The sequence below is a fragment of the Parambassis ranga genome, chromosome 19 (genome assembly GCF_900634625.1).
Source record: "Parambassis ranga chromosome 19, fParRan2.1, whole genome shotgun sequence".
Taxonomy (NCBI): Eukaryota; Metazoa; Chordata; class Actinopteri; family Ambassidae; genus Parambassis; species Parambassis ranga.
The window spans coordinates 3,763,916-4,037,002 of NC_041039.1; the positions used below are offsets into that span (position 1 = coordinate 3,763,916).

At 41.0% G+C, this 273,087-nt stretch overlaps 17 protein-coding genes and 1 non-coding gene across 25 annotated transcripts; 7 read left to right on the forward strand and 11 right to left on the reverse strand.

Moving 5' to 3' along the window:
- Nucleotides 1–2,352: 2,352 nt before the first annotated feature.
- On the reverse strand, nt 2,353–7,088 carry ormdl3 (ORMDL sphingolipid biosynthesis regulator 3). Of its 2 annotated transcripts, none has more exons than XM_028432067.1 (4): nt 6,788–7,088; nt 5,913–6,114; nt 5,362–5,513; nt 2,353–4,371 (listed from the first exon to the last, which is right to left on the reverse strand). In XM_028432067.1, the coding sequence occupies exons 2-4, from the start codon at nt 6,084–6,086 to the stop codon at nt 4,236–4,238; spliced, it is 462 nt and encodes a 153-aa protein (XP_028287868.1). In that variant the 5' UTR covers nt 6,087–6,114; nt 6,788–7,088; the 3' UTR covers nt 2,353–4,235. The 2 variants fall into 2 exon arrangements, with proteins under 2 accessions (XP_028287868.1, XP_028287869.1); XM_028432068.1 differs by having other exon boundaries at nt 5,913–6,117.
- A 6,660-nt stretch (nt 7,089–13,748) lies between these two features.
- wnt3 (wingless-type MMTV integration site family, member 3) lies at nt 13,749–28,355 on the forward strand. The gene is made up of 4 exons (XM_028431129.1): nt 13,749–13,844; nt 22,552–22,793; nt 25,215–25,480; nt 27,147–28,355. The coding sequence occupies exons 1-4, from the start codon at nt 13,765–13,767 to the stop codon at nt 27,624–27,626; spliced, it is 1,068 nt and encodes a 355-aa protein (XP_028286930.1). The 5' UTR covers nt 13,749–13,764; the 3' UTR covers nt 27,627–28,355.
- Nucleotides 28,356–30,263: 1,908 nt separating this feature from the next.
- Nucleotides 30,264–47,967, reverse strand: LOC114451932 (vesicle-fusing ATPase-like). Of its 2 annotated transcripts, none has more exons than XM_028430926.1 (22): nt 47,838–47,967; nt 45,329–45,417; nt 44,070–44,166; nt 43,378–43,417; nt 42,809–42,975; nt 42,584–42,694; nt 41,546–41,621; nt 40,725–40,880; nt 38,073–38,272; nt 36,967–37,132; nt 36,744–36,818; nt 36,309–36,496; nt 35,513–35,608; nt 35,269–35,425; nt 35,042–35,175; nt 34,878–34,944; nt 34,693–34,772; nt 33,534–33,668; nt 33,261–33,374; nt 31,892–31,947; nt 31,634–31,706; nt 30,264–30,797 (listed from the first exon to the last, which is right to left on the reverse strand). In XM_028430926.1, the coding sequence occupies exons 1-21, from the start codon at nt 47,958–47,960 to the stop codon at nt 31,676–31,678; spliced, it is 2,358 nt and encodes a 785-aa protein (XP_028286727.1). In that variant the 5' UTR covers nt 47,961–47,967; the 3' UTR covers nt 30,264–30,797; nt 31,634–31,675. The 2 variants fall into 2 exon arrangements, with proteins under 2 accessions (XP_028286727.1, XP_028286729.1); XM_028430928.1 differs by lacking the exon at nt 47,838–47,967 and adding an exon at nt 47,437–47,763.
- Nucleotides 47,968–49,466: 1,499 nt separating this feature from the next.
- Nucleotides 49,467–55,754, reverse strand: psmd11b (proteasome 26S subunit, non-ATPase 11b). 2 transcript variants are annotated; one of them, XM_028431945.1, is made up of 13 exons: nt 55,614–55,754; nt 54,583–54,684; nt 54,271–54,467; nt 53,459–53,516; nt 52,838–53,032; nt 52,068–52,212; nt 51,903–51,963; nt 51,581–51,643; nt 51,279–51,404; nt 51,139–51,174; nt 50,990–51,041; nt 50,109–50,251; nt 49,467–50,034 (listed from the first exon to the last, which is right to left on the reverse strand). In XM_028431945.1, the coding sequence occupies exons 1-12, from the start codon at nt 55,702–55,704 to the stop codon at nt 50,109–50,111; spliced, it is 1,269 nt and encodes a 422-aa protein (XP_028287746.1). In that variant the 5' UTR covers nt 55,705–55,754; the 3' UTR covers nt 49,467–50,034. The 2 variants fall into 2 exon arrangements, with proteins under 2 accessions (XP_028287746.1, XP_028287745.1); XM_028431944.1 differs by having other exon boundaries at nt 49,467–50,039.
- Nucleotides 55,755–57,561: 1,807 nt separating this feature from the next.
- Nucleotides 57,562–60,004, forward strand: cdk5r1b (cyclin dependent kinase 5, regulatory subunit 1b (p35)). Its single transcript, XM_028431573.1, has 2 exons — nt 57,562–57,937; nt 58,896–60,004. The coding sequence occupies exon 2, from the start codon at nt 59,096–59,098 to the stop codon at nt 60,002–60,004; it is 909 nt and encodes a 302-aa protein (XP_028287374.1). The 5' UTR covers nt 57,562–57,937; nt 58,896–59,095.
- A 2,966-nt stretch (nt 60,005–62,970) lies between these two features.
- On the reverse strand, nt 62,971–122,465 carry myo1d (myosin 1D). Its single transcript, XM_028430290.1, has 22 exons — nt 122,093–122,465; nt 109,925–110,133; nt 108,938–109,031; nt 108,214–108,379; nt 108,044–108,097; nt 107,414–107,509; nt 106,664–106,780; nt 106,306–106,509; nt 105,767–105,912; nt 105,515–105,629; nt 105,195–105,365; nt 95,877–95,947; nt 94,753–94,827; nt 94,494–94,626; nt 94,015–94,181; nt 92,511–92,718; nt 85,526–85,749; nt 84,744–84,882; nt 84,449–84,553; nt 84,187–84,300; nt 79,493–79,647; nt 62,971–66,335 (listed from the first exon to the last, which is right to left on the reverse strand). The coding sequence occupies exons 1-22, from the start codon at nt 122,185–122,187 to the stop codon at nt 66,179–66,181; spliced, it is 3,015 nt and encodes a 1,004-aa protein (XP_028286091.1). The 5' UTR covers nt 122,188–122,465; the 3' UTR covers nt 62,971–66,178.
- Nucleotides 122,466–123,135: 670 nt separating this feature from the next.
- On the reverse strand, nt 123,136–126,578 carry LOC114452435 (uncharacterized). Its single transcript, XM_028431752.1, has 9 exons — nt 126,505–126,578; nt 126,049–126,123; nt 125,726–125,791; nt 124,827–124,889; nt 124,695–124,737; nt 124,446–124,619; nt 124,092–124,361; nt 123,818–123,910; nt 123,136–123,680 (listed from the first exon to the last, which is right to left on the reverse strand). The coding sequence occupies exons 1-9, from the start codon at nt 126,571–126,573 to the stop codon at nt 123,274–123,276; spliced, it is 1,260 nt and encodes a 419-aa protein (XP_028287553.1). The 5' UTR covers nt 126,574–126,578; the 3' UTR covers nt 123,136–123,273.
- Nucleotides 126,579–128,173: 1,595 nt separating this feature from the next.
- On the reverse strand, nt 128,174–134,952 carry pdk2a (pyruvate dehydrogenase kinase 2a). The gene is made up of 11 exons (XM_028431368.1): nt 134,716–134,952; nt 134,080–134,221; nt 133,517–133,588; nt 133,230–133,414; nt 131,858–131,947; nt 131,660–131,737; nt 131,241–131,317; nt 131,052–131,150; nt 129,888–129,998; nt 129,509–129,622; nt 128,174–129,340 (listed from the first exon to the last, which is right to left on the reverse strand). The coding sequence occupies exons 1-11, from the start codon at nt 134,831–134,833 to the stop codon at nt 129,197–129,199; spliced, it is 1,230 nt and encodes a 409-aa protein (XP_028287169.1). The 5' UTR covers nt 134,834–134,952; the 3' UTR covers nt 128,174–129,196.
- Nucleotides 134,953–145,521: 10,569 nt separating this feature from the next.
- tbkbp1 (TBK1 binding protein 1) lies at nt 145,522–189,648 on the forward strand. The gene is made up of 10 exons (XM_028432222.1): nt 145,522–145,691; nt 170,963–171,221; nt 173,936–174,061; nt 175,961–176,065; nt 177,701–177,848; nt 179,715–179,917; nt 180,163–180,224; nt 184,085–184,200; nt 185,959–186,746; nt 188,875–189,648. The coding sequence occupies exons 2-10, from the start codon at nt 170,979–170,981 to the stop codon at nt 189,001–189,003; spliced, it is 1,920 nt and encodes a 639-aa protein (XP_028288023.1). The 5' UTR covers nt 145,522–145,691; nt 170,963–170,978; the 3' UTR covers nt 189,004–189,648.
- A 29,773-nt stretch (nt 189,649–219,421) lies between these two features.
- On the forward strand, nt 219,422–233,538 carry tbx21 (T-box transcription factor 21). Its single transcript, XM_028431575.1, has 6 exons — nt 219,422–220,230; nt 227,046–227,200; nt 228,347–228,468; nt 228,650–228,808; nt 229,326–229,387; nt 229,690–233,538. The coding sequence occupies exons 1-6, from the start codon at nt 219,683–219,685 to the stop codon at nt 230,510–230,512; spliced, it is 1,869 nt and encodes a 622-aa protein (XP_028287376.1). The 5' UTR covers nt 219,422–219,682; the 3' UTR covers nt 230,513–233,538.
- Nucleotides 225,520–225,593, reverse strand: trnat-agu (transfer RNA threonine (anticodon AGU)). Its single transcript has one exon. It is a non-coding gene; the product is annotated as a tRNA-Thr (tRNA).
- Nucleotides 233,539–233,876: 338 nt separating the features above from the next.
- osbpl7 (oxysterol binding protein-like 7) lies at nt 233,877–242,006 on the reverse strand. The gene is made up of 23 exons (XM_028430929.1): nt 241,875–242,006; nt 241,556–241,699; nt 241,420–241,473; nt 241,120–241,233; nt 240,937–241,027; nt 240,875–240,903; nt 240,662–240,785; nt 240,458–240,576; nt 240,279–240,368; nt 240,067–240,090; nt 238,957–239,107; nt 238,772–238,873; nt 238,526–238,687; nt 237,584–237,730; nt 237,359–237,495; nt 236,652–236,789; nt 236,175–236,238; nt 236,008–236,086; nt 235,689–235,833; nt 235,465–235,615; nt 235,151–235,277; nt 234,941–235,063; nt 233,877–234,719 (listed from the first exon to the last, which is right to left on the reverse strand). Exons 1-23 carry the CDS (start codon nt 242,004–242,006, stop codon nt 234,611–234,613), a joined length of 2,556 nt encoding a protein of 851 aa, XP_028286730.1. The 3' UTR covers nt 233,877–234,610.
- A 3,077-nt stretch (nt 242,007–245,083) lies between these two features.
- Nucleotides 245,084–247,821, reverse strand: mrpl10 (mitochondrial ribosomal protein L10). Its single transcript, XM_028432142.1, has 5 exons — nt 247,730–247,821; nt 247,357–247,526; nt 246,943–247,107; nt 246,628–246,772; nt 245,084–245,561 (listed from the first exon to the last, which is right to left on the reverse strand). Exons 1-5 carry the CDS (start codon nt 247,767–247,769, stop codon nt 245,323–245,325), a joined length of 759 nt encoding a protein of 252 aa, XP_028287943.1. The 5' UTR covers nt 247,770–247,821; the 3' UTR covers nt 245,084–245,322.
- Nucleotides 247,787–250,994, forward strand: pnpo (pyridoxamine 5'-phosphate oxidase). Of its 2 annotated transcripts, XM_028432141.1 has the most exons (8): nt 247,787–247,879; nt 248,262–248,368; nt 248,930–249,054; nt 249,137–249,236; nt 249,318–249,371; nt 249,453–249,581; nt 249,658–249,728; nt 249,999–250,994. In XM_028432141.1, the coding sequence occupies exons 2-8, from the start codon at nt 248,324–248,326 to the stop codon at nt 250,162–250,164; spliced, it is 690 nt and encodes a 229-aa protein (XP_028287942.1). In that variant the 5' UTR covers nt 247,787–247,879; nt 248,262–248,323; the 3' UTR covers nt 250,165–250,994. The 2 variants fall into 2 exon arrangements, with proteins under 2 accessions (XP_028287942.1, XP_028287941.1); XM_028432140.1 differs by lacking the exon at nt 247,787–247,879 and having other exon boundaries at nt 248,143–248,368.
- Nucleotides 250,995–251,285: 291 nt separating this feature from the next.
- On the reverse strand, nt 251,286–254,614 carry prr15lb (proline rich 15 like b). The gene is made up of 2 exons (XM_028431187.1): nt 254,440–254,614; nt 251,286–252,220 (listed from the first exon to the last, which is right to left on the reverse strand). Exon 2 carries the CDS (start codon nt 252,191–252,193, stop codon nt 251,858–251,860), a length of 336 nt encoding a protein of 111 aa, XP_028286988.1. The 5' UTR covers nt 252,194–252,220; nt 254,440–254,614; the 3' UTR covers nt 251,286–251,857.
- Nucleotides 254,615–255,668: 1,054 nt separating this feature from the next.
- cdk5rap3 (CDK5 regulatory subunit associated protein 3) lies at nt 255,669–259,640 on the forward strand. 2 transcript variants are annotated; one of them, XM_028431105.1, is made up of 14 exons: nt 255,669–255,826; nt 256,048–256,093; nt 256,208–256,339; nt 256,684–256,784; nt 256,918–256,966; nt 257,195–257,373; nt 257,454–257,590; nt 257,798–257,942; nt 258,234–258,326; nt 258,480–258,561; nt 258,635–258,723; nt 258,859–259,064; nt 259,160–259,331; nt 259,525–259,640. In XM_028431105.1, exons 1-14 carry the CDS (start codon nt 255,821–255,823, stop codon nt 259,588–259,590), a joined length of 1,503 nt encoding a protein of 500 aa, XP_028286906.1. In that variant the 5' UTR covers nt 255,669–255,820; the 3' UTR covers nt 259,591–259,640. The 2 variants fall into 2 exon arrangements, with proteins under 2 accessions (XP_028286906.1, XP_028286904.1); XM_028431103.1 differs by having other exon boundaries at nt 255,685–255,825; nt 256,044–256,093.
- A 423-nt stretch (nt 259,641–260,063) lies between these two features.
- On the forward strand, nt 260,064–268,122 carry nfe2l1b (nfe2 like bZIP transcription factor 1b). Of its 3 annotated transcripts, none has more exons than XM_028431028.1 (6): nt 260,065–260,287; nt 261,363–262,179; nt 262,983–263,204; nt 264,202–264,291; nt 264,378–264,536; nt 264,690–268,122. In XM_028431028.1, the coding sequence occupies exons 2-6, from the start codon at nt 261,622–261,624 to the stop codon at nt 266,067–266,069; spliced, it is 2,409 nt and encodes an 802-aa protein (XP_028286829.1). In that variant the 5' UTR covers nt 260,065–260,287; nt 261,363–261,621; the 3' UTR covers nt 266,070–268,122. The 3 variants fall into 3 exon arrangements, with proteins under 3 accessions (XP_028286831.1, XP_028286829.1, XP_028286830.1); XM_028431029.1 differs by lacking the exon at nt 260,065–260,287 and adding an exon at nt 260,682–261,214; XM_028431030.1 differs by lacking the exon at nt 264,202–264,291 and having other exon boundaries at nt 260,064–260,287.
- Nucleotides 268,123–268,558: 436 nt separating this feature from the next.
- On the reverse strand, nt 268,559–271,686 carry cbx1b (chromobox homolog 1b (HP1 beta homolog Drosophila)). Its single transcript, XM_028431079.1, has 6 exons — nt 271,507–271,686; nt 270,634–270,715; nt 270,268–270,424; nt 270,037–270,190; nt 269,273–269,367; nt 268,559–269,192 (listed from the first exon to the last, which is right to left on the reverse strand). Exons 2-6 carry the CDS (start codon nt 270,686–270,688, stop codon nt 269,051–269,053), a joined length of 603 nt encoding a protein of 200 aa, XP_028286880.1. The 5' UTR covers nt 270,689–270,715; nt 271,507–271,686; the 3' UTR covers nt 268,559–269,050.
- Between the last annotated feature and the right edge of the window lie 1,401 nt (nt 271,687–273,087).

The window sequence follows — 273,087 nt, forward strand, 5'->3', positions numbered from 1 at the left end:
TGGCACGTTTTCTCAATTTATACGTCTCCACTATGTTGACCAGAACATTTACCTCACTGGTTTCAATTTCTGAGCAATCATAAATCTTATTACTGGGTGGAATGAATGTGTTAATAATGTAAAACAAGAGCAGTTTATGAATATTCATTTTTCCTATGATAGATCTGGGTGAGGCGTTATGAGTTGGCTGATAGCTCCGCCTCAGGCAGACAGCTCATTCTCAGAGGCTATTCATTGTTTGAAGGAGGCAAAGCAGACTGATCTGTAAAAGCACCAAAGTGGTTTTCAATCTCGAGTCAAACAGTTTGGGCTCAGTGAGTCTTTATCACAGATTTATACGTTTCATTTCTGACATCCGTCAGTGTGTTCATGTGGAACATTAGAACCACCTCTCTAATGATATGAAGGGATGTAGGAGCCCTGTATGTAAACCTCCACCACACTGCCAAGGATAATCATCACCATCCTTTCCATCACATTTGTTCCTATTTCCGGCTGAGTTATGGCTTTGTACATCACATGTGTTTTTAATGTTTAACAGAACAGCTATTAAACAGAGAAACATGTGAGGCACAGTGAAGACCCCGCTGGATTTCAGTGGCAGCATGGCAGCTTGAAGGGGATGCTATCCCCTGTTGTCACTGCTGCCTTGGGTTTCCTGGGCTACTTCAAAGACCCTGTGGGGTATTCAGAACTCATAATAAATTGATCCAACTCTTGTTTGATTCTATTTATATGTAACCGCTTCTGTGCTGTAAGACAAAAACGCACAACATTCCTGATCAATGCACGTTTTTCACTTATCAGTGTCACAGCACGCAGTTAAAATTAATCCAGGCGGTCTTGTGTTTTATCCTAAATGCTGTGACATCCACCCGCAGAGGGAGCCTCACTACACTGAAGCATGCATATTTCAAACGCTCAATTAGAGTAGATGGCACGGCCACATGTTTCCTTAGTTGCTAAGGGGCACCACATTTCTGGTGGGGTGGTCATCCATACTGAATGATTTAGCTGGGTGTTCAAAGGAGTAGACCCACATGCTCTGTGTCACCATAAAGTTTTAATAAAGTATAAATGAAAGAAAGAGAACTGATGCTGTTCATGTTTCTGTCTCTTCTTTCACATGATGGTACATGTTCTCTTACACCACTACAACAATGTAAGCAGCTTAAACTGCATGAATAAGACATGAATAAGACATTTGTTCTTGTTTAAAACTTACTTCTTCCTTGCAATATTAAATTAGTCAGAATACTGCTCATTATGCTAACATATAGTTACATATTTCCATCAGACTCTTCACAGATGTTTTTCAAGCTTAATGAGGATAAAAAGGAGCTTGTTACTGTTGATCGGCCTGTGCTTAAATAGGTGAAAGAGCAGGGCACATAAGTAAACAAGAGAAAAAGCCAGATATTTCCTCTGGAATTCCTATTTATAGAGACTGAACGTCACCTCAGATTAGGGTCAGTGACAGTAGTTTGCTGCCCCCTACTGGAGATACACAGTTCATCTTGGTGCAGCTACACATAATGTTATTCCCAAAACACACAATCCTCTGTGTGGATGCTCTAAATATTTTATAGGGTCAATAATTAGCAGATCACACACATTACTGTGCAGTATATGCCTCAGATATGAGGCCACCACATATAACCCCCCACATATGAGAGGGGGGGTTAATGCAATTAAATACTAAGACCATGAATCAGTTATATATTCACATTTGCCCCAGGCACTGGGGATATCCTTAGAATACAAAATGCCAGACTGTGCACAAGAGGCTTAATCAGGCTTAAATCTATTCATTTACAAGATCAAATTAGAATTTATCATCAAGCAGTGTCTACATTACAGTCAGATGAAACTTTAAAACAATCTGATGATACACGCTTTGCACTTCTGTTACAGCACAACACTTAAATACATGTTTGAGGTAACCACTTTTATTAACTATAGTGAATACTAAAAACATGACTTTAGCTGGAGCCATGTTCAAAAACAGCCATCTGTGCTTAACTGTTATATTACATTAAATAGTTTTTTTTTTTCTATCGGGGTGCTAACTCTTGTTTCTGCACGTAATACTGTAAGCCTCACTTTAATACCTCTTACTTTCACTTAATCAATGTTTAAAAAGCACCGGGTGTTGTGTAACAGAGCGAGCACTGTACAGTTTCTGTATCAGCTTTCAATGTTGAAATAAAGACCAATGAATTAAATGTTTGATTTGAAGTGCAGGACTGTACTCAGTGTGATGCTGTGTGCCGTCTAAAGATGTATGGTTGTAGAGCTCTGCAGTAGATTTTTGTATGCATGTATTTGTATGAGATAAAACATGTCAAAGTATCACTTTCAAAACAAATTTCTACTTTTATTCATCACATTTGTGCAAACAGCACAGTAGTTAAAGTAGTAAAGCTTGCCAGAATACAAGCTTACTACTGAAACATAATGTTCTAACCTTTAAACTGCATTCACTGAAGAGGCAGTTTATTAACAGCCATTTATAAACTTATAACAGATTTCAAGCTCTTCACCATCTTGAACTGTGCAGATAACAGTTCTTTAAGCCAGGTTAAGGGGTTTCAAATCTCTTAACAGGCTGACTCACAACATGTAGTACCAAGGGCATTGTGTGCACTTATTTTTCATTGCCTCTGTCTTCACAAACCCACCACATCCTGTCCATTTCCATTAAACACTAAACAAATACACAAGTATAACTACAAAGAGTTCTAAGATGATCCTTGAAAAAAATACTGTATTTGGAGTCCAGCACTGTTTTAAAAAGAAAAAAACAAGTACACTTATCAAACCAAAGCACTGGGCGGCACAGGTTCACATTCATTTTTAACATTCAGTTCAAGAACTGCTGTCCTAAAATGGTCATCAATGATGGTCATCATGTGCTTTGAAAGCCTACAGCATGTATCTGAATTAAGCCCTTCATGTTAAATATTTCAATATATCACCAGGAAATGAAGCTGCAGTATTTGCTTTTCTGTCTTTGGTTCATGCTCCTTATTGGTTGGACTGATGCCTCGGTTCCAATTTATGATATTTCAAACGGTCAATTTTTTTAATGTTCAGCAATAATTCATTTTAATTATTGAATTTATTGTATATATATATATATATATATATAAAAACTGGATCACACCAGTGTTATTGCACTCCACAACTTTACAATTTTATATTACTTGCTGATTGCAGTGTTCAAGATGAGGCCTGCCTTGGTCAGTGTACTACATGGCAGAAGGCACCAGCAAGGCAGATATTAGGACTGGTTAATTCACTAGGCCTTCCTGAGAAGCACCAAGCAGAAAAGTGACCAGGTTGATTCTTCAGTCTTCAGGGCCACAGCTGACAAAAATAGCGGTTGACTCTTTGCAGGTGAATTGTGCACTTCTGTTCCCTTCTGCATAATCACAACCTAACCTAACAAACTGGTAAGTCTGTGTGGGTCCAGAGTTGCTCATGATTCCACATATGTAGATTAAGGACAGAAGTATTTATCTGCTAACAGGCTGCAGGACAGGATTGGAGATGGATCAGTAGTTCTCTTGCTCATACATTCTGTACATGCTCCAGACAAGAGGCCTGCAGTGACAAACCAGGACAAGAGGTGTCCATATATGGAAATGGTCAGATAAAAATAACAGTTGCTTGACTTCCTAATCTTAGCCCTGAGCAGAGCTGTAAGAGCTAAATATAAAATCTTGTGGTTTTTTGTGTCTGGGCCTTGCAGCAGTTTACAGCTCTGCTACCATTTCACGACAAGTATTGTTGTTTTCCTCTAAGCACAGAAAGAGGAAGCTACACATCAGAGTGAAGCTGAATAAATACAACAGTGTGTCATTACATACAAAATAACTTTGATTACTATCTGAGGGTGCCAGTGATATTAAATAGTACAAGATACTGTCCACTGTCCTCGATACCTGGCTGTCATCAGAAAACTCTACAGAAATTGATGATAAAAATACTTTTGAAGAAGAGTAGCCACAAACGATCCCAAACAGAAAGCTTTCCCTTTGTGCTGTCTCTTCGGCGCTTCTTACTTTTCAGAGCTTGGTACCATGGCGGTATCCTCAGTGGGCTTCATTTAGATTGCTGCTCAGCAGAGTAAGAGCCACGGATCCTCGTAGTTCTGCAGCCAAATCAGAAGCCTGATACCCATTGTGCTCTAGGCAGTCCACAGGGACTCAGGAAAGGAGGTGCCCACCGTGTCAGTATTTATTAATCCCAAAGATCCTCACGCCATGCAGCTGTGGCAGCTTCGGGATGAGTACGGTGAGCAGGGACACAGTGTTGACCACAAAATGGACCCGATCATATTTGGTGTAGAAGCTGGTTAATATATAACTGTGTGCAGGACAAATTGGAAAAGAAAAAAACAAATTACTGACAGAAAAAAAGCAAATTAACATAACTACTTTTTATCTTCTTTGAAAAAACCTGCGTAAGGTTATCCATAGTAAGTGTGAGACCAGGACATGAGCTTAAACTGATTCTTTCAAATTGGTTTTGTTTTTTTTGACTAAATACATGTAATTTCGCTGCTTCCTACTCCTGCATAAGGAATTTATCATCTGATGTAAAACCAGCAGCACCTTTAGGCATTACTACTATAGTTACCATTATTCTGAGCTGAGGATGTGGAACTGCACATTCTGTCCTCTACTGAACAAGTAAAGACATGCGAAAAAAAAAAAAAAAAAAAAAAAAAAAAGCTCCCAGAAGACTTCTGCAGATGTGTAGCTTTTCCATCTGGAGCCTGTAGAGACTGACCACTTGCTTTTTCCTGCTTCCTGGCACTGGTTTCAAAACAAAAAGTGCCCTTTTAAATCACAGTAAAGTGTACACCTGCAAAACTGCTATGACTACAATGTGCAGGCTGAGCTGGCAAATCTACCTCTGGGAACCTCAGTGCTTCCTGTAAACTGAACTCTGGTGGTTATTAAGGACAGAACAGCCAAGAAAGCAGCAAAGGGTACTGCTGCTCACACTAAGCCCCTTCACAATATGTTCCACTATGTAACAGGTAGAGCGGCAGGGATGCTAATCAATATACAGTCTCTGCAAACTTAAAACTACAAGAAGACGAGAGGATAATGAAGACTGAAGTTCCACTGTCCACAACTCCCTAATTAAATTTAGTTTGGGTAGCCTCTGATTAAGGCACAGGGGAAATCACTCATCCACTACAGCTTCTAAGGCAGCTGTAGTTCTGTCAGACACAAGAATGCTGGTAGATAAGAAGGTAGCGACGGATCATGTAGAGGCACTGATTATCCGATTAAGCCTCTTGGCTTTTTTATGACTTTTTTTATGAAAATAGAGCGTTACACTTACAGAACAATTGGTGTGATGGTGAGGAACTTGCGAGAAGCTGTAAATTGTACACCATAATCCATCTGCTCCCAGTGTGTAAGGAGGCGAGCCTTGCCCTGATCTGGGGTCTCAAAGGGCGTCCCTTTGACTGTGTGAAGAAGGAGATACATGCACTGCAAAGGAACAAGAAATTAATCAGTGCCAATGTCATGTTTGAGTTTGTTTTAGAGTTTAATAGTTAGATAAGTTCACAGGATTTGGAGCACATGCATGGTTAAACACTGAAAGCCCCTGCTATAAAATATCCTGTTTAATAATAGCAAGATTTAGTTGGTATTGCACAAGGATTGTGATGCAATACTGAAATTGAAAAAGCTGCACCAGCATATTAACAAAACACCTGACAAAGATCAATGAAGCAGGAAGCTTCACTGAATTACCTTTCACTCATTCACCACATTCAAAACTCTTTTACTAAGCTCGGTACATGTCCTCTGCTGCCCTGACTCATTCAATAAATGTCAATGCAAAGTGAGCAGTGTTAGCGCCCACAGGCATTCTGCTCTACTGACCAGATTATGGATGAGGTTGGTGAGGGTCCACACCACTGGCACGCTGGCAAATGGGATGCTGAGCAGAATCACATGAAGAAGGCCGATACCCAGGATGTAAGACAGCCACATTCCCCTGCTGTTCATGACCCGAGTGTTGGGGTTCACCTCGCTGTGTGCCGTGCCCACATTCATGACTGTGGTGGGGACACTTTGAAGCACTCTGCTGAAACAAGAAAGACTTAATACAACTGCACCTTATAAAATGATATCAGAGAAGAAAATCTTTTATATTGTTATTTATCAGTTCTATTCATGGCTGTGGAATAAGTTCCTCTCATCATATGTAACATTACAATGACACTACAGGGTTTTTTACAAACATATTTGCTGTACATTACTGTAAACACAGGAAGGCTGTAATCACTTACTTATCAGAAGTCTGCATTTTCCTGTTATGTCTGCACAAAGTTGTTACAAGTAATTTACAAACCCACCAACTTATATCATTGTTAATTTTTATATTTATTAATGTAATCCTAAGTAACTCATCTTCACATATACAATCAAGACCAATACTTTTCTTGGACCACTGCCAGTCTTGAAGAAGTCACTATAGTGAATGTGTAACTATGGATAAATTATAATTCGCCATTTTCTGACAAACAACCTTGAAGAAAAACTGCTGAGCCAGCCAGTATCTCTGTGGTAAACAGCAACTGATTGACAAAAGTAAACAATGTAGCAAGAGCTCGTTCACTCTGGCACGCTGCTGTGTAAGATGTCAGAACCTCAAAATGAAATGTAACGCAGACCTTTACGTGAACCACATAGTAGGCTACAGCTAGAGTTAAAGGTCCGTTATTACAAGTGAGTAAATAAATCATTACACTCACTGTGGAGAAAAATGGCTTCAACTCCGACCTGTATAGGCACTAGTCCGTTATCACAGTTTTGTGTTATCGATGCCTTCACTTATGTAACAGATACTCTCGACTTTCCGGTGCTTCAATCAGTCTCTTAGTGCCATGTTTGGACTCCAAACGTGGCTAAACGACCCGCTGTCTGCTCGCGGACACACAACCACCGATACACATCCACTTTTTCTTCCTCTTCGAGCCAACAGCTGGTGACAACACAGCACAGTCCACGGTGGAACGTCACCGCTACTCCCGTTTCACGGCCACACATTTCGACTCTTCGCATTGACCTGTGATTGGTAAACCTCTGGCACGTGACCTACGCTAGCCAATGACCTCCTGATGCGTCGAAAAACGTACGCTACGTACCCCTTGCGTCACAGGAAAGGCGGAATTGACTGAGCATGATTGACATATGAGTTCTTAAATCGCAAATAAATTAAAAAATATAAATATCTATCTATCTATCTATCTATCTATCTATCTATCTATCTATCTATCTATCTATCTATCTATCTATTCTTTATTAGGAGCCACTTATTTGTCTCTAAAGCAAAAATACTGATGTATCTCTGTTTTTAGAATGAAATCTAATCTTTTTAGAATGTTTAATATTGACACAAACAGCTAAAGAAAAACCAATTAAACTAATAAAACAGTAATATTGGACTAACTTTTTGTCATTATTTCTGGAAAATGATCCAATATTACATATCAGCGAGTGGTAAACATATGTGACATTCTGCTTCCAGTGTCTGTTGTAAGCTTCTAATAACAGCAACTACCCTTTGAAGCTCTCACACCGTGGTTGTTCAGAGGCCTTTATTTATTTTAAAGATTCCCTGAGTTTGTGATTACATGTCTTTGAATGGTTGCCTGATGAGCAATAACTCACATGTTAGAACACACTTCCACACACACGTTTTGTGAAGGTCAGACTTTGATAGATCACTGCTGGTGAAATAAAACTATCTGACAGCAACATTTTATCCCAGTAACATCTCTGATCAGGCCTTCAAATTATTGCTAACCCTGGAGGTTTACTCACTTTACCGATACAGATATGTAAGTGACAAAGGATAATATTAAACTTTAAATTGTTTGACTGGGTTGTCTTTTCTACTTTCCCTGACTTTAAAGCACAAATGCAGCACTTCATGCCTGCATACAAAAGGAAGCTCTTGACTCCTCACATTGCCAAGGTGAGAGGAGAGGACCTTGCTGGGGGCGATAAAAATGACTGACGGGGATGATACTCTGGTCCCAAAATCAAAGACCAACAGTGTCATGTTCTAGATCCTGAGATAAGCCCAAATACTAATTTAGGCCTACAGTAGCCTGAAGCCAGAGGGGTCAACAGTGTTCTACTTGCATGCAATGTTACATGACACCCAGTGTTTCTAAGGGTACCCCTGTGATGAGTAGCATCAAACAGGTTTGGCTGGCAGACGGTGTACTCATCTCATCTGCTTGTAGCCGTGGGTGTTCTAGCTGTGTTAGCTATGTAAACCTAGAGTTCTGTTCAAATGCAAACTATGGATGACAGTGCTGTGAGATCATTTTTGGCACTGGAACAATGGACAAATACATGACACTGATAAAATACACCTCAGGAGGGGAGGATCATGACAACTACATGTAAGGTCACATTAACATTTAGATAAATTCTGGCTTACTGAAAAGTGACTCTTGTGACAGTGATAATGTAGAACTAAAGAAGTTCCTCTGTTCACAGGGAGTATTACTTCACAGTAACCATGCGGGAAAAAGCCAAAGCATGGATATCTGATCCTCGCTCAAACAACGTGGGCTACAGCTGATGATGATAAGATCTAAATTCTGTGGCTGTATTCAACAAAACCACAGATGTAACAGCGGTTTAGTTATGTTCATGTGAATTGTTTTACACTTTGGCTGTTGCCCACAGGTCATATAGCTGAGCTTCAGACGTAATGTGATCCACTTAATATGACTTAAGAGAGCTCTTAAGAATGGAATGCATTTCATATTTCAGCAGCTGTGCCAAGCTTAGAATCAATTGTAAATTCTTAAGATAGAAGTAGCGAAGAACTATAGTGTTTATATTTTTGGCACAAGGAGAACATTCAACATTCAGAAACCAATCACAGGTATAAGAAATGTTTGTTGAAGAGAATGCAGAAACACGAAAATCCATAAAATTTTAAAAAATACAGCTATAATATGCATCTGGAAAACATTTTATTTTAATTTATTTAAAAAAACATTCTATGATTTTCAGGTTTGCAAATATCACATGGTCACATAGACACACAACGATATGTTGAAAAGCTAAAGTGCCTCATGCTGCCTAACACCAGCAGATGTCACCATTGGAGTACAAACTCTAATGAGAGTAAATCAGCATCACTCACCTTACCAAAATGAATTGTCAAGGTTCTAATTGGAATTACTGTGCATTATTGTATATACATGTCCTTGATGCCAGCTTATACTCAGACTGATTAAACTGTTAGGCATACAGAGAAGGGTGTTTAACATCTTAATCATTAGTTAATAGCCTATATGAGGGTTGTATTTTTACAGTTTAATGGGTAAAGCAATCCAAGATATCCTCAGCCTGTCTACAATATAGGAAAAACTGGACATTTGTATGTGTTATTTTTGTTTCCAGCACTTTCTAGACTTCAACCTCACTGTAAGACAACATTCAATGTGAACTCTGTGAGTTCTGAATTTGAATGGTGTAACATATGAATGTATGATTTAAAGTCAAAAATTGAAACAATTTAGAAATACATAATAAAAATAAATAACAAATTCGATATACCCCATCTGTGATCAGGGTGGCATTGTTGCAGAGGAGTGACATGTTTTTAATCAACATTCATAACTGAGAAAAGCTGTGGAGAATGTTACCTTAAAATATACAGTTATTAATACCTACTAAGTCAATGGCACTGAGTCTGAGAAGCCTGTGGGTGAGCTGATTGTGACAGGAATGACACTGCTGGGGCATTTTTCTCCAATAGGGGGTGTGGACTTGTGACCCAGGCAGGCTTGGATGATAGCTTCGCTGGAAAAGGCTGACGCAGGGAGTCCATTATTTCCCCTGGAGGAAGCTGAGGATTAGAACGCCAAAGAATTTCAATAAAAGAAGTGTCTGTTTGGGGGTCGGGGAGGGGCAGAAGGATGGTGAAGGTGGTGGGGTGGGGGGGGCTCCCCTCATTGTCCCAGCAGTGATTGAGTGCAAGAGGAGGGGAGTAGGACGGCATTGTTTGCAGCTTCTCTGAAGAAGGTGGTTATTAGGGGGGATGGCCAAGGAGGGGTGAGGGATGGGGAGGCTGTTGACTCTTCATCTTCTGTGAACAAAGTCTCTGGCACATAGCCCTCGTCTGTCCCTCTGTGCCGGACCCCCTTGTTTACGAGTGCCATGAATTCTGTCCCTCTCGGCAGGGACCCCCACCAACACCAACCTGCACTGCCGCACATTGTGGGGCTTAAGTGCCCTTTAATTAGACCGCCTCAGTGTCCGGCTGAAGACCGCTGAGGGTTTAGGCTCTTCCCTGTGGGACCTTACTGAGCGGATCACACACACCAATACTGCCGAGGGATGAAGTGTTTGCTACTATAATGAAAAAGATTTATTTAGGCGAAGAGATCTTGTTGCCTTTGTCCTGAGTCTTAAAAGTTTTAATATCATCTTTAATGCTGTTCCACTTCCAGGACACATTAGCAGGGACTGTGAGATAGGAGGGTTTCAGCCATCAAGCGACAACGAAAAAGTCTCCATGACAGTACACACAATTTACTTCCTCTACAGACAAAACACACTGCTTGCACACCAGGTCCCTATTATCATCAGGTATTAATTATCAGGCAAAACAACATCTGTTTCATGATTAAAACTGAGTGGAAGGTTTCCATCTTAAATCCATGCAAAATATGTCAAGGAGCATGAATTCACATAAACTCTCTCTTCCACATGCACGGCTTTGTCATTGTGATGGAGCACATTTCATTATCATAACAGCAGAAAGCACAGGATCCAAAGAATAAAGAGGGAGGTGTGCAAGAGGGACTAGTCCAACAAAATGAGTAATTTCTGGATGCCCCTTTGTCTGAAGAGCTTACAGGGTGAGGGCTCTGAAAGGAAGAGGCAAAAGAAGGATATAAACATGGGAGCAAGTGAAATGAAGGGAGTCGGGCGGGATTGGGCGTGTTCAGAAACTTTTTCGCTACAGCCCAGTGTGTGTAGATACCCTCCTAATCCTGGTTTTATTGGCTGCCTATGTCCAGCCATGCTAGTCGGATTGAGTGTGTTTGTGTGTGTGAGTGTGTGTGAGTGTGTGTGTGTGTGTGTGGGTGGGTGGGGGGGTAGAGAGGTGGAGGGGCTGAACACATGTCCTTCTTTGTGGTAATACGCTGATTAGGCCTGAGAAAGAGCCGGACCTGGTTACGGCCTTTCTCAGGTCACCGTAGAAACCAGCCTGGTAGGGGACCTCTGTGTCTGCCTCCCCCTCTGTGCACCTACCGATGCAGACACACACTCAGGTCTTCCTTTGCAGACATTTGTACAAAAAAAAAAACACACCATTCAAGACAGCACAACAAGTGTTGTTGAGTCACATTTCAGTATCAGGCTCCAATGTTTTTGACCTCAATCGCTGTTGCCTTTCTAGACAGCTGCGCTGCACTGTGGCCTCAACCTGGGAAACGTGGTTCCAATGTTGTTCAGATGCAGGCCGCAGACTGATTCCTCTGCTTGCACTCATAAATTAGATCTCTGTCACATTCCCATAATCCATCTCTGGCCCTGCTCACTGTCTATCACTCCTACATAGCAACTGTCATCCAAATCCCAGAGCTGAGCTAGGCACATTTCTGATGATGCCGTAACACACGACAATGTTTATAATAGAAAACAGGCCTGCCTCATTGTCAGCACCAGTATGACATACCGCATCTCGACTTAAGGCATTGAGAAGACATCTTTGCTGGTACAGTGTATAAGACTCCCCACCACAACTGGCTGCAGAGCAGGATGAGCACACGTTTCACTCAGATATCAGTTATCTCATATTTACCCCCCGCAGACCCCCATCCCTCCTCTTAAACAGGGCGGTAGGTCGAGTGCTGCTCAGTCACTGCCTGTTTCCCTACCTTCTTTGTCGTGGAGGAATAAAACACAGAGGAGGCGGGTGAAAGGGGGCACTCCACTATTGACCTCCAAACTTTGGTCACCGGGCTCTCCCTGCAGTAGGCACTCAGCCTCAGTGCACGCTCCCAGCCCCTGCTGTGCAACCTTACAGCCCCCTCAGTCCATCGAGCTCACTCATGCCCTGGAGGTCTATGGCAGAAAGACCACGGCCCCCAGGCAACACACATTAGAGGGAACACGTCAGATATTCTGCTGAGGAATAAATGCTGCTTTTGCACAATGAAATATACTAATATTTGTATGATTTTTGAGGCATCTGTAATTTGTCCAGTTTTGTTGCATTGGTACAGTACTGTAATGCAACATACTTACAGGAAGGAATGCTAATAAAAATACCACATTAAAAGAGAAGTTTTAATTATAAAACAGACTTCTGTAGCAGCATGTTAGCATGGACAGTATCCGCCTCACACCGCTTTATTAAAAGAATTGATATAGGAAGTTCAGTTGAATGAAGTATGAAATTGACACAGATGAACCCTTTCATTACTGCTTTGCAGTGGTCATTCTTTATGTGATGACCACTTAATAATCCTTTGAGACAAAACCCTTAACTAGATTGTTATCATACAACCGCCTCTGTTTGATCTCTGCTGAGTATCTTGTTTGTATTTGTCCTGATCAGTTTCCTTGTATGTGAATCAGATGCGTGGTTACTTCAGGCTAAGTCCATCACAAGTGTCCCACCCTCCTCCTTCACTCTCTATCCCCACCCACCCCTCCACGGCTGCTTGCCCCACAGCCCATCAGAATGACAATAGTATTGATGTAAAATGTGTCGCCTTTGGGCCGCTGAAGCATATAACCCCTGCATGCCTGGCCCAGCCACCACCACAGTTTATGGCTTTATTGTGTTCCCTTTTATGTCCTCCCCTGTTGGGGTGGGCGGACAACAATTTAGAAAATTCACTGTATATGTGCTGGTGAGTGGGACTGAGATTATGCCTGTGTGTCAGTGTGAGTGCACTGTATGCACATATATCCGGATCAATTAGTCAGGGCACAACCCCTAAAAAATCAATGTGTCAGCATGTGTGTGGACACTGCTGCAGAGCCTTCTCAGGAGAAGTCGACCTACATCACCTACCTCCAGCCGCACTGGGGAATCTTTTTTTCCCCCCAATCATCAAAGATGAAACAAGTTGAGTAACAACTCTGCTCTACCTTTTTTCCTTGTGTCCCTCCCTATACCTCCCTCTCTCATTTCCCTCCCTCCCTCTTTTGACTCTTTCCTTTCTTTTCCACATTACCAGGGGGTGGCGTGTGATTGACAGATGGGAACGAATAATAATTTTTTTTCGTAACCTAAGGCCATCTTCTGTGATTGGCTTGCCAGCTGACATCTCCAAACCTCATTCCCCCCGCCTCTCCCCCCTTTAATATTGGGCCTGTGGATGAGGCATCCTGAGGGAGAAAAAAGTAGAGAGAGAGAGAGAAAAAGATATCTACCTTAGGGAAGAACCTCAGAGAGAGGGAGGGAAGGAGAGGACGGGTAGGAGCGTGTGTGCATGTGTGTAAGAGACACTTATTCTCTTAACTACTAGGAGACAGACACACTTTCCTGGCCCGACTCAAGGAAGGGGGGAAAACAGGAGCAAGATATATTTTTTTTGAAAATCATTTTAATTTTCCCCTCATTCAACAATCAAGCTGCCCTAAAGCTTCTTTTCCTGGAAACTCATCTTCTTCATTGCCTACTGGAAGTTCTATGTATTGATCCATTTGCCCTCTCACACACCACAAAGCTTACCTCATGGATTTGTATCTGATTGGATATTTGATGTGTGTGTGGTTGTCCAGCTCACGGGTGCTTGGAGGCTATCCCATATGGTGGTGAGTACAAATCCACAGTTTCAACATCAGATCCTATAGCAGCATAAAAGAGAGAGCGTCTTTTGGTCAAATGATCATTTCTGAGAGGGCAAAATGTGCACTTTTAGTTGACTGCGTGGAAAAATGTTCTCCGGCCCAGTCCAAAGAATCTTAACCTCAAATACTGGTGTAACGGAAAAGGCTTGCCGTTCTTTCCCCTCTATACTCAGGTCCGTTTATCATATTGTAGTATGTTGTGATGCAAAGAGGACAGATTATTTTTAATTTAGGATCCTATAAATAAATTGAAAAAATAGATTTGCAAATGGTCACATGTGAAAAATGAATTGTCAACAGTGCTGGAAGGACTTGTAAGTGTTTGTACACAACATTTGGAGTCAGTAGGATCCTTATTATTACATTATTACATAAATGTAATAATTATTACTTTCATTCAAGGACAATGACAAGTCTGACATGGCTCGCAAAAACCAAACAATACCTAAAAAAGGCTGCTTTTTCCAAAATGAGATCAATCTTTTTTCTTAATAACAATAATATAATTTTAGGAAGTACAAGATTAATGACTGATAATATCAGTGTCATTTTTTTTGTTTTTTTTTGTTTTGTGCATCACTGCTTTACATTTAAGCCGCCGACCCCCCAAAACACCCCATGAAGTCAATCTAACGAGTTGAACACAAAATGTTTGCCACTGACAAAACATTACAAATGTGTGGTCTACCACAAAAAAGCAGCTGGGTTTAAATCAAACCATTAAAAAAAAACAGTTCAGCATATCAATTTGCTTTTCATTTGTAGCACAATTCACCCCCTCCACTACGGATTTGTCAGAGACAATATGTTTATGTGCCGCAGGGTTTTATTCTTTGTTAAATTATCCCAAAACGCTTTTGGCACCAGCAACTGAAATGTAGAGGTTTATCTCATTACGGATTCAGCTACATGCAGCTGACCTCATAGCTCCTGATCTTCTTTTGTAACATAAAGCTTCTATTTTGGAGATATTTGCGTGGGTGTATGACAAAGCTCTTTTGGCTCGCTTGCACAATACTTGTCAGAGCTACTGCACTTTAGTAGCCCAACTAGCATGTGGTCCCACTGTAACACTGTCCAAACCGCGAGCATCTTCTGGTTTCATTTACAGAGCAGGCAGCTGCCAAGCACACAGGCCACAGGGCTGAAGTGTTAATGGCAAAGAGGACTTAACACCCACTCCTGGCTTCGGCAAGGACGTAAGACAACAGCGACAAAGAGCTTGGGATTCTCTCTGTGTGAAATACCTGCAGCTGTTCAGTTCAAGGAGCTTACATGTCACTGGTATAATGTTCAAACCCTAACAAAGCACACTACCTTTGATTTGGATAGCAAATTTTATAGTGTCGGCTGGGGTAGGGGTTACTGGTGGTGTGGAGATGAAACGGCAGCCGTAGCTCCAGGTGACTGGGGAGGTGCTGAGGAATGGGTGTCAAACAGCACTGTCAGTGGCATCAGCCTGCGGTATTGAGCTCATCCACAGGGAGACAAAATGAGGTGGTGCGTCAAACAAGAGGGTGCCGAGTTTCAGTAAAGGGCCCAGGCAGGCTCTTCTCAGCTTCTGTCTCAGGGGCGATGACTTGACCATAAATTCTCCAGCCAAGGTGAGACGGGTTGGAGGGAAAGAGGAGTTTTGACTGCTTTATGCTTGGCAGCCTTGCTTTTACAACATGGGGTGTTGAAAACAAAACAGAGCATAAAAAAAACTCCAGTGATATGCACATATGGATGATGAAGAGGTGTAGTAGGAAGAAAAAGGCATAGCAAACAAATGAGTTGGGTTTGGAGAGGAGACACAGAGCAGTAAATTGCCTTCTTGAAATTCAAGAATGTTGGGGAAACAGTAGTTTTGTACAGTAAAATTGAGAACTCTTGACAGCTTAAAGCTAACATGTGACCCCACATATTCCACAGATCCCTCACTGTGTCTGTCCAATTATCTGACAACGCCATCCTCTCTGTGTGGTTTGAAATTAAAACAAATATTTTATGGCTTTGCTATGGTTTCACCTTTTAACCTCAATACAGCGATCAAAAAGCTGACAACAAAATCTGCTGCTCCTATTAAACACCAGTGTCCTTAGCGCCCAGCTGAGAGTCATGCATTCACATTCAGTGAAGAATTGAATTTTATCCAACACCAGCCATCAGGCATCACCGTACCACACAGCCACAAGATGCCTAAATCCAATAGCTGTTATTCTACTAATCCTATGTTATTGCTGCTGCTGTTAGAGATGCATGAGAAAACAGAAACATTGCAGACTTATTTAAAATGTCAATGTTGTTACAAGATTACTGTACATTTACATAGCTGCTGCTATGAGAGATGAAATTACAGAGAGAAATTGTATCTTTTTGTGATCCTGTTTAAACATCCATTACACTTTGGAGGCAAGTAAAGTACAGCTTTTGTGCATGTGCTGATCTGTATGAAAGAACCACTGGCATTTATATCAGCGGTGGAACATTACATGTCATAGGTTTACCAATCTGTCTAGTATACTCGTACAGACTTTTCCAGTTCAACCTGAGTGGCTTGAAGGGGGCTCTAGAGTCCATCTCTGGGTCTCAGGAATGTCATTATCTGAGTGTGACCCCCCCAACTAAAATCCCCAATCCAACCTCCAACTCCACAAACCCCTACCACTGGCAAAGGGGTCACTTTCTTACAATGAGAAAATCCTCCGTCAGCTGCGTCGTGTGAAAAGATCAAGGATGTTCAGGGCATTGTTCTCAACAGTGTAGTTAAAGGTAAAGAAAAGAGCAGGAAGGTCCAAAAGAATGTGATTCATAAGAATGTAAAGGTTCCATTATGAATGCCTGATGGCCACCAAACAGCCAGGGTCAAAGGCAATCTTGGGCTAAAGCCCTAAAAGAAATGCAAAGCAAAGAGTGATGTCAGTGTTTATGTGTTAGCAAAATCCTTCACTGAGCAGTAACAGGGTTGCCATAGAGACAATATCACTCAAAACAATTACTCAGGTGAGGTCTTTAAAAGGACTGTCAGTCTCTACATCTACATGCACGATATATTCTAATAAAATGGCCTTCCTTTTACTGTAAGGTCACTGGTGTATTTGCACATGTTCAAAATTAAGTATGAAGTAATATCAGAATCTCCCACAGGTGCCTTGGATATTAAATTATAAAATATGTCTTTATTCAGAACTAACATGACTGTATCAAGTTGATAATGTAAAATGAATAATAGTGGAGTATTAGGTCTCATGTAACCGGACGGAGTAAGAGTTTGCTTCTGACCAGACATATTACCTCACGACGCACAACGCTTCTCCTCTTTGAACAAATGTGTAGGATGACATTATTCAGTCAGACCTGAGCTAGGTGAGAGCTTCAAAGGAGAGTGGTATTTCAAAGCAGTGAAGGCAAGTCCTAATCTTTACCCACCATCAAAGGACATGCAATGTGCTCTTGTAGGAAATGACAAAGTCTCCTGGTGCACAGCTATTAGCTGCACTGAAACACAGGCCAGGACAGTTCCTCAAAGGAAAAACGGCAACAGCCAGGGGCAAACAGATCATTAGGGGACACGTGTGAAGGCAGACACACACACACACACACCATTATCTAAAGTCTTCATTACCTGGCTGATCTCACCTGCATGGCTTGTTACAGAGGTTAATTATTAGCAAAAAGCAATTTCCCTGACATAGAGGGTCAGTTACAAAGATGTGCTGATCACACCTGTACAGCCTGGATCCAGTCAAAGCCCTCAGGTCACTGACCAGGTCACCCAAACCAGTAACAGAAGCAGTGTGGAGAGGAAGAGGGGATGAACGTTACCATCTCTAAATGGTATGAACGGGTGCTTTACATCAGGTCAAATAGAAGGAGCGAGGTCTCACTAAAACTGAGACCTGATGTTTTTATTCTAATGTGTAGGTATGTTAAAAGGAAAATCTTAAAGACATGAAAAGAAATATCATCCAGATCTAGAATGTGCCAGTACATTTCAGTCCCTGCCCTGCAGACAAAAGGCTGGTCGAAGAGAATCTAAAACATGCAAGACAGTTGGTTTATAGTGACGTGGTCCTTTAACAGCAGATCAGAGTCCTAACAACTGTTGGGCTTTGATCAACACTGTGATGCTTCATTAAGCAGGTTTGTTCTAAAGAATCTTCTTTCACTTTCAACCACGAGAAAGTCAACAGTAATTAGTGTTTTATTAACTTTTATAGACCACAAAGAAATTCCAGGCACTGAATATAAGATTCCAAACAATCCATCACAAGTTATGATTTGCATAGAATGCATTACTACTGACAATTCAAGCAGTGGTGCCAATAAGCCGCCCCTGTTGAACAGAGACGGGGGAACAATACACTATTTGAGTTGTGGTTCATTCATGCAGTCCCTCAAGACTCTCATTCAAAGAAGCTCTCAGCTCAGACTCTATAGTGTCCAGCTACAGGCATTCAAAGTTTCCAGTCTGACAAGCATTTGTCAGTGTCTTGTAGTCTCCAGTGCAGCTACTGCTGCTCTCATTCTTCTCCTGACAGGCAGGTTCACAAATTTACACTCAGTTCAGTTTCCCTGTCTCCATTCTTGTGACTGCAGGGGCTCCTTGTCCCAACTCCACAGTCCCTGCAACAGTCTGCAGAACAAGGGGAGAAGAGGCAAGGCAAATGAGGTAGAAAGTAAGAACAGGTTGGAACATTTTTCAGGTCTTGTCATTTTTAATCTGATCAGCCAGGAGCTGTAGGACTACAAATCAAAAGAGTGCCAAAGAAAGAGAGAAGACTACAAAACAAAGACAGGAGCTTTGCATTTCATCCCATCCCAAGTCCCATCCTTGGGCAAAGCCTGTAACTTTTCTTGGCCCACTTACTCTCTTCTGAGTGTCTCTACCTTTCCGTGGACTCTGTTGTGGGATTTAAATTTGAGTTTCTGATGGCAGTGTTTTCAATGCGCATCTCTGACTTCTCTGAGGGCCTCTTTTAACAACACAATGTCCTCAAGGCAAATCTGACAAGTTGAGCTGCGGCGTCAACATATAGAGGTAAAATGGAGGTAGATTAAAGTTTAATGCAAACCATATTCTTGCAGCCTGAAGTTGCAGAGGTCTTCCAGGAGCCGGCAGAGGCAACAGAACACACTTGACGCTTCAGGCACAATCCATGGCATAAGCTAAAATTATTGATGTCTTTTTAAGTTATTCAAGAAGTGACTGCCACTCATTGTAAAGTAAACAGAATGTATAAACTACAAGTTCACAAGTAGAAACTCTGACTGTAAGTGATTTGTAACTACCGTTGCAAGTAGAAAAACAAAATGCATTCAGATGTATAATACAAGATTCACAATATTTGTGTATGCATTCATTAGAATTCAAAATTGTGCTCAAACTAAGGTCCTTTTTAAATAACACTTTGACACACCTTCTGTTTGTCTAATAAGTCTGGTGATGAGCATACTCAGATACTTACTCATGAACTTCTGCAGGCCATTGGGCTAAAGGCAGTGGGGTCACATGTCATGTTCCGCTCAACAGGTTCACAGGGTCACCTGGTACCTTTTACGCCCCTGGACATAGGTTGTCACACATACAGAGCTCATCTGTGCACAGGCGTGCTACACACTGACCCCTGAAACGCAGACCTCCCACAACAGCAGCTGCAACATATTTCAGACAGTACCAGATTCCTTGGATCACCCTTTGCTCAAAACTGCGCTCACCGAGACAAAATAAGACCTGAGAGATGCGGCAAAGTAAAAGCTGCCGCCCCACTTCTCTGACAGGCAGCAGCACTGAAGCTGAGTTTTATTGCACTGGGAGAGGCTGAGTCAAAAGTTTTTGTTGACAGTGTTATCATCCTGATTGCATGAATTTCCACCCTTTAGCAAGGTGTGCAGTGGAATTCCTTTGTTTCCTCTGCCTCATTTCTGTGGTTTTCAGTGGCCCATCATACTTTCACATCAACTCAGTTTAGACACCAGAAACCCCCCAACCAAGCTGTAAACCCCCCAGGCCAGTAGAGGCCCCACATAAACATGCCTGAGCATGCACCTGCTAAGCCCTGCAGTTTGCTGCCGCTCTGCTGCTTGTCTCGTCCCCTGCAGCAGATTCCCCCGGCATACTGCCTCTCTGGAGGTCTCTGAGTCTGTTGCTCCCTCATTCGGTTGAGACACGTTGCTCGAATCTTCCGAGAAGTGAGGCAAAGCAGGCACGGCACACATGCGGTCCACATGCATGCATCTGCATGCATATTTTTTTGCCCAATGGGCAAAGGAACCCTTAAGGGTTAAGATCATTAGCACCTAGCCAACAAATATCACTTGCATCTCCTATGTCCATGTGGATCAAATGAGACATGTCCTCTGCGAAGACAAATAGACTGGAAGGCCCACAGCCTATAGTCTAAAATCTACCACAAAGTCTTATGCGGTTTGCTAATGGAGTTCATCAGCCTAAGCCTAGGTTTTGTGGATAAGCCAGTGCTCTCAGAGTGGCTGGCACTGATCTGAGTGGGACGCAAACTGCAGCTAAAGTTGGCACAGTGGTCTGAAAGCATCCATGGCTCACTGCAGGTTTCTTTGAGTTAACTAACTGATGTTGTTAAAGACTGTGCAAGCATCATTCAATTGGTCCATCCCATAACTGAGAGATTAATGGGCAGTAACCATGCTAGCAGACAGTGTAATTAGGGTCCTTAGTCACCCAGTCACCAGACAGAGTGAAGTCAGCAACACTTGAACTCTGTGATGTCAATGGAATTGAGGCTGGCTGATGAGCTAATGTGGCTGACTTTGCTAGGGTAAACAAGACAAGAACATGACTGCAGATTGATGAGCATTATCAAATTACAAACTCTGCTTGAGAAAATGACTTTCAGTTAAAAAAAATATTAGTTATTTGTTGCTGGGTAGGATTTATTTGTCTTGTGTTTGATGATTTTGTATTGTTTGTTGTTCCTGAAGGAACTGTGAGACAGGGTTTCCCGCTGCTGAAACATGAGAATTGTTTGTTGTGTGTCAGTGTCAGTCAAGAAGCTCATGCCAACAACACAAGTGGCTCATATCTGATTATGGGATCATCATAGTCCATTAGACCAGTTGTAAAAGTAAATCAACTCAGCCCCATGCCTCAGTGTAAGCTCCACCTTGATACCTGGGATCCTGCTGTAACAATGCTCACCTCAGATCAGAAACAGTACTGGGTGTGGGGGCAGGCAGGGTTTTGGTGGTAGCTATAAGTAGAAAGCAAAAGCGCAAATGAGCTGTGAACCTATCTAAGGGGGGATTTTTTTTCCTGTGACTTCAATGGCTTGACTTTTGTGTTGGGGTGGGGCACTGTGCTGCACTCATCTGTCAGAGTCAGTAGCTGCTATGATTGGGTTGCACCCTGCGGGGGTCCTGAGGTCATCCTGAGTGGCGCTCTGATCTGATCAGCATCAATTGTTTTCCCGTAATCCTCTCATGGCCTCCAGCGCCATGTTGTCCACCTACAACTACAGTCTGCTCCGTGCCAGTTAAGTTCTATGCATCATCAACCCTGTAAACACTCTCACACGTGAAACAAGCAGCTTGAGCTGTAAATACATGACCTTCCGAAAGAAGCCATACACATCTGTTTGAGCTTGTCACCACTAAAAGCATGTTAAAACATGGGCATGGCAAACATGTTTTCTCTCTCTCTTTTATTTCAAGAGGAATAGAAAGCAATTAAAATTAATTACCTGAATGAAACTATAATGGTTTCTGGCATCACAGCTTGATCTTGGCTGTCTCGTTGTTGTGATTAATCCCTGCTTAGGCACATCTGCAACGAGCCTTCTTGTAAGGCACACCGCTTTAGATGTGCCATTTTTGTCCATCAGCGACAGACTTAGCGGCACACTGTCATTCTTAAACATCAGCTCCACAGGAAAACCACAAATTAATGATGGAACTGTGAGGGCAGGTGCTTTCATATATTTGAAGTTGTATGAAGGGGCTTTTCCCAAAGTGAACAGACAGGTTCTGGTGTGTTATCTGTTAGATCAGCAGATCTGTACATGCTAACAAGTGGGAAGACTGTGAGCTGTCAGTTCTAAGAGCATGTATCCCTGTCCTGAAGTGGACCTGTTAGACTTCCCCTACCTCAGGACACAAAATAAGGAGCTACATCAAAAAAACAAGTCAATACACTCAACTATGAATCAATGTATTGTCTTACGACTATGCTTACAGTAGAAGATGAGATTACAGAAAGCTATGACGATAGCTGCTTCCTGCACCCAAAAATACTGTGAAAGCGTGAGGACCTATGATAGGTGCAGATATGATACATGAAACCAAATTTGATAAAGAAGTTGTCTGGTTGCTCCAAAAATTGCAGATTAATAAAAGTCAGGACCCTTACCTTGTGAGGTAAGCTCATACAAAAGCAGCAGCGTGCCTTACCAGACTTCAAGTCATGAATGTTTGGTCCAGACAGCAGTCATTCAAACCATTGAGCATCCTGTGAGTAACTATAGATGGCTGTGGGTGTATTTCATATGTGATATAGTTCTTGGTTGAAGGTAACCTGATAATAGTTAGAAAGCACAGTACCTGCTCTTAACCATCCCAATTTACCCACTTAGAAATGTGTAACAACATTAATGAGATCTATGTATGAAGGTCTCCAGACCTCATTTAAGATGCCTTCCCTCTCTCTGTGACACAGGTCCCTGGCCCTGGGGCAGCAGTACTCATCTCTGGGCTCCCAACCCATCCTGTGTGGCTCTATCCCTGGCCTGGTGCCCAAGCAGCTGCGTTTCTGCCGTAACTACATTGAGATTATGCCCAGTGTCGCAGAGGGTGTGAAGCTGGGGATCCAGGAATGCCAGCACCAGTTCAGGGGCCGCCGATGGAACTGCACCACCATCAAGGACAACCTGGCCATCTTTGGACCTGTGCTTGACAAAGGTAGATTTTTTTTTTTTTACAAATTCTCAAACCTGTCCTGAAAGTCTGCAGAATCTAAGTGGTTTCTGTCAGAAACAGGTTATATAGCAAAGGTTACAAAACATAGTGTTTAAAAGTGTCCTCCCTGAGGCTTAGCACTGCTCGTTCTCTGGGCTTTTGCTGACAAATGACTAACTAGGGCAATTACAATAATATACACCTTTCCTGGCTGCAGTGAGAAATGAGCACAGGTACAAGCTCTGACACATTATTCAACTTCTATCCATCTTTGCCCTCAATATAACATTTGTCTTCAGAGTCAGTAGCTTTTTTCCGTTTCCCCAACTATGTTTACACTCTCATACATGAAAGGTAGTAAATGCTGCAAATCTATCAACAAAAACTGACAAGTACAGCTGATACACCAGAGACATATATCAGGTGTTTCACACACACGATGCTAAACATTAGATATCCCCACAATTATCTGTGTCATTTACACAAACTTAGTGAACCCGACAACAGACACAGGTGCCCTGCTTAATGGCTTGCAGTCCCTTATTATACAGGTAGATGTTTCTGTGTGAGTGCAGATTAAAAATGAATTAGCTTGTGTATCAGAGGAGAAGGAATCTGGGCAGCAATGGGCAGTGTGAGCAGTCCAAGCTCCTCAGTCAAATTAAAAAGGAGAGGGGAGGCCAAATGAGATTACAGGCAATAGAAAAGGGATGGGGGCTCCGCTCAACCCCTACTGTGCATGAAGGCCAGTACGCGCCTCACACAGTCCAGCTCCCACGGACACCCCATTCACACGCCCTTTTGACTCTGTCATGAAAACAGGCTGAAAGGGGATCTCTCCCAACCTAGACCGGGTGTGCACTTCAGGATATGGAAGGATAGGAAGGAGGGAGGAAGCAAAGGAAGGCAAGTGGACAAGTGTGTCACTTTGGGAGTGATGAATGAAAAAGCTGGAGTTAGAGAAGTACCAACCACCAGTCATAGCCACCTTAAGCTGTGGTGGTGCTATTGGTGGATGCCTGGAGGAAGTGGGGGTTAAGGTGCTGTGGTGGGTGGTGGTGTATGGGATTTCAGCTCAGGGTGTTGGCGGAGGGGTGGCTGGAAGGAGAGGGGGGGGAGTTAAGGGAGTTTAGGGAATGCCAGCTCCGGGCAGAGCGGGGCTGTTGGGGCGCGAGTCGCTGGGCCCTTTGTGTGGATAATACAGTGTGACACAAGGGAAACAAAGGCAGATTGATGGGCTCAGCAGGTAGCAGAAGCAGCACTAGCCTTGGCTACCAGCCAGAGCTCCAGGGGCCCATGGCTCACAGGCCCCGGTTTTTTTGAGGGTCCAGCTCAGCGTGCCAGGGCAAGCAGGGATGCCCAACCTGAGAAGCATATGTCACCCAATCATATAAGGGTTCAGCAGGGACTCGAACAAAAAAGGACCCAGTCACTATTTCATTGCGTCGCATGTTTGTTCAGAAAGCCAAAAAACTGAAGTTTACCACTGATGAACCTTGCAGCAATGTGTTCACACCACAAAACATGGTGAACATAAAAAGGTTTATTTATTGACAAACTTTGTGTCACATTGAGGGTGGGAAAATATAGCTAGCCTCCAGCTAAACATTAGTAAACTTTGTCTGGGGTTTATAGTGTAGTCTGGTGGGGTCTTTGGCAGCGGAATCACTGTGGAATTTCTGGTCATTGTGGTCAGCAAAACACAAGTTGTATTATCTGGTCATGCTCTTACAAATTTAAAAAACTCACACAATTGTGAAGATCCTAAAATTCAGGCCACTCAAAGCGTTTGAGAAGTCAGCCAGTCAGTGTGTTGTTGTACATCTTTACCAGAGTTGGAGTGTAATGGGTAAACCATGGTAAGTGTGCTGTGATTGTGAAACAATGGTGTCTGGTTACATAATAAGCTGTTGCCTTCAAAGAAGGTGTAACTCTATCCCTTAGTGTAAAAAAGAAACAGGCTGACACTCTGCTAGATTTCACCATGAAGGCCCTGGGCTCTGAACAGTGATGGGTGGATGGGAGGGAGGGGGTTACAACATTCCTGAAACACTATCCAGATGCAAAGCAGCACACCTCAGGGATGACAGGAGGTCACTGAGATCCCACTGAGCGTAAGGCCCTCCTGACACTACCACAATAGGCTGATGTCACTGTAGGGACTCTGTTTTAAGGCTACTTCATGTGCTTCCTCATTCTTGATGATCATCAATGAGTATTTCTCTTGTTTTTCACAGTGACAGATGTCTGTACATAGATGTGCCCTCTCAAAGATGAAATGTTGTGTTAAAAGGTTTTAGCCTGAAGGTATCCCTTTCGTTACCTCTGTCTGGATGTTGGCAGCAGAAAAGTTTGCCTTGTCAATGACACAAGATTGACACTCTGCACATGTTCTTCCTGTCTGTCTTCATCTGTCTCTTTCAGCAACCAGAGAGTCAGCATTCGTCCACGCCATAGCCTCAGCAGGCGTTGCATTTGCAGTGACACGCTCCTGCGCTGAAGGGACATCCACCATGTGTGGCTGCGACTCCCACCACAAGGGACCTCCCGGGGAGGGCTGGAAGTGGGGCGGCTGCAGTGAGGATGCAGAGTTCGGTGTGCTGGTGTCAAGAGAGTTTGCTGATGCCAGAGAGAATCGTCCAGATGCCCGATCAGCGATGAACCGGCACAACAACGAGGCAGGGCGCACGGTAAACACAGATTTCATTTTTGAGTATGTACAACATTGCGACTGTATGTGGACTACCAAAAACACAGACTAGAGATAGCTGGGTTTCACTGAAGTGGGGATGCATTGTCATGGTAGTCAGCCCCAGTCTGCAATACCTACAGTATATCTACCATCTATTAATGTTCCTGTCAAACACCTATTAGTGCTGTTTGTTTCTGCATATTTATGTGTTTCTTTTCACTAAGGGTTAAACCTGAGAACAATATGAATTAAACAAAGGAATCATTGTTTCACAAAGCATTATTGTTTGGAGATACTAATTGTTCATATGACAGGCACGGATTTGTTGACTTGTCCACACATTTCTCAGTTTCCATCTCAAAATGAGCACACTTGACTTTGAATGACTGGTTAATTACTCATCTAAGAAACACTCCTGCCTGCCTTGCCCCCACACCTTGCCTTTCATGCCTTGCATCCCAATGAAAAAATCCCCAACAGTCAAATAGCCAGAATGTGCTGAGGGGGAAAAGATGGAATACAACTCTGACTTAACACATCACTGGCTGCTGTCACTGAAAAAAATAGGCTCTGGTCTGCTCGCTGAGGGGCACACAGAAAGACCACACGGCAACAAGACAGCCCTTTGATCAGAGCACACAGGAGCAGTCAGAGCGACCACAGGAGCTACGTGAACACCAGCACTGTCAGGAGTCTCTGCCGCTCCTCTCCACCTGGCCCTCTCACGCTCAATTATTTAGCCCTGAGGGGCCCAGGACTCTTAATGTCGGCATGACAAGCTCACAGTGTGATGTCACTACTATAGCGCCCCACCCCCGCCCCCCACCACCCTACCCCCTCACCCAGAGGTGCCATAGCCACCTGCCTTCCGCCCCAGCTGGGGGAATTCTGCACCTATATATAGCTGTTGAATTAAAGTACAAACAAAAATATGCCCCACGGGAGCAAGCTTAAGATATGAACCAGTGACTTCAGAGAGAATGAGCAGCAGCACACATCCTCTGTACTTCACAGCTGCATGACACTTCAATAAATAGCAGCCAGTGGCTTATTGTTTTTCTTGGCCTGCTCTGCAAGTCTTTAGTGGTTTTGTTCGTCTGCATTTCTGAATTCCCTCTAAACATTTGACTCGAACAAGATTATGTTTGCTAGTGATGGCTCACAAAGCACTGAGTTGAAGTACATGCTAAATACACTTTAAAGGAAAGCTCCCAAAATCTGCCTTTGAGTGTCACATTCCCACTGCCAGAGGGCCCTGAGAGTTGAAAATGCTGTAAAAGACACATGTTTAGTGGAGAACTGCTAAAGATACATACAATTGGGTAATGAACTTGTTGCGTGTCATTTTAAAACGTATGTGAAAGTACAAGTCTAAAGTCCAAAGTGGAGGATTGGCCCCTGATAATGTCATTACATGGACATTAGTGAAGAAAACCAGCTCTGCACATTTAAGAACATGTCATAGATCTTGCTAGGGGTCTCCTCTGTGAGACAGTGACTCAAACAGGGGTCGTCTTCCAGGCTGTCTCTGCCATGTTTTAACTCAGCTGTATGTAGAAGGAGCAAAGTCCACTTGCCAGTATGTGCTCATAGACAGACCTCCCTGATAAACCCTGCAGACTGAAACATAACCACTAACATTCTAAAGTGTCTTCTGTTTCCAGACCATCCTGGACCACATGCACCTGCGCTGTAAATGCCACGGCCTCTCTGGAAGCTGTGAGGTGAAGACCTGTTGGTGGGCACAGCCAGACTTCCGAATGCTGGGCGACTACCTGAAGGATAAGTACGACAGCGCCTCAGAAATGGTGGTGGAGAAGCACCGTGAGTCACGAGGCTGGGTGGAGACCCTGCGGGTCAAGTATCCCTTCTTCAAGCACCCAACTGAGCGTGACCTGGTCTACTATGAGGGCTCACCCAACTTCTGTGAGCCAAACCCAGAGACGGGTTCATTCGGGACACGAGACCGTGTCTGTAACGTGTCGTCACACGGCATTGAGGGCTGCGACCTCCTGTGCTGCGGCCGGGGCCACAACACCCGGACTGAGAAACGCAAAGAGAAGTGCCACTGCATCTTCCACTGGTGCTGCTACGTCAGCTGTCAGGAGTGTGTGCGTGTCTATGACGTACACACATGCAAGTGAGAGACGTGTACTTTCAAAATGATGGACCTTCAACTCCCCACCTCTGCACGACTTCCTCTGCTTCCCCAGACTCAAAAAACATCAGCACACAAATTACCTGAATGGGTAATGTCACATCAGTAAAGGACACTTCACACTTTGTTTTTGTACAAATCCTGCACTAGAATCTCTCCTACCCCTACATCCACTTCCATGAGCAGAGTGTGCTGAGACTGATAGACTGCTCCTGTCATGGGAAGAGTTGTGCCCTGCTTCCTCATCCTGCAGCAAGTGGGCCATGATCAACACCCCTCCCCCCTTTGTCTTTATTTATTTCCCCCCTTCATGCCAACATGTTTGTGGCATGTACAGTAACACTTACCTGTGAGATTAATGCAGTAAAAAAACTTGTTGCTTTTGAATAAAAAAAGCATCTTCTAACTAACACCTCACTTCTCTGGCCTGTCTGGCCGGCTTACCTTTTTGTTTTTTGTTTTTTTGTTTTTTTATAAACTAAACCAACCTCTACACCATCACTTAGTCTTAAGTGATACTGAACGCAACCCCAGGAAACCATCACTTTGTAACTACTGAACTGAACTGAAAACAGCAGGCAGGCGCTGGAAGTACCACAGTCCTGCCTTTTTGTAAACTACTGAGCTGATCAAATCCTCAGTGTTGCTCTTCCCGGCTGAGTGACTGCTGCACGGGGGAAGCCTGGAAGATATATATGCTACAGCCTGATTTTATAGCCCCACATTTCTGAAATATTACCATTGGGTTGGGACTTGAGGTATGCGGGGTGGGGGTGGGGGGTGTACTGTATATGTAGGCACTACCCAGCTCCACATAACTCCAGGTGGTAAAAATTTGAGCATTGTTTACGTGAGCAAATTCTTCTTTACTGCAAGCCGGTAGTTCTTCATGAATGACAACCTTGTTTCTGCATTCGTGCAACGCATAAACGGCTCATGATTTCCACAGGTGTGATGCAACAAGCAGCTAACATTCAAACATGAGGAGAGAGATAGCATCCTGATTATATATGAGCGGGTAGATCTTTTTTTTGGCTGTTTCATTAATGGATTTATGCATTGAACTTGAAGCTTTAGCATGTGATGTTTTCTATCTAACTCCCCATGCATTCATTGGGTTCATCAAAGAGAATCTGTCTTTTAAATTTTGTAAAAAAGAGTGGTGAGAACAGGGTGAAACGTGTGATGACATGTGGAGACTACGAGGCATTCTGATTGGCTGTCACATCATTCTCCATGTTCTCCTTGACGTTTTTCAGAAACAACCCTGCTTTGCTATTTTCTAACAGAGATTTAGATTTAAGATCAGCTGATGTGTTGGTGGACAGAAACTTCTGATTTTGAGAACATGAAGCAGGAGACTTGGAAAACATCTGAATGATTTATGAGTGCGAGATGTGTGTCTGTGAGAGGCAGATGAGGATGGAAAGAAATAAGGATGGATGGATGGATGGATGACAAGCTGGCTCTTCACAATGGAGGAATAAACTGCGAGAGGTTTCCACACAACAAGTTCTGACAGTCCCAACTGCTTCCTATTAATTATATTCAACAACAACAAGACAAGTTACCTTGTAGTGTATAGGCTGTCCTCTCTTTGTGACATAGCTTATCATTTGCGTCATCTTCTACACAGCCCTCCTTATCTGGGTTTACCTGTCAGTGTGTAGCCCCTAGCCCCCCTTCCCCCCTCTCCACACACCCACTCAGACACACACACACACACACACAGTTTCCCCGCTATATCCAAAGTTTTGTACAAATGTTTAAAAGTGAATAATTCCCTTTTTATTTTATAATCGTAAATGTTATGTTTTTATAAATATTATTTATTATACAATGTATATATCTGTATGACTGAACTAAGATTATATATTTGAAGAACAAAACTTGTCGCATGTTTCTTGCTACACACACACCTTTTCTCCATTGCAGGCTTTAACAACACCGAACACTCCAGTTAAAAATGGAGTACCGGTATATATATTTTTGTAAACAAATCCCAAGAAAACATGGAATCCTGTTCAACAGAGCTCCACAGTTTCCCAGAAACTATTAAAAACACATCAAAGTGTTGCCAAACGGTTGCATTGGATATTTTCCTTCATTACCAGATAAACTATAAATAAAGAGCAGATAAACTGTTTTGGGGGAAAGTCTTTAAAAATGGAAATATCTATTTATTTTACCTTCAAAATGAGACATTGCCACATGCAGAGGTGCTTCGTTTCAAAGGATTTGTTAGCACTAAGACAATTAATGCTATTCATAAAGCATATTTCATGTATAGGATAATAAAGGGCATACAAGTGAACAAACTCTTAACACTTAATTTAACCTAGTTTCTGTTAATATTTATTTCATTTCACTCATAAAATATATACAGAAGAAAACAACATTTCCAGTTTTAGCAGGTCATAGGTAGGAGGTCCTAAAAAGTACATTGTGGGTGCAGTTCCTTTCACACAGACATACTGTAAATGGATGGCATACTGTGCAGCGTTTTTCTTGCTAAACTGTATTGCTCAACACAGAAGCTGTGGAGGTTAACCGCGAAGTCTGAATAGGCTCATTTTGTTAGGAGATGACAAATCTATCATCATTAGACAGTAATTAAGCCAAGTTATAATTATGAGAAACATTTTAATGATTTCAACAAATGTGAGAAGAACACTTGATAATAAACATAAGAACATGTGATTTATTTTGTTGTTAGAGGGTGCAGAGAGAGATCTGGGACAAACAGAACCGCTTCTGAATTACATCACTATATTTGTGTATACAAACCTTTTTGTGAAATATAATGAGCTTCTCGGTAACTTCCCTTTAAATCATTTGTAAGTTATATCCCACAGATTTCTTAATAGAAAAAAGAAGTGTTAAATAACACACCTTTGTTTAAACAACAGTATTTATAACTAGTGTTTAAACATGCACATCTATTTGCCTTAGTTTTTTAATTATGACTAGAGTCACCACAAAGAGCTGTATGTGCAGATAACAACCATCAACACTGTTTATTAACTAGCACTGAACATAGTGTTGAATAGGAAAGGGCTGCCTAGTTGGAGTCTGCCGCAGAAAACTGCAGTGCAGAGACAGCCGCTCAGAGCTTCGGGGATGGAAAGGAAGGATGCAGGCTTCTGTTCCTCCGCAACTGAGTGAAAAGAGACAAATAAAAGTGAGAAGAGACGGCAGACAAAGGAGACATGCTGCCACAAGAGAGCACCTGTCTAGTCGACCTATTTTTAGGCATGCTGTGCACCAACTATACCATAAGTCTCTGAGGCTGTGATGAAGTAAAGCTCCTGCAGCAAGTTGAAAAGTTGTTTATCATTTTAGATAGGCCGCCCTCATGGGATGTATTTCATGTAGGATTAGCAAGTTAGCAAGTTCCAGATAACATTTTGAAACTTTGCCTTTGATTGGTTGTTACAAACATGCAAGATTAAAGTGAAATAAAACCACAGGAGATCCACACTTCTAACCAGCTACAGACTAAAATGCAGACTGAAGGATGGTATTAAATTTCACAATTTTGATTTAACAATTCTATAATAAATAACAGAACACTGATTGATGCAACAATGAAATAAAAAAAACTAAATGTGGATTCAGGTACATATTGAAAACTTACTACAAAACTCATTACAGATAACATCAAGTCTTATGATGCATTGAAAGATGCAATTTGGATTCTCATTTTGTGAAGACACTAAGGTTTTGGGCACATACTTGTCCCTCTTTTACATTCACTAGCAAGATGCTGTCATTTTGGTATTAATCAGTCCAGTGCATACCTACAATTGTGTTTGTGTTAAGTGTCGCTTCTATTCTTACAAACACATGTTAGATTGGCTCACATTCTTTGGTTTCCTTGGTTAATTTTGCTTGAAAAGTCTTACTCAACATTCATTTGATGCATGAAGTTGCTACATTAGCTCAGCTCTGCCCTTGACAGGAAATGACGTTTCCCAGGCTTTGCAGTCTTACCGTTGAAGGATACCTCTGGTTCCCTATGTGGCTCCACTGAGTCTAGATTGCAACAAACGCATCAGAACCCAGTCTGCAAGAAAAATAAAAGAAAGACAAAATGTGTATTATTAATCACACTTGATATAATGATCAAAATGTAAACACACTGTGCTTCTCAGCTACAGAGCTGTAAATGAAGACTGGTAAAAGTGACAGATGTGTGTGTGTGGTGTGAGTGTTTAGTATCATGGATAGAAACAGGAAAAGAATACTTACGCTCCTTCGTCCTTCAGTAGCCTCAAGAACTTGCTAACTCTGTAGCCAGGATCCATCTGAAAGCAGACACACTGATAGTTAGTTCATGTAACAAAATAAGTCTTTTTGAACATGCACCAGTGTCTTCAAAAGGTAAACACCATAGCAACATGGTGCCAATAGTGGCAGGTCCTGGAGTTCATGCTTTAGTCTGCACAAACAGCACTGCAAAGAAGGGGAGGGAAAAGGAAGTAAAATTAATGGCAACCTATGCAATAACTTACAGTATGTCTGGAATTGCCTGTAGCAACTAGAGTTAAGACGTGAGAGCAGTCAGAGACATTGGAATGAGAGGAAAGAAGATAAAGAGAACACCGAGGACTGTGAATGTGTGTGTGTGAGCGTAGCTGTTTGCAGCATGTCTCGGCAAACAGGTTCATACTTCTTCAGAATGGTGTGGGGGGTTGGGGGCAAAGAACATGGCTGCATCTGTGCATACCACAGCAATTACACAGCAACAAACAGGCTGTACACATCGACGTAACACAGACACACACACAGTCAGGAGTAGAAATTTACATCAGTCACACCTCACATACAGGTCAGTCTGCTGATGGGCAGATCCAGAATTTCCATAGTACAAAAAGGAACAAGTGTGCATGTATGTCATTGAAGAGGTTACTGAGGATCACAGGTGCTTTTAGAAGGCAGGTTATACACTCAAGCATCCTTGTAAAATGACAGACTTAGTCCTAGGTAGGATTCAAAGTACTCCTAGGAATAAGTCTAGGTAGACTTCCACTGGGATTTGATGACACTGCTTCCTAATGCACATGCTCATGCTAAACAAGTCTTTTACAAATCTGCTTTTTCTGTTGCCCCCCTAAGGTGACCAAATCATGAACTGTACCTTTGCCCTGTCTGTTTCAGAGCACATGACTTGGAAAACTTGAAACATAGTTTCACAACTGAACGTACTGGATCTCAACCATTTATAGAGAATGGTTTGTGAACTAGAAATGGCCTGGAACCCTCTACTCAACAAATCATCAGGAAAGCCACACGGATTTTCATTCCAGCTGATAGATGACAGTTTTTTGTGCCTGACAGACAGATTCTGTTAACTGCTGAGAATGCCGGCCAGATGTTGAGGAAGAGGAGGGACAGACCACACTAATAGAAAAAAAAATACGCAACGCCTGAGCCAATTTGAAATTGGTGTTTTGAATGAAAAATGTGAGGTGATGAGTGAGTTATTGAGTTGCCTTAGCTATATAGAGTTCCTTGCTCCTCACAACATACAATACCTGGTCTGATATCTAATAACACCAGTACACAGACATGCAAACGGCATCCTCATGTCTAGCAAATATAAAGTTTATTTCCTCACCTGTGCAGCCATTCCAATCAGCATGAGCAACTTCTTTATGCCAATCCATAAGCTCTGGCCCTTCACAGCTTTTGCTATGCTGGCCCGTTCTTTCTCTTGGAAACTGTCCAGCAGCTGTAGGGAGCAAAGGGAGAAGTGGCAGTGAGAAATCAAAACAGGTGAATTCATTCTATTCATCTTAATGCAAGAATTTCACAATATTACAAAAGTATAGGCAAAATATTCTTTTGCATGTAAAAATGCTGGTGCATGTGTTTTTAGCATGTACAATACCTCCAAAGCTTCAACCAACTGCTCTCCTCTCGAGATGTTAGGGATATGGATGGTGGTGCTGAAGACATTTAACATCTCCATTTCCTGGAGGACGTCTTTACGACTTGTGGTGCCGATGATCAGCAGCTTACGACCCTGAGAGGGAATCGGTTGTTACTCCATTTAATTTAATCATTTGACTGTTCAACCATTGATTATATATACATATATTCATTCATTAGCTTCTTCTCTCATAAGACTGACATAAACGCTGATGGAGACACGGTTTGTACATGTGGGTCACAGCAGCACTCCTACTACACACAAATGGACATGGTGCTATCCACCATTTGAACACCAGATGAATGATTTTGCCACATTTCTGTCATGTATGATTCCCACATCAAAGTAACAATATAGCTTAAGTTGGTCACAACAACACAGGAACAGAAAATAACAAAATGAGGCAGAACAATAGAGTGTAGCAGAACAGAGGAAACTGTAGAGAAGACAAACATGAGCAGAGAAGCAAAAGAATAGCAGCTCTGCTAAGCCGCCGAACTGGAGAACGACCAGGAGAAGAAGACGGAGGAGGAGAGGCAGAGGAGTTGTGAGTAGACAGGGGGATTATGGCTGCTGGCTGCCCCCCCATGGCGTGGGGGGTTGTGATGCTGCATGCAGATGAGGTGCCACACAGGCGGCAGTGCTGCCAGGTCCTGGCTCTCTCACAGAGCCCATTCTCCTCCGTGTCCCCCTGGCCTCCCCCGGCCCCAGGCACCCTGCTGGGCCCAGCGCTTTACAACCCCAGAGGAGCACTGCAGCCAGGCATTCAACACCAGGCCCCGCGCCACTTCTCATGCACATGCAGCCATATAGTGGGCTATACCCTCATTCACAAACCCATCAACAGACACACACAAACTACAACCAAAGAAACTATGAGAAATGGGTCTCTACCACCACCATTCACTCTGAGCACAACAGGCCTGGACCAAAACACTCACTAATAACCATACACACTCACAGTCGTTCACACATGCCAGTTGCAGCCAAGGACCTCCAACAATTCCTCGCAAGATTTTCTGTTGCCATTCAAAAGATCTGCTGCCCTCTTTCTGCCACAGTAGGACTAGCAATGCTCCACTGAGCTAGAAATAATTATAACAAAAAAAATAGTTACCTTTGGAGGGGGTTTCTTCAGCAGCACCAGCAGGGCTTGAAGCACCAGGTTGGAGAATCGAGGGCCAATTGGAACGTAGTCTGATATGAGAGATCATTCACAATTTAAAATGCGCCTGACAAAATGCTAGTCTTGATCTGCATTGTCTTTGAAGTTACTATGTAGGAGACAGCTGAGCAGCTTACCCAACAAACGTTCAATGTCATCAACCACCACACAGCTCAGCTGGGACTTGTAGGCATCGTCAAATATCTGCCACAGGAAAAGAAACAAACAGATTTAAATGACAGCAATACTAAACTTTAAATGAACTGTTTCATATTTATAGTTAGTCAATGGTGAGTATTACTTTTTTGATGGCTTGGCATTTGGCGATCTCGGAGTGTCCAATCATCTTGTCAGGAGAACAGATCTTGATGAAGGGAAACTGGGAGTCTTCAGAAATCTTAGCTGCCAGGGCTGTTTTCCCACTGTTAGGGGGACCTGAGGGTGACAATCACATTTTATGGTCTATCGGGGGGTTTACAGGCTCCTCATGTGTTGTATTCAGAGTCTGAATGTTTGTGTGTGTTGTACCTTCTAGCAGCACTGAGACCAGCGGTGTCCTGTCACTGTTCTTTGTTTGCCGCACCAGCAGCTCCCCGTCCTCCAAGACCGCTGACACTGGGTCGCCCCACCGGATTATACCGTTCATGATGTAGCTGGCATAGTCCTCCTGGTTGGTTCCAAATGCCTGGAAGAAAAGAACAAAAGAATGTAGATTTGAGTGAGTGCATGAGTTAGGTAAAAAAAAAGAAGATAAAGAAGCACAGAAACTTACAGGTTTGATGTCGTTATTCAGCGAGGCCATGAAGTCGAGTCGGCTGACCTGCAGCCTTTCTGCTGTCTCAATGTTTACCTCCACTGTGTTGCTGGCCTAAAACAATGACAACAGTGAAAAACAGCACAGGCCCAAAGACAGCATTTAGTTTGGCTATTGGATGAACCCCATGCCCTTGCCAGTGAAACCCATTACATGAAGTACTGCACATTTAAACTGCACAATGTGTCAGAAGACAATGTGCTCCCTCAGAGCAGAAAGGTCAGCCAGAGAGAGCGAGCAACCGAAGAATAAGTGCTTAGAGGAGTGAAGAAAAACGTCACGGTCATCAGACATGTGTAAGGCCCTTGTCTGTCATTTTTCATCACCCTTTAATATCTCCTGCTCTGTGTGTGTATTTGTGTGTGTGTGTCCAGTGGCAGAACACTTAACAGATAAGAACTCACCTTTATCTGTGTGTCCTACTAGGCTGTGTAGATTTGAGCGAGTGCACCTGATAAAACACTTAACGGAGGGCGCACACAAACACACATACACACACCTGGCTTCTGTGTCTACCCCTTCCTCACCTGGGTCACTGGTTAAACTGGCACTATACAGTTGTATCCTATCCCACACCAGGTGTGTGGCCTACAATTTAAACCAAGGAAACATGGCACTATTGCAGCCATTACTTTTAAAATGTATGCTAACATAAGAGAGTTCCTAGTAATTTCTAGGATATTCTGGTCTTGAGTATTTTCTCCAAAGTTATTTAAATTAAATGAGCAAAAGTGTGTGCCCTGAGGACTCTGACCTTGATGTGTCTGTTCATGGCAGTAGACTGAGCAGCCCTGACCAGACCCTCTAGTTCAGCACCACTAAAATTCTTGGTGTCTACAGCCAGCTCCTTAATGTCGACATCCGTGGCCAGCAGGTTGTACTGACGCATCTTTGCTGTGTGAATGTTGAGGATCTGAATGCGGCCCTTTTCATCCGGTAACCCTTAAGAAGGAGGGAGGGGACAAAATAAAAAATACTTGTCATCAAGGAAGTTCTGCTCTCTTTTACACAGGCAAAGGCAAAAACAAATTTGTAAGCAGCTTTGTGGGCACATAATACGGATTTATTGTTGCATTTTTTTATACTGTGGTTTCAGTCGTATTTATTCTGTTGTGGACTTGATGGTCTTATTTCCATTTCCTGTCCACTGAGAGTGAACACAAGTGTGAAACCTTATCTGTGACCATACCAATCTCCATCTTGACCTCCAGTCTTCCTGGCCTCAACAAGGCCTCATCTATCAGGTCAGGCCTGTTGGTCATACCTGAGGGAGAGAAAGATGAAAAGATAGCAGAAAGACAAGACAGCAGGGCAGATGAAAGAGACCAGATGTTCAGGCTTGAGAGTGAAGTGCCTTTTGAGTGTGAAAGTTTATGTTGGTTTGTATAAACTCAAAGAATGTGTGTTTGCACCTATGACCAGGATGTTGTTCAGCTGCTCCACTCCATCTATTTTAGACAGTAGCTGGTTGACCACTGTGTCGTGGACGCCTGTGCTGCCCGACATGCTGCCACGCTGCTTACAGATTGCATCGATTTCATCAAATATGATGATGTGCAGGCTGCTGTTAGCACCGAGCTGTTCACCAGAAGAAAAAGAAATGGTTCTTAGACATGACTCATTAGCGGGTGAAGCTTAAAACAAGACAAATTCTAATTTAAATAACAAAGATACAAAGGAAGCTTACAGGAATTTGCTCTCACAGCTGAGGTTTATTCATATTTTTTGACTTTGGCTTGGCAAATACAAAGACTATCACATGATCAATACCAAGCACTTTAGACATAAAGGTGCACAACTTTTTCCTCAGAGCAACTCAATGTAATACATAAAATCACATCAATATTCTACACAGTTATTCAAGACTTCTCTTTCATGCCAACTTGAAAATCTGTCTGACCCTCTGCAGAGAGACAAATGGAAGCAGTGAGAGAGCAGCAGGCTAGGGGGTTATCCCTCCATCTACAGACCTGTCAGACTCTGACGTAGCATTTTAAGCAGGTGTGGAGCTGAGAAGCTGAGGATATTACACACTGGATTGTGTGTGTGTTAGTATATGTATGTGTAGGGGAGGTCTAATAGGAGGTCAAACAGAACCCAGCCCCTCATTAAGTGGTGCAGAGTGAGGGGTGATGCTTGTGTCACACCACCCAAACCAACTACCACTGCTGGGTTTCAATGAATAACTGCCCCCACCTACTCCACACACACACAAACTAGAACTTTAAAAGTTATTACAGCTATGTCTGGCTAAAGGGCAGATCTTTCCACTCCTGGTCAAATTAGTTTCTTTCTGTTTAGATAGATGAAAAGCTTATAATAATGAATCATGAGAATACTGAAACCCACTAAAAACACACCTCTGAACAAACTTAGTGGTTTCTTATTTGCAGATAATACTTTCAGCAAAGTTGTAGCATGATGACTTATTTTCTATGACCCTTTTTATCTCCGACTTTAAAATCATAAGAATGAAACAGTGATTTTCTGCATACAAGTATTTAATGTGTTCCCTTACCCTCTTCTGTTCATCCTCTGCATCTGCAAACAGCTTCCTGATGTTGGCCTCAGACTCTCCAACATACTTGTTGAGAATCTCAGGGCCATTTACAATCTTCGGCTCCCGGGCATTTAGCATCTTGCCAATCTGTCGTGCCATAAGGGTTTTTCCACAGCCTGGAGGTCCATACAGCAGGATTCCCTTCACATGTTTACAGCCTGGAGACAGACACACAGGCAGAAAGGGATGAAGGCTGGTGTAACACTGACCATAGATGGTTCATTTTTACAGAAACAGAATTCAAATCATTCAAATCATCAAAAACTTCTAATTTTTGAAAACAAAAATTCTCAAAATTAAACACAAACATGATCTGCCTTTTTGCTGTTATTAAGCACCACTTAATCTTTAACACACTGCAAATCTGATTTTCATGGTAAAACTGCTTTTCAGAACAACAATGTGGTTACTGGTGGGTTCTGTATCGTCTTGTCTTGGGATCACAAGGGGAGTGCCACAGGGCTCAGTTTTAGGACCTATTTTATTTTCTATTTATATTAATAATATGTGTTTTAATCTGTCAAATGCCACTTATCACTTTTATGCTGATGACACAGTCATTTACTGCTGCTCTGCTTCACTTGCACAAGCCTTTGAGTTTTTACAGTCTGCTTTTAACACTGTTTAATTACATCTGCAATCACTGAACTTGGTTTTAAATGCAGAGAAAACAAAAGTGATGGCACTCCCACCAAGGTGTAGAGGACAGGATACCTTGCCTGTAATAACAACACTCCAAGGAAAACACATTGAACTGGTCACCAGCTATAAATATCTTGGATTCTTACTTGACTCAGAGCTGTCATTCAAACCACATATTTCAAACTTAGTCCACAAACTGAAGGTGAAACTTGGGTTTTATTTTTGGAACAAATGTTGTTTTTCCTCTTAGAGCCCGCAGACTTCTAGTATCGGCAACCTTTTTACCACTGATTGACTATGGTGATGTTGTATACATGACTGCGTCATCCAAATGCCTCCAGTTCTTAAACACTGTTTATCACTGTGCCTTGAGGTTTGTGACTGGCTGTACCCGCCTCACCCACCACTGTGAACTGTATGCCAAAGCTGAGTGGCCTTCCCTGAGCACAAGGAGGCACACCCACTGGATGGCATTGGTCTATAAGACCCTCCTTGGTTTGGCTCCATCTTATCTGTGTAATCTTCTCCAGTGAACTACCAGCCACTATGCCCTACGTTCCAGTGGCATTTACCACCTGCAGGTCCCTCATGTGCGGACTGAGCTAGGAAAGCGGGCCTTCAGCTACTCTGCCCCTTCAGCCTGGAATACCCTCCAAACTGATTTAAAAATTTCTGAGCTCATTTAAAACTTTTAATTCTTTATTACACATTAGGCAAAAAGCATCCATTCATCAGTGCCTGTGTTTTTAAGATATCTTTCTACTTGTTTACCAACTTTAAAATGTTGTTCTAATGTTCTTGACGTGTGCTGCTGACCACTTTGCCAGGTCACCCTTGTAAATGAGATCTGAATCTCAATGGGTTTTTTACCTGGTTAAATAAAGGTTAAATATAAATAAATAAAAATACTGTATTGCTCTGACCAGATTAAATGGGCACCACACATCACAGAGAAGTCAGCATATAATTTCCTATGTTTTATTTTGTTGTAGAGATTATAAATTAACCAACCCACTACATTCACAGTGGATCTTTTAATGGCCTTTTGCACCTGCTTAATGACATTTAGCCCAGACTAATTGAGAGGCCCCAGATAAGCATCTGAGCTGCCATTTGGGCCTGCTGAGGGAAAAGCAGGCAGGCTGACAGGTGAGAGTGAAAAGAAAAGGGTGGGGAGAAGCTATGTGTTATTGTTGCAACAGAAAGCACTGAAGCGTCTGTCTGTCATCTGCTTCACCTCTCTGGGAGCAAAGGGGAGGCAAGGTGAAACTTTTAAACTTTTGGTCACATACACATATTATGCGAGACGTACACATGCACATCACCTCTGCCAGCACCTGTACTCGCTATGCTCCCCATGCCTGCCAATGACAGCTTTACCTTTCATTGGGTGCTCTATCAGGACATGCCATCGTATTACAACAGCCAGCTGGCCACAGCCAAAGGCTAACTCCTACACACAGCCTCCTGGCTAAAGGTCAGCTCACACACTGCTGGACACTTCAGCACAGGCCTTCAGTGCTGCAGTAATGGAGTGTCACAAGTGTATATTTGCCAAGCTCAGAGGATTTTACAGAAGGGTTTCACAAGACGTCTTGGTCTGGAAGCCATGATTAGGACCAATGTGATTGTGTACAGATGTGTGTGAATGTCTGTGGGAAGGGTGGGTGTTGGAGAATGAGTCAAGAGTCAACTACGTGATGGCTTTCATTAGAAAGAGTTGCTGTCCTTTGGAAAGTGAGCTAGTATTACTGATATAACATATCATAAAACCAAATAAAATTTCAATGTATGCTGAATGTTTTGAAAGTAAAGTATTAGTTTGTGTATCTTGCTCTGCTGATTTATAGCCGAGAAAAGTCCCTGTGATATATGTTTCTTAGTGGGACACTCTCATATATGGAAGAGGAGATATAAACAAATGAATAAGTAATGGAATAGTAGATAGAGACAAAGAAGGGGACGCACCCATCTGTTCAACTATGTCTGGAGGAAAGACTCTGGAGGCAAAGGCTCTGCGGAAAATGTCAGAAAACTCCTTGTCAAGACCACCGATACCCATCTTCTCAAAGTTCCAGTCTGGGCTGATAATGGACTGGCGAGACTCTCGGGTCTTGGATTTCCCTAAAGGTTGAGACAAAAACAGATATGGAATGTATCAGTCACCGGTTGAAAACTTGACTACAGAGGACCACGTTGTAATGTAAACAGTGCCCCCTTCCCTGCCCGTTTCCCTCTTCTAAAAATCATATATAGATGCTGTAAGCCTTATTTTGAGTTATCAAAAACTTTAAATCCAAACCTAGGCTATATATTATGCTTTTGATCAAAATTATTTTGTTCTACACACCCTAGTTAAAAATTGCCAAAAAAATGCCTTTACACCAACAATTTTTCCCTCTCCTGAAACTTAGAAGTCAGATGTGGTACAAACATCAAGCAGGTACTGTTGATGAATATGAAATACAGGTTTGTGAAAGCTGCAAAAATGTAAATAGTTAAATATCTATAGGTTGACCTTCCACTTTTGCTAACATTTGCAGGCGCATAGAAAACGTTGTACAGACCAATTTCTTAACGGTTTTTAATAAAGAATTTTGGCTTTCACATTTTTTCCTTTTATGAGTTAAGAATGTATTTGGTTCAGTGGGTTAATACTGTGTGACAGCTAAATCTATGTGTGCAGAGTGCCACCTTGTGGTTTATTAGAAAATCACCTCAACGTTAAAAAACAGTAAAACAATATTCTTATTAGAAGCTGTAAAAACTAGTGTGTTGATGACACTTACCAACCAGGGTCATGGATGAGGTCTCAGATTTCTCAAAAATCACCTGACTGTTTCCCAGCAACAAACCAATCTCAATCTGTCGATTAAAAGATAAAATCAGTTTAAGGAACCATGCAATCACCAGTATTGTACTATTGAACCCTATTAGCGCTCATCTACAACACATAATATGCTTCCATATAATATAAATATAGTTATAGATAATATTAGGGATGCACAAATTATCAGCATGAGATTGATGAGCAACTATTGGCCTTAACATAATATTATAATATGGAGATATTGGCATTTGACACTGACTAATGATGTACATTACATGTAAATACATCATTAAAAATGTACATTGGTGAGCATTTTAGTATTTCGCCTGTGGTGTTGGGATTTTGTGTCAGAAGGTAAATAGATTTATGCAGGATAGCGGCAGCATTGGCATTTCTTCAACACTACAAGCTTAATTACCTATCTTAATATCAAGGAAGGCTTGACATTATCTGCAGTAAGATGAGAAAAATATGTGATTACAGTATATTGATATTGGTAATCAGCCAAACATTATTGGCTTAATCATATCAGCAGAAATTCAATAATCCCTAACTATATATAAAAACTTCCAAAGGTATGTGAGCATGATGGGACAGTGACAGATTATTCTCCAGCTAGCCTATTCAGTTTTATTTATATAGCTTTTTACAGTCAGAAGCAAGCAAGAAGAAGCAGAAGTCAAGGTGCTTTACAGAAACCCAGAGCCACAACCCTGTTAAGAGCGACAGTGGCAAGGAAAAACTCCCTTTAAACAGGAACAAAGGTTGAGCAGGCCAGGTGAAGGAGGAGAAGAAGAGGTAGACAGGACAGAGCGATACAAGAGAGAGGAACAAACACACAAACAACATACATTACAGAGAACAAATATGACGGTTGTTGACGTTGTCAAGCTGAAACTATTGTGTTTATATTAGAGACACACAAAATTATAAGGAAGACAGCAGACACAATTAATGACAAGAATGACTAGTATAATAATATAAGTATAGTATATACCTTATGTTTCTTCCCAGAAGCTGAATGTTCTCCCTTAAGGATGCCAGGGTCCATGCCTTCCATATCTTTTATCAGCAGACCAAAGAGCTTATCACAGAAACTAAACACGAACTACAGCAAAACACGAGAGATAAACACAGAAAAAATGATTAGTCTGGTCATACACAGCTGAATATGTTTTTTCTTTTGATAAATGAATAGATCTACAGTCGAAGCTTAAAGCACCTGCTGTCCGACACTGAAAGCCTGGTTGTTGAAGTGCTGGATGAACTCGCTGGCCATCTCATCTGAGTCATACGGGTTGCTGTCCACATTCTTCTTCTGCAGGAAGTCAATTTCCACTGTCATGGTGCTTATACACTGTTTGGATTTGTCAAACTTGTAGCTTGTGACTATAGAAGGAAACATAAGTTTGTTTTATTTTAGACCAGTACATCAGAGCATGTTTTTGGGGACCCTGTCCACTTCTTCTCAATGCTTTTGTATTGTACATATCCATTTTGTCTGTTTTCTCTTCTCTTGTCTTATTTTAGTCAACTTTAAGTAAGGTAACAAGACATCAAATTTCTTGAAAATGTTTCTCTGCTCCTCCAAGCAGATTCATTAGTTCTGAAACGGCTTTAAGCTCCCGAATGCACATGAGACGATAGATTTATTTTGGCTATCCTATATACAATATCAGCACACAACATTTCATCTGCTTGAAGCAAGCAAGAAAGAGCTCATCTTTCCTGCTTGCTTCAAGCTTGTTTTGCTGCCCCATGTGGCAGTTTCTTATAAAACAAATAGCTCACCTTGGACCTCTTGTCCAATCGACAGACCAGCCCATTTTCTCTGTGAACAAAAAAAGGTGTGATTTAGATCCATGTCTTATTTCCTCATGACTGCAATGGAAATTTAGCCATTATTAACACAATGACAAAGACAGATGAAAATTACACAAATAAACATCACTACACATTTCACAATAAACTTTCCTCTACAACATTGGTCTTGACAATCATATTGTCACATATTTTTGATTTTTAGACTTTTCATATGTCAAGCAGTGTTTGCTGAGCTAATCATGTAATATACTACTTGAATGAATGTGGTAACACAAGACTGTCTTGTGGATGTTACAATAGTACCTGTGTGTGGTTGTGGCTGCAGAGTTTACAGATGGAGAAGGAAGCAGTCACAGACAGGCAAAGTGAAAAAGGAAAAAGCAGTAACAAACAGATTGAGACAAAGAGAAAAGAGGTCCATGCAAAGAGTACATAGAATTCCAAAGGACAGCTCATAGGTTTACTTTGGTATCAATATCATGGACAGAAACAAGTATTGCGTTTGACTGGTGGTTCAAACAACAACGTGTTCCCTTCAATAACATGCAACATTTTCAGGTACATTTCTATTTACAGCTAAGAAAAAGACTGTTCAAAAAACATTTTCAATGATTCTATCTTACAACCAAGTAACTACTGCCTCAAACATCTGAACTCACCTGTGGCAGGCTGAAGCCGATGGTCCCACAGTTCACACTGGGATGAGTCTTCAAGGTGAACACGAAGTTGTGGGTTATATTGCGTACAATCACATGTCTGTATCGAGATGAGCAATAAGAAGTCCTTTAGCAAGCAGTCAAACATCTTGCCAAGAAAGAAAGGTAAGTGGCAAAGACGCCAACATTAGTTTTCAACAGTGCCAAAATCTTGGCAAAAATTGTGTTCCTAGTGAATTATGCTTATGTTTTATTTAAGTATGACAACAGGTACCTAAAACAACTTCCTCTTTTTCCTCTACATTCTGTAGAACATGAATGTTCCCTTCAGGGGTTGCCCCAATGATTCATGTTTCCACCTAACTCCATCTTCAGCATCCACTATCTCACACCAACTAAGGCAGCACAACAGCCCCAGACGATCACATTGCCACCACTATATTTTACTGTTGGTATGATTCCTTTTCTGAAATGCTGTGTCACTTTTACTCCAGATGTAATTAATGGGAGACACACCATTCAGAGAGTTCAACTTCTCTCATCAGTCCACAGACCACTTGGAGATCATCAAGATGTTTTCTTTTGCTCAGCAGTGGTTTTTGTCTTGGAACTCTGTCATGCAGGCCATTTTTGCCCAGTCTCTTTCTTATAGTGGACTCATGAACACTAACCTTAACTGAGGCAGGTGAGGCAGTTCTTTGGATGTTGTTCTGGAGTCTTTTGTGATCTCTTGGATCTTGTCATCGCTACACTCTTGGTGTAATTTTTGTTGGCCGGCCACTCCTGGGAAGGTTCATTATGTTCTCACTAGTTGTGGATAATGGCTCTCACTGTGGTTCGCTGGAGTCCCAAAGCTTTAGAAATGGTTTTATAACCTTTTCCAGATAGATAGATCTCAATGACTTTGTTTCTGATTTGCTCCTGAATTTCCTTGAATTGCAGCTTGTTGTCTGGCTTTTGAGGATCTTTTGGTCTGCTCCACTTTGTCAGGCAGCTCCTATTTAAGTTATTTTTTGATTGAGAGCAGGTGTGGCAGTAATCAGGCCCTTTCCAAAGATGTGATACACTACAGTTATGTTTAAACACCTTCATTTAAAAACTGCCATTTGTGTTTACTTTTTGTCTATTTACATTTGTTTGATGATTTTCACACTACTGTACACTTCACACATATACACCGACATGACAAAACTGACAGACCTCATATAAAGCACATTCTGTAGCAATGTACAGTGACACATATGAGAGGAAACCACACTTACTGTTCAAGCTGTTGTTGGTCCTTATCGTTGACGACTGCACAGTTGGTTAACGACAGTTCGTCTGTCGGGCATCGTGCTGCTTGCATATTCTAAAGGGGAACAACTTAAGATATTCATTATACTGTTAAACATGTCAAGATGAGCAGTACATTGTCACATCTGATACTTGCCATTTTTGGGCAGCTGCAGCTCTAAACTGTATAATTTAAACTTTTAAACTGCGAGACTTGAATTAAGCCTAAATTGCCACTGTTAGCTATTAAAGTTGTAGACTGTTATGGATAGCAAAATACGAATGCCTGTAGGGATTTATGGCTGGAAAAATGTATGGCCTTTAAAGTAGAATAGAATAGAATAGAATAGAATAGAATATACTTTATTCATCCCAAGCTGGCAAATTTCCCTATTGCAGCAGCAAAATACAGGCACTCAAGCATACTAAAAAATATACGTCTAGCGGTAAAAATTAAACAGCATAAACATTAATTACAGCATTAAAAAAAATAAACATAGGTGCAGAAGCAAAAATGTGCAATTCAAAGTGAGCACTCTTGAGGCTTTGTTACCTTTGTTTCTCCAATATTAGCCCACAAAACCACCATTACATGCATGCTACTATGGTGATTTCCTCATAAGAATCACTTAACATGTTAACACAACTTCTTTTATAAAGAATTTATTGACCTCACTTCTAGGCTGCTTAAAAAGGACAGATATAGTAATGTCAGACAAGAACACTTAAACAGCCTCAAAGCTACTTAAAGTAAAATAAAGTTGAAAAAACAACCTTAAAGAACAATATCTTTAATATTTAGAAGTAGGTCACAGGAACTCCATGGGTAAAGTACTACATTACCCAATACACTGAACTACTGAACAGATACCAGCAAACCATCATGGGACTGTTGCAATAATTCTTGACAACAATCAGGCTCAGTGAAACATAGCTACAGTGAAGCAAGCGACTTCATGATCTGCAGAGGTGACTTATTGAGTACAGAATACCCCTATCATAACTAGGCATGGGACAGTTCAGGACAAAAGTCTGAACTCTTCAGTACAAGTGTCACGGTTCGGGGCGTGTGTTTTTTTCAGTTCAGGACATGCACATTAAGTAAAGCAGGGAGGCATTTCAATTTTAAAATGACAGATATAATGTTTAAAGTGTGATAAATAAGCTCCGCTGTGTCAGCCTGACCCAATGGCAACACCTGCCTGTGTAAGTAAACCTAAGAGCACAGCTGTGGTCAAGTCTTTCTCCCTCTCTCAGGGCAGTTCAGCCTCCAAACACTTGCTTTGTCTGTCCAAACCAAAGCAGTTAGACAAAGAATTTAAAAATTGTGAGAATTCCAGGAATTTTCTTTGCAAAAGTAGAGCTGTTCATCGTGTAAAAGATGTGGAGTTGGCGGCAAGGTAAAAGGCCAAATGGTTTGGTTATCAGCTTTGAGGGTCACATCGACAGAAAGCCAACTTATTTTCCTTCAAAATAGCATAAAATGATCTCCGTCAGATAAAAGGTGCAGGCGTGCTTAGAGACAAAGCAACTGGTTTAATTTGTTTTCCCTCCCTCACTATGAAACCACTCACTCTGAGCCACAATACTGTACACAGGAATGTAAAACTTAACCCAGAAAATTACTTGAACTTTGACCACCTAGTATGCGAAAACAATTCGGAATTTGAAAATTCTGAATACAAACGTTGACAGAGCAGTCTGGTGAAAGTTTTAAGCATTTAAAGAAGGTCTGTCTCTCGAACTTTGTAGATGATACATTTTGCAGATGACCTACCTACTTTGAAGAGCTCTCTCATTGACTTCTTTCTTAAATGGATTTTGAATAAATATTAGAATTTTGAAAAGTAAAAATTCTTGAATAAATCTAACTTGAATAGCACCTGAAGAGCTGAACTGAATAATATATGTGTAGCTAAAAGTATTTTGAACTAGTTACATGTCAAAGTTGAAGGTGGTTTTTAAGCTTCTTCATTGACTTCAATGTAAAAAAAACGATGAAATTGCTTAATATTTCGAAATTTGAATATATTGATTATATATAATTATATTTTGAAAAAAAAACATAATGTGCTTAACGAGCAGCTTTGCTTACTCTTCTCTTGTTCCCAGAACGTACTGCTGCACTTCCTTCATTCCACATAGAGACATCTGTATTTAGCTTATAAACGCCGGGGAGCTGAGCTACATTTACAGCCCTATGCAGTTTTTATTATCGAAGTCAATAACAGCATTTACAACACAGTTTAGCAGCTGTGGCTGTCGCACACATTAATATAAAGGAACAGCCTGAGTGGTCATAAGATACACCATCGGTCTTGCTTCCGGGCTGAACACGTATTTTTAAATGACAACTGAATCAGCCACACAGGCTGTTGCTGTGTTGGCTAATTTACGTGTACAAAAAGTCTCCGGAACACTATGTTAGCGTTATTATTCAGTATTTCCTACCCACAGGGAGCTTGTGTTAAAGTTCTAATATCTAAATAAACTCACCCGAGCTGTCATCTTTGGAATTTTACCGCTGTTTAAGTACAATTCAGCATATACACACCGCTGACAGAACAACCGCAGAAACCGACGGACGAGGCGGGATCTGTGCACGTACCGTGATGTCATCACGTACAGCAATAACGAGAGAAAGAGAGAGAGAGAGAGAGAGAGAGAGAGAGAGGAAGTACGTTGTTAAAGCAGCTTTCTGAAGGATCGAGTTGTTTATCAGATAATGCGTAAAATGTGATAAGAAAATAAGAAGTACATTTATAATTAATGACTCAAATATTTTAAAATACATTAGACTGATTTCTGGTCTGAAATCATCTTTTATTCAACTAATTACAACAATAAGTGTTGCAATTCAGCTATTAGTAGAGGTATTACAAAAAAAACATGATCTACGTTTCAAAAACATGGTATAAAAGCATTAATGCATGTATTTCACATTTGTTTTTATCCAAATAATACCTACTGGAGTAATTATGTATAGGTCGTATAATGGTCATAATTGTCTTTACACAAGATAATTGATTATTTATAACAACTTTATTGTATTTTTACTGTTTTCTTAGGCAAATTGTGAACATAAAGAGATCTGCTTAATTCACCCTAATATAAAAGAATGTTAAATTCTGGACTACTGTATGTGTAGTTTTAAGAACATTGTTTTGATAAAAAAAAAAAATCATGTGGATGCCCAACATGTACATTTACATTTTCTGAAAATGCCAATATGATTTGAGCTCAATCTGAATGAAGTAGAAATGCGAAATTAATCTCTATTATGGATATAATTCAGGTAAAGATGCAAACTCTGTACCACATTCTTCATTATGATGGAATATTTGAGGCAATCATTTCAATTATTTCAGAAATCATTTTCTTCATAGTGCACTCTGTTAGAGAACAGCAACTGTTGCTGCAAACATCTGTGATTAAAAGTTTTATTGTGACAAACATCAATAAAATGTTACTGCCAGTAACAATCAGTGATAATAAAAGCTATCAAACTGATCTGATTCCCTCTGATATGAGGTTATTTAAAATTAGTGACAGATATAGCAGCAGGAAAATAGGTTTTCAGAGGAATTCTGTATCGTGGCAACATCTGCCTCTCTCTGGGCCAGTTTTAAGAACCAGTTGTTTGCCTAAAACTATTTTCTGTCACACTACACTCCATCTATTTCACAACACAAAGCATACCAGTCTGTTAAAAGCCACAAGTCATCAGATTGTTACTTTTCCCCCCAAGAGACAAGACAAAATTCTTAAAATACAAAATATTTATTCTTGAAAATGTCTTTGTAAGAGAAAAACACAAGCAAAGGAAAACAAAATCAAAACCAAATCAAAACCATACAAATTGTTTGGTTACTAGCATACCACACTAGTGCTAGGAACTAACAATGGAGAATTGTTCACTCAGGATAACTCGCTCAGAGGCAATGAACCCACCTCTACCCTGCGATTTCATATTGCACCCAAACACTGAGGCAAAGTGAAGCGCCGAAAAAGTGGCACTAGTGGTGAAATGGCATCCTGTCTGTTAAATAAATTTAACAATAGCAGGAGGGGCAGACATGTGGCAACCATCTGATTTTCTTATTTAACAGAAACACAAAAACCAAAAACAAATAAAGTGAGTTTAATACATTTCTGAAATACAGCAAGGACTCAACTGTTGGCATTGATATGGTAGTGAAAGTGGGTGGGGGGGGCAGGGACAAGAGCTCAAGGAAGCTCTTGGACCGAAACTCAGAACCCAAGGAGAACCCAGTGTGCTTCTGAAGGATATGGACAAGAAGGAAAAAGCCTCGCTCCTGCATGTGCTGCAGAGCCTGAGGCCACAGAGGTCAATGTTGCACCTTTGAGGTTGCAGTGGAGTCAGCTTAAGGCTTGGCAAACCCAACCTTACAGCAGATATAAACATATATGTATTCTTAAACCTTTTCATCTTTTTTTATTGTGGTTGTACAATATTCCCTGATGGCCTGACGTGGCCGCTGAGTGTTATACAGAATCCTGAAGAGATATCAAAATGAAACAGAAGAAACGAAGAAGTGATGAAATTGTCCGTAGAGGAGGAGGAAGGGGGGGATTTGTTGCAGTTTGTGGGACTTGTTGTCCTTGTCCCCTTCTTAAAATGTTGCACACGCTGGTCAAACACACAGTTCGTCCATCTCACTGCTGTGGCAATCTGCTCTGGGGAGGAAATAAAACATTTAAAGAGAGAGGAGAGACAGAGGAATGAGCAGAGCCGAGCCTACTCACCTATGTCAGCTTCTTGGCTTTGTTGTAAAGTGAGTCCACAACTTTGCTCATGTTCTGAATTGTTTCCAAGGCTGCCTCGTATGTTTTGTCCACCGGAGGCTCTTCAAATATGATCAACACACCTTCGCCTTGGTCGAGGATTCCTGGAGTAACACATTAACATAACACATTAGATGATGAAGATTCTCAGTCATCCAGGTTTTGATTGAAGGTTGAAGCAAGGCGTCTGGACTTGTAGAGTTTTCTTGAAGACGTTTCGCTGCTCATCCAAGCAGCTTCATCAGTTCTAACTGTCTGGTGGGGAAACATGGTTTATATGTGGTTACAGACATCAGTGGGTGGGTCTGGGTAAAACTTAAAAAACAATAGCACTAAATGTTGAAAGAGGAGTTAAGGAAGCCATCTATGTTAAGCTGGAAAAACCTTCCCTTAACAGAGGTGGTGGCCTCAGACATCATCTTTCTACCACATACAATGCAGTGATTCCATCCATTCCCAGGAAGTTTGCACATACTCACAGTAAGAACAAAGGGCTGTCAACCAGTCCCCCTCCAGCAGTTTCATAGTCGTTAGCCAGTCGTTAGACACACCTGGCCCAGTCAGCCAGAACATCACAGGTAAGTATGGAAACATTTAGTGCTATTGTTTTTTTAAGTTTTACCCAGACCCACCCACTGAGGTCTGTAACCACATATAAACCATGTTTCCCTAACAAACAGTTCGAACTGATGAAGCTGCTTGGATGAGCAGCAAAACGTCTTCAAGAAAACTCTACCAAGTCCAGACGCCTTGCTTCAATCTTCTCTACATAACACAGAGCACTGCAGCCCTGTCTGTAACAAGCAAATCTGATAGTTGTTTTCCAATGAACAGACTATTACCATGAAACTTTTTATCCAGAATCATCTGTGATAATTTCCTCTCCACATCGCCCTTTAAACGAAAGAGAGGGAAAACAAACACATTTTAGGATTCAGATGACTTGATGATTACTGCTGTCAAATATGTGGCTACCTGCACAAATACTCACCTTTGATAGTTTGATTAGACCTGATATGTGTTCTATCTGTAAACATAAGCATACTTTGGTATTAAACATTCATTTCTTTGTTCAAACCATGAGTCAACATAGCAGTAGTAGAACTGTGTATGCAATTTGTGGGTTCTTACCTGTACTCTGGAAAAAGGTTCAATGACTCGGATGAGGTTCTGTTCCAGCAGGCTGTCATACAGCTTGGCCAGGTGAGTGTTAATAATTGGATCATCCCTCAATTCTGCTCTGTACTCTGTAAGTGCCTGGAATACAGCATTATAAGTCATTAAAATCCACGATTCATTCAATAACTCAGATATAATAAAGAATAAAAGTGAATGCTGTAGCATGCATGGCACATAAAACAGCTAATAAAAAAGCAGCGGCTGAGGAGAAAAAGAGTTAAAGCTTTCATGTTTGAGTGTAAAAGAACTGTTACCTTTTCAAAGTCTGCTAATGACCTATTCTTGCTGGCCTGGGCGACACATTTCAGTGCGTCTGTCTAAAGTGATGAAGACAAAAAGTTACATTTCAGTGTCGTTTCACAGCTTAAAAGCTAAAATGAGTATCTTTAACCGAAAACAACATTTACAGAATGAGTAAAATATTCTACAATCCATGAATGCTTGATGTTACATTTCACAATAAAACGGACTGCTTTTCCTTCATCACACTTCATCATTACTTAAAATATTGTTTTGAATGAAAGCATCCTACTGCTTTGTTCAGTCTGATACAGGTAGAGAATGGTTAATACTTGCCTGGCGGCCGGCATATCGCAGTCCCAGTTTACCGCTGATCAGAGCTTGTACTTCCTCTGGTCTGATAAAGTACAAAGAAAGATATTTGTAATTATTTGTAATTGACTCAACATTATGCTGTGATGCAGGATACTACAGTAAAACATTATTTCAAACACCACTCACAAGTTGAGTACAATTTTGCACAGGAGCATGTATTTGAGGGCTGTGATGGCTCTGGGACTGTCGATGGAATCATAACCCTCAAAGGCCTCAAAGAAGTAAGAGTAGGCCGTCTTCCAGTCCTTCTCCTCTGCTGCGTGGATGATCCCTGCAGATCATATAGTATGGTGTCATTATTTAATACCCACACAAAGCGTGTCAGCTAAAGATACACATCAACCCTGCTCAGTGACTGCATGCTGTTCAGCAACGTATTACATAATCACCACAGATACATTTATTACTCTCAAAAAACAATCAGTTCTGATCTGAATTAAGATGAAATGCAACACTATTGTGTTTTTTAGGTGAAAAAGAGCAGATTGGTACAATGAAATACCAAGAATGTATCATTCATTGCAAAATGCAAATTGACTTTTATCTGAAAGCAATGAAAGTCACAGTTGCAAGGACATACTCCCCTTTAGCAGGAAGAAACCTTGAACAGGACCCTGCTGCTGACAGGGAGCCAGGTAGTATATATTATGTCAAGTATCAAAGAGAGACAACACAGCAGAAAGGCATAATGTCCTTTTTCTATAAACACTTGAGTGTAAAATGAATGATTTCAAAGATGCTTTATACTGACACATTGACTTTAATAAGTTCATTTAAGTCTGCTCTTTAGGGGAAATTTTGCAACAAATTGGCAATGCATCCAACAGCCCATTATCTATCTGGAAATACATTCAAGAGGCAAAACCTTGGCAGTGATAACTTCCAGCACATCTGACCTGACTGCATGTCCAGCACCGCCTGGAGCTTTGGAGGACAGTAAATGGCATTGGCGGTGGTTCTGGCTGAGGTGAGGGCTGCACGGGCCTTGGGCAGGTTACTGAGAGCGTGGTACGTCTTACTTTCAAGCAGTTGAACCTCCACCAGCAGAGCTTTGTCGTCCATCTTTTTTAACTCCTGGAGCAATTGAGAGCCTGAGATGAAGAAAATGAACTCTGGTTAACTAGGTACAACAATACTAAATAGTTGCTAGGGGTTATTTGTTCTCTCAACCAGTTACCACAGTGAAAAATAAAGCCATATTTTCACAGGATTGGTTTTTACCTGAGAACCTCAGGTAAATTCAAAAATTGCTGTCAATTGTCTCCTGTGTGGTGCATTCACATGGGACAAACAAAGTTTGTTTACAACTCTAGAAAGAAAAACATAACTTCTTTGCAAGTAGCAGCTCATGTGTTTAGCTGATATCCTGAGGTTGGTCTACATATATATATATATATATACATATATATATATATATATATATACACACATAGGGGCAATGCATGATATTGTCCAGTCTCGGATTTTAAAAGGTGGATGTGTGCATTTACTGACAAAAAACAAGTCTAAATACTCACCGAGAGCCAAGGCCTCCTGGTATCTTTTGGTGTCAAAATAGAGTGAGATCAGCCGTGCCTAAAAGGAAAGACAGTGCTGTCAGAGACGCAAAGCACAACTGTGCCAAACAGAAAACATGCAACACAAAAGTGATGACCAACACAAACCCAGGAGCTTAAGCGGCATCCTGTGTTCAGCATTCACACATTGTGCTTTAGTTCCACAGCATACATTTTCATTTTCTTACACACCTCACCTACACAAAACCTTACTCATCCTGTATTTTGTTTTGCAGCCAAAATCTGAAGATACTCTAGGCTGGAAATATGAGACTGCTCACAAAGCCTACTTGCTCCAGCAGGGCAACGTCATCATAGGTGGCAGTGAGTAGTACTTCCTTCTTGTTAACACATTTGCTTCATAATGTTAAACAACCTCCTGTTTTCATTGGGCTTTAACCTAAAGTAATGTCACAGCATTGATACACACAATCATCTGTCTGGAATCACAGCGTCTCCAGCTCAAACATTGAAAACACATAAAATCTGATCCCTCAAACTGCTGCCATTTTCTGTTTGGGATATTATTTTTGTTTTCACTATCATCATGGCTGTGTTGGCTGTCAGCACTGAGCAGTGCTAGGTAAATGTTCTTCTAGAAGGTGCCACTGGTATTGATGTTACCCACTTATCCAGGTTTCCTCTGGTTGAGAGGTGACTGTGTGACTGGTAGCAAAACTTTGCCCAACATCACCAATGCAACATGAAGATACAGTTTCAGAGTGTTACTGGTCATGTGGTGTGGATTAAGTTACGGTTTGGGGCCTCCTTACCTCCAAAGCCTGTCGGAGGAAGGTCCTCTTCTCAGCCTTGGCCCACTCAATGCATTCAAGACACAACTCAACCTCCTGACCCGTCGCTGCCTCCATGTCAAGGAAAAGGTCGAGCAGAGAGCGAACAAGCCGAGCCGCTTTGGCCTTGCTGATGGAAATCAGGAAAGGCCTCACAAACTTCAACAGTCCACCGAGTTCTGAATACAGAAAGTACCTCATAAACATTTGACAAGTGTCAACATTTCCAATATAACTGCAGTTAAACACATGTCATATTTAGGTTTGACAGCAAAAACACATGCACAACATTACCAGCAGCTTGTCCTGTCTTTGCCAGGAGGGTCCCCAGCTCCAGGATGCTCTGTTCCTTAACCCTGACAGCTTCCTCATCGTTCTCTTGAACATCCCTCCTCACTGTTAAGACAATAAAAAACAAACAAACAATAAATAAATAAACAACAAAATAAATGCACCCTGCAAATGTGTTTTAGATTCTGAAGATTTGTAACCATGATTTGGCTTTTCTGAGGTCATATCTGAATATTTCAGATTACTACACCAGTCAGCCAATTATTTTCATCTCTATAATAATGTCATCAGTGAAAACCTTAAGAAGTCTTGCCAAAATTTCATGTAAAAAAAAAAAAAACAGAAGAGCAACTTATTGACATCTTTAAGACCGTATTCTATTATTAATAAAGGACTTATTTTACAACTGTGTGTCTAAACACAAGCAAGTAAATACAACAGAAGACAACCCGACAGCTAGAGTGACAAGGCAATCTGAGGACAGTGATGCATATAGAAACAAACTATAGTATAAAACGTCAGAAATCAAGTTACACATTCTCGTGTTGTGTGCAAACTCTACACACACAAGAAACCTCTATTCATAATTCAGAAGTATCTAACAAAGTATATGGTGCGTATTTTTGGTTTCTCAATGGGTGATGTGATGTCTGAGCTGCTTTTGACAACAGGCTAATGACGTTAGCCAAAGCTATAACTATGCTAACATTACAGTCTGGGGTAGAGGTAACAGTTGATTTATACCCTTTAACACATCTTTCCAACACACAATTGCACTGACAAACTAAAAACTATTCTGGGAGCAACTAACTGACACATTTCATGCCCAGGCCCAAAGTCAGCAAAGCTGCTAACGAGCTAACATCCACTAGCTAGCAGTTCCAGCTACCCACCGTTCAACAGTGAGTCAGCACGGCACACCACCGGCTCTAGCTATTGAAGACACTACATGCTAACCGCGCTGCCTAACACAGCCTGACAAATGAGTGGTTATAGAAACAGAGTCCGTCTCTGAACTCCAACGTTGTGCATACCTATTGAATGTAGAATGTCGATTGAAGCGTTGCGATCCGTGCTAATGAGAGACTGAGCTCTCTGGAATTCAACCACTGCTGCAGCCGCCATCTTCCTTATTCAAATACTGCTTGAATGAAAACTACGTGCGGGGACTGCGCATAGACCGTATGAGTGACATCAGTGGGCGACATGCATGCTGGTATTTCAACGGCATTTTGGGAAATGTAGTCAAAATAACTAGTTAGCGACAACCCTAGAAACTTTATAGAGTGCTTTTTTTATATATAACTCTGTCTCTTCTAGTTATTGTCATTTTTTATACAAGCTTGTTGTTTATTTATTTAATGGTGTGTATTTATAATGTGTATTTATTTGTCAGTTTATTTTGTGAATCAATGCATTTACATAGATTCCACAACAATAAGCGTTTACTTCTGTATGTAAAATAGGTATTTAACAACCTGTTAAAATCAACCAGAATGCAGGAAATGGCCTCTAGTAAATAAAAAATGTACCCCAGACCCCCAAGACCCCCACCTCTCCTATAATAGTAATCATAATAATAAAAATTTGTAGGAGGAGATACATTTAGCAGATGACCCTCATTGAAGGGCTCTCTCATATACTTTTACAATGTTAAAAATGACGCAGAAATTGCCTAATATTTGAAAAATTATAATTTTTTGATAAAACTTGAAGTTGACCCGGAATGTCCTCTGTGAGATGAACATTTTGATAGTTGAATGGCTGAAATCGGTCAATGTATGCTGAAGATATGCTACCCCAAAAACGTACAGAAGAATAAGAAAGATAGAAGAAAGAAAGAAAGAAAGATAGAAGAAAGAGGGTGAAGAACAATAATTAGATGCCCCAACTCATGTTTAAACTGGAACTCCAGTTTGAAATGATGCTATGTTTAACAGGTAGTGAACTCGAATGTTTTCAATATAAAATGATGCTTTTGCACTTTTGGCTCAGCCTTTATCAGTAAAACACATTCAAACAACTAAGAAGCATATGGAGTATCATTCTTTGCACATTTGCATGATGAAGGCTGAGCCTCCAGTCCAAATACAGCATTTCAATTGAAAACTGAACACCGCTAATGACTGTATACAATTCTATACAGCCAATGGGTTAATAATCCCATGCATAATAATCAGTTTTGTAAATGTTTAATTTGAATATGTAATATGAACATATCAAGCTATTGTTGCATTATTACGTGAGTCAGTGAAGAATATTTATTTTGTTAACATTATAAATGTATGCTAAAGTCAATATTTTTAGGGACACTTAATGAGCAATCTATTTTTTTCTTTTTAACATGCCATTGTGAGCATTTTAATTTGAAGACCATCGGATTTTTGTATGACTTGACTTGTGACTTGCTTGACCTGATACAATACATAAATATACGTTCAGAATACACAGAATACATTCATCAATGACATCAAAACAGAGATGTTTAGAGCCTATAGGCTATTTTATATTTTACTTTGACAGTTTAATTTCTTTAATCATTGCATGCCAAAAACTAGTAGGTGTCCTGACAATAAAGCACAAATTTAGGTATAAATTTATTTATACCTATTTATAATATGGTGCCACAATGCAACCTTGAACCTTTGAAGCAAATAAATAGCCTAAATAAAAACAAATAAATAGGCTATACAATGTCTTTCTGTAGCCTGTTTGAACTTGTCAATGATGAACGGCTGGCTTAATATCATAATTAGCTTACACTGCTGTGATTTGAAAGCCTGCGTTTTGTTTAAAATGGCGCACTCGTATACAAAAGACTGTAAGGCTATAAATAGGCTCAGAAAACTCTGCCAGCTCTTTTTTGTAAGTAGAGCTTCTTAGTGAATGCTGTTGATCATGTGAAATTGGTGTTAGGAGGAAAAAGACATTGTGAGTTCACCGGGTTCACCTTGTTTTCGCGCCCGCCGCGCGTGGCTGAAGGCGGAGTCGTTTACCAGCAGAAATTTCAGCAGCGCGCGCACAGCGGCGCCCCACCACCGCCTTTTGCGTCAGGCTGCCATCCTCACACCGCCAGTGACACAACATCAGCATCTCACGGCCGAGAGGACCAGGAGCACATCTTCATCTCAGCATCCATTCCACAACTGCCGACCATCGCCTGCGCACCGCCGACACCAGGCGTATCCATCCACCGCTGGCCTCTGCTCGTGGACTCGGCGCGGATTATTTTCTTTGTTGCATTTATTTTCTCCGAGATGATTTCATGTTTTCATTTCGCCTCATAGGGAAGAAGAGAGCTGAGACGCAGAGCATCACCTTCACATCGCGGATGTTATCCCACTGAGCTGTGGATTCGGTAAGTGTGCTTAGATTTTTTTGACTATTTGAGCTGAAAGTCGAGTTTAAAGGGTCTCTCTGATTTGTGGCTATGAAAACATGTAATGCGCAGCTGCATTTAATAAGGGAAATATGACCATAAATTAAACAGTGGATATGAGGCTAAAGACGAGCTCGCCACCGACATATTGCGACATTTTAACCGTCAGAGGCGGAGTGATGAGGATGTTCCTCCGTTCTAAGATGCAGCTCTCAGATTTCGACGCTCAGCTTCAGCACCACGGAGAGCACCCGATGTACACATCTCCCCATCACAGCAGCACAACCCGAACCCTTCCATCATTCTGAGCCCGGAGCAGACGCGCTCACAGCCGGGTGATGTTTGGGTATTTCAGTCAATGATAACAGGGTGATGGAATGAAGCATCTGCGCAAAGTAGATCCATCCTCTGTGTCTCACTTGCTGCAGTGACATCGTGTACAGAAAGAATCAATCAGATCCCTTTATGTGATTTTAGCGAATGCAAATGTTGCCTGCGCTTTAACCTGCTGCATCCTGTGCGCATCAAACACGACCTTCACCTGTTATTACGGTGTTTACGTTTCTGTCTTCCATTTTAGTGAGGGGGTGGCGCGTGCTTCGCTCTGATTCGCCATTGCCTGTGAAATGCAGATCTCACATTATATTTCTCCAGAGGATTGATGTTGATGATCCCATCTGCAGTATGAAAATATGTTTTATATTAATATAGCAGTATCTCATTTGAATATTAGAGATTGATCTGCTGATTGGATTGATCATTTGCAGCATAGAGTTAGCTATAGGCTGGTCCATCCCTCCACTAACTGAGTCTAATCAATACTGCTCTAAGGCTGAGGTGTGTCGGGAAAACCTCTCAGGTCACATGATGTGAGGCTCACAGAGCTGATGTCTGAATGATCCTCCACCCTCTGATTGTTGTTCTTTTTTGTTTGCAGTCATCCTCAGAGGCAGACACAGAGCTGCAGCACACACAGTGATTCTTACAGGACAACCTCCTCCATCACTGTAGATGCCCAGCAGCAGCCTATAGTCCGGGACTCCCAGCTCCCATAAGCATTGAAGCTTTAAGCCCCTCAGGATCCCCCATCTGGCAGCAGGCATCTTTTGAACCTCTGGGCGCCTCCTCATAGTCACCATGGGAACCGTGCTGTCTTTGTCACCAAGCTACAGAAAGGCAGCGCTTTTCGAGGATGGGCCGGCAACTGTAGGCCACTACACAGCCGTCCAGAACAGCAAGAATGCCAAAGACAAGAACCTGAAGCGCCACTCACTCATCAATGTGCTGCCGTGGAAGCGGATTGTGGCCGTATCTGCCAAAAAGAAAGGTTCCAAGAAAGTGCAGCCCAACGGCAACTACCAGAACAACGTCACCCACCTGAACAATGAGAACCTGAAGAAGTCGCAGTCCTGTGCCAACCTGTCCTCCTTCACCCAGGACCAGAGTACGCCTGCTCTTACCAAGAGCTCCAACAACACAGCTTCCTCTGTCAAAAAGGCCCCTCTGACCAACTCTAATGTGGCCCCTGGGACCCCAAAAAGAGTGATAGTCCAGGCCTCGACCAGTGAGCTGCTGCGCTGTCTCGGGGAGTTCCTGTGCCGGCGTTGTTACCGTCTGAAGCACCTGTCGCCCACTGACCCGGTGCTGTGGCTGCGCAGCGTGGACCGCTCCCTGCTGCTCCAAGGCTGGCAGGACCAGGGCTTCATCACACCTGCCAATGTGGTCTTCGTCTACATGCTGTGTCGCGATGTGGTCTCCTCCGAGGTGGCCACAGAGCACGAGCTGCAGGCTGTGCTGCTCACCTGCCTCTACTTGTCCTACTCCTACATGGGCAACGAGATCTCCTACCCACTCAAACCCTTCTTAGTGGAGAGCTCCAAGGAGACCTTCTGGGACCGCTGCCTGTCCATCATTAACCTGATGAGCGCTAAGATGCTCCAGATCAATTCCGACCCACATTACTTCACTCAGGTGTTTGCTGACCTGAAGAACGAGAGCCAGAAGGAGGAGGAGAGGAGCCGTCTGCTCATCGGCCTGGACCGGTGAGGGGACACTGGGGGAGCAGAGGGGTGAGGGGAGGTGGGGCATACTCCAGTCTGGCATTTTAACAGGATGATTTCTGATTCTATGTGTATTTATTATTGTCCAAACTGCAGAGAGACAAGGCCAATTTACGTTTACAGCAATTTTGTTTCTGATAATCTTTTATTTTGGGGTTTTTGCCAGAGGGAAAATGGTCAACAGTAATGGGACATAAGGTTTGGAAAAGGAGGAGCCTGATTATGTCTATTTACACTAACAAAGGATTGGCTGTTTGTGAACCCGAGAATGAAAGCTTTTTTTGGACAATGATATCTATATAAACCAAAAAATGCCAGACTTGGGTAAATCCTTTGCTTACATACAGATATCTATTTAATGAAAAATTAAAAAAAAAAAACAAAACAAAAAAGTTAGGGAAGGAAGCAAACATCTACAGCAATGAATGTGGAAAGGACTGAGGCTGAAGCAGCCAACCAGTGACCTTCTGACTGTCTGACGATGTGATGTGCACTGCCTACTGCAGGAGGGTGAGGGCCATCGCCTGACTGGCTTTCTTCATGCATCACGGATGAAATGGCCCGGTGGCTGCACAACCCCCTGCTCTGTTGAACACCCATCCTCATTAACACGGATGCGACTGGACGATGCATATCGAACAGAAAAAGGGTGGGGAGGGTTTGGGGTTTCCATGTTTTTTCGGGAGGGGGGGGGGCTTTCTGCAGGACATGTACACTGACTGTATGGACACTGTTCACAGCTAGATGGACTCGTGGCCGGTGACGAGCGGTCGTACTGTGTGTGTTCAGAAACTTTATTTTCAGCTAAAAAAAAGAAAAAAAAAAGAACAAGTTACTGGATGTTATGCTCCTCAGAAGCGTACAGCTGCGGAGGCTTATTTATTGCTTTTCAGGAACAAGTTTTCTTTGATTTGTTTTTGTTTTTTTACTTAGAAATGTAATGTTTTGCACGTGTGCCATGCAATTTTACTGGGAGGGCAGGAGAACCTTTTCTTCTTTTTACTTTGTAAACAAACTGCATCTGCATTAGAGAATGCTGTGAACAAAGTGACACTAGTTTATTTAGCTCTGCTTGCTAAAATAGGCTATTTATTTACCAGGGAAGTTGCTATTATTATTATTATTATTATTAATATTATTTTGTACTTTTTGTCAATAGGTTGTGTTACAACCACTTTGGAATGATTTTGTGCTTATGACTCAGCATAGAAAATGTTTAAACAGTGCCATATCTTTGATGAAAATCCCACCGGTGTGCAGAACACACTGAAACTCTGGACTGCTGAATGATGAGCTGGATTTTCACACTAAGTATGTCTACATTTTTACCATTTCTGTATTTATTATTTAGGCACATAAATGAAAGATCGTGATGAGAGACTTCAGGGGTGGCATGAAGAGGAGGGTTTGGTGTGTTATCTTTGGTGGGAATGAAGATTGATCTGGTTTATGCAAACGAATGTTGCAGGGATGTATCAATGGATGACTATTTAAAATGCCCTTAGATCAAAACCACTGTTTAATCTGACCGTTACCAACAGAGCAACGCATCACTGACCATTTATACTTAGGACTCTGAATGCATTGTTTTTGTTTGTGCTTATTAGGATTGAATCCAACCTTTTGGCCCACATATCAGAAACAGACACACACACATGTTGTATCCACAGGAGTAAATGATTCAAATGACAAAAAAGCACAGCTTGAGGATAACCTTTCTGCATCAACCACTGTGTTAATCAATGTCCAATCAAAAAAATCAAATGTCTGCAGAAACAAACAGAAAAGCCTGCAGGTTAGTGTGGATGTGAAGCTGTTGTGTGACAAAACTTCAGAGGGACACACATACACAGCACACACGCTCCGGCAGGGCCTCAAACAGAAACCTGTTCTCTCTCGAGCCCCAACTCACCTGAAAATGTGCCATTGTTTTCTTCACTTGCATCAGAGTAGTTGTTTGAGATGAAGTTTCTAAAATATGAAAAGTGATAGTTAAAGATTTCTGTCAAATTCTTTTCTGTATCTTGTTGCGTACTTTGTAGATAAAAAAAACAAAAACAAAACAAAACGAAACAGTGATTAAAAAGAGGCATCGGATGGCTGTGAATGAGTGTATGTGTGTGTGAGTGGCAGCATTTTAATTGTGAAGAAGTATGTTTGATATGTTGTTTCCTTATGGACAAGGAACCACCACACTGGTGAGGGTAGGGGTGGTGGGAGGGGGGGGGGATGCTGGTTGATTATTATTTTTTTTTTTTTGGAAAAAGACAAACAAGCTGTTGCTGTAATCAAAACATTTTGAGTTTTTGTTTCTGCTTATTTTCATTTATTTTTGTACTGTGATGGCAAAATAAACTGCACTGATCGTTCACGGACGTCTTGCCTGTCTTCATTGGACATGTCTTCAACCACAAAAGGTTTATGAAGATGAAGTTTAAAGGGTTAACTTGGTGCATGAGTGGCTTTCGTCAGAAGGATTGGTTTATCTGTGGATCTGCAGTGTGTTTATATCATAATCCATACGTTTTACTGCGGCAGCTGATGTCCTCCTCCACATGTCCTTCAGCAACAACGCTAAGCTAAAGCATAAATAACTGTAATGGAAGCCACACACACTGAATGACTTCCCTTCTTCTAGGGTTCCCTGCTCTCCCACACTTGGTGGGTACGTGGTTTGGGTCAGTCTTGACTAGCATCAGCCTGTGGATTATCTGTCTCTGCTGAGGTCACCAATGATGGCTGCTGACACAGAGGCAGTGAGAAGCAGCGCCGTCATGCCGACTGCAGGGGTTTTAGCCGCCTCGACGTCACCCAGTGAAACAGCTGTTAGTGGGTGGATTAATGCTGAGCTTGACCTTGTCATTCCCACATCAGAGAGCACAGAAATGCTTAGGGTGGACCCACCAGTCTCTACATGAAGTGTGGGATAAAAAAAACACAAATAATGCACCATGAAGCAAATACATTTATTAATAATAAAGTGATTAATGGAACATTTTTCATCATGGAATGCCTTCATTTGCCCAGAACAAAATTCCCCTTTGCGCTCAGTTTAGATATTACTATGTAATAAAGACATATTACACAATACTATGCAAAATATATACTTAATATATAAAATTAGGCACTTAGTGAAAGACTGCTGTGTACACAGAGTTTGCCAACGAGGCTAAAGAATAAATTACAGAATGAAATTTGTTACTTTTTGGCTAACATGGATGAAAACAAAAAATGAAGCTAGAAAAATGTACTTCTAACTATGTCTGTGTGTGGAACAATACAGGGAGGAACACAATGGCACAAAGTGTTAACATTCATATATGTGACATATATTTGTGCCTAACAACAAAAAAATGGCCTGGCATTTCTATCCTTCCAGTGAAGCTAGCAATCAAAGTTGTTTAGGTTTGAACACACAAAACACATAATTAAAGAATAAATCATATAGCATATTGTTTCTTATCATCCACATCCTATGACAATAACAGAAGCAACAACATTGGTGTATCCAAAGCCTGAGACAGCTTCATTAAAACACTGAAATCTACACATCACACAATATTAATACTATCTGTATTAATACACTGCTGAAAATAGTCCCCAACAAACCCACTATTTACTCCTGTTTAAATGATAGTGCCGTCTGTTAAAGGAAATTGCTGATGACTTTGGGTGATTTGGCCTAAAGCTGCTTATGTGAGTCCACTTTTTGAGTTGGTTGTGCAGAAAGTTTTGCTCATGTTTGCTGCAAGATAGTGATATTATTACTTGACGTGCTGTTACTGGTGCTCAGGACAGAGGAAAGAAAAAACTAGAAAGCCTCCATTGGGCCACTGGATGATACAGTCCCAACCAGGCAGGAAGCCAAGTGATTTGACAGAGGAAGGAGGGAGGACTGAGGGCAAAGGTGGGGGGTGGGGTGAATGAGGAGAGGAGGCCAAGCAATGCTTTGTTCACTGACTGCCTTTGCCTCGAGAAAGCAAAGAGAGAAGCGGTGAAGTGAGAATGAAGTGACATGGAGTCCATCCTAATGATGAGTGGTGAATAGTGGAGCAGAGAGCAGGGAGAATCCCTGTGGGAGATTACATGCTGGAGGATATAGAGAGCTGCAGAGTTATACTCCACATACACCCTTGATTCCCGTGCCTGAGCTCCTCTGAATAATTGTCTATTAACGCTACCAATGTCACTTCCTTAATCCACTCTGTGAATGCACCAATTTCCCCAAACAACTATTTTTTTTCTCTTATCAGGCAAGAGGACAAGGTCGTCCTCCAGAGAGCGGCGAGGTAGAAAGGAGATTTACTCCTTAAAAAGATGGGGGCACCCGCAAACTAATTAAGATAAACGACTTGTTCAGACGACACAGTTAAAGGACTGTGCTGCTGTGGCTACTATGACTGCTAACAAGTTTTCCTGCATGTTGAGGTGAAGCCAACAAGACTCTTTAACTAGGACAGACACAGAGGGATCTCCCCTTCACAACCATGGGTTGGTGCTCCTCAATCCACATTCAGTCCAAAACAGTGAGAGCTGTGGGGAGAGACATAATAATACATCCACACACAGAGGTAATAATGTCATCTTCATCAAATGACTTTAAGCAGCAGAGGTTTGTCATAAACATAGGGTCAAAATAAAAGCTGCTCACCTTGGGGAATGAACAGTGTCAAAGTTAATGAGCTACTAACTAGCAGTTAGCATCATTTCTAACATGCACTTAGTGACATGACTTTTTTGGAGTGAAGTGATGTTTAAAAGTCAGGGTGGAGTAAAACAGAAAGGAAGTGTGTGACTCATTAAGAGTCTGCAATATTTTCATTATACGTTCCAGAACAAAACAGACCTCACAGAACTGCCAAAGTCATGAATGAACATATTAAGGCTTTTAACAGATGTCATTTTACAGCCATATCTATGTTTAGCAGCTGTATTTTAGATATACATTTGTTTATGGCCACAAATGTTGTTGGAAAAAAAGAACATATTGTAATGAGTGAAAACTTTCAATACAGCCAAACAAAGCAGACTCAAGTGTTCCAGTGCTGGTGCTCTGACTAGTGTGATTTCACACTTTGAGGACTGCGACAGAATTTTTAGTAAGATGATATTCTCTAAACAGTAAGCAGAGAAAAAGTGATGGGGACAGGCAGGCTGATTACAGACTCCATCACAGTGGCCACTAGCCAGGCTCTCAGCCTGTCAGCCAAAAAAACATAGGAGAGCTAATCAACACACACACTCTCTCAGACACACTCACATATACAGACACTGTGATGAAGGGGTGTTTGTCAAGTGGAAGTCTGTTCCAAGGGACTGAGGACCACTACAAGTCACTTAGCACAAAGACAGTAAATGAAGCTGGAGTTGACATGGGATTATACAGTACTGACAATATGAAGAAAAGATATGTTAGGAAAGCTTTGGGCTTATTTATAGTTTTGAAAAAGTGCTACACACATATTCAATTCTATTAAACTACACAGATATTGCATAGAGAGTATAAGATGCAAGATTTAAATTAATATAACACGTTCAGGATATGCTCAACACATCCCACTCAACATGCTTGAATTTGGAGCCTCAGACACTGACTGTGAACCACTGAATCACATTCTCTGGCTCGTTGTTCCCTCATGTGATTGTAAACATTTACAAGTGGACGCTGTGCATCATCATTGTTCACACATGAATATCACCTCATCATCCTTTAAGGATTCATTTTTGATTAGGCTCCTGCACACGCGCCACTGCAGGGATCAGACATTTCTGCAAAGCCTTTTGATAGTTTTTCCCTGTGATGTTTTTCCCTCAGTGGTCCTGAGAACAGTAAGCTGCATAATGTCACTTCACCTTGATTCACAATATTTGATCTACAATAATATTGCACAAAGCAAATCTATTGAAATTTTGGATTTTAAAAAAAAGGAAAGAACACCACTTTGGTGGACAATCACGTAGTGCATGTTTTGCATGTATTGGACATTTCTTTTTTTAAAGCAATATTTCCTATAAAGAAAATCTAATTTGGCTTTAGTTTTGAGGAGTCAGCTACCTCAGTCCTACAACAGCTGCTATCTTGCCTTACATGAATCATCATCATTAACATGGCAGCTTGCTTTGAAGTCAGCTGTCATCGTTTTTCTTCTTCTGGTCAACTTCAGTTGCCAGGAACAGCAAGGATGTAACCAGATCGGCTCTTGGTGAAGTCGGGTTGGGATTGGTTGATCTTGGGTTCGACAACGACCGTGCACTTCCTGCCATTCATGCTGCACTGGATGGGGCTCACGATGTTCACCTGCAGCTTCCTCTTCTCACTACAGAGGGAAAATAAAAGAAGAGGGCACAAGATTGAATTTTAGGCAGAGATTAATGGTTGAAGGTCCAAGTTTTTGTATCACAAATATGAAGAAATGAACATTCATGGATATAATTTGCACACATAACACATTTCTCATTCCAATCTTAAAATGTATTCAGCTTGCATCTGTGGGTTCATGTCTTAATCTGTCACCAGTTTAATGCACAGAAATAGAATATGCAGACCTATGTGCCTATGTGCGCGAGTGTCTGTGCAAGACAGAAAGCCATAAATCATGTTTGATTTCAAACATCACACACACATATTGTACTTTTACATAAACAAAATCCTTACTTACATATACCATTATACAAGATCCAACAGGCCAAGACACATTGGAACTGTTGGATCACTGTGAAATCACAATTGTCTATGTACCACAGCTTTAGAAACTTTCAACTATACATTAGTCTAGTATCTTAGTCATCAGATTGGCACAGCTCTGGTTAAATTTCAGAGCTAATAAAGGTGCAACAACAAACTGCAGAGTAATAAAGCTGTCAATCAAACCACGTGCGTATCTGCCTATGAGCCTTAGAGGAGATCTAATTAATGTACGTTAAATGAAAACACCTGTGTAGGTGGACCCTGATGCAGGATTGACTCTGTCACACTGAAAGAACAGATCAGATGTGATCACACTAAGCTGCTGATGTTATTAGACTACAAAACACATCCACTTATAATCCACACAAAGCGCTACACAGGGAAATTTAAAGCTTAAAACAGACAACAGCATAGATGAAGAAAAGGCCTTCTAGTGGAAGGTTTTACGGTCAGATGAGACAAAGATGGAGGCATTCCCTAACAGACAGTCTAAGAAAATAAAGACAAATAACAAGGCTGAGATCATGCAGGAGTGCTGTTGAAGGAATGATCCATATGGTGTTGCTGGACTGAAGCGCAGCAGCGGATTGGCTTTTAGTGGCTGTCACATCCAGTTAGAGGCTTTCTGGGTGAATGGGTGCTTTGCCTCATTCGCTCTTTAACAGAATCGATGGCGGGAATCAAAGAATCAAAGAGTGTGAAGAAAATGGGATAAATTGTGAGGCTGCTTGCTCGGAGAGAGATGGAAATGTAAGATAATATAAATGCATTTTTATTACCATACATTTGTGTGTGTGTGAGATTACTCTCCGTGATCGCTCAGACACGAGGGTGGTGACAGAAACAGAATATCTTGCTTGTCCTGACACACTTTCTCAATGGCACAAATACAGATCAGGGCATGGAGACAAACATTATCCGCAATTACTGCAGCCTATCTCTGTCCCTCAGACCTAAACTTGGTATATGAGCCATGAACCTGCTAGCACTGACTTGTTGCACAACAACAATAAGTCATAAACAACAAGCAAAAGGCTTCTGCTGCCCACGCTGCACTCCTCTGCAGAGTGTGTATAGCTCTCTAGCTCGGCTTAAGCAGAGTGGAAGAGCTCAGGGTAGCAGTGATGCTGGTTTCCATGGCAACCACTGTGAACTGAACTCCCCCATCTGTCATGGCTGCCAGCCAGCCAATGGTACTGTTTGTGTGAGTGTGTTGTGATGTGTCTCTTTCTCTGTCCATCCCTCATCTTGATACTTCTCCATCTCAGTGAAATGCCAGAGGGGATGCTATGCTGAGCTACTGTGAAGGGCAAACAGGGTTGGGCTCATATAAACAGAAATGCACACACACACACACACACAAATAAAATATAACACACACTCACAAAGCCTCCACAAATTAGTTTTTAACATCTTTCCAAACCATCTGCACCAAAACGTTTCTCTAAATAAATACCTCAATAAACCAACAGAATACTCTGTGAACAAAAAACACGATTGCTGGATTCTTAGGGTCATTGACTTGGCTTTCCCATCAGAAGCTGGCCTGAGCCAGGCAGAGCCCCAAGGACAGACTTAGTCCATCATTGGATGGGCTCTCCGACTGGAAAATCAATTTTTTCCTTTACTCTAACCCTACTCCCTTTGTGTGTCTTTGCCCTTCATGCCATGTGAGTCCGGGCTCACTTGCTCCCAAAGGTACCTCCCTTTTATTTGGAAGGATGGAGGATAGGAAGGGATGGGGAAAGTAAAATAAAATGAAGGCATAAAATAAAAAACATCTTAAAGGCTGGTAAAAAAGGAAACTGAATGGTCTGTAGATGAAGTATGAAGTAAAAATAGCCCAAATGTATTGAAGCTGGGAGAAATATGGGGAAGAGAAGGGAGAGACTATTTTCGGGTCGAGGAGCCAGGATTACCTCCAGTCCATTAAGCCATGCAGTCCCACTTCTGAGTCATCTCTCTAATAGTGTACCTGGCTGTCCCCCAAGCTCAGCTGCTGAAAAATATATGAGTGCTGCAGGTGGGGAGAAGAGGGTGTGAGGGCTCAGTAAAGCTGACTTGCTGTAAAGACTTGAGACTATGAAGACGTGATCAAAGTTGGCAAGTTCAATCTAATGACAGGGACATGTTGTAATGAGAAAAAAAAGCATATTACAGCAGCTAATGCAGGAGCTTAAACAGTGACAGTGATGGTTTTTCAAATTAGTCACTAAGCTGAAATAACTGCATAATCATGTGATTCGTATTTAGTGTCATAATTTGCAGCAACAGTACTTTAGGATCTCTGTTTAACACATTATCAAGAAGGCTGGTCATTAATCAGATCATTGATCATTAATCAGAGCCTCAAATCAATGTCTTCCTGACACACAACTCAAGTGATGCTACTAAAAAAAAAACTCCATACATTAATATTTCAGTACCAGAAACACACTGCGATTAAAAGAGAAACACAGGTTCCGAAGAGAAAGTCATGGTAGCATGTGGCAGGACCTGAGTGATGATTTCAGGACAGAACACCTGGAAATGTTCATACCTTTAAAATGTTGTATTAAAATCTGTGGCTCTATAGTTTTTGAATGAAGTATGTGGTAATATTCTTACACAAAATCAGGTGAAATATTTCACAGACATCACACAGATGTCCAGAGATGTGTTCATTTAGGAGTAGCACCATAAGAGGGCTAGATTTGTACATCAGTGGAAATGCATTTGAAAGACAGCTTTAAATGTGGCAGATCTTTATTCACCCAAGCAATCTCACAATTCACTGCATTTTGGGAACAGCTGGACTTTTATTTTATATCTACCGACTGAATATTAAAGGTAGGGTAGGAGATTTTGAAAACTCAGTGAGAATCAGCCAGATTTTCAAAGTAAACACACGTCCCTTTCTCTTGGAGCTCACCCCGAAGCCACACCTCCCAATCACATTGACGCACATTACCTGAAGATGAGCTCCAAGATAGATCTGTGACTTCGGCCATCATGCACGTACCTCTCTTGTGCGCGCAGAGCAGGAAGAGAGTGACAACCAAGGTTTTTAGTGTTTTATAGCTTCCACAGATGATTAATATGTATTGTTTTAATGCGAAACTGCCTAACTAATTGGTTGCTATCGGATTGGAAAGAGAAGTTACACTAATTTAACAAGAGGTGCATCAGAATGAAATCTCCTACCCTACCTTTAAGAGGAATGTTAGAAAATTGCTTCCCAATACAAGATCTCTTTTTCTGTATTACTCTCTTCCTTTTATTTCACCCACTTAACTACAGTACATGGATTTGCATTTAACACCAGACCTGACACAGCATCTCTTCTCCTGTCACTATCACACTTGTTCTATGTGTGTCTCACATGGCTGCATCACAAGTTTCACGTGCCGCTACGCGCTACATTCACACTGGATGGTATGATCCTGAAGCAACACAAACTCTCACGACACAGACACAGACCCACACTTGCATCAGACTGAAAAAAAACCTATAAAGTTTATAGGTGGAATAGTTCCAGTCCCAAATCCCCATCAGTCAGCTTCACTCACTTGAAATGACTGAAACTGCAGTGGCCTCATCTGCCCCAGTTTTAGGTGACTGGTTCAAAGTGTAAAAAGTGCCTGGGAAAGCTTTCATAGTGAAGTTTATTAATAAGCAAGGCTGAGCCTAACTTATTCAAATATTTGCTCATAATTTACTTCACATCACTATGTTTCCAGTTAAAAAAGCATTGTATACACTGTTGGGAGAGAAACTAGAAAAGAAACCATTCAAGGGCAGAAAACCCCAAATACTAGAGCTGATACATTTTACAGCAATCACTGTGATTGGTTTATTTGATCACATTTTACCACGAGACAGCTTTTTCCTAACTGTTCACTAAGCTGTGAGAGTGCAGCTAATTGGGGCATGGGTATCTACTTTTCTGTTTTTGTTTTTTTTTGCCTCCCTAGTTAATGCACAGAAAAGGGCTATACTTATAACTATGTAGAGATTACCAAGTAGGTTAGTAGCAGCTAAAATGATATTGATTTAATAGTGTGTATAGGGGAAAAGAGAAAAAAAGGAAGAGAGAAGATAGCATTTCTTACATGTAGAAGTGGAGTTAAAGCATCAAAGCAGTCCAGGCAGTAAACAACATCCCTGCTGCAGGCCTATGCACCTGACAAAAAGTTATCACGCTCTCTCAATATGCACTCCAGCTTCTGAAACAGTGCATTTGAGTATTTCATATTAGGCATCACAACATTATGGGAACTACTGCCCAAAAAATACCCATGAGTCACCTGTTTGAAGTTTCATCATACATGAACAGTAAACATGAGCTAAACAGACATTTTCTTTGTTAATATGCTAGTATTTCTGATCTGGGGCATTGCAGTCAGGATACAGACTGTGTCTATAAGACATACAAGACACTCTATGGTCTGATATATATATATACACATATATATATATATACTGTATGTTATAACAGAGGCTCAGCAGCAATTTTTCATCTGCTCTCCTCCCTGCACTGACTCAGTACAGAGCACTACTGATGTGAAACAGACTTAACAGTTCTATTGAGAGAAAGCCTAAAACTACCCTGTAAATGACTGTTTAAAATGTGTATGAAGGATGAACATTGTTGCCAATGCAATATGAGGAACAAATGTATACCTTTTGCTAATGTCTGTATTGCTTTAGTGTTTCATTCATTCCCCTAACACACTGTCATTCCTGTTATAAATCGACTATAGTTGTGTTGTCTGGACAGGCTGAGAAATGCTCCGGATTCCTCTCCCAACTGTGTCACTACATCTATTACACATTTTAAATAAAAGATTATGCTAAACCCATCAGGCATAAACATAACTCATCACAATCCAGTGAATACAATGAATTTTTCTTTTTGCTTTTTGGGGCCCATTATTCCTTGCCAACCCCCCTGATGAGGGAGAAGATGGAGAAGACCACCAAGCAACATTGACCTGGCAGATTCTCCTTGTGGCATCTGCTGACACACTCTCCTTATTCCCACAGGGCACAAGGTGAGTGATAGCCATCAATAACAAGCTGTTCATAGACCAGTGTTCACAGACATCCTGGTTAAACAAAGGGACAAACCTCTCACCTCTTCGTTTGACTGTTTAAGAAATGAAACAGAACCGGAAAAGCCGTCTCTGGGGGATACAGATACAGATGGCGGAGGCTGCCACACACTGAGGAATCATTATAGCCACACAGTAGGAGGCTTCATCAGGCGTGTGTGTGTGTGTACTCCTTCCCATTGTACCAGTAAGCTAAACCTATCTCAGCAATCAGCTGTGCTTTTGGCCTTTTCAGAGGGACACTCCAGGATCTTAAGGCTCAGTGAAGTTGACTTAAAACACATTAGGTAAATCAATACTCTGGCACACACTGAATCAAAACAGATAAGACACACAGGCAGCTCCAATTAGTTGCTTGTTACTGAAGGGAGACCGCTTGCTTCTCAAGTGGTTCCGCCTCCAGTTCTGTTTATTAAAAGGAGATCAATGTATCAATCAAAGGTTCGTTTGTTTTCATCTTCTGACATGTCACAGTTTAAATCAGAACAATGAATCATTAGGGATGGTGGCCACAGTTTAGATAATATTAAATAACTTTAAAGGACCAGCATATTTGACAAATATTTTACCCATAATAAACTAAAATAAGTGAATGAAGGTGAACTTTGTACAATTATTAAACTGTTTACATCATATTTAATCTTATTTTCAAACACAACAAAATCAACCTTTAAAGGATTTCAGGAAAAAAAGCTAGATATTTTAGTGAGTGAATGAGAGTATTTCAATAAGCAGTCCCATATTAAATAAATTGGGATTAAAAGCAGAAATGAATGGATGAAATTGGGAAATAAGTGTGAGAGAGCATTGGTAGAGTCCTTATAAATGATGGAGCATAGGAGTAAAGGGGACAATGTGAGGGGATAGAAGGCATTGAAATAGAGAAAGGAGCTTGATGAAAAAGGAAATAGATGGAGAAATTAATGGCAGGTGGGAAATGAAAACAGTTGGTACAGACTGGCACTGGAAGAAGAAGAGGGAAGAGAAAAGGAAGACAAGGAGGTGAAGCAGGAGGAGGGAGGAGAGACTGTGCCGAGGCTAATCATAATTGGTCTGACAGTGGGAGATGTTATGGTGCTGTTGCTGGGTGGAACATGTGTGTTTAGGGGTGGGGGAGGATTATAGGGTAAATGTGGAGGTCACTAAAGAAATGGAGTCCATGAAATAGCAAGGTTTTTACTGTATCATTTTGCAAGAAAGTAGCCATGTAGGGCACACCAGCACATACATGTATATACATATATACGTATATACACACACCCATGCTTGCAAAAAAATTGCAATCATGTGTTGAATGAAAGCTTTTAGACAAAATAAATATAGATGATGACTGGGACTGTGCAGAGTTGATTTTTGAAGGGAGCCTCAACAGCAAAGCTGTGTTGGGATTTGTTCACTTCCCTTTGGAAAATTAAATCAAAAGAAATACTCATGATGGTAGATAATTATCTATCCAAATCAATCTTCACATACAGCATGAGCTTCTGTGAATCCAGTGACACTATCTCTACCCATTAAAACGTGCTTTAAATGAGGCTTAATGATGTCAGTCAAAGGGATGAGAGCTAATTGTGTCTGTGTAGTTTGTTTCATGTGAGTTCTTAAATTATTACAATGTTGGACAATGTAATAATATGAAGAAGTGTCACACGGTTGGTCCATTGCACAAGTGGCACTATCCTTCTCCCATCTGCAACAAGCTTCACCTGTTCTTTCTCTGTTGCTAAGGTAACAAGTTCCACTTTATCTAACATACGGCCTGAAAAGTATTGATTAGGAAAATTCCAGAACTATTTAACAGCAATTTAAGCTAATATTTGCAAGATATTTTCATATTTGATAAGTTTAAAGCAAGAAAAGATTTATCATAAAATGTAACTTAGGGTAATTACAAGATCACCTTAAATGTGAGCCTGTGAGTGTCTAATAACACAACAGTTGTAGTTTTTATTTGTGTCAACACCTCAGTAATATTCCTAAGTGTTCTGTCCTTGTGTGGTGAGAAAAAATGCAGAAAGAAAGGGTGTCTGACAGCAGTCTGGGCTTCTGCAGTGGAAAAGTAGGTCAGATGAACTTACACATTCACACAAACAGCACATTTTTACATCTGTGTGTATTATCTCCAATGTGTACTCACAAACACAAACACTCAGACCTGGCCACTTGCCATCTATCACTCTACCAGGGCAGCCCCCCCACCCCCAGGCTGAACAATACCAATAAGACAAGCAGGACTCCCCAGTGGCCCAGATAACAATGACTCTATTTGAGTGCACGTGTATGTATGTGTGTGTGTTAGAATTTGTTGACTTTGCAACTAATATAATGCCTATGCAGATAGATTATCCTTAATAAGCTATTTATAACAATAGAGTTGGTAAATAAATAGCATAAATAGGGAAATAAATCTTAAAAGATTAAGATTAAGAAAGGCTGTGCACTGTCTGGAAAGCAAGGCTAAAACAAAAGCCTGACACACATACTTTCTCCATCCTCCTTCGTGCCTTTCTAATCTTTACATTCCTTCTATTTACACTGTTAGCATGTGTTTCTGTCTCATCATTCTGTCTGTGGTCTAGGATGAGATATTCCATTATTATCTGCAGGCTGCAGGGTTATTAATGGATTGCATACGTATCAGACAAACATGGATCCAATGGTTGCCATGGCAACTGCATCCGCAGCGCCCCAGAAAGGAGGGAGAGCAAGAAAGAGAGCGAGAGAGAGAGAGAGAGAGAGAGAGAGAGAGAGAGAGGAAGGAGCAGAAGTGGAATGTGAGGTGAAAAACAAGAGGGGGAGGAGGGAAATGGATGGAGAAAGGGGAAACAGAGTGAGGGATGGAGTGAAAGAGGAGAAGAGAGAAGCCCACTTCTATCAGTCTGAAATATTTGATTCAGCAGAAAGGGTGACCTTGGTGAGGAAGACAAAAGACAGTTTGGCTTCCTCCTGCTCTCATTCTCCATCAGGCCTTCTGTTTGTCTTGTTACTCCTTATTACTCATCCACTTTTTATCCCACCATTATAAATGGTGTTTGTGACATCTCCAAATACAACACAAAATACACAATGGTACACTTACTGAACAGCAGTTATTCAGCTAAAATACAAGAAAAGAAAAACTACATATATGAATGGCCTCATTTTAATTAAAGGACAAGACCAGATGTTCCTGCACTCCTGCTGAGGGATCATATACAGAGAAAAGAGAGAAGAAACCTGAAAAGAACCAAATTCAGATTCAAACAGCAGGAAAAAACACAAAGTAAGAGAGAAACTCATGCTGAAACACAGTGGCATGGTCCATGAAAAATATCAATACCCATTAAAAGAATGAAACTAAAATGAGACTAAAATAGCCACGTTAGCCAAACACAAATTAAAAAGAAAATTAGTGTGCTGACGCCAGCTTGTCCGATTCAGAAAAATACAATTCGGTCACCTGAGCCAAGAACACACCTAAAAATGTCATTTTACTTTAAACGATTGATACAATTGTATGTCCAAATGTCCTCCACGTCTTTTTTTTTTCTTTCTCTGCTCATTATTTTTCATTTGCAGTCTCTTCTTTCATATCTTACCCCCTTCTTTTCTCTTACACCCTCACTAACACTTCCTGAGTTTCTACCTCTGTTCTGTTTATTTTCTTCCTACAAGCAGTCCAGCTAAATCCATTCTGCACTGTCAGAGTCAGACAGGAGGAGGCTAAATGTTGAAGTCTTCGGGGAAAGGGGCAGATGGAAACTGAATATGACCACTCCACTCTGACAATCAATGGCGGCTGTTTATTGCACACATTTGCTGACTCATACCATGGAATGGGGAAGATGCGGGGTGTAAGGAAAAAAGAAAGAAAGCAAGTGGGAGGGAGACAGAAGGACAAAGGGTGGGTGTGGAGGTTAGAGCAGTGTAAGAACAAGAAAGTATGAATGGATGGAGCACCACTTAGACAGAGATGGGGGAGGTAAATCTCTACACATCTGTTACAGAGACAAAGTTATACAGTTTACAGCAACAAAGGGAGGAGGAGGATTAAGAAGTAGAATAAACCTGCAATAGTCAAATGTAACAAACTTATATAATAATGTATTTAATAAACCCATCATCAATCCACAGCCTGGGAACACCTGGGCCAAACTGTTATAAACAGATGATGTCAAACCATTTTACTTTAGTATGTAATTTGGGATCTCAGAGAGAAAAATTAAAACAGTTGTCAAAATTTCTCTCGTGACCAATTGACTAATTTTTTTTTTTTTTTTAGCTCTAAAGCCATTTATCTTCCTGATGCACTAAAATGCTCACAGAGGACAGCACTGCCCCACCAACAATCAATTACTCACTGTGGACACTGTAACAGTCAGTGGAGCCCGAACCAAGCTGTTGCTACAGAAACAATCCCTAGTGCTTTTCTAAGAAACCAATTCCAGCTGCTTACACAACACAGAAACTACAATGACTGGAAGACGGCAGATTATGTCAAGCAGGGATTTAAAACTGTAGGCTACTCTGTTATTAGGTTGTGACTTTCACATACAGACACAGTGGACTCATTTTGAGCAACAATGTCATAATTTAGGCACCGGTTAAAACAATCCACTGTTTATCTGTTTGAAAAAAACATGATTATTTTTATCATACAAAAACCTGCAGAATACCACCTGTGAGAACTGAGCATGAATAATTCAATGCTAAACTATTTTTATATCTGCCTCACAGTAGGGAACGTGTGAAGCGGAGTGGAAATGCAAAAAAGAAATGAGTGAATGAGAAAAAATGGTAAATATTTCAGAAGGTATTTAAAACATTGTGTGTTAAATGTATCAACGAATCCTTCTTTAACAAACTGGATGCAGAAATAGAAAAATAGAACAATCAGAATTCAACACAGCTTTGCTTTTTTGGGAAGACTGAAATAATTATTCTTAAAAATATTTATTATTTAACATTGAATATAAGCTATGTAAGCTAACAGGGCTTAGATCTCAGAGAGTGACAGAGAAAACACTAGCACTAGATCCCTAAAACAGATTACCATGATCACTGTTTTTTAAACTGCTTACTTTTCCACTATAGTTGCTGTAGCAAGAAGGGTTGATTTCTGCATATATTTCCGATTAAAAGCTTCCCAACAACTAAATAAATCAGACAGCAGCTTAAGTTGTGAATGAAATATCTGTACCAGATGACAGAGACAGAATAAATAAACAAATAAATAAACACAAAGGTAAGGCACTTACTGACTAGACTATTAAATCAGAGGGAAAAGAGAACTAAGGACTCACAAATAAAGATCTTACAGTGTAAGAATACTAAATCAAAAGTAGAGAGTCTAATGGCCTTTTAGGTCACATGAATCTCTGATTTTTCAGAGTTTACATGTGGCAGATGCAGGATGCTTATCCAGCTATTCTGGCAGGGGCCTGTGGGTGTGTCACTGTCACTGCTGCGTGGTATGCATGTCAACACACACTGGAGAGAAAGAGAGAAGGAGAGGGAGGGGGAAAGGGAGAGAGAAAGAGAGCAAGAGAGAGGGGGAGAGAGAGAGAGAGAGAGAGAGAGAGAAGGGGTTGGCTCTGTCTCGTCTAAATATAGGCCTCAACAGCAGCACAGACCTAAATATTTTAAAGCCTCTTCTCCAGAAATGAAGAAAGGGGGAGCCAGGGGATAAATGGGGAAAGAGTGAGAGAGAGGCAGAGGAGGAAGTGGAGGGGGATGCAAAGGGGTTCAGGAGAGGCTAAGATCAGTACAAAAGGGGATAGTCAAAAATAGCAAGCAGAAAAAAAGTATCAAAGAGGAAGGGGGTAGGCCGAATGCATGGGAATTTAATGCCCCCTCCTCCTCCTTTTTATGCAAAATAAGAATGAAATATTTGTGAATTTCCAGACAAGTAGTGCATCAAGCCTGATAAGAGGATTATCTTCTTATGTTGCCTGAAATCTCTGAATCTCTTCAGTTTATGGCAACTTGTTATAATACTGATATGTTTCTCTCGACCGTACCTCAACATTAAAACCACTTTGAGTCTACAGCAAAATCAAAATTCATGCTAACTCGGAGAAATGGATTAATGCCAAGCAGATTTAGAAACTGCCAGAAACAAACGGCAGCACATGGAAACTCAAGTATCCGGCTATAGCTGTGACAGGATAAAGCTTTATTCCCAATGGCAGTGTCATTCTGTTTTGGCCTCGCTGTCACTTTGAGGAGGATAAAGTGCTGCATTGTTGCTGCTGTAAGCTGCCCTTCTCCCTGCCTGCTATTGTGCATATTGTGCACGGTGCAGCATGCTGAAGGAGAGATAAAGGTTAAAGCCGCATCTACAGGGAGCTGCGGCTGCAGGACACTGCATGCAAAAGACACGGCATGCACCGGAGGCGGAAATATGAGCAGACAGCCTCACAGGAATTCCTCCTGTTTGTGTGTCGGCACACAAATGCAGCAAAAAAAGCACACAGACACATATACATACACATGTATTTGCACATGCTGGTGTTCCCTTTGGTCTGTCAGAGTTTCACTGTGATGGATGAGTCACACTGTGAAGCACATAGAAGGTCATTACATGAGGCCCAGCGGAGGCCTTTCTCGGCCCGACACCTACAGAGAAATGGGCTCCACAACAGAACAAGATACCATCACAGAATAGCAATGATGGAGCACATGCACACCTCCCTCTCACACACACAAAGCTATACACGAACCAATGGTACGATAAGCAGATGCAGGCACATCTGTCTACATAAACAACTACACACACACACAGAAACATACACACAAAGTGAGGCAAACATGAGCACATAAATCAATGCTAAAAATGTGCCAGACTATTGTGTAAGAGTCACTTCAATAATCAGTGAAATGAGAGAGATGTCAGTGATCTATAAAAGCAGGCTCTATCAAAACATTAATCACAGCCACACAGCTACAGATACATCACAGTATCTGAAAGGGGAAAAAATAACATGCATTGTGTCTTCTTTCTTTTATCCGCGTGATTTTTCAGCAACATCTTTTCACTGCATATTTTAAAGAGAATGCCAACATTGACTACATACAGCCCAACAGCCTTCAATTCAGCAATGTTTTCAGTTTGACCAAGATCTGAAAAGCACCAACCCAGTTTACCCTTAAACATCACATCACTACTACCTCTGTACTAAATTAAAGTGGTCGCCATTTGGACAGAGACGATGATGATGCCTGGCTGGTGGAGATGACAAGACGAGATTCCAACAAAAAACTAGCCTAAATGTGTAGAGAGTATGGTGCTGGAAAATAGTAGTAGTAGGTTTTTTCTACACAAATTCATAATTTATCAATCAGCATTGCTTTAGGTGATGACAGCTTTGTGTACAATATGTACTCTGTCATCGTGCTGCTGCACATCACACAGAAGCCAGGGCCTCTGGATTTTAGATAGTGTATTGCAGGAGCGGCCTGTTAATATTTTGATTTGACTGCATGCTGCTCCTGTAATAATGCTAGAAATTAGCTCAAATAAGGTGCATCAGGTTTAGCTGGGGACAAGGTTTCTGATCCTTAATTGATGTTTTTTCCACGACAAATATGAAGTACGAGACAAACTCTACCGTCACTCTTTGTCACCCACAAGTGTTAAGAGTGTGTTTGAAAAATTCAGAAACTCTTCAGCCTCTGCCTCTACTTCTTGCCACTTATTTCCTCCACTGCTCACCTCTTGAAATGGCTAAGCAGGGTGCCAACTAGCTCCCCGATGCGGCTCTCATTGGCAGGCACCATGCCCTGCAGGCACACCACGAGATCCCTGCTGTCCTTGGTGTGGAACACAACCAGCTGGTCTTTCCCAGGAGACACGCTCACTCCTGTCACCTGGGACACAGAGACAGGGAGAGTTAAACAAAGATAAACATGCATACACAGCAGCCAGAGCAATACAAACATATCGCACAATCATCTGTATTGCAGACATAAATACGATGCATACACAGATACAGATACACATGAATATCAGTAATTGTAAACATCCTGACAGACTTAATTCACTGTGCTTACGGTACAGTAATTGCATCATATCTAATTTCCGTGAAAGTTAAAGGTAAAAAAAGCACGTTTGGCACTTCTTTCAGTGGAAAAGAGGAGGACAATGGAACAATTCAGAGGGATTCTGTGGTATTAGGGATTTGCAACATTACATGTACTACTGGTAAAAACAAAATAATGCAGCGTCCTGCAGTTTCCTGGAGAGCCAGATTCCGACCGAGCTTCTTTTAGAAGGTGTGCTCATCTTTATATACATCAGTTAAACTGTAGAAGACATATCAAACCCTATGTACGTCACTGCCATCTGTGGAAACACCTTCAAGATTTAAAAATGATGAAAGGGTGGATGAGTTATGAGAACTGGGACCTGACAATGCCCCCAGGAATATCTAGTATCTGCTGGAGGTTACTGTGTGGGCTTTCTTCCTTCTTGAAGTAAAGATTTATTGACCTCCCTCCCAATGGACTCATCTAATGATGAAATTAGCCACCCCAAACTATATACTAGTGGAGAGCAGCGGGGTTAAATTAGGAATCTCCAATTTGTGGTTGGATTGCTTTACCTCACAAGTAAACACACCTCACCAGGAAAGGGCTGGTGAGACCAGTCTCATTAAACCTCCATTTCTTTTTTTACTCGTTACACTGCTGTCTGTCTGTTACCCCTCAGCTCTCAGCTATTTTTTTTTCTTCATTTGTCTTTCTAAGTTGGATTGCCGGCAGTGACAATGAAGGCAAAAACAGCCACAGGGAAGTCAGACATTAATATCTATCACCAGAGTGCATTGGTGAGACAAATTCTCCATCAGTGGAGAAAAGCAGAGACAGGTTGTTACTGGCGGCTAAACAACCAGCTAGTTTATTTAGCATCAACATGACGCCTGTGGCTTCTGAAACAAACACTTCATGTAATCACCATGAATTAAAGCCTGAAGCCATGCCCTTCTCTCTGGCAATCCACCCGCAGTTAATTACAAGAAGACAATTACATTTACATTTATATTAAAGGCTTAATTGATTGGAACGATAGTCTGTGTTCTAATGAGTCGGGTAATGATACATTCTGATTCATTTCCCTGTCTTTATTCTCTTGATTCCCCAAATAGGTTTTAGCCCAAGTATGAAATCTGTTAGATCTGTTTATCTGCCAGCCATCTGTTCAACTGTTTGTCTGTCTGACAAAATGTACACACTTTTCACTACTGTGCTGTAAACTGGTCATAAGTTATGTTGCATAATGTGCTGATAACTAAAGATTGTCTACACATGGTCATGATATATATTGATCTTGCATGTTCATTATATTGTTATAGTCTATATTATTATTGTGAACAAGGGGTGGCTAATGAAATCTTAGTAAAACTTCTTAATATCAATCATTTTTATACAATAAAAACTCCACCTTCTTAATGGTTTTTTAATAAATCAATAAATCATTTATGGAAGTTTGTGTCTTCAAACTTTAATTTGCATATTGCAAAAAAGTAAATCTTTTTAAAGCATCAATGACTTCTTTATGGTGTAAAGAAAGCAGGTGAGAAACCTCTTAAATATCTATCTATGCCATTGGGAGAATTGTAGTGAAAGCACAAGTGTCTATGATATTTGAACATGCAGGCAGGAACACAACATGCTCTCCGGTCGGAACCCACTCCATGGTTGTCATGAGGACATAATTTGAACAGCGGGTTCTATCTGTTTTTTTCTTAAGGGAACTTATTGGTTATATAACACATCTCAGCAGGGTTGTTAAGGTAGAAGAGGGGAAAGAGTGCTGATCTTATGAGCTAAGCTGTGTAGCCATTCATGTACCAGTAGGATAGCCAGTAATGTTTGTTAGGAAAAAAAACAGTCAGCCTTATTGCTACATTTACAATGTATGCCTCATCACCCTCTCTTCCTCATATTATGTAAATGTTCATAGACTTGCATAATATGAGAGCTACTTAAAGAAAGCAGTCATTTTTTTTGTTGGGTGCTGTGTAGCCACCGGGAAAAGGATAATACAACCAGCAACAAAATTTAGTGTATATACAGGCACTGTATGTGGTCACACTGCAGCTGTGGGTTAAGGAAAAGGGGCTTGATGTGTGAGCAGGAGGGATCAGAAATAAGCCTCACTGGAAAAAAGGAAAGAGCGCATATACAGGAGACCGATTTGTGCACATGCCTGAGCGACACCAGACATCAGCTGATCTGCCCTGCCGCTCAGTATCCATGACAACACTGTCTCCTGGGAAGTTGGCATGACAACAACGGGAAGAGCGGTAGCAGAGACAGAATAGAGTCAGACAGGGAGCGGGGTGAGGTGGGAAATGGGTGGATGAGGAAGAGAATCGAAAGATGATGACAATCCTAAGTGGATATTTCACTATTTGTTCAGTAGTGATTGTTTAATTTCCAACAATATACTGATCTAACTTTTACAGCTTAGGGATTAATTGACATATAAATTACTGAAGGACAGTTGTTGGCTCTTCACTGTAGTACTAGCCATCTATCAGCCTGGTCATTTTGTTTTACTGCATTGGAGAAGTAGCAGTAAACACAGCACAGGGCAGCCAAGAGGATGCTGTGATGTTAGCCTATCAGTGCTAATCAACAATGAGCTAACTGCTTTCCCCTCTGCTTGACCTTCCCCGATCAATAGCTCAACGTCACACTGCTGTGCCTCTACATCTCTATTACACCGCAGCTTCTCTCACCTGCCTTCACACAGGCTTTTCACATTCGTGAATTCATGAATTCACTAAGCATCACAACTTAACTTTGCAAGGTGGTGGACCACAAAATGCTGTCACCTTTTCAGACTTCTTTTACTTTTTGAGGTGATTTATATTGAAATTCCCTTTGTCTTGTTTTGTCACAATAAATTCTTCTTGTGGGTGTCTATCTTTAAGTGTCTTTTCGATGTGTATGATGTGCTCTATATATTGCTCTTGCTGTGTCACCGTTAGAGCTTAAAAACTGCGAACCATAATGTGTTGCTCCATATGCCCATGAGTATGTGTAATTATGAAATCCTGTCTCTGAATGAACAATAGAAATTCCCTCAGCTCACACTGCTCTCTCTCTCTGCTGCCATCGGCCTCAGATCCATCTCTCTACTTCACTTCCAGATGCAGCAATACAGGCTTAGGGTGTCCATCTCCAGCCTTTCTAATTCCCCCCAGTCATTTTGTCAGATTAAACACTGGGGTGTCTTGTCACACTTGTCACTGCACAGCAGCCTCATATTTCACTCATTTCACCACATAACGGGCGGAGATTAATGCATTACACCTTCACTTCCTGCCTGAATTCATCCCCACCTCTGGTCAGTGGTGCAAAATTTATGTCAAAGGAGTAAATAATATAATTCAATTCAACAATTTTTAACAGTAGGAAACCTTGAGCAGGACCTGGCTCACAAGAAAGAGAAGACATTCGGAGAAGAAGACAGGACAGAGGACAAAAGAGAGAAAGAGACATACATGCAATAAACATCATACATGCTGAGAAACTATGTATTGTATTTATATATGTTTTAGCATAACAGGGAAGCATGTGGAATGGAATGGAAATCTGACAGTTGAACTTAACTTACCAAAACACCAGAGAGGATATTCTAAAAACTGCAGTTCCTAGACTCTCCATTGAGGCTGGCTCAAAAAATGAGTCAATCCCCATAGACCTACTTGTTAAAAAGTCCAGCTTTATTATTAAAGTTTACAACCTGGTATCAAAAAGGGTTTTGGTCTCTACTGTAGAGGGGGAGAATTTATATGTGACCTGTTTAAATCGTAAATTACAGGGGAAATATTTGGCTGTGTAAACTTATCCCCTGGCCCAAATGAATTCATTACATCCCATCTGTTAAACATTAATTTGTGGCTTTAGAGAAGTTATAATATGTACAGTGCTTCAGCAATAACTATATAACTACATGAACAATTGCTTAAAGTAAGGCTTAGATGATGGTAAAAGCATTATGAATTTGGAAGCATAGAACTGAAACCTGATCTCCTCAGAGAAAGGTTGATAACCTTGAGAGAGGGATTACATTTGTGTAAGCAGATTAAATAAAAGAAGAGAAAATGGAAATAATGTAACCTTAGATGCTACTCTACATGACAGCTGTAAAAAAACGAGTCATGTGATACACACAGGATAAATTTGCCATGGAAACAGCCTGCTGTGCTGAGGCTGTGTAGCAGCATTAATGGACCTATCACAGTGTGAACTGAAATTATTGTAGGGTTGAGTGTGGTTTTTGCATGTTGACAAGTTGCTACACAGTAACCTCCGCACTATGTTGTAACAAAGAGCAGCCCTTTGTTTATTAATTTGTTTTCTGCACTAATAAAAGCAGTAGGAAGGTGGTCCTACATTGTACAGGGGAATGCTCTTCATGGGCTTGTACTGCTTCAGGGGGTCCATCTTGTACAGGTGGCGGTCAGTGATGAGCACAGCCCGGTTCTCTGCCTTGTGGAAGCGGTTGATCTGGAAAACACAAAGCTCCTCATTAGTCACCCCGCAGGATACAGTTGGTGAAAAAAAGCACACCAGCACCCTGCAGGGAGAGGGGGCAGGCCTGGAGCAGGTATCTTTTTCTGTATGGAAACTTATATCACATTTAAAGGCCTTCTACCTTGCGCACATTGCAGGAGAACAGAACTCTCATGAATTTGTCTTTCCGCTGTAGCTCACTGGAAACCAGAGTGAAGGATGAAGCCATGTCAGGGCTGTCCTGTTTCTGGTGACACAGAAATCACAGATAAATGTTAAAACAGTTTTCAGTTCAAATACAGTGACTCTGAAAACACCAAAGAATAACCCTAAATAAGCAACATAATGAATGAATTTTATTGTAGAAAAAGGTGTAACAGTATGTGTCACAGTACAATAAATCCATTCTCTGCTCCATCCTCATTCACACTACTCACCAGATAATTTCCTTCCCAGGCTCTCTGTAGCCCCAAGTCAGCCCTCTGGCCCTTTAGGGTCTCTAGGCTGGCAACCTTGGCCCTCACCTGCAGTGCCTCCTCTGGAGAGAGGTCTTTGATCAACGTCCATGCCCACCACCTACAGGTAAGCACACACAAACAGCAAACTAAGAGCAAAGAAAAATCGAATCTCTGTATCAAGAATGCTGCACAAAGGCCTGATACTGTAGCTGAGTCAGTGGGGTGGTGCAGCAGACCCCAGCTGTACTGTACTTTACTTAATGCCCTTTCACTCACACATCCTGACAACCAACATAATTCTCTAGTAGGGCTATTTTCTAACTGTGCCCTGCTTCAAATAGGAAAAAAAAGCCAAGAAACAGACATCTGGATGAAAGGCAGTGATGAGTCTTTGATGCAGAAGGAAAAATCGATGCACAGTGTGAGCCCAAGGTAGAAGGAAACATGTGTAAGCTGCTTCAAACGGACTCATCTCGATGTAAAATAACACTCAAGGCCAGTTTTGTTTTGTGCAGTGGGTTAAAATTCACTTTTAGTTTGGCCAATTTGGGAAAATGTTCTTCAAAAGAAAGCAACAGAAAACATTTAATCTGAAAAGGCTTCATATCCTGCCTCTGAAAGAGTCATTTGAGAACAATGATTTAAATGCAGTTTATATTTGATTCATTTTGGACATGAAATGACACAAAATCTACTCTATGCAGGTACAGAAGCTCTATTTGCAGAACAGATAAAGCACTGCTGTCATGTCTTTTATCTACCTGTTGTAGATGCTCTTAAGTGCCTCTTCAAACTTGCGGAGGACCTTGGGAGGTGTGGGCCACTTCACATGTCTTCCATAATCCTTCATGGATCGTACATTTTTAAAGCGTCGGTTGACCTCACGGATGTAGGACTTGACCTTGTAGCGACGGTAGGCCTGCAGGATGATCAAGGCAGCTCGCATTCGCCGATATCGCATTCTGGCTATGGTTCCCCTCCACACCTTAACACATGGAAAATAAGATAACAGCAAGCAAGAGTTAGTAATGTATGTAGATACTCCATGACCTGAACCTTAAATAATAAACTTAAACTTATGCAAAAGAGATGAGACCCTCAGAGTTGCTGTACAGATCTTTTTTATGTAGAAACCACCTATCACAGGGCTATTTTGAGGCTTTTGCAACAGAGACAAAAAATGACGCACAACCTCTGCACTTAGGAACAAATTCTAAATTGTGTTTTCAAAAGACATGACAAGTTGCTATACATTTGTATGTTATACGTTAACAGCATGGATTCTGACTAAAAGAGGGCTAAAATAAGAAACCCCCTCTAGCCTGCCTGTAACCAAACACAGGTTGAGTGGCTATCAGACCCTCCTAAAGATGAATAATAGATGTAAGTGGGACCCTGGGGAGCCATAACTCCTAATCCACCCTCACAAAAATCACCACCATATGCTCTTCTTTTACCTTAGCCTTAGCCTTGTATACACAGTTATTTTCACATTGTGTTCCTAAATACTACAGTGTTCAGTGGTCCAGGGCCACAGACATACTGTACAGTAACACTGCAGCCTGCACTGGAGGCATTTCTGCATATCATCTCTGCAATGCACAATGATCACAGAGATCATAAATATTTAATGTTTGTAAGTGTGGGGGAGGCTGATGACAAAGGAAAGGATTTCTTGCATTTGCATACTAAAACTGTGAAGGAGGCGGTTTTCACCTGATGAGACCGGTGGTGTAATAACTGGGAGAGGAAGATAAGTCATGCACTACTTGTTTAATGAGGCTAATTTTATTTTTTTATCATACCAACTGGAAATATATATTCAAGTTTGTTTGCTAACATAAAAATGCCACTTTTGAACTACCGTAAAGGAATGTAACATGTTTCTAAATTGAAGATAAGAGATAAGATAAGAAGATAAGAGTTTTATTTGTGATCTGTTTCCTTCATGCTGTACTGTCTCTAATATATAATGCATGAGAGCATGAGAGTGAGAAAAGAAGAATCGACCCCTGAGATCACTCTCTAAGGGTGACAGAGGTGGGAGGGATGGGTTTAACTGGGTTTAACTAAATGCAAGATGACTCTGTCGTCTCTGAGAAACGAGGCTAATCGTCAGTAGCTCTGACTGCATTCAGAAAAGAGTGCTACAGTAAATTTGGCAATGTTTTGAAAGCAAGCACTGGGTCAAACACTATTGTCACAATGGCCCCAGTATGAGAAGAATCTGACCATTTCCATTTATATACCAACCACAAATGCATACATCACTTTGCATCTACTGGTATGAATAATTTCCTGTGTAGATAACCTCATTTCAACAAAACAGCTACATAGCCACATGGTGTACAGTTTAATCAGAAGCCAAAGTCATCATGTTTACATTGTTTTATTCACAGTGATCAAGCTCCAGGCCAATTTGTGTGATTTTTTTTTATTTACTTTTCCTTTGGCACCATTCATGCTGTCTATCTAAAAGGAAACAGAAGCCTCTATGTCTAACGACAGGCAGGTATGGTCATAGATGGCTAACTGTCTGCCTACACATGACTTACACCACTCAGCTCTGCATGAAACAGACTGAGTCAGGTGCAGCTAAGTGGAGAGAATCTCCACCCCCTATTCATGCCAGTGTACAGAAACTGAAATCACTCTGGCTAAAGAGTGTTTGCAACAGTTCCCTATGTAAAAAAGTAAAAGTAGCTAAATAGCTAAAATAAATTATGCTTGCTAGTCACAAAAAGCTCCCGTTTGATTTCACTTTTTGGCTATAACCGTTTTTGTTGTACACTAGAAATAAATTTTTAAAAGACCACAATTCTTACAGCAAAGATAATTATCAGGATAACATGCTAGCATTCTGCTAAAGGATGCTCACTGGTCAGTTCTAATTACAACTGACAACAACAGGAGAGAATAGTTCCTCTATAGCAGCCAGAGTCTTCTGATATAGACTGTATATGTAGGATGGGTTGAATTAAAAATAGTGGATAGTGTGAAGTGGCTTGTGGTTACTAAAAATCAGACATGAAACTGTATCTATTGTTTTACCCCCTGTATTGAGTAACACTAAAAACATTTTTGGACTCCATTCAATTTAGACTGTCTCTGGAGGGTCCCCCATAGGGTGTTCACAGTGTGTGAATTCTCTCCATATAGAAAATCTCTGTCACCACACTGATCACTCAGAGCCCCCTTCAGGAGACCTAGGGGTGATGCCAGGAGTCTGAAAAAAAGAATGACTTCTTGATCTAAGAAACAAATCTAAATTCTGTATATAGAGTGTTTTATAATGTGTTTTGAAGGTGAGAACTGAACTTACTAATACTATTTTTGTAGCTAAAAACCACTAATCTGACCCCCTATATAAAAACTGTATTTTGATTTCCACATATTTTATTACTATTGTAAGAATGTTTTGAACACATTTTTATATATTTTATATATTATGTACCATTAGCCATTAGATGATACTGTTGTGTTTTTGACACACCCATATGTGCTCACATTGTACACTCAGCAAACAATTGGCAAATTAGAGCTTCAGTGAAAGCTGAGTTAAGATGTTGTTGCCTGACATCCACATGGTGCACAGGCCTGTGCCAGATCACAACTGTGTTTATACAAGCTACAAGTCACTAATTATGCCTGAGTTCTGAGGTGAAAGAAAAAAAAAAGACAATAAAGCAACAATGAATCAGACAGCGGCAGTCACAAACTGTCTCTACTGTCTTTGGAGCCTCATTAAGATGTGTGATGGAGAATTATGATGGGGCATCCATCTAGCCACAAGCACACACATATTCTGCTTCTTAAACAATGCTGCAATTGGGCTGCAATGACGATGGCAGGCTGATGAAGATGATACTCGAGGGACTGTGGATAAATCAGGCCAATAACAAGGCCCCTGACAGTCTGCCCCTTCACTCTCCTGGCCAATAAAGCCATCTGATCATCCTTTTAGAGACTCTGGCATCATGGAACCTGCCCTCACCACGCTACGGGGCTCTGGATTTACGAGCTCATCAAAGCCAGATTGGGGATCTTTGGTTGCAACAAAGTGGGACAGATTGCTGAGGTTTTCATTCAAGGGGTTGGCAGTATGTTTGAAATGAACACTGGGTAAGACCAATTGCACATTACATGTGCAAGGGTGACAGAAGGGCCACTGTTGAAAAAAATTACTTTAAATTATTTTACAGTTGCTCTCTGTTTTGCAAAACCCAGACAATCCGATTACTGTCTGTTGCTCTAATAAATGGTTATTTAAACTGAACTTTATTGTTTAATGGTACAACCAAAACATGCAACCACAAAATTCCAACATGGAAAGACAGACAGGGCTGCTCTCTACCATTGACACACTTGACTGCAATCTGCTGCTGAGTGCCTGAGTTTCCACGTCCTCTGGGGATATTGAGCTGGTTTTCCTGTGACATGCCAATATGTAGGGAGGGCTGGGGCGGGGCAAGATCAAGCCTGTGTGACACAATTTAGTGAAGCTGCAACGTGCACTGACCAAAGGCCCTCAGAGGGAGACATGGGGCCGAGGCTCAGGTCAGCAGTCATTATCATAAATCAATAAAGTGTTTTAGTGAATGGCACACACTCGCCAGTAACGTCAACATCACGACACTGATGCCGATTCCTCCTTTCCCACTCCCAGTATCATGTCATTTGACATTGTTATCTCTGGGCTAATGTTCTGTAATGACATGAATCAAATGTGTTCAAACTGAATTTGAACTTTACAGTCTCAATGAGAGGGACGTATTGAGAGGTGAATGTAATAAGTCTGAACGGCTCATCGATCAATCAGATGGGACTGGACAAACAGATTGGAGAAATATTGCCAATGGTCAGCAGTATAAGACTAAAATAACTCACACAAGTCAAACATGTTTGAGAAACCAGCAATAAAACCAACACACTGAAACAAAAATGGTGAGTCATAATAGCATTGATTGTACACTAAATTATTACCATTTTAACATATTGAACAGATCAAATCACATCAACTTTGTCACATATTTGTGCTGAGAGAGCAGCAGTCATTTTCCTATAGAGCTACATTACTTTTAAACCTTTTTTGTTTGTAATTAATGTTACCTATCTATTTTTAGTGGTCATTCATGTATCATGTTTAGTGTAGCTATATCTGCTAGTATTAAGTTTGTCTATAGTGACTGTAATCATTCTTGATTTTTTTTTAATTAATTAATTAATTAATTTAATTTTTTTTATTCAGAGTGGTGATGGAGTCCACCTTAAACTAGCACTGCCTATTAGACTCAGAGAGTGACAACCAGCCAATACTCCGTTCAGGGTCCACCTGGATAGTTGGCTGATATTTTTAGCATTTTATAGCTTCCACAAATGATTAATATTCTTTGTTTCAATGCGAAACTGTCTAACTAATGGGTTGCTATCTGATTGTAAAGAGAAGTTACGCTAATTTAACAAAAAGTTTATCAGAATGAAATCTCCTACCCTACCTTTAAGGCTGCAGCTCAGAATCTACAGGGGGAGGTTCCTGTCTCGTCATCGCCCCTGCTCCGACAAGCACTGATAGTTACTGTGATGTGGACAGCTGAGTTTGAATTTATGAAATATTCATTTTAACACAGGGAGAATGTGGGGTGGTCCATGTATAACTTATAGCATCTGTATTTATTTTGGACTGTTCCAGTTGCTATTCTTAAGAGTTCTCAAGAGTGGTAATGATTGGATTGCTTTGTACACGGTGGGGTTTCAAGCCATCACTGCAGGATTGCACAAAATGTGGCTGTGGCACAACACGAGCAGAACAAAAAAGGTAAGTGGGGCTGCACTGAAGAAAGGGCGAATAAAGAAAAAAAGGACTGATGGATGGACGAATAAATACAGGCACCACTTGTCTTGACCCTTTCCTTTTCTCCAGTTAGCCCCTTCCCCTCTCCTGAGAGGAGGAGGCAATTGATAATATAAATGGTTAAAATGAGAGCCCAGGGTTTTCCCATTATGGATGGGCATTGGCACAATGATAGGTGGCACTCAATCTGTCTTTAGTCTGAGAAATCACATCTAATGTTTCTCAGGTTTGAAGGGACAGAGAAAGTGGTATTACTAAAAATTCCATTAGGTAAACAGAAGGACAACAAGTATGTCTGAGCCTCGGTCTTATATGCCGATTGGTCCCAACTGCCATGGTGTGCCAGGTGCTGATAAGGGGATTGCTTGGTGCAGCAGATCAGACTCAGACTGGGATGTCTGTTTGAGTAACAACGATTAACAATATCTACAGGAGTCAATTCTGCTGTCACAACACTATTTGATTTTGTGTGTCACAGGGTGCATATAGCATGATTTGGAATGCACAAGTCTTTGTAGGAAACACATACTGAGCACAAGATTAAATACCCCCTCTTCTCACATTCTAGGATGTTTGTTTTGGTGAGAAAGCTGTGATTCCTCTGGGCTTTCCCTTCATTATCAAAGCCAGCTCATCCTGTGAGATACAAGAAGGATTGTCTTGAGGGTGTGGTAGAAAGAGCATCCGTCTGCTATGTCTGTGGAAAGATTCTGCAAAGGGTCATGTAGATCAATACAGAGGTCAACCAATCAATCCTCCACAGAAGTTAATCTGGCTTGGCTAACCCTTTCATGTCTGAGAGCTTGGAGGGTCTCTTTGGGAACAGCAGACATGAAAGCAGCAAGGTGTGGAGGAATCTGACCTTATCTCCTGACAGGTTGAAGAACAAGTATCATGTAATTATGTGGCTCCATAAGTGTGGGATACAGTGCTACCTGGCTATCTGTCAGATTTTTAAGCATTCATGTCCTGACAGATGAGTAGACCTAATTTAGAAACTAATCTCTCTCATCTACCAAAGACGCCAGGCAACATAGTCACGGCAAAATATTGGCATCTTACCTGAAGATGACATCATCAATTCTATGATTCACAATGGGCTTAACAACTACTGCATTCAGGCACACAGTCATCTATATTCATAACTGATCAATTAAAAACAGCTCCAGTGAATCATTCATATGCTGCTACAGAGGAGCCAGTATAAGGTGTCAATTATTTTGATTTATAACATAATATGTTTGGTCCAAACAACAGTCACCCTCAGAGATGGAGAATTATATTGGTATGCTAAAAGCTAAAGATTAAATCAGCTCCAAAAATACCTCCCTGCTTGTATTCCTGAAAAGAACCCGAGCTTTTCAAAGCTTATTCATATGCAGAACACGGGATGTCATGATTTGGTATTTTGGTTATTTCTTTGATTCTTGTTTTTTGGTTATTTTCATGCTTAGCAATTATATCATGGTTGCTTTGTTATTTTCACATTTTTGGGGTTTTTCTGGATTTGTTGTGTTCCATGTATTGTCCTGTTTCTGGCTGTTTGTGTTATGTTCCTGTTGGTTTGGTTTGTTTCCTGTTTTACTTTTAAAAGTCCTGTCTACCTTGGGCTTGTCCATGTGTTTTACTTCCCCTGTGTTCCCGCCTTTTGTTTGCAATTATTAGCTTTTTCTTTATCATTAAAACTGAAACAGGGCATTTCTCAATTCAGTTCACTGGTTAGAAATCAAGGTAAAATTATTTATTTAAAATTAAATTAGATACAGAGGGGAGCTTTCAGCAGCTTCTCCATTTACGGACCCTAATCACAAACTGAATTTCCCATGGCTTAGACTAATGATGCGTCAGTTTCAAACTGATAAGTTTTTGGTTACAGAACATACAGTCAGACTAACCTTCTGGAGGAAAAGAACGATTCTTTGGACCATTTCTGCTCGCTGCTCTTCCAAGCTGAAGAGAGTGCGTGGTGTGCGGATAAAGACCTTTGTTTTGCCATAAGCCACATCGTGGTCAAATCCACAACCCTGCAGGAGCCTCTTTACTGCGTCTTTGTCTGATGGCAGGTCATGGTTTGGCCAGGTGAACTCAGAAATCATCTTGTACCTGGAGAAGGGACAAAGTGGACATCAGAATCAGAATCGCTTTATTTATCCCAGAGGGAAAATTCTGTAGATATACATATGCGGAAATACACCAGTGTATTATGTTTGTGTCATTGTGTCATTATTTAAAACTTCCTGCAGGTCCTACTCAGTTTTTGTTTTTTTTTTTCTAAAAAAAAAAAAGTGTTTTTTTACAGGTCCCCTCCAGTGTCATTTCACAGCCAACCCACTGGTAAGGCTGTGAGGTAATACTATCAATACATAATGTCAGATCAAATCAGTACGTATCTGAACGTATGTATCAGTAAGACTAATGTCACAGCCTTAGATGACTTGTTATGCAAAAGACCTAATCCTTAGTCCACCATGATTCTTATAAGGGCAGTGGGTGATTGTGACAGATGGGTACCAAGGGCAGGCCTACTGTGTGTGTGTGCATGCATGGTAATATATTTAAAAATTCCACTAAAACTTAGTTTTGAATTAAAACTCCAATGCCAAAAATATCCTAAAAAGGCTTAATATCTCATTTACTACACGATGGACACTGCATGAAGATTTTCTGAGGATTATCAGGGTGATGCAATGATGTAGAGCTACTGCATCGCTGTCACTTGACCTCTGCAGGGGAACATGAAGATGAAAGATGTCATATGAGTGACATCAAGAATTCTGGGAATCTCAGATGATGGACTCTTCTTTTGTCAAGTGACATGGGAACCAAAACCAGATGACATTTATAATTTAATTTAATTAAATAATAATAATTAATAATTTATATTAACTATAATAACTAAAGACTTGGTAATTTGTTTACTGACAAATCAATTACTTGAACTCCCTATGTTTTGCTCTACAGATACAAACAGTTGATTGCATTTGAAATTGCAAAAATAGTTAGTTATGTGCTTTTAAATGTTTGGCATCTGGCATTTTTGCTCCACTTGTGGGTGATTTTTCAGCACATTAAGATGTTTTTAATCAACATCTCAAGTAATTACAATCAAATCTTACTCAGGACACAAATATTATGCTTGTATGAAAATGACAAAACGAGGATGATGATGATGTTATTTTGGAATGACTGCTGGAGACAACTGGACTCAAGGATTGTTTTTCCTTTTTTGATGACGTTTCGCCACTCGGGGGAGTGCATCATATTTATGGTCTATTTGTTTCTTGTTTTAAGGAAACAATGAAAACAATTTGAAACAATTGTCTGGCATTTAAAATTAGCCTAGGAATTTATAGCTACACTGTTTTAAGATTGAAAAAAAAAACAATTGTTGTGGGGTACCTCTGTAGGAAGCGAGGGTATGTCTGTCTGTAGGCAAAGCCAGCACGACGCACCCTGACGTTCTCTAGCAGCCCGAGGTATTCCACCTGATGGCGGCAACGTTCCTGCTCGAACAGTAGGGGTGATTTTACATCGTTGGGCTTGATGCAGCGAACATAGTACGGTTCCTATAGGGGCAACAGAGAGCAGGATGCTTGATTTCTTTCACACATCACACATCACTGACCTGTAACACACTTTGAGGAGCGCACATGAATGTAGATGAGATTCAGTGTTGCTACGCTGGACTGACGCTGTCCTATATTATTACACATAGAAATATCATCTAATATTGTCTAAGTCACAAGGACGTTTTTTCTTTAAGAACAAAAATGGTAGCTTCAACCTTGGATTTCTTGTCTTTTAATCTTCTCAAACATTTTTAAGATCATGTAGTGAAGGATCATAACATGTACAATGGTACAATGGTAACACGTCACCTTGCAGGCAAGGTTCTCTACCAGTGAGATCATGGAGTTTTTGAAGAGTGTAGCAGCAGTCAGCGGTCGTTTGGTGACTTCAGTGATGCTCAGTTTGCCCTCAGGCCACATTGCCTTCAGGACTGGATTGGAACTGGACAGATGAGAGAAAAAAAAGATGTTCTTTTGAATTGGCGTAATCAAAAGTACGGTACCCGAATACTTGAAAGAGTGTGTGGAGGTGATTGAAATGGTGTGTATTACTCAGAGTGTGTGTTACCTGTTATACAGCAGTCTCTTAAAATCCTGGAACAGAGTGTCTTTGTTCTTATCAATAAAACCCACCACTGAGTACCTGCAGAAAAAGAAAAGGCAGGTAAATGCATGTTCCAATACTGTCCTGCTTACTCTCTGTAACTCCATAATTACTGTGACATTTGCTTTAAACTGAATCACCCAAATATAAATGAATCCTATTCAGCCACAGAGCTGCATAGTGCTAACAACTATGTTAATGTACATGAAGTTAATTTACGCTGTTGGTGATGAAGATGTTATAAATATCAGAGCTGTTATACTCCATGCTGTGTGATTTGAGGTGCATGCTGCCACCTGCCCGGTTTAAGTGGCTCAGGGATCAATCAAGCCTGGCAGTCAGACACTGCTCCTCTGCCTGAGTTGTCCCCCAGGTGGTAGACCCTTTAGTCCTCACAAAGAGGCTCAACATGTTTCTCTAAGAGCACATTTGGGGGGCTTAGTGACTGTGATTTAGTCTTTTGAATGGTGTCCAAACACTTCAGGGACTGGGAGAAATGCTGTTTTTTGTCTTGAGATTAAGATGTTATTGAAATGTTTGGGTTTACCTGGGTATTAGGAAAATACAATTTTAGATGGACAACATATAACTTTTTTCACTGTCAATTATTATTTATTTAGCACAAATTAAACCAACAGGAAAAAACCTTGTGCTAAAAAAGTTATTTACACTGTTATTATAATTATTTTTGTGGTTATTTGATGTTTCTCCTTCATGTTGCAGAAAATGTATTAATTTAAATACAACTGGAAATTGTCAAACCTGTTCAGGGTTGTAATGATTGATGACAAAACAAACAGAAATTATTGAAGGAAAGATTTAGAAAAGAAGCAGTATAACACTGCATTTAACCTCAAAAAGAAAATACAATATGGCAAAAATTCCAATATTACATAGATAAAGGAACAGGGATTATGAAAAGTTAGTTTCTGTTATTGAATCCAAGCCTCTATCTGCTCGTCAAGAGGCCTCTGGTTTTAGTCAGCAGCTCTGTTGCATTATTATGTAAAACTGTACAAATGTGGAAAAGAGGATGAATCATCAGTAAAAGCTTTTCCCCCCGATAAATAAAACTTTAAGACACTTACGCCACATCTCCTGCATAGTGCCTGATGCGAAAGTCTCTGTCAAACTCCAAAGTCTTGTCAGTTGGTGAAAGCTGCAAAGAGAGATAGAAAAAGAGAGACCAAAGTGAGCAATAACACTGCAAAGCGCTTCTCAGAAAAGTGTACTAAAGGAGCAAGGCCTTAAAACCATTTATCTGAAAGACCACTGTTACATCAGCCTGTATGTGCTATAAATGCACTGCCCATTATCCAGGCGGTCCAATTCAAGTTCATCAGTGAGTGCCATTTAGTCTGAAACTGCTAACTATTGAAGTGACACTACATTTAAGGAAGCTGTACAACCACTGGGTAGACCGAAAATAAGTTTCCCTCGAACAGTGGTCGGGTGCTCCCTTAGATATAGGGTGAGGAGCTTGGTCACTTGAGAGGGGCTCAGATTACAGCTGTTTCGGATGCCCCTGGATGCCTCCCTGGAGAGGTGTTCCAGGCATGTCTCATTGGGTGGAGACCCCAGGGCAGACCCAGGACACAGTTGAGAGATTATGTCTCTTGGTTGGCCTGGGAACGCCTCAGGATTCCCCCGGAAGTGCTGGAAGAAGCGGCCTGGAGTGAAGTCTGGCTGTCTCTGCTTAGACTGCTGCCCCCGCATAAGCAGTTTGAAGATGGATAGCATGCTATCTAATATTATATGTATTGCAGTTAGGTTTGATAAAACCTCAGAAAAAAAGAGGTAAAAAGAGGAGGACACAAACGTGCAATATGATGATGAATAAAACTCAAGATAGGAGGCAACTGAGACTGTGATGGAAACTCAGGAGAACAGGAGAGGAAATAAATGTGGCATTAGAGAATGAGACAGAAAGAGTGAAAGTGTGTGTGATACTGATTCCTATATGTAGGTCAGAGAGAACTAGTGGAGGAAGAAGGGAGCATGAATGAAAACGCAGAGTGGTCTGCTGCATGCTTGAAACTGTCTGACAAGCTTCTCGTTTCATCCACTACTGCAAAGAAGCCTGTGATGAAGTATGTCTGTGATGTGTCTGATGCTGGGTTGAGTAAAAATTTGTGTATGTGTGTCTAGGAGAGGGTGATTTACAAAAAGAGACAGAGGAGAGAGGTATCCTGTGCTCTCGTCACAATCCAAAGTGATTAGCATGTAATAATAGAAGGCTGACGTTGCAGAAAGCAAGATTGAAGATAAAACAGGGAGGGATCAGCAGCCACAGCAACCCTCCCATACAAATAATTGTATTTGGAAAGGAGTTCTTCAGCTTCTGCACAGGAATCAGTGTCTGTATTACCCCAATTTTAACCCAACACCTTTGAGATGAACATCAGCTGTGAAGCTGGATCCATACTCCACGAGAACAGAGAACTCGCTTCTTGCTGCCGACATTACGCCCACAAAATGACGTCATTTTTCTCTCAAGGTGCCTGTTCTGCAGCTCTCTCGGACACATGGCCCGGGCAGAACTTTCTCTCAGTGGTGTGGGAGAACAATTCTGTGATTGGTCGGAATTAAGAAGGCGTGATGAAGGTGGAGAAGCACAAGAGGTTCTTCAGGTGCAGAACACACAGACAGAAGGAGGAGGTACAACGACGGACAGTTTAGATGAGCAGCTGGCAAACTTGGAAGGAGAAACACGGTGCACAGAGGATTGTGTCTGTCCAAAAGGTGGCGATAAAAATTAATCCCAGTATTGATCTCGGCGTTACAGTGGCTGGACGCGCACCTTAAACACGGGATGTATTATTCCAGACAGTCATCCACACGTTCACAGAATTAAATTCACACATACCAGAGGTCTGCTACAGTCAGCTACACTAATCTTCTATCTATTGTCATGCTATACACCCAGTGCTCACAATTTGTAATACAATTGCATTGTCAACCTTTTGTGTGTGACGTGTGCTGCGTGGGAGGGCCGTATGCACACACACTTCTCGCGGAGTATGGTACCTCCGTGCTGAAACGAACTTTTTTCTTTGCTCTTACCACCTGGGGAGCAAGGAGCGAGTTCTCTGTTCTTGTAGTAGTATGGAACAAGCTTCAGTCAAGCTTCACTCATCAGTTTTGGACCTCACTCCTGCTGCTGACTGGAAGCAAGTTCCTGCAGCTTGGTTAAAAAGTCTGATGGAAATTCTAAAATCAGAGGAATGGAGGCTGGTAAAGCTAATGAACTTGGCATAAGACACTCAGCAACTACACATCAGTTTAATATTAGGATCTAGCTATGCAGTGAACTAAGAGCTCCAACAAAACAAGACAGGGAGAAAATAAATGTTTTACAGCCACGCCGACTTCTACCTAGATGCTATTTCTGTCAAGCCTAGCCAATACAGCATATTCCATTACTTGGTGAAAATGCTGAATGAGTCATCGAAGGGCCCAGCTCTCTCTCTCTCTCTCTCTCTCTCTAAGTCAGACAGACAGTCAGACAATGAAAAAGTCCTATATGAGAAGACATTTTTAAAACACTATAAAAACCTCACAGACACACAGAGATTTACATCAGATAACTTCACTCAGCGATAAAACTGAAATCTAAACCACAAAAGGCTCCACGGTAAATCTTTGACAGCTACAAGAAATTGCCCACCAAAAAATAAATAAAAAATTAAGAAATTATTGATTTTCCTTGCACTTCAGAGATCTGCTAGTGTTTCTCTGAGCTTTTTATTGTCAGCAGTAATGTGCTCAGCAAACAAAGGAAAGAAAACATTATTAAAGAAGATTATTTAAAGTACACAGTTATAGACATTCTGAAAATATCCTACTGGATTATTTTGTGGATTCTTCCTCAATGTGAGACAAGAAAACAAATTCTTCTGTCTCAAGTCCAGCAAACGCACACTTTTAAAGGAGTAAACAAACACTACAAAACACACATGGATGCACCTAAACAAACACAAATAGACCAACAGATGCTCTATCAGACAGACAGTCTGCATCTGCTGGAAGCAGCACTGTCCCTCATCCATTACAATCAGTCACACTCCATCACACACACACACACACACACACACACACACACACACACACACACACACACACACACACACACACACACACACACACACACACACACACACACACACACACACACACACACACACACACACACACACACACACACACACACACACACACACAGAGAGAACCAGACACAAATCTTGGCAGCTTTATTATTAGCACCTCCTCTGTGTTTGGGATTCAGCCCATTTTAAGACTGAAGTTGTTATTGCCGGTTATGATAGCAAGTGTGTGACTGTGTGTGTAGAGAAAATGTTTTCTATTGTTAACATAAATTCTACTAATATCTGTTCTCTTGGAATTGCAGCAATGTTTATGTTTAAACTGCATTGGAGAAGAGCAAAAACATGCTGCTACAATCAGTAGTGCAAGAAGAAGAAAAATGAAGCTCTTTCTCTTTAAAAATAAACTTAGAACTATATACTTGACTCCCTGTTGTTCTAGTAAGAATGCTAGCAATGCTAATTCAGGCAGCAAAACACAGCTATTATGCTGAGATGCTTCAGGCAGTGCACTCACTGAATGTAAAGTACGCTTAGGAACTGAAACTGTACGCTTTCCCTGGACCAAAAAAATGTTACAGTAGTACCACTAACACATATAGCAACATGCTATACACTCGTGTTTAACACCACTTTAAATTTTAGATAAACAGCATTCAGCTGACTTAGCTTTTTTTCACTTTCATTTCACTTGCTACAAAAGCTGAAAAGGGATTGAGTGTACAATAGGAATTACTGATAGTTATAAATAGATTATGAGTCACATAGAAAGGAGCTTCAGGCACACCAAAAGACCTGAAACTAGACTGAGAAAAATTAGGGACAGGGTGGATTATAAAAGAAACTTAAGAAAGGGAGTTAAAGATACACGAGCAGACAAGTCAAAAGGAGAGCACAGGAAGACATGACTTATAGACAGTCACACATAGAAGCAGGCAGGAAAGCTGTGAACAGAGGGGGAGCAGAGGTGAGAAGGCGAGAGACAGACAGAGAGAGACAATAACAACACCAGTGCACCGACTGCCTCAGGTACACACTGTAGCTGCAGCCAGTGTTAAAGTGACAGGAAGCAATGATAACATGCTTCCACACAACATTTTCATGGTTAGTTTTTATTACTGTGATGTGTACCAACGTTTGTTTGATTCTTATGAAGTGGAGGATACTGACTGTTTTCTTTACACTCAGATTTTTGCAGTCTTTAGGACACAGGAGGATCAAGCCAGATTTCATAACTATGTTGTATCCACACTGCATGGAAAGTTTTACACTACATCAGCCATGTTCAGACAAAAACAAACAGGATAGGCTTAATCTTATACTGGTCACCCAAACTGTTCCACTGCCAACAAAGAGACCTCTACCTAAACCTGAACCTCTATAACTCCTGTAAGCATCTTGCTCTCCATCACCTCTTGCCACATGTGCCCTTGTGCTTTTCAAGCCCTTGGACTGAAGATCTATGAGAGGCACAAGCCAAACCTCCTAATGAGTTGCATCTGACTATCTCTAAACCTATCAACAACTCACAGTGGGTGCCACAATGGCCAATACAGGCAGCAGATGAGAAGATGGATTTTGCGTTTCATGCCCAATGCACTGAGTGGCAGCTGTCAGTGCATTAAAACAGTAAGATCAAGCTACAGATCCTGAGCCACCCATCATGCTGTTCTGATGCTGTGCTGTTCGATACCATATCCACTCTCATGCTCTTCTCGACATTATTTAGATTCATTCATGCGTCCTTGCTGCCTCTGCTGACCTTGTGCCTCCCTGGAGCTAATGACCACAGTATCGCAGTGATTAGCATCACCAACACATGGCCCATGAAAGCTTTACCACTTAGCACAGCCCCCCTATTTGCATTCATACATGTGGCAGCAGGTGGAGGACACACATGCAAAAACACATGCTGCTTTTAGTAAGCTGCACCTGTATGTGCCTGAGATAATAGTGAGAGGAAGATACAATATTTATAATTATCACAACAGAAGGGGATTATTTGTGGGATTGTAAAAGTGACAAAGAGAGAAATTAGTATTACTAAAATATTATTATTATTATATATTAGGTTAAAACAGCATTAAGAGTAAAAATCTGGGAATCTGGGAAGGTCACAGCAACATAAACTGAGAAGAACATATCAGTTACTACAGACACATCAAATAAAATCCGATCAAATTGTGTGTGGTAAGCAGCCTGAATCACAAATGCTTCCCATTGAAGTGAAAGTACATTTTCCACAGCCACTTCGAAGCAGTGGAAACAAGCTGTAAATGCAGCACTTGACATACAAAACTAGCATTAGTATTTATTTGGAGCTCTGGCCACCTCATATTAACGCCTCCTTTGTCTGTTTGAGTCTCCAATAGCTCCTGAGGGAAATATCTGACTCTTAAGCTGCTAAATGCTGCATGTTCACTGGTAAGTACCTCACTTTATCTGTCTGCTGCTAAGTGATGAAGAGGTAATGCACAGCAGGTTTATTAGCAGTTCCTGCTGCTGCTGATTAATATCCTTAAATCATTTGTAATAAATAACATGACAAGTATTGGTATCTTACCTCAAAATTCTACACACAATACCCCATTAGGACAATGTTACAAAAATCAGTTTTGACATTTTTTGAATTTATTAAAAATAGAAAACTAAGAAATCACATTTACATAAGTATTCACAGCCTTTGCTTAATACTTTGTTGATCCACCTTTGGCAGCAATTACAGACTCAAGTCTTTTTGAATATGATGCCACAAGCTTAGCACACCTATCTTTAGGCAGTTTTGCCCATTCTTCTAATAATTCTTCTAGTAATTCTCTTGCTCCATCAGGTTGGATGGGAGACGTCTGTGAACAGCCATTTTCAGGTCTCTCCAGAAATGTTCAATCAGATTCAAGTCTGGACTCTGGCTGGGCCACTCCAGGACATTCATAGAGTGGTTCTGAAGCCAATCCTTTGAGATCTTGGTGTGCTTCGGGTCGTTGTCCTGCTGAAAAAAGAACCTTCGCCCCAGTCTGAGGTCATGAGCGCTCTGGTGCAGGTTTTCCTCCGGGATATCTCAGTATATTGCCGAATTCATTTTTCCTTCTATCCTGACTAGTCTGCCAGTTCCTGCTGCTGAAAAATATCCCCATAGCATGATGCTGCCACCACCATGCTTCACTGTAGGGATGGTATTGGCCTGGTTTCCTCCAAACATGACACCTGGCATTCACACCAAAGAGTTCAATCTTTGTATCATCAGACCAGTGAATTTTGTTTCTCATGGTCTGAGAGTCATTCAGGTGCCTTTTGGCAAATTCCAGATGGGCTGCCATGTTTGTTTTACTAAGGAGTGGCTTTCGTCTGGCCGCTCTACCATACAGGCCTGATTGATGGATTGCTGCAGAGATGGTTGTCCTTCTGGAAGGCTGTCCTCTCTCCACAGAAGAATGCTGGAGCTCTGACAGACTGACCATCGGGTTCTTGGTCACCTCCCTGACTAAGGCCCTTCTCCTCCGATCGCTCAGTTTAGACGGACGGCCAGCTCTAAGAAGAGTGCTGGTGGTTCCAAACGTATTCCATTTATGAATAATGAGGGCCAATGTGCTCATTGGGACCTTCAAAGCAGCAGAAATCTTTCTGTATCCTTCCCCAGATTTGTTTTTTTTTATATTACAGAAACTGTTTACCCACCATTATGTTTTTAACACAGAGTTTTTTTTAACACAAAAGAAAACCCTGTATTCCAACAGAAAGAAATAAAAATGCTTATAGTGCAGTGAATGTAAAGTGTAATGTGTAATGTAATGTGTAGAATTGATCAAACACAACTTAAAACACCTAAAGATGGACAGATTTTGCTACACCCATTCACAAATAAAAGCTTCCATCATATCAGTTTAACATGTTTTCCTTTAGATAAGACATCACTGTAAACAGGCGTGGGGCTCTAATAAATCAAAACCATCTGGTTAATTCATAACAAGGCTAAGAAAGCTGGAAGCAAATGGAAAAAAATCTCAGAAGCAGAGCAAGGTGACATTGGGATTCATCTGAAGCACCAGTGTAAACTTTCTCTCCATTGAATCCCTTTTTTCTCAGGTCTGTGTGTGTGATTTATCATCCACAAGCAGCATGTCATTAATGAGTGTGTGTATTTTGTGCATGTTATAGGCAGACAGCAGAGCAAAGACAGAATCACTCAGTACTGGAAGCAAAGTGAGAACAGCAGACACACAACACAGATCATGTTACAGGAACATCTCCCAGAAAAGAGAGATCATTTCCATGTATATCTCTGCTCTGTCGTATCCAAACCATCAAATCTATTGATCAAGTTGACCTTGTGTTTAGTACTTATTTTTGTAAAACTATTCTTCTGACTGCTAATTATATAAAGTAATAGGTCCCTTAACATCATCCTATCAATTCATAAGCATATGTGTCTCACTTTTTCTTGAACATGCTCAATGAAAAAAACAAAACACCACACGCTTCCTCCTGTTTTCAGCCTTCACACATTAATCCTGGCAAACAGACTTGAGGAGATGTAAGCTATGAGGCTGAGTGGCAGGGTGCGTCTTCGTCTGCAGAGCTCATATGCACTTTGTACCCTCAAAAGTCTGAAATTTTCAGAACTTTCTCAGAGCTAATTTGCATCAGGAGTGTGGGTTAGGGGATTATTTTGGGTAACACTGATATACAGTGAGAGAATTTCATTCTTCTCTTTGGTGAAAGTAAGCTGGATGAGTTTAACAACACTAAAAATGGCCTTTCTACTGGCAGCAACAGTAAAGTGTGCTATATTTGATATCACTGCTGTTTATAATGTGGTTGTAAATGTTAAAGGTTACCACATTTTATAATAAAGTATAATAATTATGTTTTCTAGTTGTCTATTCTTCACTACTTGTGAGGGATTTATCTCTAAAGCAGTCTGGATAAATTAACTTTCAAAAATGTCAATCTAAATGTTAATACACACTATTCTCAGAACTAGAAAAGCAAGCACCTCCAACAATTCATGCTTCTTCCTGAAAAAAAGTCTATTATTTAATGATGCCTAGCAACAAGACTCCAGACAGTACATGAAAAAAAGATCCCTGGCCAAATATTGATTCATGCTTGTATTGGTTCCAGGAAGTAACAGCTGGATCACTGTATGTTCAAACCAGCACTGAGAAATGGAGTGAATCAGGGAGCCGGGGAGACTGATGATGGGTCGGGGTGGGGGTTGACTCCAAGATGATGAGAGGAAGGGAAGCTTCGCAAATCAATACACCCTGCAGCACAGTGCAATCTTTACCTCATCTTTATTCAGCCTTGCTTTATTCACAGTGTGCTTGTCATTGTGGACTTTACTCTCTCTGAACTAGAAACCATCTGCAGGAGTACCAGCATTCCTTCTTGACATCACATTGGGACACAGGGCCTTTGAACACTTTCTGTCTTGCTTTGTAGCCTGTTGATTGAATATTACTGATCCACAGTATGCTGCCCAGAAACATACTGATGTTTACCTAAAGCTTGTCATGGTTCATTTTCACTGCATCACCATCTCCCTCCCTTTCCATGTCCCACTTCTCTGCATGGTTCTCCTCATAAATTTGTAAACACACCTACTTCTAACCACCACCCATTCTAACACAGCAAAGCTCCATAACCACCCATTGGCTGTCAGTGACATCACTTGTGCAAAGTGTTGAGTCAGACTCCCTCAAATGGTTTCTCTGACTATTGATGCCTCCTTGTGGCCACAGACAAAACTGCAAAGAGGGCCCCTAACCATTCTTTCATGTATTTCCTGTATCACCTAAAAAAATAAGCAGAAACACACTGACCCCAGATCAGTGCTGCTGAGTGACTTTTACCTTATCCGAGCTGACTGATCCCAGAGAGAACAATGGATGTTAGCAAATTAAATTTGCTAATGTTCTGTCTCACTCTGCATGGACTAGATTGCAGGATTAGAGTGAATTAGACTGTAAGCCTTTCTGATTATTAAAACTAACAGGATCATGTTCAGTCGCTCCCGCCAGCAATAATCGCTCCTTACTGCACAGTGTAATCTGCCCTCTGCTGTTCTTAGGTTACTGCAGCCATGTCATTCACAAACACTGATGGATTTACCACTTCCATATGTTTATAAAATAGTGTAGTTTTGTGTTTTTAGGGATAGGCTTATTGCAAATTGCTAATATTGTTCTGCAAGGTTTTTTTTCTTTTAGCTTCTTAGCGTAAATACTTGTACTTGTGATAGTACTAAGCAAATGTTGCATACAGTCACCTTCTGCCAAATAATTTGCATTTCATTTTTCTTACCTTGCGGCTGGTGTAGTGGGCATGCTTAGCAAGCTTTACATTAAGTCCTTGGAGAAAAACCTCATCTGTGACTTTGCCCACATTCATGCAAGCTTCATCCAGCACGGAGAAGATGCCTTTATGCTGCTGTTCCACCAAATCAACAATGATCTGGTTATTGAAGTAATCAATCTGAAACAGACACAGATTACAAAAAGAGGTCATCAGTCATGCATGCCTTTATGTTATTGTTTTCTAAAAGTGACTTCTTTCAAAAATTGAAAATACTGGCCCACTGAATACATAAACGAGCAAATAAATGAGTAAATACGTGTGCTTACATGTTTCCAGGGGATGCCTTCTCTCTGATACTCTTCCTGTTCCTGCTTTAGCACCAGCTGGATGAAGAGCTGCTGCAGCTTTTCATTACAGTAGTTAATGCAGAACTGTTCAAAGCTACAGATCAGACACATCAAAACTTCATTATTTTGTGATGGATGCAAAGATATGCATTCTGTTTTATAACAACTGCTAAACTAATACATATAGAAAATAAAACACTGACATTTAATAAATAAATGTCTTATCCAAACCTGTTATTCTGGAAAATCTCAAAACCATAGATGTCCAGCACTCCAATGACTGTGTTCTTCCCGTGCACTCTGGCATCATAGTTTTTCACCTCAATAATGTCATTAATCCGTCCCACTATCCAGCAGAACAGACGGTCATACATTGCCTGAGGATAACAAAACATAAAATGTATTTTTAAGTGTGTGTAGAGGACTGGTTACTTGCTGGAGAGCTAGTGCCTCGCTCAAGGGCACAGAACCGGCCAGTACACAAACAATTATCGGTTACAGATGGGAGTTAAATGTGAGTCAGGCGTTTGTTCACAGCCCACAGTGCTGGTCCTGCAGCTGCCAACATTCACTGCTTCCTCCACAGACTGCAGTCTGTGTCTGGAGTCATAACATTGTGACTCATGCTAGTGTGCATCAGTGTGAATATTGCCATGCATAAAGTGCAATGTCACAACCCCACAGACATCACTGAGCAACTGTTGCTGTCCTGTTTTTTGTATTGCACCGGGTGGCATGTGACCTATATTTTAAATTTTTACAATAATCACCTTTGCGAGAGCGTCCCGCCCATAGCTGGCTTCTTGTACTGTGTGCTGTTTTTCGATGACATCACGCCCTGTAGCTACTGTGCGGTACAGCAGTGCTTTCTCTACGTTTTCCTCTTTGGTAGAAAGCAGCTCCCGAATCACAGACACCAGCTTTGTGTTCTCAATCAGAGTCACGTCACCATCCACTCCGAATGTCATGTTTCCCTGCAGGAAGACAGACTCTTTAGTGCACATGTACTGTATCATTTCGTTGTAGCAAAAATAAACAGGTACTGCTTCAAATCCTCATCCTGCTTTATAACACAGGGACACAGCTGGCACAAGACCTGGGCAGGGATTTGGAATTATTGGGTATTACCAGATGTAGAATGGTGGCCAGGATCTTGTAAACAGTCTGAATCTCTTCCCCTGTGAAACCGATCACTTTCATGGCATCAGCTACAGCTTTGAAATCAGCGCTGTCATTGATGCATGACTGGAGAAAGAAAGAAGAGATATTGAAGGCAGATGAAAGAAAATAGCTGGGATGTCTTTAAACACTTTCTCGTTCTATATTGAGACAATGAAGCATAGGTGTTGGTACACAACATATGTTTTGTGGAGGGACAGCATTTTCCTTCCTCTTTTAATGAATCCAACCAGGGTATCAAATACAGAAGTTAATTAAATTACACCCTAGTGGTGTTGCACTGTGATGTCTCACCATAAAAACAGAAAACCAAACTGCAGCCTCAGCTGTTTGGTTGCATTGTGTTCCATGACATCAGGCTATTTGTTGCTGTCAAGTGGTTGTGTTCCTGCTCTTTTGTTCTTGCTCATTAAGCTCATGCAAAGACAGCAGTGTTAGGCAAAGGACCACACTTCATGTAGAGCAGAAGTGCAATCCTTTTTCCTGTATGGTAATTTATACAACAAATATCAAAAACTTGCTGTGTGCGACTACACGACTGTCTTTATTCCTTCCTGTAAACAAGCATAACATTATGCTGACACTATTTCAGGCTTGTTTTCATATGCTGCCTGTTCTGTATACACATACCGAATGAAGGGCCCACATGGTTTTACACAGGAGCAGACAACAACAAGAATGTTTATGCGTAATTAGTACCTTAATTTGTCCTCCAACTTTGATGTAGTTATAGGCTGATGGGTCTTTCTGGATGTGAAGAGAGCGAAGCAGGGAGTCTGGAGCACCTCTGAGCAGCTGGTGGGCAAAAGTAGACAAGTTTATTTATTAATTAATATTAACATTCATGCAGCACTCTGCGCTTTTAGCACAACTGCTTTTCATGCAGACTTCAAAACATCTGTGGAGCTGTCCACTGTTGTCACAATCACACTCAGAAAATAACTATGGCCACATGTTGAACTACACTACAAGTGGGAATAGAAGGTCTGCAATGTTGTAGAGATACTGCAAATTAATCCTGCCAGTGTGTTCAGATATTTGCATACTAAAAGTAGTGTGGAGAAACTGAAGTTTGTGTTTACATCCAATAGTTCTCACTGTGTCTTTTCTGTTTAACAAACAGAGCATTCTGCTTTTTTTAAATCATTGATTACATCTATGTTTATAAGTGTGTAGCTTGCTGGTGCATTGCAGTTTATGTGCTTGCTGCAGCAATAGTGTGAAACCACTGGATGGGCAATAATGTCTCCCATGTGTCTATGAACACAGCTACACAGGACTACCAAAGAAATTCATGAGAAGCCCTAATATGCAAATACACACATTTACCTGGTAGAAGGAGTGAAAGCTTCTCTCACCTTCCTGTTGGACAATTACTCTGCACTGTTTAGGAAATTAAAAAAAGCAAGTGTCACATAATAATCAGACAGCTTGTAATAAACAGCCTTTTATGGTCAGGCTTTCATGTCCTCCTTTTCCTCAGCCTTATGCCAGCTTACCTTCTCCAGCAGGTAGTTGTTGATGTGGCCACCAATGGGATCTCCTTTGAAGTCAAAATTGATGTCCATGTATTTGCCAAAGCGGCTGGAGTTGTCATTGCGGTTGGTCTTGGCATTGCCAAAGGCCTCCAAGACACAGTTGGATTTAAGCAGCATGTTTTTTACTCTAGGGCAAGGCAGGATGATATATATTTACATTTCTGCAGCATTTTGAATGTATTTAAACATTTATAGCTTTTAGACAAATGATACAATCTACCAGCTCTTAGAAACGTTATCTTTTATAATACAAACTCAAGCACAAGTTATATCTACAGGATTTCTGCCACACAGGAATTTACAAAATGCCTGGGGAGTAAGGCCATAATGACATACATGTTACATGTTTAGTGTGTGGACATTTGCAGAGTAGGTCATCTCTGACCTACATTTTGTTTACTTCATGTGACATTGTATACTGCTTATTTATCTGCAGCAACACAGCACACCTACTTGGTTATCAATGACACAACTAAAGCAAGGTGAGTGTAACACTATCTCTTTTTAAGAACCATTGACTATTCCTGAAATACGGTAATATCTACATGCCTCTGAACTTTTGACACATTATATTAAAATATGACTCAACTGAATAAACAAAACATCTCGAAGCTTAGTCTCGCTGTTTAATCACCAAACTGTGCAGAGACTCTGCAGTGTGATCAGTGTAACAGCAGTAGCTTACCTTTCAACTTCAGCCCTCTGATTAGGATTGGTAATAGCAGCAATGTACTGCATGATATACTTGCTGGCTTCAGTCTTCCCTGCTCCACTTTCCCCTGTAGTAAAAAACACATTGCAAAATGACTACAATTGATTTTGACATCTTTTTCAATTGAATACAATTTTATTTACACAGTGCATTTAACAATCAGAATCGTCTCAAATCACTTTACAGAGACTCAGAGCCTGAACCCCCAACAGTGGCAAGGAAAAACTCCCTTTTAACAGGAAGAAACCTCGAGCAGAAACTGACTCATAAGGAGAACCTTCCTACTGATAGTCGGCCGGGTTGAGGAGAAGAAGAGGTAGACAGGACAGAGAGGATGAAGGAGAGAGCGAGAGAGAGGATCAAACACACCATACATTACAGAGAACAAACATGACAGGTGATTGATGTTGTCTAACAAGACAAGACAGTTAGAAATAGATATATATATCGTCAGTTAATTAATAGCAATAGTAATTTAATAGTAATTAAACAAAGATGAACAACAGAGACTGGTGCAGGCAATAAGCATTACAATGATTTTCAGTCAAAACATAGCCTTCACTTTTATACTTTTTGAAAAGAGGCATACAGTTAGGTATGACCCATAACAGTTGCTGTGCTTCATTCATTTTAATTTCAGTTTTGAAATGTATACTCCACAGTACAAATATCTTTCATCCACCACACAAAGCTTTGGATTTGTTGTTATATGGCATGACAAGATCATCTCAGTACCCTCTTTGACCACTAAGTGGAGCTTCATTCCCTGTATGTTGGGTTCGCGCTGCCACACAGCTTGTGTGACCAAATGTTTGTCAAAGTATTTGACATAATTTTCAGATTGAATTGTAGAGAGAAAATGACAGAATAGAATAGAGAGCAAAGGGTACAAAAATGATTCTAAGACGCACACAGTATTTGTGCTTTCAGTGGCCCATGAAGAGGGGGTTCCTGTGTTACCTGAGATGACAATACAAGTGTCTTTGTTCCTCCTCTTCATAGCTTTGTAAGCAGCATCAGCAATGGCAAAGAGATGTGGTGGCCTCTCATACAGTTCGCGGCCCTTGTACTGCTCCACAGTGTCCCGCCCGTATACGTTCATGGCACGGTATGGGTTGACAGATACCACTACCTCACCGATGTAGGTGTAGATCCTCCCTTTCTCAAACCTTAATACACATAAAAGTAGCATTTAAAAAATGAACAGTATATTTAATCATCATGGCCACTACCTAGGTACAATGAATTTGCATGCACAGAAAAATGACACTAAGCATTCAAACTCGGGATCACCAGAGACATCCACAACTCCACAAATCCAAAAGTAAATGATATATATGATTACATGGTCATTTGTATTCTCAATATGATGATTTGACTACACCTAACTATATTTTACAACCGTGTTACCATTACCTACCATAACAAATATGTGACGCAGAAATGTGTAACGAAATGCTGACCATCTGACTTTTTACCAGGGTTGCATCCTGGTGCATTGGTCAGATTTGGTGTATACAATATACACTTTACAATATACAATATACACTTTATGGACACCTTTGTGTCTTTTTGTATTAATGCTTCACCATACAACAATATTTTAGACAGTATGATTGCAAGAGTTTGTCCGTTTCCTGCTTGAACATGACAATACCCTGATGCACAAAGAAACACAAAGAAAAATCCCTGCACCCATTTTGAGTTTGATGATCAACAAACTGTTTGAGTGTCCACATCCTGTTGGAGGTACTTTGCAGGTCTCACACTCTCAGTGCCCTTCTCCCTCACCCAATCAATCTGTCTCTCTCTCTCTCTCTCTCTTTGCCTCTGCGCCCGAGGCCGCCTGCCTGACTTCCTTCCTCTCCGAAGAGGACCATGATCCCAGTTTCTCTACAGAATAATGGCTTCTTTCTTTCTTCACAGCTGCAAAACCTCTGCTGCAGCCGTGAAAACAGGCCCTAAAGCATATTACTCCAAAATATTCGCGAGGTGCTTTTGATTCTAGGTTTGAAGAAATGCCAAAAGAATTCAATTCATTCAATCAAGCATTCTGATTTTATTTTCTCAACTAAAATTCTGACTCAACAATATCCGGACCTCTGTTGATGCAGTGTGATGTTTGTTTGTCTAAATGTCCTTGAACACGAACAAAAAAGTTATATTGACAAGAGTTTATTAGTGATATGATCAACTCAGATAAATATACTTAAAACAAAAAATACTGGTTATTTTTTTTTACCACCCAATGAATAAGTAAGAGAGCAGAGCACAACAAGACAGAGATTGTAAAGCAGTATGTTTAGCACAGTTGTTAGTACAATTAGCTCATCCTTACATGTTCAGATGTGCACATGTCAAGCTAGGCACAAACTAGCACATTGTCATCACTCACATAGAACACTCATGTGTCCTGGACAGGGTTAGATAGTGAGCTGAAAAAGTTTTAGTATTGTATCTTTAGATCAAATTGATACTTCTTTAATTATCAGAATTTAAGCAAATGATAAATAGGAACAATTATCTGTCACATGCAAAAGTCCCGGTTCATAATATTTCTCTAAGCAGCTATGGTAACATGCTAGCTTTCCCTCCCCTATTACCACAGAGAAAGACCCATTGTGGCCTGCCTCTCCTCAGTATGGAGGCTGCTGTGTGCCCGCTCCATTGTTTAGATATCAATTGGAGGTCTTTGTCTGAGACAGGCCCTTCATCTCCCCCTGCATGGGTTGACACTAAGCACCCCACAACACTGACATGAACACAGCTTCTGGCTGTCTGCCTTGATACGAAGGGCATGTCCGAGACCCTCAACAGGTATAGTCACAGAAGAGTTGACAGGATCCACATACCACAATAAGAATACAAATACAATACTAAAAGTAAATAGACAAGGGATATCCTAACACCAACCATGTGCGCCAACCGGAACAAAAACTCTAATAGTCACAACAATTAAAACTAACCAAATTATCACAGACTCATTGACTACAACAGTGATTATTACAGCTCAATAACAATGATTACTATCTGTAAAAAAGCTGAAAGATGTCACATAAATGCAATAAGAACACCTGTTAAAATAGGCAAAATATATACTTTTTTTAAGCAAGGTGATATTTGTATGGATATACAACAAACAAACCACAAGCAACTCATCCAATTTCAGATTGGTGGTGGTGGTGGGGGGGGTCAATCAACTAGAGCGTGTCACAGCTAAGATACAGGGTTGGCTGATCCATCTGTTCCACTCTCATTTAGTAGGATTTAAATGACACATGGTACGGAGATTACAGAACCTTATAGACCATAACAGTCTCCCAGAATGCTATTTATAGGTGCATGAGAACTGAATCAAATTTGGTGGCACACTTTTTTATTTTTATTATCGTTCTCAAACAGTGACCCTTTTTAACATATAAATGTTACATAAATCCACAGGTGTTTAAGCCCTGCTCTCTTTGCATTATCTTTCATTTCCTCTTTCCTCTCTATCCATCCAGCTGTGAAGGGAAGTGTGTCTAAGTTGGTCTGATGACTGCATGTGTGTGATCTGTTTCCAGAAGGATCCCTCCCAGAGAGGGCCAGGAAATGGGAGAGAATCCAACAAAAAAGGGGACTGAGAGAAATACTATGTGAGGAAAGGTTCATACATGCATCCGCCTATCTCTGATGATTGATATTCTCCACCCAGGTTTCCATGCTATTATGAGTATGTCCAAAAACAGTACGAGGGTGTATCAATGATCATCACAGTGTTGATATTAGTGAAGGCTTCACTTTTCTACATGCAGCAAAAGGAATCCTGGCACATCACACAAAAAAGCTAAAGGTATTCTCTTCCCACACCCTCACATACACAGACAACCAGACACATGCAAAAAACCCACTCAGACACACACAACACACTCCCTACAGATGTGAATTACAGAGGAAAACCAAGTACAACCACTGTCTCCAATCTTCTTTGGGTGGGTCTTTTTTATGGTTAACTGAGGGAGGAGCACAAGCAATTTATTTTTCTGTATGGCCGTACATGGTACATTCTCTGGACACCATCAGTGTGAACCAAGTTAGCACATGTCATTATGTGCATGAACTTCACCATCATTCTAAGAATTATGAAGGACAGGGAGATAATCTGTGTCTGTTCCACTTTTATCTCCGAGTTCATTGTCATCACTGCTCCTGTTTAGAGTAATAGCTGTGTTCAGTTTAGGGCTTATATTCGTTCCAACTAGAGAAGGGCAAAGCTGTTGTGGGTAACACTTTTTTAATAAAGCTTTATAGTGATTTATAAGCAAATATTTGAGCAAATATAAGATTACGATGTAGCCTTATTTTACTATGCATGTGCGGATGGGAAAGACTTTTTTTTCAAGGCAGGAGGCACTTGTTGTCAAAGTGGCCACCCTACCTATAAGGTGCTGAGGGAAAGAGATTCTGCAAATATTTCACAATAAAATCTTTCCTTTGTTCATCTTTCTGGTGTACTTGGAAGACTCACCACTCTCAGCAAATAGTCTCAGAAACAACTGTATCAGGTCAACCTGCAGATGAATGCAATAAGTGAGGACTTCTGAATCACTTCTTAGCAATTATGTGGCCCTAAAGTCAAATCAGATATAAATCGCATGTGCTTTCTAACATTCCATAGAACAAAACAAAGCTGACATACCTAATAATGCTGTCTCCTTCAATACTCCAATACAAGAATTAATTACTTTTGAACTTTCTACAAACTGTCGCCAAAATTATGTGGACATTGATTATTTTTCTACTTGGCTCTGCAGTTTTTTATGACAAAATAGACAGCAGCAAACATTCACTAAGCTTGTCTGTTAATTTCTGAAACTGACAGAGAAATGCATGGCTTTGACAGTCAGAACTTAAAGGAAATGAGAAAACAAACATCACCACTAAAATATGCCCATAACCATGACTCTAAAGAAAGCTTCATTTTAGGGACCCACCAGAAATGAGTCATATAAGTGTTGCACTGCTCCACCTTTCATTCCTTTACTCTTCTCTTCAGTGTACAGTGTGACAGAGGTTTTCTTCACGCTCCACAGCCATCAGACATCTGGGCTCTGCATTAGGGGATTTTCCGCTACTCTGTAAAGCCTGCTTAGTGCTAAACAGCAGCTCCCAGACTGTCTGTATGAGACACAGCCCATCAACACATAACACATCCACCCTCCCACAGGCCCACATCAATCTTTTCCTAACATCAAGGCTCCCTGCAACCAGACCAGAATGGGGAGACAGATTATGTAAGGCTTTCAAACAAGACAGTATGTTCCTACTTCAACATCTAAATATTTCAGTGAATTAGTTTATCACAATAAAAACAATAGGCTATTCTTATGACATCAACTTTTTCCCTAACACCCCCACTAAATCTTCTTCTATCTAATACTTTTCAATGCAAAACATTAACCCACTTTTCTGTCCTCTAGTGGTGCCATGTCTGTCTGAAAGGGAGTAATATAATGTTATCAAATTAGACAGAAAATGCAGTCCCATCTGCCAACACAGCAATTAGTCAAAACATGAGGATGTGCAGGACGGGATAAATCCACACCCACACATAGAATATATTTTGTTTTTGAACTGATGGTTGGATGGTGCACCTTGGGCTCTGGAAGTTAAGAACACAGTGTCAGCAACATCCTGTTTAAAAGCAGACATTTTGGCATAAAGAAATCATGGGTATAATTAATATGCTGATGAGGTGTCCCTGCACCAGTTTCCTGGCACTGTGTGCGTGCTTGCTGGCCTCACTCAGACACTCATTGGAACTGAAAGTTAGTTTCACCTAAAAAGTTTCCTGACAAGTGCAGAGTCAAAAGGTACATTCCTCAGTAATAAGGTTAAATGGCCGCTGATATAACGATCTACGCCAACCTAGTATTTAAATGAAGAACATAGAAAAAGTACCACCTATGTTCAGCCATGTTGTTTTTAATGTGTAAAGAAAATTATCTAACTATTTATGCCCATAAAGTTTAAAGAGCAGCAATATGTTCACTTAAAGCCAATGACATGAGGCCATGCTTGAACAGTGCCTAGCAGCATGTTCATCTCTAGTTCACACTACAAGATGTTCCCATGAGGCTGGTATGCCTGGATACTTAGGGGAAATGGGAGCCATGTGTAAACAGCTTGGCTGTAGATCAGGTGGCTGACCCTTCTTTCATTGTTGATTGGGATCTTAGTTATCAACCACACCCCTTTAAACACACTAACACACAGACACACATGGGATATACTGCAGCATGTATTTAAGAACTGGATTTCACTCTTGATTACATTTCTAAAATTCAGTAAATGGAAAAGGGGAGCAGGACAAAAAGAGGGAGTGTGCTAGCGCTGGTAGTGGTGGGATTTTTGAGCCTGGCTGCTAGCCTGATGCAGACCTGTTTACGCTTTTACACACTAGCCAGCAGCGGCTGATGTAAAAATCACAGTGGGCTTGGCTATGAAAAAGGATGACTGGATGAATATGAAGAAACACAGAGTAGCAGAAAAAAAGAAAGAACCAGACATTACTCAACATGCTATTTCAGGAAAGTACTAGGATTTCTGTTGAGGCTAAAAGGGCAGGGAAGGAAAGAGCAGGAAAATCTGAAAGACAGATGGACAAAGAATAACAGCATTAAAACAAACAGGTGTTTAAGAAACCATCTATACATCAGTGTGCAAGTTGTAGAACACTAACTTGAGTCATAACAGGATTGGTCACAACTGCATATGTAATCTATAATTATCGGCACTTTTCAAAGAATTTAGAAACAAAATAACTGATTTGAGTAATGATTTCTCTAAAGTGTGTAAAAGACAAAAGATGTGTGCTGAAAAGTGTCAGTAAATAATCTGATCCAGTGTCTATATCTACGGTGTTGCTTAGTAGCTGTGAAGTGACATGAGAAGCTGGCTGTGAAAGTGAGTAGGTTTTTCCTCCCCCACTGTGACTCAGGGCACAGCTCCAACAGGTGGACAGGAGAACAATGCAACACTGAGGAAAGCAAAGGATGATATCACAGCCACCTAGGACACATACATAACATTCACAAAGGAAACACCCATACAGTGCTCTGCCTCCTCTGAGTAACACGCATCATTAGGGATTCCTAGAAACAATGACATGCTAGCTGACAACAGTTACCTCAGTGAATGAGGCCCAGATAAAAGATATGTGTTGTAGAATAGAATCAAATTGAATCAAATTGAATCGAGTGGAATAGAAAGTACTTTATTCATCCCAAGCTGGGAAATTTCACTTGTGAATTTGTGAATGTATCATGCCCTCTGAGTGTGTGTGTGTGGGTGGGAGGCCATAGGGACATTTTGTCTGGAGGTAATGTTGCAGACGGAGGATGCACTTGCTTGTTACATCATCACGATGTGACACCTGATACCATCAAGCTCTCAAGGTAGACTGGTTTCACAGAAAAAGTTAATAATTTCACAGTTAAAGTCCCCTTTACCCTTCTAAATTTATTTTTAATTGCATATCAACTCTTAGCTCTTAACATTGTTAACATTGAGTCCTCCATAGCCTGAACAGGTTTACAGCGCCTGCACCAGCACTATGTAACTCAGGTGTGTTTTGGGTAGTAACACAGGGAACTAAATATGACCTGCTTTAAGGGCGTATGTCAGACATACATATCATACACTATTGTCACTCATAAATGGGGTTAAGTGGCAGATAACTATACCATGGAGCTACAGTATGTAGCTTATTATATACAAAAGAGTAAGAAAGTGACTAAGCAGAAGTTCTAACAAAAGTTAATATCAGACTAGCTTACACTTGATGGCGAGAGCTGAAAAGGGATGAAAGACCAATGGCATCACCTTGCTGCTGTTGGACTAGTTAGCAATAAATTGTTCAGCTTAGCTCTTATGTTGTTTATTTTAAGATGTATGTTTTAGCTGCAGGTTGCTGGCTGTAGTATCTGTTAGAATCTGAGGGCAACCAATTCAATTCAATTCAATTTTATTTATATAGCTCAACCACCACTTTACAACAACCACCACTCAGGTAAACACAGGTAAACAGAAACACCCATAACACCCTTAGCACTCTATTCAAATATCTGGTGTTGACAGTCCGATTATCACTGCATTGTGTGCAATGCAAGCTAGTGACTGAATGATATAAGTGTGGGTATAAAAGTATGGAGAAAAACTAATTAAGTGCCATTTATGGATGCGTGTGGATAAAACAACTGGCTTGTCTGTGTATGTGTATGACGAACATAAATGAGCAACACAAACAAGCATTTGTGTGTGTGTGTGTAAGTGTCATGTTTGTGTTTGATAGTGACAGTGCTGCTCCATCACAACCTTATTTGATGTTGGGCTGTGTTTGTGAAATACTCCTCAGTTGATGTTTGTAAGCCGAGTTATTTAATTTGTTCAGCAGTTTATTTGTGGACATTGTCAGAAATCACAGCAGGAAATCAAATATGCACATTAAGCAGTTTGTAGTGGGATATTTGCAACTGTGGAATTGGAAACATGAGTGATTTTCCCATTGAAACAAAAATGAAACAATAATCAAACCCTAATTTGTCCATACCAAACACATCTCAGTGCTTGATGGTGTGGACACATTTTGAATTTAATTTTACATTAAACCCAAGATTACATATGTAACATATTGTGCATAAGCAAGATAAAATGTTGAGAAACTATGACCCAAGGCACTAAAAATAAAAAAAGAGCTGGTTTTGTATACTCGCACTAACCGGCATGCTCCTGACCCCACTTGCCAACTCAGGCAGTCCACAAATGAGATGTCTCTGAGAGTTGGCGGTCCTATTTTAGAGGGGAATAAAGCTACACAAGCACAGCCCCTGTTTATGTAAGGATGGCAATGTGTTTCAGATTACAGACGGCTGTATGGAAATTTTTGTGGTGAGACTGGACTTTTCACTGCCGGAGTGCTGGCCTACAAGGCATTATTCAAGGAGCCTTCTATGAATCTGTCGTTTCAGGGGAGACTCTTTCCTTTTGATAAGCAACAAGACTCTTAGGAAAACTGCATGTCAGAGTCAATGGTGCAACACTAGCATAAATGTTTAGCTGCTAGAAATATGTGATACTGACACAATGTGCCTCAGATCCTGAGCCATTCAGCCTCTGTATTGTAACTGACATCATGGTCATGGCAAGACCAAGAGCTACCGAGCAAATGAGCAAAGATCTATCTCAGCATTCATCTATAAATATTTCTCTTACAGTCACTCACAACCACTAGAAGGAAAAAACTTTAATAAGCGTGTTGGGATTAAATATTCTTAGAGGCATCTGCTGCACACTATCACCATTTTCATCTTTGCCGCAGGGTGTCGGCCAGGACTGTGTGTTCTGCACATGGACTTTGGTTTTATTGCAGGGAATGAACAAAGGCATGAAAAAAGCAAATAAAAAGGGATCTAGCTAAAGGAAAGGATCCTGAGCACAGTATGTTCCTATGCCAGATGCCAGTGTGTTTGACTTTAAAGGCTGAACTTAAGACAAACAAAAGGTTGGGTGTATTTACTGAACTGTATCTCACAGGAGGAAACTCTTAACCTTAGGTTTCTCTCCCTGGCAATCCTTACTCTACCTGAAGTGAAGTTTTAGGCTTTTGTTTATTTTACAAGAGAGAAATAGGTCAGGTTATCTCCTACTGCACCACACCTCTTCTATCTGCAAACAGGAGGGCCATTGTTTAAGCAGATGAAAATAATTTGCAAAAGTAATTTTATAGCTAAATCCAGGAAACACCTTTAGAGTGACCACTTTAACACTGGCTAGACCAGTGCTGGGAGGTTTCAAACTTGGTATCTAACTAAATGTGTTTCTGTGCTACCTGAGAATTAGCTCCCCACAGTTTTAAATCTTACATGTGTGTGTCAGTCTGAGCTGCAGGAAACAATGAAATGTGAACAGAAAAAGCAGAGGAAATGCCAGCCTTCCTGCTTCGCTGGCCTGCTCCATATTATTAGAGACTTCCTGTTCAAAGTCCTCTTTAACTCCTCGTAGAAAGGTTCAAAGGTCAAATCACTCAGCGCAGTTCATACAGTCAAACAACAGGAGTTTGCAGATTTCTTAATAATTTCTACAATATTCAGGACACTGGGAACAACACACAACCCTGGTTCACTTCTGATCATTAGGGAACATTTGGCATTTTTTGCCTTTGATCAAACGTAGCGTACTCTTTATTCTGGCTATAAAAATGAGCTAATCCCCTGTAGACATCCATGTCAAAATGTCCTAATTTACAACAGGAATAAAACTGCCTACCAATAATGTGCGCAACCACAGATAGATAACATTTGACGCCTGTCGCCATCAAACTACTGGACTCTGTACTTTAATGGTCACCAACATTGTATACTGGTTATCCATACCTTTTCTCAGTATATCATGCCATTTACATGTAAAGGTGTTTATACAGGTAAAGATTTTTCTTTTAGATACAATAGGGATTGTACTTTGATATTTATTATATTTTTTAGATTTTTAATTCTGTTTCATTAACTTGCATGTCTATAACAAAAAGGCCTAAGTCACACCGATTCAATTGGTAGATTATCTGGAAGTTTGGCTACAACCAAAACCTTTGCATACCACTTCAAGCCAGGTCTTTCATCCTTCCAGTCTTCGAGTCAGACTCTTGTCATGTTTCTGCCAGTCCATAATTGTTTGGGAAACAAAGCAGTGTTAGTGTTGTTTTTTTCTGGATTCCAAGAGACAGACTAAACATTGGTTCCTTATAAAGACATTTAGGAGAAGTAACACTGGCCTGGTGTGGGAAAAACATATTTACTTAGTATTCACAGGGTCTCTGGTTTAACAGGTTATTTGAGAACATCTTCTGATTTATTTTTTCTCTCTTATAGGCATCAATTAAAAATCAATCCACACAGCAGCAAAGTAATCACATTTAAAATTTAGATATTTGATACTAAAATTACCTTCAGTGTACAAACCACTGCGTTTTCTAACATGAGTCATTTTTAATCACATGTCAGATTATTCTTCACATAAAGACATCAGCCCAGTGGGCTGTGCTGCATAGTTTTGTGCTTATCTGTTGACTGTTGTTTTAGGCAAAATTCCCAAGACCCTACAAGAATTTGGCATCAACCTTTATCCTGCCAGACATCTTGAGAACAGGAGCAGGCATCTGCTGGGCTCTATTTAGAGACTGGGAGGTTCTCTTGAACGGGCCACACAGTTCAACCTCAAGTCAAACAAAGTAAATGTCAATTTGAACAACCACGTCTGGCCACAGTGAAGGAACACAAGCAATCTTTTCCAAATCACAGCATACATATTGCCACGGGGGAATCAGTTACCAACTCAAAATGGCAGGCATTTAACAACTCAAGTAGAAATCCCCTACACAGCAGTCGGCTGCTACTCAAATATGGCAATGAGGGAGTTACTAATTGAGGACTGGCCTCAGACCAAAGTTTTTCTTATGACCCACTTCAAATACAAAATTTTTGATGATTTTCACAAGTTCTGAAGTGTGAAAGTGTGAAAAAATGCAAAAGAAATGCCTTGTGTGCCAGTAATTCTAAAATATATGAAATAAATTAAATATTTTTGTTAAGTGGGTCTGTAGCTGTACCTGCTGCTTTGTTATGCAAAGGCTCAGTTCTCAAATTGAGAGTGAAATATACCCAAGAGATATGTGCAGACGTGCTCCAGCACAAGTTGTTTTGTAAAAATGTACCAGCAGAAATGGAGACCAGCCTCCTGCCCAGTGCATCCCTCCTTCAAGAGTTCCACTCCCATGACTGCATGCTCCCTCAGACTACGGGAAAAAGGGAGCAAAACGGAAGCACTACTGACTGGTCACACCCTCCACAAATAACAATCTGCACACGCCACCTCCGGACAGAGCAGTCTAGCTGGAGAGAAAACAAACAGACAGAGAGTTGAGAAAATGGGGCCTGGTGCTGTCTAGTTGCTCTTGGGTCTGTTACTGGCCGCCAGAACTACTGTTTACACTACCGAAGCTGATCTCATTTAAAAAATATATGGCTATAAAAACACTGTTAACCACAATGGCTATTTTCTCTACAAAACATGTGCACCAGAGGTCTTCTTTGGTTTCATACACACTCACACAGGGATCTGAATGCATTTAGGAGTCTCTGAAAGCTGTCAGGTTTTGTTTACATATTCTTGGGATTCTTTGAACATAAACACGTTGGTGTGAGGACATTCTCTGTGCAGCTCAGTCTGCTTGGCCATACAAGGGAAAATACCTTTCAACCTGAATATTTAAAATCATCTGCGTATTCTGTCAGCATGAGTAAAATTTGGAACCCACAACCTGTATAGGTTCTTGTCCACCTCAACAGTGAAATTACAGTGGGTGTGAGTACATAGTGGTCTGCGTAATGATCATTTTGCTTGGATATTTTAGCTACAAAAGTCATGCATTAAATATCTCCATCTTCAACAGGTATCCAAAAACATAGAAAGTTTCCCAATTCAATAACTGCACTGATGTCTTATTTTTCACATTTATCATAAACATTCAGTCCATTTAAAAACTCACAAACTGACATCTGGGATCAGCTTCCACCTTCATCACAGATGGCAGAGGTGAGGAAATGAGACTGCTGAAAACTGAACCGTAATGTTACTCCGCACAGGTCCCTACTTTCTAAAAGCGCGCTTGGCATCATGTTTGACAGCAAGCCACCGACAACACGGCTGATAGGAACCGGTCTGACGGAGAATCACTTCAAACGGTGCTGCGTGTGTGTGTGTGTGTGTGTGTGTGTAGCCTGGGTGGAGTCACCCAGCATATTTCAAAGAGAATGGCCGGTTTGATGTACATCAAACGGGATGCAGTACCCTACCAAAACACAAATGTCTTTTTGTTGCTGCATCTCACAGCTGGGAAAAGTAACCCGCGGCCGCAGGTGGAGTAATTCGCTTTGACCTTGGTCATAGTTTGACATTTTGACCAGTTCTGAGCAGCTTTGGAGCACCTGTTGAAGTGACGACTTAGCTTCAGACACTAACGCAGTCCTGCCCCGCAGCCTGAGTGCCGAGGAGGCAGCTCTGTGCATTTCCAGAGGTGAATGACCGCAGCCTTACCTGAGTTTTAGGTTAGCCATGAATTCTTCCATTGATACGTTGTCCAAAAGTACAAAATCCGCCTTTCCAAACTCCAGGCTTTCGTGCTCAGCCATGTTGTTAGGTTGGTGTTTCAGAAGTTCGTGGAAGAAGAAATATAACGTGCTTTAAAGTGCCGACAAAAGGTGAACGCCTCCTCTCCTCAGTGGACAGCTGCGTGCACTCTCATTCAAACATGTCAGTCATGTTTTAAAAAAAAAGAAAAACTCACAAGTTTTCTTTCAATGCGAGTTATTCTTAAATATCCTCATGTCCATAAAGTTTCCTCTTTCCGTCGAAACGTATCCTCCGCGTCCCGTTACACCGTGCGCCAGCTCCGTCCGTTTTCCTGGAGTTTTGCTCCTGTCCAGAATGCACCAATGAGATTAAAGCCTGTGGAAAACCCCGCCCCCAAGCAGAGGAGTGCTTGTACGGGTGCACGTTGTATGTGTGTGTGTGTGTGTGTGTGTGTGTGTGTGTGTGTGTGTGTGTGTGTGTGTAAGTTGAAAAGCATTGAAAATATTCCAGAAGACCACTGCTCCGCTGCTTTCTGATACATATTTCTGCGATGACGCGGCCACCTCTTGTAAACCGCTCGGAGGGAAACCATAATGTTCTGGCCTGGACTTTGATGATGCCCTCTGTTACCATAAAAGGGAAAACTGGGTTCATCACATTTTTCTCATTTCTCATGAATTAAAAAAAAATGTTGTTTAATGATAAGGGGTAGGCTACTTTTGCAAACATGAGCTGATTTGTTAGAACATCATTTAGCTTGATGCGATTGGCGAACGCTGCAGCAAGAGCTGCGTACCATGAACACACTGGTGTACGTGCGCCACCCTGTGTAAAATAGACGCAAGTGCTTTTTATTTAGATTCTGCAGCAATGTTTAGTCACATCAGGTGATACTTTACCTACCAAAAATGATAAGGACTCGGTTTTTCTTTGATATTTTATTTTTCACATCATAAAATTCAAAACATGTCTATCTATTTTTAGATAAAACAGATTTTTTCCCACAGCTGACAAAATACAAAAAAACCATAAAATCGGTAACAAAGCAGGGTAACTAGCTCTCGCTCTCTTTCTCTCGCACACACACAGATGTTTGAACGTATATACATTATTGAGAATGAACATAATATTAAAAACTGTTGGCATCATTTCCACTGTGCAAGCAGCGAACCACCAAATGTAATAGTCATCGAGTTAGCATTGGCCCAGGACCTCCCACAGTTCTGTGTAATGTAGACGACAGACCCTCTGCGGAGGAATGTCATATAGGTGGACAAACTTCCAACAGTGGAGGGACGGGAGATGTGAGTATGAGAGACAGCCACCCAGTAACCATTGATCACCAGCCACAGGTCGGTCTTAAGGCCAGAAGTGGCAGACTGGGTGGAGAAAAAAAACTGGTAGACTCCTTTGACTGGAGCCTTGAACACTCCGGTCCTGCTGTTGAAGGCTCGGCCCACATTCACCAGAACCTTGCTGTACTTGATTCTGTTCATCTTGCCTGTGATTTGGCCGGGAAAGGATGCAAAGAAGTGCACCTTTTTGGAGGACACTGAAACAAGGTAAGAAATATATATATTCAAAGAAGAGCACAGCACAACTCTTCACCTGTAAACATCTCTGTATGACTTAATCAACATTAGAGTAAAATAGAGAGGAAGACCCCATAAAGGAAAAAGAAAAACTTACTTCTTCTCTTTCTCTTACATCTCCAGTTAATCCTATCTCTGCTAACACAGGTCTGGTTCCTTCTGCATCGCCCACACACAAGTGTATTTATATCTGACAATGAACAGACAGCGTCATTCAGACCCCCACAGCTCATAATATTTATTCAGATTTTAGACTTTAAGCACCAATTAGAAGAATAAATAATTGATTCTGGAACTGGAAATAGATCTACCATCACTATTAGGATGTCTTAAAGTTGTGTCAAATAGTCTAAATCCATCTGATTTAATACCTGCACAGTAAGCCAGATAACAGGAGGACGGCTGAGTGAACTTGTAGACATAATAGTTGCCCTGACACTTCTTGACCTTGATGGGGGTGGAGCGGAAAGCACAGCACTTCTTCTTCCAATGGCCGCAGACATTGCGGGTGACGATGCCATCCCTCCTCTTCGGGTGAGACCCAGCCAGCCACAGCGGAGCATGGGTGCCGCATTTGTTCACAGGGACGCACCTCTCAGGCATCTGCAAACTCTTTCCTTTGTAGAAGAGGCGATACCAGCCTGTCACAGTTGATGGAGGATTGAGGAATCGTCAGTGTTACTGTCATTAATGTAAATGCATGAATACAGACAGTGAACTATGACCTTTCCATTTGACGTTGCGGTCACACATCTTAATCTTGGTGGTGGTGTTGGTGGCTCGCCAAGTCTGGTCAAGAACTGTGTAGTGGAAGCAGGGGTCCCCACGTCTATTGGAGACATTCTCCGAGAAGTCACCTTCTTCCTCATCATTTGCACTATAGGTGAGGATATGTGTTCCTGTAAGAAGAATAAACATCAAACTGAGCAGACACAGGAAGGGTATAAAGAATGTGAATCATTGTTTTCACTGACCGACTTCTCTCTGAGCTCCTCTCTGATGGCTTCTGATGTGCATCTGTGAAAGAAAAATGACACACTCAGGTAGCTAGTGATTTACAGTGTGGAAACAGATTGTAGATTGGAGAGATATTATATAGAGGCTACCTGAGTCAGAGCATTCTGCTGCTGCTGAAGTGTTGTTTGTTCACACTTCAGGCTCTCCACCTCCTGTTATAGAACATAGATTTAAAATGTTGTAGGAGACTGTGAGCATCAACGTGATAATAACACATATGTTAATAGCCATTATATTTAAAAGTAAAGAAGTATTTTTGGAAGTTGTAAGAAAATTTGTCCCACACATGCTAATAAGTCGTAATCACAGGTTTGTCTTTGAAGCCAGAGTGACTTTGCCAGGTACTCTCTCAGAAAGAAAGGTGACTGCTGGATGATAGGAACATGCCTCATAAACTGCATGCGATTATATATATATATATATATATATATATATATATATATATATATATATATATATACATATATATATATATATATATATATATATATATATATATATATATATATATATATATATATATATATATATAGGAGTTGCTAGTCAACTGAAGACTTTCACAAAGCTGAGTAAAGCCAGGACCAAGCCATAAGCAGAGAAAGGCACAGCAAATCACATGGCCATATGTGTTACGGTAGGACCAGAAACCTTGATATAACTCAGTCAGAATCAGAATATCAATGACAGGAGGATATCTATTGATAGGATGCCAGAAAAAAATGGAATTTAACCCTTCCTGCATCCAATGAGAATCTGTTGGGGGGGGGGGGTGTTATGGGGACAATTTAGTACGGTAATCGCTGGACATTGTGTCACCTCCATCTATGCTAAAACTACGCCATTGATATATATATATCTATATCTATCTATCAGTCTACCTACCTGTCTATCTATCATCTACATTTAAAGCACAAAGGACAAAAGACAAAGAAAAGCAAAATAATTATATAATAATAATAATTAAAGTACTTGTTTTACAGTTCATCACCTTAAACACTGCAGATAGTTGCATGGCCAGAGGTTGGTTTTCCATGTGCCAAAGCTTCACTGCCGACTGGGGGGGGGGGTGGGGGGGGGGGGGGGGGGGGGGGGGGGGGGGGGGGGAGAGTGGAACTCTGCATCAAACAGAACTGGAAACTGATTTTAATATAATGTAATGTTCTATTCTCTTTAAACGATCAGTGTGACAGAAGCTCAGCACAGTTCTGTCTGCGTTAACAACATCTGGGGAAAAATGTTTTGTTGCATAATGTATGACTTTTATGATCCATCTGCCTTCAACCTTTTTAGCAACAATGAACAAATACTCACAGTATTCGTGTTCCCTGAGCAACCAACTGCACAAGATGACAACGCTGCCAACAAGGCCACGCCAAAGACGACCATCTGGAGACAACAGCAGATGCACAATAGTTATGTAAAAGATGACATTTATACAGATTCCCATTTGCTTATTGTGTAATCAGATAGCATCACTGCATTCATATCTGTATTTATTGTATGTCCTGTATTTCAGATTCTGACTACAAATCATCATTCATATGAAAAGTGATTGTAAAGAAATGTGAAATAAACTGATGTTAAAGTGAAAGGAAGGTAATACATTTAGCAAAATATTAATTTGCTGCTGATTTGAGAGAAAATTCTTGGTTTGTATATATAAAAATAATTATCTGCACCAACTTCTAAGCATTTTCATTGTCAGGAAATCACATCACAGCAATAGGTGAAAATTGTGTTGGAAAAAGGCTGATAATAAAAATGTACCTTCATCTGTACAATCAGCAGCCTGCTGTTCTGATCATAGTGTGTAATCAGTTCACCGGCACAGGCCATGCACACAGCACTGTAAGAATAACAAATCATTAAAAAGATGTTTGCAACAAAGCATTCTAAATACTACATATTAGTAAGTGCAAATTGAAGTTAACCTTACCGCTTCAATTCAGCATGAAGACAAACTCAGCACTGTCTAAGGCTGACTTTATATAACCATCAGCATATGACCCAGGGAAGCACAGACAAAAGGGGAAATTTAAAAAATTCAGTTTAACGGCATCTTTGCTGTTCATTTGAGGTGTTATTTTTCACAGACTAGATGCAAACGTAGACGTTAAATATTGCAGAGTTGGCAGTTTTAGAGTTTGTATTATCAGCAGAGAGTGGTGAAACTGTAAAAGGTGATTCTTTCATTACACCACCATGTAAAAAACGGTCATTGAAGGAGTGCAGAACGTGAATGCTATGTCAAAACAAACTGTGGTAATTAGAATTTAGGGATGCATGTGTTTGACAACAGGTTGGATGTAGATACTGTATGTGTACGTACTATGTGAGTCAAGTGCAAGTTGTGCTTGAAGTCCAAGGTGTGCAGGGTAATAGGAGCGTGGAGTGGTATCAATATGTGTCAGGGAATTTTTGCTGTGAACTGTTTTTTACAATAACAACAGCAGCAATATGTATATATAATATGTTACAAAACCTCACTGCAGTGTTGTTTGTTTGTTAAAACCCCACAGAAAGGGTTTAACTGATACCTTATCATCCACTTGTGGATGTTTCCTTCAAACAGGCCACTAGAGGGTAACAGCTCACATCAAACACAAGCCCTATACCCCATCATTAAAATGGCCCAGCAAGAGAGGAAAATGAGGCTGTCCCTATGCTTCCCTGGGAAGACTGTGAGAAACTGGTGCAGAGAAAAATTACAGCTTCAGTTTCGACATGTGTCACAAAGCAAGCTGAGCGACGTAAGAACCACACACCGTCACTGACATCACAGTCAGCCTTTCATGGAAACACCGATCCTGCTGACAGCTGCTGTGTTGACAAGCTACTTTCACTCACACATACTTGGATGCTGGCAGTAAAATGGATATCAGGTCACCAGGACAGAGGTCAGAGAGGATTTGACTGCAGAGCCAGGTTTTTTTTTATACCCTTAGATATGTTGATCCAATAGCACTGTACACACATCTGTCAATTTAAACTCTATGAGATTGGATCACTTGGATCTTGGGAGTTAAATGTTCTTTACTAGCACATTTAAATGTATACTGCCTGTCTTTGCTGGTGGCACAGAAAGCCAACAGAAGCATGGTATTATTAGATCTCCCTTTCAGCTGCTTCCCCTCAGCAGCATTAGTCTCACCCTCTCTGGATATGAGACAACCACAAGACCAAGCTTTTTGTTTTCCTCACCCAAGATGACCCCTGTCTCATTGGGCTCTGGGCCAGAAATAGCAAAGTGGTGACTTCTTTAGAAATATATCTCAGTGTGGTTGTGTCTTTTTTTTAGTGGCTGCAACTTGATCCTATCACTTGTTTCAGAATATACTGCTGTGCTTTGTTTCATTTCAATTCATCCCACAGTGCTGCAATCAACTGCACCATAGTCATAATACACTGATTCATATAATCAGTAACCTCTGCCATCATTCTTCATCTTTTTTATTTGTATTGTATTTACAGTATTTACAATTATTTTAGTTATAAAAATAACTTTTACATGATTCAGATATACAAAGGAAAACATATGGACCCACACAGGGATTTCTGTTCTCATATGTCACAGTATCACGAGACTGGCTTTGTCTAACTGGATCACAAGCTGGTAGAGAACTCAAAACGTGACAACCACTGAGGGTTTGGTAACACTTATAAAGCATTAAATCTCCAACGAGGAGCCAAACCAACACTGCTTTTGTGGTTCATCAGGAAGAGTTTTTATAATGTAATACTCTTTTCCCTCTGAAATTAATTTAAATTAATGCACATAAAAGTGTGGATTACATTCAGTCTGGTCCTGAAAGAATACTATGTGTCCTAAAGGCTGACATACTGAAAGCCTGAACAAATATCCATGCAAAAAGCACAAACCAAATCAACTTTTGTTCAAATCACGCAGCTTTACAGTAAATGTAACAACATGCAACATAAATATTAGTTTAAATAGTTCAAGTATTTCAATAAAAGGAGCCTTTGGGTGAAGAGTCCTATTATATAGAACGACAGGTGCTTCCTGTTGAATGACGATAAACAGTACTAGATGTTAGGATGTGTAATGACTTTAACTGGAATACTTCCTTTATCGGTTTCACACATATTCCAAATTTCTACATTCAGGATGATCCCTTTGCCTACCTGCACTCTTGCACTCTAAGCTGCACACGTATACCCTGTCAATACTGAGTATATTACAGCAACAACGGAGCTGAACACACTGAGTGTGATCCTGTTAGTAGCTGTTCTCTGTTATTCTATTCTTTCATGAAAAATCCAGAGATTGAAAATGTCAACATGCTACTGCTAAAACAGGCTAAACTGAAAAGAGGACTCTTTGCTCTACTCTCAAGTCTCTGTGTAGAAAAAGGTCAGGTGCCCATATTCCTTGGCAGATATGAAGACATGTTTTGGAGGCTTCCTGGTGAGTCTGAAGTGCCGCTCCTATGGGACGTCCTCACTTGGCTACCTTATAGTTGCTCAGATCTAGGGGCTCTTTACTGGGTATGCACCAGTCATCAGCCTCTTGGCTCACTTTGTAGTTCTTTAGAGCTGTTTTGTTGTACACTGGCAGCCTTTCAATGGAGTCTGTGGACAGTGCCTGGAGGGATGAGATGACATAGTGGAATTTTATAAATGACCCATCATACCTGCACAGGCTTCACAAACCAGCACAGTTTAATTTGTGTCTAACTTAAGCATGCCTCATGTTTGTTATGTGCTGCAGACTTTCACACTCTTTCATGTATGATGACCATGCCTGGCTCACCTTCAAGTAGATGACAGCGTCTGTGCCATGGCCCTCCATGGAGTAGAGCTGCAGGTCCCCCTGGAAGTACTTGGCATAGAGGCGGGAGATGGGGAGACCATAGCCGAATCCAGCCTGCACAGAGGGAGAAGGGACATTTTTAAGAGGCAAAAAAGCAGGTGTTTTGTCTAGTTAGCTTGTGCATTTTTTCATTTTTTGAAGAAAAAAAAACAATAAACAGTTCCATCTTAAAATAGCTCTGGATGGGTTTAAAAGAACATTTGATGATGGGAGGTTAAACAAATACCTGATCAAACAACATGGGGTTTTAATAACAACATACTTCTGCAGGAGAGATAATTAATGAAATTTAATCCCAGCATTGCTTATTTCCACTTACCAGCGGAGGCCGTGTGTGGTCTCCTATCTGTGGAACTGGAGCTGTGGAGTACATGTAGCTGAACAGCTTCTCGAGCCTGCGAAATGGGACACCGCCCCCCTTGTCACTCACCTATGGAAGACGCAGGACAGAAACAATGATGTGGAGTGCTTACACAGTGACAAGCCACATGGGTCGAAATGATGCCAGCAGATAAGTGCGAGCCTGTCATGAACATTTGGCCTCAACTCAAGGGTGGGTGCTAAGTGGCTTTCCATTGTTTACTCAACATGTGGTAAAGGTGTGCACATAGAAAGCTTGTTAAATACAAAATAAAAATACAAAAAAGACATTTAAAAAAAAAAAAATATATATATATATATATATATATACACAACTTTCTGTCCTAATTTTGAATCCAGACCAACATAAGCGTATTATAGAATATCATTATTGTGATGAAAATACTGACAGTTAAGTTAGAGGGATTAGAATGCTCAGAAGTCTAGATTGAGGAAAACAGAGATGACTAGACAAGTAAACACTTGTACTGTTACACAACTCTAAAGGTGTCCCATTTGTATTGTTTCTATTGACCCAGATACGTGGGTCCGTCTGAAAGGGAGAATAAAGTTATGAGAACCCAGTCTGGCTCGATCATAATGGTCCTGCATTCTGATAGCTAGTGTTGTCAAGGCCCAGTACAGGTTTATCCTGATGATGACATCTCTACAACACTGGGGTAAAGTTGGTGACAATGCATGAAGTAAGCTGATACATACTAACCTCTGTACAGAAGAAGCTAGAATCTGTATGGTATAGCATAGTAATAATTTCGTGAAATCCTTTTGAAAAAAGTTGTGCTTTTATATGAAAAGGCAACAAAAACCAACCATCACCTCTGTGAATCATGGCTTTTACAGATTCCATTACATCACATTCACCTAAATTCCCATTCAATCCTACAAATTAATTTTAATCTTTAATTCACCTAATTTACAAAATAATGTAAAGAAACTGGAGCAATGTTCACACCAAAAACCTTGTTTGAGCCATTAGTTTTTACCAAATTAAAGGGTTCTGAATCTGAATCAAGAAACAGTGCACTTTGTGAGAAATGTAAATACACCTTACTTGACTACAGCTATTGAGACACTTTGACTCTGTGTGTAGTTTTCAACTCACCTTGATTGACATGTCCTCACCCCCCAGGGACACCAGCACTTGAATGGGTGGGAGATTATTGCTGCTCTCGTGTGTCTCAATGGTAGCTCTCATAGCATTCTAATAAACAATAATATCATGATATTTTTTTTTTAAATTTTCAATTTTGAATTTAGTTCAAAGTGATGTGGTGTCAGCATGTCCTCCTACCTTGAAGAGTTCAAAGAGCATGTGATAAAGATGGGAGGGCACATACACAATATTGATTGGGTGATTGGTCGTCTTGTCTGTACAGAGAGAAAAAAACAGCTTTTTTTATTTCCATCCACTTCATTTAAACTTCATTATCCTCGCCACTCATGGATGATTTCCATTAGAGCTAATTATTTTGTTCTGCTCTGTTTTTTTACAGTTTACAGCACAGAGAGTAAAAGATCTATGTGTCAATATTGTCTGATGCAGTCAGCCAGGCTCACAAGGCTCTTACTGCATATTCTGTGCTATAATTAGAGGCCTCTCAGGTCCATCTGGCTCAACGTTGCTTTACATACAAACATACTGTAAACACAGAAGGCTTTGGGTCTATTTGTTGGTTTTAAAGAGCACTGATAGGTCAGCATGAAACTCACGGTTCATCTCCTGTAGGATCAGATCAGGGGAGCAGAGGTAATACTGGTCACACAGCATCTTGGCACTGTGGAAGGCATCTGACAAAACAAAGGGAGATCATTTCTGTAAACAACAACTACATTACAAAAAGACTAGAATGGTAGCGGTGCAGTGTTAAAGCAGCATAACAAAAACTTCTGATTTAATCTGCAACTTACCCTGAACTACATCTCCAACTTTACAGTGAGGGTCAATGCTTCCAATGGTGTTTGGGTGGACAGGGTTGGTAGTACCGTCAAAAATAAGAGCTAGCAGAGGGAGAAAAAAAAGAGTGTTCAATCAAGCTGATCATTTCAATCAAAAATTAATGACGAGAATTTTCTGGCAATATCAAAGACAGATTGGTACTGATGCCAGGATGTTGTAATAAGCAGATATGTAATTAAAGATTAGATAACTTAATACAAGACTCTGACATCTGCTGCCTTTTGGTGTTCATTGCTAAAGAGAATAACAGTCAGGCACATTCTCTGTGTTAATAAATTATAAAGGTTTCCTTCAAGCAACAGCAGCTCTGACACATTTACATCGGATCAGTGAAGCGCATCAGCATTCTTCATGGCTGATGACACACTCAATAATAAACGCAACACCATGTGAGAGCAACAACTTGTTGAGCGCTTGATGCAAGAACAAAACATAACATCAGGGCAGAAAAAGACTAAACTAACAGTGTGTGATATGCTGAATCAAACCAGATATTATTAGTCACTTATAAACACGAAAGAATGGGAGTACTTTGAGTTTCAGGTGTTGCACAGGGACACTAGAACACTGAGAAGAAGAAGCGCATAACTCACTACCAGACACCTACATCTGTTAACATCCTCTTTAGACTTGTATTGAATGTTAACTAAACACAGATGTTTAAGTGCTGTTTAGATGCATATGTTGCAGCTATGATGGCAAAGAGTCACAGACCTGTCTATGGTGCACTGGGAAGGGGTCTAAACATGACAGAGTTGATGTGGCTGCAGATCGCAAAGCGAAATTGAAAGAACATTTTGTTACACATCTGAGTGGTACTAAATAAGACAGGCAGAATGACTGCGTAAACAGACAACAAGCTGCCATGCTGAACATTCCTTATGAAACAACTGATTGTGCCGAGTCAGCTAAGATCCTGTTCAGATTGGGGAAAGTAGTTGATTCCTTTGTATCCGTGTCAAAAATAAACTCCAGGCAAAGCTTTTTTAGCTGATGAATAGTAGATGAATCTTTACATGCGGCTTTTGTTTGCGACCCGGATACTCTCCCCATGAACCTGGAAGCATGACATCGGTAGCCAGATTTGCTAGCTGTATTTGTGTTCAAACCCTAGCCAGATTTTACCAGATTTGTGCTGTTCAGAAAAAAATTAATCCAGCTAGAGCGGGATGCGGCCTGAATCCCGCTCTAGGATTAATTACCGTACACAACGAACGAAGTCTTAGTCTGTGGCGTGGCTTTATACCACAATCTCTGTGCAAAAGGCTCTTAATATACATACTGATAGATACAGAAGTAAATGGTGGCGTTTGAGTGACTTACTGTGCTGGTTGATGAGCATGCGGATTGAGATGCGGCTCATATAGAAACGGTCCAGAAAGTACTGTATGTTCTGGTTGGTGTACAAATCTTGGGGAAAGGCCTCTTTGTATTCTATGATACCCTGGGCCATGGTCGGAACTACATCATTGTGTCTGTTTCTGATGGTGACCAAAGCAACGACAAACCTGGACAGAAAAGAAAAGAAATAAAAAAAGAGCCATCAGGGGTTGTGTGAAGGGGTCACACTGAACAGGATGTGGTCATGTCAGTAGGTAAGAAATACTTACTCTCCAAGGACTTTGTGGTCATCCGGATTCTTGTCTAAAAATTCAAGGATCTCCATTAAACTCTGGATATACCTGAAAGAATAATAAACATGTTAACATACATATTAATAAATAATAAATATAAGTGACTGAGAGAGCAGGAGCTTTTTGCTGTTTATTTTTATTTATTATATTGTGCCTGTCCTCACAAAGGAGGAAAAAAACGGGCCATTTTGTACAAAAATCGTGTGACTGTGTGACAAGAATCTAGGGTAAAGTTCAGAGCTGACAGCCAAACCCCCCCACACACACCCGCCCCACACACACCGCACAGAGCTAGCTGGAGAGAATACAACTCGGTCAAAGGGTACTGTTGTAATTCAGAGCATGACGTTACCAACCAGGGGAAATAAAGCTCTCTATAAACAAGCACAGCTGTTTCTGTGTACAGAGCAGGGGATGAGCTCTGGATTCTAATATGCTTTAACAACAACAACACTACACAATATCTAAATATCTGACTCTTAAATTTACGTTAAGATAAAAATTTAATTGTCTAAATTTAAGTCTTTTTTTTTACTCACCAGCTTTGCACCATCTGCACAGATGGGGTTGTGAGCAGTTTGTCGGGCAGGAGGTTAATTTCTTTCATGATGTTTGAAAGTCTGACAGGAAGCTCCTGCCGCAGAAAGACAAAAGATGTCTTTTCACAGGCGTTGATGGAACCTGAAACAAAAACAATAAGAATGGGGGCAAAAGTATGATTGCAGTTCATATGGGACCAAAGTTTGTAATGAATACAAGTCACACGTCAACATGTATGTGGACAACCACCAGAACAAACTCAATCACTGCTTCCAGCACAACAACCATCATAAAATGAACGGACGTCTTTCCTTTCAATTTTTATTATTTATGATCGTAATATCATTCTTTATGCGTACTAGTTAATCTGAGAGCAGACCGTAATGTATACTTGTCGGTTGTATTTTACAGTGGCGTGTATCCTTTATGGCTGCAGCCCGAGCTGATGCAACACCAGCCCCAGTGCAGCCGTGCAGCTACAACCTCCACCACACAGCAGCTGCTGTGCCTCAACTAATTCAAACACCATGTGCTGTTTCTCCATTCAATCTATATGTGTTCGTGGTCAGACAAAACAATACGTTGCAACGGCGTTACATAACAAATCAGCCCACCGTTCGGAGATCAATACTCACCGAAATCTAGAAACTGCTTCATGGAGAGCGGTGACGGAGAGAATTTGGAGAAATGCTCGATATGTTTAGGCACGCTAGCTAAAGCGGCATTTTTCATTATAAACCTTACGAACTTCATTATTGCTGTGCGTTAAACGGGGTTCCAGGTTCCTTTCTGTGACCTCAACGATCAACGCTGGACTCCTCTACACAGCCCGCTCTGATGTCATACCGTTGAATGAAAACACGGGCGGCCGCCGCGGAAAAGTGGACAAACCCAGCCAGTAGGAAGACGTGGATTGTTGTTTACCTCCATCACTGACCAATCAAAGTATTCATGGGGAGGAACCAAACAAGTAGAGTTCCCCCTCCCCACCGTCCACCGTCCACCCCCACTTCAACCCCCCCGCCCCTCCGCCTGGATTCACTTTCTGACATCCGGTGCATGTTAACACGTCTACATTCTCCTGTACTGATTACGTCAAACGGTCACATTGCTGAAGGCCTATATAGAGTATCCGCTGCCTCAAGTAAAGGAAACAAGTTTATAATAATAATAATAATACTAATAATGTATAACAATATAATTTAATTAATATAAAGAATGTGTTGTTGCATACAGTTATGTTCTAAATTATTAAAAATTCTATATTTTTGAATGAAAACCTGATAATAAAAATTATCTGATTGTTGTGGATTTTAGTATTGGGCAAAACTTTTTTCACAATGCCATATTTATTTAGCAAAAATAAAGCCAAAGAAAAAAAACAAAACACGTGTTCAATACTACATCCCCTCTTACTGCTTCCATAGGCTTTAATAGTGTGAGCTGCAGTAGGTGCTGCTGATCATCAGTCCTTGATGAACTGATCATCAGCGGGTGTACAGACCTCTATAAAAGCAGACGTTTTGACACTTTGCTGCTTTGGAACATTCAGGTGTGTGTTAACACAATGACAAGAGAGAACACATAAACATAAACAAGGGTGTTAGAGAAGCAACTGTTGCTGCACATCATTTGGTTTTACTGCTCACCAAACCAAACACAGCATTTCAGCAGAAACACCTCATACACACTGTCAAGCATGGTGGTGGAGGACTGATGATTTGGACTTGTTTTACATCCACAGGACCTGGACACCTAGCAGTCATTGATTAAACCATGAACTCCTTTGTATTAGGTCATGCAACAGAACAATGATCCAAAGCACAGCAGCTAATCTACATCTGAATGACTAAAATAAATGAATCAAGGTTTGGGAATGATCTAATCAAAGTCCAGACCTCAACTTAGTTGAAATGCTGTGGTGGGACCTTAAGAGGTCTGTGCATAAGAGAATGTCTAAAAACCTGAATGAACTGAATCAATGTTGTGAAGAAGAACGGACCACAATTTCTTTACAACCATGTGAGAGGCTGATAAAGGCATACAGGAAACCATTACTTCAAGTTATTGTTACTGAAGTTACTGAATGTGGATCTACAAGTTATTAAATCATTTTTTGGCTTTGTTTTTACTAAATAAATAATGGCATAGTGAAAAAAAGTTTTATGTTGTTGTTCATCTGAAGTTGTATAATACTACGACCCACTTCAAAAAAATGACTTTGTATTATGTTTTTATCTAGTAAACCATAGAATTTATCATCACTTCTGAACATGACCACATACACACTCAGATACTCTTCAGTCCCTGTTTACTTCCTCCTCTCCTAGTGGGCAGAAGTTCACCCTCTGTGAATGATTCCCTGGAAGCTTGCCATCAATGGTGTTGAATAGAAATGCCTTTGTCAGGGAACACTGTGTCCTGATCAAATCTCCCATTACATAAGCGACGGCTGTGTCTGCGGTGCTGTGATTGTCCTTAAAAAGCCAGTCTGCCCTGCCTCTCAATCGAAATATTAGTTGACACGTCAGAGCTGCATGTAGGAAGCAATAATCACCTAAACACCACAAAACATTCAATTTTTTGTGCTCACAATAGATAAAGCTGATCACTGTACTCACACAAAGTGCCAACTGTTCACCTGTTGTTGTACTATATCAGCTATTTTAGGTGATGCCACATCTTTATCTAAATCAGCTGATTTTGCATAGTTTTCAGTACATTTGAGTCAGTGAAAGAACTTGCCATGAAACACGTTACTTTTCACAGCTGTTGACCTTCAGAAAGATGTGTCCATTGAAACAGTGTACAAAAAGCCAGAAATGTCGAAGTTGAATATAGGAGCTCCTGCTGGTAGAGAAAGTGCCTCGATCAGCAGCAGATTTATTACCACAGATATTTATTTGTGTCTGACAGCAGGAAACCAAGATCAGTCAAGCACAGTAATGTGGTTTCATGGATTTTTGGTTTCTTTGTGATTTAGTCCATTTCACATTTACTGACACCCTTCTTTTTCACTGAGCTTTACTCTTCACTAACAATGAAGCCGTGGTGTTTCTGACTCTTTTTTAACATATATGCATGGCATATGCAGTATTTTGTTCCACACTGAATACAGAAATGATTCCATGATAGTTTAGGTGGTAAGAAACTGTGAGCTCTGTTATGTGATCTACTGTTGGAGAACAACTTATCACACCCTCTTTGTGCAGGCCAGTCAACAACATTACCATTGCTCTCCTAGAGGTAGGGGTTAGGGTTAGGGTCTTACATGGAGAGATGTAAGCTTTGGGTCATTGTCATGTTAAAAAATGAAAACGACCATTAAACGATGACTAACCAACTAAACGGCAGAGACAACAGTTTTGCTGCCACCCCTTTTTAGGTTTTCACCTCACACCTCTCCTTTCTTTCTCCAAACAAAGACAACATCTCTGTGACCAAAGAGCTCACTTCCAAATGGGACACTTCCAGTCTGTGGGACCTGTCTCCAGGTTGTCTCTAGCATTCCCACAGACTGGAAGTGGAAAAGGAGTTCTTTCTGGTCTACAACCTGGCAGTCCATTCCCGTGCAGGACTCTAGTGACTGTCTTCTCGGACTCAGTTTCAGGTTCAGGTCCAGACTTGGTTAAATCCTTCTCTAGTGTCTCTCTAGTGTTGTTTTCGGCTCTTTATTGCTACATGGCTACAAAGGAATAAACATCTTTTTGAACCGACGAGCAAACGACAAGGAAAAAAAAGCGCACAACACATTCGCGCATGCTGTCCTACCGCAAACAGACTCTGAAATTTATGATGTGCCACCTAGCGGTTTGGAGGACAACAAAGAAGCCAGGTTAAACTGGATTGAGCTCGCACCTATTTGAAAATACATCTGAATGTACCTAGCTTGAAGGCTATCCGGATTCAATCCCACTCTAGCTGGATTGACTTTCTCTAGTGTGAACGGGGCCCTAGAGTGACCAATTAACCTAACAAGCACGTCTTTAGAATGTGGGAGGAAGCCGAAGCACCCAGAGAAAACCCACCCAGGCACAGGGAGAATGTGCAAGCTCCACACAGAAAGGCCCCAGTCAGAATTGAAACATAGACTACATGTATAACAGTGATTTGTTCTGTGGCTAAACAATCAGGACACTTCCTAAAAGGGCTCAAAATATTGACCATGCTTGTTTTTGGTATATTCCTCAAATTAAAGTAATGAAGGCTTTTTCAAAGGAAATACTATATATATATATATATATATATATATATATATATATATATATATATATATATATATATATATATATTACATGTGACACATGTAATGTAAAGTGCTTAACTGTTCAGGGCTGGGGGCTGGGGGTCACTGCTGACTACCCTCAGTATTTTTCCGTTCTCCATCAGCCCACATTCCTACCAGTAGTCAGCTCCTATTCCCCACTGTCAACAAACAGGCGGGCATAAATGTTTGGACAGAGCCATATTGGTTGAAGGGTGAGCAAGTGAACAACAACTCCAGTGGAAATTTCCTTTAGCTGCAGGTCAGGGGGAGCCATCAATGGCCTGTTAGGCAGAAGTGGGTCACTTCAGTTATTTAACACCAACAGCATCCCTCTGACAAAAAGAGTCCTCTTGATTAAATCTTAAATTAAATCTACACATTCATGCTACCTGCTTCAAAAAGACATTCAATAATTAATTATGTTGCATTTTTACAGTTTGTAATCATTCTAACATTCACACTGTGTTTAGTCTGTATTCATGAAACTAATGATAATGGCAGTGCTGCCTGAAGACAGATGGCTAATCAAGCTGAAGAAAGCTTTACATGGTCATTATAATATTTTTTAAAGAAATTGCTGTCAGGGAACAATAAAGAAAGAATTTATAGTGTAAATGGAAGACAGAGACTTGAGTGGCTGAGTTATCAATAGGTCTTTCAAAGTTCATGTCCCAAGATCACTAACACCTCTTTCAATTTTATTAAATTGTTTTTTTCAATTTTTAAAATAAAAATAGAATGCAAAATCATCTGGTTGTAGTGGTTTTGAGTATAAGGCAAAAACAATATACAGCTTTTTTTTTACCATTATATATTTATTTATAGGATTTCATTGTGTGAGCTACAGCAGATGCTGTTGATCACCAGTCCTTGATGAATTGATGGTGGCAGTTGTGCAGACCTCTGTAAAGAGAATACAGATGTATTGACAGGTTGGTAACACTAAGACCCACTATGATCATATGATTTTAATTATGTTTTTAACATTTTTTAATTGTGCAGTTTTGCAGTGTAATCATGTAAATATGAGGAAGGATTTCCAAAAGGAATATTTGCAGGGTAACTCTAGAAACACTGCTGGAGAGTATTGATGGGTGTTGCTCCAATAGTATTTTTACATTGTTATATGTGGGATTTTCTGGCATCTAGTGGTGAGGTTACCAAGCATGTAAGCTTCCAAAGGTCTTTTCTATATCCTTTCTTAACTAACACATAAAAATGGTGTGCTCTTGGAAAATAAGATTGTTTTATAGTTGATTTAAATTTCTGGTATTTATTAATAATTCAGTTGGCATGTTATCTGTCTTAACCTGTGTGTGAAATACATCTTGCTCTGCCTGAAATAATGCCTAGTAAAATATGGAGTTTTGCCTTCAACATACAGTTCAAATTAAGAAGGCAATGGCTTCTGCTTGTATTCAGTATGTGTTTTTAAGTAGATTAACAGCAACATGAAATACAAACTGAAATCAAACAGTGTCAAGGAGAACCTTGTAGGTTCTTTGATGTAAAATGTAATAGTCAGAATATTACACTCTGCTCTGTGTCGGCAGTGTTTGTGCTCCTTGAATTGAAGCAGCAGAAGCATGAACCCTGATAATTATGTCATCAAATCCTCTGGTGACGCAGCTTCATTGGGCTTATTTGATTAAAATAGCACATTATCACAGTGTGTGATAAGAACCATCTCACCCTAAATGTAAAGAGGATTAAAGAGGCAGTTTTTGATTCCCACAGACACAGGCTTGTAGTGATCCATCAGGAATCCATCACCTGCAGGACATCTAAACTAGGGAGGGCTCCAGGAATGGTTGCTCATCCAGCTATGCAGTCCTGTTTGGACAGTGAACATAGGCTACATGACATTGAGGAGACAATGAATACACACCACAACAAGATAGCATCTCTGTTGAATAGATGTGCACAGATAGCATTTTTTTCTCCTGGTGAGCTACACAAAACATTTAAAGATGCTTCACCTCTCTAGGTGAAATGTTCCAAAGGAACTCTATCTTTCTAATTCCTTTACTGCCAGTGGTTATATTTGTATAGGGGCTTTCTATTTGACTTTTTTTTTATAATTTAACAGTTTCCTCTTGCCCCTTTAACTGCACTTTTTGTTTGGCTAGATAGGGTAAAAGATAAGCATGAAGCTTGTGTTTCTCTCTCTCTCTCTGTCCTCATTACAGCAAGAAAACTACTGTTATAAATTTGAAAATTAAAGCAGTCCACAACTTTGATATGTGTTTGATATAATAATTATTATTATATCTATATTTAGATACACTCTGTCATATGGAGAAGGGGCTTTTTCGGTTATTAGACTGATGGGTAATTACAATGATTTGTCAAGTCAAGTCAGTTATGTATATATCACATTTTACTTATGAAATAGTCTCAAAGCACTTTACAGAGACCCAGAGCCTGAACCCCCTTACGAGCAACAGTGTCAGGAAAAACTCCCTTTTAACAGGAAGAAACCTTGAGCAGGACCTGGCTCATAAGGAGAACCTTCCTGCTGACAGTCGGCCAGGTAGAGGAGGAGAAGAAGAGGTAGACAGGACAGAGAGGATGAAGGAGAGTAACAAACATGCAGCAAACATCATACATTACAGAGAACAAATATGACAGGTTGTTGATGTTGTCAATGAGCTTTAGGCAAATGCAGTCAAATCAGCGTTTATGCTCTTGAACTTGAAATAGAACAGCTTAGTTTGGTGTCGAGAAGACAATTCTGAATCTATATTATGTGTTCAACACACCTGAAACACACGAAGACACACAGAATGCTGGCACTATTCTCATATTTCATTTAGCCTAATGTGAAACGTTCAGTTACTAAGCTGTATTACAGCTATATAGCCTAAATGTGGATGTTGATGTATACATACCCTAAGATGCATCTTCAAATTTGACTTGGACTGTTTAGATGTCGACAGCATCCTAATTGCTGGCAAACACTCCTTGCACTGTACAATTATACACTGCTCAAAACATAAATAGAACACTTAAACAACACAATGTAGCTCCAAGCAAATAACACTTCTGTGAAATCAGTCTGTCCAGTTAGGAAGCAACACTGATTTCAGCTGCTGTTGTGCAAATGTAACAGACAACAGGTGGAAATGATAGGCAATTATCAAGACAACCCCTGTAAAGGAGAGGACCACAGACCATTTCTCTGTTCTCATTCTTTCTGCCTAATGTTTGATCACGTTTGCATTTTGTCACTGCTCAGGTAGCATGAACCACACAAGTTGCTCAGGTAGTGCAGCTCATCCAGGATCGCACATCAATGAGAGCTGTGGCAAGAAGGTTTGCTGTGTCTGTCAGCACAGTGTCCAGAGCATGGAGGACATACCAGGAGACAGGCCAGTACACCAGGAGACATGGAGGGGCCGTATAGGAGGGCAACAACCAAGCAAAATGACCTCCAGCAGGCCACTAGCCCAACACAACGTGCAGGGCGATTGACATTTGCCAGATAACACCAAGACTGGAAGATTTGCCATTGGTGTTCTTCATGGATGAGAGCAGGTTCACACTGAGCACGTGACAGATGTAACAGAGTCTGGAAATGAGATTTCATTCTGATGCACTTTTTGATAAATTAGTGTAACTTCTCTTTACAATCCGATAGCAACCAATTAGTTAGACAGTTTCGCTTTAAAACGAAGAATATTAATCATCTGTGCAAGCTATAAAATGTTAAAAAAAGCCAATCCTAGGAGGCGCACCTGCGCGGAGTATTGGCTGGTTGGCTGCTCTCTTCCTGCTCTGCGCGCACCAGAGAGGTACGTGCATGATGGCTGAAGTCACAGACTGGTTGGGAGGCATGGCTTCGGGGTGAACTCCGAGAGAAAGGGGCATGTGCTTACTTTCAAAATCTGGCTGACTCACTGAGTTTTCAAAATCTCCTTTTAATACTTTTAATTTATATTGATCGTTTTTATGTTATTTTGTTATCAACGTATTCCACTATGTAATGAATTGAGATTTTCAGCTGGAATATTTCATTCCTTGAGATCTAGGATGTGTTATTTTAGTGTCCCCTTTGCCATTGTTGCAGTCTGACTAATTACATGCTAGCAGCAAGCAAGGCGAGCAGGTGACAGATGACAAGAAAACCAAAAAGATTCAATAAATTCAACCTTTTGTGAAAGTTGTTTAAATCAAGTGAAATTACAGACATACTTCTTTCCAGTGATGTACCTCATTAGGGCCGAGCACCGAAAGGTGCAAGGGTCCTATTGAAATGCAAGGAATTATTATTATGATTCTCCCGCGTCTTTGGACACGATTTTGACCCCCTGAACGTGCTCAAAAACTCACCAAACTTTACCCAAAATTGTCCCCCAACTAAAATTTGGGCGTGGCTGCATGGCTCTGCAGCGCCCCCTAAAGTGTGAAAATATTCACCGCAAGTGCTACAGACCTGAAACTCGGTACACTGATGTATCGCCTCGTGACAAGAAAAAAAGCCTCTTGGACGAAAATTCCACGATGTACAGGAAGTCCGCCATTTTGAAAAAAACACGCCTTGTTCCAATTTGCACACCACGCACTTTTGCGAACTCCTCCTAGGGGAATCGCTTGATACAGCTGAAAATTGGTGCACTCGCCCTTAAGGGGTCAGGGACCAAAAGTTATCAAAAACGCAGCACTTCGTCATACGGTCTGGCTGTGGCGCCACCACGAAGTTGACCCTTCGCCAACGCACAGGAAATGGATGTGTTTGTTGCTGTATCTCTCACATACTTCATCTGATGTGGATGAAAAAAATCAGGCATGCTGAGCCTGTCATTCTGAACAGATTGATATGCAATGACCACAAACTCTCATGGCGCCACCTACTGGCGGTATGAATTGTGTTCAGGCTGATTATCCATGTTCCACACCTCGTATTTGAACGAACTCCTCCTAGGGAGATACTCTGACAGCCCTGAGATTTAGTCCCATGGTTCTGAAGACATGGCTGAGCAAAAGTTATCAAAAACCCAGCTCGATGTTACACCGTGTGGGCGGGGCATCGCCACAAAGGTGACCCTTTGCCACCATAGAGAACGCTTCTGTTTTTCTTGATTTGTTCATCCTACCTGCCTCTTACTCTATCATGACATCAGCCCCTGTGCACCTTTTCATATCACCTCATCGTCATATGTGGGCGTGGCCACATGGCTCTGCAGCGCCCCCTGGAATGAGATCTGCTTCCAGGTTTGACCTACACACACGAAAGTTGGTACACATATGTATCACCTCTAGACAAGAAAAAAAGTCTCTTGGAGGTATACTCTAAAATGCACAGGAAGTCCGCCATTTTGAAAAAAACTGTGCCATTTTTCAATCCCTGCACTTTTACGAACTCCTCCTAGAGGATTTCTCCAATCCACCTGAAACTTGGTCTGCTTACTCTTAAGGCATTAGGGACCAAAAGTTATCAAAAACGCAGCACTTCATCACACGGTCTGGCTGTGGCGCCGCCACAAACTTGACCCTTCGCCAACGCACAGGAAATACATGTATTTTTGGCTGTGTCTCCCACATACTTCATCCTATGTGGCTGAAACTTTACAGTCACGCTGAACATCAGACGCTGCACAGATTGACATGCTGATATCCTACAGTCACTGCGCCACCTACTGGCCGGAGGACCTGTCTTTTGTACATGTGTGTTTTGCTGTACTCTTCTGCCCTGCAGACCACAGCTCGTGCCGGTACAGCTGGGAGAGAGGTCGTGGGCTGATAGGGGAGGCGGCGGCTGCTGGTCCTGCGGACGCAAGGGCTGCGAGGGCCCGTCATCGCTGCTTGCAGCTTTAATTACAGTTATGTTTGTTTTGTAATTAAATTACACAATGGTGTTACATGTAGTTACTCCCCAACACTGGTTGTCAAGCAAGCTGAAACTTGTGTTTATATTGTAGCGGATGTATTACAAGTTATGTTAAAACAGAGAAGAACAGAAGAGACTGGTGCAGGCAATAGGTATTGGTTTGGTCAGGGGCCGGACTGCAGGTCTGGAGGCAGAGAGAGAGAGAGGCACAAAACTATGAGGAAGAAAGCAAACACAGTTAATGACATGAATCACAAGGATGAACCAGACTAATGAGAGAGGAGAGGTCAGAGGGTTAGGGGGGGATTTGAGGGGACAAGGAACTGCTCAGTGGATCATGTGTGTGTAGGCCTATAGCAGCATAGCTATGCTAAAAGCTATCAACAAGTGACTGTATCTAAACGTAACTTCTCTACATACTATAGTTTAGACTAGTTATACACCTTACTAAACAGAAAGGTTTTAAGTCTGGTCTTAAAGGTGGAGGCGGTGTCTGCCTCCTGAACCCAAGTTTAGAGAGAACTTGGATAAAGCTATGAGAGATATGAGATATAATCTCTTTTAGTGATTCCTGTCAGAACTCTAACTGCGTAATGTGGACATCCTGATAATAGTTAGTTGCAGTAGTCCAGTCTAGAAGTAACAAAAGTACGGACAAGTTTTTCAGCATCACTCTGAGAGAATATGCTCCTGATCTTAGAAATATTACAGAGGTGACAATATTAGTAATCCAGTCCTGTTTTCACATTAATATTAATATTGTAACTGACATGAAATACAAAAAGAATGGTTTCTCATCCCATTAACATCTTATGTGTGTTACAGAAGTGGAACATTGACCCACATTACTGGGTCAAGGTTTTCTAAATGACAGAGAGCTGGATTTAAATTGTGTTTCTCTGAAGTCGGCTGTGGCGCTAAATGACACCGCACAGACACGTTTGACTCAGGGCCCTGAAAACGGAAGGTGTGAAGAATTTTCAGGAGTATAGGATACAGTAGTCCTTGCTGGAGGTATGTGGCTTTAAATGTAAGCTGTTGAATTGTTTGGTGTGCTAAAAATACACTTGAGTGCGCTGCTTTTCTAGACCTCCTGTCTTTTTTGGAAACTCTAGAAGTCTGAGGTGTTCGTGATGGAACACATCTGACACATGCCTGTTTTCTCTTGCGTTTTTTGCGCTCTCCCCTTTTTATCGCAGGGTGGCTCAGACAGTAGATGTTCTCGTTAAAAGGAGAGACTACCGTTCCTGTTCCCGCGACATCATCATCCCACACGAGTGGATCTCCACGGTGTGCGATGTGATGCTCTCAGTCCTGCACAGTAGCAGCTAAGGGAGGCGTGCTTTAACCAACAGCTACAGGAGCACCGCAGGAGGACCGGACGGAGCAGCGGCCAGCTGGACACAGCGTGAAACAGAGCGCTTTTTTTGGGGAGGGTGCTGCGCCCTCCTAACCACCACCACGTCCCACCCCTCCCTTAACGATGGCATCCACGGATCGATCATCGGGAGCGCGTGAGTTAGCCTCTTTACACAACGTATTTCATGTGATGAACACAACACTGAGAACAAACTGCATGTCTGACAGTGCAGCGCACCACAGCCATGTTTGAGTCGCACACACAGCTTCGTCTTAAAAACCCAGCCAAAAACACAAGGATCAAATAAGAACATCTTTTCCTCTGTGTGTGTGTGTGTGTGTGTGTTTGTTGTACGCGCAATTTGTTTAGTGTGACCACAGCTGATCACAGCATAGACTACATCTCCTTAAAGGAGACGCGTGTGTTCGCTGCTTTGGCAACATCAGCACCACACGGAGCGATGCCCTGTGGCCGCAGGCAACCTTCAACTTCAGCCCTGCTGATGGAAAGCAGGCAGCAATGGACTACATCTGTCCAGCATCGTGGCGTAGATCACTGTGTGTCAGTATCTGAGAGGAAAACAGCAGCAGTAAAGCCTTGTGTGAAAACTCACTCCTTCACAATTTCTATTCAATTAGTCTAATAATATAAATTCAGACTTTTCAGTGCAGCCTAAACTGTCATCAAGAAAAACAAATCAGGAATTGAGGAAGCTGCACTTCTGTGTAAACTGTTATTAGTGTGTGTGAGTATTTTTGTCTCATACAGAAAAACAGTACACGCTAAGTGCAGACAAATAAAGGCAGAGAAAAATGGAAGACACAGCTTGCCCTTTTCTCTTTAATAGAGATGACTGTGTGGATGTAACAGTGCTGAATAGCGTGTTGATGTTTTAGATTAAAATGGCAGAAGTCAGAAAAAAACAGTCACTCAGATGATTATCCTCTCATAGTGTAATTTGAATGTGAGAGTCTAGAGGTTGTGTGTGCACTTCAAATGTTACGCTGTGGGCGAAATCCAGCCACAATTTGTGTTTATAAATTGTAGATTTTTTTTGTGTTACCATCAATACCAGCACCTTTGTCATTCTTGGAATTTGAAGCAGTAGTAAACAGTGTTTTCTGTGTAAAGTGAGCCTTATATTTGTGTCTCTCATCACAGTACACTGCTACAGTGTGGTAATCATCCAACAATTACAAGCTAGACTAAAAACAAATGCTAGCCATTCAGCTCTCAGTCTTTTTGCATCAGATACCACACATGGTTCCCTTTATGCTAATGAACATGTGATTGTATTACCCAACATCATCCAAACAAGCTCTAAATGTCTGTGTTAGGACGAGGGGTAGGGGTAGAGGTGGGGAAGGTGGGGGTGCAGCAGGATCAGGTGCCCCGAGTTCAAATCCCATTGACACCATAAGCTGTTTTGTTGTTACCTGCTGTGTGGTTATAACGACTGAAATGTCAATGTCAAGTTACATTTTCCTGGTGTGGAGGGGTTGTATGCATCAGTTAAGTGTCAGTCATTGTAGCATTTACGACTACCTGTTCAGCAATATGAGTGACAAGCTCAGAGTTACATATTGTATAATACAAACGTAACATTTGGCAGCATTGCTTCTTCCCCTTATGTTAACTATACTATACATGGACTCACCATCCTAGAGAAGGTGTTCTTACGCAACAGTACAGGCTGATGTTAGCCGATTAGTAATTTTTATAGATATCTTTGCAACACACAGACACAACAGCTGTAATTTAGTATGATGTTGATAATTTTAGTTACATTTTTAAATAGTTTTTTTTTTAACTTTGTTTACTGATTTAACAATCAAAGGAATCTGTGCTGCTGAGCTGTGGCTTGGTTTATGTGATCCTGGGACACCACAATGTGATCTCTTATCTAAGTCATTATTTCACATGCTTAGTCAGAGGCTGTCACTCACTATTACTGCCAATGCAGAAGCCTATAAGAGAGGTTATTATATTACACTATGAGCACTTAATGTTAAGCTTCTCATCCCACAGACTTTAGCTTGTTACCTCCACTTCATTTAAAGTATGCAGCCCACCCTTGTCAGTTCCCAGGTGTGTACTGTGTACAGGAGTTAATTTAAGGAAGTGAATCATAACTTTACCTGCTAATCACCAGTCATATAGACTCTATACAGTAAACAGCAAAATAAACATGGTTTATTTTGCTGTTTTAATGCCCTTCTTATTCATGTTTTTGTTATTTTTTCCCCCCACTCCAGCAAGCTCATCCATTCTTGAACCTGTTGTATAATGTATTTTGTTACAAGCTGATGAGGGCTGTTTTTTGGAAACATGATGCGATGTGAAATGAGTGAGGAGTACACCAGTGATTCCATTCTCAAGAGGAAGTTACTACTGTGATTTTGTTTGGTTAACTCTACCAAGGACGCAGTTATAATGTGCTGTTTGCTGTTTGTTTGGTGTATTTCAGTTTAGTCATTATAGATGATTGACAGATACACATCCTTCATGTGTTCAGTTTCATTTGTGGAGATAATAGGAGAACACTGGTGGGGTGCGCATGGGCCAGGAAGTCATCTTTGAAATAACTCCTTGTGTGTGTGTGTCGGAGGAATGGGTGGTTACTGACAATCACATTTTTAACTGAACATTTGAATGAATGTGCAAGAATGAAAAATAGCAGCAGCTGCTGTTAGCACGACTTGTGCAGAATTGCAACAATCTTCATTTTAAGAACAAAATTGTACTGTAGACTCTCAGAATCAGACATTATGAGGCCTGCCTCAAATGAATATTTAAGCCTTCTGCAAAAAGAAATGATGTGAAAATTGTTGCCTCAGTATTGCAAAAGTAGTGGCACATTTGAACTGCAGACTGCTGAAACTGTTTTTCTGCACAAGCATCTATATATACAATTATATACATATATATATATGTATATATACACAGAATTTCCCCATTATGGGACAAATAAAGGTTTCTTAATCTTAATCTTATTTCCCTGTGGTGATGGAATTAATTGGACAAAACTGAAAACAAGTAATTCTTCTCATAAATAAATAAATCCATAAAATCAAATGTATTAAGACATCACACATAAATTAATAAAGTGCATCTACATTTAGTGTAATGTAGCCTCAAGCTGTTGTCTAACATTTGATGGAGCTGAACTCTCAGAGACCTGAAAACAGACTTTGTTGTGTAAAACCTGTGAAGTTTTGGAAAAAAGTAACATGTTTATTTCTCTTGTAAAGTTAGACATTTTAACATGGATTGATTTTTCAGTTCCTGAGATTGCTGCTTCTGCTTTTTATCAAATCAGTTGAATCAGTTAAATTAATGTTGTCTCCGGCTTACGTGAACTTGGTGGTTTTCTTTCCTTGAACCTTGACTCCCCTTCTGTCTCGATTCTGAGCATGCTCAAACATAACTGTCTTTATCCTTTTCAGCTAACAAGGTCTTTTTGAAGGACATTTTTGACATTGAAATAGTTAATAGTCATCAGATGGAAGTCATTCAGGCAAACAAAATACCGAACATAACACAAATCCCTGTGTGTCATGTTCCTTCAAAAAAAAAAAAAGGTGAAAAAGATTCTGCCAAAGCAATATTTTTAATGGTGTGAAACCTCTGCCTTTTCAGTTTTTCACCTATGATTGATGTGTGCTTGTGTTTAAAGCTCTACCTCTCAGTCTTCTTTCAGAGAAGGAGAGGATTTGAAACAGTGTTTTATTTCCTCTCGATACGAGTTTATCTGGGCTGCATCAGGATGGCACAAAAGCACAGTACATGATGGTCCCACAGTGTGGCTCAGATGTTCTGACAGTGTTGATGATTGTTCTTGTGTCACAGGGAGACGGGCTTAAATGAATAAACCTCTGATGAGTCGGTATTAAATTAAGTGCTGAGTTAAAATAATTATAGATGTAAATGGGATTATGCCCAAACCCAGAGGCCCGGCAGCAAGAAATAAAGGATGTGGGTATGATCAAACAAAAGGAACTGTGGTTCCAGCTTTGAGTAGTTGTGTATCTGAATAAACAGAAATCGGTCCAGATAATTATTCCCCTGTGATGATAAATTGTGATAATTTGCTGATCCCTTCATCTGACATATTGTTTTTGACAACTGGGATTGTCATTTTAAAATAACCCCTGTAGATAAATAAGTGTTGTTCCCCCACTCTGACAATAAGGTTTAGTTTTAGAGTAACAGCAAAGATCATAGTAAATAGTGACTGTGGATTCCACTGAGCACCTCATGCTATGAGAATATGAGGTCATTTATCTCACTCTGCGGCATCATCACCGGTGGGCAGCACACACACACACACACACGAAGGAAGTGTCCTGCCCAGAGACAGCACTGACATAATTCACAGATAGCTAATTTATGCAAAACCTATTTCATTTTCCTGCCATGTCCTCGCCACTGTTTCACACTCACTTTTCTGTGTTTGCTGCCCCTGGGTCTCCTCATCCAGTGTGAATCCACACACTCATGCTATTATTGTGTTCATATACATAAATATGGCCATTTATGTAAGCTACTTACAGACTGAATCACTAAATGAAGAGGGAGACTAGAGGCGCTGCTGCTTGATGGAATATTCATGGATGGCTTTCATGGGTCACCGGGGTTGAAGGAAGGAGGAGAGGGTATGATGCAGTGCTGTACTCCTGTCTGTATTGTACATCTGACATCTACATTTAGGCCTGATTTTTGAATAAGTCAAAGGATTGCAATGCTAGACAGTGTCAGATGTTTTGTTTTGTAAGTCACTGCAGCAACTTTCTGTGCTCGACATCTGCGAAATTAGAATTTAGCCAACAGTCATCATTCTGGGAAAAGATAATGATCAAAAGATGCCAACCAGTCACGACTACTGACTAAGTGTTAATCTCTTTCAATGTAACAAAAATCCATTAACCACACAACCTGCTTAAAAACAGAACAGAGGCTTATCTGATGGAAGTGATTGATTTCAGGGTCTTTTTAATCCAAATAAAAGCAAAGAGCAGCAACGTCCAGGCAGTGACAGACAGGCAGCTCCCCCGAGCCTGGGAGGTGGCGTCCAGCCAGTCTTTACTAATCAGGATTATGGCACAGTGCAAAATGCTACACAACCATTTACACCTGAAGGCTGTTTCCATGCCAAACCATTGATAATTCTAGGAAACAAAGCTGCTGAAGGGTCCTTCTTATTACCATCAGGAGATAACGAGATTGAAGACCCTGGAGACAGAAGAAGAGAAGATGTCAAAACCACTCAAGAAACCAAAACACACCAGTTTCTGGTAAAACCTTGATTACGTTCAAAGTAAAGGAATAAGACATCAAGCTGTTGCTGCACAACTGGCAGATACATAGATGTATAGCTGTCTTGCACTCCCTCTGAGAGATCTATGTGAATCAGTTCTGCAGTAATAAACAAAATGTGCAGGTCATAGGCCTCCAGAAATTCACTTCCATCTTTGTCTGTCACCACCAACTGCTGACTCTCATGATCGGCCCACCTGCGTCAAGGCTGTCCTCTGCATTTAGAGGTTTGGCTTTACATGAGTCCCTATACCACATTCTTTCATGGAAGCAAAAACCTCACCTCTTTCCAAACTTGTCTTTGCTGCTCTCAGTAGCAACAAACTCACACCTCCCACTGCCCTGTCCCGGCTGTTTTCATTGTTCACCAGCAACCCCACTGACTGCACTGCAGCAGTAGAACGGGGGGGCTGTAATGGTGTGAAATGTGTTTTCTGCTTGATATGATACCTTGAACATTGTGTGACAACTGTAGTGGTTGACATAACAGGGTTGTGTTGCTTTTGTTGTTGGAGGACACCTGGTTGCTGAGGAGACTGAAGAAATGTGATGTAACGGCAGTGTAATGTGACCACTCACTCTCTCTGCCCACTCAAGGCACTGTGCCGACCACAGAGGCATAACGTAGTGTAATATGCACAGTATGTCCCTGTGCGTGTGTGTGTGAGATCAGACTAGCTAAATGTAGCCAACAGAGAGTTATAGTAAGACAGGGAGACACTGACACTACAGAAGATCTTGTATGTGAGGGAGAATTCTGGTTGGAGAAAGTGGTAGAAAGTCCGCTTTGGGCCTTGAGTCTTTAGCTCTCTGGGGATTCGCAGGATTCTTTTTGTGTCTCAGAAAAACCAGGTTACCCACTTGCTTGTCACTTGTTACTGGACTGCCTAAACTCCCTCTGGTGCACCTAAAAATACCTGCTCACACTGAGAATGCCCAGCCAGGGTTTTGTAAGATGTCTTCTTGTTGTTGACATTTCAAAAACAGCCTTTCCTTTTTATTAAAATTATATATATAATATAATATAATATATACTCTGGGGATTATATTCACTGTATTCACAGAAAAAGCACAGGGGGCACCTATTGACAACATGTAACACAGCAAAGACGCTGGGGTTAGTTATTAAATTGAGTCTGAGAATACAAAGAATACTTTCATTTGTGCGATAATCTTTATGTTTGCAGCAGGACTCAGGCTCAGCTCATAGATTTCCAATAAAAAAAACAGCTAGTGTCAGAGAAAGTGACACACAGGCTACAGATAAACATGCAGCGAGGAGGGACTCAGGAGCTGTATTCTGTGTGAGAAGCAAGGCCTTAAAGAAGAGCAGCTGCTTTGTAGTCATTAATGACTTTATTTCTAACCTGTACACAAGAGCACAGGATACAAGGGCAAATAAAATGCTCATTGGTTTGCCTGAGCAGGTCAGGAGAACATAAATATCACAGCATGTCCTCACACATAAATAACCGAGCAGGTTGATTAGCAATGAATCCCAAAATGACACTAATGACTGTTTGGGTGAGGAAGGAGGCTGCTTTTGAAAAAAAGACCATAGTCTAACGGAGATTATACATGCCTATGCACTCACATGACACAAAATTCTACTACAACTGTCGTTTTTTATGGTAAGGACAGATTAATATACCAGGCTCATCTCTGAGTGCAGAATTGGAGAATTTTTAATTAGCAAGCTCACACAGTTGTTGTTGTCATTGTACAAGTAAAATAAATACAAATTAGGAATGTTGTTGCATAGAGCACTGACCAGACATCTGTCATCATAAAAAATAAACAAACACCTCAGTCAGCATGTATTCCGTGTGTGAGCATGAATCGTGTTTCCTGTATGAAGACCTGGACATTGTTGTTGGTACTGGAAGCCAATATCCAGATGACCTGTGCACAAAAAGAGCAGAGACAATGAAGTCATGGTTCAAATCAATACATGTTCAGGAGGATCTATCGCATCATTTTCCCACAGAGGAACACCTCACACACCTCAGAAAGGGTCATGTTTCCTCTCTTTATCAGCAGAAAGTCACACTCTGAGATTCAGGTTAGATGAGCCGAAAGAATCATGCCCTTTGTTAACCTGCACAACTGAAGAAAACTCTGCTCTCATTGTGTTGTTGAGAGTTACAGACACAGAACCCCTCTGTGCATCTTGTACTGGAAGCCCTGACAAAAGCTAGAGGTGTTACATTAATGTAGAAGCAAAGTAGGAAGCTTTGTGTTTTTTCATAGGTCCATAAGTGTGCAGAGACACGTGAATTGGAACGTATGGGTTCAATGCCCTAACAAGTCTGCTGCTTCGCCTGTGTGTAGTAATTGGCTGCAAATTCTGTTCCTGTAAACAGAATGCACAGGCCTGCCTGCAGACCTCTTCAACTGCCTCTCATCTACTTCTAGCCTCATTTATCTAGGCATTTGTGCTGTAATCTACCGTACTTGTTTGCTTTATCCTGCACAAGTGTTGCATGTCCCCAGCTCCCACAGGCGATTTGGTTACAGTAAATTTCTCTTTGCTGTCATTCATCTTTTTATGTGTCTCTGTTTTTAACAAACAAACAATGTGGTCACTGCTTCAGCATCTATAGAATAAAAGAAAGAATAACATTATATAAACATATGATATATAACAATAACAGTTTTATACCACCATTAAAATATATCATTTGTCTTTCATTTGACTCCCCCCATAGGTTTCTACTAAAACAGTATCTCTGGCTGGTGATACACAAACACATGGATAGCTCACATGGATGGAGTACAAATGGAAGTTTTGCTTGCCATAATGGCAGATGAAACTGTGGTTACTTCCACAGACTGAATTTGGCGTATGCTTTGGATTTAGGAAGAGCTTCCAGCTTATAAATCTTGACTCCTTTCCCTCTTGGACATTTTAATGTGTTTAAAGAACAAAGTCCCACTTATATACTTTATGGCTCTAAGGGTCATTAATCAAATTTCTGATCAGATTTATGTTTTTTTTATTATCTCACCAAAGAATTTCCAGTTTCCTTGAAAAAACATTTTATGATCTTTTTTGGGTGGCCAAAGTTCTGCTTATTTGTATGATTGAAATAAGAAGGCATACACAAGAGGTATGGAGTGATGCACTGCTATGATTGCACAACACTACTACAACACTATTTCTTTCATTTTTAATCACAGCTAGATATGCCATAAAATGAATAGGTATTAAAATGGGTTAGATCATCTTTTAACATATAACTGCAAATTTATAACATTAAATACATTTTAAATATATTTATGTTAGTAAAACGGCTTCCAGTTTCAGCTGCCATCGGCCCAAGTCCCCGCCCCCATGAACACATAGAGATGTGGATAGAGAGACATGCGCACGTTCCATTTTCAAGGACTGAAATATCGTTATCAAGTCACGTTCTCCTGATGAGGACGAGCTGAGTGTGATAATCAGATCTCTTGTTGGAGGATAATTCCAGGCATCCAGATATCTGGGACTAAATGATTTGTTGAAATGATAAGTTAAGTGATTAATTAACTGACAACACATTCAATAAGTGATTCATTGAGAGGTAAAAATGAAGTTTAAATCACAACAAAGCAGATGAAAAAACGATTTCGAAACGATTTAGAAACGATAAATATGTGATTTTTCTCACGTAACCTGAAATATGAAGAATGGGTCTGGGCAGCTGCCAGTTTCCTGCTTTAGTTAATCTGGCCTTGCCCTCTCAGGATCTTACTTTCCCCTCAGACTTCAATAGAGCTTCTCAAGTACATTTTCCATGCACTCACTCTCCTTCCCCCGTCCGCTCACTGTCTTTTGATTCTCCCAAGATGCACACACATACATACACACACATACACACACACACACACACACACACACGTGCTAACCCCTTCATTATCCAACACTCAAGTCCCTCTAAGAAGATGAGCATCAGAGTTCAATGTGTGTCTGTACTGTCATTGCGAAGATCAATGTTAGAAATTGCCTGTTGAAGGTCATGCAGGTGCATAAGTACACATCTGCTCTGCTCCCACGATGCATCGCTCATGTTTTATCATGTAGTCTTTCTGATCCAAGCCGCTGCTCGCTCTCCTTCTCACTCTCACATCATCTCGTCTCTGGACTCATCCAACATGCACCAGCAGCACCAGCAGCATGCACCCTTAATTAGTCAGCAGCCACAGATATCAGCCACAGATATCATATCAGCACTCAGGGCCAATTAAACACTTGCTTATATTTTCTCTTCTTTCTCGCAGTTTCTCATAGATGGTAATGTCTTAAAACATAATAAAATTAGAATTTACTGCAGCTGTTTACCACTCTGTGTGACAGTTTGGACAATACAAATCTTTTTAATAAGATCTGATCAGACAAGCTAAAAAATGAATATATTCTCATTTTGATGTCTGAACATTTTTCAGCCCAATAGCAGCAACTTCATATCTATGAGTGACACTGGTATGTCAGTGTGCTCTGTTTCCATTACCCTTTATTTCATGCATCTTTGGTATACCATAATTCAATTTTAGAACATTGTGTGTGTGTCTAACTATCAGTCTATCTTTTAGTCAGTGTGTGACAGCAGAACAGACACGCTGGAGGAGGATGTGATGTTCTGTGAAGTGCACAAGCCTTTTAGATGCTGGGGAAACAAGACAAAAGTGGAGCCATGTCTGAGTCAGGGCCAGTGGCAGTGGAATGATCTGAGCTGATTCAGCTGTCAAGGTCTTTGGCTGGAATTAATGTGGTATATAGGTGTGTGTGTGTGTGAGAGAGAGGGAGAGAAAGAGTGCTTTCCATTTCAAGGTTGTGATGTCACAGCATACTGTACTGTTTTGCATTACAACCACTTCCCCAGCACCTGATTCTGCCTCTCAGAAGGGTATTAAAACACAAGTGCAACATCAATACATGAAGGCACCACACTCAGACCACACTGTATAATAATTAGGAGTTTGTAATAAATAAACCACAAAGTTAATCACACCCACAGAAGCCAGGACACTGTACAGTACACTTCAGTTTAAAAAAGCTTCAGCACAAAATTATAGCAGTAACTATGTTACTATGAATAAAACAGTGAGACATTTTAATGTTCTGCATTGACTCCACTGTGTTCACCTGCTATTTGCTGACTTTAAATGTGCAGGTACCATGTTTAGATGAAGGATTACAGTTAACAGAAGCACCTGCATTACTGACAGTGAAGAATTTGGCTTGCTGAAGCAGCTGGATTACTGTGAGAGCTATGCACTCACAAAGTCACAAAAATCCATCTGGCCTGGCTTCATCGGTGGTTTCGACCTATCAGCATTGTGTGTGTAAATACTGGCAGTTATGGGTGTGTTTTAGGTGTGACAATAGCTTATGGTCTGTAAACGTTTTTTCTTGTTTCTTGGTTCATTCTTTATTCTTATTGGTCGCGGATAAGCGGTTAAAGATGGATGGATGGATGGATGAATAATATAATACTACAATATTGTTTAAGGTTAGGCATTGGAGAACAGGGTAAGGATTAGGGTTAGGTAAAGATCATCTTAAAACACATGAATTGATAACACTTCTGTCCCAGTAAACATGTAGAGATAGACGTGGAGAAATCTACATGTGTTCCGTTTTCAAGGACTGAAATGTTTTACATTTTCCTGGTGAAGATAGGCTGAAATTTGGCATATTTCCGTGCCTCCTGCTGATTCATGGTTGGTTGCAGCCAGTGTTGAGGATAAACATTCAAATGATACCATGACCTAAAGGATATAGAGTTGCAGTTGTGATAATTCTCTGGGGTCCTTGCTGTAAGATATACCCCTTCGCGTATAGGCTTAATCATTCGCTCGATTACTGCAGTTTCAAATATCTCTGTGTGACCTGCAAGCTAACTGCATCCACAGCTCTGTCACATTTTCTTTTCATTATATTGTGAATCTGATCTCACAGAGCAGCCATCTCTCACTCCAGCCTGCTGGCATGCCAACTGTGCATTAAGAGAAAGCATCACACACTTTTCCTTTATATACTATATAACAGCTGAGACCAAATTACAAGCTTTGTTTCACAGAGAAACACAGTAGTGCTCCTGAGTCATCCTACTCACTCAACCCATCAGCATGTATGTGTGCGCTGTGTGTGACTGTGTGTGGTCATGGGTAATTGGGGTGGCTAAATGAAGTTGGTCAAAGGAGGGTGGACTAATTGCAAGCACAGAAAGGGGGAAAAATCATTCTTATGTTGCCTTTTTTGTCTTTTTCTCTCTCATGTGTGCGTGTCTGCTGCAGCTCAGCTTGACTTTGACTCAGATTTCAGTGAGGGGATCCAAGTATTGGATTGGTTGTAGTAATAATTAGGAGATTAATGTCTTTTGTAGGGAAAGTTCTCATTCGAAGTCAAGATAAGAGGTTTTTTTTTAAATTTTTCTTTTTACTTTGCTCAGGGGCGCTGTGATGAACTTTGCAGCTGAATACCAAGATGGATGAATGGCAGGGAGAGGAGTGGGTGGGGAAAGGGAGGTGAAGGAATTGAGTTTTGCTTCGGAGGAATGAAGGATGAGGGGAGCTATGGTGAAGGAGAAAAAAGAGAGATGGAGCTGGTGTAAAATGGAGAAAAAAAAATACAGCAACACAACTCATTGTCTCCATCCTGCCCCTGCCATCAATCTCCCAAATGGCAGCTGCCTTACTCACACGCACACACAGCACTTTGCCCGCCTGCGTACACGGCTGATTCCCCTGCTGATGAATCATAGAGCAGTATGGCACAGCACGCCATTTCTTAGAGGTGTTTTTTTTCTGTGCCGACAAGCTGTATATGTGCTTTGTTTCTGTTACATGTGTGTGGGTGTGCATTGTGTTGATATGGACAGTGGCACGTGTGTGTGTCTATAAAGTACACATGCGTTGTGTAAGTACACTCAGTTCTTGTATTCTGACACCACACGCCAGCCTCGGATGTTATCCTGCCTTTAGGTAGTGACACGGTGGTGTGAAGCTTTATTAGATTTTAGTAGTTCATTAAATAATTCTGTAATTAAGCATTAGCTTGGTGTAATTTCACTTGTTTTCTTTTAATCTAATTAGATCAGTTCATTGTAGCAGGGATCCCATTTCCATTTTAGCTACCGAGGACCGAGATGTGGCTGACCTGTGGGGCCTATGCGACATATGGAAGCCAGTCCACCTGTGATCACAGGATCAGCCAGTGTGGGTTTTTGTATATCTTTATTGTTACATGATCCTGATTTAATTTTTAGATCTTATTATATAAACATATATATACCAAGATGAAGATAATATATATATATATATATATATATATACACACACATAAATTTAACATGTCAGCACTCTGTAGGTGGTTCCACACATGCAGGCAGGTGAGAATGACAGATTCTCAAGGTACCTGATTCAAATAGTATTTCCTCACATTTGTTTGGAGACAGTTTGGAGGACCAGATGGTTGGATTTCATCTCATATCAGGTAGGAGTTTAATTTATTCTGTTACAAAAATTGTCTTTAATTGTTTTACCAGACAATGGAGCTGTTTTAGAGACTATGTCCATTCCCTCATCTGAACACATCTAACTCAGGCTTTTAACCTCTTGTGGGTGTTGCTGTGAGTCATTGCGGTAATGGCTGAGCCGTGACTGCAAGTCCCCATCAGTGCACTTTAAACCAAAGCTTGACCAGATGTCAGCATGAGGAGCTGACATTACATCTTCAGCGCGAGCTCTCCAAGTATGTAGAAAAGAAACACCACAGTATAGGGGCAAGGATCCAAAGACAAACAAACCCACAGTGTAATGGTCATGACTTAGCAGTTACTGCAACAACTCTAAATATCACACAAGAGGTCAAAAACCCAGTCTGTTAGAGCTGAGAATGGATGAGAGGTGAAATATCAACTGCATCCAGCTAAATTTAGGAAAGTCACAAACTCCTCCTGTCAACACACAAGCAAATATCAGGCAGCACTTTGGACCAATACGTACTTGTATGAAGTTCAACTGCAATAATTTAGACATCGTATTACTTTGATAATCATGTGACCAACCTGGTAGCCCTCTTTTTTTTTAGGAACATTGCTAAGTCGAGATCTGTACTGGTGATGACTTAGACTAAGAAGGTTCACCCCACGATGCTGTTGCCCCCACGCCTTTTGAAAGAGGTTTTTCCCACTGTGGGTACATCAGTCCTGAGCATTGTTAATGGCAGCCTCACCTCCAGAGTGGTTCCCAAAAACTTAAGACAGTGCAGTTGTGCAGCCACTTCTTAAAAAACCTGGGCTAGATACAAATGTTCTTGCAAAATTCAGTCCAATCTCCAAGCTGCCTCTAAATTTGTCTACAATCACACAATTGCACAATTAAATGTCAATTCAATTTATTTGAGATTTTCCAATCTGGTTTTATGGCGATGCACAGTACTAAATCAGCACTATTATGAGTTTTAAAAAAGATTCTTTTATCTTGCATGTCTATCTAGCATGGTGACTGTGTCGTTCTTGCTGTACTGGATTTGACAGCCGCGTTTGACATTGTGGACCGTGACATTTTAATGTCTGTCTGGAACATTTGGTGGGCATATCAGGTGTTGCTCTTGGTTCAGGTTCTAGCTGAAAGGTTGAACTTTCAGTGTTCACCTAGAGGATTGGCAATCATCCTGTGCTCTACTGTCCGATGGAGTCCGACAGGGCTCAGTCCTCAAGAGACATAGCATCTCCTTTCATTGTTATGCAGATGACTACCAGATCCATGTTCCCCTTAAAAAGAAGGATTGGCTCTCTGTAAACTCTCTACATATGTGTTTGAAGGACATTAAATCTTAGATGGCACTGAACTTCCTACATTTTAATGATTCTAAGACTGAGGTGATGGTGTTTGTACCCAAGCTCTGCAGGTGGTGCCCCTGTAGACCTGAACAATTTAAAATCAATCTGTAAGTCTGCGATAGTGAACCTGGGTTTTAAAATGGATGCTGATCTAAAGCTTGAAAGCTGGATTCAGTCGGCCATAAAATCAAGCTTCTTTCACTTGAGGCAACTAGCTAAGATAAAGCACTTTCTAGCACTACCTCACTATGAAAGAGTAATCCACGTCTTTTTAACCCCTTTACTTTGGGGTGAGTCAGTCCTCTATTTCTCGACTGCAGCTTGTACAAAATGCAGCTGCACATCTTTTGCTGGCACACACAAATATTAGCACATCACCCTGGGTTTTCTCTTCACTGCCTGTGTGTGTGTAGGATCCATTTCAAATGACTTTTGTTTTAAATGGTATTGCCCCGTGGTACCTCTCTGATATCCCTAGGTATAGGGATATATACCTATATATATATATATATATATATATACAGTATCCTATACCTAGATCCCTACATGCCTTCTCGGCCTCTCAGGTCAGCTGACCAACTCCTCCTGAGTGGTCGTCCTTTGTACCTGTTTTTAAATTTCTTATTAAAACACACTTGTTCATATTGGCCCTATTTATGTATTTATTTAATTAAATTTATTTAAATTGGTTTTAGTATATTTTTTTTTATTTGTTGTTTTTATACTATTGTTTTTAAATTGTAGAACTTTGGTCAACCAGATTGTTTTTAAAACAAGTTATAAATAAAGTTGCAGTTGCAATTGCAGCTATAACAGCTTGTCATGGTGAAGATGAAAATTCTGAAAATATAACGAGGTAACCACACTTTCCAGGCTTTTGACACCTGATGATGAAACACCATGCCTCTGTCAGATCTCTTGACTCATGCAGGCTAAAAAAAATGACAAGACGTTTGGTTAACTAGACTTAAGATTTACTAATGTTTTTTTATGTTTCATCATATTTTTATTTGTTGATTTTTGCACTTCAAATGTTGCTGTTTTTCTCTTATTAGTGTGAAACAGTTTGTGATTTTTATCTTTGGAGGGTATAAATAAACCTTACTTTACTTAGTCATGTTCACACTAAGACCCACTCACATCTGACTTTTGCTTTTAGTTGAAATAGTTCCATTAGCATTAATTCCTATATCACATGACTGCGGTGGTCGGCTCCACCTCAGATTGGGTGTGATGAAAACATTTTTTGCAGTGATGCTATAAAATTAAAGCAGCATCCTTTCTGTGGCAAAGGTGCAAAACTACATTAATGCTACATTGCACATTACAAATGAAGAAACCTGTTAAGCTATTGGTATCTTAAAATGATGTATAGTTGAGGACTGGTCCTGAGTGTGGCAAATGTCCTCATAAGTTGCACATTAATACACACACCTACCCTCTGCTGCTTCTGCTTTGTCCTTGCACTGACACACATTAAACACACTCACTTTGCGTGTCCTCATGTCTACATCAACACGCGGTCACACCCCACCTGCTGGCATGTTAATAGGTTCTCTGTGTGTGCTGCACCGTCCAACTCTGGCCTTGTTCCCTGTCAAAGGCAAGAGGAAACAGGTGCACTGGAGTGAAACTAGGCATTATGGGAGAATTTGGTGCATGAATACAGGACAAACACACACACACACACCCTCTCTCTGTCCTATACTCACCATTCACAGACGCACACATACTGTGAGTCAGAGGTGCCAAACGTCCAGCCTGTGGGGATCAGGGGGGGGCGCACTGAAAAGGAGCTGAGCTGTTTAACACCGACAGACAGGGAGGAGAAAACAGAGAGAGAGGAGGGGATGAAAGGAGAGAGGAGGTGAAACTGAGCAGCAAAAAACACTGCCAGCTCCAGGGAAGTGGCTGCATCTCCCTTATACAAGCTCCAACATTAAAATCTATGGGGACTCACTTCCCCCGTTTCCTCTTTGATTCTGGTTCTGTTACAAACGCAAAACCCATCCTTGACCGAGCTGGCATGATTTCTACAGCTCTCATATATTCATGCCCTACAGATGCTGAAACACACAGACAGAATCTTGTATACATGCAGAGGCTTTATAGACAAAATGTCTCTCAGGTTCTTACTCAGCAACACAGAACCTGAATGTGAAATGTAATCCATGATTTGTTGGCTGGCCGGCACAAACAGATATCCCATTGAGAGAACAGTCCTCTGAGTGTACCAAAAATATGATTTGCAATATTTACAGGAAGCTCCAGCTCTGAGGTTTGATTGGGTTATGAATGTTTGTAAATGATGAGGCTTGTTCTTTTTAGCCGGTGTACTGTATCCTGCTAGGAACTCTCAGCAGTTGTGTGGCATTTTAAAGAGGAGACATTAAGTGTTTGCAACATTATAATTCAATTTTAAAAGTTACTGTAAACAGCAGTGTGACATTAATCTGCCATGCTGCTGGATAAATGTTGACTGTTCCTAGATTAAAGCAATCAGACTAATACTTTTTTGATGTTACATTTTTCAACAAAAAGCAAAAAGCAAAACTCTGCTTTCTCTTTTTGTGAATAAATAAATAAATAAATCCTGGTACACTCCAGAAGGTTACAGCACTAGTATCAGCTTCACTCTATGTTAAAGTAATTGATCTTCAGTATCCTCCTTTGTATAAATGTTTTATTATGATTCTCTTTAAATGTGACAGAAGGGCTGCAACATTTTTTTACATTGAGTATTAGAGTGAGCAGTGAGCAGCAGAATGACTGGTTATCTCCTCTGCTTAATTAGTGTGTGTGAAGGCATTCATCCTCTGTCTGTCTCAGGTATTTATTGGCTCCAGCTCAGACAGGCTGTGGTGTAGACATGACACTTGGGTTGACACAAATTTTCATCCCACTCCATGCTTAATAAAGCTGCATGTGTGTATAAATGGTGTGAATGGAGACTGTTTTTGGTTTGGTGAGCTGATTGGTTTATGTAATATTCTCAAAAAGACATGTACTCTCTCTGTGTGTTTATTTAACCTCATGTTGAGGAAACCTTTAGATGAATACGGCAGCAGAAAATGTCAGCAGGTCTGACCTTGTTAAATAATTGTTCTGGCTTTTGCAACAAAAAAAAACATTGGGGAGACCTAATGAAAAGAAACAACATAGAAAAATCCAAAAAAATTAAATGAGAAAGATTAGATGAGAAAAGTGCAGTTAAGACAGCAGTCAATGAATAGAAAGTAAATAAGATTAATATATAAGAATTTACAAGAACGCTGCAGTGAACAAAAGTGTTTTTAGGCCCGGCTTAAATAAAGTGACTGTTTGAGCAGACCTCAGGTATTCAGGAAGTTTGGTTGGTTTTGGTCCTGATCCTGGGTACACGCAGTAGGCCTGTCCCTGATAATCTCAGGGGTCTGGATGCTTCATAAGAAACCAATAAGTCCAGGATGTATTTTGGTCCAAGACCATTCAGTGCTTTGTAAACCAAGAGTAAAGTTTTAAAATGTATGCTTTGACTCACAGGAAGCCAGTGCAGTGATTTGAGGACCAGTGTGATGTGGTCCATTTTCCTGGTATTACTCAGAACTCTAGCAGCAGCATTTTGGACCAGCTGCAGCTGCCTGACTGATTTTTTGTTAGGACCTGTGCGGACGCCATTACACTAATCCAGCCTACTGAAAAATAATTGCATGAATAAGTTTTTCTGTCTTGTTTGGACAAAAAAACCTAGGAATGTTTTTCAGGTGGTAATAGGCAGACTTAGTAATAGCTTTTACATAGGTGTTAAAATTCAAGGCCTGAGTCGAGAACTACACCGAGATTCCTAGCTTGGTTTGTAACCTTCAGTGACATGGAGTCAAAGTAAGCGCTGATCTTAGCTGTTTCATTTTTGAGGCCCAAAAACAATCACTTCTATTTTGTCAGCATTGAGCTGGAGAAAGTTCTGGCTCATCCACTTATTGATTTATTGAATATACTTAATTAGTGAGTGTAAGGGACTGAAGTCATGTGATGACACTGAAGTATAAAGTTGTGTGTTGTCTGCATAAGTGATAAGAGATGTTGTGATGTTCTATGATCTGAGCTAGGGACAGCATAGACGTTGAACAGAAGTGGTCCAAAAACCAGCCCTGAGGAACCCCGAATGTGATCTCAGCTCGGTCAGACTCATAGTTACCAATTGACTCATAGTAGTTCCTACCATGTAGGTAAGATTTGAACCAGTTAAACACAGTCCCGGTAAATCGCACCAACCTTTCCAGTCTGTTGAGCAGTATGCTACATGGCCCTTTCAGTGAGGAGGGGGTTGAGGCTTTAATCTCTGAAGATAAAGGAAGGGGAAGAGAAGAGAGAAAGAATAGCTGAGGTAGTCTCAGTGGAGTAGCGGGTGCCATGTGGGCTCCAGGTAATATATGACTTCTTGTGGTAATCGCTGTAATGAAGCAGGGAGCTGGTTGGGAAAGAATCTGCCTTCACATCTGTAGTCCAACAGGGCCCTGAGAGCCTCAGCAAATGAGCCCCGAGGTCCAGGAAATGGAGTGGATAGTGTAAGCCTGGAAATGAGGAGGGGGCTGGATGATGGGATATTTTGGGCAGAGGAGCAGAGAGCAGAGGATGGAGGGAGCTTAGGAAGAGCTGTGTGAGCATGTATGTGTGATAAGTGCCTCATTTCCGTGCTGCCAGTGAGAGGAGCACAGACAGTGTGGAAGCTCCTGAGTGCCTGTCCTTCACTCTATGTGGTGGAGGCACATTTATCAGAGGTCACTGCATTGTCTTTGCATGTCATTGTATCAGAGGACGGGAGCTGGAGAGAGCAGAGACACATATAGATGTGCATATCTACAGTAGATTCCCCTACATGAGACTTCACTTGATGGTTTAATCTAATTTTTATATGTATAGATAATAAATTGGGATTTCTGTGCCTTGGATTTGTTTTGGTTTACAACAGCAACTGCAAATGCATGTAAAGTAGAAAAATAAAACTTTGTTTAATCCCACCTTAATTAATATGCACTCTCCCTGAAATAAATAAATAAACCTTCTAATTTGCATACCGTATAGGCAGTCATACAGGCTTCATATCAGTCAGGTTAGGTCATTTTTGCCATTTTTCCTGTCATGGCTAAAAGAAATGCTGATTTGGACTAACAGCTTTGCTTCATGTCTCATTTCCTATTTCCATACTTCTATTATACTTGTTGAAAAACAGCTCCATGTATTTTTTTTATGACATACACAGTTTAAAGTCTTTCTTCCTGCTATATGATATACAGTGTGTGCAGATATGATATCAGAGGGAGGGTGTGTTTACCAGAGAAAACAGCAGCAGACTTGACAGCACGATGTCAACACTGAACACATCACAGGACCCTAATATTCTCCCAGTGTAAACACCAGTCTGCAGGCAGCTGGCAGGTGACTGGCACAGTCCTTCTGTGAAAATGTCGTCTGATCAAACGGACGGTTTTCATCCTCACTGCTGTTGTTTTTTTTTTCTTTTGTGTGTGTGTGTGTGTTTTGGCTCAGTGCACGCAGACATGTTTGTGTGTGTGCCTGTGCACGTGGGAGTGCTTTTGGATCATTCAGTTTCAATTCAATTCAGTTTTATTTATATAGCGCATATTACAATCAGACATTGTCTCAAAGCGCTTCACAGGAACCCCCCTAAGAGCACTGTGGCAAGGAAAAACTCCCTTTAAGAGGAAGAAACCTTGAGCAGGACCCGTCAACTTAAGGGGGAACCAGTCCTGCTGCTAGTCAGAGAGGATGAGGGAGAGAGAGAGAGAGAGAGAGAGAGAGGATGAAGGAGAAAGAGAGAGAGAGAGAGAGGGAGGAGCAAACATGATACAAACATGATACAGTACAGAGCAAACATGACAGCAAGATGAAACAGTGATATATTGTAATGATATCTATATATATCGTCGGTCCATAAGTAGGAATAGTAATTTGATAGTAAAGATGAGCAGCAGGGGCTAGTGAAGTCGATGAGCACAGGAGAGACTGCAGGTCAGTATGCAGGTCTTGAGCCCTGCAAAGAGAGAGAGCGAGAGCGAGGCACAGAACTACAAGGAAGACAGTTAACACAGATTATGAGACGATATTACCCAGTATGATCCAGACTAAGGAGAGTGGAGGAGAGGTCAGAGGGTGTTCAGAGGATCGTGTTTGTGCCCCCCGACAACGTAGAGCAAGAGAGACTTCACGGGCCGGACTGCAGGTCATCATCCAGGTCTTGAGACCAGTGTGAGCCAGACTAAGGAGAGAAAAGGAGAGGTTAGAGGGTGAGAGGGAAACTGCTCAGTGGATCATGTTTGTGCCCCCCGACAACGTAGGCCTAGAGCAGCATAGCTGTGCTACACACTAGGTCTAAGGCTAACTGTACGCCTTACTAAACAGAAAAGTTTTAAGTCTAGTCTTAAAGGTGGAGGCAGTGTCTGCCTCTCGGACCCAGATTGGTAACTGGTTCCATAATAGCGGTGCCTGATAGCTGAAAGCTCGTCCTCCCATTCTACTTCTATGAATCCTAGGAACTACTAGTAAACCTGCACTCAGAGATCTGAGTGTCCTATTAGGAACATATGGTACAATCAGGTCCTGCAGATACAATGGAGCAAGTCCATGAAGAGCCTTGTAGGTTAGAAGAAGGATCTTGAAGTGTATTCTTGAGTCCACTGGGAGCCAGTGAAGAGACGCTAGGACAGGAGAGATATGATCCCTTTGGCTGCTTCCTGTCAGAACTCTAGCTGCTGCGTTCTGGATCAGCTGCAGACTGTTGATGGAGTAATGTGGACATCCTGACAATAAAGAGTTGCAGTAGTCCAGTCTTGAAGTGACAAAAGCATGGATGAGCTTTTCAGCATCACTCTGAGAGAGGATGCTCCTGATCTTAGTAATATTACGCAGGTGAAAGAAAGCGGTCCTGGAGACCTGCTTAATATGAGAGACAAACGACATGTCTTGATCAAAGATAACTCCAAGGTTCCTCACAGTCGTACTGGAGGCCAGAGTAATTCCATCCAGGGAGAAAGTATTATCTGATAAACTAGTTCTGAGATGTTTCGGTCCAAAAACAATGACCTCAGTCTTGTCTGAGTTTAATAGTAAAAAGTTGGAGGACATCCAGTCCTTTATGTCCTTTAGACACGCCTGTAGTCTGACTAGCGGCTCCGTTTCTTCAGGCTTCATGGATAAATACAGCTGGGTATCATCAGCATAACAATGAAAGTTTATGCCGTGCTTCTGGATGATGTATCCTAGAGGGAGCATGTAGAGGGTGAACAGGATCGGTCCGAGCACAGAACCCTGTGGAACACCGTGGTTAACCCTTGTACCTGTGGAAGACACATCGTTAGTGTGAACAAAATGAAATCTGTCAGATAAATATGATTTAAACCAGCGCAGTGCTGTTCCTGTAATCCTGATCTCGTGTTCCAATCTGTGTAGCAGGATGCGATGGTCTACGGTGTCGAAGGCAGCACTGAGATCCAGTAGAACGAGTACAGAGACGAGACCCCGGTCCGATGCCATGAGGAGGTCATTGGTGACTTTAAGCAGTGCTGTTTCTGTGCTGTGATGGGCTCTGAAACCAGACTGGAAAGCATCAAACAGACTGTTACTACACAGGTGGTCGTTTAGCTGACTTACAACAGCTCTTTCAAGTAGTTTGGAGATAAAGGTGAGGTTGGAGATCGGTCTGTAGTTTCCTAGGACGTCCGGGTCCAGTGAAGGTTTTTTAAGTATCGGAATGATCACAGCAGTTTTAAAAGCCTGTGGTACATATCCTGTTCCCAGAGACAAGTTGATCTGTCCTAATATAGAGTCTCCGATCAGAGGAATAGCATCCTTGAGGAGCTGTGAAGGGATCGGATCCAGAAGACAGGTAGTAGGTTTAGACTTGCTGATGCTGGTGGTCAGCTCAGGGAGGCCGATGGGCGCGAAGCAGTCCAGAGTTAGATCAGGATCCGTTTCCAGAAGTGGCGGTGTATCCTCAGCGGTCACAGAGAGATTGTGGTTGATTTGTCCTCTAATAGTGGTGATTTTATCAGTGAAGAAGCTCATGAAGTCTTCACTACTAAGAGCTGCAGGAATGCGAGGCTCCACAGAGCTGTGGCTCTTTGTCAGCCTGGCCACGGCGTTAAAGAGAAAGCGCGGGTTGTTCTTGTTTTCTTCTATTAGTGATGAATAGTAGGCTGTCCTGGCTTTACGAAGGGCCTTCTTATACGTCAGCAGACTGTCTCTCCAGGCCCTCCGGGAGTCATCTGATTTAGAGGACTGCCACATCCTCTCCATCCTACGTGTAATCCGTTTCAGTGATCGGATGTTTGAGTTGTACCACGGAGCTAGCCTCTTCTGGTTTGTAGTTTTCTTCTTCTTCAGTGGAGCAATCCTGTTTAAGACTGAGTGTAGTGTGTCTGCAGTGTTGTTGACAAAGCGGTCCAGCTCTGCAGGAGTAACATTTAAGTTGGTACCCCCATCAGTACTTGGGACTGTGGGGAGTACTGGTAGGATTGCTGTCCTAAACTGCTTTACGGCGTCTTCAGACAGACATCTGCTGTAGTAGACCTTTTCCTCAGGTGCTGGTAGGTCTGAAAGAGAGAAGTCAAAAGTCATCCTGTTAGATCATCCTGTTAGACCAGCGAGGAAAAGAGCTAGAGATTGGCTGAGGCTTTATTCCCCTCTCTTTTGAAACACAAGGAAAATAGCACCGTGGAGGAAGGGAGCAGATGAAAATAGCTCAGTAGGCAATCGCTGACTCACAAGGCAGTGCTGGGAGTCAGGAAGGCATCCATTCCAGTATACATCAAATCAACTAGCTGTTGTGTAACTGCTTCAGTACCCGTAAATCAAACTGCACACTGGTGTGCCTCACTATGTCTGATATGACTTTTGTGCACATGTTCCCACTGTGGCTGAATTAAAAGACTGCAGTGACATCACGGGTGCCATTTATCACATTTGACAGCATTGCCCAGAGTCTTTTGAGCAGGAGCGGGAGGCCAGCGCTGCTTGGCTGTGATGTAGTGTGGTCAGCTAACTGCCCGGCTCATTCATCATGCCAGTCATGGAGCGTAAGCTGTCAAAGCTCATGTTTTTTTAAGCACTGTGAAATGGAACAAGAGTACAAAACCGACACATATGTAAATCAGATCCTGATTAACATATCAGCTAGAGTGCAAGCATCGGTTACTCATGCAGCCGTAGGGTATGCTCACCAAAAATCATATGTAGCTAGTGCAAAATGAGAAGGAAGACGATGGTTCTGAACTTCAGGCTGAGTGGGAGAAAGTGAATATTTACATGCTTTTCTGTGCCTTAATCAGGACTTAATCAGGATTATCCTGATTACAGTTGGCTTTTATAAAATAGCATTGCTTTTCAATAATTTCCCATGTTCTATTATAGCAAAGGAATTATTGTTATTATTATTATTAGTATTAAGTGATTACATTTCATTTAGAAGGCTATTTTACCTTGTACACAAAACCAAAATGAATTTCCCAAACCTAGAAATGATCCTGATAGTTAACTCCTTTTTGGTTGATAACAGTCTGGAGTCACTAGGTGTTTTTTAAGTTTGAGGCATGTCTACTGAGGAATCCTAGCCCATTCTACTTTGGTGAATCTCTCAAGATCCTCCAGATCTGATGGTCTCCTGGCACAGACCCTGGTCTTTAGTACACCCAACAGGTTTCGAGTTGAATGTTAGTCTTCATACAGGCCAGTCAATAATGTTTACTTTGCTCTCCTGGAGGTGGTTCTTTACCAGAAGAGATGTCTGCTTCAGGTTAGAATAGAATAGAATAGAAATGTTGCAGCATCCACTACAGCCAATACAGCCACTCAAGCATACCAAAAAAATAACAAATATACCTCTAACGGTAAAAATGAAACAGTATCAACATTATTTACAGCAAGATAAATATAAACACAGTTGCAGAAGCAAAAATGTGCAATTTGTAGTGCAGGTATAAATATAAGTCTGAATCGGATTGTGCAATTTGGTATGAAGGTATGAGGTTGCTGTCATGTTGGAAGAGAAAACCACAAACAGCACAAACAAGATCTAGATTTACTGCTGATGCTTTTCTAGATATTCAGAGAATCCTTCCATCCTGTCAAGATTCCCAGTTCCAGACTGAAGCAACCACACAGCATCATACCGCCACCACCGTGTTTGACTGTAGAAAACAAAGACAACATCTCTGTGACCAAAGTGCTCTAGTTTTGTTTCATCTGACCAAATGAGACACTTCCAATCTGTGTGATCTGTATCCAGGTTGTCTCTAGCATACGTCACACTGGTTTAGAGGTGTCTTTTCTGCAGAAGTGGAGTTTGTCTTGGTCTATAACCTGACAGTCCATTCCTGTGCAGGACTCTAGTGTTTTGTTCTGTTTAACTCTTTTTGAACTTCTTGATAAAACCTCTGACACCGGTTCTTAAGGAGGCTAAAAAGAAATTACCCTGGTAGTTGTTGATTTGAACATTTTTGCTCTGTTAGAATTTGGGAAATATTTGTAAAATAATCACTTTTTTTTAACATTTGTCTCCAACTGTATGTACTTTCACATATAAACATCATGCCAAGATCTCTTGGAACTGATAAAGTATTGTTGTTCTGATGATTACAGAGTAAAATGAGATGTTGAGGTATCCTAATTTTAAAAAGCTTTGTCATTACATTGGAGGCAGAGCAGCACAGTGCTGATACATTGGAGCTTCAGGAGACCTGTCATGTGGGTGAACACTGAAAGCTAGTGTGTGCCGTGGTTTAAAGATATGTGGGAGCCGCAGAGCTGTTGTTGTGAAGTCTGAGTCTATTGGCAACAAAATACATACTGTATTCTAGACTTCAGCTAGTAACACATGTATGTGTGTGTGTGTTGAATTACAGGGTTTTTCTTCATTCTTTAAAGACTCTGAAACCTTTATCTCACTTCCTCATCCACTGCTTGGCAGTGTGATTTGAGGTTGTGATAACTGGATGATTGCTCCCACTGTGCTGTTGAAGTCACAGAAAGCCTTCTTTAAATCTCTCAGTGTCCCTCACTCATCCTCCCATGTCTCTCTGCACCACTTTGATTTTGAATATTTTAATATTTTTTTTTGCCAGCAGACTGCTTTGTTTTTACATGTTTGTTGTGAGACGTAGATTGCTGAGGTACTACCAGTGCTTGACCTCTGCTGAAAGGTGTTATTTTTGGTAGGTACATTTAATTGAATGGAAACAATCTGGCGATTTAAAAATGGATGACGGTCTGTGTCTGCTTTCAGGTTGAGGCTCTGAGTAATGCAGTCTCTGTTCGGCGGAGGAGAGCTTGGGCTGCTGGGAGGAGGCGGTGACGCCGGAGGTCTTAAAGAGGATGGATGCGGAAGCGTGGTGTGGCGGTCATCACCCCTGCCCCCCGACGACGTCTACTCAGCATCCCACTTTGCCCTTATCAGTGCCTATCAGGACATCAAGACAAGGCTGGCCTGCCTGGAGCGTGAGAACAGCAGTATCAAGAGGAAGCTGAAGATGTATGAGATCAAGGTGAAGGACTCTCATTCTAAACCCACAAAATATTACATGTCTAAGAACTAATCATCACATTTGTTTTTGTCCTTGTTGGCAACAGACAGAAGGACTCTGAGGAGGAGGATAGTGTGTATTTTTTTTATTTATTGGAAGTCTTTGAAGCTGTCCACTTACTCTGAGTTTTTTTTTTTTTTATTGAGGCCGAGTTTTTCTACACAGAGATGAAAGGAGGCAAGCTTCAGTAGGTTTGAATCCAGAAGGAAAAATTCCACTACTAAGCAACAGTCTGTAGAGAGGGCACAATTTTGATTCAAGAATGATATTCACTCATAAAGGAGAATAGAGAGAGGAATAGCGACGATCAGATATATCATTCCCCCCAGAATACGACCCATAGTCCTGCTGACAATGACAATATTGGCTCGATAAATTACATCTGGGAAAATTGTAGGGAAATATCTAGTGTATGAAGGATGTTCATGTCCCATAGTTTTAAGGGGTCATAAGAGTTCAAGACAAGGAGCTGTACAAGTCTTTTTCACTGTTAACTCAGCAGTACATCTCACTGCCTTCAGTCAGTGACAGTGTGAACATTTCCACCCTGCTGGTCCTGCAGGTTTTGGTGGTGGAAATCAGACTTCTTTTTGGTTGAATGAGAAAGCAGGTGAAGCAGAAATCCAGCACGCAGATTTAACCAAGGGAGGACAGGGCAAATGAGCATAAAGGAATAGCGTGGGAGGAGAGAAAATAAGGAGAAAGAAGTGGAAAGAAGGAGCTTCATGGGGCGGAGGGATGCACTGGCAAACAGGGAGAAAAAAGGGAAATAATGATGAGATAAGTAGCTGAAATTAAGAACAATGAAGGATTATGTGGTGGGGGATATCCACCCCGTATTCCTCTGATTATCATTATTCTTTGGTGTTCTCCTTATTTTGTGAATTATCTACCAAAGGAGCTGTGATGTGAAATTTGCAATAATCTGGAGAGTAGCAGCAGCTTGTTTCTGAGAACAAAATTATCAAACAAGCTGCCTAATGCTCAGAAACACGTTTCAAAGAGATGCAGGGACACTGGCAGTGAGGGAACCTCATCATACATGTTGAGGTTTTTTTTTGGATTGATCTTTAACATCAGGAATGAAAATGATGACTAGCTGGAATCACAGCATGCCACGTCAGAATCTCTGCATCATTTCAGTGAGCAGCTGTTATTGAAGGCTTCGGGCTGCAGTACGGCTGTTGACTTGAGCAGCAGTTTGATCCGGAGCCATTCCCACGGAAACAGGTGTTGGTTTTGGGAAAGCAGGTGCAGATGTTGGCTGTTTGTCACACCTGTGCCTATGTAAATACAGCATGAGCCTTTTTTGTAGCATTTTCACTGTATACTTATTTAACTTCAACTGTCACACAATTAGAGGTTTTTCAAGAATCCCCAGCTGCTGGAAAGTGGTTCCTGTGTCTTTAAATTAGAGAACCCATGTTCAGGGTTCGGCAGTGTCTAGGTGTCTTGGGGATGGGGGTGGGGGAATTGTCCATGTTGTGAACATTTACTTTTAAAGCAAGCAGAGAGAGGTGTTTTGCTAAATGGAAAATTGTTGTTTGCTCCTCAAATAGACATTGCATCAGCACAGAGAAAATGAAAAGCTCTCCGCTGCACTCATGGTCGGCACTCTAAATGTACATCTGTTCATTTAGCATGAATGTAGTTATATAACTTATATATATATATTTCTATGTTGCCTTCTGCTAACAACGACAGTTTAACACTATACCAGACACACAGATGACAAAATGCAGAAAATGTGACACAGTCCACCAACTCTTCTTCTACAGTTAGGATTACATAATCAATTGCTTAAATGAAGCTGTATATAATGCAATTATACCTGCAAATGTTCATGTAATATTTCACTGCACCTCCGCTTCCCTTTTATTATCACATACAATATGTTGTGTTGTAATGTGATTAGATAGAAATACATTGTGTATTTCTTGTCAACAAATCCTATCAAGCAGACATTGATCCTACTAACAAATGTTGTCCAAAGCCTGACGCAGCTTATTCCTCTGAGCCATTAAAAAATGACATTGATGCTTGCTCCTGCATGCTTGCTAACATTAGCTTGCTAGCTATCCACCTAGTGTCCTGCATCTCTAAGAATGCTGATGGCATAAATACAATAGCATGTTCATATAGGTGTCTGCATTTAAAAAAAGGCACATTTTTTGCTTACCAGTGAGATGAGATGAGTTGGATGAAATCTGATTTGCTGTGCTAGAAAAAACACTTTTGAAAAATCTTTTACAAAGTTTGTCAAAAAAAAAAATGAAAGAAAAACAGACAGACAGATGGACAAAGTGATGGATAGAATGACAAAGCAGAGCCATATTCCCTCCCAGATTTCACTGTGTGGGACGGAATTCTAAAATGTGATTAAAAGTATGTGCCATGGAGATTCACAGATACGTTCAGAACCACTGAAAAATAAAATCTAGTTCAAAGAAAAATTAATAAATAAAAGGATAACATCAGTTACACCATGGTCCTCTGAGTGATAACTGGGCCATGCAGAAATGGATGTAAGATGAATCTTTCATGATCACAGCGTGAAATCATGAAAAATTGCAGAATACTTTTGGAAAAAAGTGGAATATAAACAAAAATAAAATTCAGCAAAATAGTTCAGTCACTGTGTTGTTTTACATTATATTGTATGCCTGTTCCTGCAGTTCCCGATGATCAGTGAGTTCGGGGAGGACACCAATTCCTACTGCTCTTTTGAGAGCAAAGAGACAGTGCTGCTCCACTCAGAAAATGGCAACCTGCAGCAGAGAGTCAACGTCCTGACCCACGAGGTAAGAGGAGAGAGGAGAACAGCAGGAGGGGCGGGAAGAGAGGGAGAAAGAGGAAGGGTGGTTAAAAAAAAGTCCATTAATTTGTGGGGTGATTAAATACCTAATCACACCATGAGCTTGAATTCTGCAGAAATCCCTCCCTTCCTTTGAATTAATTGAATTAAACGTGAATTCAGGCCAACCCTGGTGGACGTACGCTGAGAGATGTCCAAAACTAATTAAGCACTAAAGCTGCTGTCTGAGCAAAATTACTCTGATTGGATGTTTTCGAGAAAGCGTCCAAGGAGCGGTGTGACATGGGATTTCCACATTACTGTGCTATTTTTAAGATGCTGTATTAATTGGGACTAAACCTGGCCAAGATTCTTGCTGAATGTGTACACTGTCTTAAAGCAGAAGCTGAAGACAACAAATCTTTTTTTTTCATCACATTTATAAATTAATGGGTATTATTTAACATACAAGCAATATTCCATGAGGATTGAGAAGCCTTTTATATTCAAGTGTAACTCTTGTCTAAAAATGCCTGGAGTGGGAGAAAAGAATGGCAGAACCTATAATGAGCTTCGACTACTCATTCCCTTCGCTTGTAACACCACTATTCCTATGACTGTATGAATGAGAGCATGGGGAAAAAAATGAGACACAGGATGGCCGTGGTAAAACTGGTAGAGGGAGCAGTGTTCAAAAAAAGCCAGAAAATGATAGGAAAAACTTTATGGCAGCAGCAGAAAGTCATTCATGTGGGGAGGGGACGCACAAGGTCACGGGGCTCTGACACTGCCCGTTCAGAGTGATCAAATGTGCCACAGCTCACAGACCCCCGCTATAAGAGCTTACACACACACACCTGTTCTGTGAAGGTGATGGTCAGTTAAGGGGTGATGTATTGTCTGTCAGAAGTGGTGTTAAAGGTGCACTCATTGCTTTCATTTGTGCCTCTAGATTTTTGTTGTGTGTTTGACCCAAGCAGAAAAGAGCATGAAACTAAACTAAAGAAACAATGAAACCTGTTAAAAGCTTTAATTGTTCTGAATATAAGATATATATTTTTTGGGGTCATTTATATCATGGTTTAGACTTTTACATGTGAATAATAATACACCAGCAACAGTAGTTTACAGTAAACACCAAATCTGTGAAATGCTGACAAGAGACAGGTCCAAGTCACTCATCAAAGTATTATTGAAACATTTGAGTGACAGGTCAGGGCTGTCTCAGCTGCCCGCCCACCTCAACTTAACTGGTGCTCCATGTCTTTGTTCATATTTAGATTTTGACTGCATTAATGTTTTTATATGCTGTAGCTGTATCCTTTATTTTTTACTCTTTATGTCTGGTGTAGTCCCACTCTCCTCTATCATGCTGCTGTTGACAAGACGGCCATAGTGCCAGTTATATATGTTACCATACACACACTGAACATTCCTCACACACAGCAGTGATATACTGTAGCTCTTTGGCCTCGCTGGCTCTCTGTCCTTCTCACTGCTGCTCCCATCCTTGTTCTAAGTGACCATATTTTTCAATAAAAAGCTCAATCTGGTGTGCGTCACTGCCCTCCGATCTGTCAAACACTCTGTGATCATTGCATGCAGTGATACTCACCCTCTTATTATAGCACACTGTTGGGAGAATAGAGCAGCAAGACATCAAGAATGCTTGTATTAAGTACAATGAACACTATTGTTGATTTGTGGAGATGATGGAGGCGCAGCTTAACATGCTGAGGTGTCAGGATTTCAGTGTCCTAAATTTGCTTGGTTACACAATAGTCTCTAAAGAGACTCTAAGAATGGAAGTTTTTGGTGTTTTTTTTATTTGTGTGGAAGTTTGAAAAGTGATGGGATATATGTGTCGAGCCTCTTTTCAGCTACTTTTCTCTCTTTTTGGGTTCAGCTGCAGAAAAGAAAGGAGAGAGAGGAGCAGCTGGAGGATGTGATCCAGGCGTATGAGAAGATTCACATGGAGAAGAACAACCTCCAGAGGGATCTCGACAAGATGGTCAGAGGCATTATTCAGTTCACTGTACATGAGTTATTTTTACAGTAGCCTAACACATCAGTCACATGGCTCATTTATTAAATCTTGCAATTTTTTTATTCTGCTGAAGGGGACCAGATATAGCCATGTTAAAAAGTTAGTACCCCCTTTGTTCTTTCTTTTTTGTTTAAAATCATAGTAATGAAAAAACATCTGATCATAGTAGGTCTCCGTATTAGGCAGCTAGGAGTGGACGTCCCAGCAAATTCAGCCCAAGATCAGAGAAATACAAAAAACCATGTCAGAGTCTACAGACCTCACTGAGCATGCTCAGTGTTAATGTGACAGCACAACTAGAAGAAGACTGAACAAGTACAGTTTGTTTGAGGGGTTACCAGGAGAAAGACTCTTCTGTCTAAAAAGCACATGGAAGCAGCACTGAGGTTCACTAAACTGCATCTGAACAAAGAACAGCACTTGTGGAACAATGTCCTATGGACAGATGAGACCAAAGTGGAGTTGTTTGGTCTTAATGCTCACCACCATGTCTGCTGAAAACCAAACACAGCATTTCAGCAGAAACACCTCATACACATTGTCAAGCAGGGTGGTGGTGGAGGACTGATGGTTTAGACTTGTTTTACAGCCACAGGACCTGGACATTGGGTCATACAACAGAACAATGATCCAAAACACAGCAGCTGATGTACATCATAATGACGGAAAATCAAAGAATCAAGGTTTTGGAATGGACTAGTTAAAGACCAGACCTCAACCTGATTGAAATGCTGTGGTGGGACTGTGCATGTCCGAAAACCTCAATGAACTGAATCAATGTTGTTGTCAAAATCCATCCACAAACATACATAGCACACATCCAGAAAACGTGTGGATGCTGGACAGTTTTTCTGCCTCTTTGACTGTTTTTCATGAGAACATAATGTATGAGCATATCTTGGATAGACAGATTATTCTTTGAGACAAGTTGCCAAACATTTTTCAAAAGCTCTAATTCAGCACATTCTTTAATTGGTGTTTTTCTTCCTGCAAGCAGAATACAAAACTTAGTATTTAAAGCAGCTTGATTCTGTGCCTCATAATATGTCAAACTGTGTGAAGCTCATTTTTGTAACTGCTTACAAATGAAGGCTGTTTCCAGCTCCGGCAGAGGCTTCCAAATAAACAGATTGTCTGGCTGAACTTCCCCAGATGCCCTCTGTGATGGTAAAACATCTGATATGAAAGCAAGGTCATTAACATACAGAACGGCCTCAGCTGTTTTATATGATGGGATTAAGGGATGAAGTGCACCAGAGACACTGGAACTTGCATCCTGCCAAGGACTGACATGGTGTCAATGTCACCTGATGCTGTGGCAGTGGCCCTCAACGTGACTTCATCTACCTACTGGGCCTCAGTCACCTCTAAACTTCCTCATTTGCACTTTATTGAAGTTTTGCCTGAAGTTTTAGGCAGTAGCAGTAAACAGTCAGGCAGAGACATGGCTATGTACAAGCAGCATGTGCTACTAAGACGTGTTAAAGTAGGCGGGTGAACCAAAAATAAAAAAAACAGTCGCCTGAATGTGTGTTTCACCATATATATCTTGCATATGTGTGTATTCAGACGAGGTGTTGAAAATGTGTGTTATCACAGACCGGCCTGGTGGAGAAGCATGTGGAGCGCATCCTGAGCCTGGAGTCTGTTCTGAGGCAGAGAGACAGCTCCCTGCAGAAGCTCAACATGCAGCTGCACAGCAAAGACATGCAGTACCTGCAGCTCCACGCCGGCCCTGACGCACACAGTGAGTCACTGTCCACCCATTGTCATATGTATTTATATAGTGTAACAAAAGGTGATGAAACAATCTTGATGAAAGCTGTTTATAAGGCATTGCACAGATGTCTCACACCTCTCTGAAGATGGATTAGAGGTCTTACCATGATGCTGCAACATTCACTCCACATCAGGTCTCAAAAATATGTGCACAATTCCCATATTTAAACAGTGTTGTCTTTATAATCCAAATTTGTGCATAACAATTGCTTACAATAGAATAGAATAGAATATACTTTATTAATTCCTTTGGGAAGGTCCCTCAGGGTAATTTGGGTACCAGCAACAATACAACACAGACAGTCAGAGCAAGAGTTAAATAGAATAAAATAGAATATAGTACAGTAAAAAATAAAAGATAAGAGGAATTATGTAGAAACATTGCACACCAGCATAGATGGTACAGATGGATTATTGCACATTTTATTGCAAATTATACACAAATTATTGCATGTGTGTTGTATCAAGCGGGCTGTACTCCTTCCTCCTTCTCCCCCTCCTGCCAAAAGCAGAGTTGTAAAGTTTGATGGATCGGGGAACAAAGGAGTCTGAGTCTGTTGGTCCTGCTCTTGGGGAGGAGCAGCCTGTGACTGTTCAGGCTTCTCTCAGCGCTGATGACGGTGTGCAGAGGATGACTGGCATCGTCCACAATAGCCAGAAGTTTTCTTAGTGTTCTCCTCTCTGCCACTGTCACCAGGGAGTCCAGCTTCATTCCGACCACAGAGCCGGCCCGCCTGATAAGTCTGTCTAGCCTGTTAGCACACCTGTTGTTTATGATACCCCCCAGCAGACAACAGCATAAAAAGTGTACTGGCCACCACAGACTGGTAGAACATCCACAAACACTTATAAATTCTGATAAATTCTGTTGGAGACTAATGAGCAAGTAATAACAGTATGTATTAAAATCACTTCTCAGCTCCAATCTGTTGGCAAAGCTTTTGATCTGAGGTCATGTTAACCCTCAGTCTGTCACACAGAACCATCTTGGACATTTTATTCCTACTCCTCACTCACAGGAGCACGACAAGACCTGTAATCTCTGCGTGTGCTAGTGATTGGAACTGAGTCATTTTAAACCATTTGGAGTGGACTGGTTGGTTCAGCAAATTTGAGGATTTATCTGCTGTTATTCATCCTGTTGCTTCCATCTGCAATCTCTATTGTGACTATACCAAATGCTTGAAAACCTGTGATGTTATCATTTGACTACAAAATTCAAAAAAGTTTCAAGTACAGACTTTAACAGAGAAAAAGTGAGGATTTTAAGAGGTTGTGTTAACTTCAGCTGAGGGAGTAGATGTAAACTCTGCTCTCATCAGAGATGTAGGAGGCTGAAACGTGGAGAAAATGCGTCACTGCGTGCCACCTCAACAGATGCCGTTACTGAGGTATAATTCTGCAGGCATCTGTAACTGTCATGTATATATGAAGAAAGATTATCTGTCCCTTAACAGTGTTGATTAATGTGAAAAATATGTCATGATGCAGACTGCATACACTATGTTTGCACCTGTGACTACGCATATGAGTGTACTGGTGAAGAGGTAGGAGGGATACAAAGAAAAGAAGAGAAAAAAACGATACTGCTGTGCTAATACAATGTCTTCTGGCTCAAGGACTGAGTCTGTGTGAGCGGAGCTGAATCAATAGCATGCCCACACAGATCACATCACCCAGGTACTAACTGAAAGATGCTGCCCTTTTACTTTTTGCTGCTCTTTCTTACTATTGTACAACACCCATGCACAGAACAAATGCTGCAGCAGTCAGCAGTGAAAGTGCAGCATTTTGTTTTTCATGTTTAATCTCTTTTCTTTTTTTTTGCTCCCAGTGCTGGACTGTCCAGCTTTGACGCTTCAGAGCTCCCGTAGCCTTGACACTCTGTCTGACCTGAAGCTGCAGCGCCTGGAGGCGGAGCTAGAAGGGGCGCGGCATGAGGCTCAGGGGGCGTGTCAGCGGGAGGAGGAACTGAAGGCAGAGTGTGAGAGACTGAAGGATGAGATGAGACAGCTGCAGAACAGCCAGAGGGAAAGGGTCAGTGCAGGCTTGTTTTTCATCTACTTGTTTACTCCACTAGCATGAGGCACTCCCTGAACCGAACACTGATATTTAACAACCAAAAAGTAACAGTAACAGTATGCATAGATAAACACGCATGCACAGCTTTCTGATGATGTTACCTTCAAATATGCTGTCTTAATGCTGGCTCTTGCTGTCAGTCTGTCCAGTATTCCACCAGCACCTTTATGCTAATCAAATTTCATGCTTTACGCCGACAGGAAATGACTTCTCCGTGCAAGCAGTGTGATGTGGAGTGGATAAAGAAGGTGGGAGATGAGCAGTAAGTTACCACAGCAGATCTCTGGGCAGCGTGCGGGGGGGGGGGGGGGGGGGCTCATTAGAAAGTAGACAAGCTCTCCATCGTTGGCTAACAGGGTTCAAATGCAGTATTAGTGCTACGACTTACACACAAAGGCTTCATGTGATGTGTAATCTAATACTGTACTCAACTGGAAGTAGGTGTTTTAGCAAGAGATTAGCCTGAGCAGCAGGGGGCAGTGTAAGCACAGAGTAGAGTTGGTGTATTTGTAAACTTTGAACCTAAATAGAGTGTGCATATGCATTCATGTTCTCATCAACATCAATTGAATAAAAGAAGTCCTGAGCAGTCATGTAGCTGTCTTTACAGAAAACAAGTTTGATTGTAATCTCCTTATCAACTTGCCCCAATCATCACATGTTTACAAGGAGTCAAAGAAAAAAGTAAAACCACAGCAGGTTGGGCCGCAGCCTCCCACACAGTGAAACCCCAGAAGTGTTTCGATGGGGAGCAAACTGAAAGTAAACGGTGTGCCTGCCTTTGCAGTTTGTACTTAATGTGTGGTGAAAGCCTACTGCTTTTTCCAGGCCTTGGTCACCTTTTGGTTTTACTCAAGAAATATATCACACACTCCCACTAGAATCCTTTTTCTTGTAATTGGCTCATTTAATGTAAACTGCACAGATTGATACAGAGGATTTTCTGCATGTGTGCTGTGGATAATAGTAACATGTAACCATTGCTCTTAAAATCAGCAACACATTTTAATGCTAAAAAAATTATTAATTAATGTCTGTGGTAGTTTTTTAAGCTCCCAAATATAAAACCAGCAAAGGAATTAGTTAATAAATTGTAATGAGCCACTGCAAATGCCAGAAAGGTTCCAAATTCTACTTCCAACAACAGAAAAGTTACTTTATTTAATTGCTCTTCTCCTGTTTTCCATTGGTTTGATTGGTTGATTTCACTTCAGTTTAACTTGTATTGGCCTTGTCTTCAGGTGCTTTATATAATGGCTCATAAAGGGGACCCTTGTGCTAATGGTCTCCACGGTAAAGGAGAAGAAGAGAAGGTAGACAGGACAGAGAGGATGAAAGTAAAAGAGGAGAAAATATTAACATCATACAATAACCATAATGTTGTAGTTGACAGCTAATTTCACTACCAGTCATGTTTTCTTAGTTGACTTTCAGTTGCCTCATTCTCAACTAATACTACGTGAGCAAGCTGGCTTCACCAACCACAAGTCATACAGCTCCACACGCTGGCAGCCACCTGGTAACATTGCGCTCCTTCAGAGGCACTGACTAATCCCCCTTTCAGAAAGTCAGTATCGTTTCCAATAAATCACGACATGAAGATTTTAGGTTCAAGTGGAATTCCCATTTCTCAGTGAAAATGTAAACGTTGATAGTGGTAGAAGATTAAATTCCGAGGGCCCCAAATGAATTCATTTAACGATGTGTAGAGGAGCGTGTCTTTTGCGTCACTGAGGCTTGGTGTGAGGACTGTTTGACACTTCTTTGTGTTCAGCTGAAAGTGTGTAAGTTTGAACTTTGGACTGCAGTGAAAAGTCCCCGCCACAGCACAAGAGCCGTTACACACCTGCCCCCTCTGTGGGGTCAGAAAGTTTATAGGAGCGTTACCACCACATCATGTGGACCTCCATTACACGTGTTAGCTTTACACACTTTGAGACCTTGTCCTCAATGTGAGTGACAGAACTGAAGCAGATTTGTTAGCTAACAAAGAGAAGGTCAGATCCCAGAGGCGAGGCGGCGACGGCTCTTTCTTTAAAACTTCTAATCAGATCAGAGGCCAGATTCCTCCCACAGACATCTCCCACACAGTGTACATGCATACTTGTGTACCTGATCGATCCACTTGCACAAGCCTTTCATCAATGCTGCTTCTGCATTATCACACCCCTCCTACACACCGTAGTGTACAGTGTACAGTATGCACACAGTAGCAAGAAGAAAATGGAAATACAAAAAAAAAGAGACACGTGCAGACATGTGTGCACAGTATTTTTAGACAATAAGAGAAACATCGCTGTGCAGGTGTACACGCTTTGACTTGAGTTTGTGACAAAGGCAGTCAAAACACTCTCACACAATTCAAAGGTGAGACAGCACAAGTGTGAAAAGGAAGGGGGACTTCAATCTAAACTGTCAAAAACATCAGGCTGCATTTAGAAGTACAGAGCTGACGCTGAGAGACAGTCAAGACCAGCAAGGACAGGAAGAAAATTCATTAATATTTTATAATATAAAACTGCATGCTCCACCCACCATGCCAGTAAGTACATATGATTATCATTTTCCTACTGATGCGTTGAATGTCTGTTTGCCTGCAGCAGGTTTTTATCCAAAGCCGCAAATAGAATGCTGATTTATTTTACATGACCCTGAATCATTTCAGTGTCTTAACCAAGCTCCACCAACTCATGCCACAAAGAAGGATGCTGGGGGCTGAAGGGGGGTTTGATAACCCCCACTCTGTGTGTGAGTCAGAACACTCTGCTGGAAAACTAGGTGGGCCTCACACAAAACAGTGGAAGATATGACTTATCATCATATTTGTTATGAAATTTTGAATTTCTCTGAAATGGGGTCCCTGGCTTTATTTTTAAAATATTTAAAAATATGTAAGGAAGTTGTGATGGCAGCCATGTTTGGTGTCTTTAAAGAGATACAGGCTGCAAGAACAGGCGCTGAAAGAGAACATGTGTGTTTGTGTTTTATATACTGCGTAGGCAGTTTACTGAAGTGTTTTTATATGGTACCAGTGTTGAAGTAGAAGTTTATTCCTTGTTATGCAGACACCAGGATATGCAGAAGTGTCATGTGCACTTTTTTATCTGCCACCATCTCTATGGAGGAACGAGCTGAGTCAAATTCTCATTAACCAAGATTCAGTGGGTTATCGATTCACAATCTGCACAACAACATCCTCATTTCACTGCTATTTTCATGTTATCATAAGTCGCAGCTATCTGAGTAAATATTTGCCTTTTAAGTTGACTTGATCACTGAAAGAGTGCAGAGCTGCACGTGTTATTTTTTATGCTAATGATGATTTTTGAAAGACTCTGCTGTAGTAGTTATTACTCAAACTCAGCTTAAACGGGTTATCTGGACAGATTTCAGGTTACATTTCAAGGTTTCATGTCTAACCCATCAGCTAATAAACATTCTTATCTACCACTGTCAATAATGAAATGAGTCAATTTCAGATCAGCACTGAGGAGTTTATAAAAATTGGCGAGACGTTTGAGATAAATGGAGTCTTATCAGATTTGAGGGCAGTGACTTAAAAAGGTTGCTTCTTATAATGAGAAAGGCATCCTATCAGATAGATGCTACGCAGTGTGTTAAGATAATATGTCTACCCATATCACATATTTTTTTTATATTTCTATTATGATGAGTTTTCAAGCTAATGAGCAGAGACAAAGTCAGCTTGTTGCCATGGTTAAAAGACAGAGGAGCCTGTAAAGGCAGCCGTCCTTGTTTATGGTTCTAGAAATAGAGTTCCTCTGTCAGTACGGCCCCTGAGAGAGTCATGACACATCTTGCATGAAATGGTGTGATTTCATGCACTTCAATTATGTGCTATGACATGCAATCTAAAAATATAAGCCTATGAGCCTCTCAATTAGCCAGCTTAATTTGTGGAGCTGTGTCCGTGCAGCAGAATTCATTCAGTTTAAAGAGATGTGTTTGTGGTGCTGCAGCTTCAAACACTGTACGCTATTAAACATTATGTAGGCAAAGATTTGTGTAGTTGTGAAACCTTACTTCTCCACGAGTACAGTACTATAATACCGGTGACTGTGATGATGATAATATTGCCTTTCTTACTGTGTTCTCCTTCAGGGTGAATTTGGCTCTGGCCTACACAGAGTTAACAGAGGAGCTGGGACGTCTGCAAGCCCTGAGCTCCAAGCAGACAGAGATTCTAAGGAAAGCTACGCAGGAGCAGGCTAGTCCAGGTTAGCATACCCAACATCAACATGTGGAAACCCTGGGTAAACATCAGCTCAGTGCTTCATGGCTACACCCTACACGAACAGTTATGACACACTTTCAAAATGTGTAGTAAACAGAACATATAAAAAATCCATACATTAATGAATCACTACCATTGATACCCCCAAGTCTAATCTGTTTTTTATGTTTGAAGTATGGTATATTGCAAATTTAGATACATTTTTAAATTCCTTTTGAATAAAACATTATTGCTGTCAGTGTTTCATTCTAATAACACAAAAATGTCTGGCTCTGAGCTTCCACTTCTGTTTGTTTGACATAAAAAAACTTTGGAACTAACACAGACATATTGTAAAATAAAACTTAGTGTGCAACACCTTTCTCTTCCTGCCACTATAGCCAATGTCTCACAACTGTGCAACTACTACATACCACAAACCAAGAAGCACAACATGCTTTGACTGCTTATCCTATAAGGTGCAGATTTTTAGCAACTGTGGGGAAACAGAGAACTCTAAACTGCATTTGACTTCTTTCTAAGGCTGTGCCACTTTAATCTACACTTCTTAATGATTTGCTACTCATGTAATGGCTTCGGTTGCCCCCTTTTTAACAATAAAAATATTTTAGATAAACTGAAATATTTGGGGAAGTGGGAATTTGTGTGAAGCCATAAAAATTCTCCTGGGTGCTGTGTGTATGCGTGAGCGTAAAATGAAGAGTACCATTCGACAGTTTCCTCCTTATTCGGAGAGCACAAACACCCCCTCCCTTTTAACACCTCAACCAACCAGCCAAAAATGATGTTTCCTCTTTGTAATGGGAAGTGCAGCTGAAGTGGTGACTGCAGGGCCGACTGACTCATCATCAACATATCTTGTAATTACAGGAAATACTACAACTGTACATGTGTAGATACATCTTTTCAACAACACAGAGAGAAACATAGCTCCCATTTCTATGAACTGAATATCCTGCCGCAACATCTTAAGGTTTGTTTTGTAAGAACTGATAAAATGCAAATTAGCAGTTGTAGTGCCACACACCGAGAGAACCATCAAGGGACCAGCAGTTGTCCATCATGAAAATGTTATATTTGAGCAAAAACGCTCACATTTTTCTCTTAATGTACTTGAAAAGGTGATGGTTAAAGCTATGAATGTGACTGTTTTATCACTGGAATGTTAAACACTTTAAACACATTACACACAATCATGTCATCTCTGATGTGTTTTAAAGTGTCTTGCTGCATAACAAACTGTCTTGAGCTCACACACAGACATTTCCTTGTTGAATTCACTGGTATACCAGTAATGGTATAATTCAGAATTCATTGTTCCATTATTGCTTGCAAGTTGTCCTGCAGCTAAACAGGCCCAAACCATGATACTACCTCCACCATGTTTAACAGATGGTTCATGTACAGGAATGCAGTGTCATTCTTTCTCCAACATTAAGCTTCTCATTTTAGACAAATCATTATATTCTGGTCTCATCTGTCCACTAAATATTTTCCAGCAGCCCTTTTTTCCCAGCAGGTTTGTCCACATGATCTTTAGCAACTAAATAAATGAAAAGGTTAAGTTTGTTAGGGTTTTATGTTTCCACTGTAAGTATTTAGGTCAAATGTATTTTAGGTGCCCACATCTACATGACTCTTCTTCATATCCCAATAATGCAATGGCAGAAGCAACAGTGAGAGCACTCATGTCGACCCAATCTATAGTAATGCAGTAACATGTTTTCTTTGTCCCTCTCAGTCCAGCGTCACTCTCCCATCCACCACCAGCGCCATTCTCCGGTATCACAGCGCCATTCGCCCATCTCACAGCGCCATTCACCTGTGCCGCCTCCTCCGCACCACTCCCCAATCCAACAAAGACGCTCTCCGGTGCTCCAGCGCCTCTCCCCAGACATGCACCGCCGCTCACCCCTATTGGATGTCAACAATGGGCCAGCCTCTTACTCCTGTCGGCCACCTAGTCAGCACCTGAGAGCCAGCTTCCAGGGCCGGCGCAGTTACTCAGAGGTTGCAGACCCCTCAGCTTACCAGTGCCCACCCCGCTTTTCCCTGGATCCAGTCTCCACCCTGCCTAAGCCACGGCCCTATGTAGAGGGCTACCCAAAACAGCAGGCACAACACGTGGGCTCTCCTCACAGTGGACTGCAGCACCGAGGATCCCCATCCCACCATCAAGGTGGTGCAGGAGGAGACGGGGGGCTCGGGGAGAGCTCACTGCGCCACTCTAGGGAGATGCCATTTCCACTGTCAGATGTTGCCCACCTTCATTTTGAGCCTGCCCCTTCTTCCACACCAGCCCCCCAGCCTCCACCCTCCTCTGAAGATGAGGAGGAGTGGACCTGTCCACATCCTATCAGCCCACCAAGGACACTGGGTGTGCTGTCTGCAGCAGTGCCCAGCAACATCATGAGGGGCCCTGCTTCCTGCTCGGCCTTCCCCATCCCTCAGAGGCCTAACACCCTCAGCTGCCACCCACAGCCAGGGTACCTGTCAGCAGAGCATGCCCAGTCTTGGCCTTCGATCAATGTAAGTTTAAAGAGTTAATGTTACACATGACATTTTTACATCTTAGGCTTGTTTCATCACAACTGCCGTTATCAATGCCGAGCTCTTTCCAGTAAGGGTGGCTTTTTCACACTTAATGTCACAATCATCTTACGGTCTTAGTTCCTTTAACAGAAGTAAATGTGCTGAGAAATAATGGCCCTGTTTCTGGGAGATGAGAAGTTTGATACTGTCTTATGACTGTGCATTGAGTACAGAGGGGGAATCAACTTCCTGGATCCTGTCCAGAGTGAAAATACATGCCTTAAGACATCTCAAAGCTAACTAGTAAACCTGGGCACAAACATGACATAGATTAGATTTTATTCTATGTTAACTTTTCTTCTTGCACATCTGTTCAGAAGGAAAGGGCTTTTGTTGTGTCAGACTCAGATGACTCTACTTGTCTAGAGCTAGTATTAATTTAATTCACTTCAATTCAATTCAATTTATATAGCACAATAAGAATTTTCTCACAACGCTTCACAGAGACCCAGAGCCTGAACCCCCTTAAGAGCAACAGTGGCAAAAAAAACTCCCTTTTAGCAGGAAGAAACCTTGAACAGGACTCGACTTATAAGGAAAACCTTCCTGCTGACAGTCGGCTGGGTAGAGGAGGAAAAGAAGAGGGAGACAGGACAGAGAGGATGAAAGAGAGATTGAGTCTGATTAGTCTGAGCAAAGCTATCTGCATATTGACTTGTGTTAGGAAATTTACGGTCATGATGGGATTATAACTGTACATTGGTGGCAGTGAAAATGGAAGGGTCAAAAGGTTACCAACAGTCATAGTAAAAAGAAAGTATACTCTTTTTGAATACTTTGGTTTGTGTATCACAGCCAACTAGTCCTAAAACTAAGTACCCCCCCATGATTCAATAACTTGTAAATCCCCCTTCAGTAGTAATAACTTGATGTAATGGTTTCCTGTATGACTTTATTAGTCTTTCTCATGGTTGTGAAAGAATTTTGACCCATTCTTCTTCATTGCTACAGTTCATTAAGATTTTTGGACATTCACTTATTTAACTATTCCCATGTAGATTTGCTGCTGTCTTCTGTACTAGAAGACTTGATGTTTGTTAAGATGCAGCTTTGAAAAACCAAGCCATGCCATAGCACTGGCAGCCCTTCCAAACAATCTGTTCTTGTTCAGTCTTCTTCAACCCTCATGAAATTTGACATTTAACACGCTAACTGGAACCTGCAGAGCGAGATGGAGGTCTTGGTTTTCTTCTTCTTTTTTTGTTGGCTTTCAATATCTCTGAGCATCTCCACTCCTAGGAAGGTCGGCAGCTGTTTAAATGCTTTCTATTTGCTCCCATGAGCCTTTTCAGATTGATGCAGCAACCATAGCTTCTCTAACACTATTGTTTATGTCTTTCTCTCTTGTCATTGTGTTAACACACACCTAAATGCAGTAAACTGTCAAAATGTCTGTTTTTATAGAGGTCTGTACACCTTGTACACCTTGTACACCAAATGATCAATTCATCAAGGACTGATCATCAGCAGCACCTGCTGCAGCTCACCTGCTTTTTTTGGCTTAAATTTTTTTGAAATATACAATGACAGTGAAATATTGCATGTGTTGTTGTTCATTTGACATGTAAAACTATAGACTTTAAAGAGGGTGTACTTTCTTTTTACTGTGACAGTACATCTGCTCACAGGTTTGGGAGGGTTTGCGAGGACACAAAGAAGTGCCTTAGGGTTGTCAGAGACATTAAACATAAAACACACCTCAGCTAAACCCAAGAGGAAACGCTTCTGTAAAAGTGTGGTGGCATTTGTGAGGAGTAACTTAACTTAACTCAAGACTCATAAGCATTTTTTCTTTGCAAATTTTACTCTGTACAATGATCCAAAAGCCAATGAAAAAAAGCCAAAATGCAGATTTACAAGGACTATTCTTCTGTTGTTTTTCTCTAAATTTACTACATTGTAAGATTTACTGTTGTGTAAGTCTGAATTGATTACTCTCTGTGTGATGTTAGTTGCCTCCCACAGTCTGACTAATACTACGCAGTGCAAAGAGTACGCTGTGGACCACATGTGATTTGTCATGATGGATATTTCTGGTGTGTGTGTGTGTGTGTGTGCTCTGCAGCTCTGGATGGAGACTGAGGAGAGCGACATGAGAAGCTGCCCTCTCTGTCAGCTGATATTCCCTGTCGGTTACCCTGATGATGCCCTCATCAAGCACATCGACTCCCACCTGGAGAACAGCAAGATATGATCGCCATGGCAACCAGCCTGCACACATCTGTGCTCTACTCTTATAGATTACATAAGGGTTTGGAAGACTTGGCCAAAAAAAAAAAGAAAGTCAAACAAAGATGCAATCCAGTAAGGGCATGGGAATACAAAATAGCACAGGGGGTGTGTTTTCTGTGGGAGGTGCTAAAAATGTTGGATTTATGAGTGTGCGTGCAAAGTCCTTTACTGATTGCTCTTGAAATGGATTTGCCTGTATAATCACTAGCTCTGGATGCTGCTGTTTTGTTATGAGTCTTGTGTGTGGTTTCAAAAGGTTTCAGGTTTTGTGTCTTTTTGCTTCACAGTGACTTTGATTTAGCAAAGTAAAGATGAGGTGTGAGAGACATGCTGGCAGGTTCAGGGGCTTTGTATGCCAGAATGTAAGTTACTGCTTCATCAGTAAATGATCAGGGAGCTCCAAGGAGATCCAAGGAGACTATTTTGACAACTGAACTTTGATTATACTCCTGCTTGGAAATGTAAACACATTTTTGCAGAGGATCCTGTGCTGACAGTGTTCTGGTTGGAGCAGGTTTATTGTCATAAAAAAGGATTGTCAGGTGATAAGTGAGGGAACATTTGATGGAATCCGGAGTTCTGATGTGGGTTAATGCAAGTTTAGTTTCGAAAAAAGAAGAAGGCCAGCTGAGAGATTACAAAACATTCCAGTCATGCACCTCACCTGCTGACAAATCAACTGACACTCTGGGGAATGTGAGAACACGTTTGGATGAGCCTGAGGATGGTTTTACCCAAACACTGTTTTAGAAGATGCCCTGCAGGGCGGGGCACTATGTATCTTTTCATTTATTCAGAATAAAAACTTTATGCTTGCAGCCTGTTCAAATAATATCTTTGCACTTTATGTTAGTGTAGCTTATACAATGTAATTTTTCTGTCCTCGTGTATATATTCCACATGTAATTTACTATTTATATTGTCTATCTGTAAGGGAAAAAATATATGAAAATATATTTTTGCAAATGTTAAGGTACCACATGTTCCATGTGCTTTGCAAACTGCTATATTTAGAGGAGACAAAGAGGCGCCATCCCAACCAGTGGGATCCTTATCTGTACAGAGATATAAAATTATTACCTGGGATTCTTCTCGGTCTTCCTTAAGATCTGACCTTCATCACAGTTTGATGTCACGGCTGCCCAGACCACCCAAAAAAAAACAGCTGGCTGCATGAGTAAAGACATCTGTCCTGCTGTACAGAAGCACTGGCAGGTTTTTTTTTAGTGTTGTGTATTTCTATCTGGAGATCTGATACCAGAACACATCATCTACTATAAGCAAAGTTATCTGTGCAGGGTTAGACAATACTCCTCTTTTGATATGTGGGTTTTTATCACAAGTGAATCTTAACTCCAGATCTGCTTGTGGGAGTTTTTGAACTTTTTGAAAAATAAAAAAGAAGCAGCAAAGTTGCACTGATGTCAGCTAATCAGAAGCTTTCAGTTACACGTGCAGTTTCTAAACACACAATAAGGGACTTTCTGTACACAGCCACTCACACTAAGGAGGTAAAAGGTGGTACATTAAAGCACACAGGATGATGAAAGACATTTCTATTTAGGTGAATCACTGCAAAATGTTGAAGGCTTTGACTTTCATAAAAGTTTTTGAGAAATACTGTGGGGGGGAGGGTCAAGAAATATTGAATATCACTTGGACCACATTTTGGAGAATGTATTGGCTCTGATAACACTCAGTTAACTGCTGGGTTCTGTGAAAGTATCCACAAAAGACATAGCATATTAACTAGCTAGCCAGTGATGCCACAGGTGACACACAAGGTACGGAAGCCATTTTACAAGCGGCTAAATCATTCAACACTTTGAATTACAATGTAATCATATTTTTAGCTCACCATTAGCTTCCTTCACATTATTGGACATCTATTGTGTATTTATTGTTGATTATGAGTAAAAGGTACAAGTAGATGTTTGAGCACTTTCTCCAGGTTGGATCCAAATTTCTTTAAATACCATAAACTAAAAATTGAGGCGAAGACTTTGCTTCACTGGTTTCCTTTGGTCTGTCTCATCCTGTGGCTGTACTCTAAAATCAATAGATTTTTCCACTTACACTTTTCTTTCCTTTTCTTTTTTTTTTTGGGGGGGGGGGGGGGGGGGGGGGGGGCAGAATGAGCGAAGCAGCAGTTCACCTCGGCTAACCAATTTCCTGGGGAAAACCCTGAAAATGAGGTTGAATTTACCAAGAAAAGGTGACATTCAAAGAAGTAAAATGAAAAAAAATAATAAACACAGATATCAGAATTTAAATACTTTTAATGTGTCTGTATGGCTACTTATGAAGGAATTTTAGACAGTTATGATTATACTGTTATTATAACTGACTGAAATAAAGCAAAGCTGCAGCCTGAGGTTAACTATAATCATTTCAAGGCAGTACTGGACCATTTAGCTGAAGAGGGCTTTGATGTATTCTGTAATACTGTATGTTCACTATGTTCTTATATCACTACGTGTACAAATATTTAATGGTGTGTACAGACAGATATGATTTACCTGTGTGTATGGCTAATGCAACATGTACTCTGTTATTTAACAACTTCAAATTGGAGTGTCTGTAAATCAATATATAGATATATATATATATATAATCCTACACACTCAATGTGAACTATCCACACAAGTGTAACAACACCTTTAATCCTTTAGTATCTACACTAGTCACAACCTGCAGGTAAAGATGATTTTTGAAGGTTTCTTTTCATAGTTTTAATACATTTTCCTGATTTGATGTACCTGTCAGAAAATTGGACGCTAAAAGCAGTGCTGTTCTGTAACTCTTCAACAGATGAAGAGAAAGTATTTAAGTGCAGCAATTACAAAATAATGTATTCTCTTTTTGGTCCAAGATCGGCTTCTGTAACCAAAGAAGACAAATTACCAGTGTATCCTGCACTTTGAAACAGCAGATGACATTAGCAGGTTTTCTTGTTTGTATCAGCATTGTGGTATGAGGCTACATTGTGGTTTATCGTGCTGCCATGTTCAAAACCACAACCTGTTGTCCAGCAGCAACAATGCAGAATATTCACACCCTGTATGAGCTCACATGTGACGGTTTGTTTACCCTGCAACACATCCGCACCTACACTGCATAATGTGTCATTTTCCAGTTTGTGTGTTTCACTGACTGTCATAGAACCTTCAAATCTGAATTTATCTGTTTTTTATTTTGTCTTTACAGACTCCTTGGTTAACTCAGGAGACAAACAGTGTAAGAATTAGATTAAAATATTTCCTTTCAGATTTACTCAGGAGACAAATGTCTAGGTCCAACAAAGAGTTAGGGTAACAGATTTATTTCCTTCTTGTACAGCGCCACTCTGCATATAAGTTACTGTGTGAGTCAGGTTGTTTTCCTGAGTAACCATAGGCGCACACAAACACCTCAGTACTAATGAACTCTGTGCAGCACTAATGAGAGGTATGTCTTTAAACGATGTGTGGTGGAACAACAACTGCTGCCGTTCAAGGACTTTGCAAGTGTTAAAGAAAAGAAAAGCAAAGGATTAAAAAGAGTCACATTTTCTTTCTCTCTGTCTGTATATACTCAAATAAATAACCTGGAACTTGCACTGAAACAATGTGCGGCTTTGGCGTCTTTGTGTTCACAGTATGATGTAATTTCCTTTGGGCTCTTTCACCAGTATTCATTTTAGAGGCCAAGATGCACATAAAACATGAACTGTTGTTGGACCTGTTGATGCAGCTTGTGTAAACAATTTTTAGGAGCATATATATTGCCTAAAAATGACAATTTATGCATAAAGTTAATAATTTAGGTATTATGATATTAGAGGTTTAAGCTATTATTAATAGGCTTCATATGAGCTGTAGTGAAAACGAATTACTGTCTCTCGATATATATATGTATATATATATACATATATATATATTTAATCTGTTCCCATTTTTTTTATTTTTACAACATCAAATTGTAAAAGTTGTCAAAAAGATAAAAATATGAAAAAAATATGTGTTCATTGGAAGCAAAAAATAATTATTCATTCCATCTACATGAAATGGCTGGAAAATAGCATATAATATAAATAAAATAATAAAAACTTTAATGCTTTTTCTGTTGTGCTAGATATCAATATTTCAAAATTCAAAATGATTTACTGGAAGTGTTTCTGAAGACACTTTGAAGATATCAAAACAATTCAGTACGAACTGTTTTGTTTACCTCAAATCATGGCCTCCATCCTTTAGCCGCCAAGCCCTCTCACATTAGTTTGTTTCCTACATCTTAAGCATCTGCTTCGCTAACCTCAGTACTTAAACTACCTCAGGAAAAAGAAAAATGCACCCACCCATCCGGGCCACAAAACCACAAACCCTAGTAGACATAGATGTACATGCAGCAGAAGCCTGCAACGAGAAGTAACAGAGAAAAACCACACGAAATCTGTCAATAAGTAATGAAAACAAGCAGCACTTTCTGCTCACCAATCGCAAAAACAACTCCAATACTGCCTAACAAACACATTTCAACATATTGTAAATGCACAGCAGTTCACCCGCATCAGCCTACAACACACGCAGACGGACAATTCTTAGAAGTCTAAGAATTTGCCATTTCTGCATTTCCATTACCGCTGCTCCTTGCAAGCAGCAACTGTTTCAATTATGCAAAATGGAAAATAAGCAATGACATAAAAGAACATTTTAATACATTGTTTGCTTCTATTTATTTTTGGTAAATGCACTTTGCTGATTAATACTTAGTAAGGTACATTTATATAAACATGATGGGTTAATGCATGAACTGATAAATTATATATGAACTCCTACTACAAATTACTGATTAAGGCAAAGTGGTTTTATGTGATCACAAATGGCACACATCACACTGTGACATTTGACCCACACAGGCCAGAGCGGTATTAAAACATCAGCAAACAAGAATGAAAAATGAACTCTTAGCCTCTTTTTTATTTTTACATAACCTGACTAGAAGCTGTTTCTAGTAACTGACTGTTATGACTCCACAGTAGATCATCGGTACAGAAACTGTATGTGTGTTAGGGTCAATTTCCATCAATTTCCAGGGTTTTTTTTTTAAGTATTTCCAACCTGTGTTATATTTCCATGTGGGAAGTGTTTTACCAGCCCACTAGATGGCCACATCAACCACACAAACCACCTTCCTTCACTCCATTCCAGTCATCTTATGCTTACTTGTTGTCTTGAAATTTACAGGAAAATGAGGTCATAAACAGACACGCCATTTCAAAACGGATTTTTTTGTCTTATGTTAATATAATAAGAAAGTTGTTTTTTTTAAGATTCAAGTCATGATCACGATGAAGTCATGTCATATGGATCCAATACTTAAAAAGCATCTATATTTGTTTTCCATGTATTCATGCTGCACACAGACTCGCAGCATTCATTTATTATTTTCCACATGTTCATAATTGTAAAAGCTGATCTGATACCAACCAAAACAGAGTCACCGGTGTTCACATGCCCTATTAACCTCCAAAAATGCCTTGATAAGAAATAATTTCCTCATTCTCAGGAAACTCAGAGAAGACAAACCGTATCAGCTGACTGACCATGTATGTAATATTATTCTGTAACAGTCATTAGCATACTAATTCTGAACTGAAAAACTACACAGTCCAATATCATATTACCTTATGATGTTGGGGGTGGGGGTGGGGGGGGCATCATTGTGGTGTCAATCTCATCCACACTTGTTTCTAATTAAAATACACACTGCATATTATTTTTAAATAATTACACAGCTTGTAAAAATTGAAGGTTTTGTGTTATGAGTGCATTGATGGTTGTGACATTTTCCTCTCAGTGGTACAGATTCCCTGCCTGCTAATCATCTAGGAATCACTGCTACTGTCCCAAATGCTCCACTGACATGTTCATTATGTGGCCTGGCAGAAAGCCCAGGACAGAGATCGAAACCCTGTGACTGAGAGAGTAAACACTGCAGCCAAGGAATACATACAGTCTGATGACACACAAACACACATACTGTACATCCATGCAAGGACAAAGGCACACGGTCAGACCCCAATGGCTCTGCACACATGTATCCACCCCAACATACACTTTACACGCTCCGACACTTAGACGTGGCGTAATGTGCACGGGTAGAGGCACAGCCAGTGTCGGCGTGAAGCGGTGAACTGCGTTTGAACCGCTGACCTCTGTAACTCACCCATATTGATGGCAGGCAGCGCACTCACTCACAACACAGCGCTTCAGCAAGCATAGCATGGCCCCAGGGACTGCAGGCGTCAGTGAGGAGGGGGGGAGGGAGGGGGAGGGATGGATGGATGGATGGATGAATTAGGGGGTGGCAGACAAGTAAAAAAAAAATATTGCCAGGAAAGTTTATCTGTCAAGGTGTTATGGTGAAATAACAAAGGGATGCTATGGCTAGTGGCTGGGTTTAGCCAAGACTATGAGGAATACAGGTCTTTCCCCTTCAAATGTCAACAGGGTGCTCCTTTTGACAGTAAAATGGAAAAAAATGGCTATGGACAAGGCTTCTGTGACTTCATACTTAGCTTTCTGATACACTAATTGAGTCCCTGTGGGAGGCCCTAGGATGCTCAGACTGTGTCGCATTCCACCGAAACTATAACTACAGACGAAGAGGTGAAGCATAAGTGGAGCTGAGGAGGCTGGCACTGCAGAGGCTGCAGGGTGAACTGCAACTTTTAACACTTAACACTGCAATTAGCTTCATTTCTCAGCCCCAAAGGTTGCTGCTTGTGTTGTCCACATACTTTTTGGCCAATAGGTTTTTACAGTCGTGTGACTTCTCTTTGACCACAGATTTGTCCCTCCCCACACACATTAGGGGTGACACAGAGGTGAGCCACTGCCTCCATAAATCATTCACTACATTTTCATAATTTTGCATTAACCCTGAACTGTAAGCCTGAGACATCATCTAGGCTCCTGTATGAAACATTTAGCCTCTCAATACAGCACACACATTTGTGTTATAGCATGTTCCTATCCATAACACATTGTTAATAATGGATGTTAGAAGGTAACTAGTCCATATAAGAATGGAGCTCTTTTACGAGGTACCAGCTTTTACTGTCAGCACCACCTTCTGCTTTAATATTTGATCGAGAACAGGCAGCCACTGACATACAACAAGGCTCTTCAGCAGGGTATCTACTCACTCGCCCTCGTCTGACACGCACAGCAGTGAGGTCATCTTTGTCCCACTGACATGGAAGAAACAACCTTTCTGAAGGTAGCCTGGGTAACACAAAATGTTTAGAGAACAATCACGCTTAAGGTTTGATTCTGTTTGAATTGTACATATGATCATTTCAAAGATCTTACTTCTTCAAACACTATGTATGTACCAACACTTTATATTCTAATTCAAATGTGCCAAACAAAATGCCAGAATTGCTTTAGCCTAAATGTGTTCAGTATCAGTGTGCCTTGACTGCTATTTAAGTTTGCTACTTTTCTGAGCTGTACAGCCATAATGTGTATTACAGTTTTTTCTGATTGCTTAAACACTAACAATGATTCTTATAGCACAATTTCTAAAACTATTAATAGTTTTAGCAAAATCACTCACTGAGTTTGCAAAACTAAAAGCAAAAAAACTGCTTTACACTCAATTTGCACTTTTGTAACACACAATTTGCAATTGTATAAATATAATAAACTTCACAGCACTCTTTTTGCTGAACTGTAAACACAACTCACTGCTTTACACACAACTTCCAAATGATCAACACACTCCTAGTAAAACTACACACATTTATGGCTGGTATTTACACTATTTTGCCAACTGTCTGGCTACACTGTCACATGTGAGAACAGTTTTACATCATTAGTTCACTTTGCAATCAGCATGAGCTCTGTAAATAAGACACAGGTAAGCTTCAGTGTGGAGAACAATGGAGGGAGAAGGAGACTGAGAAGAGTGAGAATTAGAGGAGGATGAGGACATGAGGAAGCAGGAGGAAGAGGAAGAGGACGAGGAGGTGAAGAGGAAGGAGGAAGGGTAAGAAGAAATAGAATTACTGATGTCATCGGAGCTACAATAGTGGATCATGTGATCAACCATGGAATGACCCTGAGGGAAGCTGGACAACGGGTTCAGCCTGAGCCGCTACAATATAGCAAGCATCATGAGGACATATTGATGAGAATGGGTTAGTACAGTTCCTTCACTCTAAGTTTTTCTCTAATGAGAAAAACAACAATACTGTACATGTAAAACTGTTACTCCACAGAATTACTAGACATCCAGCATCTGGAAGGAGGCATGCGAGGATATGGACCAGGCATCATGTCAGGCCTGGATACGGCACTCCAGGAGACATGTTCCCCGGTGCCTTGGACTAGAAGACATTGCATGTGATGTTGATGAAATTCTGTGGCCGGACCCAGAGAGACAATGAGACTGATTTTCTCTCTCTCTCTCTCTCTTTCAGTGAAATTGTATGTTTTCTAGTGTTTGTTTTGATGTGTGTGAATAAACATTCATACTTGAAATTTGAATCCCTGTGTTTCTATAGAACTATTTATGACAAAAGTTTGACCTCACATGGACAGACCTTGTGCACAGAGAAAGCAAAAGCCAGATGTGTTTTCAGTTAATACCATCAGTGTGTAGTTGGCACATTGTGTGCTTAGTAATATGGTGGTTTGTGTTAACTGTGTGGTACAAAAATACCATTTTTACAAAGGTTTGAAGAGTTAAGCAAGATGTATTAGCTTTTGCAAAAGATCTACAATGTTTTGTCAAGGTTTTTTTATTTGTGTGTAGAGTTTTGCACAAATAGCCAATAGTTACAGAAATGTGCTTAAGCAATCAGAAAAAACTGTAATTATAGAAAGTCAGAACAATCTGAAAATTGCTCTGACTGGAGTCAGATACAGTGTCCTGCTTTTTAAACACCCAATACAAACAGCTCCAAACACTCTTTGAGGCAAACAAACGGAGGCAGGTGCTTGAGAATCTGCCAAACCAACCATATGGCCCCTAAGGTGGAAGTAACAACAGAGGCTGTACTAAAGCTCGCATTTCCTCCTCACACTGAGACATTCAGCTCAGCAGAGTACGTCCAAGCTGTGGGTTCTGGTAACAAATGTGACAAAGGTGTTGTAGCCTCGAGCAGCCCACTTGACCCCGGCTGCTTTGGGTGAGAACATTGATGTCTTCTTTGAAAAGTGTTGATCGCATTTCAGCACTTGGTACTTTATTGTCAGTTACAATATGGAGTTGAGCATCACTGAAGAGGAGTGAGGATGTACTGGTCTCCAATCTGTGACACAAGCAGGACAGAGGTACATTTCCACTCAGTGATTGGTGGGCATATTCCTTGACTCGGGGACTTTTCATCATTAGCCTACACTGCATGGCAAACGAGTGGCGTGGCCCCTGTTCCCCCCTTACAGGCAGCAGTATCACAGCTCTGATATGTCACCCTTCGCTTGCCTTAATGTGTGAAAGCAAGACGTGTTGCGCCTATTAGCACTTCTTGGCAAGGCTGGCATGCTGATCCTTCATCCCCGGGGAGCCCGGCAATATGGTGCCGCATGGTGACCGCCCGCCAGCCCTGGCTCCCGCTGTCACAACACATCACACATCCCCAGCAACCACTGCCACCGCCTCCTCTTCCACCACACCTCCATCACTGAGGCTGCGTTAGTGACAGGGACGCCAAGCAGCCAGGGCCAGGGGTCCTCGCAATAAAAAACTTTTAGACAGAGACGTGGCAGCTTGAAAGGAGAAATAATTTAATTAATGGGCAACATATAATTCAAATTAAGGACACCTTGTTAGGGTGCTTTCAGTTCAGTTTTGTTTAAATCTAACTGTATTTGGTTTTCTCTCACGATGCTCAGTTAATCTAAAGTGGACCAGTAAGCTCACTTGGATATTGACCATAACAACCCAATTTAGACACTCATGTGGTGAGACTAAGTTGATTTCTTGTACATTTTACTGTAAACATGTGACGTCTATAAGTTTTACAATCTTCCAACATCTTTTATCAGTTTTCTGTTTTTCTTTTGGGTGATTGCCAAGCAACTGCACTGAAAGTTCAGTAAACATTGTACACATTGCATTTGTGAAGTTAATGCACATCTTCCTGTTTGTTGTGTTATATTTCTACCCTTGAATACAACTGCACTGTAGAATATATTTGTCTGCATTTTAACACTCGAAGGTCAGCGTTTGAATTTATGTGAAAACCTTTTAAAGGATTTCCATATGTGGTGGCACAGTGGTACAGTGGTTAGCTCTGTCGGTTCACAGCTGAAGTGTTCCTGGTTTAAATTTGGCTGGGCCCTTTCTGTGTGTGAGTGTGAATGGTTTGGTTTGTCTGTCTATTTTAACCCCTCAACCAGGAAGTACACTGCCTATTGCTCATAGATAGCTGTGACCCTGCACAGGACAAGCACAATGAGCTGAGGGTGCCCCTTGTGGGATGATGGAAAAAAACTGTAAAATCAAACGGCCAAATTTGAAACACAGAGCCACAAAACAGGGTATCTATTAATGCAATAGTTTCCAGTCTGTATTTGCCTACTGCATTAAGGACTGTGGTAGAGTGGGTGACTCTGCTACTGAGAGCTGCATCTTATGAGTGGTCTTTGCCTCTCAGTCAGCAGTCTGAGTCATGAGGCTTCCACTGACTAAACTCGAGTGTTGCAGACCACGTACAAACAGATTAGTTTGTAACAAAGTCTATAACAAATGTTCAGTGTAGGTTGCTTGCATTCTTTTGTAATTTTGAAGTTGAGAAAGAAAACTTAATTCCAAAATAATGTCATTAACAGTGATGGGAATAACGGAGTTATAAATAAACATTTCTAATGGTGTTACTTTTTTCAGTCACGAGTAATTAAACAAATTACTGTTTTCAACATTACAGTTACTTACAATAAATTGCTGTGGTACTATTGAGCTTACTGAGCTCATCCGAGCAAGCTGTGTGGAAGCTGCAAAGTTTTTGATACAGGAGGCCGAGAAAACCACTATAAGCACTGACTGGCTATGGTGGAGGACAAATTCATCGTAAACCAGTCAGACGGTCAGAGAGTTTTCAAACAAATGCATATGCACAAGTCGCACACACCAACAAAGAAGATGTCACACATGCTGCTATGGCAGTCCAGCAAATCCGAAGGTAGTTTCTTTATAAACTGAAGGTACAACAAACATTAATTTTCCCTCATTGAGATAAAAAGCAAGAATGTATATGTGACGTGCTTTATGTCCAGGAACAACATGTGTTTCCACGTCAATCTCATGAAGCACCACTCATCGTCACAGCTTCAACAAATTAGACACTGTTTGATAGCAGCCCAAACCCAGGTGATAACATGAACTCTGCTAACAAAGGAGATGGAGCCACCACATCCAAGCAGATCAAGCTTGACTTTTCTGCTCCACATCTTGTGACAGACAGAACTAAACAGACTTGTAATGATCATATAATGTATTAAATTGGATAGGAGCCTTGTCTTACATCATCTCACGGCAACATTAAAACAGTGTAGATTAGTGTACAGTGATTTAATTGTCATTAACAAATTACAGTCAAAGTGAATATTGTTTGAGACAGCATGAGTTTTTCTCATACTGTCATGTTTTGGGTGAAAAAAATTTCATTATTAACAATTATGTGATTCTGATAGAAGATTTTACTCTTCCACAACCACAATGATTTCTTCAGATTACCAGTAAGCTTTTAGGTGTCTGAGGCCTGACCAATATGAACGTATAAAAGCACATGCACTCCAAGATTGCTGAAATTTATGGTCAGACCAGTGCAAAATCTCTCTAGACAATCCGCTATGAAGGCACAATCTGAGGTCTCATCTGCTCTGACTTTAAAACATCTACACATCTCAGCAGTAATACAGTCTCAGCCACAAACCCACACTGTTCACTGTGTACTGTGTATGTGGTGCTTCAAACACAGCTGTGCAATGAAAAGGTCATCTTATTGGAGGGGCATCCTACACGGTGTGACAGCATTACCTGCCTTTCACAACCATAAACAACCATACTGCATCTATACGTACTGTATATGTGTGTCTGTGAGGGTCAATGCCACAGGTTAAAGCAGCAGAGTGCTGCTGTGACACTGTGGCTTACAGCCATGGATGTGACGCCTGTGAGGTGCCTGCTGCACACACCTATCACAGCTGATCCTCTCTGCCACCCCTGCACTGCCCACTGGGCATTTCCTTTCGCTGTGATGCATTTCAGCCCAAGCATCAGAGACGGACAGGTTCTGACCTGAAATTAAAAAAAAATTCTACATGCCAGAGGTGATGCCCGGACAGTAAAGGATATTTAATCCCAGCGCTAAAGGCATGGAGGCGGGTGGGAAGGGGTTCGCCTGGCTGATCTGTCACAGCTCCACGCCTGGCTGGCCATGCTCACATTAACACTGACAAGACAAAGAGGTGACACATCTCGGCCTGCAGGGGCCGGGCTATACGGAGACGTTCATGCACATGCAGACATTTACTCAGATTCACATGTGCAGAATTGCAATTACAGTAAGTGTCAGTGTGCACTGGCAAAAACAAGAAAGCTCTATGTATAGCACTAAATTCTTTTTAATATTAAAGAATTCAATGACTAAGTTTGTTGACTCACAAAGACTCCTTTCTTTTTTACTTCGTACAGTCCCATCAAACAGATCAGAGGAACATGATGGTTCACAAATGGTTTGGCTGACAGATGAGGGGTGGCAGAAAGCGATGCCACAGCAGATTGAACTTTGGGACGTCTCTACTTTGGACAGCTTCAACAAGCAGAGGGCATGCGGCGGTCACCGGGGGCAGGGCTCCGGTCAATAGGGGCTGGCACAACATCCTGAGGAGGGTGTGGGGCAGGGAGGAGGGTGAGGATGGTGGTGGGATGAGGGGGCTGGGGTGCACAAGGCATTGTGGTGTCACTGTAATGTCAGCCCGTGTCATGTGTAATCATCGTTAGCTGTAATTTTCTGAGCAATTAGAGAGCTTATATTGAGAATGCTTGCCAGCTGACAAACACAAAGATTGGCTGAAGGATTTCCTCACAGCCATGCTGAGGACACACACACACACACAGTCTCAGACAAACATTGAACCTCAGCCAGGAATCAACACTTTGTTTGTCTCAGGCAACTTTTCTCTCTCCTCAGTGTTTTTAGTAATATTACATTAAAGGTTATTTTAAGGACAGCATATACAGTGTGGTACTGTATTCCATCAGAATTCCATTTTATTTTTTTCTGACTTCTGGCGTTTATCTTGTTTTAGACCTGTTTGGACACTTATAATTTGATACAAACAAAAAGACAATTCAAAAAAAAATGAAGGGAGGTGTCTGTCATCGCAGGGCTGCTGGTATGTGACAGGAACATGATTTGGAGAAGTGATCCCAATCTGACAGTGTTAAAAGAGGGGCATGCGGTCCTCGTCCTTTCACTCACAAACCGGGTGATGACTGACCCCCAACCCCCCTGCCCCCACCCACACCAACCTATTCACAGGCACACTATCTGTCACTCACTCACTCACTCACTCACTCTCTCACACACAAACACCTACATTATGTGTGAACAGATCAATCAGTCCAAGGACAAACATGAAGACTGAATTTTTCATGTGGATTATCAGTGAAACAAAAGAAATGGACACTGAAGACAAATCATTAAAATTACACAAGAATCTTTGTTCTTCGTTTACTAGAAAGGGGTTGCTATTGTTGTTGCTCTCGCACCCTCCCCCATCTTCAAGTGTCCCCTGACTCACATGCCCATCTAGTGAAACAAGGAGTAACATCCAGGGCTAGCTGGTTAGCATGCTAACTTTCATAGACATTATTCTGAACTCATATGATAATAAACCGAACCTTAATGAGCCCTACAATAGACTGGCAGCCTATCCAGTACGTACCCTGGTTCTCACTTATTGACAGCTGGGATAGGCTTCAGCCCCCAGTAACCCAGGACAGTCTGGGTAAAGACAATGGATGGCTGGATGAATCTTGGTGTTGTATTTTATTAGCATGAAGCTAAGTGTGGTTCAGTGTATAACAAACAGATCAGAGGATAAAGCAGGACAATTGAGCGAAAGAAAGGCAAAGATGTACAGTTTGATCAGAGTCACCCTTACATGTATCCTTTATATGCTTCTGCACCTCTCACACTTGCTGTGGATTAAAACAGACACATATTCAGTCTCACTTTCTGTCTCTTTTTCTCACACACACCATCTCCAATACTTTCAGAAAGCTTTAACATCTCCCACCACATGGGCATCCTCCCATGTCACCCGCTGTTTTACTGACACACGTCTATCTGGGACGAGTTGCTGCCCACATCCTGTCTGCTCATGTTGGCTGGTCCCCCGTCACCATGGCTGCACGAGCACCAGCATCTGTCTCCACCGACCCCGGACCACGAGAGGATCAGGATATGACACCAGCCTGAGAGCCGGGCAGAGCACTAGCTCTGACGCTTCACAGAGTATGTGAAATACGGCTGTGGTTTTAGAGTGGCAGCAGTGCGGGCAAACACGTAGCAGCAACAGACATTGGGTCTCACATCATCATTAGAAAAAAGCTCTCTAAAATAATCACAAAGTATCAACAGCTCAGCTTATCCAGCCTTTTATGTTAACCTACTTGTATTCATATCTTTGCTGATACACATCTGAATTTGTCTCCACAACCTCTACAAGCATTATTGCACTGTGCTGCATGCCAGGTGGCATAAAACAGCATTATTTCTGAAGTCAAATGTAATCAGATTATTTGTCCAGGGAGAAGACACCGGAGAGCAGGATGGACACACAGGACCGGTCTGCTAGAGTTTAAATACAGCTGAGCACAAACACACAGTTTCTTCAAACAACACCAAATACCACAAACAATGTCAAACTGGTATTTATCAACACCAAGGCCTGGATGCCTGCACATTGATGAGACACTGACATAATATGTTTCATCTCTGTCTTAACTGTTTGACCTTTAAACATTAGCTCATGTTAGAAGCCTGCAGTAGTGAAACCATAAACTGCGATGAACTGTGCTACGATGTGCAGCGAGAGGAGGAACTCTCTGAGTTACAAACTCTGAGAATATGTTGTGTATGTGAGAATTCACTGGATGGTCCTTTCCTCTGTGATTGTAGGCATCCTTGTCTGATCCTGTATTTCTTGTTTTACTCTGACAATGGAGGTGAGAACAAACGAGAGGGAGACAAACAGTGAGACGTACCGGACAAAGACAGAGGAAGGTAAACAGAGAAAGAGAGAGGATATACATAGAGAGAGAAGGAACGATTCAGGACTGCTCATGTCCTCCACCTCCCCCTTCTCCTCCATCATGTGTAGGTGCTGGATGTATAAATACCCCGTTTCCCCTCAGGGCCATCTCGGCCCAGCAGGACCCTCTCTGCCCCCCTGCTCAGACCCCCCCTCCTCGCTTCTTGTCCAGCTCCCTCTCACCCCCACCTCACCTCCCCTCTTATATCGTCTAATTAGGATCTTGGGCCTCGTTAGGGCCAGCAGCCCCCGGGGCCCACTGATACAAAAGCTGATTCTATCTGACGTAACAAGTCAATGCCAAGGGGACAGATGCTAATTTTAATTAATTAAATGGAAGGGTCAGCTCGTGACAAACAAGGGCCAGAGGGAGGGTCGGTTGCCGGTGCGCTTGGACCAGCCAGACCCTCTGTTCCTCTGGAGGGGAACATCACCCGTTGTTTTTTATTGCTGCTGTTGTTCATCTCATGATGCTGAACCCCGCATTCCCAGATGAGAACTTTGCAGGCAAGTCATGGCTGGTAGGCAGAAGGTGATTGGACTGCAAAGGAAGCTGGCATTCAACCTTATTAGTGCAATTTGTATAACCTTTTTGCTTGGGTGTGAAATTTTCAAGGAATGTGATGTTTTACCTATTTATTTATGCTTCAACAAAAATAGAAAAAATTGAAAATCCAATGTGTGCCCAAGTGTTTGAGATCTGAACTCAAAAATATCTGATAAAGCAAATAAAAATTCAGTCATGAAAAAGTGCAAACGTTAGAAGAACCCCACAATCAGAGACTTTCGTGTAACAAATAAATAACTGAATAATCAAAACCACCATTTGGGAGAAGGTTGATTGTGTTGCTTCTCATTATGATTATGTTTTCTACTAGTCTGTGGAAAAACCTCCTGCAAAGCATCTAAATAAAAACACTTTTTAAGTTCAGTTGCTGCCTGTGTCAGTATCAGTTTTGCCCTTTGAGTGCGGAGAACCTGCGGTAACAACCACAGGTGTCTACTCAACAGTATGGACCAAACCAAGACTGACAATAAAACCACAAGCTTGTCATTGTCATCTGACTGCTGATGTTGTCTGTCTGCTAAAACTGTCTTCTTTGTCTTTGTCAGAAATGCTTGAACATGAGTAGATGAGTGGATGATAATGGCCTACAGTCTGTTTTGGTGCTTTACATTAAAATAAACTGCCACAATTTGTCTTAATATTTAGACTCCATCCATGCTGTCTCTCCCGTTCTCTCTTCCCCCTGACCTAGTTTTGGCATTTGATCCTGACTGGAAGATCAACCCCTAGAGGGTGCACAGTGTCAGCCTTGTACCACGTCAATTCCCACACAAAGGGCACCCTTTGTCACTTCATATTTTCAAGGCTCCAAAACGCAGGATTTTTCATTGTTGTCTCTGTGGCAGGGGTCATTTCCGCGTGGTGGCCGTGACTCCCCTGTTGTTCTTCCCTATGGTGCACCTGCTGCCGTTGTTGAACATCACACAACAGGAAGCCAAACGTCTCCGTTCACACATTACAGAGCTGAACTTGATCTAAAAAACTAACAGTATTACTTACAAGATCCAGCAGGTTATACAGGGCTTAAAATGCCATGAAATGTGGATGCAGACCGCAACAAATATTCTACTAATGAACAAAGGATTGTTTAAGATGCTTACAAGTGACAGTTGTCAGTGTCCACCTTCATTATGTCTTCCAAAATAAAAAGGTCCAAACTGTTTTTATAACTCATTTTTCTGCTTGTTCAGATGTATAATATTTTTAATGAGCACAATTCCTCTCTTGAAAGTTGTGAAAGTTTAGTTGGCCATACTTTCCCTGACATTCCATCTCCTCCGTGGTTCATGACTCAGAGACATGGGGTATATTAACAAGGTGTCCTTGATGAGGCCCAGCACAAATTACCCAAAGTGCCATCTTTGCCATCGCCACTTACTATTTGACAGCAGGAGAGTGAGGGCTGCTTCTGGCAGAAAGTGAGCCCAAGAACCTGGCATCATTGGTGCCCAACACCGGCCAACCTTCATGGCCAACATTCTGCCCGGGGTCAGCAGCCATCACACACTGTGGCCTAATGCTGCTGATGAGAGAGAGCCCGCCTCGCAGGCCTGCACATCCCCGAGGTGTGGCCACTCAGCATCAGGTTAACCTGAGCTGACAGATCATACACCAAGCTGCGCTCACGCCCTCAAACACACAAATTCATAAAAATACCCACAGCCACACTAAACTGCCTTCTTTTGTACACAAAAGCACAGTCTCTCTATCTCTTACACACACACACACACACACATACATAAACAACTGAAGCACATTTTCATGCTAATAATTTTTCAAGTGAAAGCCAGTCGTGACAGAGCTACAGTAAACTGAAGGTTCGAGCACAGATCTATGAACAAAACACTAATCTGACCCAAGACGTTGGCATTACTGTGGTCAAAAGCTGTCAGAAAACTGTTCTTAGTCTGTCAGACTTAGTCAGACAATGTCAATGTACTGTAAGATATTTGTCTGGTGCTCCAATTGACATTGTCTTGAGCATGGCTATGACTGGCTTTCAATATAACTCAGCTGCAGTTTATGAGTAAACACAAAGAGATCAAAGTGCATACTTCCATCTGTTGCCTTACATCTACATGCGAGTACATTTCATATTCACACAAATGAAAAAAGGGGCAAAGGTCTGAGGGGGCTGACGTTCATCATGTGGTTAGAAAGTGTTGTAGGTGAAACATACAGCGCCTCAACTGAAGTGTACTGTATTATTTTAGTCTGAGAACGTTTGACTATGAAAACTTTTGAAATCAAAATCTTATCTTTCATCTGCAATGGTACACAGCAGGTTGGGATTATGTGCCTTGCTCAAGGGCAGTGATGCCAGAAGGTTAAGGTATTACATGGATCAGAATATTAGCATTATTCATTTGCAAAACCGCCATTATGAATGTCAATGGAATGGTCTGAAACAGAAATTTGTTTCCAGTGTATTTTCCATCATGTCATGTAAAACAGGATGCATTCATTTTAGGTTTAAAACATTTATTTATGTGATTTCACTGTTCATTCACCACAGGTAAAAACTAAGCAAATACCGCATGTAGGACATAGCTGTGAAAACTACTACAGGATGTGTAGGTCTGTCCAAACAAAGCCAGCAACACAATTAAATCAGCATCAGCAACGTAAGATGGTTTAAACCATGCAGCAGCAGACAATTAGCTACTTACACAAATTAACAAGAAGACAAAGCTTGAACGTAGTGTTGATAAGCAGCAAATAGCAATACGTGCAAAACAAGGTGTAATACAGAGCAGATGCTCAAGAGTCAAATGAAGACATAATAACAGTATAAATGTGTGAGAAAAATGTGCAAAGGTGAGCAAAAATGCCAAGTAAATAATCAGGAGAATAGTGCACTTAATCATCATTACAACTACATGCATGCAGAGCCAATACTTTGCATGCATTTTTTGCTGAGATACACACGCAAGCATTAGTAGCACAGTGCACATATCAATCAACAATCAAATGCAGACAAACCTCGGACACTCCTCCAGTCATGACATGCCATGCTCCAGAAGCCCTTCCCTCAAAAGAGTTTAATAGGTTTATATAATGCTAGTTTGGGAACCTGCTAGTGCAGCAAAAACACTTTGCAGATAAGTAGCCTACATAGTACACAGTGTAACATGAGTGTATCTGACAGCTTTAATTTTGATTATTTTGGTGCATATTTTCTGGAGAGAACTGAGCAAAGAGACATGTTGACTGGACAGCTGATCCGAGTGTTAACAGAGACTGAACACTGAGCCTTTTCATGTCATCAACAAGAGTCACAAGAAACAAGTAGAAAAAAATTCATGTCAGTGACATTAATTATGTCAGTGTAATGATTTATATAATTTTTCCATGACATGGGTTTTTGGATGAGTGAAAATCATCTGTTGATGTAATGACATAAAACCATTAACCTCTATTAAAGAAACACATCTCTCATCACTTTACTGGACGCCAGCTCATTCTGATGCAGCTACTATTTCTAACACGTATGATGAAAAAGCAGCTTGGTGGTGATCTCTGTTTGACAAACATGTTATTATGTAAACTATCATTAAGCAGAGATTATTCAGGAATTTCTTTTATTGATTTTCATTTCTATCCCTCATGAAAAAGAGAAAAATATGTTCAATGTGTATAATTTGATATCGTTTTACCCTCTGAAGGATAGTGTGAACTATTACAATCACAGCTTTCAGTAGTTAAGTTTGATTTTCGTGTGTAATAATATTGTGTTATAAGATTTTGGTGGTCTGCAGGGTGGTGAATGTGGGTTGGGGGGGTGAAAGGAAACACTGCGGTGTTGATCTCCCGGAATGCAGCATGCCAGAGAGCTGGCTCGACTGGCACCAAACCAAATGCCTTTAACCCCCCCCCACCACCACCACCACCACCACTCTCTGTCTCTTCTCTCCCTCTCTCTTTCTCTTCCTCCCTCTTTTCCACGACCCATGAAACAGGAGAGCACCATCTCTGCTTCCTCCGACAGGATCAACGTTCACTCTGCCCAGGCCTCCGGACAGACGGCATTCCTTCCCCCTGCTGCTGCTGCTGTTGCTGGCCGGCTGTTGCACCCGGGCATCTAGAATAGATCTCTGACGTCCGCCTGGTTACTAGAATACGCTGGCGTCCTGGGAATCAAAAGAACACGCGGGATGGAAACACAAACCTTGCACAGACATAAAAATCTCATTTATACACAGCAACATAGAGCTGTCACTGTTCTAACCATCATGATTACAATACACTGAGAGAGAGTCTACAGTTTGTCAGGTCAGGCAAGCACGCTAGGGGGGCGGGGTGGGTGGGTATCTAAACAGTGACCAAACTGTGACCCCATATGCTAATTTCACATATCAATACCATCAATACAAAAACAACACTGTAAAAGTTGAACTACTATAACTAAGGTCATCCACAACTGTTAACTGGGGTTTTCTGGTGCCTCACATACTTAATTATGCAGAAAAGCAACGTTATTACAGGGCTGTAATGAGTGTCAGTCTTTGGCACGCATCTCTGGTTTCAAATCTCATATCGTGTATTAATGTGAAATTTGGCACACAAATGTATGTTATCTAAAGCATTGATCTATATGGTTTTGGTGACCCACCTGACATGTGAAGCACTATAAGCAGATCAGTTATATGGATAAATTACTACAGATTACTATGCTAATAGACTTTTTTTCTTTTTTGACAAGTGACAACCAAGGTAGTAAAAAGAGAGAAAATCCTCTCTGAGGCTGTATTTAAGATGCCTAAATCAATATATTCCAGTCAATGGTAAATCTGAATTTTTCTCCATCATCAGATCAAATCAACCTCAGTTAACGCAAAACACATCAGCCTCAGATGTACCTTTCTTCTCATCAGTAACAAACGTTTAGAATAAATAGTGGATATGGTAAACTTTGCCATTTTAGCATGTTACTATGCTAATATATGCATCTTGGTCATTGTCACCAGGAAAACATAACATGAAGTCAATATTTCAGTCTTAAAGGGAACATGTGATCATATTTCTCCAGGTGCATCTCATTTTTGTGTTACCATAGAAAAGGGTATTGCTTTGTAAAATATGTTATGATTTTGTGTGTTTGAAGATAATCGTCACCTAATCCCTTAACATAATGTAGTGTAAGTGTTTTTATTCTTAGCCAGTGGTCCAACTGTGCTCAAAAACAAAATTAGATTTGTTGCATGTATCCCCACCATCCCGGCCTGTCTCCTAACATGGACTTTTGCTGTGGTTCCATGTTGGGCAATATGTCCACATGCTACACCATCAATGTAACAATGTGATGATTGTTGATTAGAAATTTAAAAAAAAATGCATTGCAAATTCAGACATCTCCCTGTGCATCATATCAATAGGTATAGTGTAATATATTAAATTAAGAATTTTTTATGTGTGCATTCTTTAGACTTTTTCTAATTAGTAAAAAAGGCACCAAGACAAAATGAAGGCTTCTCCTTTAAGATCAAACTTTTAAAAGGCTATGAAAAAAATGAGGGAGGGATTTGTTGGTGGATGGCATAAATGTCACTTTTACTGGCGTCCATTTGCATGATTCATGTTGACTGAAGCCCTGCGTTTGTCAGGGGAGGTGTCTGCAGTAAAAGTGCCACAGCCCTCCAGATTGACACTCATTAGTGAGGGGCTCCAAGGCATAGGGGCCGCAGGGGTAAAGAGGGCAGGAAGGAGGGCGAGAGGCCACATCCCACTAAAAATAAATGATTTCAAATGATTGATACAGATAGCAGTGGACTGATAGGGCCAGATGAATCAGAGGGCTTAGATGGTGGCAGTGGAAGGCAAGACCTCTAGTTGGCAAGCTGTTGTCAGCTGAAACGCCGCTTAAAGCCACAATGTCCAGCTAAAACGTGTCTCATCTGAATCCCAACACACACATGCGTACACCACCTCGGTACCAGCACCAGTGCTTGATCACCCCTAGCAGCGCCCCTCTGCCTCCTGCCACTCAAGCCATAGACACAAATATACACACTTACATTACACGCATTGCACACAAATGCCAGTGCTCGCCCAGGAGCAAGTGAAACACACCGGGGCTACAAGTGTCTGCCTACACACTCACACACACACACACACACTACTGTCTTAGCCACTTGTGCTTTAACCCTGCTGTACTTTCCATGGCTTCACATACCCCAGAACACTGTGTCCATCACTGTGTTTGTGCATTAAATCCACAGCTCAGGTCATTCATCGCACATGTCTCCAGCTGCCAATCATTCAATCAATCCTGGCTTCATTACAGTGATTGTAATATCAATGCCGCCAGCATCAAGATTGCAGGATGTTAAGGAGCAACAGGGCAGGATTATTTTAACACAGCGTTCAGATCAGATTTCCTTCAAAAGTAATTTTCTGCCGCACCTTCAGAGGGACTTGTTTTTCCAAAGACTGAGAGAGTGCAAGAGGTGTCAAAAGTTTTAGAGTGAACCTAGAAGTAGGACAATGGAGGAAAAGGAAGAGGAAGAGGAAGAGGAAGATAATCAGAAAATGAAAACTCTTTAACCCCTGACAAGATTGTCACAGGAGAGGGGAGAAAATGGTTGGAAAGAAAAGTAAGCCTTGGATGCATCTTTATTTTATTAACATTGGTTGTTTCACTTGTTCTTTTCCTGGTAAGAACACGCTGTTTATTTTCCCACTGTGACATTTTCCTACTCTCACTGCTCTTTGCAGCAACCAAATATAGCAGGCATCTAGCAGAGCTATCAGGTAGAGGTAGACAGTAGGAGGACTGGTAAAGCCAAAGAAAGGTGGCCAAGTGGGTCAATGTGAGTGGAGGACAGCTGAAATGTTTCAATGCTCCGTTCAGGGGGTGAGATTGACACAAGTGAATGTTTGTGGCAAAAAGTCAGCAGAAAGAAGAAATATGATGTGATTCCCTAAATATTCCAGTGCCAGACTACCAGCATCTCACATTTCTGTAGGTATCTAATAGACATCCTTTAAATTCCCCCAGTTAAGTTACAGTAGCTTCCAGGATAATGAAGCCATTTCTCAAGTGTCAGTGTAGGATTAAGAAAGCAGGGCAGACACTGAGATACAACAGACACCACGCTGAATGCCCTGACTCTGTATGAGGGTTGATCAATTATTAAATGAACATGCGTGCCTTTGTGTGGAAAGGTGACACAGACCAGTGGAAATCCTTGGCTGGCTGAACTGACAGCACCTGACACCTAGTTCAGCAGGATTTATGGACTCGTAATTAGGCATTAGAAGGAGAGCTTGTTCTGACAAACAGCTGATGTACAGCTGCCACTCCGGATCCACACAAACAACAGCTTATAACTAAAAGAAAACATGATTTCGCCATGTCTTAACAAAGTTTATTAAGTTAGTCAAACATGTTAAAATAAGCACACTGACATAAATACAGGTTAGTGGGTTTGGCAATCTCTTGACAGCAATTGGTGTTACAAATTTTTATTTTATAAAGTGATATATTCAGTGGGTACAGAAAGTATTCAGACCCCCTTAAATGTTTTACTCTTTGTTATATTGCAGCCATTTGCTAAAATCATTTAAGTTCATTGTTTCCTTATGTATTTCCTAATGTACACACAGCACCCCATATTGACAGAAAAACACAGAATTGTTCACATTTTTTCACATATCACATGGTCCTAAGTATTCAGACCCTTTGCTCAGTATTTAGTAGAAGCACCCTTTTGATCTAATACAGCCATGAGTCTTTTTGGGAAAGATGCAACAAGTTTTTCACACCTGGATTTGGGGATCCTCTATCATTCCTCCTTGCACATTCTCTCCAGCTCTGTCAGATTGGATGGTAAATGTTGGTGGACAGCCATTTTTAGGTCTCTCCAGATATGCTTAATTGGGTTTAAGTCAGGGCTCTGGCTGGGCCCTTCAAGAACAGCCACTGAGTTGTTGCGAAGCCATTCTTTTGTTATTTTAGCTGTGTGCTTAGGGTCATTGTCTTGTTGGAAGGTAAACCTTCAGCCCAGTCTGAGGTCCTGAGCACTCTGGAGAAGGTTTTCTTCCAGGATATCCCTGTACTTGGCCGCATTCATCTTTCCCTTGATTGCATCCAGCCGTCCTGTCTCTGCAGCTGAAAAACACCCCCACAGCATGATGCTGCCACCACCATGCTTCATTTTTGGGACTGTATTGTGCCAGTTCCAAACTCCATGCAGGCTTTCATGTGTCTTGCACTGAGGAGAGGCTTCCGTCGGGCCACTCTGCCATTAAGCCTGGTGGAGGGCTGCAGTGATGGCTGACTTTCTACAGCTTTCTCCCATCTCCCGCCTGCATCTCTGGAGCTCAGCCACAGTGATCTTTGGGTTCTTCTTGACCTCTCTCACCAAGGCTCTTCTCCCCCGATAGCTCAGTTTGGCTGGACAGCCAGCTCTAGGAAGAGTTCTGGTCATCCCAAACATCTTCCATTTAAGGATTATGGAGGCCACTGTGCTCTTAGGAACCTTTAGTGCAGCAGAAATGTTCAGACAGACCTGTGCCTTGCCACAATTCTGTCTCTGAGCTCTTCACTCAGTTCCTTTGACCTCCTGATCCTCATTGGCTCCAACATGCACTGTGAGCTGTAAGGTCTTATATAGACAGGTGTGTGTCTTTCCTAATCAAGTCCAATCAGTATCATCAAACACAGCTGGACTCAAATGAAGGTGTAGAACCATCTCAAGGAAGATCAGAAGAAATGGACGCACCTGAGTTCAATATATGAGTGTCACAGCAAAGGCTCTGAATACTTAGGACCATGTGATATTTCACTTTTTTTTATAATAAATCTGCAAAAATGTCAACAATTCTTGTAGTTAAACCCTACAGAGTAGCTGACCCTGAAAGCAGCAGCACTTAATGTAGCAGGGTAGACATGTCAAGAGTGATGATTTCTTAATGTAGTCACAGGGCACAGAGAGAGTGGACGGTGGCTGAGGTGGGGAGCCTGTCTGCATGTGAGGTGGGTGTGTGTTGGGAGCTATGGTGTCTGTAAAGGAAGCCTTGCAATGTTTTGGGGGGAGGAGGGGTGGAGGTGGGGGGGGGGCGTACATTCAAGGAGCAGGCCAGAGGAATGTGGGGAAATGCACAGCTGTCCTGTTTTGTCATAGCTGTGCACTGTGCTGTCTGTCTGAGTAACATAAAGCTGCCAGTGTTGTGTGTTCATGTGCAGGACCTCCCATGGATCTGCGCGCCCCAGATGCATATCGCAGCATGAATGAACCTACATGGGCACCAACAAGTACAGCTAAGGCCAGGCTTGACAGCAACACTGGCCATCAGTCACATCATAGTTTATTTTAGTTGAGGCTCACCATTCTGTCAGATGTATTAGAATGAAACCAGTGTTTTTAATGGTCTACATCTGTTTCAGAGCAGATAAGCAAAAATCAGAATTTGTTAAAAATTAATATACACTAGGTCACATTTCTTGCTTCTTTTTTATGGCTCTGGTGTTTTGGCACTCACCCTAAGCCACTTAAGCCCCTTGGTGGAAAAGGGAACATGTGTAATCTGGAGGATGATGAAGGTGAAGGTGCATGAAGAGGCTGGTTGGTACAACCTTTTGTGCACAATCTTAGCATTTCCTGCAAACTGGATTTCTCAAGATTTGTGTTTTTTGTTTTTTTTCAAAGTGGAGAGTCAGTCCATAACTGAGACATGGCTTCCTGTAGGTTTACACACCCCCTTTTTGTAATTACAGGGGTTAGTTAGGGGTCAGAGGTCAACTGCAGAGCAGACACTGCCCCACCCCTCCTTAAGCAAGCTCTTGGAGAAAGTGGTAAGCGTGTAAGGGGCTCACACCACAACACGTGTCAGTGCAGGTCATGAAGAGCTCCACTTCAACAGGTCAGACAACAAAACAATGCTACAACCTTGCTTGAGCCTGAACTAAAATAACAAAATGTGCATCCATCTTCCATTTATTCAGGGAGCTTGATACCTGAGGAATACTTTCCAAAAACAGGGCTTAATATTTTTTATGTTGGATTGTCATCTGAGAGCAGAGAGTACAGCTGCAGGTCTAGTGTTGCCCCATGATGGCTGGGGACGTCTGACAGGACAGAAACCCACCCAGCATTGATTACCAGCTAATTATAGGCTGAGGAAGTGGCAGCTTGTTTGTTTCTGGGTTGCTGAGGAATACATTTGCACTTCACCGAGAGTTCATGAGCCATTGGGTGCGAATTCCGCTGAGTATAAGTGCTATCTTTTCTCTCTCACTTTGCCTGGCTCACAAGATCTCTCCATTCTCTCTTTCCTCACTTAATTCCACCACCCTCTGTTTTCACAGCCTCTGTGGGTGGTGCCTCCTGAACCCTCTTTCACACCCCATTCCAAGATTTGAATAAACATATGTTGCGTTAATTATGAATCTGACAGGAAGGGGTTTTTCAGGAGCCACTTTAAAAAGGCTGAGCTCCGGCTCAGTAAAACTAATGAGAAACGTTTACGTGGTGATTATTGGAGTGGTGGTGGTGGTGGTGGTGGTAGGAGTCCTCACTTCTGCTTCTCACATCTCCCAACCACCTGCTCCCACCGCTGCCTCACAAATGTGCTCAAACTCATGCCAGGATTACCTACAGTCTGTTTTCTTGCAATCCTAAAGAGAGTTGTCAAAGTCTGAGCAATTAAAAACTCAAGAGCTCAGTAAATATGGCCTTTTTCTCAGCTTGTTTCACTCATCCAGCTGATAATACTGACAATAATATTTCCCAAATATACCTGCTGTGGTGCAAAATAATTTACTTTATTACATTGTTTGCAGGGTTCTTTTTAATTAGATGATTTTACGTCAAGATTTAACACACCTATGTCAAAGGTATTATAGTTAAACATTCTCTCACAAATATAAACAACTGTTCCAAATTTACGTGATTAATGCATCAGTTGTGCAAATGATACTGCTGTCATATGTGATAGTAACATCAGATTTTTAATTGATCTGTGTGTAACAAACACCACCCTGGTTTCCACTGAAATGAATGCCATGACTCAGCCTGCACGACTAGTTTGATTTGTGAACCCTGTTTGTGTCAGGCATGTCAGGCCCACCCACATCGACGCAATGTCAAGACAAGTAATATTTATGGCTGATGGGTTGAGCACCCAAAAGACAGTTGACTTAAAACATGACAAAAAAAACTGAAAAATTTATTCTGCATTTACTGCTAATGATTATTATGACACTATGCATTTTTGATACTAGTGGAGAAAAAATACAGTACCTAGAAAGTGGACATAAGCATATATGAGTTGACATAGTGAACATTGTGGTCATGAGTTAGAGCAACATGTAGCCTCCTCAGGTTTCACATGGGGGTTGGTAGACCTTTCCAGTGCAGATTCAGCGGGAACAAGCCATAAACTAAGTGGTGTCAACTTGGTAAAGTGTTTAGGTCATTGCAGATGAATAAAGCTACATTCAAACACATTAAATGTGTCTTCAAGAGAATGTTCTCCATATTATGTTACATTCAGAAGACAGAGGAAAGAATGCAAGCATCGTTACAGAGGCCTGGAATCAGGACAGGGAGGTTGCTCCTTACCATTCCTCTTAGCAGTGGTTATACGGGTCTTAGGTTTTAATCACTTTTGAGTTTTTATGGACCAAACAGCAACCTTGCCAAATAAAGCTAAAGCTGTAGTGCCAAGAAAAGTGTAGAGTTGCTACAATGCAGGTTCTTGGATGGCCACTGAATCAATTCCTCTTAACCTCCATGTTAAAATGACCAAATTCATACATTTACATACATTTTGGTCTCTATAGATAATGCCCCAGTTACGCATTAAGGGCATGATGATGAAGGTGAGTGCAGTCTCAGAGTGTCTACTTAAGCACCTCAGCTCCACTCACACCCCACCACGTTGCACATTTTGTCTTAACTGGTACTACGGTGGCCAAGAATGTGACATCACCTTAATCTGACCATCAAAATCTTTCCTAATGTTTCACTTCAGGATGCATGTCTTCTGGCCTATTATTTTGGTCTCTGTCATTTCCTGGTGGAAGTATCTGTCTCTGTAGCTAAATGTTCCTCTCTGCTTGCTGACAAACAACATGTGAGCAGTGAAAGTGAACCAGAAGAGCAAGTCTGTGGAACAGAAAGCTCAATAAAACAAAGTAGTAACTGCAGATTCTGATTCATCACTTCAAGTGACGCTAAACCGCAATGCTTCCCTAGGTTTTTCTGCTTAAATGTGACCAAACCACAACCATTGCAGTGTAAGATAGCACTTTATTGCTTAAATGTATGTCTGAAGCAAACTAATGCCTTTATTTAAGGGACAAATCAATTTTGTAATGCCAACAATCTGACTATTGACTATTATCACCTTTTCACAAAACATCATCTCTTTTAATTGAGCAGTTGGCAATGCTGCTAATGAAGACATCCTATGATGTGCCTGTCTATCACTTCTAAATCTGTTGCTGAACACAAGCCAGCCACACTCACCTTTACTGCATTCTTTTACCACCATCAAGATTTTACATGCGTGTCCAGTTGCAGCTCAGCTCTGAGTGTGAGGAAGCTTCTAATTCACTATTTATAGCTGCTGCTCCCTTACTGTATGTGCATTCATTACAATAAACCAGAAAGACTGGATTTCAGGATTCAAAAATCTCTGTTCAAGTCATCAAGCATGGCTGTGAACATGAGCGCCACCTGACCCGCTCATAACAGAAAATGAAAGCTGATTGTGCCTCACAAGGTGATGGCCTGGAGCTCTCACCGGAAGCAGGGAGGGCAGAACAGGGGAAGTGGTGATTCCAGCCTGAGGTGGTGAGGGAGTGGGTAGATGAGGAGAGGGTGGACACGCCTGGCTAGCTGGGGCAGCCATAATGTCGCTCACACTGTGGCTCTCTCGCCACCCGTGTCAACACTGATGACTTCAGTGTGTGCCCTTGTGAGCTCACCTTGCTAGAAGAGATGCAGGAAGTGGGATTAGAGCTGTGACAGTGTCGAAGAGGATGAGTGTGTCATACCTGCACTGGAGGGAGGTGGAGGAAGGAGGGGTGGGTTTGGGATGGGGGGGGGTGGCATCTATTAATGTGTTCACACACACACACACATGCAGCTGCTAATACCTCAGGGTTATCTCTTTCATCTGTGTTTATGAAGCAGAGCCTCTGTCCATGCCTGAACAGTGACAGAGCGGAGACTTCCTGTTCCATCTAGAAGACTGTGTGTGTGTGTGTGTGGTCACGTTGTGTATAATAGTCTCAGGAAACGTTTGTGAAAGTTCATTTTGAATCTTCTGAAACCTGGTGATGCTGTCTGAGGTGTTCTGCTGCCACAAAAGTATTCTGAATACATTTAGTATCAGTCCATTCAAACCCTGTCAGTGCTGAGGGCCTCACAGCACTCCCTGTGTTGGGAGTAAGATCAAGTCAAACCTAATGTCCACGTTTTCCAAAGTGCTTTTTAGTTCGTCTTTCGGCACCTGCACTAACTTCGTTGACAGGAGCTTTCATGAGGAAACTTCACTGAACTGGTATTCTAAGTTCTGCACAGGACCCCTAAAATCATGAACAAATAAGAGAAAGCTTCATAAATTTGAATTTTTAGAAGCTTAGCTAAATCGAATTTTATTTAAAAATAACACTTATTTTTTGGGGGGATTCGTTTACCCAACTGTGATTGAAAAGATCCCTAAAGCACTTCTATTAAAAACAAAACATCTAAATGTCGTGAGGAGTATGATTCAGACGGAAAATGAAATTGAAATCGAGCTGATGATTCAACTCGTTTATGGTGAGGAAAAACTGAAACAGCGATGCAGCAGTGGGCGATGCTTTCTTAAATATTTCTTGAGGTTTTCGCTAAATTACAATAAATCACATTTTGTTAAGAAATCACCTTTAACTTTATCACGTCTGAGCCTACTGAAAATGATTGCTGTCTTTCCTTCGTACAGAAAACTATTATAAGGAAAATAAGGAAGAATTTTTTAAAATAAGATTAACATAAGTTTTGTATTATTATTTTCACGTGTAAAAAAATCTGTTTTATCGCTACATTATGATAAATATAAACCTGTTAAACACTGATGCGTTGTCAGAATATACAAATATAGGCTATATGTCAGATATGTATAATTAATTATTTGCCAAATTAACGCTGTGTGTCACCATTTTAACGTTGAATGAGTTACAAAACAAAAGCATATCATTAATTATTAATATGCGCAGAATAAAGACTGATATTTCCAAACAGAAGCACATTAACACAAATTTATTTCCAGTTGACATTTTTAAATATTTTGCTCATTGATTTTTGTTTGCTTTTGCTTTTTTGTAAAGGTGTGTGTGTGTGTGTGTGCTTGTGTGTGATTCTTAGCCTCTGATGAGGGCATGGCTCTTTCATATCTGGAGCCTATCACGTCCTCCCTCCGCATCAGACACACCTCCAAAATATGACCACTTAGAAAATGTATATATCACAGGTTAGACAGGCGGGCATGCGATTGAGTCACTGCAGCGACTCCACACGTCAAAAAGACAAGAGGGCCAATCAAAAGTTTATAGATAAATTGTCTGTGGGATGTTTTAATATCACAGACTCTGAGCGACCGAGAATTTAGGGCATGTCCGTGCGCTTTGAGTCCTAGGTGAGGGTACCGTAGTCCAGACTGAACTGTTATATCATTTCTTTTTTTTTATTATTGCACATGCTCTCATCCAACTGGACGCCTGAGTGCAAACGTATGACATTTGACACAGCCCGGGAGAGGGGCTGCAAATGGGCGGCATAGGTGGCAACCTCTACCTCAGCATGTTGAATGGGACTGAAACGCAAACTTTCGGAAAGAACGCCGACCTCAGCAGTCACCTCCACCGCGGCGGTAAGGATCTAGCCGAGTTTAAAATGGGAATTCAGGACACGAGGTTTTACTACCCGGACTCTGTTCAGAGCGGGCAGGACGCTCTAGCTCTGCCGTACCACTCGGAACAGGCGGTGGGAGGGTACGGAGCGCAACCCGGCAGGTTTTACGCACAGACCTTCAGCAGCTGTCCGTATGGCGGCGTGCGCTCTCCGCCAAGGAGCGCAGCCGGGCAGGGTTACATCGCGGCGACGGGAGACGGTTTTCCCACAGGGGGGAAAGATGTGTACTCTCCTCCTCCGGAGAATTACTCCGCCGGCTTTCAGCACGGTTACCAGAGAGCGCCTCTATACCCTCTACCTGGGCTACAGGTGTGTGGGAAGACTCAGGCTCTGCTCAATAACTACCCGCTGTGGGCCAAGTTCCACAAGTTCCAAACCGAGATGATAATCACCAAACAGGGGAGGTAAGTCTGCCTGACATCAAACACGAAGGATTTTTAAGACTTGGCACTTTTTGAACGAAAGAACAGAAAATTTCACTTCGCTGCCCTCTTTGCAACTTTATAGATTACTCATCATACCAGTCTTATCTTTGAGCATGAGCAGCCACCACATCACATCACAGCAACACAACACAACGCAGTTTTTTCTCAGAATTAACCTTGTCAAAAAGATTTGTCACAATATATGACGAATTTTTAAATTGCTCAATATTGTCATAAATCCTCGATGTATGTCTTAAAAAAATAATGTCGAATTTTTAAAGTAATTAATTCAAAGTTTTGACCTGATCAAAATTGCCTAAGTAAAAAAAACTGCGCTGGCTGATGCCTGACCTCTATAAAGACTGCCTTCATTTTACCTTCTTTGCTGTAAGAATACTATATTCCTCATATCTTTAAATTACTTCTTTTCAAAATATTTAATCTAAAAAAACATTTAACACCAAACTGTTGCAGCCTGCATATCTGTTCAGACTGAAAGAATAAATCCAAATATCATCTTTAAAAAATACAACATAAACCCAATTTGAGCAGCAGCGTCACAGGAGCCAGGTCTGAGCAGAGCAGAAAGCTCCTGACCTGAGACTGCGCTGCCGGGCCCGTCTGATAGGTCACCGAGCATTAAGATGCAGTCATGTCGATGAGGATTAATTCACTAATATGCGACACTTGTGTTTGACAGAAGGTTTCAGGCCATAGGTTTCTCATGGTGGGATCTGAAACCTCGGTAACCTAACAGGAAACTGATATTTTTAATGACTCCACTGTTATTAAACTTCAGGGGGAAAAACATATTTTAATTTATTCATATTTATTATTTTGTGTGTGTGTGTGTTGCTTCCACGCACCTATGGAGATTTAAAACAGGGGGTGAATGGTTTTAAATCAAATTTTAGTTCAACCTGCTGCAGCCTGTATTTTTGCAAAAACATAAGGGTTAAATATTTGGCTGCCTAAAGAGCTACATTTTTAAATTATTAATTCTTTTTTAAATAGTTTCCTTGCATTTTTAAGCTTAAGCAAATACAAAAAAAACAAAAAAAAGCATACTGTTTACTAAAATTTCTAGTTTGTGTATAATTTTTTTGTGGAAGAACACAAAAACTCTCACATTTTACTGCATTTCTATAAATGTTAGTAACCAGTATCAGTAAATAAACTGTCAGTGGTCATTGTAAGAATCAGAAAGAATCAGATACAAAGATTGCCCGCAGTGATGACAGGGTTGGTGAAATGGCTGCAGAGGTGTTATCCTTCCACATGTGACAAAAAAACAAGTTTTCATGTTGTGTACAAAACCACAGACCTCATATTACGAAAATGTCAAATCCTGACGCTATAATTGTCATTTCCCTTTAATCTTAGCATCCTTCCTTCCATGCTGAACTTCTGATGAAGGTGTCAAGAACAGTGAAAAAAAATCAGCAGGATTTTTTTAGAGAAGTTGAGCAGAATATCACAGGCCAGCTCTTGAAATTTTTATCCTGGTTCAAGGTTCTCACCGTAATTTTGCTGTGATTTTAGAGAGGGGGTCTGCAATGTTAATCAAAACCTTGGTATCTATAGGAGAAAGGGTGAGAGAAGCTCCAGAGGAATGTAGAGAGAAGGGTCAAACACCAGCGAGGCTTCAGATGGCCACGCTGAGGAGGTGAGGCGCCTTTGAAGTGCAGGAAGTAAAAGACTAGAGTCTCTTTTTTTCTGCTTTCTTCAGCCTCCACTCGGTGCTGGCTGTATAGCCTGACAGATCTCTCAGAAGTTTTGCACATGTACCACACCTGGGGCTTTGAAATCTAGACACATTTACACGACCTGCAGCAAAGGACGGGCATGAATTCATCTGTGAGTTAAATTCAGATCACCTCACTAGGTGATGCCACTTCAGGCTCTCCTCAGTTTGTGCTTAAGTACTGAGACAAAGTTCATGAGCGAGGTGTCGGCGTAAACACATCATCTGAAGCTACAGCTCCAACTAATTAATGAAACAAAGGACGTTTTTGTGCTAAAAATGGGGGTTTCTGAAAAAATGAAGTGACTAAAGCTGAACAGAGAGAGTAAAGCTTTTTTCCTTGTTCATTTGTTTGGTCATTGCTTATCCTACACCTGCTCTCACTTTAGATATGAGTCAGGAAGGCAGGCTTCTCCCTGCAGTAGTTTCCAAGAAGTACACGCATTTATGTTGAAAATTTTATTTTCAAGAGTTTTCAAGTGTGAAGACGAAGAAGCTTCAGGTAAATGCCTGCTTGACCGAACAAGCAAAGAAGGAAACCTGAGGAGGAGAAAGAGGAAAGTCCTGAAAGCTTTTAGGTAAATAACACAGAGACAGAGCTTCAGACTCAAAGGAATCATGCTCATCTGCTCTCTCTGCCCCACTGCCTCCAAACTGTTAGCATGTATCAGTCTGATGCCTGGTAGTTTATAAGAGGGGAAATAATCCTTTGATCTATCTTGTTTCAAAGAATGGTTCTCACTGCATGGTGCTATGAGTGTCTGCTGAGCAGCAACATCCCAAAAATGGACATAAACCATGCAGCTCTTATGGTGTTCTATCAATAGTGGATTATAATAAAATGTAATTGGCACTTAGGAAACTCTTCCACTTCTTGTTGATTTCCTTTGAGGAAATCATCACTTTGTATATATTTTGTAATGCACCAGGCTTACATACATACTAATAATACTAATTATATCAATAATCCCCTTTTTTAGGGGTTCATGTTTGGAAGTCATTGCATTCATTCTCTCTCCGTCTGAAAGCAGAAGTGGGACTATTTCAAGGTTTTGACAGTATGACCTGTCACTTCCTGTTCAGCTGTTTATGCGGGTGCATAGGCAGCTTTTCGCAGAAACATCTAGTGCCAATATTTTCAGCTAGCACTTCCTCTTGAGAAAATGTGTGTAAGTGTGTAAATAACCCTCCTCTAATAAACTGAGCGGTGAAGTTTACTGCACATTCAGCCACCGTCCTATTCCTGCAGGCCTCAAAGTTCTTATTTATCACTGCTGTGGCTCTTATAGACCTCTGAAAAGAGGTTTAATTAGATTACAAATCTGAATTGACTGATGGTATTGATTAAGCACAAGGGTTAATTGATCATTTTGAGGCCTCCTCACAGCTCTGCTAACATGCACATGCAGTTCTGATTTTTAAATTTAACATCCTTGGTTTCTCAGGCCCAGTAAATGGATGATATCAACTAAACATAGGGCCTTTTTATGTAGTGGGCAAGTACAAAACAAAGGTCTCTTGGGTTTCTTTTCCAACTTCCAGAAAGTTTTTTGCAGTTTTACATTCTAATAGTGCAAACATGTCCTCCAGTTTCTGGCTTACACCTTACAGCCACAAGAGGCCGTTTGTGTTGCCTTCTTATCACCCATCTTAATACATGATAAGACTCTTTCTGGCCTACCACCCCTGTAGGTAAAACATGTGATGATAACAATGCAGCTGCAACACTCATGTGGTTGCCATTTTGACAGTGATGGTGACATCATTAGAAAGAAGTATAGTAGTGTGTGTAGACTACGGGGTTACACCATTATAACAATTCAAACCAGCATACATGGTCATGCTGCTAGAAACACTCAACACTTAACAGTGGAACAGTGAACTAAATTAATATTACACTATTACTCTCAGTCTTCAACAACTCCTCTAAATTTCCTTCAGTTGTAAAAAAAAAAGTCCCTATTCTTACAAGCATCAGCATGACATCCATGCTCAGAAATGAGTGTCTGCGTGTCGAACAGTGCTTGTGTCCGGCAGCAGCTGTAGACTGGCATGTTTTCGTCACAGATGATCAGGCGTATGCACGGTGACAAAAACTGGACCTGAACTCCTGTCCAGATGAATCAGCGGGTGCGCTCATGTAGAAAAGTCCTCTCCCTGGTGAATACCCAGTTCCTCTCCTCCTCCTCCTCTCAAGCTTTAAGCCTTGCATCAGGACAAACCACTCCCCCCCTACTCTCACTCCACCCTCTGCTCTTTCCTTTTCCCCTCTCTCTAACCTCCGTTTCCCCCTCTTGGTTTCTCCTCCTGCATCCACCAACCCCTCTTCCTCTTCTCTTTCTCCCTCTCTTCCACACAGTTTATTTTGATTTTTTTAAATGTCACTGTCTCTGTATTACTGGCTGGTTCACCACACTCGTCTGTCTGTTTGGTATTTTGTCTGAAAAAGACTACAGTTATGAGTGTTTGCGTCCACACACACCTGTATCAGACTGACAGAGTACACCAGGCGTTTGTTGTCACTGTGTCTATGAATCAGAGCTGGCAGAGCATGAGTATGAACATGTAAAATCCAGCACACAGAGCTGCAGTCAGAACGCTACTGTACCCTTCATTACCACAATGCCACCACACTGAAAATAACTGCACACTTTTATGTTTTAGTGTTTTCCAGCCTCTCTCAGTGAACTCTGTACACACAGCCTAGGTTCCACCCCCACATGCAAATACCCCTCTGTGTTGTGTTTTCTATGATTTCCCCATTTGTCGAGTTCTGATTTCCTATAAAAGGCTTCAGTGTAAGTGAATTGACAATATCAGTGAAGCAAATACCAGCAAGTATTCTTCTACTTTCTGGATCACTTGTTCGTAATATATACTGAATAACACAGAGAGAGAAAGATTCTGTTTTCGCTTGTATAAAACACTGCAGTGGAAGCAGAGCCTTTTCACCTGTTCTTTGCAAGTCACTACAGAGCTGCTGCCATGATTGTGTTTCACCAAGAACCATGATTGATTGTTTAACTGAGTCGCACTGTAGCCAGGGAGAGGTTTTGTCTTACTAGTTAAAGGGTAAGACAAGTGTGTGTGTGTGTGTGTAAAAGCATTGTGAGCAGAAACTAGGCAACATATCACCATCTAAATGTTTCTTCACCTTTACCTCAGCTATTACATTCATCATTCACATTTAGAACATATATACAATGTAAATTAAGGGAAAGTTCAAGATATATGAGTCCTGCACTGAACATGTTAAAGGTCAGATAGAAAGCCAAAAGACACTAAAGCAAAAAGTGAGCTTTACTTGACAAAATGCAGGTTTAAGGTTACAAAAACCGACAAATAAAACACAGAGAGCAGCCTGAGGCAGGATCTGACACTCAGAGAAAGGTTCAAAACCAAAGAACACAAGAGAGGCACACTATGACTATGGGCGAGTTTGGGTAATATTTGCTACAGATGAGGCAAAAAGGGAGATAAGATAAAACTTGATCAGTTGATCCTGGAGGAAATTCTTTAAACAAAGGCACTGCTGGGATTTGAACCCAGGATTTCCTGTTTACTAGACAGGCACTTTGACCAACTAAGCCACAGCACCTGATCTGAACCATACAGAAGCACCTTGTTGTTTGCAGGCAAACACTACCAGTCAATGCAACCACTGACTACACAACTGGTGACGGCGCACAATACACATGATCATATGTTACAATTTGGGAAGCACAATAAACACGTGTGATGTCTTGTGTTTTAAAATAAACTGGGTAGTTAGCTTTAGCTAGCATAAAGACTGCAAGCAGCAGGGCAGCCAACTGCCTGCTTTTGAGTTGTATGGTCTCCAGTGGATGCAGCCTGCTGATGTCTAATCCCCTGATACTGCATCTTTAAAGGTTTGTGGCAATTTAATTAAATGAACAGTATAAAATTCATGGTGATGCACCCCTTCATCACGAGGTGACAATCTGTGAAAGCTTGGTAAGAAATATATGCGTGATTTTGCCCAGAAAAGGATTTTAACATTCATGTTGGCTGAGTTATCCTGGGGCAGTGCAGTAAGTGCTTCTGTGTCAGCATTACATGTTGCCTACTCTGTTGTTTAGTGTATACATGAGTGTCAACATGGTCTGTCTGTCATAGTTTGTAGTCATTTTGTGTACTTAGTTCACAGGTGTTATACATTGGTATGTGTGTGTGTGTGTGTGTTTTTTTTGTCTGTTTGTTTGTTGTTTTTGTTTTTAGTCTTTGGATTTATCCCGGCTTTCCTATCTCCTTTCCCGGGTCGTGGAGACTGGGGACGTTGTGACCTCCCAGTTACCTTGTCTCAGTGAAGCCCTCAGTGATCAAAATAAGTTCCACATGTAAAGCCCCAGCAATCAAGAGCAGCTTCTGAGGCATCTTTTATTAACAGCAGCATTAAATATTCACCCAGAGTGTCAGTCGCCCCCTCCACACCCTCCATTACTATGATTCTTCAGAAACAGAAGGAGTCCTGTAGGTCCTGACATGCATCACCTCCTTATCCTTAAAGGGCATAAATAGTCATTCTGATTCTTTTCACTAGTGTATAACTTTCACAAACCATGGGGTGGGGGAGGAGAGACCACCCACCTGCAGCTGAGGAAGAGAGCCATTAGCATCTGATACAAATCAGAGCAAACACAACTATATGAATCAAAGAAGAGACAGGGTTGGAAAGTGTGCTGGTTTTACTCCACTGTAGATGCAGGAATTCAGAACATAAAGAATAACATGAAGGTTCTACATGTGAGAAAATGCTTGTGCCATTGTGAATAATGGACATCCTCACCCTCTATTCATGCATGAGCAGGCATCCTGGGTATCCTGCACTGTCACACACATATATATTTTTCTGTGCATAAGAAATGATTACATAACATTAAATTGTCTAGCAGAGAGTAAAATTACAGTAATGTTGAACTAAAGGGCAGATCCATGCATCACTCAGAAAACACATGTTTATTGTTGGTTAAAATGCACAATGTATATATGTTTGTTCTCTTACCAAGTGTGTTTTCATGTGATCATTCAGGAGGATGTTCCCCTTCCTGAGCTTCAACATCAGCGTTCTGGATCCATCTGCCCACTATAATGTCTATGTGGATGTGGTTCTGGCTGATCAGCACCACTGGAGGTACCAGGGCGGCAAGTGGGTCCAGTGTGGGAAAGCTGAGGGCAACATGCCAGGTACAATGACACACAATATACTACTACTGACTTTAATTACTGAAGAGAGCAGATCGCTTAAGACATGATGCAGTGTTTTCTAAGAGAAACTGCTTTAATGAGTGCTATCATTTATAATTATAATACACTTACCACCTGTAAGAAGAAGTAATGAGGAAAAGGTTCAGCCTCATGTTCTCCGTTGGGGGGGGGGGGGGGGGGGTTCGGCTCCAGTTGCTGAAGTGTTAAACTCTGGTCAGTTATTGATAGGCGGGCCTTCAGCTTAGTATATACAACACTGAATATGTTGAGGAAGTGGTTTACTGTAGCAAATGTCTGTGCATAATATAAAGCATCCAAGATGTGATGCACAATCATGCACCAGTAGACTGCAAGGGTTTTGTGGACAGTTTGGTATTGCTTTTGCTGTCAGCAGCTCATTACAGAGAGTTGCTCTTCTGTGCAACTTAAATTGTTGATTTTTTAAATGTTGGTTAAGAGCAGATTATTTGGTGCTCTATTTTTCAGCAGCATTAGCTTTATTTAACACAGTTCTGTTAGACTGATAGCACTAATTCACCTAACGTCTGTTAAATCGTGTTTCTATTTATAAAACTATAAAAATAAAACAGTGGAAATGTATTCCTGTACTCCCTCTTCTTTCTTTCTTTCATTCATTCTTTCTTCCTCTTCACACCTTGGTTGACGATAGACAAAAGTCAACCAAGCTAACATTTAGTGTGTGATAGATGATCAACAAACCACAATTATAAAAATGAGAAAAACAGCTAGGTGCTGTCACACATATGCCAGGTGTTGTGAAAAGGTGACAAGGCTTGATGTGTTACAGTTGTGGAAATTGTGGTGAAACGACTTTGCTAAATAAGATCTAATATTGCATTAATGTGGTGCACACATTTTAAGGTTAGCAGGTCATTGTGGTGGTGCTGTGAAAAATCTGTGATTCTATCCTGCTGTAATAGGAATGTAAACAATAGCAACTCCAATTCCTGTAAATCTGCTCTATATAAATCAGATTATGATCTTAATCTGGTGTTATGTGTTTCTGTTATTACTAGAACATGTTTCATTGTTTGGGATTATTGTAAATTGACCAGTTTTACTTTAAATTTACCAAATTTGATGCTACATTTTCTATGCTTGCAGGGAACAGGATGTACATGCACCCTGACTCTCCCAACACAGGAGCTCACTGGATGAGACAAGAGGTGTCATTCAGTAAACTGAAGCTCACCAACAACAAGGGCAGCACCAACAACGTGGCTCAGGTACAGCATCTAAAGTCGGCATACTCGAAAAAAATAACACTGCATGTTATAATAATTTCCCTATTATTTTTGTCACACTTATAGATAAAATATAAATAATTGTGAAAATATTCAGATTAAGTCTTACCAAAAATCCAGATTATTACATCAGATATTAGATTGTGGCTGTCCCTCTCTGCAGATGATAGTCCTGCAGTCTCTCCATAAGTACCAGCCTCGTCTTCACATTGTGGAGGTGAAGGAGGACGGCTCGGAGGATCCCTTCCTGTCATCCAAAGCCCAGACCTTCGTCTTCCCTGAGACTCAGTTCATAGCCGTCACTGCCTATCAGAATGCAGATGTAAGTTAACATAAACACTTAAGATCTGTCTCACTGTCACATTCTTGACTTTTTTATATTAATAATTATGATAAGAATCACAGATTTGGGCAGTATCTTTCACTGCTGCAAATACACCTCTTATACTCTACAACACAGTGTTAATGATTCATGTCAGAGAGGGAGCTGTACATAGATTTATGCATGCATTTATCAAATATGTATACACACTGTGTCAGCATGGCAAACTATACTGTACATTGCAAGAGCCAACACCACCTCAGCTGACCTGTGCACTGCGCTCCACTCCACTATACTGAACAGCTGCTCAGATACATTGTGTAAGAGTTACACTATTCCAAGTCGCCTAGTTTTGTGCTGTATGTGAGACCACCCACTCTCTGGTTCCAATGATGAACGCTTTCCAACAAGACAGGAACTGGTAGCCTCATTAATTATGAGTCAGTGACCTCCTCTCTGTCTGCTCTTTTTCCTTTGCCTACATTCTCTCAATGCCCTCCTCCTATTCCCTACCTAGATCACTCAGCTGAAAATAGACCATAACCCCTTCGCCAAAGGTTTCCGTGACAATTATGACACGTAAGTAATTTAGAAAAAGCCTGTATTTGTAAAACTGCACAGAATGAAGACTATCATGTGAACCAGAAACTGTGAAACACTGGTAGGATCACTGCTGGTACTGAAATGTCTTGAGTTCTGGTGTCACCATTTTAATATTGAAATAGATGTAATTTATGCACTGCTGCTGAGCACACTGCAGAGTGTGAGGGACTGTGCGATGCTTGATAGTTGTTTGAGGTTTGGGCAGGAAATAACACCTTCTCTTTTTTCCTCTTCTTCTCACACTCTCTTCTCTTCCCCTCCTCCTCCCTCCTGCCTAGGCTCTATGCTCCTCCTGACTCTGATCGCCTCACCCCCTCCCCTACAGAGAGCCAGCAGCTGCTGCCAGGGAGCTGCTTCCCCCAAGGCTACCTCTCTGAACAGTACATGAGCCCGCTGCCCCAGAGCCGCTTTTATGGCCGGGAGCCTCTTGGTATGGGCCAGCAGCCCAAAGACCCATCCTCCAGCCCAGGTCCCCATAGCCGCTGGTACCTGTCCCCTCAGCAGGGTGTGGCCCCTAACCGGCTTGACTTCACTTCCTCCTACGAGGGGGACTTTGGTGGAAATGGTTTCTACAAGCCCTTCCCCCTCCAGACATCAGCTCACCATGCCCTCACCTACTATCCTGACCATCCTTTTGCATCTACCAGTGTGTCTGTATCAGGAGCCGGCACCGCAGGCTGGAGCACCAGCCGGCCCACTCCACAGTACCTCAGTCATCCCAGTAAACCTGGCCCCAGTCTGGGCTGGTTTAGACCCATATCATCCTCTTCTTCCTCCTCTTCTTCTTCTACATCACCTGGCAACCCCAGGCTGCATCCTCCCTCACTCCTGGAGCCTCTCCAGCCGCCACCGCTGCTGCAAGACAAGCCTAAAGACACTGTGGGAGTGGTGGCAGAGGACCCCTGGCTCGAAACCCCCTCTGTAAAATCAGCAGACTCGGCTGACTCAGGCTTGTTTGAGGGCGGCGTGGGGGACAACAAGAAGAGGCGAGTGTCACCTTATACATCCAGCACAGAAAACTCTCCACCTCCACGTAGTGGTGAGGTGTGCGAGAAAGACAGCAACAGCGATGCAGACTACTATGGCTATTACACCCACTGAAGAACTCACTCATGACCACAAGCACCACAGAGTCTCCCAACACCTACCCCCCATCTGTCTGTCCAGTCAGGTACTAAAAAGGGCTGGAACAGTACCACATCACTGAACGTGCAACTGAACATGGGACCTGCACACAGCGTGCTCTTTGTAGGCCCGTCTCAAAGTGTTAGATGATTACAGGAGAAACTTTAGTTTACTGTCAAAGTTAGCATTGAACAAAAGTGGAAGTGACTGGGACACTGCCCTACAGTCACATAAACACCAAGCAGACGTACAGACCTGTGACTTAAGTCTTTGAAACATCTGGAGATTTGAAAAAAAAGATCTGCATATCTGCTTGTTGACAGACGCCTGCAGGGATTGTCTGTTCTTTCTGCATCAAACACTCTCTCTGTCTCTTTTGCTCCGTCTCGTCTCGCCCGTCTCTTCTTTCTCACCTTTAAACATTCACACTCGCAACATGCGCATGCCCCCCCCCCCCCCCCCCCATGATCAGCTGAAATTACATTTGCACAATATCCTCTTAAAAATTAGGCCCAAAATGTTTAGTGCAGCTCCCACTAGTGGCCAAAAAAGGATGGTTGCAGGCTGGCAGTGCAAAGGCCAAGTGTTTGAATGTCAGGGGGTTAAAACAGCTTAGCAGGCACATGTTCTGAAGCGAGGCTAATCTGTCTTAACCTTGCATGTCAGCACTGTGTGAGAAAATGTCGTCAAATGTTTGAATTCATCTGCCTTCCTTAGATCAAGGCAGCTAATGTTCATCAACAGCACTGACCCTGAAACAGAAAGATGACATAAGTCGTCAGGAGAGGCAGCATAGCAGTGTACTGGATATGGTTGTAAAAATGGACAAATGTTTTGTCAACCTGCTATTTAATTTGATGTTTGAAAGGAATGAAGGAGGGAGTTTCCAGAGCTATTTGAGCACTTCTCCAAAAAAAAACACATAGGCGCCATGAAGATGGTGTGATGTGATGATGAGATTGCATCATTCAAAAAAGCCCCACACAGTCAAAAAATTAGAAGAGTGCCAGAGTGAGGTGAATATAGGTTGATGTTTTTTTCTGTCACAGGATGTTAAGAAAATGATCACTAAGTATTTTAAAGACATGGATGAGTGAGTTTGTACTTCTTAGCACTATAGAGCAGCAGTCCAGCTCCTCTGCTACTACTAATCGATGTGAAAACACTCCTGTCACCACACACACACACAAAAATCCCACGATCAATAACAGCAATGATGGTAGCACTAGAAAACAGCATCGGCAGGGAAGTTTGTGGAAGTTATTGTTGTGATGCTGTAGGTCTTCCCCAAACTGCTGCCATACAGCAGGACTAAGTGCCCCTGAAAGTGGGTCATTGAGGATGCCCACGTCTACCTGTAGGTAAATAGACAAGGCACTGTCACCCTGGAACCGCAATAAACAGGAAGCACAAAGTGACCAGACAGACACTGTGAATTTCCCCCCTAGTCTTTAGGCCTATCATGTGGTGACACCGGGTGACAGCGGTCCGACTCCAGGCCTGGTGACAGAAATGAAGAGTGAGGTTCCAGTCGGCACTCATCAGAGATGTGCTCCTCATTCCTCAGCAGGTGTGCTAATGGCCTCAGACAACACTGTGGGCAACAGGCAGCATTACTGATAGGCGTTATTTTGAAATTAACACAAATTTAATGTGCTCACATGCTTCAAATTTGATAACATTCGGTGAAGGAGAGGCAACAGAATGTCTGTTTATGGCAAAAAAAGTTTAGTCTGTACAAAATGCAAACTTTCATTTGTACAGACTAAACAAATAAACGTGGTTAGAGTAGCAAGCAGGCAGATTTTGTCAGGTAGCCTCAGGCTAATTATTCTCCCCTGTATTTTGTCTTTATGCTAAGCTAAGGTAAAAGGCTGCAATGCACTGATCACACAGACTATGGTGTGATACTCTCACAGCAGTTAAACAGAAACTATTCAGGTGCATCTATTTAATACCATTTTGAATGAAGAATTCCATTTTAAATGAAGAGTAACTGTTTAGGTCCTGTCATGAAGAAATAAGAGGGTGTTTTAGGGTTAACTTGTACAGATGAATTTTACACATGGTAGGTATTTTACACTCCAATTTCAGCATTGTTAACTTGTTTTAACACGTTTTAGGCAAACAAAATTCAACCAATGAGCTTTGTAAAAAATGTGACAAAAATCTAATGACAAAATTTTACAGCTTGTTTTTGTTTGTGTTGTTCTAAAACCATTTACTCTGGAGGTTAATAGCAAACATGATGCACTTCCATGTAATGTTCTTACAGTTGTCTTAAGACGAATGCAAACTGAACATTTAAAAAATAAATTGAATCACAATGGATGAGCTCTACTGATATAAAAATATGTATGTGTAATATTTCCATAAGATTTATTATTGACTTGTGTTGACATCTGTCAGAGAAAGGGGTGGCAGTTAATTAATGAAGCTGTACTATGGACAATTCATGTTTTAAGTGCAATTAAAAGAAGCTAAATTAGTTTAAAGGTGAGCAGCAGTGAGAGCTTTTATGTGAACACTGACCTGTGTTACAATGTCCCTTATTTATTTTATGTGGTTACACTGAGTCACCCTGCACCTATAGGAGTGCAAGACCTCACATCACCATCATCATCAGCACACAAAGGCTTTCAGTTACCTCAGGAACGCCCCCTGCTGGACATCTCTCAGCTATTACGCTCTGCCATTAACCCACATCTCTTACCTCCCATGAGCCTGTGTTTCCCACCTAGTACATTTCCAGAGACCTTCACTAGAAGCAGAGTAGTGACAGAGGGGAAACCAGAGGGCTCAAGGAACAAGCATGTTATTTTTTGTGTGTGTGTGTGTGTGTTCCATGTGCACTGTTCATGTCAAAGGACTATAAAAGCTTACAAAATTCGGAAATAAGACGAGTTCTGAAAGGGGGATGCAGAAACTTATTTATTATAGGTGGTGTTAAATGTGTATTAAACTGTTGTTTTTTTATTCATGAAATTAAAGCTTACACCTTATGACTGCTTCAATGTGTGTCTTTTATTTGATGTCTGATAGCTACATCTGATTTCAGGTTCTCATTTTTGAAAGATCGTTACACACTGCAGTCATAGTACAGCTATGGGATTTTTCACAGCAGAAACACAGTTGTGATTTATGCATGTACTATACAAATACAGTATGTTTCCAACCAGCTGGATACTCATTAGTCTATCAATGACATAAAAATACTGTACAATATATTCTCTGCTCTTTTAAATATACTGTACTTATTTTTCAAAAATAAATTAAATAAAAATTTAGACAGATACTGTCTTAAACCTTTAGTCCTTAAAATTGGAAAACACAAGACTATGTGAGTGAGGTTGGGAAGCTGTACAAACTGCATACTGCAGCCAAGGCCAGGTTAACATTGAATGGTTTTGTTACGTGGTTTAACAGAAAATGTATTCAGGGACATTAGCCACAGTCTTTGGGAAAAATATTCACTTTTTTTTTTAAATTAATGAACAACTGTTCATTTACACATCATCAGTTACCCAACGTGTGTGTCTGGTCAGAGCTGCTGTTGCTTCAAATTTTCTTATTCATTTGAGTTAATTTGTAAAAAAAATGTATATAAATTAGCATATTGTTCATTTAAAGTTTTTACTAATAAATCAAATTGTCACAAACCAGTGGGCTCTTTGCCATCTTGTTTCTCTGTAGATCTGTAGCTCTGTAGCACAGACTCCGATTCAATTGTTTTTTTTTTTAAAGAGTTCAACACAAGCCCAGGTTTGTCAATTGTGTGTCACATGTTGAGAAAATAAATGCATACACCCTGATTGAATGAATCTAAACAATATATATAAATAAATACATTTAGAAAATTGAACTACATATTTTCCACCAGTCATGCTCTCTGTGTAACTCTGGTGAGGTTTTCCCGATGAGCCAGTCACGGGTGTACAGGAGGAGTGTGAGGACATCTGCAGCACTATCTCCACTCTGTCTCTCAAAGCGGTTCATGAATGCTGTCCAAAATATCCACCACTGATATTTCCTTCACTTCTCACTTTATCTGCACATTGGTGCCGTCACATCTGGTCACCACAGAGTTATGTTTTCCACATTAGCAAAACCTGGATCTGTCCTGAGCCTCCAGTAAGTCCCGTTTGTCACCCAGGTATCCCGTCCCAAAGAATCTTTGCCTTTCCTGGAAGAAAGAAATAATAGCGGCTATGATCAATGCATTCCAACAATTCCTGTTTTTAATATAACAATACTGCACATGTGTACTTTCATGAAGCCAATGGCAGCCAAAGATTAAGAAAAAGACAACTTGAAAAATGAATGAACTGTAATGGATTGTAAATTTATGGAGCCATGCAGTGGGTATTAGAAAACAGAAGGATGATTGTAGAGGAATGCGCTTACTTAAAAAAACATGGAACGTGCTCTTCACCCTTCTTGGACAGCTCTTTCCTCCGCTCTCTTTGCATATCTTCTATCTCATCCTTCCTCCTGTCGGCTTCATCTACCATTCCCTCTTCTAGCATTCTGTAACATGATCAAGGAAGAGTTAAAGGTATCAAAAACATTTCTCTGTACCATCTGTTTTTACAAGTTAGAGTGGATGTCTCTCACCTTTGGTCAGGCCGCAGGCGGGTGTCTGTAGGAGGCAGGAGAGGCTTCAGGTCTGGGGTGAGTTCATTTAGCTCCATGGCAAAGGTGGAAAAGCCATAGTACAGCAGGTAATCCTTTGGCTGGGGATCTGTTAGGTGACAAAAACATCTCAGGTGAGCTCCTAAACAAACGTGACACTTGGATTTTGCTGATCAGTCTTTTTGGCAGCAGTAGTATTTAAGCATTTCAGTTCTGTGTAAACTGACGCACACTCTCTGCAGTGTCAACATGTGACACACATGTGACTTTGAACTTTGTGATAATGGTGGACTCACTGGGCTTCCAGACACATTTTGGAGTCGGCAGAGTGTCACAGAAGATGCCTTCATGCCACAGACCTCCGAACCGATGGATAATGCTCCCGCTCTGGTCTAGCACCGTACCCTGCACCTCGTTCTTGTTTGTGTCTGAACCCCAGTATCGAGACTACAGCAGAATAAAAGGTGTCAGTCAGACCAACAAAACATAGTGACAGTAAGGAGTTGTTTTTTTCATGTACCTTGACAAAAGTGATCTTGCAGGTGCAGACATCATTTTTGAGGTTTTTGATGGTGACCTCTCCATAATGCTCCAGATATCGCTGCTGGCTGAGCACGTTATGGATGCAGGTCACTACTTTGTTCCACTCATAGTGGTCGCCATACCTGAATGAAAAAGTACTAGTAAGGAGTAGACTAGCTTCAAGCAAAAACAGAAAATCTTTCATCGCAAGCCACAAATTAAAGAGAGACTTCATCCTTTCTCATACAATATGAGTTTCAGTTATACCTGGTGGCTGCTGTCAGGCTGAGCCAAAACAAAGCTGTGCTGTTTATTACCTGGGAAGAGTCACATTCACCATTCCTACAGGCAGAATCTCCAGTGACTTCCCCCAGAATTTATTTTTCCACCGCTGGTCTGCTCAAAGAGATAAGCAGGTGGTGATGACATAGTAAAATGTATGCAGGAACAGCAGCATGATTAAGCACACAAACAGAGATCTGACCTTGCCAAAAGCAGAAATTATCAGAGTCTGCATGGCAGGCAGAGATGGGTGGGTGGTGGCAGACCTGCACAGCGCAGAGAAGAGACACAAAATGATCAATCAACCTGCTGGAGTTCTTAACTTAAAACCTTCTATATAAAAATATATGTATATATTTTTTTTACATTAACACAATATTTACATAAACTATTAATGCAGTATTTCAAAAATAATTTTACTTGGTTGGGGACTAAGAGTTAATTATTTTGCATAACTGCTGCCACCTCATTAATTATTTTGTGTTAATTTTTCAAACCGTGATCAGTTGTGTTATTATAAAGCAATGAATCACTCCATGTTCAATCTGTGTGACTGAGCAGTTCAATTAAATCAGCGTGTAATGCATCCTAATTCAGAGGAAATAAAGTGAGTTCATCTTTTCCCTTTTAAGATCTGCTGCAGCAGCCAGTCAGTGAAGTAGATGTGAGAGAAACAGACCTGCTCACTGATGAGGCGGAAGCCCCGGTCCTCTCTGATACATTCGAAGGTCTCCCCCAGCACTGGGTTAAAGGGCTTGTAGCGGTTTCTGAATGTTGCAGAGGAGTAACCGGAGATAGCAAAGGCAGCAATATAAACCTGGACAAAATAAAGAACATAACATTAAAAATCATTTTTAAAATAATACCAGTAAAAACAGAGCACAGTAGCACAATAGAGTCCATCATGATGTATTGTGTCACAGTGTGTTACACCAGCAGCACTGCTGCTGAAAGAAAAGACCTGCACCCTATGGTGAAGGCGTACCAGCATATTGTTAGGTTGAAGCTCCAACACACACATCAACATGCTGGTGAAGGAGGGCATAAACAAGGACAACACACACCGTGTATGCCCTGTTTGATGCACTGCTATCCAGTAATCCAGTTAATCTTAGTCTTTTATGGTGTTTTAGGTGAAAAGAGAGAATCTTAACTGGATGTCTTTGTAGTGTTTGTACAATAAAGACTTGTTCTTACAATTCTAATTTTGTTAATTAAGATTATCATCATTGCATGCTAGGTAGGACTACGAATGACAATGTAGCCAGCTAGTCTCCTGCTGTAATGATTATTTATCAGAGAAGTATAAAAGCATGTGCATGGCAGTATTCCCGTGCTATAATTACAAATTAAGTCAACATACAGTAACTATCCTGAATGTATTACCATTCTCTGGTAGGGGTCTGGTGTGTTGCTGGCGATGTCCAGCAGGTCACTGTACTCCAACTCCTCACACAGCCTCTGCAGCAGGTTAACAGGCTCGTTCAGAGCAGCTGGCATGGACACTCGAGCCAAGTCTTTACCTGATGAAAACCAGCACAGACACATCAGAAAATGTTTTCAAATCCAAAGACCATTTTTCTTTTAATGAATGTGAGTTTTAGTCCTTACCTATGTTGTTGTAGAGGATCGCCATGAGGCCCACATGGCTGTTGTCAGGGCAGTGAGCAGGTAGAGTTGTGCGTCGTCCTGTGCTTTTAGGAACAACACTGTTCGGAGACCTAGAAATGCTGGCACGGTATTTACGGGTGGCCGAGGCTGTAATGTTGGAGAATAGAAATAATATTAATATTAATAATCAGTAATGGAAATATATCTCTGACAGTCTGAACAAAGAACAATTGGTGTACAGTTAGAAACAACATTTTTAACCCCCCTATTAAAAAGATCATTCTTTGTCAAATATTTCTCCAGTGCTGTTATATAAAGCCAAGAAATTGTGTCCTCTGGTAGCTATGGAACAAATCACTGTTATACAATGATACTCTGTAGTCTGTGTTTTAACTGAGTGACCCTGTAAACATTTGATTTGTTCTTAAAAGTGAGGATTGGTATCCTGCAGCACACACACAGTATAACAGGTAACACTTTGTCTCAACACTTGTGAAAGCATCATGACAAAAGTGAAAGATATTTAAAAGCTTGGAGTTAAGAAAAGGGTTAATGTCTACAAAGCAGGAGAAGATATACAAGTTTATTCAAGTTACAAGATCTGCTGTGAAAGGTTTTATCAAGAAGTTCAAGAGAGGACTGATGCAGACAACATGTGTCTAAAGCACCCGAAGCACACAAATAACACAACAGTAGATGTGTCTGTAACTGGTAATCTTGTCAGGGTGGAAGGAAACATATATCATGAAAGAAAGCCCAAAGCATCAGCAGTAGGTAAGAAATACTTTGATTTCTACATAAAATGTAAGCTTCCTAACTAATAGTACATTTATAAATGTTTAAATTTGTGTTTAATTTTTTTTGCTCTGTTTAACAGAACATGTCTAAATGACATTTTCATAAGGGGATAATAATGTTGTCTACATTTGTAGATAGACCCACCATGCCCTTCCTCTGGCTCTGAGTTAGTGGTGCTTCCATCACTAAGTCCAGATTCGTCAGACACCTCAGAGGAACTTCCACAAAGGACGTCATCACTGGCATCAAAATACTCTGCAGCAGAATCAGCTACTGAAGGAGGCCCATGGGAGGAGGGCCTCACTGCTGCAGGCTGAGAAGGAGAAACAGTCATCAAAGAACTAAAGGAAATCCAGCACAGAAACCAGATCTTGAGCCCTCTTACCTCGCCTAATGTGTTTGACCTGTGGATGTTGTTAGTGTCCAAGACTTCCTGCAGCTTTTGCCTTTCCTGGGACAGAGTCTCATGTACCGACTTCAGGGAGGCAAGCACTGAAGACACATGACAAGATGGACAAGTTTAACTTAAGATCACAAAATCTATCTGCGGTTAAGTGTGTGTGTGTTTCTCTGACCTCTTAGTGACATGGCGCAGATGTCCTGCTGGATTTTCTTGCCCTCAGGCGATGCAACGGTTGAAGGGGACAGCTGAGAGTAGACATAGTCAGGGATAGAGGGGACAGATGCACCGAGGTGGGACGAACTGCTCAGGTGACTGGAGGACAGCTGTGGACAGGAAAGGGTGGATGATTCAACAAGCAGGTGTCACTGCTGTAATACAGCACAGTCTCCAGAGGGAAAGTCTCCAACACTGCGGTGCTGCTCTTTCACACTTTAACTCATTAACTGAAAGATTTAGCGAGGAGAGGCTTGGATCAGATCAGTTCTTCTCAGAACATCAAAATAAAGACACATTTATTTTGAACAAAAAGCTCTATGTTTTTGTTGCCTTTTTTTAATCAGGGTAACTTTAGCTTTTTTATTGCTTGCAGTCACTGTGTGGTGAGGTGCCAACAGCTTGGAAGTGAAACTGGTATGGCTGGGAGCAGTTTTTGTAATGTTTAGTCAGAGGACAGTTAGCGGTTTCCCATGCAAAGTTATGCAAACCAGATTCTGGCTGTAGATCCCTACTAATGTTCTTTGTATTCAGAACTCAGCAAAAAACATATTTTCCTTAACTAAAACTAATTTAATACAACTTTGAACATTTTGAACAGGCAGTGACATTGAAAATGCAATTTGCCAAAAAAGGTGTAACTAATTCACTGTTGAAATGTACCTGAAAATGTAATCATTACATGGATATTGTATTTTTTCCAAATGAAACTGAGACATAAGTCATATCTGTGTTTCCCTGCAGGTCCAGGCCTACAAGAGGTGTTTTAGGGACAGCTAGAGGTGTCATCTATGTCATCACAGCAATCTACTCACTGATGGGAGCTGCAGCTGTTCTTAAACACAGAAGCTCAAATCAAACGCTACTGAAGCATCTAAACCAAAAGCAGGTTCACTTGATTGATCTATGAATTCACTCTACCCCAGGCTCCTAAATGGTATAAAAACTTTGACCATTTTAACCAGAAATGTTAACTTAAATGTCATCTTCTGCTGTCTCGACAGCAAGTGAAGCAAGAAAAGACAGAATCATGTTAGTAGATCAACTTTTGGGCTCACTGGCAACTCACCGATTTAGTAATCCCACGAATAGGCTTTGGATTAGATTAGAGAAAGGCCCCAAAATGTTACAGCAGGTTTGGAAGTTTGGGAGGTGATTAACCCAATAATAATAATATTATAATAAAAAATCAATAATAATAATAATTTTGAATTCAATCAAGTACTTTAGGTCTATGTACACATATTAATGTCAAATGAAGCAAACACTGTAAAAAGTTACCATTCCAAGGGCTTCCACTCTGGACAGGGTGCGAGAGTGTCCCCACATCTTTCCTGACTTTGGCTTCTTTGGCTTCTCGAGCGACAGATTCTGCATCAAAATTATTGTTACGTGTGGTTTTGCTAGAGACATTAAACAATAGCACTTGTTCTGTACTGACGTAATCAGCCTGTGTGTACCTGCATGCTGATGATGCGCTGCAGGTCTCCGTTGGTGAAAGCCTGGCCCATCTCCAGTGCCTGCAGCCTCTGGATCAGACGGTTTAGCTCAGAGAGATCCAAATGACAGCGGTTCAACTCTGACAGAAGACATAAAAAAAGATATGTTCATATGAGATTTGTAAATGTAATCAGTGTATTCAGCAGGGACTGTATGAGTGATACCTTGAACACAGGAGTCTGGGTCGCGACTCTGCTGCAACCAAGCAGACACCTTACTATTCACAGCAGTGTTAGCTGAGGGCAGCACCTCTGACGCTCCAGCTGAATCTGCCACTGCTGCGGAACTCTGTTGACGTAAAGGACACAGGAGATAATGTCAGACTCACTTTTAGTCAGCGGCCTTAGATTTGACCTTATTGTTTTCTCTATAGTCACCAAATCTCCATTTCCCTGAGCTGGTCCAGCTGCCATGGTGTGGGGCAAAGTCAGAAGGATACCACTGTGAGCATGAGCTGCCTCGTTCTTCTTGAACAAGCGGTGTGCTTGTAGCTTGGTTACCCAGATGTAAAAGAGTTCATGGCTCTTTGCCTTGGTAAAAAAAAAATAAAAGTCATACAAGACATTTGACTTATAATTCAGAACATATGTGTTTGAAAAAAAGACCAGCATTCAGTGTTTACCTTCATATGATAGAGTATGTCACTAGCATCCAAATCAATCCGATTTGACTTCTTGTTTATTGACATTACTGCAAGGCTGACATCTAATGATCCCTGAACTCGTCCTTTGGAGACCTTCAGTGGAAAAGAGTGACCAAATCCTTAAAAATATATTCAATATTTTTATAGAGCACAGTAATCAACACTGATAGCTGGGACAATGGGAAATATAAGAAGGTTTTCTCATGCTAACTTGGATAATGAATCAATAATGGTGCACAGTTAAGGCTCATTTCTATTTTAGTTTAATGTTAGACTTACATCTTGCTGATTTTTAGAGTAGCGCAAGATTCCTGCCTCCAAGACAAAGTATCGCTGAAAAACAAATCAAAAAGTTTTCAAATGAAAACTAACATCAGCATCTAAAATAAAATCTTTCCACATCATGACTTAGCACCTTATGCCATCCTTTAAGTGGCCACTTCCTCCTCTTGAGCAGATATCCTTCACAGATTCCTGGAGGGGTCAGGTCCTGTGGACTGTCGCTACCTATGTGCATCTCTAGCGGAAGGTCGTCTATCACTTCCCAGTCTTTGACAATCTGAGTAGAGCATGATCAGAAAACAATTCATATCTGCTTGTTTTTCATTTGCATATTTATTGCCTTTGTTTCCTTTACAATCAATAATCTACATCACTTACGGTTTTAATGCACACATACCCCTGATCCTCTTCTTCATCATCATCAGAATGGAACAGAATGACCTGTGACTCACCTGTCTGGAGTGTCGAGATGACACTGTGCTGCTGCTCCGGGAGTGTGCAGGCTTGTTCCAGGTCGGTGAATTCTTCTCTAGGCCACTCGCCAGCGATTGGCTGCGATTAAGCAACGATCCATAAGAGTCCATTTCAATGCACAGACCTCAGACTCTACTCCTCCCTGTTGTTATTGGTTGTTTGTTATGAAAGGTCCACTTCAGTCTTCCAAAACCCTGCTGTAATAATGACAGGATGAGAGTGTGAAAATGTGGTTTTCATGCAGATTCAGTAGCAAGTTATGAATATTTCTATCACCTATTACTAATGCTGTGATTATTTACATATTATCCAGACCTACGTTGCATGAATCAACTGAGTGGAACATATGACTGACATACAGTACATTACATAGTTTTGTATTTTATGAGTATTGTTCTTTATAATGACTCCTGTGACAGCTGTACAAGTAACAAACCAAAGTGAAAGTTTTAAACATACTCAGGCTCTGTGTAATCCAGTTACCTAACACAGGTGAGAGCCGAGCTGTGTGATGTCATAGATGCTACTCATCTAGATCACTCTAGAGCTTAAAGTCACACTGAGAATTTCACTGAATATAATTACAGTATTTGATAATATTTACTGCAGTATCTTCTTTATAATAAACTGGAGATAAAGTGTCCTTATCTCAAAGCAGTAAAGGTTACAACACTGAGGTATTTTATTATTGTTATCATTGATGTTGTTGTTGACTACCCATGACACACCACAGAACTGTGGCTTGAACTTCACGTGTGGAGTGTATTCTTATCTTTGTATTTGTAAACTGAATATTTATATATTTATAATATTCATTTAAGACAACAGCTAACAATGCAGTCTGTAATTCTGCTAAGCAATTTTGTCCTGGGTTTAATAAAGTATTTCTGATTCTGATTCTGATTGGAGCCCTACAGCAAGTAACTTTAATGCAAAAGTGTCTCCATCTTCATCCGTTGTGAAGACTAGAATTTCACTCTTGGTTAATGGAGGCCATTCTAAGACTTAGTTGTGCAAATAACTTGACAGGTTTCTGACTAATCAAATTGCTAAAACCTGCAGAGTTGGATGAACCTGTGGCTTTTGAAGCCCCTAGGCGGTTTGCCCAGTCAATAATCCATTCCCCTATGTGACACCATGGCCAATACTGCCTGCTAGAAGAGGATTAACCTCTGCTTAATTGGTTTTTCAGGAGTTGTTTTTAGCTACTTTGAGCAACTTGGTGGTAGAGTACCTCGATGTCAAGGCAGAGAGCACTGCCACAACATTAAAAATACACAACAGAACAACACTGTTGCACTGGAAGTTTGCATACCCACGTTGGTTTACGCAAATAGGAATATGATTTACAGTAAATAAAATTTAATAATAATAATTAATTAATTAAATTGAACATTCTCCCAGACAAGATGTGAAATCAGTGGATCTGCACTGAAACTGATATCAGTCTAAATCTGTCCAGGCCCTTGCTGTTATGTAAGGGCCAGGGAGGATGACAGTAACTGACCTCAGTAATGAAAGCTAGTGGTGGAAACAGGATGAAAGGATTTGCAGGTTTCTGAGCTTGCTTAGTTGAGCAGGAATTTTTCACAGATGTATATTTTATTTTGATTAGAAATTATATTACAATTTAAACAAAGTGTTTACCAGTAAATTACTTGTTATTAAAATTCTGTTATTTGCAATCATTATAGTTAAGATTGTGTGTGAAATGCAAAGGAGTCACACTGCTGTAACTTCATTTTTTCAGATGCAGTAAATAAATGACACATTGCTGCAGTATACTGTAATTTCTTGTCCTGTTTGACTCAGGCCATGTGACACAATATGCATTCAGGTGAATACAAGACATCAGAAGCTGATATGGAAACATGGGGCAAACCAAACAAGTCAGCCAAGGTGAAGACAGCACCATGCCAGAGGCTGGAGTAAAATGCGCAGATTATGACCAGATTATAATCTCCTGTGTGGAATAAAAACACGCAGATCAAATCTGATAGTGTATGCATGTATAAATCCAGTTAACGTGAGTCCGTGTCCAAGACAAAGTATGATTATAACAGTTATTAGCAGAGGAGCAGCTGCACTGACTTAAAGCCCCAAAACACTAGAGTACATGTTGACATGTAAATTAACATGTCAAAGTTACTTTTAACATTTCTACATTATAAACAGGTGGCCATGACGCATACACTGTGTATATATAAAATTCTAAAGTCATGTAAGTAAGTCTCATGGATTTATTTTTTTGTTCCTATGATTTTTTTTCTGGCCTCTGTTACAATGTTGTTATAGGACGCATTCTTACCTGAGAATCACTTCCGAGGCTCATCATCTGCCGCCGTCCTCTGTCTGATTAATCCAAGCCTGTCATCTAAAACCTGATTTTGCCTTCAGGAAACTGCGACAAATCTCCATCTCTACTGAGAAAACGTTTTCCCATCGACAAACGCTAGATAACAGTCACACTACATGTTATATCCACAGATAATGACTAATTCTGACCACATAATCTCAACCGGCCGTTCCCTCTCTGGCCGTTAGGTCACACAAGCTCCCTTCCAAATCCAAAGGAAGTCTGCGCTTCGCAGGCAGCGCGCACCGTGCGCAATGTGTCCTGGGCATTATCCGCATTAGCGGGAATTACAGTGAATGTCTAGCTGAGGTAGTGGAGGGTAAATTTACCCGGGCTTCTCTCACCCTGCACCACCACTTTACTTTGAATCGCAAAGCCAATGGAAGGCAGACATCTTATTCAGGAGAAAAATATGGATATGTAATAACTTCCCGCAGCAAACACCTGCACTGGTTATTTTTACCATCATGTATAGAGGTGACCTTTCCTGCACTGCATTTTACAAAGCAAATCATATTCTGTTATTGTGTTACTCATCTTTTGTTTCTACATAAACACATTTTATGACCGATTGCAGCCTGTTTTGTAGAAGCATGTGGTTCCTCAGAAATCAGCCCATAATAGACTAATGGGCCCAGATTAACATGCTGTAATCTGCAGATTACCTATCAGGATATGTGACAACGTATGTTTATTTTGACTGGAGCAATCATTTTATGATGCCACTTGCATCAGTGTGCACAGTACTGTCATTAAACTTGCTCACACCAAGTACATTTAAAGCAATCCTGCAATGACAACTGACTGATACAGAAAATTTGACACAAAATCTATAGGGCTGAGGTCATTTATTAATACTACATCCTTATATAGATGTAGATACACTGATACACTTTTTTGCAGCACTGTCCATCCAATTCCAATCCACCACTAGGCTGAGGTGCACTGAAATCACTTGTGTCTGTTCCATAACGTGCAAAAACACTGATTATTGCATCCACAGTCCATCATTGTTCCAACCAGCTGCAAATCTGTTTAAGGACACAGTCACAGTGAATTCCTCTAAAACTCTATGTGGCCTCCTCGGCTTTGGAAGCTGCCTCTGTATTGCTGTCTGGGCTTTGTTGCTTGACGTACTGCTGGAGCAGAGCAGACAGGTGGGCAGGGTGGTGCTGCAGCATACCGGCCGTACGGGAGGTCAGCATTGTCAGCCCGCTGACAAGCTCACCTTGGACAACAGTCACTGATGGAAGTTTGGAGTAGCTCGCAATGCCCTGTGCACTCAACAACGTGTGGTCTACACAGGCTCCTGGTGAGAGATGAGAAGAATGTAGAAGTTATTATATCACAAGCCATTTCTCAGTGATGAATGGATAGCAACAAAAAATTGTTGCTATTATTGCACATGCTTTACAATGAGCTGCAGGGATCTGGCATTTTTAAATGCTAGTATTGCACTCATAGCACACTTTTCATTTTCTAGACAAAAACATTCAGTAAGTAGAGTCTGGTTCATAAATACTGGAACAATGATAAGTTTCAGTTGCTGCTTAGTGGTTACATCTTCAGTAACTGAACAGTAGCTCTGCTGGGTTGAGATTAGGTGGCTAACTTGGTCAGTGAAGAATATCACAGTTATTTGTCTTGGCTGGCTGCTGCTGTACGTGTTTAGTCATTATGGATCTGTCCTAGTCCAAGTTCTACAGCATTTGTCTGAAGCTAAGCAGAGTATACATCTATACACCACCATGTCTGACTGAAGAAATGCTCTGCTTTGGATCCTTTCTTTCCCCATACTTTTCTCCGAAATCATTCTGGGATAAACTCATCTTGGATCACCAGACCAAAGAGTCTTTTTCCAGACTTTATACAGACTTTTTTCACTGTTTTCTTTTGAAGTCTAATCTGGCCTTTTTGTTCCCTTTTTGTTATGATGACTGGCTTCCGCTTTGCTATGAAGCGTCTGTTTTTTTTCGGTTACTGACTGTAGACTTTGACAATGACATGGCCACCTCCTCCAGAACATGCTGACTTTTAAAGTTAATTAGTCATAGATTAACGAGGGAACAGGCCACACCTGGACATGCAGCTGCTGTTAGCCATTTGTTTCTTTATATTTGAAGTTTATGTGTACAAAAAAACCATATGCGTAAAAAACTTACCAATGCTCCAATATTTAGGAATGTGACTGTATCCTTCTTGCTAGCTAGCAACAGACCAACTCCTATTTCCTCACATCTTGGTATCAAGTGACAGGTAGGACCCAAAACATCTCCATCCTAACTCACTGAGTTACCTTCTATCTTTCTTTATAGTCTATAGCCCATGCGGCATCATAATGACAAATCAGAACTGAAAGGAGAAAATAAACGTACCGAGCAGTGTCATCTGTGGGCTGGTTCTCAAAGTAGTCAGCATTTCCTTCACTTTTGGCTCTTTACTTACAAACAGAACAGTTGGACCGACAAACAGAGGAACCATGTTGTAGTAAACACTGTCACTCAGGAATGACCGCATCACCTGAAATATAACAGGAACACTAGTCTTTTAGTCAACAGGTGAGACTGCAGTCTGAGGAGATGTGATTCGATGAACACAAACAAAAACCACTGGTTTAGAAACAGTTGTTAGTTAAAAGAAGTTAAAATAATTTGCATATGCACAAGATCCTCTAAGTTTTTTAGCCTTACCTGGTTGGGGAAGAACTTGACAGTGATCCCATATTTTAAAAGTCTGTGCCTGAGCATTATCATGTCGTCAGCACTAATGCTGTTGTTCTGAAGCACTGCAACCATTTTACAATCCTGGAACAGGTTCCTTAAATCTCTCTTCATGAGTAGCACCAAACCGTTATCCTGATAGGATACAAGGGAAATGATTGTTACACATGCATCTTATAAACAGACAATATTGTTTTTCTTTCCCTATGAGAGCTAGTCAATAGAATAAGTCCATACAGCATATTGAACCCAGCCCCTTAAATATTTTAAGTGATTGCATACTTAAATTTGGATTTAATTCTGTATTGTTATATTGCTACTTTGACAACTTTTCTCAGCACTCTACAGAAGGTTTCAGTAATGGACAGAATGTTTCTGCGTTACCTCCTGGACGCGTTCGGTTTGTGAGGGATAGGCACCTGGTGCAGCAACCGGTTTGGGAGGAATATACTCTGTAACAGCCAAAAGCTTCTTCTTGAGGAAGTGCATGGGTCGTTTGTGGCGTGTCACAGCCTTGGAGCCGTGACGAATACACTGTGTCAGGGGCAGCCATCCTAAAAACCGCAAATACCTGTTAGCTTTCGCAGCTGCAATGACAGGACGCTAAGCTAACATTTCCTAACTCAGCCACTTCTGTTTAGCTACAGAAACGTGGTTAACATGCTGAAACAACCTAACTGTCAAAACATGACACAGCCAGGAAGACAAAGAAGAAATTAAGAACTTAAAGCAATTACATTTTTTGAACATAAATTACCTTGTTTCAGTGGCAATTTTACGCACAAGGTCGCCGCCATGTTTGACAGGAAAACCGGATTAAGGAAGTGACGACGTCAAAAAGATGCTGCGTTCAAAGACATGTAAACAAAATCTAAAACTAGCAGATAATTATGGAAATCAGCCCAAGGTTGGATAATTTCACGTATATATCAATTATTAACGCATTTAGTCTCAAAAAAACTTATTTCATTTAAGAGTGCAACTACCAGATACTACGTGATATAATTACGTAATCACGTATCGCTGTTGGCTATATAGATTAAATATTATATACACAAAACCCAAAACACCTTCCATAGCAAACTTTAACTGTAAAAATTACTTTAAAATTACCGGAACGTTCTTGCATTTCAACATTAGTCGCATGTTTGCATAATATTTTACGTAAAGGGTTAAATTGTGGTTACGTCAGCGTATTTTTGACACAAGCATGAGGCGCATACTCAGTGTGACTTTCCTGAGGAACATTTGTTTAATAGGTAGAAATCCCTCTTGTGCCTCTTTAACAGCGGGGAAACGAAGCGTTTTCGTCCTAAATCTTTTCCGGAAATCGTCGAGTGACAGCACAAGCATGGACCTCAGTAACATGCGGAAGAAGTACAAAGGGGATGAAGACGTGAGTGCCATTTAAAACATTTTATTTGCCTGCTGCAGGCTGCAAAGATGAAACTAAAGCAGTCTTTACGCTAGGCACGGCGCGAGCTTTATAATTTTGGAAGGGACGAGTAATTGTTAATACATTACAGTATATATCTGCAAAGTTTAATATACCCGGATATATTGCTAAAAACTGCGGAAATTGTGAAAATGTAGTGCTGATTCATGATGACATATTTTAGACACATGCTGCATTTGCTGTCATTTAGCATGGGTCAGGTGTACTGCTGAGCTGGCCCCGGCATGTAAGACCCACACAGTGTTGTGCTGTCTGTCTTGTTTCATCACGTGATGGGGATATTGCAATTACTGTTACTGTTTAACATGGCTGCTTAAAAACCCGTATGAGATCCAGCTGAGAAAAAGCAGGTGTCTGTGTCTTAACAGAGGTTGACTGGGTTTTTTGGACTAAATAAGCCATGTATACGTTGTCAATAGGCATTAATAGCCCTTCACTTGTGATCAAATAGTAGAGGCATCTCATTAAATCATTAAATTAATGTGGTTCTCTGTAATGCAGTGCTTTGAGGAGAATCAGCTGGCATCTCTGGACCCCATTAGGCAATTTGGAAGCTGGTTTGATGATGCCACAAAATGTCCAGAAATTGGTGAGGCCAACGCTATGTGCATCGCCACAGCCACCAAGTAAGTAGCATCACCACCTGAGAGGAACATTCTTCTTTTTCACAGCTCTGTCATCCTAACATGGGTATTCCTGTCTGTTCAGGGATGGACTTCCGTCTGCTCGGATGGTCCTCCTGAAAGGTTACAGCAATGAGGGTTTCCGTTTCTTCACAAACTATGAGAGCAGAAAAGGTTGTGAGCTGGTGAGTGACGCTGACGCTGTCTGTTTATTAGTGAACATCTCACCCCTGATCAACTTCTTCTATTCTATTGCTTCTCTGCAGAAGAGCAATCCATATGCATGCCTGGTCTTCTACTGGGAACCTCTCAACAGACAGGTACGGCTCTCTGTGCTCCTTTCATTATCTTTCATTATAATATACCTGGTTTTCTACAAAAAATATGGTTCTTTCTTAAAGATTCGTATTGAGGGAGTTGTAGAGCGAATCCCCTACCAGAGCTCTTGTGACTACTTTCACTCCCGGCCAAAAAGCAGTCAGATTGGGGCTGTAGTGAGCCGACAGAGCACTCCATTTCCTGACAGAAATGTAAGAATCAAAACTCTGCTTTGTGCCATATTAGATACAAACGCCACTGATGGCTTAACTGTTACAATTTTTATAGTATTTAAGGCAGAAAAACGCAGAACTGGAGGAGAAGTACGAGGACACGGAGGTGCCAATGCCAGACTACTGGTGAGCATCACTTCTCATAAAATCCTAAACTAATGGGCAGCAGTGGCTCAGTGGTATAGCAGGGTTGTCCAGTAACAGGAAGGTTCCCAACTCCTCCCTAGTTACTGTTGTGTGTCCTTGGGCATAGCCTCCAGTGTACTCACTGGTGTATGGCGCTCTTTGCTGGGCTGCCTTAAGCAATTTCCCCATTTGTGGGACTAATAAAGGTTTCAAATTTAAATTAATGAAGAAGCTTAACCCCTAACTGCCTGTGACGTGCTTTGCTGACAGGGGCGGCTACCTGGTCAAGCCTTACCACATCGAGTTCTGGCAGGGTCAGACCAATAGGCTTCATGACCGCATCGTCTTTACCAAGCTGAAGGATGGAGAGTCAGAGCTGGGAGAGTTTCAGCACCCTGCAGAGGGCGGCTGGGTCTATCAGCGGTTGGCCCCATAAGAAACAACTCAGCAGAACCCTAACCCGAAGTCTCATGTAGAATCATTACAACAATCATCTTCTCCTCACTTGAAAGAACATCAAAGCATTCTGCCTAAAGCCATTTGATGTCTATTACATATAGGAGCTGCTTCATGCCACATGTGTTTGATCCAAATCATGTGTGCAACCATGGATACAGGAAGTAGTGTGACACAACATGGCTGTACTGCGTGACTTGACATTTTCCATGTAGTGTTAAGATAAAAGTGCACTGACTGACAGCAGAGCATTATCACCTGGGCCTGTCAGATAATAATCAACAGTCTGATAGTGTCGACCTTTAAGACATGGAAACATTTTTTCTCGAGAAGCACAACATCTCCATTGATGTAACTTTATGTCCATTTTTATGTTTTTACAAGTCTATAATTTTCTACTAAGATCTATAGAAGTATAGTTTGGATGTTTGTGCCAACTGTAAAGAGACAGTTATTCGAGTTGAGTGATATCCAAGAAATCATATATCCATTTAAAACTAAAGGCAGCACTGTAAATACACATAAATAATAAAGGGTATAATTTATACAATATAAAATTTATTATTTATAAACACATCAGCAAATAATTTGAATTATGTACTCTTAAATGTGTAAAATAACTGTCTTCCTTTTTTGTTTAATTAGCGCCAAATTGTTTTAATTCAATTTACAGAAATGTTCATAGGAATTTATTAAGATATTTAAGGAAAAGACCTGGTGGTGTTTATTGTGCCAACTGTGTTTTATTGTATTTGAGAATGTGATATTTGTTGACGCAAAGGAGCCATTAATAAAGTTTAATTTGTAACACGAGGAGTGCATGTGGATTTTTGTCCAGCAGGTGTCATTAACACCACAAATGTGAAAAAAAAATGCAGGTTCTCATGATAAGAGGAGTTTTTGGGAATGACTCTGTGGTGTCAGCTTTTATGCTGCTGAGAGTCAAATGTCAGTGTCTGCTTACTGTCACCATGACAACAAAAGCTCAGGTGAAACAACACCCAGCTCAGTAACCAGAAAGAACAATTGTCACAAAGATCAACATCTGCAATCATCTTCTTCATATTGTATTTTAGAAAAACGATTTTATAAACATCTTTGTTATTTATATGTATTTATTATTTACAGTGGCTCCAAAAAAGTACAAGTTTGTAAAATACATTTTCTTCAAGATTTTTTTTTCATTTTATGCTTGATCTTTGATCCATAGGAAACCTAAATTATTAAAACCAATATTTTCTACTCAAATAAATAAATCAGTGTCCGATATTCTTTCAAACAGGTCAATCATCACGATTTTAAAATGTATTAAATTTTTAAACATGCTTAGTTTGCACTATTTTACTGATTGTGCGACATATACAAAAGAAACAGCATAGCAGTAAAAATAAAGTTAAGTTCAGCGATGTTCAATCATGAGGACGTAGGGTAGGCGTCACTCTTCCTTGATCATTTTTCAAGACATACACAAACTGATGCATATCTGAAGCAAAGAGTCTCCAGGTTTTTGTTGGTCTTTCACTCCACTGTGAGCACCTCTAAAGGTCATTTGCTGATACCAGCAGTTTGTTTAAGTATGAGTCCTTTGGTTACAGTATGCACACATGTAGTGCAACATGGTGGTGTTCAAAATATATAACACACTCAGTATATGAAATACTCATGTATTTGTATTATTTTTCAGTCTTATTTTTATGGTTCTCATCACCGAGGTTGTGCTCTGCGAACAGATTTGGGTTCTCGGCCAGCGTGGCACGGACCTTCTTCTTCTCCTTGAAGCGCCCAGAGTGGGACACCTTGACATGGCGGCCCTTTGTGGCAGATTTATCAACAATTTTCTCCAGTCTGACGTTAAACTGGCTGTCCATGTGGTCTGCAGGGGGGTTACCACTCGGGTGCTCTTTGTTCCCAGTGTTGCTGCCATATTCAGCAGGGATCTCATACAGAACCTTAGACTCGGACTTCTTCTTGCGAGAGAAGGTCAGCTTCCACCAGCTTTGGTCGGCCATGGCACCAACAGGAAGTGGAGGACTGACCTGCAGGGCAAAGAGCTTACATTCAGGACTGCAGAAAACCAACAGTGATCACATCTCACTAAAGATATGGTTTGAAAGTCCATAGGTGACATAACATACCTTTTTCAATATAACCAATGAAAAGCCTTTAGACTCTCTAAATAAACCCCACTGTGTCCTGTGCAGACCCATTCTCAGAAAGCAGACAGTATCTACAGCTGTCTTCTTTTCATCCACATTACATCTCTGCGATTATAAAGTGTATCATAACAGGACATATCACCTGACACTCTGCTGATAAATTAATGACTATCTGAACAGGATCCTCTGTCACTGCATGTGATCTGATATGAAGTAAGAAAAGCTTCACTTTGAGGAGGAAATAAGGTGCTTAAGCAGGAGTTTAGAAATGAGTTATATAATGTGAAGATGTTCCACAACAAAAATGTTATGATCCCAGTGGGCAACAATTACAACCAATTAGACCCGATGTACAGTCACCTGGTAACTGTTTGATGTGAGTTCTGTTATCATGGCACATTTACCCATCAGGCTGTCTGGTAACACTAATACTAAAATGATGAAGCATTTGATGTTCCTTATCGTTTGGCAGAGTTGCAGTTGATAGTGTGTAAAGTGTGTAAATTACATCAGTGTCAATATCTTGTGGGTATATGGCTGGTATATGCTCTTGAATTAGCAGTGTTGATCAGGTGGAAGCAAGAAATTATCTGAAGCTGTTGCCATGGTAACTTAATAGTAGTAGTACAAGTCACAAAGCCTAAAATGTTTACAAATAATCTTAAAAGAAGTTAAATATCTAGAAGAGAGACTGAAATTGATCAATTCAGCTCAAGCAGATAGAAAAAATAGCTTTAATGAATGAAACACCATTCCACTAATATTAAATTAGATTAAAATGTTTCATTAGTTATTAAGATAACAATTTCAGATTTTTACAACTTTAAACTGATGCATCAGTATGTTTTAAAATCTGTAAACCTTGCATTCAAATGACAGCCTTTTATGAGCCATAATAATGCTGTACGGTCTGTTTTATGGGGGCTAACAAGAAGAACCACACCAGTCCTCTGTTGGTGTGGTCATTTTATTATGGAGCACCTATGCAAATAAAGAGCACATGCCCTGAAACACTCATCTCACTCCTATCTGCACCACGTGATAGCAGGCACCTGCTGGCACAATGAGCGGTGGAGATGTTTTTTTTATCTAATGTTGTTTTATGGTTTAAAAAACATTGGACAGATACCAAAATGTGTTATGATGTTTCTTACTTACACACAAATCTCCAGGTATTCAGAAACATGGGTGCAATTATTTTTTTTTACAAAAGACAGGTATCCCTCCAAATATTTGCAGAGCATTTACATGCTGTTGTTGACTTTCCTTCAAACAGATTCTGCAGGGCAGAACAAAGTCACTGAGCAGCACTTTCGCACAGTGTTAGGTAAGAGAGCGGTGCAGTACAATATGAACACATATTTCCTTTAGTATGCTGTGTTTGACTTAGATGTGACCTTTGAGACAAAAACTCCTGTTGACACAAAGGAGGCCCCGCACAGTTCTTTTTAATAAGTTACCGTGTGTTCTGTTCTGTGTGGGTGAGCTGCTCAGCAAAGCCTCATAGATCACAGCAGGAAAGGAACACTGTGGGTCGGAAATCACTAACCAACACACACACACAGTGGAGACTCCAAGGGCACAGAGGACTGCGCTGCCCTCCGTACTGAGCAGTATAGGTTCATTAGAATCTCAGGTTTCATCCTGTGTGCCAGACTCACTGTTGACCCGTAACAACAAAGTTGAAGGAGAGGATGAAGAGTCTTTGAGTGTTTGTAATGATGCAACCAAAGTGTATTTCTTCCTGAAGTCACAGAACCATCTGAACAGACGTCTACAAGATTGCAGCATTTATGACTAACTCTTCTTGTATTTTTCATTTCTATTACTTTCTGTTGTCAAATATTGTATATTATATGTATATGTATCAGTGTTCAAACTGCAGTTTAATGTACAATTTATTGTATGTAAAAAAAATGTGCTTTAGCCAAAAGACTGAAGTATTCAACAAACATTTCTACCTCACACTTTTTAACATACAGTGTTTACAAAATTAATCAACAAGTTGTTGTAAGTGTAAACCTTGACCATAGAAACATCAGTAACAACAACAGAAATGGCTGCAGTTTATTACAGACATTTATGTGCACTTTTCTTACCGTGTTGATGGTGAGCTGGCTGAAGGAGGCTCTCACATGTGAAACTGTGCTGCCATTACAAACTCACCTCCTCTCTCACTGTTTTTTTTTGTTCTCTCTCTTCTCCTCAGGTGTTTGTGCACAGGTGCAGCATCTCTTTCCCTCTGCCTCTCCCTCTCACTTTGTCCCTCTGTACTCCACTCTGGAACACACACCCTCCTCAACACACACACACATACACCTTAAAGCCCGCCCAGCTACAAGTGCTTGACTGAGTAAATGCCATTCTTCAGGCCTGCTCATTCCACGTTAGGAATACTGACATCACTCTGAAAGCTGACAAAAAACACTTTAAACAGTATATGAAAGAAAATCATTTTCTGTTTCTGTTACACAACTCTTTGTAATAACTTAGACCTGACACAGACAGAGAGCTGCTTTGCATGGGCTGTGTAAAATCACAGACAGTGAAAGGATTCTGTCTTTGCATGTTTGGTCACCATTCAAATTAACTGAAATTAGAGCACTTGACCTGCCCCTGTAGACTTTTTATTTTCCCTTTTTACATTTTATATAGTTCTACTTCACCGCATGCAACTTAATACACCCTTCAATAGCCAGTTTATTAAGACTTTATTTAAAAAATAATCTTTTTTTATTTAAAAAAAATCTAGTGGCACATTCCAACATGTTATTATTGGTAACTATAGGTATCTTGCTTGTTTTTTGACACTTATTGTAGTAAACAGAATTTGGTTGGGTCCTTATCTATGAGGCATCACTAATAGTTTACTTGTAACTAGGTAATTTTAAACGGTTCTAATGTGAATTTTTCTATATGCTAGATAACAATAAAAACAAAAATGTTGGACTTGTTTCCAGAAATATACCAAAAAAGTCATTTTACAGGGGCAGATTCCAAGTTGAAGGGAACAATGCACAAATATCTTGTTTAAATTAGGGAGGAAATGGGACTACAACAACCATATGGACACATTAGACAAATACTTGACACCATTGCCTCTCAATGTGTCTCTAAATGAAGGAAGCACTGAATATTTCTCTTTTCTCTTCTATCTTATTATTGATAATTATGACTATTTCAGATTGCAGTAGACAGAACAGCAGACACTTGGCGGCACCGCCCTCTTGTGACACATTGAATGAACTTCACCAAACAGAAGTCTGGGACCAATCAGCTGCCGCTCTCAGTATACTGAAATGCTATTGGTCTTTCCATTTAGCGAATGTAACATCGCCTTTTGTGATTTGCCCTTCTTCTTGTAACGTGTCAAAAACAGTGACAACCGGATGGTTTCAGTATTTCAGCACGTAATTCTTTAAAATATTGTTAAAATGAAGCTGTAAGCACACGGCTTTATTTTTAAAAGGTGAAGAAACAATGGAGGTAAGCCGAAACGTGCTCTGCGTCTGTTTTAGTGACAAACCTGCAAGCTAGCATTAGCCAGCTGCAACACAAAGTCCAGTTAACTTGTAAAATATTTAGTTAGCAAAGCACGTCTTCTGTGGTTAGTTCAGTTGTTAGTTAGTTTTCCTGTTAACGTTACATGTTTCATGTGCGTTCAATGTCTGACATTTTTTAAGTAACAAATGCGTTCTCTCTCGCAGAATATTCAAAATCTTCCTATCGATATACAGACCAGCAAGCTGTTGGGTAAGACAACATACACACGTTTAAAGGCAACATTTACTCTTTTTAAATCTAGCACTGCGTTGCTTACAGCCTGATGTTACTGTGCTGTGTAATTTTTCATGTATGTTATCACAGACTGGCTGGTGGATCGGCGACACTGTAATCTAAAATGGCAAAGTGCAGTGAAAGTAATCAGAGAGAAGATCAATGCTGCCATCTGTGACATGCCAGAGAACGAGGAGATCAAGCAACTTCTCTCAGGCTCCTGTAAGGTCCCTCTGCACAACAGATTGTTCTTCTCATATGTAAACATAAAAGAAGTCACAGATGCAAGCATCTGTTTTTGTCACAGATTATGACGTGGTTGATATGTATATATATTTATGTTTTACATAAACAAAGGTGTATTTTATAACTGCAGTCTGTTACATGATACATGTCTTTTTTGCAAATAAGTTTTACTAATCAAGCCAGGCTTTGCTGTATCTAGACAAAAGCTGACATTTTGCTGTCAATGTAGAAGCTACTGTATCTGTTCCCCTCTTTTAAAATCTTTTAAAAATTCTTCTAAACTGCATTCCTTTGCTGTATTTTACTTTTTCCACTGACAGACATCCACTACTTTCACTGCATGAGGATAGTGGAGATACTGAAGGGAACTGAGGCTTCCTCTAAGAATATCTTTGGCAGGTATTCATCTCAGAGGATGAAGGTGCGAAGATTCAGTCAAGCTTTTATTGTCTCTCACAAAAGAGCATATAATTACTGTTTCTTGTTTTTTATGGCATCTACACCTTTCACCTCTTTCATTCTAAGAGATTTGAATCTTCTCTTTGTTGTCACAGGACTGGCAGGAAATCGTATCACTTTATGAAGCAGATAATGTCTATTTGGGTAAGTGTATAATGGGTCATATATGTATGCATCATAGTCTGTGCGTTATGCAGCAGTTTTTATTGATAGCTTTTTTTATAACTGGATAAATGGTAAATGTAGTTGTTGCAGCTGTGGTTATTTCTGCATCATTACTGTTGGGCGTGGAGAACAGCAACAAATTGAAGAAACTGGATAAATACTAAGTATTGAAATGATTAATAATGAAATTTGTTGGGTGTGTCCAAGTGGAGTTGGCCAGCTTGCTGAGTCGAAATGTAAGCTATGAAGGCCCAGCTCTGAGAAAACAACTGGCCAAAGCTCAGCAGCTGCAGCAGGAGCTGAGCAGGCGGGAAGTGGAGTGCCAGAGCTCAGCTGCAGACCTGAGGGAGCGCTACTACGCTGCCTGCAAGCAGTATGGTATCACAGTGAGTACAACAACATGCACAGCCACATGGGAATGATTAGACACAAATGCCGAGACACTGAAATGACTTTTTTCTGTCAGGGTGAAAATGTGGCTCGTGAGCTTCAGGCTCTGGTCAAAGATTTACCATTGGTTCTTGAAGAAGTTGGGAAGGATGCGGTTAAGTTAGAAAAGCAAATCCAACTTTACACTGCTTTCACAAACTTTGTATGTGACTGGTGAGTTTACAATCAACACACTGTGTTTAATGTATGTCTTTACAACTGTCATATCAATATTAAAATCAATCTGTTCCTTGTAAATGTGCACATTCTTCACAGCAGTCTAAATACAACTCTTGACATTAAACTGTCTTGTACTTAACAATATAAATCATTCAGCATGTTTGTTTTTGATCACATGAGCTCACATGTTGCTATTTGTAGGTCAGAACCAGTCCTGCCCATGCTGACATTTGCCCAGAAGAGAGGGAACACAACGTTTTACGAGTGGAGAACGGGGAAAGTCCCCACAGTTGTTGAAAGGCCAGTTGTGGAGGAATCGCCTCCTGATACTGTCACAGAAGACACGGTTTGTTGTACTATCTCTGTTGTATTAGACCTCATGATAGAAATTTCATACTTTACTCTAGAGTCTAGATCAAGCTTTCCCTAAAGTCACCTTACTTTTGTTACACAGTTCATTCATCTAAATGCAAATGATCATCAGAATCCGAATCAGAATTCCTTTATTTATCCCTGAGGGGAAATCCTTTAAACTACTAAACTAATATAGTGTTTGCATATTGTTTTTTTTTTTATTTCCTCGTCACTCACAACAGCATGATACCAATTTCTTATGTTTGATTTATATCTACTTTAGATTGACTGGGGGAACTTTGGCAAAGGAACCGTGGGTGCCATCTCATTGGAGGATGGAATTGACTGGGGTATAAGTGTAGAGCCCAGCACAGAGGTAAGACATTATCTAGATAGTCTAGATCACTATCAAGATATTTTAAGACTCAAAGACCAAGCTGTACCTGTACTGTAGAGAGTCTGTCTGGGCAGAGCTGTGGAGGAATGGAAGCTTGTAATAATTCTGTCTTTTCTTTGTCTCCTTTATCAGGATGCTGATGCTGGTGGCATCAATTGGGGTGACAGTGAAACAGCTCCTGTTGAAATTGAAATAGTGGATGTGGGCACAGACTGTATGTTCTTTTTAGATCAACAATAGCCACACTGAAATTTCTGTTTGCTAAAGACAAATGTGTCATCTTGTAGGTCCTGAGGGTGTAGCGAGAGGTGAGGACGCACTGACGATACTGGAAAATTCTCAGTCACGCAGCCAGTTCATTGATGAGCTAATGGAGGTGAAGACTACAACTGTTCAGTGTGAAAGAAAACCCTCTTGATATTTGTATAACAAAACACATTGCATGTACATTATTATAGGGTAGATATAAAAAACATATATCTGACCCTGGATTCTTCATTTGTTCGATTAGCTTGAGGTGTTCCTAACACAGCGCATCAGTGAGATGGGAGAGGAGGCAGACGTGGTTGCCATGAGCCAGTTCCAGCTGGCCCCCTCAGTCATTCAGGGCCAAACATGCCAACATGTCCAGGGGATGCTGTCCACAGTGCAAGACATTTTGAGACGACTCACCACTCTCCGGATGCAGCATCTGTTCATGATCCAGGCCTCCCCACGGTGTGACCATTGTATTACCATTTTCAACAAGTTTTATCTCAGTCTGCTAAAAGAACAGGTGAATATATTTATATATATATATATAATATCTTTAGGTATGTTGAACGTGTGTCAGAGATGCTGAGACAGAAGCTGAAGCAGGCAGACATTCTGGTGCTGAAAGCTGCCACAATGGCTGAGAAGAGGCAGGAAGCACTACAGGAGCAGTCCAGACTGGAGCCTCGTATTGACCTGCTGGCAGGATGCACCCGGGAACTCCAGAAACTGGTATTGGATTACTATTTCTATTTGTTTAGGTTCACAAAGTCAGTAGTTTCCCAGCTTGTTGGATGAGGAGGCCATAGAAAATAGTGTCAAATACTGAAAATATAAAACTTTGTTCATATAGAAAGTGTATCATTTATATATGTACATTATGTTGTGCCAGTAATTGTGACTATTAATTATTTTGTTTTTGCAGATTGAAGCAGACATTTCAAAGCGATATCACAGCCGACCTGTCAACCTCATGGGGGTTAATATTTAGTGAACCTCAGACTTTCACTAAGAACAAATAAAAAGTGGTATTTAATGTAACTTTTGTTTGTGGCCTTTTTATCATGACACATGGCTCCACGGACAGAAATATTTGTCATTTTATAACCCTTGTCAAGCTTACTCAGAACTGTCTTTATACATTTTTACCTGCCAAATATTGTTTTTTGTGTCTTAATAATTTAGAAGCGTTGGGAGTTTAAGAAAACTTAAAAATTTGCAAAACATTTGTACATAAAGTTGAATAATAATCGTGTACTTCTGTCCTTTAAACTTAAATATGTGCATAAAAGAAAATAATCCACGGTAACAGCCCACAAACAAAAAGAACGGGATAGAAGATTTGGCGATGAAGTTTTGACATTAATTATTTTCAATGAATGCGTTGACGTCTGCGTATTAGTGTAATATTAGCAGCTGTAGAATTTTTAGTCGGGTGATGAAAGCTTGCAACTAGAATGTTCTACGCATGCTCCGTGTGGAAGCGTGTTTTGGTGTCAAGCGGCGCTGTTATGCTAGCCGGGCCAGCTAGCAATTTTGCAAGTCATGGTGGGCCATTCAATGAGGAAAGGCTGGAGAATTGTTTATCGGGCAACACCGGGGAACTTTTAATGAAACAGGACTTGAATATTGTTTTTAGGTGATAGTGGACTCTCGGGCATGCAGACACAGTTGCAAAATCTTCATGCGTAAGTATAAAATCAAGAGGTTTTCAATAAGTAAAGCTTACGCCGATCCATTGAATGCTGTGATTCGTGACACAAGCTAACTTTGGCAACCACGTATATAAATAAAAACAATGTTTGTAGGTGCATGACTGCATACAGTCGCGTATTTTTAAGACATAAGTTACTTTTCAAACTAGCTGAATGCTTAGGGTTGTTAGCCGCAAACTAGCTTAAATAGCTAGCACGGTGTGGGCTTCGAGTTCCAATAGTAGTTTAACATTTGCTTTAAACCCCACCCACACCATATTCCTATTGGTCAATAGTTGCTGGAGTCATGTGTCGTTGTCGTGCTTCAGGGCTGTGAATCGCTGCGCAAACTGACAATCATCTTTTCACCACTTGTTGCTAGGGAGATGTTTGATGCTAGCTACAGCGGAAGTAGGTAGTCCTAAAATATCATTACAGGTACCTGTCACTGTGTTGGGTTAAACAGAGATGAGAGTTTATTAGCTAATGTGGCGACTCGTCTTATCTGAGCTGTTTTTGTTGGCTGTTGTTTAATGAGGTAGCTATAACAGTAGCTGGGTCTCAAAACACTAGGTAGCTATTAGCTAACGTCATAAGGACGAAGATAGGCGCAGCTGTGCAGGAGGGAGGGACCCTGCCTGCCACCTAACGTTGTCGTTGGTGCGTGTGCTAGCCAGTCCAGGGAGCTTTCTCGACTCTCATTCACCTTCAGCAGCACCCACAAGAAGTAGTTGTCCTGTCAAGGGTGGGGTGATGTCTGAACCCCTGTGCTCATCATCTGTGGTTTGCTGAATTTCCAAGAATGAAAAGGCATTGCGCGGTGTGAGTGTTCATCACTTCTCTAGTCTTGGGAGGATGGAGTGGTTGCTGTGGGCTAGCAAGTCCCTTCTTTTCATTAACATGTGCCTAATGCAAACGTAGGTAGGTAAGATTTACTTATCTTAGGGGTAAAAGCAGTGTGATTGTAACGCTGATATATATATATAAATATGTAAATATGTGTATATATATATATATATATATATATATAGATAGATAGATTGTAACAGTCCTTTCTTACTTTTGTCAGGAATGTGAGGATGAGAACCATATGAAGAACAAAGCTTTGTGTACGAACTGGACTCTAAGAGGTGGAAACTTCATCCTGGACCTTAGAAACCTTTTACACATACAGAAGACTGACCCTTTCTCCTCACTACTTTAACCACTTTTCATGTCCATGTATCTATCCCTGTCTTTTAGTGGTAGCACAGAAATATTTATCCAAGGTAGTTGGCCCCATTTTTGTTTTTATTTTTTACTTTCACCTTTTGTTCCTTTGTAAAGAAATGCTTTACCTGAAAAAGTACTTCACAGAGGGCCTGATTCAGTTCACCATCCTTCTGAGTCTCATTGGGGTGCGGGTGGACGTTGACACCTATTTAAGCAGTCAGCTACCCCCACTGAGAGAGATCATCCTGGGGCCCAGCTCAGCCTACACCCAGACACAGTTTCACAACCTGCGCAACACACTGGACGGCTATGGCATCCATCCAAAAAGTGTGGATCTTGACCATTTCTTCACCACTCGACGGCTGCTAAACCAGGTACGCCAGCTGGATCGCCTCTCCGTACCCAGTACAGAGCTCAACACCTGGCTAGTGCATCGTGACTCTGAGACTGTGGTGTCTGCCAGCAGCCAGTCCAGCCCCAGCATCACCCTTGATAATGGGGCCGGCCTAGAGAACGTTAACAACCCTGACGCTACCCCGGCCATGAGGGGAGGAAGTGGAGCACCTGAATCCACATACAACCTGAACACAGCAGACAGCAGCCTGGGAGCTGTGGCCCCAGAGGGCAACCAGGAGCAGGGAAACAGGGATGGTAATGATGACCTCACCAAAGAGGTACTTCAGCCCTTTTACTAGCATCTATTCTAGAGAGTATCTGCCAGAGTGAGATGGAAAAGATCTCCTTCTGACAGATGCTTGATGTTACCAGATGCACCTTTCATATTTCACAGTCATGGGACTGCAGGATAGGATTATCAACTTCTCTTAAAATAGATCCAGCAATTGAGAAATTTAGTGTTTAAATTTCCTTGTGTCAGTAAACAAATCATACAAGGTCAATTATTTCAGGGAAACCTCTGGTATTTCCTAAGGTATTCCATCACACAATACACTTTAACTATATGAAAATGTTTTAAAAACTATTTGGTAAGCTGAGGTGATATAACTCCAGGTCCTTTATCAGTGTCAGATATTTTTAGTTAAACCAGTTGAGTCCACATTCTTTTACAGACGTGACTCTGGACACATTGCACGAGGCTTTTTTTTTTTTAATTAACAACATTTGGAGTCTATTGTTGTTATTTGTCATGTCACTTATATGTAACCTACACACAATGACTATATTGATGTGTTGTTGTCACCAAACTTTTCTAATCACACAAAAACCACCATGCCAAAGTGTTTATGTCATGGTTGCATCATCTGATTTGTGTTACATGATCTCTCCTTCTAAAGTTACCTTCTCCAGTAAAATAAAAACAGCTTGTATAAAAGCAGCATTTTAGTTTTAGTTTTAGCTTATTAACTGAATAAGTGAATATTTGTTGTAAATTAGTGCCTCCCTAAACAGTACCTGCCATTGATGTAACTTCTCTTACATACAGGACCATTTTTCAACATTTGCTTTGTTTTTACAGGACATTGACTTGATTGACATCCTGTGGCGGCAGGACATTGACCTTGGTGCAGGAAGAGAAGTGTTCAACTACAGCAACCGTCAGAAGGAAAGTGAAGAGCAGAAGCCCAGCCCACAGGAGAAAAAAGATGGGAATGAGGAACAAGAGAGCTGGAGGAATGGCGTAAACCTGCAAGGGGCTCAGCCAGTGGACGGGGAGACTGGAGAGAGCATTCCAGAGCAGGTTTGTTAATACTAAACAGATCATTCTGTCTAATTTTGTGCGGTGCAAGGTGGTTTATTTAACTGCCTCACACTACATTAAAAGGAAATGGAAGCCTGGGAGCTACACACTGATCAGTGTGCAGCTCCCTGGCTTCCAACAAAAGATCATTAGTTGGAAAATCTGTAAAATTGCTCAGTTGGTATATCTCCTTGTTGAGTTGCAACACTCAGTGAACCAGTGCAGTTAGATGTAGACAAAAAATTTATTATAATAAACCTTCCTGCTGCATGACATTTATTTAGCAGATTAACATTGAGGAAAATTGGATAGTGACTTTTCACAATTAGAAGCGCTAGTCATTTTTTGAATTAGTCTAAACTGACAGATCAAATGCAGAAGAATTGTGTTCTCCAAGTCTGACAAGACCACAGGAGCTACAATTTAATTAGGACAATTAGAACAAATACCCAGAATATTTATTTAAACACTGGAAACCACCACCATTATGAAAATTATGTGATGTGAAACACCTAAAAAGCTGAAAATGAGTTGCAGAATCTGAATCTTTGGTTATCCTGCCAGTTCAAAGTAGAGCTAAACAACTGGTCAGAAAAAAGCTGGTATATTGCTGTTGTTGTTATTATTATGTATTCAATATGTACATATGATTATATTTGATAAATCACATATTACATATCACATATATAAAAGAGGTGTTGACTTTGTGTACAGCTTTATTTTAGCAGTTCTGCTATAAAGTCAAATACATTGAGATAAATCATTATTATTATAGTTACAGTTGGTTTTCATGAGGTATTTGCGAAGATGGATGCACACATAACCTACTGTAAGGAGCAGTAGAGCAGCCTGACTAGCTGTCACTCTGAAGATGGAGTCCCCAGCATAGGACTGTTTTATACTGCTAATGTTGCAGGGTTATAACTACTAAAACTATCAATATAAACCATGTTCCAGCACCTTATGGAATATTGGTATCTCTTTTTGTGTGTAACAGCTCCCAAGTCTTGGCGCACAGACGTCGCTGTCTTTACAAGAATGCTTGAGGCTGTTGGAGGCCACATTCCCTTTTGGAGAAGAAGCTGAGGCAAATACTTAAAAATGTGTCAATTAGATGTTAAATTGTGCTTGTTGTGTAAAATTTAGTAACATTTATGTTTATGTTTCACTTAGTTTCCAGCCCCAGCTGTGACCACAGAAATAGCCGTTTCCAATGAAGAGGTTCCTTCCACATCACAGGGCCTCCCTCTGCCAACACAGGTGCCCTCAGCAGAGCCACAGTTAGACCTGGAGCAGCAGTGGCAAGACATCATGGCCATCATGGAGATACAAGTAAGATGCTTTTCTGCGTCCTCATGCCAACATGCATGCATTTGCTATTTTGTGGTTAATTGTGGTTTAATATACATTGTCTTTTGTATAAATATGCAAGTAATATTATTAAAAATAACTAAAACTAACAAAAAATTTTTTCTGTTTTCAAAGGCAATGGAAGTGAACAGCACTTCATCTGACACAGACTCTAGTAGTGTGAGTGCTAGCAGTGGGACAACTGAGGCAAACACTGCAGGAAACTTTGGACTCATGACTCACTCTACACCGATAAACCAGGATGTCAGCCTCCACCAGGCCTCCCTCCCCAGCTGCAGCCAAGACTTTCCCCAGATTTTCAATTCCCAGCTGGACTCTGTCACTATACCCCCACGAACCACCATGCTCAGACTGTCCTCCAACAACAATACCAACATCAACTCTACATTTGGAACTACTAACCTGACTGGGATGTTTTTCCCTCCACACATAAACAGTTCCAGTAACAACATTACTTCCACACCTATCTTGCCCGATCTCTTCAGCACACTTCTGGAGGAGTCAATGCTCGATGAAATCAGCTTGCTGGATCTTGCCATGGAGGAGGGCTTCAGCCAGGCCCAAGCTTCTCAGTTGGAGGATGAGCTTGACTCAGACTCTGGTCTTTCACTGGACTCCAGCCACAGCCCAGCCTCGCCAAGCAGCTCTGAGACATCCTGCTCATCTGCAGCTTCTTCTTCTTCAACATCTGCCACTTTCTCAGAGGAAGGAGCTGTGGGCTACAGCACTGATTCTGAGGTGGCCACTGTGGAGACAGAGGAAGGTGCTGTTGGAGGTTACCAGCCTGGGTATAGCAAGCTCTGCCGTATGAGCTATCAGGACCCCTCTCAGTTTCACAGTCTCCCTCAGCTCGACAGCATCAGCCACAATCATACTTACAACCTGCCACTTTCCTCTGCCTTTCCTGAGCACCCAGAGCTCCCCATCCCAGCTGGGAAGAAGGCGGTTCGTGACAAACAGAGCTCAAAACTTCAGCCTCCTCAGGACTTGATGGACAAGCACTCAAGTCGTGATGAGCGCCGAGCCCGGGCTATGAAAATCCCTTTCTCCAATGAGAAGATCATCAATCTGCCTGTTGAAGAATTCAATGAGCTTCTCGCTAAACACCACTTGAGTGAAGCCCAGCTCACACTCATCCGCGACATCCGCAGACGTGGCAAAAACAAGATGGCCGCTCAGAACTGCCGCAAACGCAAGCTGGACACTATCATAAACCTGGAGCAGGGTGTCCAAGACCTGAGACGTGACAAGGCCCGGCTGCTAAAGGAGAAGATGGAGTTCATCCGATCCATCCGGCAGATGAAGCAGAAGATGCAGAGTCTGTACCAGGAGGTGTTCACTCAGCTACGAGATGAGGAGGGCCGGCCCTATCCTCCCAGCGAGTACTCGCTGCAGTACAGTGCTGATGGTAGTGTGCTCATCATGCCTCGCGGTGTGACAACTGCCGAGCAGAACCGAAAGCCAGAGAAAAAACAGAAGGACAAAAAGAAGTGAGGGGACACAGTGTTTATTATATCACTTTGCTAAATCAATATGAAAGATTTCTGCAGATGCAAGAGAGATGTCCTTTTTTCCTTTAACAAAATTCTGGTGAGTAGAAAAATGGCATTGTTGACTACTCTTCCTGCGTTAGTTTCCCTTTTCATTCTGTTCCTACATTTTTTTTCCTCTGGAACCAACTTTGAAGCAGGATTTGCTCTTCGTTTGAGTACTGATATTCCATTATTTAGACGAGGAGAAGAGGGATATAAAAGGACATGAAATGAGCTATTAGAAAAAAATTAGCCGCTCAATCCTTTTGCACCAACCCACTGAGGATGGTAGGGTAAAAGAAGGGACTGGTGGGGAGAGGTATTGGAGAGAAAGAACACTGTCAACGAGGATTGGAATACCTATGCACTGAAAGTTTTACAGGACTACTGGATCACGTCCCACCCTGGAGACTAAGTGAATTTACAGCCACTGAGGCTCTAAGTTGCAAATCTTAATGCAGAGAACAGCTGGGGAGAGAGTTTAGATACCAAAGGCTACAGTAAGTCTATCATTTTAAGATGCCATTTAACACCTATACTAACTAAAGGTTGTATGGTGCACATTATGTGATACATCTACATCTTAAATGCTAAAACACTGCACTCTTATTCTGTAGGTTTGCAATGCAAATTCCAGTTTTTGAGTCAGTTATCTGGTGGCATCTGAGTTTTGGAGGATCTGAATAGATGGGATCTGATGTGTGGAGGTAGGATGAGAAGAGTCAGATGGTGTTCCGGGGCTGGCCACTGCTAAAAGTGGCCTGGAGGTTTGAAGTCCTGCGAGAGGAGCAGCTGGATGTTGTAGGGAGGAAACACGCTGCATTGCAAAATGTATCAACTTCCTTATAAATTATACATAGCACTGTAATTTGTCTTTAAAAGGCTTGGCTGTATGCATTTTGCCGTGTCTGTCGCTATTCCTTCGCTGCAGGTTTAAATATGAGAGCTGCGTTTAGGAAGGCTCTTATTAACTGTTCATAATCTGTAGTTATAAGCAAGGTTATAGGTCTAGCCACATCAGCTTTACATAAAAGAAACCTTAATTTGAAACCTTTGTGTAGAGTCTGTATGCAGAAGAGGAATTTAAGATACTGTGATGGGCCAGGGGCAGTGCAGAGTACTGTATGATTACAACCAGCTCCTCTGTCACAGATCAAATTTATGGACACTTGGGGAGATTTTTTTTCCATCTTGGATGCCCTATTTAACTTGAAGCAGGCTCAGTTGATTCTGTGGTGTAGAGATAGAAATTTAAGTAACTTATTTGCCAACTTTACCCACCTGAAAGCCACTTGAGGCATTTTTTTTTATAAACTGCTGTAAAGCCGAGCTGTTGGCTGATTATAACAATCCCATGTTTTTAAGTTTTTGTGTTGATAACAAAGTGAGCCATGTTGTTACATGAGATCAAAGTTACTAGAATGTGTGAAATGCCCGTGTGTGTTGTGGCCACTTTGATTTGAATGCCTTTATTTCACAATCTCATTATCTTCACTTTTAAGGGTTTTTGGGAACTTAAGTAAAAATGTTCTCAAAGTAGAAGTGCTATTACTTGTCTATCTGAATGAAGTTTGTCAGTACATGTGGAGAAGAAAAAAACAAAACAAAACAAAACAGGTCACCTGTTGCAGCTCGGATAGCAGTTAGGCTAGATTATTTCGAAGAGGCTGAACAGAACTTGCAGCATTAAGATGATGTCCAAAAAACTTTGAAAGGAGATGTGTCCTCATTCAATGTGGTATTCAGGCATGAAACTCTGGTTAACATTCACTTCTGTGTAACCCAGTGCAGCACCAAATATTTAGTACTGCTACTACTTAGTGCACTTTTTTTGTCTGTCTTGTTATGTAAATATTTTCATGTTTGTTTGTTTATGATTTACGTAGTTTGTCAAATGTCTCCATAACAGTCTCACCATTGGCTTTGAGTTTGGATGTAGTTCCTGTTTTGAGATATTTGCTGGCAATCAGAATTGTTTTTATTGATTAATAAAGTGTTTTTATTTTCACCTGTGACTCTTGAGTTCTAGTTGTCCATCTTTGCTTTAGAGTTGCAACTTCACCGAAGCTGCGAGATCGTGTTTTTTGTCTTCCTCTGCAAAAACAAACAAGCTGCATATTTTTTTCTCTGTGAATTACAGGATGTCATTTTAGAGTGCTATGTAGAATTCAAAACCATTATCACTGCAAAAAACATCAGTTGCAGCATTAAGACCTCCCACGTTCCTAAGATCGGATGCAGCACATACGTGTTGTGAGAGTTTAACATGAGTCCAGTGGATTGTCCAAGGACAACAGAGACCATTTAAATAGTTGAGGGTTATTTTAAAACTCAAAATACAAAGCACTCCAGAGTACCGGTAAGTGATTTAGCCTTGTTAAAATGGTTCATTAGTTGAGACACTAAGAAGAATAATCAACAAAAACTGGTCAAAGCTATGTGACACAGAACTGTAACAAAAACTGGTTTATTCTCCAAAAACCAACAAGCAAGATCTTCATGAAAACACTACAAAGATTATCAAAATAATTACAGAAATATATTTGTGAGTGTCCACCAAAGTCTTATGGAAACAGCTAAGATGAGCACAGTTTTGTCCCCAAAAGCACAAATGAACTGATGAATAAAAAAAGAAATAAAAACCTCACTGACACAATGTCACAGCAATATGAACTGAACACTGAATGTGGAAATGATACTGAAAATGAACACTGTATTATTTTACATTTCAGTTGAGCTGTCAATTAAAACCTGCAGCCTTTTTCAACATTTAGATTACACCCAGATAAAAGTAGAATCAAATGATTGATACAACACCAAAAGACCAATGAGTCCAACGATGTCTTGCTTGTCTCAGTCGCCCCCCCCCCTTCCAGGTTCCCACATCGAAAGTACAATGAAGTTCAAAACTACAGTTTCTTGCCATCCGTCCCTCACCCTGTGTTAGTTTTTGTCATCCTTTTTCTCATCTTCAGACGGATATGAGTGCCAAGTCAGTCTCTCTTCGTAGAAGGAGATGACCACCTGCGGACACTTGACGTTGGCCTCTTTTGCCGGCACCAGGTCAGCTTCGTCTGAATTTTTCCTGTACAAATGACAAACTACGTTAGCTAACCAGCAGTTTTTAATTTCCCACTGTTACTATGCTGCACAGTGCAAACACACCATTTCATGAGAAACATGAGTTCTCCCGTGGAATCTGTGGCACCAATAATCCTTTCTGGATCCAGACCTCGAGCAAAGCCCCTTAGCTTCTCTGTCTGAGGATCAAACAAGTTGTCAGTCAATCCAAATACTTCCCATGATGACACATTCTGTTCTAAAAAGTAGGACAAACTTGTTGAATTCAATAAAACGGTCTTCTTGTGTCTGTCAATCGCTCCAGCTTCAGATGACTAACAAGGCAGCAATGCAGCATTTGATTAATAAGTTACTAAAATAAAGTTTACTCATTCCAAATTGGACAGTTTGACTTATGTTCAAATTACAAGTCACATGTTAAAAACCAAATTAGGCCCATCTTTTCAAGTGTCAAAAAGAAAACCGATCTGATCTGTTGATACAGACCTGAAGAAAATCAGATGTTACTTCACTACAGAAAAATCCTATTTGCTGTGTGCACATAGCCTCAGATGAACACACATTTTACATGTCAACATAAAAGTGAGTCAGTATGTATGTAAGACTAAGCTGTCCTGCTTATAGAGGAAGGAGGATGTAACTGATAAAAACAAGCATCCTGCCCACAGTGAGACTCTGTGATCAGTCTGTGATGTGGCTTTGCACATTGATCTGGTCTAAAGTTTGCCTAAACAACAAACCACACTAACTCTTTACCAAACCAATCACAGCCACAGGTTTAATGTTTTGCTTACTATTACAATGGCATGAATGTTTTGCGTGCAACTTGTGGAAGATCTGAGACTCACGTCATCTTTCTTCTTCTTGGATTTACTTTCGTCTCCCTCTGAATCTCCGGCCGCCTTCCTCTTTCCATCCTGTGCTGATTTTTGGGACTGCAGGAATTCTGCAATCAAATCCGGACAATCCAAGTTTTCTTCTGGCTCCCATGTGTTGTCTTCACTGTACACGAAAACACGTTTTCATGAAATATTCTGTTTCCAGATTCATCCGCACTGTCTGACAAAGTTAACACTCACTCAGAGAAGCCTTTCCACTTGAGAAGGTACTCCACTTTGCCTTTGACCACTCGTCGATTCAGGACCTTTTCCACCACGTATTCTTCTTCTTCTTCATCATCCTCTGCCACATCATCTGGTTTCTTGTCTTTCTTCTCCACTGTAGTTATTTTGCTCTCTGTCAGATTGTAAATGGAGGTTAAAAAGGAACACATTTAGCAACTTCAGAGCTCTTCTCTCTGTTGGACAGGTGTTAAGACATTCACTTTGTGTTTGCAGACTCTAAAGGGATAAGAAACACTTATAGTGCCACCTGAACACACACTTTACTGCACAATGACAAGAGAAACACAGACATTTATGTTAGATAATAATAATATATAGAACCTTCTGTAACAGTGGCACCATCGTTAGAGGGTTCTGTAGTCAGGCTCATACTCATCAGGTAGACCTGGGGACCAGCAGGATCCTGGTCAATGTAAAGGTGGTATAGAGGAGAAAACAAGAGTGGGATTCAATGAAGAGATACATGAGTGACAAGGAGAGGCAATGCAGATTATTAACAATCTGTGGGCAATTAATATTGATAATTGCATTATGTTGCTTTGATCTCAGCATCATGAGTGTCAAATCTGCACTGCCTACTGACACCCATGTACCATTCACCTTATGACATGGTTTGATCTCTTAGAGGAGAGGCTCAGTGCAAAAAATATGGCCTCAGATTAGGTTAGTATTTGTCACTTTTCGAATTGATAATAAACTGAGCTGACACATGCACCGTGCCCGTTAGTCCCAACATCAACAACAGGAGCTTTGCAGCATCTGGCGGCGACACAGCACCGGTAGGACGCTGCTGTGTGTGGAAATGCAAATAATGAATAAATGTGCTTTTAATAAGCAATGTCGCTGCATAAAATAGCGGTTTTACGCTGAATGTGAAGGAGCTGCTGCTAACGATGGCTGACTAAAAGAAAACACCGCTCGACAATGCCTCGGAGGGACCACCAGTTTGCAGCTAGCTGGTGTCTCCTCCATATTGCTTTTAACAGTAGCAAACTGATGTAGCATTCTCAGGGATGTCTGACGACTATTAAGACTATTTATTGTCTTACATAATGTGGACAGTGACTCCAAAACCGGCGTTAAGCGCAGAGGTGGATTTCATCCTCATTGAAAATATACACACATCAACCTAGCAGCTCGCTAACGCTGTTACCATCGAAACAACACGTTAGGAAGGAGGAAAAATAAACTCACCGTTTACTTAAAATATAATTTTTTTATGTAAAACAATCCACCAGAACCTAAATGAAAGAACTCGAGTGTCACTGTGTCACAGGTAAACAGTGATAACGTTGATGTTTTTATCAAAACGCAGCGAAATGTGTCGTTTCCGCCCCTTCGTCTGCTGTAAGAGAAGAAGAAAAACGTCCGCCGAGGCGAAGCGACGCGCAGCTTCGCAGACGGTGAAGCGCATGGATGGACCGCGCGGCTCCGCTCAGCGCGCCCGGCTGCCTGCGCATGCTTTACAGATCTGATAGTGCAGCGTGTCGGCAAACTTTAAGCTTTTACCACGCTGTTTAGAAAATATATTATCGATTATCTCTACAATCTCGATTATCTACAATATATTGATTAGATCATCAATAAATAACAAGTTCGATAATCTTACAGTTATTTGTTTTATGCAAACTCGTGTTACTTTTGAGCTGGACACGTTAATATTACTTCTTTAACTGTGACATTTTCTGAATCTTTAGGATCCATTATTAGAGTAATAATCAGAATAGAATAGTCTATTCTATTCTAATTATTACACTAATAATTAGTTGCAAAAAAAGGTATTTTTTGTGCTGCTCTTGCACCATTCGGTGCTCGGGCCCTAATTATTTGTCAAACTGTCCTGCAGACATGGTATTCCCAACATTTATTTTATTTATTTTTAATTCTGTTTATTTATATTTTGTTTGAACTACAGATCTAATAAATAACTTGAATGTAGCTGGTGTAAATGATGCAAATAAATATAGATTTCAAGTGGTCATTTAATTTCTATACAGATTTTCTTGTAATTTGTAATGAAGTAGAAGCCATTTCTGTTTTACCTACAGAAGTAAAGGCTTAACTCAACAACTATTACTGTGATTCAATAATAACTTATTATTTTATTTATAATTAATTTTAAACAATAATGACAAATACAAAACATGAAGAAAGAAAATGAAACAGTTTTGTCAGCCTCATGGTGGTACTACACTAACACATTATTATAACAAAATAGGTTTACATCTGTTACTGTCTACCTCTGTGCCACTATGATTTTAACCACACAAAACACATTTCTGTTTCACTGTATTACCAATTAGACCATCAGCTGGACTGTCAGATTTGAGAGAAAATACTTCACAAAACAGATCAGATTAAAGAGATTACTCAAAGCCTCCAAGAAAGGAAGCATGCACGCAGAACCAGCATGGAGCTAAAGTGCTATTGAGTGTATTTGTCATATCTTGACTGGCTCACCACAGCACCTTGGATTGAGATTTATGGTATTTATCATAACAGTACGATACACTGAGGTCAGAAAAGCTCTGAGTGTCTTTAAGCTTTCATTGAAGAGCAGTCTAGCCTTGTTTTATCTGAAATTTGCATTTACAGTAACCTGAAAAACAAGACATGATATAACAACCCAATAAACCTGTAGTCATGTGTAAAGAGATATTCCTCATAAAAGCCTGTGTGGCTCATCAACACGCCACCCCCTGACCCTGTGTACATTTCCAGGATCATTTCTATTCCACTCTTTAACATTGTCAGAGTGACATGGGGCGAACAGTA

Excerpts from the sequence above, each read along its gene's own strand:
- nfe2l1b (XM_028431028.1), top strand. The coding sequence starts at position 261,622 with ATGCTTTACCTGAAAAAGTACTTCACAGAGGGCCTGATTCAGTTCACC. Across the intron at positions 262,180-262,982 it reads ATGATGACCTCACCAAAGAG|GACATTGACTTGATTGACAT; the intron begins GTACTTCAGCCC and ends TTGTTTTTACAG. Across the intron at positions 264,537-264,689 it reads TGGCCATCATGGAGATACAA|GCAATGGAAGTGAACAGCAC; the intron begins GTAAGATGCTTT and ends CTGTTTTCAAAG.
- cdk5rap3 (XM_028431103.1), top strand. Across the intron at positions 256,340-256,683 it reads GCAACTTCTCTCAGGCTCCT|ACATCCACTACTTTCACTGC; the intron begins GTAAGGTCCCTC and ends TTCCACTGACAG. Across the intron at positions 256,967-257,194 it reads AGCAGATAATGTCTATTTGG|TGGAGTTGGCCAGCTTGCTG; the intron begins GTAAGTGTATAA and ends GGTGTGTCCAAG.
- cbx1b (XM_028431079.1), bottom strand. The coding sequence starts at position 270,688 with ATGAGTATGAGCCTGACTACAGAACCCTCTAACGATGGTGCCACTGTT. Across the intron at positions 270,191-270,267 it reads AAGTGGAAAGGCTTCTCTGA|TGAAGACAACACATGGGAGC; the intron begins GTGAGTGTTAAC and ends TTTCGTGTACAG. Across the intron at positions 269,193-269,272 it reads CTCATGTTTCTCATGAAATG|GAAAAATTCAGACGAAGCTG; the intron begins GTGTGTTTGCAC and ends TCATTTGTACAG.
- prr15lb (XM_028431187.1), bottom strand. The coding sequence starts at position 252,193 with ATGGCCGACCAAAGCTGGTGGAAGCTGACCTTCTCTCGCAAGAAGAAG.
- psmd11b (XM_028431945.1), bottom strand. The coding sequence starts at position 55,704 with ATGGCGGCTGCAGCAGTGGTTGAATTCCAGAGAGCTCAGTCTCTCATT. Across the intron at positions 51,964-52,067 it reads TGCAAAATTGTACTCAACTT|ACCAGAGGAAGTACAAGCTC; the intron begins GTGAGTGGTGTT and ends GTACTTTATCAG. Across the intron at positions 51,405-51,580 it reads CATTAGCAGACTTTGAAAAG|GCACTTACAGAGTACAGAGC; the intron begins GTAACAGTTCTT and ends GCTGTATTCCAG.
- ormdl3 (XM_028432067.1), bottom strand. The coding sequence starts at position 6,086 with ATGAATGTGGGCACGGCACACAGCGAGGTGAACCCCAACACTCGGGTC. Across the intron at positions 5,514-5,912 it reads CCAACCTCATCCATAATCTG|TGCATGTATCTCCTTCTTCA; the intron begins GTCAGTAGAGCA and ends GTTCCTTTGCAG. Across the intron at positions 4,372-5,361 it reads ACCATCACACCAATTGTTCT|TTATATATTAACCAGCTTCT; the intron begins GTAAGTGTAACG and ends TCCTGCACACAG.
- LOC114451932 (XM_028430926.1), bottom strand. The coding sequence starts at position 47,960 with ATGACATCACGGTACGTGCACAGATCCCGCCTCGTCCGTCGGTTTCTG. Across the intron at positions 35,176-35,268 it reads GGTCTCAGTGCTGCTAGAAG|GTCCCCCTAACAGTGGGAAA; the intron begins GTACAACACACA and ends TGTCACCCTCAG. Across the intron at positions 31,707-31,891 it reads CTACTGAAGGACGAAGGAGC|ACTGGGTTCTGATGCGTTTG; the intron begins GTAAGTATTCTT and ends TTTTTCTTGCAG.
- LOC114452435 (XM_028431752.1), bottom strand. The coding sequence starts at position 126,573 with ATGGCCTGTGCCGGTGAACTGATTACACACTATGATCAGAACAGCAGG. Across the intron at positions 126,124-126,504 it reads TGCTGATTGTACAGATGAAG|ATGGTCGTCTTTGGCGTGGC; the intron begins GTACATTTTTAT and ends TGTTGTCTCCAG. Across the intron at positions 123,911-124,091 it reads TTATCTGGCTTACTGTGCAG|ATATAAATACACTTGTGTGT; the intron begins GTATTAAATCAG and ends GTTCATTGTCAG.
- mrpl10 (XM_028432142.1), bottom strand. The coding sequence starts at position 247,769 with ATGGCGGCGACCTTGTGCGTAAAATTGCCACTGAAACAAG. Across the intron at positions 247,527-247,729 it reads AAAATTGCCACTGAAACAAG|GATGGCTGCCCCTGACACAG; the intron begins GTAATTTATGTT and ends TGCGGTTTTTAG. Across the intron at positions 246,773-246,942 it reads TCAAGTTCTTCCCCAACCAG|GTGATGCGGTCATTCCTGAG; the intron begins GTAAGGCTAAAA and ends GTTATATTTCAG.
- cdk5r1b (XM_028431573.1), top strand. The coding sequence starts at position 59,096 with ATGGGAACCGTGCTGTCTTTGTCACCAAGCTACAGAAAGGCAGCGCTT.
- tbx21 (XM_028431575.1), top strand. The coding sequence starts at position 219,683 with ATGGGCGGCATAGGTGGCAACCTCTACCTCAGCATGTTGAATGGGACT. Across the intron at positions 227,201-228,346 it reads AGCTGAGGGCAACATGCCAG|GGAACAGGATGTACATGCAC; the intron begins GTACAATGACAC and ends CTATGCTTGCAG. Across the intron at positions 228,809-229,325 it reads CTGCCTATCAGAATGCAGAT|ATCACTCAGCTGAAAATAGA; the intron begins GTAAGTTAACAT and ends TTCCCTACCTAG.
- myo1d (XM_028430290.1), bottom strand. The coding sequence starts at position 122,187 with ATGGCTGAGCACGAAAGCCTGGAGTTTGGAAAGGCGGATTTTGTACTT. Across the intron at positions 108,098-108,213 it reads ACAACTACCTGCTGGAGAAG|TGCAGAGTAATTGTCCAACA; the intron begins GTAAGCTGGCAT and ends TTTCCTAAACAG. Across the intron at positions 105,630-105,766 it reads GAGATTTTCCAGAATAACAG|CTTTGAACAGTTCTGCATTA; the intron begins GTTTGGATAAGA and ends TCTGATCTGTAG.
- osbpl7 (XM_028430929.1), bottom strand. The coding sequence starts at position 242,006 with ATGGACTCTTATGGATCGTTGCTTAATCGCAGCCAATCGCTGGCGAGT. Across the intron at positions 240,369-240,457 it reads AGCGCATCATCAGCATGCAG|AATCTGTCGCTCGAGAAGCC; the intron begins GTACACACAGGC and ends ATTTTGATGCAG. Across the intron at positions 235,834-236,007 it reads GTGAATGTGACTCTTCCCAG|GTATGGCGACCACTATGAGT; the intron begins GTAATAAACAGC and ends TTTTTCATTCAG.
- pdk2a (XM_028431368.1), bottom strand. The coding sequence starts at position 134,833 with ATGAAGTTCGTAAGGTTTATAATGAAAAATGCCGCTTTAGCTAGCGTG. Across the intron at positions 131,151-131,240 it reads TGCTCTTTGAACTCTTCAAG|AATGCTATGAGAGCTACCAT; the intron begins GTAGGAGGACAT and ends ATTGTTTATTAG. Across the intron at positions 129,623-129,887 it reads ACCACACACGGCCTCCGCTG|GCTGGATTCGGCTATGGTCT; the intron begins GTAAGTGGAAAT and ends CCCTCTGTGCAG.
- pnpo (XM_028432140.1), top strand. The coding sequence starts at position 248,183 with ATGAGGCGCATACTCAGTGTGACTTTCCTGAGGAACATTTGTTTAATA. Across the intron at positions 249,055-249,136 it reads TGCATCGCCACAGCCACCAA|GGATGGACTTCCGTCTGCTC; the intron begins GTAAGTAGCATC and ends CTGTCTGTTCAG. Across the intron at positions 249,729-249,998 it reads GTGCCAATGCCAGACTACTG|GGGCGGCTACCTGGTCAAGC; the intron begins GTGAGCATCACT and ends CTTTGCTGACAG.
- tbkbp1 (XM_028432222.1), top strand. The coding sequence starts at position 170,979 with ATGCAGTCTCTGTTCGGCGGAGGAGAGCTTGGGCTGCTGGGAGGAGGC. Across the intron at positions 171,222-173,935 it reads TGAAGATGTATGAGATCAAG|TTCCCGATGATCAGTGAGTT; the intron begins GTGAAGGACTCT and ends CTGTTCCTGCAG. Across the intron at positions 174,062-175,960 it reads TCAACGTCCTGACCCACGAG|CTGCAGAAAAGAAAGGAGAG; the intron begins GTAAGAGGAGAG and ends TTTTGGGTTCAG.
- wnt3 (XM_028431129.1), top strand. The coding sequence starts at position 13,765 with ATGGATTTGTATCTGATTGGATATTTGATGTGTGTGTGGTTGTCCAGC. Across the intron at positions 22,794-25,214 it reads TGGACCTGTGCTTGACAAAG|CAACCAGAGAGTCAGCATTC; the intron begins GTAGATTTTTTT and ends TGTCTCTTTCAG. Across the intron at positions 25,481-27,146 it reads ACAACGAGGCAGGGCGCACG|ACCATCCTGGACCACATGCA; the intron begins GTAAACACAGAT and ends TTCTGTTTCCAG.